Consider the following 286,763-nt stretch of genomic DNA (forward strand, 5'->3'; position numbering starts at 1 on the left):
TCCAGAGCAGACAAACTGTATCTAGGGTTACACAGCTCAGCAAGGGGCAAACCTAGACTTGTTGAGCCTCAGGGTCAGTGGTCTGTGGCTTTTCCCACTTCCCCTTATTGTTCTTTCTCAAAAAGGAAGAAGATCCAGAATGAGGAATGGGGGGGGGGGGGATGAAGAAGGGAAGAAGGAACAAGATACTATCATTAAAGAAAGGTATTTTGGCTGATGAAATGATTCAGTGGGTGCTAGCTTCCACCAAGTCTGAGGACCTAAGTTTGATTCCTGAAACCTACATGGTGTAAGGCAAGAATGAACACCAGCACGTTGTCTTGCGATCTTCACACATTGTGTGTATACACACACACACACACACACACACACACGGGGGGGGGTATTTCAGGGCTGGGGAGGTAGTTCATTTGGTAAAGTACTTACTTGCCTAGCATAACCTTGGGTACAATTCCCAGCATACATGAACGGGACTTGTAAAGCCCTTGTAATTCCAGCGATTGAAAGGGGAGACACCAGGAGTTCAAGGTCATCCTTCTCTACCTAGCAAGTTTGAAGCCAGCCTGGGGGCTGGGGGACCTTGTCTCAGGAAAAAATTGGGGGGGGGGGGAGGAAAAGTCCTCCAAGTCCCATCTCGGGGCCTTCGCCGCTGCGCCTCCGCCCCAGCGAAACTGGACCTTAGTTCCTGGAGAGTCACTCAGGCTCCGCGGGGACACGCAGCATCGGATTTCGCGTGGCAGCCCACCTTCCCTTACTCCGATCCCCTCCCATTTGGGGACCCTGGAGCCAATCACAGAGCTGCACAGCTCCGGGTTGTAGAGTCCCGAGTCCGAGACCCGCCCCTCTTTGTTGCAGTGTCCAATGGACGCTTCCAGAACATCGGCGGCTTGCCCGGGTGACTCGGTTATATGTCACAGAATAACATTCGAGAATGGGCGATGGAATGAGCCAACATTCTCCACAGCTCCAGCAGCCCTCTGCAGCAATGAGGCCGGCTGGCCCGAGGTGGGTCCCAGTGTCCCGCGCGCGCGCGCTCTGACCACCCGCAGCTGTCACTCACGGTGCCCGCGCGGGACCCGAGGGAAGGGGGCGGCGCTGCGCTTGCCCGGGAACCCCGGCTGGAGCCGCCCCTCGCGCGCCAGGGTTTGGGGGGCTTCCGGGAAGACGCCAGGCCTCCTTAGCAAGCAGAAACTGCTGCGGCGCCCTCGCGCCAGCACTGGGTACTCACGTGCCGGCTGGCTTGTGGGTCGGTGGCGATCCACCACATCTGGGGACCCGGGAATGAGTGGAGCCTGGAGGGTACCCTCGTGTCTTCTTGCTACACAGCTGTCTTTCTTCTTCCCATCCCGTCCTCTCTGCACCCCGTGCTCCTTGCATGCCTCCCCATCCCCGGGTGCCGCTGGGTGTGAGTCTTCGTGGCGCCCTTCCAGCCGCCTTGCTAGGTAATCCGCCGCCGGGCGAGAGGCTCGCGTTAGTCCTAAGGGGGTGGGTCTGGGGCAGGGAGGCTGGGGGTGGGCGGGAGCCCCCTTGCCTGTCTGAGTCGCAGTGTGTGCTGTTTCCACTGCTTTCAGGCCCGGCCAGTGAGTGGGAAGCCCGGCAGTTTCCCTAGCGCGTCCTGCAGCCGTGAGAGATGAAGGCCAACCCCGCGGGGCTCTGATCTCCGGCGCGCCCAAGTCCCCCGCCGCGTGCCCCTCACCATGACCGGCTCCGCCGCGGACACTCATCGCTGCCCCCACCCCAAAAGCGCCAAAGGCACCCGGTCCCGGAGCAGCCACGCGCGGCCAGTAAGCCTCGCCACCAGTGGGGGCTCGGAGGAGGAGGACAAAGACGGCGGGGTGCTGTTCCACGTGAACAAGAGTGGCTTTCCGATCGACAGCCACACCTGGGAGCGGATGTGGCTGCATGTCGCCAAGGTCCACCCCAAAGGGGGAGAGATGGTGGGCGCCATCAGAAATGCTGCCTTCCTGGCAAAGGTCAGTGGCGCGGCTGGGAGAAAGTGGGATGGTCCGGATGGGTGGGATGGGACCGACTCAGCCAGGGCATAGCTGGGAGAAGCAACCTCAAGTCCAGCTACTGAGTCCTGTCTCCCTGTTCCGCTGCCAGAAGGGGCAGGCAGCAGGCTTGCTGGTTTGACCATGTAAGGTTAGGCTGAGCCAAAATCCACTAGGTACCCAGCCCCTGTAACATCTTCTTCATCAAAAGCTAGTGTCACCAAGTCAACTCCAAGCCACTCCAAGAAAGCATAGAACCCCAAGTCCACTCCTCCTGTCCTCCGTGGAGTCTTTTGCTCTTCCCCTGTTCCCCTAGCAAATGGTTTATGGAGTGAACTTGTAACCAACCAGCCAGACTCCTCAGCGTGAATCATTTCTAGACTTTTGCCCAATTCTCTTCTCTTCTCTTCTCTTCTCTTCTCTTCTCTTCTCTTCTCTTCTCTTCTCTTCTCTTCTCTTCTCTTCTCTTCTCTTCTCTTCTCTCTCTCCCCTCCCCTCCCCTCCCCTTCCCTCCCTCCCCTCCTCTCCTCTCCTCTCCTCTTATTCCCTCCCCTCCCCTCCTCTCTTCTTTCTCTCCCCCCCCTCTCTCTCTCTGACAGTGATTTTACCTCTGGAACTTGCAGAAACAGTGAACTGTCTCTTTCCAGTTTATCTGGCACCAAGGGGAGAAACGGGAAGCGTTTGGCTGTGGCTTAAAAGGGACTTTCCAGTACACAGGATGAATTAGTCTCCCCGGGTAAAGGAAGAGGCCAAGTGAAGCTCTCTTTTTACTCTGGAGAGCAGCCAGCCAGCCAGCGATTGAACTCGGTGACCAAGGATATGGTTACAGAGGGAAGATGTTCCCTGGTGGGAGTGTCCTGTTATATAAAATAGCAAAATGCAGGCTAGCTGAAAGCCCGGTGTGCCACTATGGAGATGGCTGGCCCGGACCCTAGGGACCCTGTTTGCTGAGGAGGATCCTGAGAAGATGCAGGAATCACTACCTGAGGAGAGCCATGCGGTAGTCAGGTCCTAGCCTGCCACAGCTGAGCATGCAAGCCTGCAGACCAGAAGGCTGTGTGCGCCCTTGGGGAAGTGGAGGAGGCTCCCCGCTCCCACTCCCCGCTCCCCGCTCCACTGTGTTTTATTACTCTGCTAGGCAGGGTATTTATTCTGTCCAGATTGCAGCTTGTCTGGTGAGAAGCTGATGCCTGAGCATCAGCAGGAACGATCTCTGCTCTTGAACACAGACAGCCCGGGCTCTGAGTTCGTCTTTCTCTCCTCGTCATGGTCCTCCAGAGTCCTTAAACATGGAAGAGTTGGCCAGAGGGAGCAGAGGGCGAATGGCACTATTTGGGCTGGGTTTCTGATTCCCTCACCTCCCTCACTGTGCCTTCATCGTCCCCCCAGTTCCACGTGAGGAAGCCCTTCTCTGTGGGAACAAGCATCGGATCTTTGTGTTGCTGAAGATGTCTCATTCAAGTCCTTCTGAGGGGGGATTAGTACAAGACAGTGACCCCCTGCCTCTGTTCTCTGTGGCCTCCTCTTCCTTCCCTTTCTCCTCCTTCCTTCTCCTTTTGCCTCCTCCTCCCTCATCTTCCTCCTCGTTTTCTTCTTCCTCTTCATTCTCTTCTTGCCTGTGCCAGTCTGCTTTTTCTGGAACCTTGGCTTGTTTGCCACCAGGTGGTCCTCGGCATGAATACATACAAGGTGCAGTATGCTAAGTGTTACTGAGGTCATGCTTCCAGTATTATAGCTGAGTGCTTTCTTTTCATAAAAGAATGTTCCAGTCAGGCATGGTGGTGAATTCCTTCCTATAGTCTCAGTACTTAGGGGAGAGATGCAAGAGAATTATAAGTTCTAGGTCATCTTGGGCCCCACAACAGGTTCAAGGCCAGCCTGGAATGTGTATTGGGACCTTGTTTCAAGAAAGAAAAGGAGAATATTCTTGTATTTTATATGAGAGCCTGGTGACAGTTGGTGCTAAGTCAGGATGCCCTTAGCCCAGTGTAGGCTGTGGGCTGCGTTAGATTTGTGGTTGTTGCTATTTGTTTGCTTTTTGGTTTTTTTTTTTTTTTTTTTTTGAGGCAGGGGTCTCACTCTGGACCCTTGGTTGGCCTGGAACTTGTTCTGTAGACCAGGCTGGCCTTTAACTCAGAGATCCTCCTGCCTTTTTTTTTTTTTTTTTTTTTTTTTTTTTTGGACAGGGTTTCTCTGTGTAGCCCTGGCTGTCCTGGCACTCACTTTGTAGTCCAGGCTGGCCTCAAACTCACAGAGATCCGCCTGCCTCTGCCTCCTAAAGTGCTGGGATTAAAGGCATGTGCAAAAACCACCTGGTTATTTTTTTAACTTTTAAAATTTGATTTTCTGTGTATGGGTGTTTCGCCGGCATGTGTGTCTGTGCCCTCACAGGTCAGAAGAAGGGATTTGGTCCCCTAGAACTGGAGTTAGAGTTGTGAGCTGACATATGGGTGCTGGCAGCTGAGCCCAGTGTTCTTCAGCCCCCTCCCCATTCTTTGACAGGGTCTTGGTTGTATCTGGGCTAATAGGCATGTCCCACCACCCCCTGGTGACAAATGGGTCTTTAAACTTGAATAAGAGCGTAAGATTTCACTTTACTACATTGCCTATTTGTGGTTTTTTTTTTTTTTGGTTTTTTTTTTTTTTTTTTTTTTTTTTTTTTTTTTTTTTTTTTTTTCAAGACAGGGTTTCTCTGCAGCTTTTTTAGAGCCTGTCCTGGACCTAGCTCTTGTAGACCAGGCTGGCCTCGAACTCACAGAGATCCGCCTGCCTCTGCCTCCCGAGTGCTGGGATTAAAGGCGTGTGCCACCACCGCCCGGCGCCTATTTGTGTTTTTGAGAGGCTCTTACATAGCCTAAATTAGCCTCAGATTCACTATGTTGAGGCTGGCCCTTGGCTCCTGGAACTCTAGTCTAATAGCTGGTTCTCCATCCTCAGCCCTGGCTCCTGCCTTCAATATCCTCCAAGCCCTAGTTCTTACCCAGGCACAGCCATGGAAGTCTCAAGCTACTCTGTCAGAAGTCATTCCTTGCCAACGCCAGAGCTTGGCAGTCCTTCCCGGGACCAAGTTTTCCTCCTTTAGCCAAGCAATACCGTACTGTAGGGCATTTGCGCCAGAGGTGGCTGGCGGGATGGTGCTGAAGTTGGGCGAGACTGACTACTTTATCCATAGACTGTGAACCGAGGAGGCAAGAGAGGATCTCGCCCTTCAGCTACAGGATGTTCCGTTAGGGACTGTAGTAAGTTCCGCCTGAAGGCCCGGGTATCTCCTCCTGGAGCGGGGGGTGGGAAAGGACAGGGTGGGCAGTTTTTACTTGAGAGCCTCTCTCCACTGTGACTAATCTTCCTTCTCCACCTGTGGTAGCTGAGCCCAAGTGAACACTTGACTAGGTCCAATCCAGGCTTTTGCTGAGGTAATTTAAGAAAAGATGGAGTCATTGGAGTTACACAGAATGGGCAGGGAGTGACAGAGGGTGACAGGTGCCACTGAGCAACTGGCCCTTCTCAGTCTGGCTCTCGTGCGTCCTGATGCCCAGAGCCCAACTGCTGAGACCAGAGCCCAGGGCGGCTTAGTCAGAAAAGCCACTAGGTTTCTTGCAGCCTCTGTGCGTGTGTCTCATTTTCGTGGTGATTCTAAATTTGGAAAGAATTCACATTAGAGGGTGAGATCTGAAGTGTGAGCAGGGACTGGAGACTCCTGCAGGCTCTGCCCCTGCACCCTGTGCTCTCAGGGTGCGCCCTCCGTTCCATGGCCTGGATTCAGAACCGTCTGGATCTTCCCTAGGTGTGACTCCGGGACCTCTGCCCAGACCCCAGGCTGCACCCTTTGATGCAGGAGTTCTGGGCCATTCTGGGATTCTGACTGTTTCATGCTACTTCTTCCGGTTCCCAGGAGGGTCCTGCTGCCTGTGCAGTAAAAGAAATGCTTTGGTTTCTCCTTGTTCTTGTCCAAGGTTGCTTGAGTCAGGGCTTCTTGCTGCCTCCCTGGCTCCAGGCCTGGCTTCCCCTTCCCTTCTTCATGGTCTTGCCAGTTACACACCTGTGCCCACCTGCAGGACTCCCTCTTGCCGTCTGTCAGCATTCTTGTTTGGCGAGAAGGAAAGAGGAGAGGCAGACCGCCAGAGTCTTCTCTGTCACTCTGCTTATTCTTCCCTGCTTACCCCCACAGCCTCTTTCTCCACATCCTTCAAACTTCCCTGGGCTTCCTCACCAGCCCTGGGCCTGCCTTTCAGAGCGTGCCACCAGCAGGGAAAGAAGGAGGATGACATTTCACAGGGCTTTGGTTTGTGTCATTAGTGAACTTAACCCTTCCCAGGGGGCCACTGTTTGCATTTCTCCTTTAGTAAACCACTTTTTGTGACCTTATTTGTTTATCGTGGTGAAATCCATGATACGCGACCTACCTTGAAGTATATGGCCGCTGCTGTTTGGATTCTGAATGCCCCAAAGGCCCACCATGGAAGGCTTAGCCCCCAGCCCGGGATGCTGGAAGTGAGGTGAGGAAGGATTTAGGTCATTAGGGAGTGTGCCCTAGAATCGGGACAATGACCCCCTACTGTAGAATATTAGTTTAAGGTGTGTTGCCTTTGTTTATGCTCTGGAATATTTGTTTAATGATGCAAAGATGTGTGAGATTAAATGAAATTCCCCTGTGGTCAGGAGGTTGGGTCAGCAACTAGCTGACAGGAGGTGGTAGGAAGGAGCCCGGTGGAGAAAGTTTTTAAGGAGGGGCGAGGAGAAGCAGGAGGGCTTCTGGAGAGACACCAGCAGGAGAGGAGGTGAGCTTCCTGCTGTCCAGACTCTCTGAGGAGCAGAAGTCCACCTCAACCTTCCAGTCTTGAGTTCTTCAGAGGGACAGAGATTTAGTTATGCTCCCTTCGTAACTTTGAGTCGGTGCCTGAGGGGACAGAATTCCCTCAGCTGCAGCTCTTCAGCTACTGCTAGGATAGCCATGAAGACAACAACCCCCTGCGCCTTCCCCTCTCGTTTCTGGGATTCCCTGAGGTGACCGGACCTTCTCTACCACATGCTCCCTCTAAGGGTGTGCTACAGGTACAAGTGACCGTGACCTGAAACCTCTGAAACTGTAAGAAAAAGAATCAACCTTTGTTCTCTATAAGCTGCTCATCTCAGGTACTTTGTCCGGATGATAGAAAGTTCTGTGACATAAAGAACACGCACGTGGTCGTGGTTCCATCACCGCCTGCATCTCCAAAGCCTTTCACGGCCATACCCAATAATGCCCGCCCAGTGCTTACTCCCTGGCAACCACTCCCCACTTTGTCTATGAAGCTGACCACTCTAGGAACTTCACGCATGAAGAATCACATGGAATTTACCTTTAGAGCTGTCAGACAGGTGTGGGTCGCTTCCCCACCGTGTGGCTTTGGGGATTAGACTCAGGGTTGGTGGCAAAGGCAGACGTCCTGCTGAGCTGTCACCACGGCCCAGTGTTGGCTGTTTAGAGGTTGGCTTGCTTCAGGGTTCGCCTGCATTTCGGCGTGTCCCCAACACGTGCCTGTCTTTGAAAGCTGATTAGCATCTCCCTGTGTCAGGATGGAGTGTTGTTTATTCGTTCTACCCATCCACAGGCACTGAGCTGGCCCCACTTTTTCTTGGAGTCTAATGTGCTCTATCACTCTATGAAGACTCCATGAGTTAAGGGCACCACCCCCTCATCAGCATGTTGAACTTGGCAATGGAGTTGATGTTCTTATCTCCTATCGAGTAGAAAGATATCCTCAGGAAGCAAAACCTCAGGGCTGTATGCCTAGGAACTAGGATCCATGCTGATTCTGAGCCTCACATGTTCCTGATGGATACTGGCACGGCTCCCCCTGCGTGTACCATGTATAGCCCCATCCCTGCTGCCTTTGTATAAGTTCCCAGGGCGGAAGGGGTAGTGTTGTTATTTTACCTGCATGCAAGCGGAGGCTGTAGGAGTCCTGTCCTGGACCAAGGCCTCCAGCTGGTAGGAGAGAGACATTGTGGACATTCATCGTTTTATACCTCAGGGGCCCTTCTGGTTTATACTCCAGATCCAGCCGGAGCACTGACTGCCTAAGGTACTATTCAAAGTTGCCCCAGGCAGCTAGCTCACCTGACTTGAGGGTGTGAAGAGCAGCTGATGGTTTTCTCCACAGAGCATCTTGGCTCTCCTGACCACAGCCCTGCTCCAGCCCACGTGGGGGACACTTGCATTTGTCCTCCTTGAGAGCAAATGTGGCCGCAGCCCGCTGAGGTGATTGCAGCTGTTTTCCTAAATCCCTTGGGCGCCGTTGGCTGCTATTCTGGGGGCCCAGCTGCCTTTGGAGTCCTGCTTCACACCCTGATCTATGGGCTCTATGGGGTGGAAATAACTCTGTGGTCAGCTCCCAAAATGGACCCTGACCCAAGTCACAGGCTACCCGTGTGGGGACTTGGTCTCTCACGTCCCTCACATCCTGACATGTCTGTGATGGGATCTGTCTCCCTTCCTTCCTGCTCTGAACCTGGCCTAGCACTTACAACATGGAGTTGCTGGGTGGGGGTGTCTGTTCTTTAGCCTCCCTTCTCTTCCCACCTCTTTGAAACCTCTGGTTTGTTGTTATGTAGGCTTGGTAGACATGTGGGCGTCACTGCGAAAAAACAAGGAAGTCTCAACACTTGCTAATGTTGGTCGGACAGAGAATTCACATGTGAGTTTGTGTGAAAAACTGTTTATGTGTGAGTGTGTGTGTGGGGGGGGTGTCAAATCGAGTCATGGGAACAAATGTTAAAATTGGAACCTTTTTCTCTCCAGAGTGACTCTCCCAGACAGGGAGTTTGAGTTGAAGTTGGAGAGAAAACATGGCTTGTAAAACAGTTGGGCCTGTGTGCGTGTCCACAGGGCCAGGCTCATGCTTACAGTTGGCCTGTATGCATGTCCACAGGGCCAGGCTCATGGTCACAGTTGGCCTGTATGTGTGTCCACAGGACCGGGTTCATGCTCACAGTTGGCCTGTATGAGTGTCCACAGGGCCAGGCTCATGCTCACAGTTGGCCTGTATGCGTGTCCACAGGACCAGGCTCATGCTCACAGTTGGCCTGTATGCGTGTCCACAGGACCGGGTTCATGCTCACAGTTGGGCCTGTATGAGTGTCCACAGGGCCAGGCTCATGCTCACAGTTGGCCTGTATGCATGTCCACAGAGCCAGGCTCATGCTCACAGTTGGCCTGTATGAGTGTCCACAGGGCCGGGTTCATGCTCACAGTTGGCCTGTATGAGTGTCCACAGGGCCAGGCTCATGCTCACTGTTGGCCTGTATGCGTGTCCACAGGGCCAGACTCATGCTCACAGTTGGCCTGTATGCGTGTCCACAGGGCCGGGTTTATGCTCACAGTTGGGCCTGTATGCATGTCCACAGGACTGGGCTCATACTCACACACAGCCCCTTGGCTGGGATATACCAAGTGTAGCTGCTTTCCTTCCAGCTGAGGGGACAGTTTCTGTGGATTTAGGATGCCTCAGAGCCAAGGTTGAGTAGAGGCACAGAGAGGAAACGATTGGCAGGGAATGTCTGTGGAAATGGTGCACAAGTGGGGGCTACCCCATGCTCAGGGTGGGCCACCCCATGCTTGGCTTGGGCTACCCCATACTCGGTGTGGGCTACCCCATGCTCAGGGTGGGCTACCCCATGCTTAGCACTGCGTGCCCATCTCCCACTGTGCCCAGCTCTGCTGCCCAGCCAGGCTGGCCCCATTCTATCAGCTGTTTCACGAGCAGCTTCCCCTTCCATTTGCAAAGCTGGCCCTGTTTTCTCCAAGGATGAGACTAATCTTTCCTTTCGCCCTTTCTACATCTTTGAAGAAGCTAATGCCTTAGAGGAGACTCCTCCCTTAATCCTGCATTCGTAAGGACCAAGTTCCTTAGTCACCAATGACAAAGCCCACCACAGACGTGGAGACGACGAGGAGTCATTGGAGATAAACAAGCATAATGTGTTCCTGTCTGGCTGGTGTCCTGGTCTCTCGGGAGTGGTTTGGCTTAGTGCTGACTGTAGGCACTTGCGGGAAGAGAGTTGGCTGGGCTGCCATGAGGGTGCCTCATGAAGCAGGGGCACAGCACTTACCTGGGGAGAGTCAGCAAGCCGAGGGCCTTCCTCAATCTTGTCCTTGGGGAAAAGGCTCAGGGAGGGAAGCAGTGGGCATGGGAGGTGTGTGGTGTGGAGAAATGGTACCCATGGCTGGTACCCACTCTTCTGTAGTTATTTATCTTGGGAGCTGTTTGTCTCATGTCCTGTGTCCACGATGCTTAAGAAGGGAGCACGTATAATGAGGTCACTGTTAGCCAGGCTGCAGAAGGGACCACATGCTAAAAATTTAAAGATGAGTGTCCTGGGCCACTCCCTGGGATATTCCACAGGACATGGTCCCTGGCCTCAAGAAGGCAATGTCCCCACAGAGAAGGCAAACTGTTCACTCGGCATCAGGAGGTCCATAAGAGAGCCATGGCACAGTGGCGTATGTTTGGAGAGGGGCCTAGAGGGCCCTTCAGTGGTGGACAGCTGTTTTAGGAGGGAGATGCTGTGGGGGAGGGGCTGTGGCTGCTGGTGATGACACCAGATGTGTGCTCCCAGGGACAGCTCTTAAGTCCAGCCCCATGCCCTGCTCTAGGAGCTGTGCCCGAAGTGACTCAGTAACAGGAGCCCCCCTCTCTTTCTCTCTGTAGCCTTCAATTCCCCAGGTCCCAAACTACAGGCTGTCCATGACGATCCCAGACTGGCTCCAGGCCATCCAGAATTACATGAAGACACTACAGTATCCTTTCAGCCAGGGGCTGAGCACCCTGGACAAGGGGTGGGCATGGTGATCGCAAGCTTAGTGGCATGTCTGTCACCTGCTGGTTTGCCAGAGCTCTGGTAGGCTGGAAGATGTTGGAAGGGCACCCTTGGGAGAGAGCTTGCAGCACACAGGCTAGCAGAGTACATCATGCAGTGACCAGAATGACCAGGGCTTGTCCCTCACACAGCGGTAAGGTTGATCCACGGGGAGCTTGTGAGTTCCTCTTTTCTTCTTCCCTGTCTTTCCTCTGCCTTCCCTGGCATCCCCTCTTCTTTCCATTCCTTCTGTTTTTTCCACTTCTTGATTGTCTTTGTTCCCTTTTCCTACCTATTAGCTTTCCTTCTCCTTCTTCCCCCAGAAATGATAGGATAAAAGGGTAGATCATTGAATCTACTTTTAAACTTAAAAAGCAACTATTAGTCTTAAGTATTTTACATTGATATGGATTTTTGTTTGTGGATACAAATTTAAGGATCGCTTCTGGTATTTTATTAGGCTTAGGAGTCTGATGGGGAGCCAGCTTCCATGTGCTTTTCCAGAGGTTGTGCTTCTGGTTGACTCTGCAGAGAGGCCCCTGGCATGTCAGCTTGCTTTCTGCTTGCTCCTTCCCAACCCTGAGGCTGAGAGAACTTGAGGAAGCAGGAAGCCTCTGCCACAGGCGAGAATGATTGTGCCTCTCCTGAAGGGATCAGACACCCATACCTTCCAGGGCTGCAGTACACCCCAACAGATTACTTGATTAGCATCTCAGTTTCCACTTCATAGGTCATCGCCTTCCTATGCGGTACCTTTCTCATGGAGTCCTGACTCCTCCTCAGGAGACTGTGGCTCTCTCCAGAGAAAGACTGGCAGCCCCAGACCCTACCAAGGTTATTGGGTATTGCTGCTGACCTCCAAACTAAGACCCTACATGGATTGTTGGTGGTGGCTGAGGAGCATGGACTCAGGCCCGAAGAGCTGTCCTTTTTCAGTGGTCACTTACTCCTCACCAAACACTCCAGATGACCTGAAGTTAGAGCAGCTCTTGCTTCTGCTTCTATCTAGGATGAGGCCTTCCCAAGGATGATGAGCCTGGCTGAGCTATATGTATCACAGGGACAAATTTGCATATATTTTGCATATCATTTTCTCCCACTGATAGAAAAGTTGTCACAAATACCTGGCTTTGTCCTCATTATTGCTCTTGAAGGGTCCTCTTTTTGCTTTTCCTCTGACCCATTAATGATGGCCATTAGCCAAGATTACTGACCTCAGAGTAGACAGTGGAAATCACAAGGGAGAATAGGGGACCAGGTCATCAGGCCTTTGGGGCCATGATCAAGGGAGGCAGAATAGAAACGTTTCTATTTCTGACCTGGTGTGTAGTTCCTAGGGTGCCTGACTGTAGCTGGAGGCTTTTCTGCCCCACCTGCCAGTCCCACAGCCACTTATAAAATACTCATTCAGAGGCTTAATATTAATTATAATTGTTTGGCTGATGACTTAGGCTTATTACTGACTAGCTCTTACATTTAAATTAACCATTTCTGTGTAAAATATATATATATATATATATATATATATATATATATATATATAGCCTGTACTGCTATGAACATGGTCCAGGTCAACCCCTCCTAAGGTGCGATAGTTCATATGACCCCTGGTCCTGACTGAATTTTCTATCCTGCCCAGTTCCACAGACATTCAGTCACAAATAAACACACAGAGACTTATATTAATTATAAACTGTTTGACCTACTGCTCAGGCTTATTACTAACTAGCTCTTACAACTTAAATTAACCCATAATTCGTATCTATGTTTAGCCATGTGACTTGGTGCCTTTTCCCAGTAAGGCATTCTTATCTTGCTTTCTTTGCATCTGGCTAACGAATGCATCTCTGCCTTTCCTCTTCCCAGAATTCTCCTAGTCTGGTCACCCTGCCTATACTTCCTGCCTGCCTATTGGCCAATCTGTTTTATTAAACCAACACAAGTGACAAATCTTTACAGTGTACAAGAGCATGATCCCATAGCACAATCCAGCAGTCAGAAGTGGGGCAGGAAATCATGAGCTATGGCCTACGACTGGATTCTGCTTTTGAGTCACAGGCTGTTTATTTGTGCCCTTCATCTGGAGGGCAGTGTGAGGTGTGCCCACCCTCCAAGCTGCTTGTGTCACTGGTACACATAGTGAGTGAGTCCTACACACCCCACTGGATACAGCAGCTCTGGGAGAGCAAAGTCGCTCTTTGTCTGCATCCCCCCAGCACCCAGTTTACAAATAGGTTTTTGTTTGAAGCAAAAAAGCAAAACATAAATCAAGTTAAGCTAAAAAAAAAAATTGTGTCTCAGAAAGCATGACATGAGGGAGTATTTGGTGGTATAGCTCTGGAGAATTGGGCAGTCAGTCAGAATCAGGATGTGGATAGTAGTTGCCATCTGTTTAGGTTCGTGGTGTCAAGTGTTGGTGTGAAATAAGTGACGTGTTAAGTTCTTTATGCTATTGAAAAGTCTGTCATTCATCCACTCCTCCATCTTTTCGTCCATACATTGATACATCGGTCATCCCATACATACCATATATACATCCTTTTGTCCACTTATCCATCCATTCATCCATCTATCCATCCATCCACCCTTCCATCCATCCATCCACCATCTGGTCCTCCATCCACCCATCATCCATCCATCTTTCCACCCATCCTCCCATCCACCTCCCTATTTACCCGTTTACCTCTCTTCTATCATCTGCCTATCCATCTGTCCATCCATTGTCCTCCTCTTCTATCGTCTTACCATCCATTTGTCCTTCTGTGCATCTACTTTTTCTTTCCTTTCTATCCTTCCACTTGTTTATCCACTGAGCTGCCCACTCATCAATGAATTCACTTACTTATTCCATTTAATAACGTTTGCTAAACCTGTGTATGTTGAGCTTCTTCTGGGCTTTATGGGTGATCCAAAGATAATAAAAGAATGGTCCCAACTCTCCAGGGCTTCTAGTCTAGCACATGATTTAGACATGTGGTCAAGTAACTGGGACACAGGGCAGACTGAAATGAGGTACTATCAAAAGTGCATTTAGAAATTAGATTTTTGGCAGTTAAGAGCACTGGCTTCTCTTCCAGAGGGTCCTGAGTCCAATTCCCAACAACCACGTGATGGCTCATAACCATCTGTAGTAGGATCTGATGCTCTCTTCTGGCATAAAGTCATACATGCAGATAGAGCACTCATATATATAAAATAAATAAATAAATCTTTAAAATAAAAAGGGGAAGAAGAAATGAAGTGTCCAGGCTGTTGGTCCCCTTGCCACTGGCTAGAAAAGCGACTACTCCCTTATCCCCTTGAGAAATGCGAGTCTGTGTGGCTCTCTGCTGGGTGACCAGGACTTTGGAGCGTTCGTCACTTTGCCTTTACATGTTCCACACAGATACAATCACACAGGGACCCAGTTCTTTGAAATCAGGAAAATGAGACCTCTGAGCGGGTAAGTGCTGCATTCTCTCCTGTGAGAGAGCCACCAGTGCCCTCTCTCAACCTCTGTCTCCGTCTCCTAGGTCTGTAGAGGGTGGAGGTGCCCCAGGGCCAGACTGTGGGTAGAGCTGAGGACTAGCTGCTCTTGGCAGCTAAACTGGGTGATCAGGACTGACTCTCAGGCCAGGTGTGCTACCCACATCTTTAATCCCAGCACTTGGGAGGCAAGTGGATCTCTGAGTTTGAGACTGGCCTGGACATACCAAGTTCCGGGCCAGCCGGGGCTACATAGTGAGACCCTAACTCAAAAAACACAGACCAGACTGACTTTCAGGATGGCAGAGGCCTAAGAACTCACTCATGAGGCCTGTCTTACTTGTCCGTTAAGGCCAGATTGGGAGGATGTTGTGAGGTTTAACTTGGCCCTCTCTGAGGTAACTGGGAGGAGCCTGTGGACTTGAAGATCTTAGTTCTGTCAAGTGCACATGTGTTTAGGGGTCTCCCCTGGGAATTGAGTTGTTCCTTTTCTGTTTAGATTTCTGCATGGTGCCTAGTGTGGAGACAGGCCAACCGACAGACGGATGAACTGACGGACCGTCAAAGTGACTACATAAATGCCCAAGTCCTGAGATCTTCTGTTGTGCTCTGTCCCACAGGTTAATGGAAACGGCGAAAGAGATGACCCGAGAATCCTTGCCTATCAAATGCCTTGAGGCAGTCATTCTGGGCATGTATCCTTTAAGCTTGTGTGGTCACTCTGTGACCCTGTTCTGGAGCTAGTTGTGTCTTTGGTGTCCTTGTAGAAAAAGGTCAGACCCCCGTGGTACTTCTCTCAATTTGACCTGGCTGGAGTTGAACAAAATCGATGCTTGGCTCCTTGGGCCGGCGTTCATCTAACCTGTTCTCTGTGGAGCAGTTGGGCTAGTGACTGTAGATTCAGCGGTCACCAGGAGAATTCAGGTTCAGATTGTGTGTGCGTGGCTCTCTCCTGCTCTCTCCTGACACTGTCGCAAGAGTTAAACACTGAAATGGAGTTAAAGCAAGGCCTAGAGGGCTAATATCCAAATCCATCCCCACGGGAAGTGTGAGAGCGGACTGCAGAGAGGAGCAGGTGCTGGTGGTGTGTCATGGGAACCCAGTGGGCGCAGGGGCTGGTCTCTTGTGTGTTATCATTTGCACCACAGTCTTGGCTCTTTTCCTGTGGAAGGAATTTCATCCAGAAACTCTGTGATGACCCTGACTAATGGTGGTAGCAACTGAACAAAACCAGATAAGAGCCAGAGAAATGCTGGAGCCTGTGGGGTAGTTGGCTAAGAGGACCATGGCCAGGTGTCGGGTTAATAGTCAGCCCCAGATGAAGGCTGTTGGCTTCTTGAGTGCGGCCCTAAGTGGCTTTCAGTCTTCTGAAGCTGAAGACTGACGTGGTCTCATGCCTGGGTGTTCTATTTAGAGTAGCTTCCAGAAAGACAGGACAGTGGAGGCAGCTGGACTGGGTCGGCAGAGCTCTTTGTGGTCTTGCAGGAGGGAATGGTGAGACTTGGACCATGACCTTGGCAGCAGGATCAGGTTGGGCGAGGTAGTTGCCAGGAGATAGAGTGTACGGGATGGGAAACCAGCCAGACATAGGAGCTGACAGGGAATCAGCTAATACAGGCTTCCCATGAGGCCACAGATGGAGAAGACGCGTGTGAAGAATCGAGTGATGGGAGTGTACTGTATCTGTACAGGCTTGCACTGGGACAGAAGCAGGGAAGGCTGAGGGGAGGGTGTCTAGGCCTTAGCTCTGTGGACCCCTCCATTTCTGTCCTGCATGACGATGCCACGGCCCAGGGGAAGGACTTCAAAGGAAGGCTCTGACTGTAGGGCATGGGTTCAGATGTGGACTGGCTGGATCTGAAACATGGAATCTGGGCTGTTGGGGATGGGATATTTGGAGGGTTGGGTTTTTGAGGGGTGGAGCCATGCTCGAAACACAATTTGGGTGTTGGAATGTTGGGGAGATGGGAGGAGGAAAAAAATGGTTGAGGATGAAGCTCAAAGTTCTTTTATCTAGATGGACACAAGGAACCAGTGAAGGAGGCTGTCCTTGCTTATGTTCTGTTGCTGTGTTCAATGCCATGACCAAAGCAACTTAGGGGAAGAAAGGGTTTATTTCTGTTAATGCTTCCAGATCCGAGTCCATCATTGAGGGAGGTCAGGGCAGAAACCATGGAGGAATGCTACTTCCTGGCTTTTTCCCTGGTTCATTCTCAGCTAGCTTCCTTATGCAGCCCAGACCGACAATTCCTCCAGACATGGCCACAGGCTAGTCTGATGGAGGCAACTCGTGTTGAGGCTCCCTCATTTCAGGTGATTCTAAATTGTGTCAGGTTGACAATAATGTGCTGGGGTATATAGGCCACCTTGTCCTTTGCACATTGTTAACCTGACACAATTTAGAGACTTCAAGAAACTCAGAGGTTGGATGGGAACCGGGAAAGGAGATAGCAGTCAGTGAAGGCATGCTTCAGAATTAGATGGGGACAGATGGATGGTCTAGTTTGTTTGGACTCTTAGACATGTGTGGTGTATGCATGTTTGTGTGCTGGTATTCAGATGCACACACTATGTGTGGATACAGAGCTTAGCAGCTTAGCATTGGACACCTTTGATCACTTTCCACCTGTGTGTGCGTGCATGCGTGTGTAATGTGTGTAAGTGTGGGTATGCACATGCCACAGCTTGAGTGTGGCAGTCAGAGGACAGCCTCGGGTGTCTGTCCTCACCTTCTACTTCATCTGAGACAAAGTCTCTTCTTGGTCCATTGTAGTGTACAGCAAGTTATCTGGCCCTTAGGCTCCCGGGGATCTTCCTACCTGTCACCCCACCTCACAGTGGAACTGATGGGGTTCTAGATGCGATGGGCCATACCTGCTTTGTGTAGGTTCTTGGGATTTGAACTCAGGTCCTTTGCATGTGCAATAGGAGTTTTAACCCACTGAGACACCCCCCAACCCCACCAACCATCTACCTGACTTTCTGAGACAGGGTCTCCCACAAACCTGGAGTGCTCTGGCTGGGCAAGCCCCTGGGACCCTCTGGCCTTGTGTCCCAGTTCTGGGGTTATAGCCTGGCACACGCCACCACACCTGACTCTTATACAGAGTGGAGATCTGAACTCAGGTCCTCACCCTGACATAGCAAGTACCTGTTTGACAAGACAGGGTTTCTCTGTCTACTGTCCTAGAACTTGCTCTGTAGACCAGGCTGGCCTTGAACTCACAGAGATCACCGGCCTCAATCTCCCAACTGCTGGGATTAAAGGCGTGCGCCGTCATCGCCACCGGACTGTACAGCAAGTACTTTAACAATTAAACTATCTCTTCGACTCCTTGTGCCTTTTTGTTTTGTTTTTGCTCTTTGCTGGAGACCAAACTCAGAGCCTTGTACAGACTAGCCCAGCACGTTACCCAAGCTAGACTTCTGTCCCCAGATTCTCACAGGGTCTTGTGCTTTGTCATGTGTATGTCTTTTGTGTGTTTATTGCTGGATGTTAAAGCATGGGCTCCGCCCCCGCCATTGCATGTTTCCACGGGACAGGGAGCTTCTGTGCCTCCCTGCCACTTGCAGGGCACACAGGGGTCTGACCTGAAGTACGGCTGTCCATCTGTGCCTTAGTTAGCATTTGGAAAATGAGACCTTGGGTCTTTGAGAAGCCTCTCCCAGATCTCCCTGCTTGCCGGGTAAAGGGGAGACACACGTTAGAGAGTCAGGCAGGATGTCAGGCTTAGGGGGCAACAGGACTCTCAGGACCCCGCTCTTGACTAGCAGGACTGGGCCATGGTTGTAAGCGGAACACCTTGCTGGTGGAGGCCAGCAGAGGACACAGGCCAGACGCTGACAAGCCCTACTCAGCTGCTCTGACACCTGCTGAGTGTGCTGGGTATGTAGGCCACCTTGTCCTTTGCACACTGTTAACATCTGAGAGTCATTGTTCCTGGAATTACCCAGAAGCACCAGGGCTTGCAGAGAATAGATCTAGGACCCCGCCGGGCCAGTGCTCTTGGTTTTGCTTTGTTCTTACCTTTGTGGCATTTCAGAGCAGAGCAAGGCAGGTGGCGAGTGTGGGAGACTGCCTGTCACGCTTCCCTCGGGGAAACCGGACTCTTGGCACAGACCTCCACCCGCAGTTACAACAGTTCTCTTTGCTCTGTGTCAGCGTTCCGCTGTCCCGCTTTCCCCTCGGGACGGGAAGAGTGATTCAGGTCATGGTCAGTATCTCCCAGAGTTTCCCACTGTCCTGAGAAACAAGGTTTTCTTGACAACCGGCAAGCTGGTAGGTTTGGTGACTTCTGGCCACTTGTCCTTCTTTTCTCTCCAGTGTGTGTGTGGGTGAATGTGCATGCGGAGGCCAGGGGACAGCTTCTTTATATTAGTTATTTATCTATGGAGGCAGGATCCCCTGGTGGCCCTGAACTCATCAAGCTAGCTAAGCTGGCTGGCCAGGAAGCCCCACAAATCTACCTGTTTCTACTTTCCCGCCAGGGATTACAAACCTGGGTTCTGGGTCTTGAACAAGTGCTTTACAAGCTAAGCTCTTTCAGCCTGTGTGTGAAGTCTTTTAACTTCAGCCTGAAGTTCAGGATCCCTTCCTGGACGGCCACTTTGTACCTTGCTAACTAACGTGTGTCCTCACTTTCCTATGTGTGCCAGACACACAGATCTTAAGTTCCGTGTTCTTTTTGAATTTGGCAGATGTTTGGAGAAACGGCTACTGTGCCGAGCCTCGCTGGGCAGATTGTGCTGCTGGCTGGTCAAGGTCCCATGTGCACAGGGAGAGACACACTTGGCACTGGGAGCAAAGCTTGAAGCGACTGCTGTCACAAGGAAGCTATGTTGGCTGATTTGTTTAGTAACATCTTTCGAAGAGGAGCCTAAGTTGTTTTGTTTTGAGGCAGAGCCTTACTATGCATTCCAGGCTGGCCTTGGATGGCCTCTAACCTCCATGCTGTGAGAACTATAGGCCTATGCCATTGTGCTCGGGTATCACCTTGTCTTTTTGGTGGCACTGAGGATTGAACCTGGACCTCATGCTTGCGAGGCAAGTGCTTTCCTATTCAGCCATAGCTCCAGCCCTATCTATGGCTTCCTGATAACGTCGTTCTATGTAAAAGTCGTGTGACCGTCTTCTGCCTTAGTTACTTCTCTATCGCTGTGGTCAGACACCATGACCAAGGCACCTGATGGAAGAAAGACTATTTGGGGTCTGCACTTTTAGAGTGTGAATGGGAACATGGCCACCGGAAGCCATGGCCCTAAAGCAGTAGCTGAGAGCTCACATTTTGAGACAAAAACCTCAAGGCAGGGAGAGAGCTAACTGGGAATGGTGTGAGGTTTTGAATTCTCAAAGCCTATCCCCAGTGTGATCAGCAACCCACCAAGGCCACACCTCTTCTAACAAGACCTTGCCTCCTCTAACAAGGCCACACCTCCTAGTCCTTCCCAAACAGTTTCACCAACTGAGGACCAACCAAATACATGAGCCTGTGGGTCTGTTCTCATCCAAACCACCAAGCCTTCTAAACACTCAGCTTTTTTTTAAAAAAAAAATATTTATTATTTATTATGTATAAAATATTCTGTCTGTGTGTATTCCTGCAGGCCAGAAGAGGGAACCAGACCTCATTACAGGTGGTTGTGAGCCACCATGTGGTTGCTGGGAATTGAAATCAGGACCTTTGGAAGAGCAGGCAATGCTTTTAACCTCTGAGCCATCTCTCCAGCCCAACACTCAGCTTCTTAAGGAAGAATGTATGTGCTAAGGACTGTGGTTTCCACTGTGTTTTCTGGACAGGGTTTTACTAAGTAGCCCTGGATGGGCTCTAGCTCAGAGCTCTGTCTGTCTCTACCTCTCAAACCTGGGATTAAAGGTGTGTGTCACCGTACCTGGCTCCTGTGTATGTCCATTATGGCTTCAGGATGTATCCTTCAAAAACGTCCAGGGCCTCCTGATGGCCAGACAAGGACACTGAGATGACACAGGGTCGGTGATCAGGGGCCAAGTGACATTAGGACTTCGCTCAGGGGCCAAAACAGTCCTAAGAATTGAGACGTGGAAATCTCTGCGGTAGAAGACAGGTTTACCCAGTTGGGCTGAGATATGTCATCATGTTGTCAGGGAACATGTGATTAAGATAGATTCTTTTAAAAATATTTATCTGGAGGGAAGGCGCTGCAGTCCATGCACGTGTGTGGAGGTCGTGCACGTGTGTGGAAGTCGTGCACGTGTGTGGAGGTCGTGCACGTGTGTGGAGGTCGTGCACGTGTGTGGAGGTCAGAGGACAGCTTGTAGGGTCAGTTCTTTCTTTTCATCATATTGCACTCTGGGGATGAAACTCGGGTCATCTGGTTTGGTGGCAGGTGCCTTGTCCTGCTGAGACATGTCAGCTGTCTGCAGAATGAGGACCGAGAGCTGTGCCTACCCTGACCTCACCGTCACGCAGTGCCATGTCAGCATTCAGGTTCACCTTAGGAGCATTCTACCAAGAGGAATGACCAAAAGAGTTTCTAGGAGAGTTGGCTTGAGGGCTGTGAGATCTAACCAGGAATGGTGTAGAATTTCTAGAGGGGCTTGGAAGTGTGGCACCTTTTGCTTAGCCATCAAGGGCCTGGAGTAGGATGTTAATTCAAGCTACTCCTCTGCAATTATTGGTCAAAGCCAACACTGTAGTGGCTGGAGAAGGCAGCGCTGTTGGTAAGGTGCTCGCTGAGTTTGCCCGCCCAGGACCAGTGTTAAAACAAACCCCAGGTGTTGAGGCCTGCACTTGTGATCCCAGTTCTGGAGAGGCGGAGGCAGGAGGATCCCCAGGTCTCACTGGCCAAGCAGTTTACCTTAATGATCGAGTTCCAGGACAGAATATCCTGTCTCGAAAAGTAAGGACAGCAGAGGAACACCAAAGGGGACTTCTGACCTCCGCACTCGTGTGTGTGTGTGTGTGTGTGGCACACACACACCTAACGTCATGGCAAGAGGCTGCCACTAAGTCACTACAGGCCAGTGAGCTGGGAGAACCAAGGTGTGCCATGTGAGTTTGGGACTAAGATGGAACTTGGGACCGAGGGTAATCGTTTTCTACATGGTAGCCCAGGCTGTTGGCCCAGGTATGCTAGGTGTGATAGGAGTAGCTAACTGTTGCAAATGTTACTCCTTCCAACTCCTTTCTGTCCCCCCACTCTCCAGTTACCAGCCAGCCTTGGCCTTACATTGCTGTCTCTGGGATCCTGATTTTCCTTTCTTGCCTGGCCCACCACAGAAGCTCTCAGTTCCTGCCTGCTTCGCACATTCTTATTGTGTTTGTTTGGTTTTTCACACAGGGTTTCTCTTTGTAGCCCTGGCTGTCCTGGAGCTCCCTCTGTAGACCAGGCTGGCCTCAAGCTCGTAGAGATCGGCCTGCCTCTGCCTCCCAAGTCATGGGATTATCGGTGTGCGCCACCACCGCTGCCCAGCCTGATTTTGTTTAAAAACACACTTGGCTGGGGAAACTTGCTCAGGAAGTTGCTGCATAAGCATGAAGAGCTGAGTTCGGGTCTCCTGAATCCACATGAGAACAAACAGTGGTAATGTGTGCCTTGGTCCCCAGCACTAGAGGGATGAGACAGGAGAATCTTGGGATTTGCTGGCCAGCCAGTCAAGAGAAATGGTGAGCTTCAGGTTTAGTGAGAGATCTATCTCCAAAAATAAAGTGGTGACCAACTGAGGAAAGACATCCGTGTGCAGCTCTGGCCTCAGCGTGTATCCTCATGGTTAAGTATGCCTGTATTCACATGTACACACACATGTGTACACACCTACAAATAAGTAAATAGAAGCATCTTAAATAGCTCCATGGGCCTATGGGAAGCCAGGCAAGGAAAAGGGGGCCTGGTTATTTTGTTTTGCATTTAACTACTGAGGACGGCAGCTTTTCTCTCTATTCCATATTCATTGAGTACCTAGAGAATCCCTCACAGAGGATTCTTCTGGAAAGGTTAGTTAGATACTGAGACAGGGGGATGGACTCACTGGCCCCAGGAGTAGTGTCTCATCCTGGGAAGCCATGCTCTCTGAAAATCATGTTTCTCTGTGTAGTCCTGGCTGTGCTGGAACTCACTCTGTAGACCATGCTGGCCTCGAACTCACAGAGAGCCACTGTCTCTGCCTCCCGAGTACTGAGATTAAAGGCATGCGCCACCACCACCTGGTGCTCTCTGAAATCTTCAGGCCCCTGCCTCTTCCTTGACTCCATTTGTCTAAGATATTTAACCAATGGGCAGCCTTCCATCGAGCGGTTCCCCATCAGCTTTAAAACCTATTTCTCAGGAAACTACTTTCACCATGTCGTGCTGGGGATTTATTGCAATGGTTACTACGGCTCACTGGGCATGAGCCGAAGGGCTGAGCTGATGGACAAGCCGCTGACCTTCCGGACTCTGAGCGACCTTGTCTTTGACTTTGAAGACTCCTACAAGAAATACCTGCACACGGTCAAGAAGGTCAAGATTGGGCTGTACGTCCCCCATGAGCCTCACAGCTTCCAGCCCATTGAGTGGAAGCAGCTGGTCCTCAACGTCTCCAAAATGCTGAGGGCCGACATACGGAAGGAGCTGGAGAAGTATGCCAGGGACATGCGGATGAAGGTGAGTGCTGGGACCAGTGTGTGGTGTGTGTGAGTGATTTTCCCGTTTACCCCGAAATACGGGAAAGAGGAAAGGAGCGTTTATTTCCGTTCATGGTTCAAGGATACTCTACATCGTGGGAGACACTAGAGCCGTAGGAACCTGAAGCAACTGCGGCCACAGCTGGGGCTCAGAACACATCCTCCGTTTTACTCAGTTTGGCTTCAGCCCATGGAATGGCGCTCTCTGCAGTAGTGTGTAGTTCCCACCTCAATTCATCCAGCCTAGACACTTCCTCACAGACATGGTGAAAGAGTGGCTTCCCCTGGGAGATTCTAAAATCCCATCAAACTGAGAATCAAGATTTAACAAGCACAGTATCTTTTGCTTTTTCTAAATGGCAGGAAGGTTTCCTTGCTGAGTGGCCACTCTGTAAAAACAAGCCCTCCGCATCCTCCTTTGATCGGACAGTTAGACTGTGTGCCTGTGACACTCCCGCTCCTGCGCCTGTGAATTCTACACCCTCAGCTTCAACCAGCTCTGGGTCAAGGATAATATGAAAAAAGTTGCAGCTGTACTGAATATATATAGTTTATTATTATTATTATTATTATTATTATTATTTCCTAAATAGTATATAGTTGAACAGCTATTATGTCTTAGGCACTACAGGTCATTCTAGTTGAGATCAATCAATGTTCACAGGAGGATGCAAACATAAGGGACTTGGATACTTATGGATTTTGGTGTCCCTTTGCGGTCCTATAACCAATTCCCCAAAAATGTCCCTGATGGGCAAATGTGTTTCATAAATGAGAGCTGAAACCACCTTAGATGTTACAAATTAAGTGGTGTCTTTCCCCTTAATTCCTTCTGTGAACTAACATCCAAAAATAAGAGGCTAGCTCTGTTGCTCAGGTACTGTGCGTGGAACAGAGGGACTTCTCAGGCTGAGATGGTCACCCTGTCTTATGGTCTGTTTCAGAGTCACGCTGGGTCTGTTTGGCCTGCGTCACTGGTTCTTGGGCATTAGGTTGTAAGCTGGTGTCAGAGTGGTCAAGAGGGGCATTCACTGTGCTGAGCTTGGGTCTGTGGCACTCAGTATCTACTCTGTACTCTGTCATCTCACTCCTAGTGACAGCATGCCCGCTTGTCCCTGTCCCTCCAGGGCCTGTGGAGTCACTAGGAGAAAGTGGCTTTTCTGAGTCAGGCATGTTTACCTTCAGTCTTCAGGAGCTAGAATGGTGATACTGGTAAATTAAAGACCATTCTGTGCCCGAACGTGGGAAGGGGGAGTCAGCAGCAGCTGGTTTCTGGGTGCCATGGAGGAGACTTTGCCTTTCAGGGAGAGAGTCTTCTAAGCAAACAGCTCCAGGAGGCTGAGGGGCTGGGCTTGGTTCCCTCCCTCCACAGAGAATGGAATGAAGTGAAGGTTCTTGTCAATCTCCAGTCCCCTTTTCCTTTTCCAGGGTAGACTGTGAGGGACGTCCATCCTGGATAGGCTGGGGTTGGGGCGTTGTGCTCTTGGAAGGTGAGAGGTGGGGGTCCTTAGGATCCAGTGTGGCTAACTCCTCCTAATCCAGTGTGGCTAACTAACTCCTATCTTCTTCAGATCCTGAAACCTGCAAGTGCCCACTCTCCAACTCAAGTGAGAAGCCGGGGAAAATCCCTGTCTCCCCGAAGGAGGCAAGCAAGTCCCCCAAGGAGGCTCGGCAGGCGAGACAAGTCGTGAGTGCTATTTTCCCTTCCCTGGCACACACATTTGCAGGGGTCTCCAGACCTGTGGGGATAAGCTGAGTCCCCTCAGAGAGGACTGTCCCCGTTCAGAGGTCATGCTGGGAAAGGTGCTCTGGTGCATGCCAGCACTAGGGTGGCAATCAGCTGAGAATGAGCTGAAAATACAGCCAGAGGGGAAGGACCCTGGAAACAGAACCAGGGAGTGTAGGTCTGGCATATGCCTAGCTATGTAGGAGCTGTACCACCGGGGCATTTCTTGTGACTGTCCTGACTGTTTGAGTCAGTACAGACCTGCATTCCTCTGTGCCCAGCAGGGTGTGGGTGCTGCGAGCCTGGTGGTACAGAAGCACTTCCAGGCTCCTCTTCCCTGGCTGGTGATGCTGCAGCTCTTTCTGAGGTCAAATGACTCACATAAAACATGCCAGTTGAGCTGCTCAGAGTCCCCGGAGTCCCCGGCGCTGACCTGCTAGCAAGCCCTCGGCCACAGCACACTGAAAATTCGCTGTTTGCTGAAATAACGGCAGTGGGTTGTCACTGCAGCCACTAGCGTGCTGGGGTTGGGTTAGGAGTCTTGGTTGAGTCCCTGCTTAGTCACACTGTAGCCATGTAGCCAAGCAGACCCTGGTCCCGAGGGAGTCACGGTTTGCATTGGTAAGAGGTTAAGAAGGTTTCCTCACCTGTCTCCCAGCATCGCTGAAGGGGTCTGACTAGATCACGTGGTGGGTGTGGCCTGTTAGTGGTAAACTGCTTTCCTCAAAGCATGTTCCGGTCAGCATGTTCATTCCACAGGTTCTGTGGGAAATGTTAGAGTTTGCTATCTTAGTCCTAAGTCCTGTAGCTGGTCACTAGGAAGCCAACACAACCCCCTGGATTAAGGAGGTGGCAGGGGCGAGGGATGGTTGAGTTGGAGTGACAGAGCAGGGTTTCCAGTTCCAAAGAAGGCTCTTGTGCTTCGTCCAGTTGCCCGCCCCAGATTTTGCATGGATGACTAGCAGAGGCTCACTGAAGTGACTGGTGGCCTGGGAAGGGGAAGTTCAGGGCCTCTACAGTGAGGGAGGCTGACATCGGGGTGCTCCAGAGAGAGAGGTTGACATCGGGGTGCTCCAGTATAGGCCCATTCTTACAGAGAGCCAAATGGCTTCTCACCTTTCAGCTGTGGTCTCCTGATGACCCTAGTCTTACCCTTGCCAGCCTCTGACCTTGACACTGTCCTCACTGACATAAGCTCTTTCTCTCTGGCTCAGTCATCCATGTCTGCTACACTGCACTCTCAGAACTGTGAGCAGAGAAATCCTCCTGAGGGATCAGTGATGGGCCCAGCAGCAGAAGGGAAAGCCCTGCTATCTGATCTATTGCTCTCTCCATCCATGAGGAAACAGCCATTAATTCCTTCGGAGCTCCCCATGAGCAGCAGGGGTTGAGCTACCCACAGGGGGTGCTCTTCCCTCCAGAGCCTGAACCAGTACACAGGAAAAGTGCCTCCTACTGGTCAATGGGTCTCTGCAGAGAAGGGCAGCCATTGGCACCTCAGCACTTTTGGGTCAATGGTTCTGGTTGGATTGTTGCACCTAGACCCACAGGAACTCAGTGAGGTCAGGGGTGTGGGACATTAACTGCCAGGGGACAGAGCAGGGTGGCAATCAGGATGAGGTCAAAGGTCTGATGGTGACCGTTTGATGTGGAAGACAGAGGCAATTGTTGAGACTGTGGGTTCTGAAGTGTTCTCAGGCTTCTCGAGTGAATGTTTTAAAAAATACTGATAATAGGGCTTGAGAACAGACTTAAAATTGGAGGCATCTAGCCAGGCAGTGGCACACGCAGGCCTTTAATCCCAGCACTTGGGAGACAGAGGTAGAGGCAGAGGGGATCTCTGATGTCAGCCTGGTCTACAGAATACTTCCAGGATAGCCAGAGCTACAGGAAGAAACCCAGCCTGAAAAAAAAAAAAAAAAAAAAAAAAACAAACTTGGAGACATCTACCCAGAAGTGACATAGAGCAGGAAAGAAAAAAGAGAAAAAAGGGAATGAGTAGCTCTGGGAAGGACAGAGAAAGGAGAGCTGGACAGGAGATGAGGAAGGATGGATACGGGGACAGTCTGGCTCGGGTGTGTGCTGTTGCTCTTCTCACTGGTGACAGGGTGAGGTGACCACCCCTTCCCTGCCCTACTCTGGGGAACGAATCCACTGACCTCCTCCTGTCCACCTGGTGCATCAGAATGGGCCTGGGAGTGAGGATAAAGCAAAGGAACAGGGAGTGGTTCCCCAAGTCAGGAAAGAAGGTTCTCTTTTGCTAGCCTCCTCCCTTCATAGCCCATGGCTTGATTCAGCCCTAGTAGTGGGAGCTTCGGGGAAACCAAGGTCCAGCGGCAAAAAACGTAAACTCAGAAACAGTGTGGACAGTGAGGTCCAGGGAAGAGCAGGTCCTGAGGAGGTGGGGGCGGGGGAGGGGACTGGAAACACTGTGGACTCAGGGTCTTTGGAGTACAGTGTGATTGGGGAGGGTCCACAGAATGAACCCCAAGCTGAGATCTGGGGACCAGATTCCTAGCCCAGTGAACCAGCTTTCCTTCCTGCGAGAGGAGAGGGGAATTAGCAAGGATTCCTTGAATATCGTATTCCCTCTGGGTTTTTTCCTTGCAGAATTGAAGAGAACCACACTATCTTTGGAGACAAGGTGGAAATAACCAGGAGGAAGAGGTGAAGGTTCAAAATCAAGTGATGAACTCAGGAAGCAGGGTTTTGGGGGAGCCAGGGTCAGAGTGAAGGGATGTGGCCGTGAGGGCTCAGAGGTAGGGAGGATTTGCATTTGGTCTGTGCCTCTCGTGGCCTTGTGCTGGGCAGAGGAGCTGTGCTGTCAGGTGACAGTGAGAGAGAAAGCCATGGGCACAGACTGGACAGGGTCTAGGCTGAAGACTTCACTGACAGGCAGGTCCTGGTTCTCAGAGGGATCTTGTTCCAAACCAGAACGGGAGAGCCACCCTCTCCTGGAGCTCTGAACCAGCAGCTTTGGGACAGACATCTCAGTTTTTCCTCTGACGAGTACTCAATTCTGTTGCTGGGGGCCGGGGTGCAGGGAGCACCCCAGAGCCGTTCAGCAGCAACCCACCTCCTGTGCTTGATGAACCCAGGCAAAGGGTTCACATCAACAATCAACCCACCACGATAAAAGGGTTGAAGTCTAGTCACTGGTGCACACCGCAGGCTTGTCCAGCCCTAGGGGGCCACTGGCGTACACCCCAGACTTACCAAGTCCAGGGAGGCCACTGGTGTACACCCCAGACTTGTCTAGTCCTGGGAGCCTACCTTAGCTGGCCTCATGCTCAGGCCTCACTTAATTCAGCCTTGGGGTGTCCACTGATTCACTCCAACTTTCCTTGCCCCAGACCCTAATCTCTACTACTTTGTCATGCAGCCAAGGCAAGCGGCCACGCAGGCGCCTTCACCTGCACCCGAGGAAGACAGCAGTTAGACAGCTACGGCTGTGAGTGTGAAGCCACTGGGTGCCAGGGCCCCGCTTGTCCTTACCCCTCCTGTCACACTACAGTGACAGGCCTGAGAATGGAAAGACCAGGAGGGAATGAGTCCCCAGGTGTTTTCCGTTATCATCCTACCAATGCCATCTCCCCCCCCCCCAAAGTCTGTCTCAGCCCCCAGGAGGCAGTCGCAGGCCAATACATTATAAACGTATCAGAAAAGGTGGGGTGGCTGTACCCAGCTCTCAAGGACCCCAGATTCACACCCATATTATAAACGTATCAGAAAAGGTGGGGTGGCTGTACCCAGCTCCCAAGGCCCCTAGATTCACACCCATAGCCATAACCTTTCGTCCCAGGCTGAGCAGGTTCCCAGGAGCCCTTCATTAACGCTTCCCAGTGCGGTACGATTGGGAGGGATCCACAGCTAGGCCAGGTGGCCTTGGAGCAGGATGGTCATGGAGAGCCCGGTACCTGTGGGTGCCCGAGGACAGTTTCACAGACATAGATCTCATAAGGTCATGGCTCTTCTCGGCATCAGAGATCCTGGCCACTTGGCTCTTGTCTGCATTTGGAGGCTGGGAGGCGCCTCGACGGGGCAGCTCTGGATGGAGGTGAGTGAGGAGGGAGAGTCTTTGCCCAGCTCCTCTCAGACCTGACTTCTGTGGGGCAGGATTGGGGAATGGCTGGTGCTGCCGTGCAGGAGAAGGGTGGGGGAGGACAGAAGCCAAAGACTGGAGAGGAGGGGAACCATAGAGACTCTGAGCCCACCCTCCCAGTGCTCACTTGTGCGTCTGCCATAGCCACAGGCTAGACCAGCACTCCTGGCTTCCAGACATGTCCTCAAGAGGATCTTCTCTCCTGCCCATAGCTTTCTCCATGCAGGCTCGGTCCAGCTAGCTATTTTTAAGTGGACAGGTTTGAGCATGCCCCCGTGACTTCACAGACCCGGGCTCTCACTGAGCTGGTGAACATCAGGAAGGGCTCTTGGCTTTGACTGCAGTGCTATTATTTCAGCTTTACCTAAGGCCAGCGAGCCATTTCTAAATACACTGCGTGCCCACAGTGGAAAGTAACCACAATGGGCGGGCGAGAGGCCTGTCAGCTGGGGTCAGCTGGGGTCAGCTGGGGCTCGGAGATAGTTTTGGTGGCTCATGCCACTCCTCTCACAGCTGGAGCCACTTCCAGCTCTGCCTTCCTTTTCGTCTTTGCACTTGCCTAAATAATCCCTGGAGGAGTGTCTGTGTCACTGGGTTGACACAGAGTCTGCTGAGTGGGAGGATAAGAATGACTTCACCAACCTCAATTAAGACCAAGTTTCTATGCGGAGACAGCAGTCCCCTCCCCCAGCGGGTTCTTCCTCTCTGCTCCCCTCCGAGTGTTTCGGTCTTCTCATTACATTTATTTGTCAGAACATACATACATGTGAAGGGCAGAGAACAACTCTTGGGTTCCTACCTTCCGCCATGTGGGTCCTATGTGTAGAATCTACGTTGTCATGTGCAGTGCCCTTTCCTCCTGAGCCATCTTGCTGGTATCTCCCCTCCAAATGTTAGAAGCACCTTCTACACAGAAAGGTCAAGTTTCCCTCTCGCCTCCACCCCCAGGGGTTCTTAAAGAGAACTGGGGTGGAAATTGGGCTCTGTTTCAAAGCCCCTGTCATCTCAAACGAACCCGTTCCCAACTCTGGGGCTCAGTCCCTTGAGGCTCCATTGTGAGAGGTGTCCACAGTGATCTGTGAGTGGGCCAGCTCTAGAAGAGCAAGGTAGAAGTCATGGGAGCCTGATGTGATTCATCAGTTGTCCCAGGCTCTTGAGTGGTGGGAGCCAAGAAGATCATTTGTGTCCTCAAGTTCAAGAGCAGCCTAGACTATATATCATGGTAATCTCTAGAAAAGAAAAAGGGCTGGAGATATGGCCGAGTGTCTGCCACACAAGCGTGAGTCCTGAGTTCAGATTCCTAACACTTGAGTCAAAATAAAAATAGACCAAGGGGAGAAGTAATCAAGGAGCACACCAGGTTGGCGGCTGCACACCAGGTTGGTGGCTGGCCTCCACATACAGCGCACACTGTACACAAACACCTCCAGGAGAAAAAAGAAAGATCTCGTCTTCACTGAGGTCAGCTTGAGCTGACCCCACGTGACTCATTTTTACCTGGTCATCCTCCTCTTTTTTTCTGCCACGTTTCTTTTCTTCCCTTTCTCTTTTCTCGAGCAATATTGTTCCTTTTGGGTAGGAACCCATGAAGGGTCCTCAGGTAGGTCCTGGAAGCCACTCCTGGAGGCTTGTAGGAAGTGGTTCTGTTTAAAGTTAGTTAATCTCTAGGGCATGACTGGACCCTGAAGGCCAGGAGCTCATAGGCACAGTTGGGTGAAATCTGCACACGTGTTTCCATTTCTCCTATGTTTATCATTGTGGGTGTCTCTGGAACCATGAGAAGAGACATAAAGAAATGTGTGGACCCTTGTGACACAGGTGATTTAGTCGGGTCAGGTAGAAGTCAGGAGGGTCCTTGACTACCGTGAAGTTGTTTCAGAGAGAATGATCATCGGTCAAGATGTTGGAATCTCTTAGTGGCTACTTGAGAGGCAAAGGCAGGAGGATTCCACTTTCAGGGACTGCCTGGTAACTCATGAAAACTTCATCTCAAATACGAAGTGAAAGGGGAGTAGGGGCAGGTTTGGTGGCAATTCACCTGACAGAGGAGAATGATTTAGGATGGTCAAGCCCTTCTCAGAGAGAGAGCCTGACTGATGGAGTCCACTGCTCAGTTTTAGTTGGGTGAGCTGGACTACTTTCTTGTCAAGAGGAAACGACTTGCTAGGAGAAAATCTTTCAAAGGCTTAAGGACTTTCTTATCCTTGAATTTTCACATTTTAGCACTTCTGGTCAAGGTTCCAATGTCACCTTTGTCAGCCTCTTTGATGCTCTTAGGGAAGCGGAAGAAACCTGAAGTAGCATCCTAAATCCCATTTACAGTCTCGGTCCCATCAACCTAAGGTGACAAGGGGCTCATCAGAAAATGGAAGCTGTCAGAATGCTTGCACACAGTGGAAAGCCGCCAGTACCCTACAAGATTTCCCTGACACTCAGTGTTAAGTTTCACTGCCAGGTGCTCCAGGGGTTTCCTGGTAAAGATGCTCTGTCACTGAGGAATTTTCTGCCATGGCGTGTGGTTTCAGGTGAATTCTGAAAGATACACCTTTGAATCCTTTATTTTTACCCTGGCTGTCCTGGAACTTACTCTGTAGACTAGACTGACCTCAAACTCAGAGATCCACCTGTCCACCTCCCAAGTGCTGGGATAAAGGTGTGGGCCACCATGGTGGCAATGCACCTTGATTTTACACATTCAAGCCCAGAGTAGAAGTGTCTCTCAAGGACTGGGAATGTCCATCAAAACCCAAGTCCCCTTGCAACCCGGGCTCACTGCTGCCAAAGAACTTTGACTTAGTCTAGTCGTGTATGTGGCTCTACGCTCCAGGCATGGTGCTGGGCACCTATTACCCCAGAACACAGCAGACCCAGGCAGCGGGAAGGAAAGGTTTAAGGCTACCCTGGGAAATGGAGTGAAAACCTGTCTAAAAAAAGTAGAGCCTGGTTAATTTTGCCATGTCTATTGACAAGTTTTTTTATACATATATGTTTTAATTTTTAAAAGTGTGATTAAATTCAAGCTTAAAAAGCTCATTTGATACCAGATTTTTAAAATTTCTTCACTGAAAGCCTTTAGAACTCCTCAAAACCTCTCAGAATCCACCAAGTACAAGAACTGGGGGCCAAGGCTGGAGGAGTGTGGGTGTGGGGAGCAGGCAAATATCAGGCCCTTGAAAAGTTTCAATCCTACGTCTGTCCTGCCCCATCGTCCTTCTGCCTTTACCCTTAGGCCTGCTCTACCTGAGAAGGCAGCGGCTGACCTTGGCACCCTGAACGAAGTGGGCTATCAGATCCGGATCTAGCCAGGCCAGGCTGGCAAGGCTTCTATGGTGCTCTTTTCTGCACTTTACGCAGCAGCTTCGGGACCTGCGACTGTCCATGAGGAACCTGTGCAACTTTGATCTTGAAGGACTTCCCTGAGAACAGAATCTGAGTGGATGGACACGGTGAGCCTTGGCAAATGCTGTGGGCAGCAGGCATGACTGGGCTAAGTGATGGACAGGCCCCTTGGTCGACTGTCTCCCTCAGGATCTCAAGGACAACATTGGAGTTTTCTATTTTTCCATTTGCCGACTGTTCCGCTTGCTTTGGACATTATGCCTCAGCTGTAGTCAACTTCTGGAGTTCTCTCCACTCTCTGTAACCCAGCCAGTGTTACCGTCTTCTCAGCAATAACAAGCAAAGATGGTGGGTTTTTAAGCAGTTGATATTACCTCAACATTTTGGCACCAGATATGCAATCTTAATGAGTTTTTTATATTCTATTTGTATTGTTTTCCTAGTGTTTCTTATAGGGATCTGGATGGTTTGGAGGGTTTGTTTTTTTTTCTGGTACACACATGAGACAAGATTTAAGGTGTCATATGCAAATACTTTAGCAAAAAGCACTGCAATTCTGGCAATACGGGACAACACATTAGGATCTTGGAGTCACTTAGAACATCTGCTGACAGCAGGCTTCCCTCTTTCAAAACAAGAAAGCCAGTCCATGTCTGTTGCTAACATTTAAGCTTTTCCAAATCCAGCAAAAAGCACAAGAGGACACGCACTCACCAAATCCAGCAATCCCGAGATGTCCTCAGGCAGAAAGGTGCTCAAAGGACAGACACTGGGGGTGCTAACCTTTCACTCACGCTTGGTCAGCCTTGGTTCTGAGGGTCTCGCCACTGTTAATACACTCTTTGCTGTCCTACATTAAGGAAAATGTGATGATGAACTATTCCCATCATCCACTTCATGGCATAAGGAGGTGCTGGGAAAACTGTGACCTCACGAAGCAGGCCTGTCTTAAAGGAAAAGGTCCAGCCCAGCACTGAGCTCAGGTCCTGAAGCAGAGCAAGCCTGCCTGTGGCCACTGCACTGCGACTTCTGAAGGCATCTGGAGGCCAGCTTTAGGTCACATGTGCAGCCACCATGCAAAAAGCCCAGCTCATCCCGAGAGCTCTCGGCATAAGCTCCTCTGGCTGTGACTGACAGACCTGCTAACCGACCATTCGCTGAGTCTTCAGCAGGAAAACCTAGGGCTACAAGGGAGGCAAGAGCCCTGGGCACAAGAACTCGCTCCACCCTCAAGCCAGTATTGTTTTCTTGGAAAAGTTCAGTGTCCTCTAGAGACCAGAACCAGGAAACTAAAACAGTGTAAGCTTCAAATTCTGAACTTAATTGCTTTCTCCAAGAATCCTGTTAGCAGAGTTCAAGACAAGTTACTGGGCCTGGGCGAGCACTGGGAGGTCCTGCTCTGACCTCGGGACCCAAGGAAGCACCACTGCCCTCCACAGGCCTCACACACTGTCCTGTCTCAGACTCAAGGCTGCCTGTATCTGAGTGTCCTGAGGAGCCGGAGAGTGCTTTCACTTTTGCTCAGCTGTTTACCCCCCACCCCCCAAACTGCTCCATGTGGTACCCAGACTGATCAGAATTCAGAGACTAGGCCAAGTGCCTGCAGCTGCCTTGTTCAAGGATAGCTCACAAGAACATCAGACAGCGGGACAACCTTAATCCTTGGCAAGACAAAGAACAGCACCCAGCTGTCCCTGGGTGTGACACCCTGCCATCTAATCTTTTCCACAACCACTCTGATTTTTAGATTCATTTTCCAAAGCAAGATTAGTCACAGAAACATTTAAAGTGCTCTTTGCCATTCAATTTTACTGACTGTAGTTACATCAACTTCTAAAAACAGAAGACACGAAACACCTAAATTTTAATGCAACAGTTTAATTAAAACGAACCCAGCGTGTTTTACCTCTCCTCAGCCTGGCTGTGGTTTCAGAAGGCAGAGAGGAAAAGTGTGAGGTAACTGGAGCAAGTTTATCCTGTGGCAAGATGTGCAGAGCTGAGCGACAAGCCTCAGGCTGACCCGCTGCTGATTGTGAAAGGTGATCCCGGGTGTTTTCCGTACACTGGCATCTTGCGCATATCCCTTTCCTTGAGTCACCTATTTCATGGGGTATCCTCAGCAGACATGGGTAAGGGCCTTCGCAACCTTCAGCTTACTCTACAAGGTTTTAGTATGCTGGACTTTAATGTACAACCTTGTATAGTTTTTTGACACACAACTGAGATTCTTGTTTATTCTTAGACCTTGTTATATTTCAGAAGAGCCGTGGCTGTCTGGGTATTTTTCTAAGTGCACGGAGACTGACGGAATCTAAGGAGCGCCAGGAGAGCATGCTTCAGGCTTGCGTTTCTCTCATCACGTGTGCGATACAGCATGGAACTGTAGTAAAAACCATTCTGGAAACTGAGGTCTTTGGATGTTTTGTTGCTGTCTTGTCCTACTGAGTTAATTTACATTTCTCACGTCCCTCTTTCGGGGGCTCTGTTGAACGTTACTCCGTCTGGGTGTGTTTCAATCACTTGCCTCTTACCTTTGTCCTGACTGACACAAGCTGAGATGGGTACCGGGACAGTTCAGGGTGACGTTTACCACAAAGCCCAACAGAGATGTGCAAATATAATAATTTATTACAGCTTATAGATACAAAGTAGAAAGGACTTGAGCATTCCTACTGTCTTGATGGCAAAAGGTACAGTAAAACCAGACCATCATCACTTTACATTTCCCTTTGCATTTAACCTTGGCCAGCAGGAGGCTGGGGAGACGGCTCAGTTGGAGGAAGACCCGAGTGTGAGCCCAGGACCACATGAGAAGCCAGGTAGGTATCCACATGGAATCCCACACGGGGGAGGCAAAGACAGGGGGGCCTTAGCCTTGCTGGTCAGTCAGCTTACCCTACTTTGGCATGTTCCAGGTCAGTGAAAGACACTGTCTTAAAAATAAAAGATGGACAGCTCCTGAGGAATAACACCCAAGACTCACCTCTGGTCGCTAGACACACACACACACACCCACACCCACACGGTAGTACACACTTGAGACTGAGCTGACTTCTGCAGTCAGACAGATCAGATTGTGCGCATATATGCGTACACAAACATGTATAGTATACATTTTAGACTGAGATATGACTTAAGACAGATCAGATTGTGCACACACACGTGCACACACACATGGATAGTACATACTTTAGACTGAGATCTGACTTCTGCAGTCAGCCAGTTCAGATTGTGCTTGGCAGGTAAACACAAGGTCCACCAGAGGAACTGCCCGCTTTTCTGTCAAGAAGAGTAGAGAAAATAGATCATTTTTATTGGAGCTCTAAAAGCTTGTGAAAAGTGTCTGTGGCCACAGATGAACACTGATAAGCTAACAGCAGCTTATGGGTTAATTGTATCAAAGTACATGAAATGGGCCTAAACTCATCTATATTCATCAGGGTATAAAACGTTTAGAGGTTTTCAGGAGTGTCAGTTTGCCAACAATGATGTTTGCACTAATTCACTCGACCCACATATTAAAAAGGATGATTACCACTGTAATCTGATAATGTTATATCTTCTGACCAGGCCCTTAGCACGACTGACTTCTTGGCACTATGTTAAAACTGTCCATGAAAACCAAGATGAGAGCCTTTGTTACTGCAGTTCTCAGTGGACATGTCTTTACAATCTCTATACCTCTGAGGCAGTCATCTAGTAGACTAAAATAATTGTAATAAATAACTTAAAAATTTAAATTGCAGACTTACTGCCTAATTTAAAACATTCTATTAATAAAAATCGCTGTAGAAAACACTTGTAATTTACTACACTATAAGGACTTAGTAAAAATGCCTATAATCTGATTCTACTATCTTAGAAAGCAGAGGGAATTTCTACTTACATTGAAAGGTTTATCAACACTTGCACAGGGGTAGCTAACAGGCCTTGTCAGACCTGCTGTGAGGCTTCACCCAGAGTAAGCACCGTGGGGCACTGCTGCACCACTGCACCAGAAAGCTCAACACTGCGGCCTACAGTTAGTCTGCGGAAGCGTGGAGTGTGCAGCTCCGGGGCCTAAGCCGTGCCTCCCTACGCTAGAGATGAACAACAATAGGAGTAGAGCTGCCACTTCCTTCCAAAGACTGGTTTTCTAAAATTTATATAAAATGGGTCAACAAAATGTCACTCCTGACCCAAGGGTCTTCTACTGTCACCAAACAGAAAGTGAAGTACAGGGGACACAGTTACAAGCCAGGGTTTGCCACCTTCTTGTCTATCTTTGAGTCAGGGTCTTGCTGTGTAGCCCAGCTGACCCTGAACATGCAGTGCTCCTCCTGCCTGTCTCCTGGATGCTACTAGCACTACACACGTGCATGGCTGCACCTGGCTCATCTGCTCTCCTTGGGGCAACCCCTGTACAGGACAGGAGTGGGCTTAGATAAAGCACTTGAACCTTTTTTTTTTTTTTTTTTTTGATACAGGTTTCTCTGTGTAGTCCTGGCTGTCTTGGAACGGAGTCTGTAGACCAAGCTGGGCTTGAACTAGATTTGCCTGCCTCTGCCTCCCGAGTGCAGGGATTAAAAGCATGGGCCACCACCAATCCAGCTTTTGTTTTTTTAAGACAGGGTTTCATGTGGCCCAGGCCTCAAACTTGCTATGTTGCTAAAGTTGGCTTTTAATGCTAATCCTGCCTCCACTTCCCAAATGCTAAGATGTAAGGTACGTACCACCATGCTGGCTAAGGGCTTTGCCCTCTTATGAGAGTGACCTATATTTCTCAAGTATTTCCCCAACAAAGTACAGGCATATCCCACAGCTCAGGATGGGAGTGAAGTGGGTCAGCATGTTGCACAACTCAAGAGCACCATCAGCCTCTGAAGGAGCTACTGTGGCTGGACACTTGTGACTGAAAGGCCAGTGACTCCTAAGAACTGATAGCACAGCACAGACTTCTCCCAGTGAAACCAGACCTCCATGAGAGGCAACGCCTGAGCTCTGCTAGTCCCGGAGGTCCACCGGATGTACTGAAGAGCACTAAGTTCGTAGCTGGAGGGCCAAGGAGAGGAACTACATTTTAAAAATGCTGTTAACTTCACACAGGACTTAAACGTTATTTCTATCTTTTACAATAAAGTGTTTAGACATCAGATGTCAGAAAAATATTCCATTAAAAAGCTGTTGTAAACTTGTTCCTTCCAATTTGCTCAAGCAAGTTCAGAATCCCACAGCACAAAAATGAATATCATGCAAACAGTATCTTCATAGTCTCTGAGAAGACAGGAAGCTGTGCGCGTGAGCACTGAGTCAGAGCTCCAGCCTGAACTTAGCCAGCAGAGGCAGGTGGTCTGAGGAGCTGTGTTCATTGGGAAGCCCGTTCACAGTCCACAGGTCTTGCTCTGTAAGAAGCGACAGTCTAGCTAGAAGTTTCAAGCCACCAACCAAAGCAACTTCAGCTCCTGGTTGAAGAAGCACATATTTAGTCAAACAGTCATTAAGCAGGCAAGGTTGTTTGTTTTAAACAGTGAGACAGAACCTGAAGTTTAGCAGAAAACTAATATGGAAGATTTTAGAGTATAAGGTTTTGTGAAGTTATAACTAATAATCCTAAATCCGTAGACTCATGCTATTTATACCAGGTAATTTTTCTATTTCAATTTATGAAATTTACACCTTTGAAAGATTAATGCAATAAAATGTTAAGCATGTGTACTGGGTGGTGGTGGTGCACTCCTTTAGTCCCAGAACTCAGGAGGCAGAGGCAGGCAGGAGTTCATGCCAGCCTGGCCTACAGAGTTCTAGGAGAGCCAGGGCTATACAGAGAAACTGTGTCTTGAAAAACAAAGGAATTTGATATTGAGAACCACTTAAGAATGATCCACCAAACCACTCTAACTGCCTAGAGCCAGCTGCCAAGGTGACTGCAGGATAAAGTGACTTGCTTTGAGCCCACTCATTCTCCCCTCAAGTGGAAAATAACCTGCTGCTGATCCTGGTACTCTCCTGCCATCTAGTGAGCTCTGTAGGCATGGCAGCTTCCAGACCTTACTGTGAACTGAGAGCAGCTACACTTGAGTTGGTTCAGTCAGAACTGAGGTCACTGAGAAGGTATGCCCAGGAGGAACTAACCGGGGAGAAGCAGCATCAGAAAAGGGGGTGGGGAGTCTGCCTTGTCTAGGACTCCAGATGTTTCCCCGAGTGTTTTCAGATTTCCAATTATCTTCATGTCTGCTCTGTGTGAAGTCCTTCAGTTGGCGTATTCAGCCTAACTTCCTGCTGAGCTGCACTGGACATGGACTCCTCCTTCCATGTCTGAAAACAGTGGCCAGCTCCCTCCCTCAGGTCACCATGACCAGCACAGCCTGGCCCTGCAGGGAAGGCAGCATGACTTTCTAACCTAATGAACCACTGACTCAGTGCTGCCACAGGAAGGCAGGATTTATCATGAAGAGCAGATGGCTTGGATTTAGAACTCAGACTCTGACTGGCACTGAAGGACCACCTGAGGATGCACTCTGTAAGAATTTGCCATGGGGTGCTTTATTGCCTTGTTCTCTGTAGGCGGTCAGGACGTGTGCGCTGCACCCGTGGTTTTCCCATCTCCCTTCTACAACCAGACCTTCACCTCTGTACTGAGGAGAACTAAGGTTCTCCCTGTCTGCATTCTAGGAGTTGGGGCTCCACTACTCCTCACCTGGACCCCGAGCAGCGTCCTCCTTTTCTGCAGAGTAGAAAATATAGTCAACAGTTATGGCGCTCTGGGAATGGCAGGTGGTCACCTCTGGAAGCCCAGTGTCAGGAAGGTAGTGAGAGTAAACAGATGACAAGCTGAAGTGGTGCTGGAGATGTGAAGACACGCTAAAGAGAGGAGAGAAGGGCTCAGTATCATCAGAATTTTCATAGGAAAAATTCTCACCTAAATTAACTTTCTACTCTATTCCCGGACTAAACCCGGATACTTTTCATCACTGTGTAGTCTTTTTATTTTGTTTTTCAGACAAGGCTACATTATAGCTCAAGCTTGAGTGGAGCTTACCTTAGGCTGGCCTCACTCTCACGACACAGCCAGGCCGGTCATCTCACGACACTTCCGCCTCAGCCGCCTGAGTGCTAGGACAGGTGTGAGGTGGGCGTCACTCAACAAACCAGATCCTATGCCAGGCTCCTTTGCCGACACAGGAATGTAAGCCAATGGCAACTAAAACCCAGCAAATGATGCCAAATGGGGTAAGAGCTAAAGAATCAATGTGTTAATTAGATCTTAGAATTATACATGTTTAGCCGGGCGGTGCGGTGGTGGCGCACGCCTTTAATCCCAGCACTCGGGAGGCAGAGGCAGGCGGATCTCTGAGTTCGAGACCAGCCTGGTCTACAAGAGCTAGATCCAGGAGAGGCTCTAGAAACTACAGGGAAACCCTGTCTCGAAAAACCAAAAAAAAAAAAAAAAAAAGAATTATACATGTTTGAGATCCTCCATTTAAATAATGAGCATACACTCCTAAACAGCATGCACGTTTTGGTTGTGGTTTTGAGGATGCTCTAAGTGGGCAGTAGTATGCAGGGCTATTCAGGACCTTCTGGATCTCTGCTGGCAAAGAACCCATAGGCCTGACATGCTTCTGCTGCTCTCAGGACAGCTGCCAGAGTGGCTCACATTTACTATTGCAAAGACATGTCATGTCACAGACAAAAGGGTTAAAGATAATTTTCTAATGTCATGAATTTTAAGAGCTATTTATGCTATAAAGGCAAATTAAAAAAATTTTTAGAACATTCTTAAGTTCACTCAACAAACATTTACCAAACATCTATTAAATTCTATACATCATTTTAGGTGCTATGGGACATACAAAAATGTAGCTCAGCAGTTAAAAGCACTGGCTGCTCTTCCAAAGGACTCGGATTCAATTCTCAGCACCCACATAGCAGCTCACAACTGTCTGTAACTCTGGTTCCAGGGGACCTAACAGCCTCTCACAGCACAATGCAGGCCAAATACCAATGTACATGAATATTTAAAAAAATGTGGCCCTTGATTTTAGTAAGCTCCTAAATCAATAAACACAGGTTAACTCCTTAAAAATACCCTACCTGGCTGGGCGTTGGTGGTGCACACCTTTAATCCCAGCACTCAGGAGGCAGAAGCACGCAGATCTCTGTGAGTTTGAGGCCAGCATGGTCTACAAAAGCTAGTTCCAGGACAGGCTTCAAGACTACAGGGAGGGGCTGGAGACATGGCTCAGTGGTTAAGAGCATTGCCTGCTCTTCCAAAGGTCCTGAGTTCAATTCCCGGCAACCACATGGTGGCTCACAACCATCTGTAAATGAGGTCTGCTGCCCTCTTCTGGCCTGCAGGCATACAGACAGAATATTGTGTATGCATAATAATAAATAAATATTAAAAAAAAAGACTATAGGGAAACTGTGTCTCAAAAGACAATAACAAAAAAACAAAAACAAACAACAAAAAAACCCCTACCTAGCCAGGCAGTGGTGGCTCATGCCTTTAATCCTAGTAGGCAGGAGGCTCTCTGAGTTTGACACCAATCTGGTTTACAGAGCAAGTGTGAGGGCTACACAAGAGAAACTTTACTTCAAAAAACATAACAAAAAGAGCAAATAAAAACCCAAGCCCCTAACTTCCAACTTTTAATGTCTAAGGACTGACATTCACAGGCACTAATGTGAAAGGTGGAGCATGTCTATTATCCCACATGTGGGAAGCTGGAGCTAGCCTGAGCTACACGATGAGACACAAAAGCATGTTAAGAAGTACTTCAAGCTGCGACCTTCCAGTGTTTCAGGTTAGAGACGAATGCTGTGTGTAAACACACTGACCCCACAGAATGCCAGAGTTGGGGGATGGACACAGCAGCACTGAGCATAACTGTAGTTCTCTGGAGGCTAAGGAGGGCAAAAGCTCAAGGCTAGCCTGGGCTACACAGCAAAACCTTGTAAGAGATTTAATTACTCAAAACCATAAATTGTTATGCCACTGAGTTTTTGATATATTTGAAATGTTTAATTCACTTTTTAAAAATGGCTTCTTTCCTTACTAGGTTATTTCTTATAAGAAAATGTTTTCTCAGGGCTGGTGAGAAGGCTCAGCGATTAAGAACACTGGCTGCTCTTCCAAGGGACCTGGGTTCATATCCCAGAGACCCAAAGGGCAGTTCACAGCTGTCTGTAACTCCTGTTCCTGGGGATCTGATTCTTGCATACAGACATACATGCAGGCAAAACACCTACCTATGTATATAAAATAAAAAATAAATACATAAAAAAGACATGTTTCCCCTCAAACAACACATACAAAGTGAAAGTGAAAAGAATGAGAATAAACTGAAGGAGATATGCTAATGTGGTCTCTACATTTAAATGCTGAAAATACCTGAGTTACAATCTAAGATAAACACCTTAAGAATCTTAGACAAGATATGTCTGTCTTGATATATTAACATAGACCCACTTCTCAATCAGCCCAAATATTCACGGCTCTTTTTAAAATGATACAGGTTTCTTCTCTCTTCTGATGTTTTCCACCAGTCCAAGAGAAAATGACAATGACCTCTATGGCATGCTGTTTGGGTCGTTTTGTCTGTGAACTGAGATCTACTTAGTAAGGTAAGACTAATGACCCACTGAAATCAGGAAGTCACTTTCTTGGAAACTTCAAAGGTCCTGGGCCAGCCCATGCCAGTCCAGGCCCATGTGCTGTGTCCAGACACTGCCTAAGCATGCCAAGCATGAAATACTACTTTCCAAGCTTTGGCTCCCTGAATCCTCACAACCATGTAGCAAAATGGAACTGGGATGCCTGATTCTCAGTTACAAAACAGCAGTCAGATCTGGAATTCATGAGTATCTGTCTTAAACCCAGAAGCCTTTGCAGCACAGAACAGCATCAACTTCATTTTGTACCCAAGTGTTTCCTGAGGTAATTTTTTTGCGTGACTCACTTTTCAGCCGACACTCCGACCTCTGTCTTCTCCAGCGGGGCCTCCGTCAGACCGCTGTCTGAAAGAGCAGGGAGAAGCATGTCAATCAAGTGTGCACACTGGTTTGCTCTAGTCTGTCCTATTACAGCCTTCTCTAGGTCCAGATTCACAGTATGTCTAGTTTAAATGCCTGGTTCCATGTTTGATCCCATGGTCTACAGAATTGGGGGAGGGGGGGAATGAAGACAATTCTAAGGCAACACACAAGTTATTCATGAATAAATAACACTGGAATTTAACTCTTAAAAAGGAAATCTGGGGTGCATTAATCAAAAGACAAGCAAATAGCTATTTATATTTATATGCATGAGCATTCATGCCCAAGATACTGAAACTTTGAAATTTGAGCCCCTGTCTTTGCAGGGAAGATTGTCACCCAGAAGCCGGCCAGAATGTACTGCAAACACTCACCTGTCTTTCCTGCTCTGGGAACCTGCTGTGTCTCATACACACAGCTCTGGGAGATGCCCAGGTCTGGGGGCCAAATTGGAATAGATAAGATTCTCTGTCCCCGAGAAGACTGTTCCTGGCCAGATACCTGCACAGAATTTCAGTGGGCATCTTACATGAATAGACTTTAACTAATTAATGTATTAAAGTTTTATATCTTAATAAAAGTAATCAGAAATGATAAGAATATCCTTCATGTTATATAAATGATACAAACGCCCATCCAAATACAGTTGAGAAGCACCCGTCATTTACAAGTGGAAATGACAGGTTTCTCACTTGCATGTACTCCTCATTTGAGCATGTACCTATCTACAGCTTTCCCATTAACATTCCCTTACCCTTTCTGCTACCTGTAATATAGTTTCTATTGTGTCAAATGCTATGATCAAACCAAATTTAAAACTATCCTTGAAAATTCTGCTGGTGTAAGATTTACTTTGGTTAAAATACTGAAAACCAAATGATCTAAAACAAGCAGAATGAAGCATGGAAATATCATCCAAAGCCAAATAAAAATAATTCAAAGCTGAATAATAAACATATTTCCACATTATGCAAGAAGACATTCATATGTAAAGGAAAGCTCATACAATGACTATTGAATAACTATATTGCTCATGTCCAGCACACAGAACTTCTCTTATCCCCGTGAAAGGGGTTTTCAAGTTATCTTTGCCTGTAACATGTTCTGTCTACCAGCTAATTCCTTCAAACAGAATGCTTCCAGAAGTGGAAAGACAAAACCAAACCAAATGAACAGAGCCATGTGTTCGTAACTGTAGGAAACCATACCATCTTAGCACAGTGATCTACCGGACTGCCCAGTAGTTTTCACACAGCCACACAACGACCCTTCCCCTCATTCTGATGGGCAGAAGCCTATTTCCTACCAGATGAAGCGAGCACTTGCCTTTCCAATTGCAAGTCCTTCGTAATTCAATTTTCCTTCCTTTATGAAACTATAGAGTGGAGAACCAGGAACAGAGTTAAAGTCACCACACATGATGATGGGACAGAAGCTGCCATCTTTCCGATGGGCCACACTAGAAATCTCTGCTAGCAGCATTGCCAACTGAGTCAGCTTAATGTCGCCTCGCCGCGGGTTATACAGCAGATGAGTGTTAGCCACACAGATGGAGGGAGGGGCAGCATGTGGCATCTTGGGCTGCAGGAGCAACACTAATCCAATGTTGTCTCTGTCCAACAGAGGAATGTCACGACGGCAGAATTCCACCGGGTTCACAGATAGGAGTGAGAATTTGGCATGTTTGAAGCAAATGGCACAGCCATCAGGTTTCCTTCCTGTCTTCATCTTATATTCACAGTGATAACCTAGAAGGAATGAATTTAGAAAACAGAGACTGTATGTCAAAGCACATTCCTCTTAATATTTTAAAGCAATGTTTGACAAAGCATATTCTATAAGACAGGATGCTAGTACGTGTTAAAACCAAAGTTTAGGAGCCAGGCGGTAGTGGCACACGCCTTTAATCCCAGCACTCGGGAGGCAGAGGCAGGTGGATCTCTGTGAGTTTGAGGCCAGCCTGGTCTACAGAGCAAGTGCCAGGACAGGCTCCACAGTGACACCCATAAACCCTGTCTCAAAAAATAACAACAAAACAAACAAACAAAACCAAACAAACAAAAAACAAAAAAAAGTTTAGTTATAGAGCCAGGGATGTCAGGGGAGACCATGGGCCCAGCTAGCTTAAGACTGTTTTAATTACACCACTTAAGAAAATAAATTCTGGGGGGCTGGAGAGATGGCTCAGAGGTTAAGAGCACTGCCCGCTCTTCCAAAGGTCCTGAGTTCAATTCCCAGCAACCACATGGTGGCTCACAACCATCTGTAATGAGATCTGGTGCCCTCTTCTGGCCGGCAGTCATACACACAGACAGAATATTGTATACATAATAAATAAATATTAAAAAATAAATTCTGTAATATCTTATTTCTTTTTTTCTTTCTCTTTTGGTGGTAGGAGAGGTGTTGGGGATCAAGCTCAAGGCCCCACACATGCTAGGCAGGCACTCTACCATGGATCTAAATTCCCAGCCCAAGGGTCTGCAGAGACAGGGACTCACTATGGATCTTAGGCTATCCTTGAATTTACCATGTAACTCCAAATGGCCTTGAACTCCTCATCTTAATGCCTCAGCATCCTTAGTGCTGGGATTACAACGAGGCCACCACACCACACACCTTACGTCTAACTCCAAGTAGGGAGCACGCTCCCACACTTGTAATGCAAGCATTTGGAAGGAGGCAGGTGAATTATGAGTCATATAGCAAGGCCTTGTCTCAAAACCAGCATGCCTAGTAGGCTTCTTTATTAGCAGACTCAACCCTCCAACTCAGTCATAACAATTATAGTAAAGCCTTACAGTAATTTTTTTAAAAGATTTATTTATTTATTACATATACAGTGTTCTGCTTGCATGTATACTTGCAGGTCAGAAGAGGGCACCAGATCTCATTACAGATGGTTGTGAGCCACCATGTGGTTGCTGGGAATTGAACTCAGGACCTCTGGAAGAGCAGTCAGTGCTCTTAACCTCTGAGCCATCTCTCCAGCCCAGCCTTACAGTAATTTATTCTGATCTTTTTGTCCCTTTTCCCCATCCCACTCTCTGTGGACCATATTGCCCGAATCCATGTCAACATTGGAGCCTTTCCTTTGCTAGTTCTGCTGGCTAGAATGCTCTAGATACAGCTTGACCCTCACCCACTCCAAATCTTTGTTCAGACTTCACATTGTCCAATCATTCTGCGTTCCTTGCTTGCTGTTCACTTATACACATCCTACTAAGGAGGAGGCCGGCTGCTGAGACCAGCCTTGTGTCCACTTGCTAGAATAGCTGAAGTACAGGCAGGCACTCAGAAAGTGCCTGCTAAATGAATGCCATGTGGGCACATTTTTCATATTTCTCATCTATAAATCAAATTCTAGAGGATTCTTCATGAGACAAGGCTTTATCTTTCATCTGCTAGGCCATGGTAAAGTCTATTGGTGAAGTAGGAGGCCTGGTCCCTGACAGTGCCCTCCTGGGAACACTTCCCTTTTAAGATCAGATCAATGTGAAACTTGCAGCAGAAATGCCTCAATATTTGCTAGACATTTGGGAATAGCTATCGCATTTTCAAAACTAAGTTATCCCAAAGGGCCTGGAGATGGCTCAACAGTTAAGAACACTGTCTGTTTAAAGAGGACCTGTGTTTAGCTCTAGTACCACGTGCCCTTTTCTGGTCTCCACAGGCTTGGGCCTCACACATGGTACACAGACAGACATGCAGGCAAAATATCCACATACATAAAATAATAAATTTAAAAGTTATCTCTAGAGACAGGGAGATGGCTCAGTGGTTAAGAGCTCTTGCTGCTTTTCCAGAGGCCCCAGGTTTGGTGTACCGCACCCATATGGTAGCTACAACCACCTGCAACTCCAGTTCCAGGACATCCGGCACCCCTTTCTAATCTCCATGGATCAAGAATGTAGGCAAAACTTACATATATAAAAATAAATAAATCTTAAAAAGTTAAAAAAAGAAAAAAAAAAGCTGGTCAGTGGAGGCACACACCTTTAATGCGAGCATTCAGGAGGCAGGTGGATCTCAGAGTTGGAGGTCAGCCTGGTCTACAAAGTGAGTTCCTGAACAGCAAGAGCTGTTACATAGAGAAACCCTGTCTCAAAAGACAAATACACATAAATAAACATATGAATGAATAAAAGCTATACCCAAACATAGCATCTTCTGTTTAAAAATTACATTTTAATAATGTAAAACTCTGAAAGAATAAGACTGGAAAGGTAAATAAAGGTTCCATTGTACCCAGTGATTCCAGACTTGGCCTGATTTCTGTTCCATAATGATCTTCTTGAACTTCCTGCAGACAAAGCACCTTGAAGAAAACAGTGGTTTAAATTAAAACACACAGATGCAAATATAAATTCTATTTAAATCTGACAGCGTAGAAATCAAAGTGACATATATACCTTTTCTTATTTTTAGGATAAATTAATGTTCTTCCTTATTTTAATTTTGTTTGTTTTTTCAAGAAAAGGTTTTTTTGTGTAGCCCGAGCTGTCCTGCAACTCACTCTGTAGACCAGTCTGGCCTTGAACTCTTATATCTGCTTGCCTCTGCCACCCAAATGCTTAAATGATAAAAAGTATACGCCACCACTGCCTCGGTTTTTTAATTTAATTTTTTAAAAAAAATTATTGCTGGGCGCAAGCCTTTAATCCCAAAACCCGGGAGGCAGAGGCAGGCCTCTATGACTTGGAGGCCAGGCTAGTCTACAAGCGCTAGTCCAGGACAGGTTCCAAAGCTACATAGAAACCTTGCCTTAAAAACACAGGGGAAAAAAAAGGAAAGAAAAAAATCATTGCTCTCAAATACTCTATGTCACAAGAAATATGTTTCTAAACATCTTCTAATTATCTCAAAACCATAGCCTACACTCATATGGGATAGATAGCATTCTTATCATTCAAAACGGTCTATTTCCTGAAAGAATTGTTTTGTATTGTATATATATGAGGCTATTTTTCCTGACTTTCCATGTTCATCCTGACTAAGCTCTTAGGTGTCACTATCTAACCCAGAGCAGTCTTGAACTCAGAGTGGTCCTTCTGTCTCAGCCATGTGCTAGGTTACAGACATATGTTACCATATCTGGCTGAGATACTTTCTTTAGAAAGATTTTTTTTTTTTTGAGATTTTGTTTTTACTTTAGCTATGAATGCTTTGCCTGAATTTCTGTGCACCATGTTTCTGTGGTGCCCACAGAGGCCAGCAGAGGGTGTCAGATCCCCTAGAACTGGAGACACAGATGGCTGTGAGGTGCCATGTAGGGGCTGGGAGGTGAAGAAGAGCCAGTGTTCTTAACCACTAAGCCGTCTCTCCAGCCCTGTGGGTCCTTTCCTAAGGTTGGTTTCATTCCAGCATCCCTCCTGCCCAAAACAAAACAAAATAGCTGCACTTGGCACTTGATAGGTAGACAGGAAAACCAGTTCAAGGTCATCCTAGGCTACTAGAAAATTTGAAGCCAGTGAAAGCTATCAGAGGTCCTGTCTCAAATGAAAAAAGCAATTGGCATTCTTTAAATGCTATCATCTTATCACGCAGATGAATTTTTGCACAAATTATTGAAATTTCAAGACCAATATTTTTGCTGAAAATGCTTTGTCTGATTCTCAAAGTTGATCACACTTAAAAACTTTCAGCTCTTTTGAAAAGCTAGGTGAAGAAAACTCAATTTCCATAGTCTTATTTTGATAAAGTTAAATTCAATTAAAATTTCTTCTGCAGTTGGTTGAGATCGCATGGGAAATGAGAACTGGACCACAGCCAGTTTCGAAGGCGCATGTGGCTGCATGTGGACATGTCCTTAGTTAATGAGACATCAGCAGCACCAGGTGAGCATCAGCCACAGGAGCTTCGAGGTGCCACCTGGGTGTCAATCCTCCCTAAAGTTTTAAGAGACGCTTTCTTGGACCATTTTAACTTTTATGCCAGAACTTAAACTCAGCTATCCTAAACTACCGTGTTACTGTCAAACTTCTCTCATATAAATTTGTACTTCAGATGTATATACTCATTTCCAAACTTCACTGTGTTTAAGAACTATATGGGGATTCCATTAAAATGTAAATTCTTCAACGTATATTTTATACACATATGTAAATGTCATAATGAAACCTCCTACCCTGTCCAACTTAAGAAAATTAAAGATTTTAGCATGGTACTGTTTTAAGTAATATGGGAAGTGCTCCATAGTTTTCACTTTCAAATGTTACAATAAGTATACATAGATAAAGATTTTTTTTTTTTTTTTTTTTTTTTTTTTTTTTAAAGATTTATTTATTTATTATGTATACAACAACATTCCTTCCATGTATGCTTGCATGCCAGAAGAGGGCACCAGATCTCATTATAGGTGGCTGTGAGCCACCATGTGGTTGCTGGGAATTGAACTCAGGACCTCTGGAAGAGCAGTCAGTACTCTTAACCTCTGAGCCATCTCTCCAGCACCTAGATAAAGATTTTTTAAGACATAAAAATTTGTACAAAGTGCATTATTATTATTTTGAAAAGATCAACATAGAAAATTTGATAGAATTATAAAAATCAAAGATAGGAAAGTAAAATGATCTCATATTTAATAATAATAACAATAACAACAATAACAACAACAACAACAATAATAATAATAATAAAAGCTAGGTGAGAGGCTGGAGAGACAGCTCAGCGGTTAAGAGTACTGGCTGCTCTTCCAGAGGTCCCGAGTTCAATTCCCAGCACCCACAAGGTGGCTTGCAAGCATCTGTAATGAGATCTGGTGTCCTCTTCTGGTATGCAGGCAGACATGCAGATAGAACACTCATACATAAAGAAAAAAGAGCTAGATGATTAATTCTATCAGTGACCACTAACAAGGAAGCCACACCTGGCTAACAAGAGCTCCCCCTTCCCAAACAACACTCACTAAGACACTGCCCAGGAATGCACAATCAACCACACTGCCCTCAGAATAAAAGCTCTGACACGGCTTCACACTTACATCTGCATCAAAATGTTTGATTTCTTTCAGGATATTGGGGAACCGGAAACTCCAGTGTAACACTGGACGCCGGCAGTGTCTGTAGAGGTGCGAGTTATCCTCCAGTAAGTCTTGGGAGAGGATATTGTAAGACATCACTGAAAAGTCAAACTTTCCTTCACTGTCCTCACACGTGGAGTCGGCATTCTTGTCTTCTCCGTCCTTCATTTTTTCTTTATTATGGCTACATAAATACTCCCAATTCCTTTTTATTGTTCCTGTTAAAACATATTGGACAAAATATAAAAGAATCAATCAAAAGGAGACCAGACAGTTTCATGTACACAAAAACTCTCTCACAGCTAATGAGTACGTTTCCCCTTGGAGAGAGCAACACAACAGTCCCCACGTGGGCTGTGCTCAGGTGGGCTGCCCAGGCATCAAACCCATGTGCTGACTGAGGCTAGCATATCTTCCTGGAGGCTGTACTTCCTCATTTGTCTCTGGTTAAGAAGGCTTCCATCAGTCATGCTTAGCATTCTTTATTGCAATGAGAGATTCCTCCAGAGCTAGCTTTCCAGAGATGATCTCCCAGCACATTTCATTCCATATCAAGATCATCAGTTACTTTAGTTCAGAATTTTGGTCTATTCATGAATGGAGGGCTATATAGAATAACTGTGGGAACGGCGTTTAGTGTCTAAAACGTGAAACTGGGGAAGTGTGGACAGAATGAACAATATGAGTTGTTACATACAGGGATCCTTGTCATCTAGGATACAACAAAAGTTAGCATGGCATTACAGAATGTGCTAGACAAACGGCAGAGGCTGCTTAATCAGCCTTGCATACAACCACCAGGAATGTACTGTAGGTCATAATCTGCAAAGACAGTAATCTCTGAAAAATCAATCAAAGTGGAAAAGAAAATACAAGATTCTGCCAGGCGGTGATGGCACATGCCTTTAATCCCAGCACTCGGGAGGCAGAGGTAGGCGGATCTCTGTGAGTTCGAGACCAGCCTGGACTATAAGAGCTAGATCCAGGACAGGCTCCAAAACAACAGAGAAACCCTGTCTCGAAGGAAAAAAAAAAAGAAGATTCTGTAATTACAGATATTTCTCAACTGAGAAATTATCATTTTCTGAGGGTGCATATGCGTAAATGTATACACACACAAACTCATATTCAAGCCCAGGGGCACACAGGGTGCATGTGTGTGGTATGTATGTATTCATATCCAGGCCTGCACTCAGTACCAGCACTTGAAAAGCTGAAACAGGAGGATCAAAAGTTCAGGGTTAGCCTGGCCAATGTGCGATGTTCAAGGACAGCTTGCCCTGCTCGTTGTGAGATAAAACAAAACAAACAAACAAGGGCTGGTAATTACTTGGTGGTTGAGCACTTATCTGACAAGTGGGTTCACTGCCTAGTGCCAAAAAAAAAAGTGAGTAAGTACATTCATCTTTGATCCCATGTCTTATGTCACATTAGTGAGGATGTGTTTAGTGTCATGGAAGCCATGAGAAAAAGAGAAACATTTAGTTAACCTACAAGCTCAACAATGAGGAAAAAACCTAACAGACTGGAGGTGGCTGGCCGAGCATGCAGAGGGTAAACGACAGATTGACCCACAGACCCACAGACTAGATTCCTCTATCCTGCATGCGGGTTTTCATGCCATTAGATTACAAAGCCTAAAATTCTAACTGGAGCTGCCTGAGCATGAGGCTTTCCCCTCTAATTCCAACACTCAGGAGGACAAGGCAAGAGGACTGTCAAGAGTTAAGGCCAACCTGAGCTACAATGTGAGTCCGTCTCCAAAACCAAACCAAAAAGGAAATACATGGGAACAGTTAATTTACATGCAGAGTGAAAAAAATACTGTTTTAAAATAGTCTTCTACAATGACAAGGTGTTCACAGTCAGAATATCCATACACTCTATCAGCTGCCAATATAGTACGTTATGGGGGTTATAGCAGGTTACTCTCCTCGGTATCTAAGTATCCACCTGATGCATGGAGGGATTAGCTTTTGACCAGAGAGAGGATAATCGGCACAATCAGTGAGAACTGGATGGGAAGAGGAAGCTGATGGTATGAAGATGCTAAGGGAAGGGCTTAGAAAAAAGTGGAAAGAAACAAAATCAAAATAGAGAAAAATCTTTTGACAATTGAGAATTCTTCCCAAAGCAGCCTCGTGCCTGGATGAGCAAAAGGAGTTAACGCTTCCCTATCCTGCACTGAATATGGAGAATCCCATCCAAAGGCTTAAGATTAAAGGTAACAGTATTAGCTCCACAGATACACTGACAGTTACAGGACCCCAATCACAAACTGGGGGTGTCCCATGGCACAGACTTAAGTCTTCATAAGATGGAAGGGCTCCATCCCGCGATGTGTCAGCTTTCAACCCCACTACAGCACCATCCTGTCACTACTGTGATGAAATATAAAAAAATGAATGTTTAGAACACTCATTCGCTGTTTCTTATATGTACAGAGTGTACATAAAAATACATCAAGAGCCGGGTGGTGGTGGCGCACGCCTTTAATCCCAGCACTCGGGAGGCAGAGGCAGGCGGATCTATGTGAGTTCGAGGCCAGCCTGGTCTACAAGAGCTAGTTCCAGGCCAGGCTCTAAAAAAGCTGCAGAGAAACCCTGTCTCGAAAAACCAAAAAAAAAAAAAAAAAAAAAAAAAAAAAAAAAAAAAAAAAAAAAAAAAAAAAGAAAAAAAAATACATCAAGATTATTATTAATGACTTTGTAATGGTTCTTCTTAAATAACCAGGGCAAGTGGATACTTGGTTAATTGTCATGGCTTTCGAACTTCTACAGGTTAAGGAGCCCTTTGGAAAACCAAATCTTTGCTGAGGGGGAACATGTCATCCTGACCACATTTTTTTTACTAAACAGGTGCAAGAGTGTTCAAATGCTAGGCTCCATGGAGGACTTCCTCCAAACCACTGACACAGTGAGTCTCTGGCCATCACATAGTTACAACAAATTCACACTGCAAAAGCTTATATACCTTCCATGTCAGGAGGAACAGGGTGATCACAGCAGAGAAGAGAGATGAGTCAGAGAAAGTAAGTACTGGGCATGAGCAGGTAGTGGGGCGCCTAATTAAAAAGTCATAATTGTGTCACACAAATCCTTCAAATACTTTAAAGTGATAGGCAAATTAGTAATGCTGTTCTCTTGATTGTAAAGTATTAGTGAAATATCGGAAGTCACATAAGTGGCTTAATGAAGAGCCTTTTCCTTATTCTCAACACCTAGGAAGAATGGACAAATAAAAAGTCAGATAGCAATCAGAGATTATCAGTTATAAATGTAACTCCCCATCCATTTCTGAGAAACACAACCACCACAATTTTCTGAGTAGTCACTATGAAGCCAAAAATGTCGACATACCTCATTTTGTCCTGAACAGACATTCAAATTAGGTGTCATTTATTACACTAGAAAGCCGAGGAGTTTTAGGTGACCTTTCCAAGCTCATGGCACAGTGGCAGGGCATACATGAGGGCAGGGAGTGCTTCCTAACATTACCACGCTTACGCTGCATGTCAGGATGCCATCTGGGAGCGCACAGATTACCAAAGGTTGCAGTAGGCCTGATGAGCAGCAAACACATAGATGCACAAGTGGGTCCTTCCGAGGACCTGGTTCCAACGTCTACACAGGACTACTTGTTACCTATTACACACACAGATTTCCATTGCCAAGGACTTAGCGTCTACTTACATGTGTGTTTATTTGAACTAGCTCTTTGTAACTGTAGCAATTAATCATTTCTGCCTTGGGACCCAGGTGAATTCCCCAGAGGACTTTCTGGTAAGGAAGAACAAGGAGCCTGAACCCTAAGGGCTCAGGAGCTACCTTTCAGTTCTTCTACCTCTGCTTCAGCTCCCTACACCAGGCTCCCACGCAGCCTCCTGTAAGGTTCAGTAAGAAAGGCGATCTGAGCTCTTACACACCTCACTACACACTGGGATGAGAGTGGGGTGGGAGTACACAAGCTGTCTAGGAGTAAAACAGCACGAGAAAAGTAGACGGAATCAATGTATTTTTTAAGAGTTCCACAAAGTTGACTAAGATACGGCTCAGTTTCTCAAAGGTAATAATTCTGACTCTCTCTTGAGTCTCTTTAGGACTGGGCATTTAGTTCAGTGGCAGATCAAGTACAAGATGCTGGGTTCAATCCCTTGCACTGAAGAAAAAAAAAAAAAAAGAAGGAAAATATTTATGTAACCTACTTATAGACTCTAATTAAGGAAATACAGATTTAACAAGCTGAAATCTTACCCTGTATCATTCTACTTACGATTATTTCTAATAAAAAATCTTTTATATTATATAGTTACTATTAAAATGAAAACACAAAATTAAATATTTTTAGATCAGCGACTTCCACTGCCAATTTAATCTCTAAATCATCCAAGACTTCAAAAACTGCTGGACATGAAAACTGTTCTTAGATTTTGTGTCTTTATCTACTTCTGTTTTCTACTGTTATTCAATCAGTAGAGTCATTTTCTACTTTTATATTCTTATATAGCCTACTTACTTAAGTACCTACATAAACTATATAAATCTACTCATATATACTGATACAGTCTCAGGGTCCTTTTCTACATGAACAGAAAGAGACACAGTTGAAGATAAAGACACCAGCCCTAACACAGTCACTTCTGGCTAAAAATAAGCACATCACTAAGATATGGAAGACGGCTTCAGGGTTAGATATGATGGCTTCAACTTAGCCTATCATTCGGTCTGTCCCTTTACCAAGATAAACATCTCCTTTACCATGGCGCTTTCTTCGTTTGGATGAGGGCTCATCTCTGTCAGAGCTCATGACGTAACTGGAGAGATGGAACAAGGATGTGTTGTGCAGATGGTCAGGTCTCCAATTATAGAACTGAAACTGAGTCCCAGAGTCAACCAGAAGAGGTGGTCTGCAGTTCAGTGAGAAATGCCTGCTGCTCAAGTATGGGTAAGGCGCACGTGAGTAGTGTCCAGGCCACCTCAGACAACTGGAAATGTGTCTGTTCCAGCAATACCTCTGCAGATCCTCCCACGGTGTGCTCCAGTCTCGACCCCAACTCTTCAGGGGATAGGAAAACATGGAGTACCTGGAAGAAATAAAGACACTCCTTGAGGTACCACTTTTTGTTCAGCTATAGTTCATAAAATCCAAATCTATTTTCTACAGGTAAGATGTCATCTCATATTTAAATTTACTTCTAAATCTGTGAAGAATGGCCAATGAGTAATGACACACACCTTTAATCCCAGAACTGCAGAGGCAAAGGCATGTGGATTTCTGAGCTTGAGGTCAGCCTGGTCTACAGAGTGAGTTCCAGGACAGCCAGGGCTACACAGAGAAGCCCTGTCTCAAACAAACAAACAAACAAGCAAACAAACAAACCCCAAAAAACAAACTTAAAAAACCAACCAAACAAACAAAATAAAAACAAAACAAACTTTGGGCTAGAGAGATAGCTGCTTTTCCAGAAGACCTGGGTTCAATTCCCAGCACCCACAAGGCAGCTCACAACTGTCTCTAACTCCAGTTCCGGGATCTGACGCCGTCACGGAGACAAAAGTGCATGTAAGAATGAAGAGGAAAGCACTCCTGTTTAACTATCAGCACCAATACCTCAACGTTCTCCCCAAAACAACCAAGGATGGCATTCTAAATACTCAACAAGAAAACACCAGACACCACAGACACCCCAAAAAGTTCATCCACAATCCAACTGAGAAGTTAGTCCACCAAAAAAACCTATGTTTAGATTTCAAAAACTAAACAGACAAACCCATAACAAACCTAACAGTTCAATATGATACATATATTATAATGTAAAAGCGTGTTTCCGTCTAACGATTTATAGTAAAAACATGTTTTGGAACAGTACTTTTATACCAAAGTTAAATTCTTCCCAAATACTGGTAAAGCTAAAATCTAAAATCTGTGAAAGGGTTCTGACTTGATAAATCTACTTACTTCCCTTACTAACTAATGGGTGGAGAACATGTTTTTCCATTCTGTCCTCGTTCTTAATCACACAGCCCCGGGGGGAAATTAAAGAGCATAAGGACTATTCATTTACCAGGAATCCATCTATACCCAAACTCAATGGCATCAATTTTAGCAAAGTACAATAAGACTGTTTCCTGTGTGTGAAGTTACATGTGCTTGTGTGTGCACAGCCAGAGGTTCATGGCAGGTGTCTTCCTCTATTGTTCTTGATCTTGGATTCTGAGACAAGCTCTCTCCTTGAACTTGGGAGCTGCAACTATTGAGTTGTCTAGACTAGCAGATCGGCAAGCTCTGGGAGCCTCCTGCTCCTGCCTCCCCAACACTGGGGTTATGAACAGGTGACACCACTCCCACTTTTTACATGGTTGCTAGGGGTTCCAACTCAGGTCCTTGTGCTGGACAACGAGCATTTAACCAACTGAGCCATCTTCCCCGTTCACCAAGCTTCTGTTTAACGCACATGCTGCTCTCAAGTTCTCAAAAAGTACTAAACTTGACTTCTCGCTGCATCCTCTGCCTGGGGACTCAGAGGACTCCATTCCCTTGGGTTCCTGTGTCAACACCTACTATCGCTAGTGGGAGTCTGCAGAAGTTGCATTTCCTTATCAATGCTAGCTTTCATTTGAAACTATTTAGCTTTGATTAGTATATATCTGAAACTTATATCTCGAACGGCTCTCTAAACCAAATTGACTGTAAATAGTTAAAAGCACAGCATGGGCACTGACTATCAAAGTCATTCGTAAGGATCTCAGCACCTGGACCTTTTTATTTTTAAAATCCAAAAAGAACTTTTTTGAGCCAGGCATGGCGACACACACCTTCAATCCCAGCACTCAGAAGGCAGAGGGCAGGTGGATATTTGAGTTCAAGACCAGCCTGGTCAACAGAAAGAGTTCCAGGACAGCCAGGGTTACAGAGAAACCCTGTTGTCTCCTGCAAAAAAAAAAAAAAAAAAAAAAAAAGAAGCAAAAACAATTTTTTTCCCCTTCGGAGACAGGGTACCATGCGGGACAAGTTGGTCCTGAACTCTTAATCCTTAATCCTGCTGCAACCTTCCTGGTGCTGGAACTTGTTTCCTGTCTTGGTATGTGGCTACTTCACTTCCTACACCACTATCCTTTTTTGAAGGCCAGAACCTCTCCATTCACCTTAAGCCCCAACTCTACCCAACGGACTACCTAGCACGATGCCTGGCACACAGTTGGCACTCACAACTGCCAAGAGGAACCAGGCATGACGGAGCTGGCGGATCCCAACGGCTTATGTAGTGATGCTGTGCTATTTCCCACGCGTGGCACACCAGACGGTTTGAAAGGTTACACAAACCTTTGGAATCTTAACACCTAAGTCTTTAAAGTTTATTAGAGAAAAACACAACCAGGGCATCAAATCTAAGATTCGGCGGGCACTATTTGGGGTGACATTAATAGGGGCAGTATGTACTGTGGCGCTTTAAAATTCCAAGTTTTTTTTTGGGGGGGGGGCGGAGTTTCAGTCTAATCCTGGCCACCCTCAAATTCACAGCTACCCTCCTGCCTCAGCCTCCTGGGAGTTGAGATTACAGGAGTGAGCCATAGAGCCCGACTCTCAATGAATGAACTTCGAGAAAAACACTCAGGATGGAGTGAGAACTTGAGGGTGCCGAGCAAAGTTGGCCTCCGCCTGACCGAAGTTTGCGAGCAGAGGGCGCTGACCCAGCCACCCCGGGGCGCGCGGCCTCCCTCCAGGCCGGGCCTCGCGCGCGGGTGGCGGCGAGCATGGGGGCCGCGCGAGGCCAACCGGACCCCGGAGGCCGCCGCCCGCCCGGCCAGCCGCCCGCGCGTTACCTCTCCCTCGGCGCCGCCAGGCGCGTCCCCGCCGCGGACCCCCTTCCTCCGCCTTCCTCACTCCCTCCCGCGCCCCGCCCCGGGCCGCCCGCCCCTTCCTCCTCCCTCCCGCCGCGACTGACCGGCCTCGCCCCGCCACACAGCGGCCGTAGCCCCTCCGCACACAGCGCCACGTCTCCATTTCGGCTCTCGGGCGAGCGTCCAACGCCCAGGCCCGCGGCTGCGCCTCAAACCCGGCCACTCGCAGGGTCCCACCGGATCCCCATCACTCCGTCTCGGCTCCGGCCCGGCCGCTAGGCATGCTGGGAGGAGCGTCTCGCCGTAGGATGGGTCGCCATCTTGCCTTCTGGGGCAAGTCCTTTGACCGCGTGACTCCGGGCATGCGCAGAGTGTGCGCGGGAAGCCGTTTCCGCGTAGGGCAAAACTCCGGACCGCCTCTTAAAGAAGCAGAACGCTAGTGCCGGGCGTCTCTATGAAGACCTCTGAGCTAGCGCTGATGGAGATTTGGTGTGTTTTTCACGTTCTCGGGCAGATCCAAAAGGCAGATAGATGTTGAGGAAATACTGTTCTGTGGGTTTCCGTAGAACTGCGGACTTCAGATTTTTATAAATTAATTTTGTGGGACTACATCTAAAGAGTGTTGATTCTGCGATTCGCTGAATAAAACTGGTCCCACCATTTTCGGGCCATATTTGAAAAACTTTTTTTTCTTTTTTCTTTTTTTGGTTTTTCGAGACAGGGTTTCTCTGCAGCTTTCTTAGAGCCTGTCCTGGAACTAGCTCTTGTAGACCAGGCTGGCCTCGAACTCACAGAGATCCGCCTGCCTCTGCCTCCCGAGTGCTGGGATTAAAGGCGTGCGCCACCACCGCCCGGCTCCAAAAAACGTTTTTACTAAAGTTTAAATACTGACCACGATGGACCTTGGTCAGGACCACTCCCTGAAACTTTCCAGCTGAGTGACCCTGAGATACCTGTGTGTGTGTGTGGGGGGGGGGGTGGCTTTTATGGTCAAAACTCATAGGCCACCGTACTTTCTCATGAGACTTTGTTATTTTTTTTAAGAACTACAACTCCCAGAATCCCTGGAAGTTACCTGTCTTTGGGCAGGTGGGGGTTTACAGCTTAATTTAGGATGAAACAAGAGAACACACTTTTACGTACTTTGTGTTGATTATCCGTGTCTGTGAGATCTAGCGTAGGAGTCGGAGATTCTTGGAAAACATAGGAAGACACAGGAAGGAAAGCGAGGCCAAAGGCAGAGGGCGTCGGGAGCCAGGGTCGCTGCTTGCGGAGGTTGTTTTAGTAGAGCTGCGTAGTATTTTCTTGGGGAAGTTTTGGGTTTTTGTTTCTTTTTTTTACCCCTTGTGTTAATTTTGAGAAACACTTTACTCTCACTGTGTAGCTGATTCTCTTTCTCTGAAGTAGTTAAATTTTATAAACATGCCAGGAATGCCGAATTAGTGAATTATGAGGAAAGTTGAGCGTCTGATTTCACACAGGCGTGCGCGCACACGCATACATTCCGAAAAAAAAAAAAAATCTTGCTAGGTGATCAATACTGGCCTCAAACTCACCTCACATCGATCTCAGTGCTGGGATTACAGGCATGTACTGCCACACTTGGCTTCTGATCACGTTTTCATCAGCCAATATGAAATCTTGTTTTATGCATGTTTCTTGTTACTTCACTAACTTTAAACTCAGGTCCAATCGCATCCCAATCCATGCCTAAACGAAGGTTATTTAGTATACATATTTTCTCTATATATTACATCATTTCCTTTGTCCCCTCAGAATCTTACAGCAGTATGCTTGGGGACCGTTTTTAAAAAACAGCAAAACCAGTCAAGTGTGGATTAAGTAGGCTGTAAAAACATTGCTTTCTTAAAACCTGGAAACTCAAGAGGGCAGAGTGTGCCTTGCTCAGCCTCAGCTAGGAACAAAGCGCACTAGGCAACTAAAATTGGTTACTGTAAAAGCACTGTAAGGATCGGCTTGTGCATTATAGATAGGTTTAAGGGACTAGGCAGTTAGCAATGCAGAATCTGCAAATGAGGGCTGATTGCTTCTGTTTAATACTATCCTATTTTCTAAGGTAGTCACAGTTTTGTAGTTTGAAATTCATTTTGTAAAATGAAATCCAGTTTATTACTTTTGACCAGTAGTTTCATATATGCCTTGTTCCATAATGACATTGTGATTAGCTTGTGAGCAATGGTTATGTTCATTATTTTCAAATTTATTCAACCTAATACTCTGCTGACTATAGCAACACATGGCAGACAAAATATCATTGAATAGATTATTAACGGGATCAGAATTATGGGACACCTGCCATTCACCGGAGTCTCTCCTCCAGTACACCCCAGCTCCTCTGGCTCGTGTAAAGAAAAATGTCCCTGGGGCTAGAGAGATGACTCAGTGGTTGAGAGCCCTGGTTGCTCTTCCAAAGGACAGGGTTCAATTCCCAGCACCCATGTGGCAGCTCACAACTGTCTGTTCCGGGATACCTGACACCTTCACACCAATGCACATAAAATAAAAGCTAAATAAATTTTAAAACAAAGAAAAAAAGTACCACTTTGAAATACACAAATGACATTAAGATGTATTCTTTTGTTTGTGCTTTAGAGACAGGGTTTCTCTATGTAGCCCTGGCTGTCTTGGAACTCACTCTATAGACCAGGCTGGCAGGAGGGAGCAGAAAGGTTGTGAGAGGCAGAGGTGGTCACGGCTACAGGGAAGCTGTTTTCCAGCTCCACAGGGCAGTTGTACTGTGTACAGTCTGTACTCAGCAGTGGTTATGACAGCACGCACCAGCGCTGTGCAGAATCAGGGCAGACAAAATTCTACCAGGGACCGGGAGAAGATTCATGAAGTCTCACTCCTAGCTAGGGAGCCACTGGCCACTGATGGCTGTTGGAGGAGGGAATAGCGAGTTTTCTTCAGGGATGCATCCGTCATCCTGCAGTACATGGCCCTACTCATGCATGCAGCACTAAGGGGACTTGGAGGGTTTACAAGAAAAAGGCACATGAAATCAGAAGGGAATGTGGAGGAAATGGAGGGAAGGGAATGGAGGGGGTGGATTTGGTGAATATATTATGTGCACATAGCACATTATCAAACGCTTTTTAAAACAAATTCAGAAACTTGACTTTACTGGACTTGGCACAGGAGTGAACATGAATGAAATCCAGTTCATCTAGTCTTTTGCCTGAAAGGAAATGAAGCATTTCGGAGCCTGGATACTCTCTGAAACCTGAAAACCCAGGCGGCTAACATCAGTGTCTATGGCCCCCGAGTTGTCAGGCTGATCTGGAGCAGAAAGTGGAACAGGACATCAGTAGTGGAGAACCTCTCAGAGTATGACAGCGGTCAGAGAACCACTCCCTCCCGAGGACCGCATCAGTAGTGAAGAACCTCTCAGAGTATGACAGCAGTCCAGAGAACCACTCAGAGGACTCTGTGACTAGAAATAAAGAAGAAGGGGCCAGGGATGCAGCCGAGTCAGCCAACTGCTTGCCCAGCACACACAAGGTTCTGAATTTGATGCCCATTGCCACATGAACTGGGTTTGGTAGTGCATGCCTGTAATCCAAGCATTCATGAGATGGACACAGGAGGATCGGGTGCTCAAGACTACATAGGGAGTTCAAGGCCAGCCTGGGATACACGAGATCCTATTTAAAACAATAAACAAACAAATAATTCAAGAAATAGCTATCAAAATATAGCAAAAAGGAAAGTAGTATTTAAAGTCTAAATTTTGAGCCATAGCAGAGAAATTAGAATCACCTGGAAAGTAGCTTTCAAGTTTCTGAGCAGGAGAGGGATCAGGCCAAGTCAGGTGTGACAGGAAATTCCATGCACATTGGGAAGGACCAATCTATTTTGCCCAAGTGTATGAAGTCTTCCTTAGTTGTGGAGGGCAGGGCCAGAGCTGGTGCACAATTGTGGTTTGCTAACCAGCTCAGATCATCTTCTCAGATAGTGTGGCTCCATCTTAACAGAATTCAGTGGCTTCTAACTGCACTTGTAATTAAGATCTAGTCACTCATTTAATTAGCCCTACTCTCAAGAAAAAATGTCACCGCCGGGCGGTGGTGGCGCACGCCTTTAATCCCAGCACTCGGGAGGCAGAGGCAGGCGGATCTCTGTGAGTTCGAGACCAGCCTGGCCTACAAGAGCTAGTTCCAGGACAGGCTCCAAAGCCGCAGAGAAACCCTGTCTCGAAAAACCAAAAAAAAAAAAAAAAATGTCACAAATATTGTTGAAGCACTTGGCTTCCCCAGGGACAAGCTAGTTCAGCAGTTTCAATCACTGCCCTGGTGCTTTTCCCATCCATGTGTATCAGTGGATATTCTATAGGTGCAAGTATTTAAAACAATATATAATGACTTTATACATTTTAAAGCTATAAAAATGATGTGACATCCTGTATCTTCCTGCACCTTCCTTTGCACTCTCAACACTAGAGCTAGGGATGTAGTTCAGTGGAGGACACTTGGCTAGGACATTCAAGGTCCTGAGCTCAACCCCCAGCACCTCAAAAGACAACATAGAATGAAATAAGGGGCTGGAGAGATGGTTTTGCAGTTAAGCAATGTGATGTGGGTTGCCCCTCTGTACGCTATGAATATGTTTTATTACCACTGGTTATTAAAGAATATGTTTTGACCAATGGCATAGTAGAGTAAAGCCAGGCGGGAAATCCAGAGATATACAGAGAAAGTAGGTGGAGTCAAAGAGACTGCCGAAGGAGAAAGATGCCAACAGCCTGTCAGAACCACTGTTAGGCCATAACCTCGTGGTGATTCACAGATTAATAGAAATGGGCTAATTTATGTGAGAGTTAACTAGAAATATGCATAAGCTTTTGGCCAGTGTTGTAATTAATATAGTTTCTGTGTGATTATCTACTGTCGGACGTCTGGGCAGCCAGGAAACAAACGAGCAGCCTCTGTTGACAAGGATTCCCTTTGTTCTTACAGAGGACCTGAGTTCAGTTCCCAGCATTTATATCAGGCAGCCACAACTGTAATTCCAGCTCCAGGGGATCCAATGCCCATGGTTTCCAAGGGTACTCACAGCATACATGTTGTGGGTAACCACACATAGACACACACACATATAATTAAAGGTAATAAAAAGTTTTTATGGGGATGGTGGTGATGCATGCCTTTAATACTAGCACTTGGGAGGCAGAGGCAGGCAGATGTCTGTGAGTCCGAGGTCAGCCTGGTCTATCTATAGAGCAAGTTCTAGGATAGGCTCCAAAGGATACACAGTCTGGAAAAACCAAAAATAAAATAAAATAAAAAATAATGTAAGTTTTAGTGTCGCCTTTGCTGGCTTATTTTTCAGCATATAGCATCCCAAGCACAATGGCATTAACCTTTGCTTTGTTCTCATGTGTCTGTGCTGTCCCTGGCTTCTGTTTTGCTTTGTTCTCATGTGTTTGTGCTGTCCCTGGCTTCTGTTTTGCTGTTGTCATCAATGCTTTTAGGGACATTGCCCATATTTTTGCAGTTTCTTTCCCAAAGGTGCAGTTACTAAAGATACCGGATAAAAAAAATGCATGTTCCCGATGCATTATCAGCTTGCTCTCCACTTTAATAGCTCACCCACTAGATGGTAGGAGGGTATAGAAATTCCCATTGCTCCACACAGCAATTTCATTTCCAGTTCCTACAGAATGCACTTCCTTCCTCTTTCCTGTCATCCTTTCTTCCCTTTGTTTCTTGAGCAAAGCATTTGCCCCTCAGTTCAGATCTCACTCTGTAGTCTAGGCTGGCCTTGAACTTGCTATCTATATCTTGCCTCCATCTCCCTAATGTTAGGATTAGTTTGTGCCTCCACACCTAGCTTCTAACACAGACACTCTAGTCATAATTCCTATGCGTATATATGTATACACAGTCTAGGCTGGGCATGATGGTGCATGTATTTGATCTCATCCCTTGGAAGGCAGAGGTAGGCAGATCACTGTGAATTCAAAGCCAGTCTGGTCTACATAGCAAGGCCCTGTCTCAAAAAAAAAAAAAAAAGAATACTGTACATAGGAAATTATATTTATTCTGATCAGCACTCTGGGTTTTTATGCAAAGATTAATTTCTTTTGTTTTCAATTCAGAAAAGGAGATATGCTTATAAAATGCGTGGTAAAAGCAGAAGATTCCACCCCCACTTCAGAGAAGGGCTATCTTAACATTCAGTCAACCAAAGATGGACTCGTACACGTGTCTATATATAAGTTTCAAGTCATTTTTGCATGTGCAGACTCATTCAGATCTTCCCAGACTGAAGGGGCAGTCCTGTGGCTTCCTTCCTTTTCCACAGTCCCAACAAGGCTACATGAACTTTAACTCTTGATGAGCTGCTTACAACAGCAGTTCCTTAGGAGCCAACATGACAGGGGACCCAGGATTTCCCTATGAGAAACAATCTGGCCATCTACAGAAAGCATAACAATGAACAAATCTTTCTGTCTTCCAGTTCTGTACAGTGTCTCATTTCAAGACTATTGCCCTCATGAGACTTGTTCCTTGACAAGTCTAAGCCTTGAGGTGATATGAAGACCAACATTGAGAAAAGTATGAAACTGGAGGTATCAATACACCCCAGAGCATCTCACCACCCCTGCAGCCCAGCGTACCGCTGCAGTCCGTAGATAACTCTGGCAGTTTGAGTGAGATTGTTTGTTTGTTTGTTTGTTTTTCCTGAGACTTGGGTTCTCTGTCACAGCCCTAGTTGCCCTGGAACTAACTCGTGTAGGACAGGGTGGCCTTGAACTCACAGAGATCCCCCTGCCTCTGCCTCCTGAGTGCTGGGATTAAAGGCGTGCACCACCACTGCCCAGCCAAGAAGATTAATTTCTTCTTCAACATGGAAATACTGGCTCCTAGTGCTCTCCTGCCTGTGCCCTTCCAATGGCCTACCTGTAGGCAGTGTTCTAGAAGCTCTTCAACCAGTCTTCCCTCTTCTTTGGATTTTGGTTTTGTTTATGGAGCTGTTGTACACCACTCTTCTCTGAGACAAACACCCACCATCTTTGTTCAGCTGTGCCTGCTGGGCTTGTGACTGTTGACTTCCAGAGGGTAGGTGTGGTGAGAGGCAGGAGACCCTGATAAGCATCAGCTACTCCTCCAAAGAGTTGTCAAAGAGTTGTAAGCAATTCTGCCTCAGGGCAAGGATAGAAAATGTTGGAGAGAGTAAGGAGGGGGAGCAGCATCTAGGTGGCTGTCCATTAGAACGCTTTCATCCCTGCTGTGTGACTACTTTGCAGTGCAGTTGCTTTAGGGATCTCAAGCTGTAGTCAGTAACCCAATAGTAAGTACTCTCAATGAAGTCATTGGTTCCCTGAGTGGGGGGGGAGGGGCTTTGGTAGCATCAAAATGAAGTTTATTGTTGGGACCTTAGGAGGGGCAAGACTTTGCCTAGGCCCTTGCCTTCAGAGAATATTCTTGAGAAGGCAGACTTCCTTACTTAAACATGATCGGTTTCATCATTGACCTTATCTGAGGTTTGAGGGTGGACTAAAATTGCTAACCCTCTAATCATGTGGTTGTTTTCCCTGGCTACTTAGGCTTCCCACCCCAAGCCTCCAGACATAAATTATGCTGTCATCACAGAAAGAAGATATTTAGCATGCAAGAGATTCCCTGTTTTAGCACCTGTGTACCAGAGAAAGGTACTAAAACCAACTGTGCTCAGTTTTCTTATCATAAATCATACTGTGTACTAGAAAACAAAAAACAAGGGCCAAATACATACACTTCTTATTCTAAACCACATAGTGAATGGGAAGGCTCTGAAGGGTCAAGTTTTAAATGGGGTGTGTTTGCACACACCTGCAATTCCAGCATCTGGGAGCTGGCAGAAGGAGGGTCAAGAGTTCAAGGTCATTTTCAGCTAGTGAATTTGAGGTCATAGTGGCACACATTTAGAGGCTAGAGGCAGGAGGATTGCAAATCTGGGCCAGCCTGGGATTTATAGAGGACAAACTGGCAAAATAGTGAGACCCTACCTCTAACACAGCTGGAAAGCTCCTGGACCAGACTGTAAAGTTGGGGGTGGGGAAGAGAACTACATCACCATGACAACATGGGCTATTTTTACTGAGAGATGTTAGGCTATCTGGAAATATTTCTCAGGATTTGGAGGTGGAAAATGAAGTGCAAAACACGTGTCATTGAGTAGGGTGAGTTGAGCAATACCTTAAATTCTTTTTTGTAGTTAGCTTTTAGCTTTTCCTTACATTATGCATCTCCAGAAGCTTTTTTATGAGAACAAAAAGACAAAAGTTTTATAGCCTGTAATTACATATGAATGCTGTAAATATATATCCACAATTCTGTAGCTGGAATATGGGAGATTTTCCCTTAAAGAACAGGAGAAATTTGCATTAATCAATAATTCAAAATAATTATTGTATAATAGCACAACACCCATTATTTTTCACAACACCCATTTTTAGGTACAAAAGTGTGAACACCTCACAGTGATTTATACCTTGAAGCCCTGTTATTTTTCATTATCGTTGAAACCAAAACCATGTTGTGTATCATGTATGTCTTGTACCTGCAGAGGTCAGAAGAGGATGTCAGATTCGTTAGAACTGGAGTTAAAGATGGCCATGAGCCACCATGTGGGTGCTGAGAAACAAACCCCCTGGGTCCTCTGAAAGACTAACAGGTGTTCTTGACCACTGAGCTGTCTTTCCATCCTGTCTGTCTGTCTGTCTGTCTGTCTGTCTGTCTGTCTATCTAATCCATCATGTATCTATCATATCTATCTATCTATCTATCTGTCTGTCTGTCTGTCTGTCTGTCTGTCTATCTATCTATCTCTATCTCTCTATCTATCTTTCTATCGGTCTGTCTGTCTGTCTGTCTGTCTATCTATCTATCTCTATCTATCTTTCTATCTATCTATCTATCTATCTATCTATCTATCTATCTATCTATCTCTGTCTGTCTATCTATCTATCTATCTGTCTATCTATCTATCTATCTCTGTCTATCTATCTATCATCTATCTATCTATCTATCTATCTCTGTCTGTCTGTCTGTCTGTCTGTCTGTCTATCTATCTATCTCTGTCTATCATCTATCTATCTATCTATCTATCTATCTATCTATCTATCTATCTATCTATCATGTATCTATTTATCTATCTCTCTAGAAATCCCTGGGATTGAATTGAGGTAATCAGGCTTGCTGGCAAGTGCCATTACACAATGACCCATCTGCCCCTGCCTCCCTAGCACTGCTGGTAGCAAACACCTTTACCTATTGAGCCATCTTGTCATGGGACACATATTTTGTCCCACATAGGATACATGACATTGAAGTTAGTCAGTTTTTGTCCTGAGCATCCTCAGTAATTAGCCTGAATTTTCTAAATGCAACGTTGCCATTCTGTACATCAGCAAGGCTCACTCCAAACCCAGGACCCTGGAGACCATCACATGCAGTTTTGCTTCCCTGAGTCCTCATGACTAATATTTTCTAATGTTTATAATGCTGGACACAGCTGGAGCTTCCACACCAATCTCATTTTACAAATGGGTCAACTGCCTTCTTCCTCGCTCCTTTCCTGCTGACCACCATGGTGCTAAGAGGGCAAGAAGAGACTTTTTAAAAACTTCATACCCAAGACAGGTGTGGTGGCACATGCCTTTAATTTCAACACTAGGGAGGCAGGGCAGGCAGATGTCTTGTGTGGTCATGTATCCTCTTCACAATGTCTTCTTTAGGTTAAAAATGCTAATGCCTAGGTTTGAGTTGGGAAAACTCATGGTGTTTCATGGTGCAGGTGAAAGTTCTGAGAAAGCTGCTAGTTAGGAGACAGGTGCTCAGGATGGAAGAGCCAATGGGCAGTGAGGAGACAGGCACTCAGGATGGAAGAGCCAATGGGCAGTGAGGAGACAGGCACTCAGGATGGAAGAGCCAATGGGCAGTGAGGAGACAGGCGCTCAGGATGGAAGAGCCAATGGACAGGAAGCAGCCATCCAAGGATCTGTTCAAAGTTGAGCTTACAGGGCTGGAGAGATAGCTTAGAGGTTAAGAGCACTGGCTTCTTTTTCAGAAGTCTTGCCTTCAGTTCCTAGCACCCACATGGCAGTGCACAACCATCTATAATGAGATCTGGTACCTTCTTCTGGCGTGTATGATGGCAGTATATATAATAAATTTATTTACTATGCATACACATAATAAATATGTATATGTATTTATGCATATACAATGTAAATAATGAATACATCTTTAAAAAATTCAGCTTATTGTTATTATCTTTTTAGATAAGACCTCAATGTAGCCTTGATTTATCTGAAATTCACTATGTAGACTGGGTCAATCTTGCATTCATAGAGACCCACCTGCCTCTATCTCCTAAATTATGGGGTTAAAGATATGTATAACCATACTGACTAATATCCTGATTATTTTCCTTTTTGGCTTTTTGAGATAGGGTTTCTCTGTGTAACAGCTCTGGCTGTCCTGGAACATGCTTTGTAGACCAGACTGGCCTCAAACACAAAGATCTGCCTGCCTCATATCCCGAGTATTGGAAACAAAAGCATGTACCACCATCCCTGGCCCTACAAATCGAGATTTTTTAAAAAGATTTATTTATTTATTATGTATACAACATTCCTTCCCTGTAAGCTTGCATGCCAGAAGAGGGCACCAGATCTCATTACAGATGGTTGTGAGCCACCATGTGGTTGCTGGGAATTGAACTCAGGACCTCTGGAAGAGCAGTCAGTGCTCTTAACCTCTGAGCCATCTCTCCAGCCCTCGAGATTTTTTTTAATAGTGACAATTAAAAATCCTATTTGTGTTTTAAGAAAAAAAATCTAGCCAGGAGGTGGTGGTGCACGCCTTTAATCCCAGCACTCAGGAGGCAGAGGCAAGCAGATCTCTGTGAGTTCGAGGCCAGCCTGGTCTACAAGAGCTAGTTACAGAACAGGCTCCAAAGCTACAGAGGAACCCTGTCTCAAAAAACAAAACAAAACAAAACAAAACCAAAAATGAAAGAAAGAAAGGAAGGAAGGAAGAAAGAAAGAAAAGGGCTGGAGAGATGGCTCAGAGGTTAAGAGCACTGACTGCTCTTCCAAAGGTCCTGAGTTCAATTCCCAGCAACCATATGGTACAGCAATCTCATCTGTAATGAGATCTGGTGCTCTCTTCTGGCCTGCAAGTATACATGCAAGCAGAACACTGTATATCTAATAAACAAATAAATCTTAAAAAGAAAGAAAGAAAGAAAAAAAGAAAGAAAGAAAGAAAAATCTATTATTGGTTGGGTTAAGATGACTCAGTAGGGGCTGGAGAGTTGGTTAAGACACTGACTGTTCTTCCAGAGGTCCTGGGTTCAATTCCCAGCAACCACATGGCAGCTCACAACTGTCTATAACCAACCCAACACCCATGGAAAAACATCAATGCATATAAAAAATACAAATAAAGAGATGAACATATTCCACTACAAGTATGTGCAGTAAAAACAACATACTTGAAGCTTTCTTTAAAACAAAAAGATGATTTAGTAGGTAAAGGTGCTTGCTGCCAGCCCTGATTACACACACACACACACACACACACACACACACACACACACACAGAGAGAGAGAGAGGGGGGGGGGGGCAGACAGACACATGGACATAAAGACAGACACACACATGTAATAAAGATTATTGACGTAGGTTTTGAAATCTTAGATATAATTGTAGACTTGACTATTCTTCTAGTTTCAGTGTTTTTGCTTTATACACTTTAAAGACTTGTTATTAGGTGCAAATATACTTACAATTAGTATGTTTTCTTAATAGATTGGACTCTTTATAAGCAAACTTGGTCCTTCCTTATTCCTGGTGTTTTTCTTGGGTTATGGGGGCAGAGTATAAATTTAGCAAGCATAAATGCCTGCTTTTGAGTCCTAATACTGCCTAAAATAACAAATCATCCAGAGGGTGGAACATGAAGGACAATAAAACCATCCTTACAAAGACTCCTCAGTGGTGTTTTCAATGTGTACTTTTTTGTTTGGTTGGTTGTTTTTCTGTTTCTGTTTTTTTTTGTTTGTTTTTTGTTTTTTTTTTGTTTTTTTTTTTTGTTTTTCGAGACAGAGTTTTTCTGTGGCTTTGGAGCCTGTCCTGGAACTAGCTCTTGTAGACCAGGCTGGCCTCGAACTCACAGAGATCCGTCTGCCTCTGCCTCCCGAGTGCTGGAATTAAAGGCGTGCGCCACCACCGCCAGGCTTGGTTGGTTGTTTTTCAAGACAGGGTTTCCCTGTGTATTCCTGGCTGTCCCAGAACTTGCTCTGTAGACCAGGGTGGTCTTGAACTCACAGAGATCCATCTGCCTCTGCCTCCCAAGTGCTGGAATTAAAGGTGTGCACCACCATCACCTGATTATTTTCTTTTTCCTAAAAACATATTTATTTCTTTGTATGTAGGTGTTTTGCCTACTTGAATGTCCCAGTGTCCAAGGAGGACAGAAGCTAGTCTCAGATTCTCTGGAACTGGAGTTACATACAGATGGCAGTAAGCCACTGTGTGGATGCTGGTAAGCAAACCTAGGTCCTCTATAAGAATAGTGAGTGAGCGAGCTGGGCGATAGCTCAGCCTGTTAAGCGTGTGGCGCCGGTGCAAGCGAGGTCCCGAGTTCGAAGCCCAGGTCCCTGAGATTCTGTCACAGAGCGGTTCTGTGTCCCATGTGTGTTGCGTGTCTGTGTGTGTGAGCGTTCCCACGCTGTCTTGTGGGGGAAAAAAAAGAGTAGTGAGTGGTCTTAACAGCTGAGTCACCTCCCCAATCCAGGCATATCTTTTTCTGTTCTACTTTGACTAGCAGCATTTGGTAAATCAAACAAACTTGGAGACAGCAATGAAGAAAATTCCTGAGGATGATTCCCAATAGCTGGGGAATGTAAAGACGTAGAAGGTAAAGCTACCTAGGGAAACAGAACAGGGTGTGAAGGAAAGCTCGGGCTTTGATCTGTCATGCTTTCAGGGTCAACTGGATGTAGGTAGAGTCTGAGACTTACCAGAGAGATGTGAACGAAAATGCAGATTTGTGAGTCCACCAGAGCTGACAAAAAACCAGAGGCAAAAATCCCGACAAACAAAACATTAAAGGCTCCTGGAAGGAGACAACATCAAAAAAGACTGAAAGGGAGTCATCTCAGTATAAAAGAAAAAACAGGTAATGTGAACTCATATACTAGGTAAGAGCTATGAAAATGAAAAATTGGCAGAAATGTCTAAAGCTGAAAGTCCTGGGTATGGTGGGGTTATTAGAAAGTTTATTTGGAGCGTGTTCGAGTATCAGCCAGACTGACCAGGAGAAAGGGGAAGATAGATGACACACCATTCATGCAGCTGATGCGAAGAAAGGGGAAAGGTGAGGGGGCCAGCTGCCATCTGTCTTTCCTACATCAGCCAGTTCCCTAGACAGAAGGCCTTAGGCAACCACTCTGGATTTCAAAGCTGTGTTTCTGTATGATTCCAGGCTGTGTGTCTGTCATGATATTTATCACGACGTATCGATGTATTTTGTTTACATACGACATGCTGTGTAGAGAGGGATGATCCTTTGTAATTCCAAAGCTTAATTAGCATAACAGAGTAGGTGGTGAGTTCAGGGATAATGAGTAAGTGACAAGCGGTTTTAAGAAGGTATAGAGATAACTCAGCTGTGGTGTGGCGGAGTGGTGGTGGCTCATGCCTTTAATCCCAGCACTCAGGAGGCAGAGACAGGTGGATCTCTGTGAGTTCGAGGGCAGCCTGGTCTATAGAGGGAACTCCAGGACAGATAAGGCTACACAGAGAAACCCTGTCTTGAAAAGCCAACCAACCAGCCAAACTTTCGAGAGTCTTGCTACGTATAGCAGACTACCCTGGAACCTGTGCTGAGTGGATTTTGTTGTTTTGAGATAGGGTCTCCTCATTTAGCTCAGCTGACTCGAAACTCACTATTTTACTCATGTTCGTCTCAAACAGCAGGAGTCCTCCTGGAGTGCGGGTTACAGAGGTGAACCTTTCTTTGTGGTTGAGGCTCGCTGTGCATGCAGCCTGGTCTGGCAAAACAGGCTGCAGACAAGAGTCTCCATCTAAAGAAACAGAGGACGTATCTGTCAGAGCGCTGAGATGTTGCTGTGGGTACAGGAAGGCAACCTGAGCAGGGGAGGAAAGGAGATGCGTGACTTGGAAGCTTCTGCTTCCATCACCCAGGACTCCACAGACGCTTGAGCACAGGGCGGGAGGCTCCAACCTCTCACCAGCTCGCAAGTTCTAGAAGACATCCAAGCTAGTGCACGAGGAGACTTAGTAGGGAAGCCTCGGGTGTCCACAGCGACTGGGACCGGCGCTCGCAGGGCAACCGAGGTCACAGAGCTCGGAGAGAATCCAACCCCTCTCCTTTCCCGAACGCGGGAGGAGGCTGATCCGGAAGTGTATGTGGGACACCGGAAGCAGATCCTCCCGGCAGGCCCCAGGAGCCACCGCCCCCACGCCGCCGTGCTGTGTGCAGGTTGGGGTCCGCTGTGGCTGGGGCGTCCCGATGGTCCCCAGCTGGCGGCGTCAGGGGCGGAGGGAGGATGACCTCTCCTTGGGGTCACAGTGCCGACCTGGCCCGCTTCTACACTGTCACCGAGCCCCAGCGACACCCCCGGGGCTACACAGTCTATAAGGTTACCGCCCGGGTGAGTGCCTGGATAGGGACACCGGGGCGGGGCGCGGGCTCAGGACTGCGGCTGGGTGCGGCTGGTGGTAGTGAGGACTCGTGGGGGTGGAGACTCAGACAGGAGGTGCTAGGTAGTAGACAGGAACTGCAGGCAGAGACGGGACCCCAGGATGGAGATGCTAGGAACCCCAGACAGGAGACAGGGACTCCAGGCATAAGAGACTTAAGGATGGAGATGATGGTGACCCCAGGCTGGAGAATGGACTGGATGATGGAGATTCCAGGATTGAGATGCTGAGAACTCTCGGCAGGAGTCGGGACTCCAGAATGGAGATGATAGGGACCCCAGACAGAAGATAGTGACCCCAGTATGGAGATGATGGTGACCCCAGGCAGGAGAATGGACTCCAGGTAGACAGGGGTGGTGGTGATGGGGAACGGGTGGAGGGGTAGGAAGGTGGTGGGTAGATATGGGATGGCAGGCACTGCTTTCCGTTCTGGGGTGGAATACTGGCAGATGACTTTACACGGATGACCTAGTCTCTGTCCCACGTGGACTTTCTCTTAGAATGAAATTTGCAGGGGCGGGCTGGCTTGTTCCGGAGGGAAAACACACACTTAAAAACGCTAGTGGGTGTTTTGTCTGGCTTATGTAACCGAAGCGCTGCCTGCTTTTCAGTTCTCATTCAGTGGCGGGTTTGTGGTGAGGCAGGTAGGCTGCTGGTGAAGGATTCACCATTAGTTCACCTGTCTCGGACCTCGCCTTTGTTTCTGAGTTTTTCTGAGCCTTTTCTGAAGGAGATGCATGTGTACTTAAGTGATCTTACCTGTGACTTGAGTGACATGAGGACAGACTGGGCTGGCGAGGTGACTCGGTAGATAGAGGTGCTTGCTGTCAAGCCGGAAGACCTGTCTTCAATTCCTGGGGTCTACACGGTGGAAGGCGAGAACTGACCCCTGCTGACTGTCCTCTGACAGCCAAAGGTGTTCTCCCCAACCCCCAGTAAATAACTATTAAAAAATTTTTTTAGAGGTCGTTTACATCAGTTCACTGTTCCAAATTTAGCACTGATTTTCTTAAGTTTTGTTGCTTAGCTTGAATTTTGAAACCTGCTCATTTCCCTCAGCGGCAAGTGAGAGTACTAATGACACGAAATGAGCACGCGTGTGTGCAGTGCTGGCGTATGCTATGCATTTTGTACCCATCCCCCAGCATAATTTTCAACTTCATGATGAGGAAACAGATTCAAGGAAGTTTAGAAGTTTGCTAAAGTTTCTGTGGCAAAGCAGTAGGAGCTTTGGTCTGTGGAACCAGTTCTGCCTAACTCCAAGATGAGACAGTGTCAGGAATTAGCTCAGTTGCTAGGGTTAGGTCTTGAGGAAGACAGGTGTGGGTGAAGGAGTAGTCAGAGTGCAGTATCCGTTTAGAAAGGACGCAGGAAGAGGTTCCCGAGAAACCCGAGACTAGACTGGGCTAAGCCGAGCTTGGGACTTGCAAGTGGCTGGTGGCATTTGGAAATGGTGCAGAGTCAGACAGATGCAAGATGCTGGCTTGAGCAAGTCTGTCAAGATAGCAAGAAGACCAACTTGATGAAGAATAGGAAGAAGTTTCCCTTTTTGTAGGTCAGATTGTTGTATGCGTGGGTGTGAGCTGTAGTTTTTCTGAGAAATATAACAACATGAGGGGCTTCTTCCTATGTCATTCCTGAGGCCTTTTCAGTCACGGATACCTTTGATTTCCTGTTATGAAGCTTATAGAATCAGAACTATTCAACAGACAAGAGGCGCCTGTCACACTAACAGCAGCGTTGCACCCGTTGGCCTACAGGCCTTGGCCTCTTCCTAGATGACCGTAGGCTTCTCGCGCTGGACGTGGTTTCAGTTCAACAAAAGCACTGGTCATTGTGTTGGCCCCAGACTGTTTACCTTCTTCTTTTTTTTAATGTATTTTTATTTTATGCATATAAATGTTTTGCCTGCATGTAGATATGTTGCTACATGTGTGCTGAGTGCAGACAAAGAGTCCGTAAGAAGTAATCGAATCTCCAGGAACTGGAGGTACAGATCACAGTGAGCCACCATGTTGGTGCTGGGACTTGCACCTGGGTCCTCTGCAGAAGCAGTGAGTGCTCTTACCACTGAGTCATCCAGCTCAGATTGCTTTCCTCTTTATCCTGGGCACCATGTGTTGTGGGGTGTGCAGTTCCAGGCACTTGGCTCTAGAAGGTATGCAAGGGAGTGCTCGGGTTTCCCTTTTCTACTTCCGGTAGAGTGGAGTTTGTTGTGCTTAACTAGATACAGTGGTACAGGAAGGTGTGTAGTGCCACAGACCCCAGCAAAGAGCTATGGTGCTTAGAAGACACAGTGCTGTGACCCTGGTGGGGCAGGGTGGGAGGAGTCAAGAAAGGAGAGGATGATGGAGCCTGTGAAGGCCTGGGAGTATGACTGTGGCACTTAACTGAAAGCCCTGAGTGTGATAATTGTATTATTACTTTCCAAAACAGAAGGTTGTCAAATGCAGATTTAAAGCATCCCAGTATAGGGGCTGGGGAGATGGCTCAGTGGTTAAGAGCACTGACTGCTCTTCCAGAGGTCCGGAGTTCAATTCCCAGCAACCACATGGTGTCTCGCAGCCACCTGTAATGAGATCTGGTGCTCCCTCCTGGCCTTCAGGCAGACATAAAATATCCCATTAATATCGCTTTAGAAATACTCACATGCCCGTGCTGCGGCCAGTTGCCGTGCTCACTGAACTTGAAGACTGTTGACATTGACTCTCTTCTCTCTATAAGTGTCCTCATTTACTGTTTATGTTACAGGCTGTGGTTTCTACAGTGTTAGCAGGTTTTTTTTTGTGGTTTTTAGAGCTGGGGATCAAACCTGGGGTCTCACAGAAGTGAGAACATGTGCCACTGAGTTGTGCCCACAGCCCCAGGTTTTTGTTTTGTCCTTAACATTATTTGTTTTTGTGTGTGCATGTGTCTGTGTGAGTGTGGTCCGCTGACATGCATGTGGAGATCGGAGAGTAGCTTGTGGGACTCGCTTGTTCCGTCAGCACGTGGACTCTGGAGGTTGAGCCTGTGCTGTCAGGCTTATTCTCTGAGCCTTCTCAGTGGTCCCACAGCCTGAGTTTTGTATGTGTTCGGATTTTGTTTTTTAAATTAAGGATCAACATGGAGGTGCATTTAAAAAACAATTATGCCGGGCTGGAGAGATGGCTCAGTGGTTAAGAGCATTGCCTGCTCTTCCAAAGGTCCTGAGTTCAATTCCCGGCAACCACATGGTGGCTCACAACCATCTGTAATGGGGTCTTGTGCCCTCTTCTGGTCTGTAGACATATACAAAGACAGAATATTGTATACATAATAAATAAATAAATATTTAAAAAAAAACAATTATGCCTAACATTTTGAATCAAGTAAAATGTTTATTGCTTTTTTGGAACGTAAGAAGAAAAACATCTTTCCTCAGGAGAGCTAATCAGGTAATAGTGCTCCCCTGAGAGCGCCTCAGGATAAAAGTTAGCCGAGCTTCCGCGTGCTCAGAGCTTGAGGAACAGTTTTTGATTATCAGGAGTGAATTAGAATCATTCCATTTTGGACAACAAAGGAACTCTTTCTTTTATATTCAATCTCTTTAGTACCTTTCTCTTTCTATTTTTAATTTTCTAGAACCTGGCAGGCTTGCAATAACTTTGTAGTTATTTAGAGGCAAACCAACAGATGCCCCTATTATTTCTTTTTAGTTTTTGTTTCAGAGTAACAAGAAGTATTTTACTAGAACATAAGAATTATAGAAGTTTCCAGAGCAGTCATGCATAGTGGTCAGAAGCTATCACAAAATTTAAAATTTATTATTATTTTTTTACTATGTCTTTGTACTAAATCTTGAAATCAGGTCATATAAGTACTCTTTCTTTCAAAATTTGTATTTTGGTTATTTAGATTGCTTGCAGTTTTATATGAAATTGAAAAACAGCTTGCCAAAATTCTTCAAAAATGCCCACTTAGATTTTTTGATGTAGGATTACGTTGAGAACAGAGATCAATTTTAGAAGAATTGATGAGTTAAAAATAACGAGTCTTCTGGAACATCCCCGTGTGTAAACATCCCCGTGTGAGCATCCCCGTGTAAACATCCCCATGTGAGCATCCCCGTGTAAACATCCCCGTGTGAGCATCATAGTTTTGGATGCTGGATAGCCCATGGTCAAGTTGCAGCGGTTCAGGTTTGAGATGGCTGCCTTCTTCTTGGATTCATGACTGAGGATCATTTATATTCTTCCTGTGAGGATACTAGTTCCTAATTACTCCCCAGAGGCCTTCTATCTAGATGTTGTGATCAGAGGAATCAAGTATCAGCATAGGAGTTTTAGGTGGACAGAGACATCCAGTCCATAGTGCTTTGAACCTTTCCTGAAAACTCACCAGAAAGTGGGAAGCCAGGAATTTGTCCCCTTGATGTGTCTGTCTTATCTGGGAGCTCACTGGTCATAGATGTAAGTATCTGATGATGGTATGTGCAGCTGCTGCCTCTGGGGGCCAGACTACTGGGTTGGCAGGTGATAGCTGGCCCACATCTCCTTGCCAGCCTGTGCCACCTGCATGTCTGCAGGGTGCTAGGGATCGAGGAGCTGAGATGCAGGTGCTACGGCAAACTGGAGGTTGAATTTGGTAAAAAGGCAATTATATATATGAGCCGAATGCTTTGAAGTGCTCAATCATCCTGCCAGAGTCATGGTTTTGTGTGTGCGAGGTACAATTTAAAGATGGCAATATATCCATATGAAATTATGGGTTTCCTGCAAGTTAATGCTTGAAAGCCAAGGTTGCATGTGTTATATTGATGAACGTGCCATTTGGTGTACTGGGTCACCGCAGGGAGTCACGCTCAGTCACACAGCATTCCTTTTGTGTAGCCTGCCATCCCCTCACCACTGTTGGAGATTTATGTCTGTGAAAAGTTGAAAAGGGCATGGCCCTCTCTGTCATGTTTTATTATCTTTACTTTGCATTTCATGTTACATTTAACATAGTATTTTGTTCCTTTACCTTCTTAGCTGAGTCCTAAGGGTGCAGGAGCCATGAGAGGACTTGGGTACAGTGGGTTGCTCAGTGCCCAGCCAAGTCAGCTCCCTGGGCCCCTTTCCTGTGGAGTCTGCTGTGCAGTGTCTGCAGACAGCAGTGACCCTAGCAGTGTATGTAGCCCTTGCTCATCTGGGTTGTCAAAGGGTCCTTGAATCAGCCCCTTCTGAGGGACATTCGTGTTTCACGTAGTCTTCCTGGTCTAGGCTTTAGGCTTTATGTGGAGGTTGCCTTTGGAAAGTCCCAGGGTTCGCATTGGCCAAGTCATTGTGTCTACCTGTATCAAGCTGCAGAGCTGAGGCCACATGACTGAGGTCTTACAGGGCCATGGTCTCATGTCCTGGCTGCTGGATGACCTCGACCTCAAAGAAGTGGGGTCTTACCCAATCCAGTTCTGCTGTCTTGGAGAGCTCAGGGCCACAGATTTTCTTGGCTCAGACTGCTGTGGGATCATACACACCCAGGGATCTTACACTGTGTTGCCTCTCCTTTAGTCTTACACACACACACACACAAGCATGTGTGTACACAGCAGAGTTATATCTTTTTTTTAAAATTTTGGAAACCAGAACATTTATTTTATGACAGACCGAAATCCTCAAGATGCACTGGATGCTGCAGCAGCTGCCCTCTTGGGTTTAGGGGTTGTCCCTTCACGGAATCCAAGTCTGAATCTTCGGTAGACAATTGTTAGGAGCCTCCTCCGCCCGGTCCCGGTAGTGTTTCGTCTCTCAGCCTTGGCACTCCAGTTACACTTTCTCTTGCGCTTGGCAGAGTAGCCACATGTGCCACAGGTAGACTCTGAAGGTGGTAGGCCTTAGAGCCACAGCGGCAGCACAACGTGTGCGTCTTGTTGCGACGCTTTCCGAAGGATGGCGTTCCTTTCGTCATCTTGCTTCTGCCGCCGAGGCCAAGGAGTTAGATCTTAAAACTGATGTTGAACATCCTTCTGTGATTGGTTTCTGATGGCTTAGGAAATACAGTAGTGAGAGTTGAATAATTTTTATAGTTTTACTTACTAGTAGCTGCTTAATCAAGAGAAGGGAACTCCTTTATATATGTCTGAGAGGTCATTTTAAATGTTAGGATGATAATTAGTTGAAACAGTGTGTGTTCACAAGTACATGTTTGTAGTGTGTACGCGTGGTGGTGAGGCTTTACCCTTATCTCCGCTCCTCACTCATGCAGGGTATGTTAGCTATTTCTCTCATTGTTGTGGCAAAACAGCTGACGGGAACAGCCTAGGGGAAGAAAGTTTGTCTGGCTCACCGTGGCAGGGAAGCCGTGCTCACTGTGGCAGGGAAGCCATGGCTCCCTGTGGCAGGGAAGCCGTGGCAAGCCTGCTCTGGGGTGCTGTAGGAATGAGGTAGAGTTCCTTTGCAACTCTGTAGACAGGAACTAACTTGCCTAGAACCAGGTGTAAGCATAATCTTGAAGGCCTGACCCTGCCACCCTGACCCTGCTTCCCTGCTTCCACCAGTTTGCTTCAGGTTCCACAGCCTTCCCAAATCACAGCACCGCCTGGGAGCCCAGTGCTCAAACAGAAGTTTATGGGGACACCTCACACCCCAGCCAAGCATCCAGCCACCCTAAAAGTACTCGTGACTTGACTTTTAAGGAATGTTATAGTATTTATTAAGAAGTAGGTAAAACAGGGTTAGCACTCTCACTGGTGGTGTGCTCTGTTGACCATTATGGCCTGAGGTTGGCCACACTGTAGAGTATGGCCGTTGTGTCAGGATAAGTCTGGACGAAGCAGGAAAGAGAAAGGCTGTTTTACAGGGGTCCAGGCTTAAGGCTTGGGTGTGTATAACCCTAGGCAGAGCCTCATTCCTTGACCTAAGCTTTGCCCAAGAATCTCAAATGTTATCTTAGTTTACAGTAGAGATAGCCCACCCTTTTGTGTTGCCCTGAGCTAGGTCTTTATTTATCAGTTGTTTCACCCAGCAAGTTTGGTGTCTTGGCAGTCCTGTAAAGATAGCAACTTCAGGTCCCACAAAATCCCTGGGTGCCTATAGTAAAAACAAGGAACTGTGGTCTCCTTGAGGGGCCACACCTTTACTTTCTCGGACTCTCTGAGAAGCCCACCTGGCGCTCCTGGGTGTGCAGGTCTCTCCTTCTGAGTATTTCTCTTTCTTTTAAAGTCTATAATAAAATATGCCTATTAAACTCCAGCTCTGCCTCAAACTGATTAGTTCCGAAGTTCTTTCTGCATCAAAGCCACACATCCTGCTCATCTTCCTGCCCATCTTCCTGCTCATCTTCCTGCTCCTCTTCCTGCTGACTTCCTGCTCATCTTCCTGCTCACTTCCTGCTCCTCTTCCTGCTGACTTCCTGCTCACTTAACTGCTCACTTAACTGCCCATCGTCCCGCCCATCTTCTTGTTCATCTTCCTGTCCATCTTCCTGATTACTTCCTGCTCATCTTCCTGCTCACTTTCTGCCCATCTTCCTGCTCATCCTCCTGCTCCATCTTCCCACTCCATCTTCCTGCTACATCTTCCTGTTCATGGTCCTGCTCCATCTTCCTGCCCATCTTCCTGCTCCTCTTCCTGCTCCTTTTCCTGCTCCTCTTCCTGCTCCTTTTCCTGCTCTTCTTCTTGGAGGACAGAAGAGGATGTCTCTCCTGGAGCTGGAGTTATAAGTGGTTGTAATCACTTGATGTGAATGCTGGTTACTGAAGTTGGTTGGGTCCTGCTCAGGAGAAGCAAGTGTTCTTAACTGCTGAGTTCTCTCCAGCTCCAGGGTACAGGAGGGTAATGTAGGTACAGAATCCTTACGGGGATGGCAGTGATTGAACTTGGTCGTGGATCTGGGAAGTGACAGCATTTTTATGCAGGTGGCATAGGAGAGACACCATGTGTGCTCCCTCGTCCCCGGGGCTTGGCAGCACAGTAGGCACTAGGGTGTGATGGATGAATAAATGTAATAATAAAACCTGATGGTGACAGAGCTTTGTGGACAGAGGAGAGTTATTGCTGAAAATACCACAGAGAGGATCAGTCAAGGTTCTAACTTCAAACCTGAAGGTGACTACTGTGAACTTATTTATTTTGTTGTCTGAAAAGGTGAGTGTGCAGTAACCCTTTCTAGCCTCACTTGAAGACTGGAAGGAATGATAGATCATCTATAGAATGCTTTGCAAATACACACACAGTCAGGTGTCTTCCCTCCTTGGCAGAGGGCTCGAGCTGAGTCAGCACAGGTATAGCCTCTACCAACAATGAAGAGGGGCTCAAAGCTGGGTCCAGGACTGAGGCTCAGTGTTCACCTGCTGAGTGGGAGGAGGAAGAAGAGAGGGAAGCAAAAACCCAGAAGAGGAAGGAGAATCAGGAAGGGGGCCCTGTGTACTTGCTCTGACCTCTCTGAGCTTTGTTAAGCTGTGGGGAACGAGACAGCTAAGACTCCACAGTTGCCGCTTTTCTCCCCTGTGCACGGCCTCGGGACTCCTGCATGCCAGGCAAGTGCCCCACAAATAGCTTCCCATTTACTTTTCTGATTTCTGTCTACACTTTCTCCCTTCACTGGGAACTGTTTGGAGGGTGAAGCGTAGTGCAGTGTCTTTTGTAATGGCGGGAGTGGAGTGAAGGCCTTCACTTGGTTATGAGTCCTTCAGCGCTGACTTTCCTTGTTTCCTGCAGCAGCTATGAACTGCTTCTGCTGGGAAGACTCACAGACTTGTCACTGGGCCATGTTCTCAGCAGCCCCAGGATGCCACTGTGTGCAGTGATACTGGAGGGCCCAGGACAAATACTGCCCAGCCTGCTGCTTGTCACATGTGTGCTCTGAGACTTGGAAATAAGTTGGGAAATGTTCGCTTCTTCCCTGAAGCCCTCCTCCCACCGCCAGCCACTGCCCGCAGGGCCGTGCTTCTGAAGCCTCACCATTGTAGCCCAGTGTGTAGCAATCACACCGCACTGGCTTTTGATAAGATGCTTTGCATGCTCTGGGTCTCAGGGGGAGGTAGCTAATGTACTTGATTTCTATGAGTGGTACTCCTGAAAAGTCTAGAAGTTCCCAGATGTGGTCGTGTAATATAGACACCAGACTAAGAAACGGCTTCTGTCACAAGCTGTCATTTGCAGGAGTTAGGAAAGATGATTTGAATAAGATGCTTCAGTATATGTACAAATTCAGGGAATATCTTGATTTTTCAGAAAGATATAAATTTTCAAATAAAAGATATATTTGAAAAACTTTCCTGTGAGTAATTCTGTATTGACAATTTTTGGTGGGTTGATTATTCATAACTTTGACATATTGGCTAATTTTAAAAATATAAGAAAAACTACTAGGGGAACCTATGTCATTTAATCCCATGAAATATTAATCACACTTATTTATGTGGAAAGATTATGTGTGGGAAGTACTGAGAGCTGGTGTTTGCCTGTTTAAGCCTCTCAGTCTAAGTCTGTCTTGTTGGATATGGCAATTATTACCTGCATGAAGCTACTTTCAGTTAAATTTAAGCCAGTTTAAATGAAATAGAGTTAAAATTTCTATGGTTGAAGTAGCCTTATTTGAAGTGCTTTTCAGCCACAGGCCTGTCAGCCACATGTGTCAGTCATGTGCATGAAGCCATGTGCATGTCAGCCAATGTGTGTCAGTCACGTGCATGAAGCCATGTGCATGTCAGCCACATGTGTGTCAGTCACGTGCATGAAGCCATGTGCATGTCAGCTACATGTGTCAGTCACGTGCATGAAGCCATGTGCATGTCAGCCACATGTATGTCAGTTATGTGCATGTTGGCCACAGGCCTGTCACGTGTATGTCAACCACGCGTGTGTCAGCCACAGGCCTGTCAGCTATGTGGCGTGTCATCCACAGGCTGTGGCTGTAGTGTTGAGAGTGGGGTGGGTGTATGTCCTTGTATCATCACAGAAAATTCAGCTGGAGCAGCCCCAAGTAAATGAAAATTGGTACTGTTTCACCAAATTTCTGTTTTCTGAGAGTTGGAGAATTGAGTAGTAAAGTACAGGAAACTCTGTCCCTGAATTTCCCAGAAGCAGTTAGTTGTCCAGTTCTCAGGGAGAAAGGGAACCCACATTCTGAGTGCTGGCATTCTTTTTAAAAGTTTTACTTGTATTATTGTGTGGATGGGTGTTTGGTACCCTTGGAGGCCAGAAGAGGGCATTGCATCTGTTATGGTTTTGGTCCCTGTCCCTTTAAGAGACAAGCCACGCCCATTCCCTCCCCATCCGCTGAGGCAGGGTGATCTTCAGCTTCCGGCCTGAGCTTGCTCTCTTTTCCATCTTCCTCTCGGAGAGGCAGCTTCGCCTCTGCCTCTCTCCCCACTTCTCTGCTTCCCCCCCCTCCCCCTCTCCCCCTCCCTTCCCTCTTCATAACTCCCCTGAATAAATATTCAACTTCACCACGTCTCTGTCTACTGCCCGCCTGCCATGTGTCTCCCTGCCTGGGACCAGCCACTGCTCAGGGACCGGCAGCCATCTCTGCCTGGGACTGGCTGCTCCCAGAGCCTGCTGCCTGCCGCCACATGGCCCGCCACCACCACTCGGGCCACCGCTCTGGGACTCTGTAGCATCTTTTTAAGAACAAAAGCATCCCCTGAAATGGATGTTGCAGGCAGTTGCAAGCCACCCGGTGGGTGCTGGGAATCAAACCTGTGTCCTGGAAGAGCAGCTGGGGCTCTCAGCTACTGAGCCATCTGTCTCTGCAGCACTGAGGGAGTTCTTGCTGAGCTATTGGCATCGGTAGTGGCCAGACCAGGCCCGTGGGTTTTCTACCCAATTAAGATGGATAATTTGAACTAAGGTTTAACTTTAAGTCCAAGGTTTTGTTTTGTTTTTCTTTTGGACTTAAGTCACAAGTGATGATTTGTTTTTTTTTTATACTGAATTTCACTATGTAGTCCTAGCTTGCCTGGAAGTTGACATCGTGCGGACTAAGCCCTGAACTCACAGAGATCTTCCTGCCTCTGCCACTGCTTCCTGCCTGGTGTAATAAATTGATCTTCATTTCCAGTTTTTGATATGTTGTAATTGATTATTAAAACCTTTTTCTTTCTCTTATCCATAAGCAACCATTTTAATGTGCTTGTGTTTTTTTCAAAATACACCATTGTAGCCTCAAGTTCATTAATTTGATATTTAAGTAGATAGAAGATCTATAATCTAAATCAATACAAGAATTTTCCCTTCTTATAAGGCTATTTTTTTCCTTTATGAAGTTTTGCTATTGTTTCAGGCTTTTTGACTTATGTAATCAGAGAAGCCTGAGGGATTGGCTCTTCCTTTTTGCTCAGTGTGTAAAGTGATTTCCTGTAGCTGGGAACGAGTGAACCTAGGCCCTCACATTCATAAAGCAGACACTGATGCTACATTCAGCCCTAGCCCTCGTCATGGGTTATTAAAAGATGAGTCACTCTTGCACTAAAATTTTGTTAATTTTGCTTCCTTCTTCATCACTAGGTGTCCATTGTCACCCCTCACATTAGGTGTCCATTGTCACCCCTCACATTAGGTGTCCAGTGTCTCTTCCTTCCTTCCTTCCTTCCTTCCTTCCTTCCTTCCTTCCTTCCTTCCTTCCTTTCTTTCTTTTTCTTTCTCTTTCTTTCTCTCTCTCCCTCCCTCCCTCCCTCCCTCCCTCCCTTCCTTCCTTCGAGACATTATTGTGTTAACCAGATTCATACACAGTTGTAAGAAATGCCACACAGAGGCTGAGGTGAGGGCTCACTGGTGGTGCTTGCCTGTTTGCACGAGTCTGGGTTCAGTCCCTTGTACCACAAAGGGAAAATGTGGAGAGATCAATGTACACGTGCCCAGGTCCGTTATTCTTCATGCTTGGATTTTTCTGGGGTCTGAGCGGCCACAGATGGCCTGCTGGAATCTTAGCGGTCCACGACTGATGCATGGTGTTCTCTGGGAATGCGATGCAATGTTCTCTGCTCCTCTCCTGAGCGTTTCATATTGCAGAGTGAGATTACCATACTGACTGAGTTTTTAGTAAGTGACATGGCATTCGATTTCTTTTCTGCAGATGGGAGTTTATGCAAATACTGTTGAAAGTAATCACAGAGCTGTGAACTCTTGGATAACGAGCTATTTCTGTCTGTTTGGTTTCAGGTTGTTTCACGAAGAAATCCAGAAGACGTCCAGGAGGTAGCATGCTTTTCCTTGTGAACATTCCTCTTATCCTTGTTGAAGAAACTGCCAGAGTTACCTGTATGAGTGTTTGGATTTGTGCGATGGTTTCTCTGGCTACATGACAGTAGCTGTGTTTACACTTCATCCTGCTGAGCAGGCGCTAAGTGGGGGGAGTGAGAATTGGAGGCGCGCAAGCTTTCTCTCTAGTCCTCAGCTGACTCCAGCGCTAGTCAAGGACTTGACCGTTTCAGTCATGATGCCTGTTCATGAAAGCGCAGGTGTTGGTGACTAGTGTCGATTTTGAAGCTTTAGTAATAGGTTAGGGCTCCGCATACTCCCACTTCCGTGTTGGCTTGGCATGCTGACGCCATGACTGCCGTGGGTATCCCTGCCTATTTTTGACCATTTCGCGTAGTTCTTTATACAGGTTTCTTGTGTGTTCTGTCATCTTCTCCCCAGGACGATGCTGGCCTGGCATGTTTTGCTTAGAGTGGTGGGGTTCTCACCAGCGTTTCTCTGCGCTTGGGGCTTGGCTTAGGAACGCTGGTCAAGTGGCTGCCTCCCTCGGTGCATGTTAATCTCCTTGTTTGATTCCCACTCAGTTTTGAACTAGAGGCACTGTGTAGAGGGACCCCTGCCCCAGCCACGTGTTTAAACAGATGCTGTAAACAGCAGTTTTTATTTTACGGCGGTGTTGGATTCTGGTGTCTCTAGATGGAGTGTGGACTTCTGCCTAGCTGCAGGCGCCGCTGCTGCTCAGAAGCACCTGGCTTGATTCGTACATTTGAGTGGATTGTTTCATACTGGTTGGCCCAAGTTCATCAGACTCATGATTTATCTGACTTGGTAGTTTTTGTCTCAAAATCATGGTAAAAGGCACCTTAAAAAGATTTCACAGTGTTTCCCTCATGAGCTTAGAGACATCTTCATTGTCTCCCTAATAGGGAGACAACTAGAATACTATTATTTCAGATGAGAAGGACCTATGCATATCTCACGACTGTTCTTTTTGCATGCCAGTTGCTAGCACGGAACATTCTTTAGAATTCGCCTTCTGGTTAATTACTGCCGCTGCTTGTAGGTTTGGCTTTAGAGAGTTTACAGCTCTGTCAGCCTTGGGAATGGGTTGTCACCTGTGACCATGACATCTGATTGCTGTGCTGTGGTTGTACCTTGATGTCCCCCTTTCCAGGGAGAATCCTGAACCGACTTGTCCATGAGTGCACTCTCTGCCATTTCCTTAGTCCTTTTTGGGGGAACTCATAATACCAGCTGCTGGTGACCCATCCATCAGCAGGCTCTTGTAAGTGTCCTTCAGTTAGATAGCTGCATGCATGCTCTTACGTTAGAAATGATACAACAAACTTAGTCTTCTTTGTAGCTGACTTCTTAAGCCATGGAATAACCAAAAATTCTAACCGTGCCTCTAGGTTCTCATTTATCATGTTTAAATGTTGGTTCTCACTTAGAAGAGTTTGTTGTTCAGGCTTCAGGTCCTTTCTGTCCATGTTCTTAAACCTGCGAACTCATGGATTTAGTTTTTGCTTTAGAATATGCTCAGGCCTCCCCAAAGCTCTTGGCAACTAATAAACACATGCTTAGTTTAAGCAAGCTGCCTATAGTGGAGAAATGTTTCTGTCCTTTTGTAGAGCTCATCCGACCTTCCAGATCTGCTCTTTTCCTAAGAATGCTAAGAGGGTATGCACAGGGAGTGAGTCACTTGGTGTCATGTGGGCAGCTTTCCTTTTCAAATGCCCTCTACACTTCTAAGGAGAAGTTGAGCGGTTGGGGCGATGATTCAGTTCATGAGGCACTTTCTGTGCAAGCAGGAGCACCTGAGTTTGATCTTAAGAGCTCACATCTTTTCCTGGGTACAGTGATGTGTGCTTGTAATCTCAGTGCTGGGAGCAGAGATGGGCAGATCCTGGGGTGGACAGCGACTGAGCACAGATGACACCTAATGTCGACCTCTGGCTTCCACATGTGCGTGTACAGACACGTGAATAAAGAACACAAAAACTCAAAAAAAGAGGGAAAGAAGATGCATAGGCAAATAGTGTGACAGTCATATTTGTTGTAAGCAAAGGTGACCCAGCAAGTTTTAGTACTGAGTGAGAGCGGAAATGAGAAAGTCGTTAGGTGATGTCATAAACACAGGAAACAAGTGTTTTGGCATCACTAAGTTTAAGGATCTGAAAAGGAAATGATTGTCATATGTTGAAATGCTAAAGGGAATGCTTTAATGAAAAATTGAGCTTTTAACAAATTTTTAATCTGTATATGGTCATTGAATGCTTGACTGGTGAAGTTTCTTCAGAGTGACACGTACACACACGGAACCCACGCTTGCTTCCATCATTTTGTGGGACCCGCCAGGCCTTATCAGAGAAAATCAGTTCCATGTGTGTCCGCTCCTGTCCTAGCACACGCCAGTCCCTCTGCTCTGTTGGAAGTGAGTTTGTCCCCACTTCCACTTGAGGGTTTCTGGGAACTTCAGCTTTAATGAAAGGAGTAAGGAGAGAAGGTGGCTGGGGCGTTCCGCTGTCAGTGTTGTGGTTCTGGAGCCTGGCGTAGAACACACCATGTGGTGATGAACGAAGCTCTGGCAGAGCTTGACTCCGACAGATTTATATGGCTTTATATAATCTGGTGTTTTAATTGTGAAAGTTTTCCCCAAGTTACTACCCTTTAGTTGAAAATGATCTTGACTAGATGTTTTATCTGCAAATGTGATTGCTTCATAATCTCTTGTTTTCTGAATTGTTCATGCTCATCTTGTAATGGTTCTTATGGGCCCCTGCTCTGCAGAAGACTGTGTTCAGAGGCTTCTTACCCACTCCTCCCTGAGCTCTTGGCAGCATGATACCAGTATACTTTGAGTTACGTGTGTACTTATGGATCCATATTTAATTATGATTTTGGTCTTCTGAGATGGGACCTTGCAGACTGGCCTGAAACTCACTGGGTAGCCCAAGCTAAACTTCCTGTTTAGCCTTCTGAGTGCTGGGATCTTAGGTGTAAACCATCATGTCCAGCTCAGTTTGACACACTTTGAGATGTAAAAATAACACTTTTTCTCATGACAATTATGTGTCCGTCGATACTGGAAGCTACCGAGAGCACGAGCTGTGACAGTTGTGGCGTCTGTCTGGCCCTGGCCCGAGTCCCTGACTTTGCAGGGTCTGGCTGGAGGAGGCCGATGCTCTTGCCCTTACTTGTGCTAGAGCTGTTGGCTCTGGGTGGCCAGTGTTTCTCCTGCTGCTGGCACTGCGGACGACCTCAGCATAGCCCGGCTTCTCTTTTCCTCATCCTTGCTCCTTCCTGGTCCTTTGGTGTCCGCTGTCCCTTGTTGGATTCTTTGTTTCATCACAGGAGCGGCTGTTGCCTGCTGATGGCTCTGGAGCAAGTGTATTTTACACTTAGACCTCAAACCCGTGTGTCCTGCTGAACAGCTCACAAGCATGTGAGCCAGATGTGCATAGGTGGCCTCTGACAGGCTTCAAGTACCAGCTCTTTCTTGCTCCCCCCCTCAGGAAACAACCACCTCTACTCAGCCACTGACTCCAGGATTCTAGAGCTCTCTATCTTTGGCATTGCCTTCTCGTTAGAAACTTGGTCCACAGTCTCCCCTCGACCTCTCCATGCTTTTTGGCTCTGGTGACCTCTCCTCCAGATGCCATTCACTGTAGCCTTGCTAAGTGTCCAGGCTGGGCAGGGAGCCCTTCTATACCACTTGCGTGCAGCTTCTCAGCATCCGTCAAGCCCTTTGTGAAGTCATCCAGGCTGGCTTATTCTTGCCTTGTCTGTGAATCTGGAAGGTGGGACCTGGCTTCCCATCTCATCCTCTGGGACAATATGGTGCTCAGCACAGGGTAGGGATGCTGGTTTGGGGGGCCGGTTTTGTGGGGTAAATGAGTCAAAGTGAAGCACTGGACAGAAGCCACTTGTCTGATTCACGTTGTGGTCTATAGAGCCATCAAGAAACACCCTCTTCAAGGCTAACTTCAAATAATAGGACAAAATTTGGCAAGACTTGAAAATCTGGTCTAATGGCTTTTCTGGCCTAGAGTTTGGCCATTGTCATCCCTACTCTGCATATACATGAAAGCACATAGACTCTTTAACTCTTTGGGAGGGAAGGAATTTACAACTCAGGTTTTCTTTACTTTGTGGGGCTCAGAGCTGACAGTGACAATTGAGGCCATGCATCCAATATTTCCTTTTTATAAAGTGTGTTTTTCTAATTTAATATAAGTAGGGCCAAATAATTTATGCTAATGACAGCAAATTGCTTCTCCATGCTGTCTAATCTAGAGGATTGTAATATGTGAGTTTTAATTATATTATGGTGAATGTTGACTTTAAGATTTATGAAGAATTACAGAATGTGAGAATGCATCTTTTCTTCCCTCACAGGCCTTTCCCCTTCACAGTTAGTCTTTTTTTTTTTTGGTGGGGTGATGGAAGGGAACAAGTGTTATGTTCTTTTTGTTTAAAATTTTCCTAAGTTGGGGGCTGGAGATGACTTGGAGGTTAAAAGGATTTCCTGCTCTTGCTGAGGACCTGGTTAGTTCCCAGCACCTACATGTCTCACAGGAGGCCTTTGAGGTCTCCTGCATGCATGCAGCACACTTTAACTCATGCAGACCTGGCCTCTGAGGTCTCCTGCATGCATGCAGCACACTTTAACTCATGCAGGCTCGTATTCCTGCACATAAAATAAATGAGTAAATCTGAGAAAAGGATTAAAACATAAACCACCTAAGTCATTTCCTGCCTTGTAAACATGATATTTGAGATAGTGTCTGCCATCTACTTCATTCCCAGGCCAATGGTAACTAGTTTTTGGAGAGAATGTATTTTATGTAGCATGGACCATTTTTGTACCAGGTTGAATACTTTTCTAGAACGAATTAAAAGGTTTTTAGGAAACAGGACCTAGGAACCTGAAGTTAACGATATTGGGAAGAAGCATGGCTTTAGATTTAAGGCAGATGCTAGTTCACCTCAGACCCGTAACCCTGTGGTATGTGTATGTTTGCTATGCATGGTGACTTTGAATATTTAAAGAAAATATTATTTGTAGCCCAAAGACAGAATGCTTATGCTCTGAAATATGCATTTAATTTGTTTTCTTTTCAGATAATTGTATGGAAGAGATACAGTGACTTTAAGAAACTGCACAAAGAATTATGGCAAATTCACAGAAACTTATTCCGACACTCAGAGCTGTTTCCTCCATTTGCTAAAGGGATAGTGTTTGGTAAGTGCTCTTCTACTTTGTGACTGCTGCCCCGTCCACCCATGTCCTCCACCCTCATGTCCTGTGACTGCTGCCCCGTCCACCCGTGTCCCCACCCTCACCCCCCCTTGTTGGACTGGGAGTTTAATCTAGAGCCTCATACTTGCTGGACAAGTTTTCTGCCGCTGATGTACAGCTCAACCCTAAAACTGACTAAACGCCATGATTAGCTAATGGTGGTCTGTGCCGAGCCCTTCACCTGCGGTGATGGTTCATGCAGTTCAGCAAGCCTTTGACGCCCTTCTCGCGTGCCCTAGTATAGTCCATGTGACATGCAGTTCCTCTTCTCAGACATGGGTCAGGCAGAGACACTGGGAAGCTAAGAAAGATGTATCATTCACATGAGTGGCCCTGGATGGTGTCTCAGTTAGGGTTCCCATTGCTGCGACGAGACACCATGACCAAAGAGCAAGCTGGGGAGGAAGGGCTTATGATGTTCACACTTCAGCATTGCTGTTCATCACTGAAGGAGTCAGGGCAGGAACTCAAACAGGGCAGGAACCTGGAGGCGGGAAATGATGCAGAGGCCATGGAGGGGAGCTGCTTACTGGCTTGCTTCTGATGACTTACTTGCTCAGCCCACCTTCTTATGGAACCCAGGACCAACAGCCCAGGGATGGCCCCACCCACCAAGGTCTGGGCCCTCCCTCATTGATCACTAAATGAGAAAAAGCCCTACAGCTGAATCGGGGTCATTTCCTCATCTGAGGCTCCTTCTTCTGATGATTCTAGCATGTGTCAAGTTGACACACAAAACCAGCCAGTACGATGGGCTGGCTCCAAGTGCCTTTCCTGTGTCCCAGCCCCAGAGTAAAGTCTCTGTGGTTGTAGATGTCTTGACTTGCAGTTACTTCACCATGTCAGCCCTGCTTGCAGCCGTAAGTGCATCGTTTTTCACCTCTTCCCCACATAAACACGGCTAAGTGCAGTCAGAAAGATCACGCCACAGCCTGGCTGCCCGGTTGTCTTGAGAGCTCCACCAAATACATTATTAGTTTTTGGTTTTGCTTCATTTGGTTTTCAGGACATAGGCAGAATGCAGCCTGGGCCTTTGCCAGAGTAGAAAACAAATGGCTTCCAGGCGAATTCCTGGTAGAGTTCTTTCTCTTTCCTCTATGTACCTCCTGACCTGGCCTTCCGTGCTTGTGTTTTTTTTTCTGAGCATTCTGGTCTTCTGAGCCCGGCTGTAGCAATCACTAGGTTTTTAGGCTCCTCTGGTTCACAACTCCATATCCCCCAGTTTTCTTGGCCTGTAAGTCACACAGAATATAGCTCCACTCCCAGCTTCAATTTTCTGAGTTACTTTCCTTTTTTCTATGATAAACACATGATGAGACAGCTTATGGGGAAGAATTTGTTTTAGCTCATAGTTGAGGGGACACAGTCAGTCCATCATGGTGTCTGCAGTGGGTCCGTGCTGGCAGGAGCTTACAGTGGTGATATCTCACACAGTCCTGATGAGGAAGTATAGAGGGAGGACTGCAAGGAACCTCAGCCATGACCCTCAAGGCTTGTCCCCAGTGACCCATGTCTGCCTTCGAGGTTCCACTTCTTAAAGTTCCACAGCACCCATGGACGTGCTCCCAGCTGGAGACCAGTGTCATATGTACAGCCTATGTCATATATATAGCTTACATCCGATCAACCATGTGCTATGTCAGCCTGGCTGATACTGTGTCACGGTGGGTCATTGTGACCTGTAGCAGAGGTGTTCCTTGTTTCGGAGGTTTGACGACAGAGGTCTGTGGCTTCTCCCTCGATGCTGTTTCTCTTCCCTCTCTCCTGCTTCTCCTCTTCCTCCCTCCCCTCTTTCCCCTTCCTATTTCTTTCTGTTTCTCCCTACTTTCCTCTTTCTGTCTTCCTCTCTGTTTTTTCTGCTCCCCTCCTTTTTCCTAACCCTCTCTTTTTTCCCCCCTTTATCCCCCATCCCCATTCTCTTCCCTTGCTCTGAAAGATACCAACTTTCTGATAAAGACACTGGGAACCTCTAATGAGGCCCACATGATGAGCAATGGGACCTCCAGCCATCAGGCACCAGGTATGAAATGGACCCAGACTGTGGATGAACATGGAACAAATTCTCCACTGTGAGTTTAACCTTGCAGTGACTGCAGCCCTGGTTGACAGGTGGGACCCTGTGCTAGCGCCACCCAGCTGCACCTGCCTACAGGTCCTGACCCTCAGAGTCCCCTGAGATGGGAACTGCCTGCCACTGTAGTGTGTCACGTAGTAAGAACTACTTAGTGGATTTTGTTGCCTGGAAGTGGGGTTGCTGCCAACCAGAGGCACAGATGTGACCCTGAAGAGGCGACTGATGGGAGTGGCATGGTTGAACCTTTCCAGTGCTCTTCCTGACCTGGGGACATTCTGAATGGCTGTTGTTTATGGCCCCTGCTCTGTGCAGAATTCCACAGATGAATTTCTTCAGGCTGTTGTAGGACTGCCCACTTACCACCTTCACACTTCTTCAAGACGTTTTGCACACTTTACAGCTGGAGATTGGGAGCAGATGCAGAGAACCCTGTGTGGTCTAGCGGCACCAGTGGCACCACCTGAGAATGAGGTGGGCAGCCAAAACTTGCTGCCAGTGTTAATTACAAATACTCAGTAGCCTGAACGCTTGGGCATTGCTCTGTCTGAATAAGTCACAAAGCGTCTTGGGTGCTGTTGTTTAAATGTGAACCCTGTTCCAGGGACTCAACGTTTATTCATTAATTGACGATGCTGTACTGTGGAGCCTTTGGAGATGGGGCCTGGACGGAGGACGTGGGTCTTTGTAGGGTGGGCCTTGAGGTTTAGAGCCCTGTCCTGCTTCCTGCCCTTTCTCTGCTTCCAGATCCTTCCTGGATGACGAGACTCTCACCACCAGAGCGTCTCTGCCATGATGGATTGTGTCTCTTCAAACCATGAGCCAGATAAGCCTGCCCTCGGATTGCTTCCTCTAGGTGTTTTATGGCAGCAGTGAGAGAAGTAACAGATGAGGGCCGCACCTGGAGAAGAAGCACTGCCCTGGGCCAGGCCTCTCTGGAGCACGGGGTTTAGACCTTATGCGTTCGCTGTTCCCTTTTAGCTTTTTGCTGGCCTTGGGGCCCAGCTCCAACAGTCATAGTTGGTTTGTTTCTTGGACACCTTTCTGTTTACAATGTGGGTTGCTCTTTGCTGCCGCCGCTGCTGCTGCTGCGCTCCTCTGAAGATGGTGTGGCACCTTTAATTCGAGGAACATTAAAAAACAAAACAAAACAGGCATTGGGAATGAGTACCCAAACAAGCTCTGTTCTTGAAGAAGCTCAGTGTCCTGCTGTGGAGGAAGTGAGTGGCAGCCTCTCTGCCCTGTTGCTTTGTCCTGCATGGGAAACGCAAGACGGATACACCTCTTGCCCACCCCTGAGTGTAACTGAAGGTGCAAATAAGTTTATGAAGCCAACAGGCTGGATGTGGTGGTGCACATATAACCCCGCACCCAGGATGCCGAGGCAGGAGGGTCACGGGTGTAAAGCCACCCTGAGCTACAAGTCAAGGCTTGTCTCAGAAACAAGGAAAAAACAAAGCAAAAGTGAAGTCAGCAGAGGGAGGACCCCTAACTGTCCTCTAAAGCCACCCCAGAACTTATTCTAGAATGAGAGCCCCCCCTTCTCTGCTCTTAGTAAACGGTGATGTCCCTGAGAGTGGGATCTGGGTCTGCCGGTAGAGGAACTAGATAGCCACAGGAGGGTAAACTGCGTTCAGAGTGGAAGCGTGATTTTGCCTAGCCATCTCTTCAGTGAATTTCTGTCTCAACTCATTTCCCCGTCTGCATGGGGAGTGCACACGAATGGGTCCCAGAAATTCTCTTTGTCTTCTTAAAGATTATTGAGGGTCAGAAATGACTGTTTTTTTTTTTTTTTTTTTTTTTTTTTTAATATTTATTTATTTTATTATGTATACAATTTCTGTCTGCATGTATGCCTGTAGTCCAGAAGAGGGCACCAGACCTCATTACAGATGGTTGTGAGCCACCATGTGGTTGCTGGGAATTGAACTCAGGACCTTTGGAAGAGCAGGCAATGCTCTTAACCACTGAGCCATCTCTCCAGCCCCCAGAAATGACTGTTGTTGATGTTGATTATAGCTATTACTATTTACCATAGTAGCAATAAAAAAGAAAGAAAAGAAAAGGGAACAAAAGGAAAAAGAAGACAGCTGGATTTGAGCCAGACTGAAGTTCTGTGATGTGACGTGCTCTCTGTGCTCAAGGCTCTTGAGGAAATACAGTCACAGATGTGCTGTCAAAAGGGAGGGGTAGACCAGAACTCTGCTAGTGATTAACCATTGCAGGCTAACTGCACCATAGAATTTGAAGTTCAGAGTGCTCAGTTACAGTTCTCGGTTGTCTTTGACTTTGCAATGCCCTTTGCCCATTTAAAAGTACTTTGCTAGGACTGGAGAGATGGCTCAGCAGTCAAGAATACTGGCTGCTCTTTCATAGAATCCTGGTTTGGTTCTCAGCACCCACAAGGCAGCTCACTGCTATCTGTCACTTCAGTTCAGTTCTGATCCCCTTCCTGACTTCCGAGGTCACTGGGCACTCATGAGGTGTGCAGACTTACATGCAAACACTTGTAAGGAAAAACAAATCTTAAGAAAAAGAAATATTTTCTTTCTTCTTCCTTCCTTCCTTCCTTTCTTTTTTTTTTTTTTTTTTTTTAGTTTTTCAAGACAGGGTTTCTCTGCAGCTTTTAGAGCCTGTCCTGGAGCTAGCTCTTGTAGACCAGGCTGGTCTCGAACTCACCTCACAGAGATCCGCCTGCCTCTGCCTCCTGAGTGCTGTGATTAAAGGCGTGTGCCACCACCTCCTGGTGAAAAGAAATATTTTCATGCCTATGTTTTGCAGATCTTAAAGATAGTTCCTGGTTTGGTTAGATGATGCCAGCAAATGTTTATATGGCCAGAGATCTCTAAAAAAGGAGATTGTTAAGTTCTGGGAAGCTGGCAAGCACAAGCTGTCTCTTGGCTAGAATTTTCTCACCAACAGCAATGCCATTGGTGGTCTTCTTGGAGGTGTTGGACTCTGTCTCTTCTCACAGTTTGTTTCACAGAATTTTAATAACAGTTCCCCAAGGGTCAGGATTCAGTAAGTTCAATAATTGTTACTGTTTCCTTGACGGTATTTCCTCAGTGAAACTGCCATGATAGTTTTTATGAGAAATTGGCAGAAAGTAGCAAAATAATTATTAGTAGGTTTGGTGCTGTTGTCTGGTGTCCTGCTGAGGGGGCCACAGTTTTGCTACCATTGTGTGTAGACCATTAGTGCAACTGTCAGCACAGAAAGATGCCACGAATGCTATGGTGTCATCATAGAAATGATTATGTTGACTGGCCCTCAGGATGCCTTGGACCACACTTTGAGAATGAGTATTGTGTGTTGTCTTAGTCAGTGCTCTACTGATGCGAAGAGACACCATTGACCACAGTAACTCTTGTAAAAAATAAAAGCATTTAATTGGACTGACTTCCAGTTTCAGAGATTTAGTCCATTATCATCTTGGTGGGGAGCACTGCAGATCACAGGTAGACATGGTGCTGGAGAAGCAGATCACAGGGAGCAGAAAGAGAGACCCTGGGTTTGGCATGAGCTTTTGAAGCCTCAAAGCTTACCCCACGCCTCCTAATTCTTTCAGATAGTGCCACTCCCTAGTGACCAAGCCTTCAAATCCAAGAGTCTATGGGGGCCATTCTCATTCACACCACACGTCATGGGTGTGCCCAGTCTGAAGCTGTAGGAAACGGGGGCCATTCTCATTCACACCACCACACACGTCATGGGTGTGCCCAGTCTGAAGCTATGGGGGCCATTCTCATTCACACCACCACACACGTCATGGGTGTGACCAGTCTGAAGCTGTAGGAAATGTGCTGGAATTAGAAGGGTGCGTGAGATATGCATGTATGTGCACATACATAGACATGTATGTGCATTCACTTTTCTCTCATCTAAAGTTAATTGATTTTGAGGCAAGGTGTCATTGTGTGGCTCTTGCTGGCTTGAAACTTGCTATGTTGATTAGGCTGGTCTCAGACTGACAGATCTTTCTGCTTCTGCCTCCTGAGTGCTGGGATTAAAGGTGTGTAGCACCATGGCCTGCCTGAGCTGCAGTTTTGGGTTAAAGCAAATATTGAACAACGCTGTGTTTGGTGAGCAGACCCTCCCACCCCGTGTGAAGAGCGCCTGCCTACGTTGACAGCTTCTGAGAGTCAGGAGGGCTGTTAGTATCCTCACCTTGTATTTTCCATACTGTGAATTTTAAAGCACTTTCAGACTTATTTTATGTGTGTGTGTGCGTGTGTCTCTGTCTGGGTCTGTGCACGTGAGTGCTGTGCTGCAGGTCCCTGGAGCTCAGTGTGCAGGACGTTGTGAGGCACGCATGTGGGTGTTGGAATTGAACTCTGTCCCTCTGTGAGGGCTGTATGTGCTGTTAACCTCCGAGCCAGCTCTGCAGCCCCCTAGACTCTGATGTGGAAGACACAGTTTGACTTTTTAAGTCATGCAGGTGTCACTGTGTCAGCGTGGCTTCTCAGCGGATGCTCTCAGTTTAGCACCTGTTGTTAATGGATTATCTTTGTCTATCTCCACACTTCCTTATTAATCTTAATAAATGAGTAATTTGTCTCTTTTAGTAAATGGTGCAGCTCATTTGTAACACTTGCTAACTCTAGTGAGCCCTGCAGGCCACAGCTGTGGCTGTGTGGAGAGGACTGTTGGCTAGCTATCTGTCTTTTTGAGTAGGTAGACTCAGCAGGAAGGATTAGCACTAAATCTGCAGAATGTCAGTGATGCATCTTCTGTGCAGGGGCCGCAGTGAAGAGAACGCTCCACGGCGGTCAGATCGCATCAGCCACACTGCTGCCCAGTACCTATTACCCATGCAGTTGCAGGAGCCCAGGCAGTTCAGGATGGGTTTAAATTTGCTATGTAGCTGAGGATGTCCTTGAATACTTGATCTTGTGCCTCCTCCTACCCAGTGCTAGGATTATAGGCATTTACAACCCCGTCTGGCTTTGCAGTGTGGTCTCAGAGAATTACTGCCCAGTGGAGCTTCTTCCTGGGCTTCTGTAGTGTGTTCAGCGTGACCTGACATTAGCTGTTACCTGTTGCTGGGTTCACTGCCCCGCCCTTCTGCGTCTCCTCCAACACTGCACTCCGTTTCTGTTGAGACTTTTAGACTTCTGGTCTGTGTCTCCTGTGGATGAGCTGCTCTCTGTTCCTGGTTCCAAGGACAACCAATCAGCACTTTCTATTGAACTGAAACTTTTTGTAAATATTTTACTAATATTTTAAAATGCACATTATGTTCAGTGATATCAAGTAATACTCCTTTTATCCTTTTTTCCATTTTTTTAATTTACAAAAATTTCAGCTTTAGAAAGGGAACCTAAAAGAATGGGGCAGTGGGCACTTGTGTACCATTTCCAGGGCTGCTCATTCTTAGCTCTCTTAGCCCTTCCTGTGTCTCTGTGCACAGCTTCCTCTCTACTGTTATTTCAAAATAACTTACAAATAGTGTCTTTTTTGTAATTTTTGTTTTGTTTTTTTTTAGACAGGGTTTCTTTGTAACTGTCCTGGAACTCTATAGACCAGGTTGACCTCAAACTCACAGGGATCCACTTGTCTCTGCCTCCCGAGTCCTGGGATTAAAGGCATGTGCCACCACTGCCCTGCTATATTGTCATATTTTAATGGAACTTCCTGTATTTCCCTGATGGCCACAGTGGAATAGCATACCATGAAAGGACTTTGGTGCGGTGTTGTGAAGTGGGCCACCCCTGTGTGAAGTGGGCCACCCTGTGCACACCTCCTCCTCTGTCCTTCATGTGTCCTTTTTGACTAGTTATCACTCAGTAGCTTTGCCTGAGCTATACCTCTTCCCTGTCACGTGGTTTTAGAATATATTTACTTATTTATTTTTGAGACAAGAGCTTATGCTGTGGGCTAGGCTATCCTGGAGCTCACTGTGTGGCCTAGGCTAGCCTTGAACTCATATTCCTCCTGCCTCAGCCTTCTGAGTCCTGGGACACAGCCTAAAACATGCTTATTGTTCAAGCCACAAAAATGACAAACCTAGACTGGTGTGTAGCTCAGGGTAGTGTGTAGTAGCTCTCTACTGTGTGAGAGGCCCTAGGTTCCAACTCCAGCACCGCAAAACCAAAGAAAAAGGAAAAACGATCCTGGTGACCCTGAGTGCCACCCGCCTCCTTGCAGGTCACAGCCTGAGCTTGGCTGTATGCTTCCTGCTTAACCGGAAGATTTGTTGAGAATGACAGACTCAGAGTTAGGAAGATTCCATAGAATCTGAGACCCTCCCATTCCTTGCGGCATGCTATTCAGGACAAACTTTCCTTTCTTGGGCTTTTCTCAAAGCTCTTGACAGAAGCCCAGACTTAGCCAGCCCAGCCCCAGTGCCAGGCGCAGCCAGCATGCTCTGCCCAGGTGCTGGGAGTCAGGGACCCGGCTGTTAACTCTGCACTCGGTGCCACCTGACTGGGGTAGGTTCCACCTGAGGACCAGCCATGCTTGCTCTCTGTCTGAACTGTGAATGAAGTTCTGCCACCAGGCATTAGCGTCAAGCTCTTGCTGGTTCATACTGGATGAGGGTCAGTTTCAGGTTGCCAGAACTCATGTGGACCACTGGTATTGGCATTTTGTATTTTGTGGTTAATTAATTCTCATTCTCTCTCTCTTTCTCTCTGGCTTAGTCTAGCATAGAACTCGCTTTGTAGCCCAGAGCCCAGACTGACTTCACCCTTTTGTCAGCTTTCCTGTCCAGCCCCTGAGTGCTTACTCCACTGAGTAAGGAGTGGGCTTCTCTGCCTGGTTCAGCATTACATTTTCAAAACTGGTAGGGTCTGGAGAGACGGCTCAGCAGTTAAGAGCTGAGTTAAGGTTGTTGTTCTTCCTGAGGTCCAGAGTTCAATTCCCAGTACTAACATAGCAGCTGACAGCCATCTGTAACTGTAGCCCCATGAGATCTGATGCCTCTTCTGGTGTGTGTGCATACACCTAAAATAAATAAATAAAATTAAAAAATAAATAAACAATTGTAAATGGCTCTTTGAGTTGTTCTGAGTTATAGTAAAGAAAATAAAATGGGTATGTTTGCACACACCTATAATTTCAGCACTCAGGAGGATGAGACAGGAGGATTGCCATGAGTTCTAGGCTGGTCTAGGCTATAAGTAGATCCCATTTCAAAAAAATTGGAAAAACAGAATCCCAAAGGGTACTTGTAAGTCATAGACAGTGGTCCCTTTCCTGGGCTGCCCAGCTTGTTGGTTAGTAGGGAACGTGTTACTGGATGGTTTTTTGGTGGGAGAGTAACTTACTTTGAATGTACAAAGTGTATGTGGTTTGTGGTATCGTCACTGATGAGCATTCCTAGGAAAAACTTGCTTGTGTTTTATGTCTTTGCTGGCAGTCTTTCTGTCCTGCTCACGGGCAGCTAACATCAGCACTGTAGTAGAACCCCAAGGCAGCTGTGAGAGAAGCAACTGCATTGCTTCTTCATGCGGCTGCATTTCCAGGGAAACCAGAGTACTCTAGGGGCTAATCATGTGCAGGGGTTGTAAGCATCTCTGCCCCCAGGGTCATACATGAGTGTTGCTACATAAAAAGCTGAGTGTGGTGGCACACACCTGTAACCCCAGCACTTGGGAGGCAAAGGTAGGGGATCTCTGAAAATATGTGTGATATTTTCATGTATGCACGGGTTTGTGTGCCGGAACATGTGTGTGTTGAGCCAGAGGTGGACCGCAGGTATCTTCTCTCTCTCCCTTCCCCTCTTGCTTTACTGGAGTCACTGATTGGCTAGACGGCTGTCAGTGAGCCTCCAGGGACCTTCCTGTCTCTGCCTCCGCTGCATCAGGACTGCAGAAGGGCACTGCTGTGCCTTGTTCTTTATACAGGGCTGGGGATTTGAGTTTAGGTCTTTATGTTTGTGCAACAAGCGCTTTATTCGCTGAGAAATCTCCCCAGCCCACAGTACAATTAAAAAAAAAAAAATTCCAAGCTCTTTTGGAAACAAAGAAGTGAGCATATACTTTCATGGAGTCTGATGAGATGGCTCAATGTAATCAAATCTTTTTTTTTTTACATATGCTTTTATTTTTTGTGATATTCCAAAAACATTTACTTTATCTCCTTTTATCCAGATTTAGTGGACTAGAAATGCATCCAGGTCAACAGAAGTAAAACAAAGGCAAACTTTGAACAGATTTATCATGCTGTTTCAGCAGTTTCCTCTGGCTCGATGGGAGGGTGAGCTGAGTCATTAGCATTAAAGCCACCCCACCCCCTGTCTTTAAAAATTTTTTTATTTTATATGTATGAGTGTAAGATGTGAGTCTGTGTGCATCACTTGTGTGTCTGGTGTCCTGGAGGGCAGAAGAAGGGACTGCAGTGGCCTGGGATTGTAGTTATGGATGGTGGCAAGTGGTTGGGAATCAAACCTGGGTCCTCTGCAAGAGCAACAAGTGTTCTTAACCAGGGAGCTGGCTCTCTAACCACTCCTCCCATCCTTATATGTATTTGTTTCAAATAAAGATGAGATCTTTAAGGCATTGTTTACTTACTAATAAGTCTTATGTTTACTTCTCAGCATGTGCTTTGTGTACTTGAAGATGGTGTGCAGTGGTTGTGTGGTTAAAACATAAAAAACCCCAGCACTATTTCTGCTTCTATTCCAAAACCATAGATGCTGCAGTAATATTATTCACTCTTAACTGTGTTTATGTGTATGTGTTCATGTGTATGCATGCATGTATGTGTGTGTAGGCTGAAGTCTATGTCAGATATCTATATATCTCTCTATGTCTGTCTGTCTGTCTGTCTGTCTATCTATCTATCTATCTATCTATCTATCTATCTATCTATCTATCTATCTATATTTGTTTGTTTGTTTTTGAGACAGGGTTTCTCTATGTAACAGCCCTAGATGTCCTGGAACTAGCTCTGTAGACCAGTTGGTCTTGAACTCACAGAGATCCTCCTGCTCTGCCTCCCGAGTGCTGGGATTGGGGTGTGCACCACCACCGCCCGACTGATGTCTTCTTCAATCATGCTGGGATTCGGGTGTGCACCACCACCGCCCGGCTGATGTCTTCTTCAATCATGCTGGGATTCGGGTGTGCACCACCACCGCCCGGCTGATGTCTTCTTCAATCACAGTCCACCTTACTTTGGAGATGGGTTTCTCACTGAACCTGGAGCTTGCTGATTCATCTAGACTGGCTGTCCAGCAGGCACGCAGGGGACCTGTGCCCTTACCCAGAGTGGGATTCGAACCTCATGCTGCTGTGCTCGGCTTTGCTGTGGTCAGTGGGGATCAGAACCAAGTCCTCATGCTTGCGTAGTGTCCTGGTTAACCTGACACAAGTTAGAGCCATCTGGGAAGTGGCAATCTTCATTGAGAAAATGCCTGTGGTTGATTATGGTGGGCCCAGCCTATGGAGGGCGCTGCCACCCCTGGGTAGATGGTCCTGAGCTGTATGAGAAAGCAGGCTGAGCAAAGTATGAGGAACAATCCAGAAAGCATCCTCCATGGTCCCTGCATCAGCTCCTGCCTCCAGGTTCCTGCCTTGACTTGTTTTGAGGAAGGACTGTGATGTGGAATTGTAAGCCAAATAAACCTTCCCTCCTCGAGGTACTTGGTCATGGCACTGATCACAGCAACAGAAGTCTAGTTAAGACACATGGCAGATGCTTTACCCACTCAGCCATTTCTCTGCCGAATCGGTATTCTTTAAGAGAGACATTTTGGCTTGTAATTGCAAGTGTAGGTCCATACTTAATTAGAAGGAATCATGGATATTTCACCTGTTTGACTATGGAATTTTTCTCAGTATTGAATACTTTATTTATTATTTCATATTGGGATCTCTGACATTTTATTTCTGGATGATAGGATGGAGGGGAGGGGAGGCCAGTAGGATAGGGAAGTGTGACAGATTTAGTGCCGTGGGTCATCCTCGGTACGATTGCATGTGGCACAGTTCCGTACAAGATAGAAAAAGCCAGTTTTTTTTTTTAACACGTTTGGAAGTCTGGTTGCGGGCTGGGATGGAGGGGCCACGGTGCCCAGAAGTTGCGCTTTGTCCCCTGTGCCTTCCACATCACCGTTTTTCCTGGCAGCAGGAAGGGACCTGGGCGAGAAGCAGGGAGAAGGTGTTTGCAGCTGCCTTTCAGTGGGTTTCAGGCAAGTACCTGTGCATCTTATGTTGCTGTTCTTGGTCAGACACAAGTCCAGGCCGACAGGGAACAATGCAGTCTTGGTTGACACATGTCAGGGGAAGTCAGGGACATTTTGAGAAGGGGAGAGTGAGAGGCTGGACATGGTGGCCCTTAGTCTCAGCATTCTGGAGGCAGAGGCAGGCAGATCTTCCTTAGGGCAGAGCCAGCCTGGTCTTTGTAATGAGCTCTAGGCCAGTCAGAGCCTAGGAAACTTTTTTTTTTGGATAGTGACTGCTGACTTGTTCTGTAGTATACCAGAATTTCAGATGGTAGGAACCCTGCAGCTGACTGCCACTGGCCTTTACTAGGTCCAGGGCTCTGGAGGGTGGGGAAAGGACATTCTTGAAGGTTCTATAGCATTGCTGAATCTCCAGTCTGTGAGTTATGGCTTGGTCTGTCTGTCTTTCTGTCTGTCTTTCAATGTACCCTGTTAGGGTCTTCTATAAGAATGTTCCACCTTAAGACAGATATTACAGAGGGTTTTTCTGTCTTTGCTAATCAGCAACAGCTCACACAGATTTGCTAGCATGCTTTGTGTGCTAGTCACTGAAACTTTGTGAAGGTTTGACACCATGATGATCTGTGTAGTGTGGCCACAGGCTTGCTGTGGCCACGGGAGATTTATCGATCTGTGACTCACTTTTTCCACAGGACACCTTAAAGTGGGGAGTGCAGGAACTTGTATTTGAGCCAGGCCTCGTTCCTCCTCCACCCAGTACAATAACTTTTAAAAATTGCATAGATAGTTTACCACAGGCAGAAGACTTGAGTGAGGGGATTTTAGTGCCCTGGGACCTAGGAACACCTTTTGTCTCAGGATTTTATTAGTGTTTTGCAAAACCACTTAGAACGTTTCAGGCTGCAAGAACACTGCCCTTTTGAGCTGGTTAGTTTTAAAACGTTGCAAGGCACGCGACGTGTCAACAGGTGATCATGTGGGAAAGCCGTGCAGAGCTATCACACTGGAAAATCTCCTATGCGCGTTCACATTGTATGTGTCATTAGAGCTTGTGTTTGAGCCACTGTGCCTTCCTTGTGGAGTGGAGCACACCTGTTTTGGGTGCCTATTTTCTCACGAGCCGTCACCAGCAGCACATACAGAATTGAGCATAAAAGCTTTCTCTTCAAGCCGAGGTTTTTGACCCCATTGCTAATATAGATGTTCTCATAATTCCCTCTCTTCAGCTCCTGTGTAAACAAAAGAGTCAAAAAGGGAAAATTGTATGAGTGATTGCGGCATTAAATGACTAGAGGAAGCCATTTGAATTCTTTAAAATCCTCTTTCAACTTTAGTTTTAGATTGCCATGTTCTTACATCGTGAGTTTCTTGTGTGGGCAGGACCCGGGTTTGGATACAGCCTGCCTATCAGTTGGCAGTGCGGCTCCATTTCATCAAAAACATTGTAAGGCCGTGCGTGCGTGGCTTTGATGACTGCGTGCTGAGCGCTGCAGATGTGCTGCGTGGCCTGTCCTAAGTGTTGGCTCTCATTGACTCGAAGGGCGATTTGACAAGACGGTGATTGAGCAGAGACGCCAGTGTGCCGAAGACTTGCTCCAGTTCTCCGCCAACATTCCTGCCTTGTACAACAGCAGGCAGCTCGAGGACTTCTTCAAGGTTCGTAGTTTCTCTGGGGAGCGTGTGCTGTGACACACTTTGCCCTTGGTGTGTGGAGATTCAGGGGGAAGCTCCCTCGCTCTGGAGTTGATCGATTGTAGCGCTGGCGCACAAGACTGCAAGCCGGACGTTAAAGCAAAAGGAGTTAGTATTTCAGTGACGCAATTGCTTAAGGGTCATCCGCCTCCTTGGCTGTGATTAGAGTTCAGTCCATACAGTCCCATCACAGCGTCCCTGCTGTACCAGTGTGGTGACTGCCATCTGAGTGTGAACAGAGGAGCAATAGCTCCGTGGCCTGAATGTAAACTTAGGTACACGATTAAAGGAGTGATCGCGTAGAGATTCAGTTTTAGTTAATTCTGAAACAGGGTTCTGCACCTTAGCCCAGTAACTCCCGTGATCCTCCAGTGCTGGGTTTGGTGGCAGGAATGCCATGCCTTGTTCAGCAGTCAGGAGCTCTCGCTGTTCCTGCAGAGGACGTGGGCTTGGCTCTTCACACTCACACGAGGTGTGCACAACCGCCTGTAACTCCAGTTCCAGGGGTCTTACACCCGCTGGCTCTGTAGGCGCCGCATACTTGGGCGCACATACATGCATTCAGGCACACACATCTACCCATAAAATAAAATAAGTCTCTTTACTAAAGATAACCTTAATTTCTTAATGGTGTGCATGGGTGGCTTTCCATACAAGTATCTTTTCAGACATCTGAGGTGCTGTGGATATAGCATTTGTGATCTGATAAAGGTCAGTGACTTTCTGAGGAGCCCCACACTGGTTAGGTGACCAGGCCCTAAGAACACTGTGAGCTGACCAGCTGTTGGGTTTTGTGGGCTCTCTCTCTCTCTCTCTCTCTCTCTCTCTCTCTCTCTCTCTCTCTCTCTTTCTCTTTTGTATTGGTACATTTTCTTAAAATCGGGGGCAGATTTTTTTTTAAATATTTATTTATTTATTATGTATACAATATTCTGTCTGTGTGTATGCCTGCAGGACAGAAGAGGGCACCAGACCCGTTACAGATGGTTGTGAGCTACCATGTGGTCACTGGGAATTGAACTCAGGACCTTTGGAAGAGCAGGCAATGCTCTTAACCTCTGAGCCATCTCTCCAGCCCTCGGGGGCAGATTTTAAAGTGTGCTCTGACAGTATAGTTGGGTGTGGAAGTACATATCTTCGATTCCTGAATTCAAGAAGCACAGGCAGGCTTCTGGATTCTAGGCCAACCTGGTCTACATAGTGGGTTTCAGGCCAGTAAGGGCTAGACAGTGAGACTCTGTCTAAAGAAAGTTACATTAAGCATGGTAGTATTATTAAAAAATATGAATTAAAAAAAGAACAGATTATCTTTAGAGCAGCTTAGGTTTGCAGAGAGCCTGTGGAAGTCATTTGCCCCTGTGTCATCGGTTCCCCCCACCCCAGCATGACTGGGCCACATCTTTACAGGGGAGCAAGACCGATGTGCTTTCCTGACGCTCTGCAAAAGTTAAATCCATGGGTTAGCTACCACAGCCTTGTGAGTGCTTCTTTGTTCATTGTCCGTCTTTCTGTGCTCTTATTGACTGCTCTGCCCTTTCAGGGTGGGGTAATTAATGACGGCTCTGCACTAATTGGTCCTGTTGACGAGTACCCAGACTCCCTGCTTGACACCTTTCCTGAGTGTGGTGCGGAAGGTAAGACACTTTACTCTTGTGCTCAGAGGATATGGGTCACATTGTATGGGAACAACAGCTGTCTCACAGCGAGAGGCAGAGGGCCTTCCTTTAGCCGGCGTCCACACAGCGGTTCTGGGCTGGCTTGTGATGTCTCACACTTGTCCGGCAACTTTGCTCTGATGACATAGCGAGGGAGTCAGACCTCAGTAAGACATTCCATGCACAGACAGTGGGCCTTGCTGTGTGAGTGTCTGCCAGAGTCTACCCAGCTCTACCTGACTCTTAACTTTAAATGAGGCCTGTCACCCGGGAAGAATTAAGCCTCAAAGGCGATGGGTGCTTCTCTTCTCTAGCTTTAGCTTTGACTTGAGAGTCACAGAGGTGAGGGGAGTATAGAGTCGGTGGTGCCCACAGTAATTCTTCATTGCCTGTGGGGATCCAGGTGAGACAGAAAGGCTACCCAGAACCCATTTCACATGGACGTTGTCCTGGGTGGGAGTGGTTTGAAGACCTGTCTGGTTTTGGTGATGGACCAGGACGGAAGCAGAGGAGTCTTGTGTTTGGAAATGATTTTTTTTGGGGGGTGGTGTTTAAATATTGAAGGGTGTTGAAGGTGCGTAGATGGTGGCATCCTCTCCCTCCAGAGGAGTCGAAGCCTGGCTGATCAGTTCTGCTGAAAGATACCTGCAGAGCCCTCCATCAGCCCACTTCTCCCAGCTACACCCCACCTTCTAACAGCTCTGTAACTTTCAAAAGTGATACCACCGACAGGGAACTAGTTTGGACACATGAGCCCATGGGGGACATTTCACACTCGAAACCCAACATGTAAGCCCGTGGGGACATTTCACACTTGAAACCCAACACTTGCCAAGATAGGAATCCAGACTAAGGAGGGCCAGTCTTGTTCATCAGGTCCCACGAGAACTACATTTATGTCCTCTGAAGGTGATGTCCTCATGGTATCTCCTACTGGGTCCCAGCTCTGTTGGTTCCACTTGGTCACAGTTCCACCAAGGAGCAAGCATACAAGCCTCTGGAGAAGTTCATGTCCCAGACAGACATGCTAAGTGATTATTATGATAGTTGTTTGTATTTTAAGTGTGTGTTGATGAATTCTAGTTTAATTCAAAAGGAAAGTACTGATGGAAACACAAAAATATGGACTTTCTCTTCGTTTTATGATTACTGCAGTACAGTGGACAAAAGAGTCCTCTTTCAGATTGTGTAAAACGGAACTGGATGGCAGTGGCCCAAGTGTGAAACAAGAACATCAAATGAGTTGGTTTCATACAAAATGTACATTTTTCTTAAATTTTTAAAGATATTCTCTCTTATTTTATGTGTGTAAGTGTTTTAAGTGCATGTGTCTGTGCACCCACGTGTGTGTTTGATGCCTTCAGAGATCAGAGAAGGGTGTCAGGTCCCCTGGAGCTGGAGTCCTGGACAGTTGTGAGCTAGGACCTGAGCCTATAAGAGCATGTGCTCTTACCACTTTCCTGTCTACATGTGACACTTAGCTCCTCTCTCTCTCCCCTGCGCAGAGCAATTAGACCCCATCCCTGATGATAAGAGGAGGGTTCACTGTTCACGAACACCACTTTTCTGTTTGAAACTTGTGTGTTTTATTAGAATTACTGAGACGGTGGTGGGCACGGGAGCACACCCTCTGGGAGGGAGCGCTTCTCTCCGCTGCTGGCCTGCTTGAGGGATGCAGGTGGCCTTGCTGCTAACCTGTTATATTTTGGATAGTGTTTTTTTTTTGTTTTTGTTTTTTAACATTGGAGGACTACTGGGAAGGTGCATAGTTTTTTAAAGTTGGATTTAAAAAGTCTCTTTTATAAGGCTGGCTAAGGCCTCTGTGGTGGGTTGCTTGCTGAGTGTGAGGATCTGAGTTCAGATCTCGAAAGCTCACAGAGTCAGGCGCTGCTGGACGCGTGTGCAGTCCCACCACTCCTACAGAGAGGTGGGAGTGGAGCCGGGAGATTCCCCGGAAGCGTGTGGGACAGCCAGCCTGGGCTGTGTCATCCGTGCTCACACACACACACGTATGATACACACACATGCATGATACACAGAGCATTAAAATGCCCTTTGTTTTTAACTTTTTGTGTTATTTCTATTTAGTGAATTTAATGTCTGCGCTTCAAGGCAGTCACTTTAAATATGAATATCCTTAAGTTGGCCAGTTACCTAATAACAAAAGTCTGTTTTAGGATTGACCTAAAGTCTGTCATGATGAAACAGAAAGCCCAACTAAAAGCAGTTTGCACTGAAGTAGATTTTTTTATTCTACAAATGTCCACAAGGTGGCACCATGGGAATTCGAATCTTAGGGCTGGGCTTCCTCTCCTCCATCCTGTGTCCTAGAGGGGTGGCAACCGTCAGCTTGAAGGAGTTACGCTTTTGTTCTCAAGTGCTTGTTCACTCACCTTTGCTCACTTTCCACGGCTAATTAAATTTGCTTCAGTGGGAAATCTTAAAACAAATAGGAATTTTCCTAAAAATAAGCACAGTCAAATGAAGGCTGGTGGTGCACACCTATGGTCCCAGCACTTCAGAGATGGAGGCAGGAGAATCAGGAATTAGGTCAGACTCACCTACACAGTGAGTTTAAGGTTGTTAGCAGAGTTCCTTTCTCAAAAAACCAAACCAACCAAAACCCAGCGAATAAACAATAAAGGTAAACACACACGTGAGTGAGAGTGTCGTTGTTGCTTAAAGAGTAGAGCGCCCTCCAGGGCTGTTGAGGGTAACCCTGGATATATGGAACTTAGTGGCCGGGTGGGCCAAATAAACGTTGATGATTTGTTATGGTCACCTGGGTTGTGGATTAGAAGGGACAACAGATGTTATACAAATGTCTTCCTTTTCAGTTAGACATCACAAGGGCAGCAGTCAGGCCGTGTATCTGCCAGGTGTTTCTAATTCCCAGAACGCTGGCCTGCCGTGAAGGGATGAGCACGTCCACGGTGGAGCAAGCTCAGGGTGTGTCTGGGGAGATGGCGCCGCAGAGTCCAGTTCTTAGAATCCATGTTGGATGGCTCTAAGGGATTTCATGCTTTATTCTGGCCTTGGAGGGCGCTGCATGGATGTAACATGGATGTACACTTACACACACGCATGTGTAGGACGACTGAGTTGGAACCTGGAATCCACAGAGAGATGGGCGGTGGAACAACAGGCCCTTGAATCAAAAGGGAGCTGGGCAGAGCTTAGCCGTGTTTCCGCTGGGCTGTACTTGGGGTCAGCACTGGCTTTTGAGGCCTGTTCTGTTCCCAAGATATCCACAGCAGAGTCTTTGGGACTCTGTCATTTCTCAAAGATAAAGTGTAGGCTTGCTATTGACCTTGGGTCTGTCAACAACTTGCTGCTCCCTGATTCTTAGCTGTTGCTAGCTGTTGAGTACCAGAATCGTGGCTAGCACAAGGCTCTGGATTTAGGGATTTTCTCATAGGCATGTTTAGAAGGGCCAGTTTCTTTTCTTTCTTTTAAAAAATGTATTCATCAACAATTTCATATATGCATATAATATACCCCTACACCGTCTCATACTTCCCCCACTCTTTCTGGACCCCTTTTTCTCCCTAACTAATCTCCCTCCTGCTTTTCCCTATTTAGTCTGAGTGACCCCCTGAGTTTAGTTAGGGTTGCTGATGAGTGTGGGTGTTGACTGTTAACTGGAGCATGGGTGTCTTTCCATGGCTACTGAAGAAAATGGCTGCTCTCCCTGAGGCCATTAGCTGCCATCAGCTTCCCAGCTAGGGATGGGGCCTCATGAGGCTCTCCTCTAAGAAGGGCTTGCCTCTCAGGGAATCAGATCCGGTACTGTCAGGTTCCTGTGTCCTCTGCCTCCTGGTAATCTTGGTTCTGGGCTGGGTGCTTTTTTCATGCATGTAGCAGGAGTGATCGCTGCTGGGACAAGTAGAGACTCCCTTTGGTTGACTGTGGCAATGTTTGAACCGCAGAGTTGAGTAGAGGTGATGAGCTAATAGTAACAAGGCCACGTGTTTTATAGACAGTCACCCACGAGAGGCCACCTGTTGTCAAAGGAGGCCGCTCTCTTTGTGCAGATGGTCTTCAAATGCAGGGTTCTGATGGCTCATAGTATAAAGCTCCTGTGTGTGGCAGCTCAACCTTTCCCCCAGGCCCGTCTTTTAGAGATGGTGTCCTAGGCAGATTTCGCTACACTGCCTGACTCTGAGCAGTTCAAAGCCCAGAGGTGAGGGCAGGCAGGTGGACTGGGATGCTAAGCACACCCCTCGTGTCTGTAGCTGCTTTTTTAACAAGTCACCTGGGGCCCTCTAATAGCACCGAGACTGGAATCTCTGTGATCCACACCCGGAGGCAGGAGACTTTCATGGAACCTTTGACTTTCCCTTGTATCACTTCCAAAAGAGGAGTAGGGGCCCGTGGAAGGGTGCTCCTCTGGTGATGTCCTAAGGGTCCCTATGAGGGCGGGTTGGCTTTAGGTTGGTTTAACTCTGGCAGATAGTCTGTGTGTTGTGTCAAGTGCCCGTGCTGTCTGCCCCACCTACTGCTCCTCCTCCTCAGCGAGACTCACAGCCTGTAATGTGCTTGTCACTCCCTGTGGCACACTTATTCACTCCCTTTCTGGGCTGTAGTCTCCATTTCATGTGATGCTCAGATGTAGTTTTATATAAAACAGACTGAGTGTAGGGCCATATTGAGTTGCTGAGCAAGACTATATCAGCAGATGTACTCAGGTAAATAAAGTAAGTATTGACTTTTACATGTCATGTCTATACATCTGTATGTGTGCACATGTGTACACTTGTGTTTTACACATCATATCTTTGTATGTGTGCACATATACAGATGTGTATTTACATGTCATGTCTGTACATCTATATGTGTGTACATGTGCATGTGTGTTTACATCTCTATCCTATACAGCTGCACATCATGTGCATATATACATGTGTGTATTTACCCAATCTTTCTCCCTGTACATCTATATGTGTGCACATGTATGCATTATTTGGATTATATTTGCTGAAGAATAAAGTTGTAAAAAGCAGGAGGAAGTGAAACTATGGTCTTAGATTTTTGTGGTCAAAACCCAGAAACTGAGCATACGTAATCACCTGCTTGCCTTCTGGTCCTGTTGGGAAGGGGAAGTCAGGTGCAGCATGAAGCAGCAGTGAGATGGAGGAGGCAGTGACGGACGATGGGGCCCTGCTCAAGTCGAGAGGCACCGGAGAACACAGGAACTCCCGGCCCTTCCCTCCTCCATTGTCTGGATACATAGACTCTTCCTCCAGTTGAATTTCTATAGTTTCACTTCAGTAGTTAGACAGTGACAACATTTAAGGAAATAAGTTTGCATTAATACACATGAAGTATTTTAAAATTACTCATAAAATTAATATAATTTTAAGAATAGTGGGTGAATAACTTTTGGGTGCTGTAAGAAGATTTTAACTATGAAATGCTGTCTACCAGGTGCTGTCTGTGTGGCTACAGTGTCAAGAACTGACCTGATGTTATGGTCCAATGACATCCATTTGAAGCTGTGGGTTTAATGGAATCTGTTCCTTTTTGGGAGCAAGTCCTTTATAGGGACCCTAAGAATTTGAAAGAAAAAACAAGAACAAATGAAAGCAGTACTGTATTGACAAGGGGCCAAAGCCGTGTGTCGTGATCTGAGCGCGGAGCTTAGCCTCTCCTCACCTGTTCTTCCTTTTACTTTGTTTGGTAGGAAGTCAGCCATCGAGACCACAGGTGACGAAATGGCCCTCAGCTCTTTTCCTTTGGCTTGTGAACTAAGAATTTTTTAAAATATTATTAAATGATTGAAAAATCACAAAGAATATTATTTTTTGATGTGACATTCCGCGCTCCTCTGTCCGGGCGGCCTGCATGGAGCCACGACTGCAGCAGAGTGGAGCTGCAGGGCTTGAGCCTCCTAGACAGGCGTTTGACGTCTGACCCACCTGCAGCTCTCGCTCTTAGCACGGCCTCCAGTGGTGACAGCTTCCTTTTAAAACGCCGTTTTATGAATCTGGACATTTCATGGTCAATGGTAGTGCTGATCTGGAGATGTAGTTCAGTGGTCAGATGCCTGTGATACAGGTTTGGTCCCCAGAATCATCAAGAAGCCAAACCAAACCGAGCCCTGCCAAATCAAAGCCGGCAGACTTAGTGCAACTCTCCGGCTGTGCTGAAACTGCTTCAGGCCATGTGTTCAGAGCCTCGTCTCAGAATCAGCAGCTCGATGGGTGGTTGAGCCCTGTGTGTGTTCCTGAGGTCTCTAAGGACCTGTAAAGCCAAAACCTTGTTAATAGTGCAGTCACCTGAGACGTTTTTACTGCGCTGACCATTGCACTGAATGTCACACACAGCGCTCTGCTAAGTCGCCAGGCCTGTGACAGGGAAGGCAGACGTGAGCGGCGCAGCTGAGCTCGGGAGCCATTTTGCCTAAGCCAGTAGTGGATAAGCAGATGTCATTGCTCTTGTGCCTTTGATGCAGTTTTTTCTTGAAATGAGCTGACTTTTCAAGGAGAGCAGCCCATAGTATTGTTGTCAACGAAACAGTTTTCCTCCGCGAGTTAGGACTTCTGTGTCACTTTGTCTGCCACTTTGAATCTGACCGTCTCCCAGGGTGATTTTAAACCCCAGTGATGAAACGAGAGGCTGTGATACCCAGGGAACTGACATTTTTAAAATAATTGATTTGTTAGGCTATAAACAGCAGCATAGATAACAGATTATTCAATGGATTTAACAGACCAATGGATTTAAATGTAGTGAACCCTACAAATGTCACTGTTCAGATTTTATGTATTGCACATTGTAACCATCCTGAAGGCAGCAGCACTGTAGAGTTTAGTGTTATATAGGAAAACGGGTACAACGCAATGGCTCAGCAGTCACAGTGTTTGCTGCCAAGCCTGGTGACTTGAGTCTGGTCCCTGGGTCCGACGTGGTGGAAGGAAAGACCTGACTCCACAGACGTGTCCTCCGTCCTCCACACAGCCCCCTCTAAGTAATAACAAAAGGGAAAACAGTAGACACTTCCGCTTTATCCCTGTCCTCCAGCCACAACCATGTGATGACCGACAGCACCCGAGGGTCAGAAAGCCCTCATTCTCTTCTCAGACCCTGAGACTTTAAAAATAGGAAAGATTGCCACTTCTCCCAGTATGTACTCTTTGTTTTGACAAATGTAGTTTTTTTTCATAAGATACAACAATGTGTAATCATTTTAGTGTTTTATTTTAAGAGATTTATCTTATCTTATGTGTATGGGTGTTTGCCTGCATGTACTAATGTGTACCACGTGTGTGCTTGGTGCCTTCAGAGACCAGAAGAACATAGATGGTGCTGAGACAGTCTGCTAGAACCTGCCAGCCACCAGTAGGCCACCCTGCCCTAGCTGAGCTGGTTATGGGAGGATGGACAGTCTCTGTGATCTGTGCCCCTGTGACTACTGCTAGTCTCATGTTGACTCCTGTGTTCCTCATTCCAGGCTTCTCCAGTGACAGTGACCTCCTGTCCCTTACTGTTGATGTGGACTCTCTTGCAGAGGTAGATGATGGAATGGCTTCCCGTCAGGGCTCTCCCAGTAAAGCTTTTGGTCTGAGTCTGTCTACGGATTCTTCGGCAGCAGGGGTTGTTGCTTCTGACAGTGAACCGAGCAAAGCGGAAGACCGGGAAAGCCGCAGCCTCTTCCCCAGCAGCTTAAAGCCAAGACTCGGCCGGAGAGATTACCTGGAGAAGGCAGGGGAGCTTATCAAGCTGGCCGTGAAGAAGGAGGAGGAAGACGACTATGAAGCTGCTTCTGACTTTTACAGGAAGGGCGTTGACCTGCTCCTGGAAGGTGTGCAAGGTATGGTTTGCCCATAGTCAGGTCCTGGGACAGCTTATGTGCAGAGGAAGTGAGAAACGTCTGTACTGTGCCCAAGCACCCTGTGTCTCCCGCGTTCAGGGCTGGAAACGAGAAACCCCCATCAGTGACATCATTGCAGGCGCTCGACACAGAGCAGTCTATGAAAATGGATGAGCACAAAGAGCAGCACCCACGTGTGCTGTGTGAGCGGCACTCTTCCCACGTGTGCTGTGGGAGCGGCAGTCATCCTCCTGCCTGGGCTCAGTGTTCACAGAGCCTTCCTGGGGACTGTCGGTGAGTTCACTCTCAGTGCACCATGACAGTGGAGCAGGGGAGGCTTTTGGTTTGCCCCCACTCTGCCCTTTGTTAGCTGAGGTGACTGTCACCTACATCTAGTTAGTGCAGTGACAGGAATGTGTGGAGCTGAGCATAGTTCAGAGTCTCTAAGTAGAGCTCACATGTTTTTGTTTAAAGAACCACCTTTTATTTTTGTACTTTTTTTCCATCCCAGACACGGAATGAAGTGCCCCGTAGTTAGTGAGGCGACTTTTGGATAGGGTGCGTCATCGAAGGCTGACGTGACTCTCCAGTGCCTAGAAAGCCGTTCCTGCTGCTGATCTGTGCTCTTTGACCTCTTGCTGCTACTTCTTGTCTTCAGTGCACCGGGTTCTGTTATCTAGAACCTTCTCCTGCCCTCTTCTGGAGTGTATGTGTGTGTTTACACTGCTTCTTTTCAAGCATTTTGACTGAATTTCTTCTTAAAAACCCTTATTTAGATTTTATTTTATGTATATGAGTGCTTGTCTGTCTGCCTGTCTGTGTATGTACCACATGGGAGCTTGATGCCCTGGGAAGAGGACATCAGGTTCCCTGGAATGGAGTTACAGACAGTTGTGAGCTGCGTGTGGGTGCTGAGAACAGAATCAGGATCCTCTGGAAGAGCAGTCAGTGCTCTTAACCACCGAGCCATCTCTCCAGCCCAATTCTCTGCTTTAACCAACCCTCATTTCTACCCTGCTGGTTACCTCATTCCTCATCATTCCTCAGTACCCTAACGTCTGGAGATTGGTTTTTAACTTTTTTTAGTTTTATTTTTTCTCTCCAGTTGTCCCTTATGACTCTGCACAGTGACAAAGATTGCTTTTTAGTTTTGTTTGTAGTTGTGTGTGTGTGTGGGGGGGGGGGGGTCAGGCATGTGCACGTGAGTGTATTTTGGCCACAGAAGCAAGAGATCCTCTGGAGCTGAAGTCCTCTGGAAGAGCAGCATGTCCTGTTCGCGCTGCGCCAATCTCTCCAACCTCATCTGGAGACATTTTACTGGGCCATGGAGTATGTGTGTGTTTGCTAACTTCATTTTGACTGATTCTCCTCTTTCATAGGGGGTCATGAGCTACGCGTTGCTCACCCATTCATTCACTTGACAGTTTCTAAAATGGAGTTGCTCTTCCTGTTCCCCTCAGCCGCTGCTTTCCGGCAGGGCTTTGCCTGAGTCCATTCTTCTGCTGTTGTGAGTCTCAGGAATGCAGAGACAGACGCCTGTGTCCTGATGCCATCTTTTTTTTTTAAAAAAATAAACATTTATTTATTTATTTATTTATTTATTTATTTATTTATTATGTGTACAATATTCTGTCTGTGTGTATGCCTGCAGGCCAGAAGAGGGCACCAGACCCCATTACAGATGGTTGTGAGCCACCATGTGGTTGCTGGGAATTGAACTCAGGACCTTTGGAAGAGCAGGCAGTGCTCTTAAATGCTCTTAACCTCTGAGCCATCTCTCCAGCCCTCCCGATGCCATCTTTACCTGGAGGTTCAGGCTGTACAGTTGGGGGTCACGAAGCTGCCAGACATCTGTGTGTGTGGATACGAAAGGAGTGGACTCTGCTTCTTTTTGGCTAGTGGCTGCCACTGTGCTGATGCTCGGGCTGCATTTGTTTGCCTGTGACATGGGTTTCGGTAGCTGACTGCCTGTGGAACTTCAATTCTTTTTTTTTTCTCATTTTTTTTTTTTATTAAAAATTTCCATCTCCTCCCCTCTTCCTCCCCCTTCCCTCCCCTCCCTCCCACCCATACCCCCACTCCACCCCTCTCCAAGACAAAGAGCCATCAGGGTTCCCTTCACTATGTTAAGTCCAAGGTCCTCCCAGCTCCCCCTAAGTCCAGGAAGGTGAGCAACCAAACTGACAAGGCTCACAGTGAGCCCGTCCATGCTGTAGAGTTCATGCTCATCGCCGTTGTCCTTGGTTTCTCAGTCCTCCTCCACTGTCAGCCACATTCAAAGAGTCCGGTTTGGTCCCCTGTTCCATCAGTCCCATTCCAACTGGACTTGGTGGTCTCCCGTTAGATCTGTCCCACCGTCTCAATGGGTAAACGCACTCCTCACGGTCCTGACTTCCTTGCTCATGATCTCCCTCCTTTTGCTCCTCATCAGGACCTTGGGGAACTTCAATTCTTACAATTTGATTTTAGCCGTCAGTTTTGACATTTCAGATTGAGAAACCAACTCTGAAGTAATTCGTTTTCATTTTTTGATTGGAGGATGATTTTGGACCCAGTTTTCTTTTTAAGGCCTTACATAGTCTCGTTGGGGTTTATGTGTGCAGTATTTTGTTTAAAGGGTCCTTCATTTCTGTTATTTTCCCTAACTGCCATCTTGGATTGGGGTTCACAGAGGGATGAGTTGCACAATATCTATCTGTTCGGATGTTTCTCCTTTTTCCAAATGTAATATACCAGCTTGCTGGAGCATTGTGGGTATTTAATTAGCATAGGTGAGCCACATCGTTGTGACATCTTTCTGTCTAAAAGATATTTGTTCTTAATAGGGACACTTCATAATGCTGCCACTTGATGGCACCAGAAAAATAAAAATCATTGCTTCCCAATGTGTAAACGCAGATCAGCAAGTGACAAAGACGCATTCAGTTGGTCATTCGCTCAGCCAATCAGAGTGGGGTTGTGTATCAGACTCGCTGCAAAGCGCACTGAGTGTCTGTCTAAAGTCCAGTTAGCTGTCTAAGCCGTTTCTGTCTTTCTGTGCACGTGTGTCCAAAACCACAGTGTCCCGTCTGCTCCTGATAAGGTTTCATTGTTAATGCGCTTCCTGAAAGACAGCAATTGACCCACTGCCTGTAGCATCACAGCGTTTACTCACCATGGATGACTTTATTCAGACACTGCAGGAACCTCAGCTACTGAGTTCTAGTTTTTTGTTTTCTTTTCTCACTCAGCTTCTGTCTCTGGAATTCTGATTCTTTATAAGGAATATGTGCTTCAGACCATGCAGTTTTGCACGTGGCAATGTGTAAAGTGTGACGTCAGAGCAGCGAGCACAGTCCCAGGACTCTGCAGAGGTGCAGTGCTCACCGCCCACGGGCCTTGTCCTTGGGGCTCGAGCTTGTACTTGGTTTGACATTCATGCTCAGAAAAGACCCCTCGTTGGGGGAGGTTAATTCTGGCGTGACAGAATGTTACTGGATGTCCCCAGAGTCAGTGAATCTACAAATAAAGAACTACTGCCTACCTTTTTCTAGGCAGTTGTTCTCATGACTGGTTTGGGTCTACATGCTTTGTGGTGGTTGTTTCTGGGCCTCTGGTAATCCAGGGGTCTTCTATAGAGAAGCCTGCAAGCTTTGTCTATGGTTCTCACAGGCTGGGAGCCTGTGAGGTTGTCATAGAGCTGCGGAAATGCTTTTTATTTATTTATTTTTACGAACTAGCATCTTCACAGCAGAGACTAATGCAAGCATTGTGGTGCAGACCTGCCCGTCAGCAGTAAGCACTTCCTGCTATGGGGGCCTTTGCCCTCTGTGACCCTGACTTCCCTGGAGATGGTTCGCAAAAGGAAGGAAGTACCGTTTTCTAGACCCAGGTTGCTATGGATTTAAAAGAGAAAGTCTGAAAGTCAAGGTTGTGGGAATGAACTTGAACCTGTGTGGAGAATGGGTAGTCCATTCCAAACCATCCTTCCGTGTCCCCTGCGTCCTCAGAGTGACCTTGTTGGGAGAGTTAGGACAATACAGCATGGCGAACCGTTGGCAATAGGCGTTAATGGGTTGTCTAAGCGTCGGAATCGGCCTGTCCTAGTTATCCTACGTTAAATGCCTCTCACAGCGTCAGTGTTTTCTTGTGCTGTTTTTAACTTTCAGGAGAGCCAAAGCCACATTCTAGCTAGTCATACTGGGCGTTGTCTAGGGACACTGAAATTGAGAGGATGCAGATAGTTAATACAATGACCCCAAATCTTAGCTCTTACTTAGCAACAATAATTATTTAAAGCAGGAATCCGCCAGATGTCAAGCATTATTCCTGTACTTTCCCATGGTCCCCTGGGAGCCACAGCTGGTCTTGCTGCCTTCAACTGGTGTGTCGTGGTTGCCAGAGTGGCACGTTTGCTCCTCCTGAGGTGACCTCAAGCCCTCGCTTTGAGGTGAGGAGGCCGAGGCTTAGTGGAGTCGTGCTGCCGTTGGTTAGGGCAGTGATGTTGAGCTGGGATTCAGTCTAGGCTTTCCCACATACAAACTTTGTTTCCTGGCTGTGATGCTGCATAGTGCCATGTGACAGTGGTATCCCTCAGCCCCTTGCCTCTCGGTCTATGAGCATCATGATATGGAGGCACAAGTTCGGTGCATACTGAACTTGACTGCACATCCCTTCCTTTTCCACCTCCTGTTCCTCGTTCCTTCAAGCTTCCAGGTGATCATCCCGCAAGCAATGTTTACATGTGTGTGCCATGCATGGGGAGAGTGAATTACATCAAGATTGTGATGGCTCTTTCTGCTGCATGTGTCTGTGGTGCGTGGTGACATGGTGTACATCTCATGATGAGTTACATGTGTGTGGTACGTGGTGACATGGTGTACATCTCGTGATGAGTTTGGTGAGTTTTCTGTCCAGCTACACCTGTTTATCAGGGACTTGGTGGCAATGCCACAGTTGTCCCCTCTTTCCTTCTCCATATTCCCTTTCCTTTGAGATCTTCAGTACACATTATGAAGATTTATCATGAAAAGATCTCCAGAGCTATTGTTGATATGTATTTTGTCTTTGGAAATTCTGTTGATGTCTGTCACCAGTGCGACTGGTTCTAATGTTATAACTTAGCTTAGAGACTCAATTCACTTTCTGCGGTTTTCATTCTGGCCAAAGATGTAATAGCAATGCCCAGCCTTTCCCACAGTGCACACCACCCTAGTTAGACTATGACTGTGCCCCATGCTGTACCATTTGTCTCTCCCTAACGCTGCCTCTTCTTCCTAGAAGAAACCATGAACTCATATGTACTTTTGGGCCACTGTGAGTCACCAGGCAGTCTCTAAATGAAGCCATGTGTCAAGTGGCTGGTTTTAAGACATGCCTGGGCCTTGCTGATGGGGCTACACTGTCAGCCATGCTTAGGTGCTGTATGATGCAGCTGCAGTCATTGATTCTTCCCTTTGATGAGAGTTGCTCACACATTTGGAAACCCTGTGGATTACCATGTTTGCTTTAAAGTGGACAGACAGACAAGACAGGCAGGACAGTGTGGATCTGATGGAGGGAGGCAAGGTACTCTGTTGTCATTGGATCTTAGACATGGAGAATGCCACTTTAACCTGAGTTACTTGTCTTTCCCATTAGTGCTAATTAATATCATATAACGGACATGTTTTCTAGTTCACTTTTCCTGCCGTTCACTTCATAACAAACATTGCTGAGCATAGGGACACCCACGTAAGAAGCTGGTGTGTTTTTGCCCATGCATGCTCTTGTTTGGGAAGGGGTCTCTCGTTCACTGCTGCGGAAGCTAGGGTGATTGGCCACCCCAGCTCTTGCTTCCCCCGTTTCCCTGTGGTGTCCTGGGATTGCACATGCACCCCGTTGCCTCTGACTGTATGTGGGTGCTAGGCTTCTGAACTCTGATTCTTACACTTGCATGGCATACATTTTATCCACTTAACGATCTCTTCAGCCCCTGTTGTTGTGTTTTTGGTATAGGATCTTTGTTGGTCCAGAAATCCTTGTGCTAACCAGGCACCATCATGCCTGGCTTTGGAAAGAATGTTTTGAGATAGTGTGATGTCTTCTTATTCAATGGTGTCTCTCCTTTTTATTTACAAACCTTTTCTGGTATAATTTTGACTCTGGGTCACCTTGTAACCCCTTATAAGCGTAGGTATTTTGCATTTCTATAACAGACAGTTTTGGTTTTGATAGGAATTACTTAGGGTTCTGTAAGTGGTTCTGGGCTGTCCTCTCTTGACAGTATAGGTCAGCTTCACTCTGGACTGGGAGGTCTCCCACTGTCTCAGTTCCTCTGCTTTCTGCAGGGTTTTACTGTTTTTAGTGAGGAGGCTTTTATTTCTGTGTGGAGTTCCTTCCTGGAAACTTCTCGCTTTGGGATTTGCTTTGGGATGCTCTTCTTATGAATGGGATCACGTGTGTGTGTGTGTGTGTGTGCGTGTGCGCGTGCTTGCTCCCTCGGTGGTTTTGCCGTGGACTGTTGGTCATCAGCACACGCACACGTGTGACTACGGATTGTTGGGCATAAGCACACGCGTGTTACTGTGGACTGTAGGGTGTAAGCACACGCACATGTGTGACTGTGGACTGTTGCACATGCACACGTGTGAAAATGGTGCTCTATTTGTGACAAAGCAGCTTTTCCTGTTACTCAGGTGTGTCACGCTCTGGCTCGACCTTGTGAGCTGGCAGTGTTGACTCTTTTACTCTTTTGCTTTTTGCTCTTTTGGGAGGCCCACCATCCAGCTCCCAAATAAAACAAAGGCGTATTTTTTTTATAAATGCCTGGCCTTAGCTTGGCTTGTTTCTTGCCAACTTTTCTTGAATTATCCAGGCTCCCTTTGCCTCAGGGCTTTTACCTTTCTCTTCTTTAATCTCACGTTCACTCTTACTCTGTGTCTTGCTGTGTAGCTGGGAGGCTGCCCTGACACCCTCTTCTCCTCGTTCTCGTCCTCCCCTTCCTACCTTCTCCTTCTGTTTACTCTCTCTACCTACCAGCCTCACCTGTCCTTGCACCTGCCTTGCTCTTGGCCGTTCAGCTCTTTATTAGACATCAGGTGTTTAACACAGGCAAAGAATCACAGCTTCACAGAGATAAACAAAAGCCACACACCTTAAGATAATACCCTCGACAGGGAGTTTTCAGAAGGCAGTTGACCTTGGGCCCCCTGGCCTTGGGGAGTGGCTCACCTTCCCACAGGTGAGGTTCATCTGTGCAGATGCTGCGGAGCCCCTCCTGGGTCTCACTTTTTCCCATCATGCCTTGGAAACCGATAGCTGTCACTTCCACTCAGTTGCTCCACTAACACGCTCCTCGTGCTCATTCCCTCCCATTGGCTGTGCTAAGCCTAAATCCTCCTTGCCACAGAGATTCGTGCTGTGATGTCAGCCACGCTGTGGTTTTGTTTTTCTTTTGTTCATCTTTATATGATTGGGAAAGAGATATTTTCAGGAAATAGTATTATCAAACAAATTTAGGTATTTTCTAATGTGAAAATTTCTGTAGTTTCTTTTAAACTCTAAAATAAAGATTGTACTCTTCCGTATAATTCTGTAAATTGCCTTAATTGAGTTTTTCAGATCTTAGCTGTTTGCAGCTGCCTAGAAGAATTTTAAAACACTGAATTAAGACCGAAATCGCGAAGATCTGAAGCAGGTGGATGCCGCTCGCTCTCCTCTGCCTTCGTGCTACCAGCATGTTCCCTCTGCTCAGGCAGGGGTAGCGTGAGCCAGCGGAGGCAGTGGGAGGAGTGAGCTCGGAGGACTTTGTGTAGGTTTGTAGAATACCTGATCCTGCTCGCCGTGCTCCCACATGAAGCCTCGCCTCTCAGGGGACTCTCTGTGCCTCAGCTACTGCTCTCAGACCTTGTGTTAGACAGGACTTTTCAGTTATGGGTGACACCACCCTTAGCGACCCAAAGCCGTTTCTATAGAAAGGAGTGTTAGTCCAGAGGAGAGCCTGGCTGTGTGGTGACCTCACCCTCGGTGTCTGAAGAAAGACGAGCTGGCCGCTGTCCTTTGCATTGCCTGCTCCATACACACACTGCACTCACCATGTTTCTTGCTCAGGGTGGATCCTGGTGACCATGGGGGAAGAGGGTATCTTTCTTCATAGTTGAAATAAATGCCCAGATTTACTGGCCTGGTATGGTCATGTGCCCTCACTTGTTTTCCTAACTTGGTAAAGGACAGTCATCCTGGTGTGCTGGGTAGACTTGTCCTTGGTTGTTGGACACCTTCTGCTGGATAATAGAGCTATCGAATGTGGGAAGAGTGGGCTAGCAGCAGGGAAAGCAAAACCAACTGACATGGCACCCTCTCTCACCCTCCAGGGGCACACACACCCTCTGCTCACCCTCCAGGGGCACACACACCCTCTGTGTACCCTCCAGGGGGGATACGCACCCCCTGCTCACCCTCCAGGGGCACACGCACCCTCTGTTCACACTCCTGGTAGTTGTTGTTATGTATTATTTCTTCAGCTGCCCATGTTAAAAGGTTGTTTCTTTTATTTTTAATTACCTGTGCGAGAGTTGGTTCTCTCCTACCATGTGGTTTTGGGGTCAAACTCAGGGTGTCAGGATTGGGAACAAGCACCTTTACTCTCTGAGCCTGTATTAGTTGTTTATGTGTTTTCTCTTATGAGTTCTTAAGACTATAATTACCTGGAGAATAGGTAACTCTTTTGAAAAATTTGAAGTGTGATTATATGTTCAGAAAAGTATGTAAGGCCATGGCACTGTATTTCCACACACAGAAAAGTCCCTTAGAACTGATAATTGTATGGTGCAGCACTTGACAGCACCCTCGAGTGTCCCCAGGCCCCTCCCAGCTGCTCCCGGGACACTTGCTGTTCAGCTGTCTTCTTACGAGGGCAGTGTCTGCTCTTTCCTTCTGGGTCCTTGCGGGGATGGGGCTTGTGGAGGTCTGCTTCCCCTGGCTTTGCCCTAGGGGCCAGCATCTTGTTTCTCTGTGATTAGTTAGCTTCTGCAGAATCTTTGATGGTATCCTTCTTTCCCGTCACCTCTTCCCGAGCTCGTCACTCACTGCTTAGTTTCTGTCAACTTGATATAAGTGGGAGTCGTTGGAAGAGAGGGCCTCAGCTGAGGAACTGTCTCCATCAGGTTGGCATTTTCCTGTTTGATGATTTGTATGAGAGGGGCTGCCACCTCTGGGCCAGTGGTCCTGGGTAGCGTAGGGAAGTGGGCTGCGGAGAGCAAGGCAGCAAGCAGTGCTCCTCAGGGTCTCTGCTCTGGTTCCTGCTTCCAGTTCCTGCCCTGGCTTTCCCTGATAATGGGCCCTGACTCTGAAGTGTAAGCTGAATAAACTCTTTCCTCTCTGAGGTGCTTGCTCTTGGTCACGGCGTTCACCACAGCCACAGAACATAGACTAAGATACCCCTGCAGCACGGTTGCTGCTTCCCAGGTTTTTGTTTTGTTTTGTTTTGTTTTGTTTTGTTTTGTTTTTGAGACAGGGTTTCTCTGTGTAGCACTGGCTGTCCTGGAACTTGCTCTGTAGACCAGGCTGATCTTGAACTCACAAAGATCTGCCTGCCTCTGCCTCCCAAGTTCTGGGATTAAAGATGTGCGCCACCACTGCCTGGGAGAATCCCATTGGAGGTTCTGTTTACCCTGACGCCCTTCTCTGTAGACTTCTCTCGCTCCCATGTCCCGCTTCATGTGTAGCCATGTTGGCATTAGTAGGGTTTTTCTGATGGCCTAGTGCCCTTTATTTTTCTTCAAGGAATCACATAAGTTTTTCTCCTGTGTGTGTCCACTCCATAGGACTGTGGCAGGGGTCCCGGAAGCTCTGTTGACCTTGGCTTATTTCCCTATTTGCAGATATTCTGAACATCTGGGTCGTATATGGATCTATGTTTTATGTTTTGAGAGGTTTTGTGGGGAGAGGAGTTGGGTATCTGCCTGTGTTCTCCAAGTCTGAGTGTTCAGCATTATCAGTTGGGATAAATGCTGTATATTTGATGCTACTATTTACCCGTGATTTGTCTGTGCATATTTTTATTTTTTGTATGTATATATGTGATGAATTCCAAGGTAAAATTTCAACATGATGGCCTTTATCCTGTGACTTACATGACCAGAACAAGGGGTCTTTTTAAATGTGATGGATCTGAGAAGAGTCATAGAGGGAAGGTTTACTAGCGGACTCCACTTGACAGCTGTAAAGAGGACGCACTGCTCCTTCTGTTGACCTTGTTGCTTTTGTCAAGCAATTTGCTGTTTCACATGATTGTTAAAATTAAATATATCTTCATGTTCTCTAAGATTGAATCCTTGGCGTTACACATTAGGTAGGCAGGGTGTCTGCCACTGAGCTGCAACCGAATGGGATGTGATAAAACTGTTCGGTGACAATTAAACCGTTATTTTTATTGTCCCTTAGGTGGGGAAGATCACAAGGTCAGTAAAACGTTGGTGTAAAAGTTGTCTTGAGTTCAGAGCAGTGGCAGCTCTCCCCCCCGGAAGAGGAAACGCTCTGTGGGGGACAGCGAAGGACAAGTCCAAGGAGACAGAAGTGGAGAGCAGAGATAAAGAGCCCTAACTTGGGTTTTCTTGAATCCCTGCTTGAGGGAGAGTAGTGGCCTGGCCTGCACGTGGATGAATGTTCTTCTTACCAAGATGTCAGGAAGCGTGACTGGAAGACATGATGAGGAGCTGCAGGCAGGCCAGGCCAGGCTGTGGTGATGTCCTTTTGAATGGCGTGATCTCGTCATGAAGGGACCAGAGTGTAGTGCAGTCCAGCAGTGAAGGCAGTCAGTTCCCCGTCCTGGCAGTCTCTGCAGCAGACGTGGGGGAAATCTCATTCAGGACTGGAGGACTGGCTCAAGAATTCAGTGCTTCCAATTTGAACTGGGCCCTCAGTCTCCAGCATCAGTTTGTTACCTCATGTCCTGCGAACAGTGGCTCTTTCACCCAGCTTCTGCCTCAGGAGCCATCTCTATTAACTCAGTGACAGCGTAGATTTCTAGTTCCTCGGCTGACCTACTGCTCTGCCAGCTCCCGCTTCACTTTAAGGTAGTGGGACTTCATCTACAGGCTTCTTGGACTCCTCACTAATCTCAGGATTACGTGACTTGAGTATCGAGCTACAATAGCATTAGACAATAGTAACGCAAGCTAAGTCACATGCAGTCTTGGAGTTTCAGTAGTCACATTAAGTATAGTGCACACCTGTGTATGTGCGTACACTTGTAGTATATGTGTGGGTGGGGTGTGTGTGCATCCCTCTTCCCAGTTTCTACTGCTGGCCAACGTGGGTAACAGGGGCCATATATATATATTCCTTCCTGAAGCAAAATATCACACATCAGTGTAAGCCCATGGTTTCTGAGAAGTGGGACCTGAAAGAGGCGAGGCTCGTGAGTCCTTTGATTCTGGACTTGTGCTTCCCTAGGCTGCGGCTCAGGAAGAGGCTAGCACAGGGCTCAGAATTCTGAGCTGAAGAGGTGCAGTTAAACCACTGGGAAAACCAATGCTGATCTCTAGTTAGGGCTGGCTGGCTGGAGAGACAGGCCTTGTGGGCCTTTTCTGGACAGGTGGTCACGGCAGTGATGGCAGACTATACGCTGGGTACTCAACACTCTGAGCAATGCATACTTATGGGGAAGTCACCACTGAGGGAGCAGGGAGCCACTCTCGTGGATGGTTGTACAGAGCTGAGAGGAGCGTCTGTTGCAGAGAGGCAGGCAGCCTGACTAATTCAACCATGGGCATGGGGCGGGAAGCTGAGAAGGAGTGAAGGTGCATAGATGTGTAACGGGTTGTAAAGACGCAACCTCAAAGAACCACACGTCTTAAAATAGACTGAAGAATTAAAAATATATCCAAAACCCAACAAGGAAAAGTTCACAGTGGCTAAGTGCCAGTAAAACAGCATCCATTCAAAGAAGCAGGGAAATGGACCTAAATAAGAAAAAAAGTGAAGTCACCCAGGGCAGGGATATAGGTGGGGGGATCATCACACAGGGATTTATTATAGATGTTCACTGTGTGAGGAAAGTTAGGCAGAAGCAGGAATTACAGAAGGTCCAAAGTGAATCAGAGATGAGAGCTACACTATTAGAACAGAAAGTGTTCTCTGTGTGTGTGTGTGTGTGTGTGTGTGTGTGCGTGTGTGCACGCGCTTGTGAAGGACTGCCCATTTGTGAGGCCCAGGACCAGTGTGCAGCTTTTAAGATCCCAGGGATATTGGGGTGGGGGGGGTACCATGGTTGTCTTGCTCCTCCATGTTGGTTTCTGTGTCCTCACAGCTACTGTCTGTCTCGTTAGGTGGGAGCAGGTGGAAGTGGCTCCGTGTTAGACACCGCTGACCTGCTCTCTTACTGCAGCCGCGCGCAGACCTCAGTTCTCGTGTGTCCCCGTCAGTGTCTGGAGATGATGCTTTAGGTCATTCTGTACTGTTTTCTCTGGGGAGAGCTTCTGCCAAGTGACCCCACCCCCGATATTTTGGAAGCCTGTCCTCTGTCCTCTCTTCAATAACAACTTCAGAATTATTTTAACAACTTCTGTTCTTATAGATTGTAACCCATTCTCCTCTTCTTACATACAGCCTGGGCGATCTGTGTGAATGCATGCACATGTTTGCATGTGTGTGGGCCCGTGTGTGTGTGTGTGTGTGTGTGTGTAGACCAGACGCTGATGTCCTTAATCTCCTTCCATTTTATGTGCAGAGGCAGGGTCTCCTCTGGAACGGAGTGCATGGGCAAGCTTGTCTAGCGGGCTCACTTGCCCCAGGATCCTCTGGCTTGGTTCTTCAGTGCTGAGATTATAGGCGATTGACCACATGCACTCGAAGTTTATGTGGGGATTTGTATTCTATCTCTGTGTTTGTCCAGCAAGTGGTTTATCTACTGAGCCTTATACCAGGCCTTCTGAGTGAGCTATTAAAGATTGACTCATTGATTTTAGGACACATCCGGTTGCTGTGGCCAAGGCTGTGCAATGGGCTTCTAGCTCCCTTCCCAGGCTTATCTAGAGTCAGGTGCCATCACTTGCTCAGCTTCAGCCACAGAGACTTGCAGTTCCCGGGAAGCACTGAGGTCTTTGCGTGCTGGGCTTCCATGTGGCTGTGCTTGGGCTATGCCATTGTGCCCCTCAGTTGGTTGACTCCTTACTCAGCTCTAGTAGCTTTCCTGCAGCAAGGCTTTGCTCAATTCTGCTCAGACGAAAACCCCTCTCCTGAACTCTCTTTGAGGTCTGCACCCTTTGGTTGTATTCATGGTGGATTCCTGTGCTGTCAGTCCTGAGGGCGTCTGTTTGTCTTGTCTGCAGGGCCCTTAAGGCAAGTGGTCTGTTTGTCCATCCTTGTCTTCTAAGGTGTGCCTAGTAAGTAAGACATTCTCTGGATGTATGTCTGCATACGAGAATCATTCTGTCCTCTGTGTGAGTAGGCAGGCGTCTGGCGAGAGGAGCTGACACGCGAGGAAGACAGCAGTGAGCCGAATCCTCAAGACTGTGCCAGCAGCCAGCAGGCAGGAGTGAGTTTGAGAGTACCAGAGGAGTTTAAATGCCCCCTGGATGTCACTGGCCCCCCATCATTTGATGAGGTCAGAGTCCAGCTGTTGAAGTGCATTAGTTACATGCGTTATTACATTTATATTCTAGCTTGTTAAGTTGCAGGGGTCTAGCCTTCTCATACTGCCTTGCTCCCTTTTGCACCTTGATCATGTGCCTCCTGCAACCCTGGAACTGGGCTCTGCCTTATTTCTTCAGACTCCCCCAGTGAGTCCCTCTAACAGACCTGGCAGCTGGGCAGCTGTCGTTTGCTTGGCTGTGACGTTTCTGATCTTTGTGTAAACAGCGTGTTGATGGATTCCTGTGGCTCAGCGTGTTTGCTCATGTTCAGGAGAAGCAATGTTGCAGAAATAATCCATTCGTGAGCATAGGAGCAAAGGTTCATATCAGACAGTTAAGTTCGGACCTGTGGCATCGATTCTTTATGTCTCTAACAGGCAGAGCCTTGTTTGTGAGTGTTCCTGATCGCCACAGCACCAAGCCGCTGTGCTGTGCTCCTGATTACCACGGCACCGAGCCGCTGTGCTGTGCTCCTGCCTTGTTTGTCCCCTTTGGGTTTTTATTTCTTTTGAAAATGTATACATATTAATTTATTTTGTGTTTTTGTGTGAACACAGCATGCACACACGTGCGCACATACATATGCATGCATGTGCACACACACTTGTATATTTACATGCCATGGTGTAAACATGGAGATTAGAGGGCAACTCGGGGAGTAAGTTCTCTGCTCCTGAGGGTCCCAGGGATTGAACTCAGATCATCAGGTTTGGCAGTGAGTGCCCTCACCTACTGAACCATCTCACTGGCCCGCCCTTGCTTTTAGACAGGGTCTTCTATAGCTGAGGCTGGCCTGGGATTTGCAGTGTAGTCCAGGCTGGTGGTGAATTCCCTGGGGGTGAGCCCCCACTCCCAGCTGTTTTTATTGTTGTCACTTTGTTTCTCTGGGGAGAAGGAGCTGGGGATGTTTGTAGAGAATTGTTTCTTTTGTAATTTTAGATTTTGTCGCCTATGGAAACAGCTTCACATGCTCTGGGCCATCAGGATCAGTTATGGTGACAGCCGTGAGGAGCGTGGTGTGGTCCCTGTGGACCGACTCAGCATCAGCTGGCACAGGCAGAGCGGGTTTGGGAAGCACTTGGCTCTTCTTTGGTCAGCTCAAGTGCACAGGGTGGGCCCGAGGGCTGCTGTGTCACTCCGAAGAGGACAGCCTCCAAACTGTTGGCCATAGGGTGGCTTTGCTGGCTGTCTCCTGTGGGCTACAGTGGTGGAGTTTCTCCAGGGTCACAGCCAGAGGAGGAAAGTCAAGATGTTTACCAGCGTATGCTTCTTGAATCTTTCACTATTTTCATGTCAGCTTTTATGCTGAGAGTTTCACGTTCTAATGACAAAAATATTTGCTGGAAATTATAGCTTGGAAAAAGAGCAGCGCTTTCGTACTTCAGCAAAAAGCAAGGTAAAGCGCTGATGTGCGCAAAGTAGCCGTGGAGTTTTATATTCAGATTGTATGAGCAGTAAGCAGAGCATCTGAAATCACCACTTGCACATTGCAACAAACACATCATCATCTGCTTAAAAAAGAGTTATAATTACAGTTGCCGAAGCATGGACACCATAAAAACGCATTAGTGTGGCTTGACACATTAATTACCTGTTTTTGCAGATGTTTTTATGTATTGTTGTGTGAACAGTTTACAAAATAATTACAGGAAAGTCATATGGAAAATAAACTAAGTGGGTGGCTTCTCATCTAAATATTTTCATTCATGTGAATCTGTGTGCGGCACAGCTGCTGTGCAGCGCCAGCCAGGGACAGAGAAGTCCCTAGGGCTGAGCAGGCGACCTCTGTCATCAGCCCAGCACATTTTCCTATCTTCAGCAAAACAGTTTACAGACGGTCACTTCAGAGAACTGGGTTAATCCCTGTGACTACTAAAGAAATCCTTGATTCAGACTGGGAGAAATATAAATATTCAGGAATAATGTAAGTCAAATTAAATAAAAAATAAACACAAAACTCCAAGTGGAAAGCTACTGTCGTTTTAGCAGTGACAGGCTCTGTGAGAAAGTCTTAAACGTTAGTCTGTGATTTCTCGCATTAAGAACTGTGATCTGTAACTTGCAGCTTGTGTTTTCGTCATTAAACGTTGCTGTGTCTAAGTTGCCCAGTTCAGTCTCCCCGATCTCGTTGGAAGTGTGAACCTGCCCTTTCTCGACAGTTAGCGTGCTGCAGTGAGCAGTTTCAGAAGTGAGTGTCATTGGACAAATTGTCAGGTCACAGGGCATGCCTCCTGTGCTTTTACAGGCCATTAAGAAAGGTGTCTTGTACCACTGTGGCTGTCAAGGAGGAGAAGGAGTTGGTAGACTTTATCCTACCCACTTGTGGTATGTAATTACTCAGAGTGCCCGTGTTGCTTGTTGATTTGTTTTGACAATTTCAAACAAAATTATGTCAAAATGTCATTTCCCTTTTCAGTGTAATCCTGCTGCTTGGGGACTGTGTTTGTCTAGGTTCCCCTGGGTACATTTCAGCTACTTAAACTGAAGGGACTTTGGTTACACCAGTCCCCAGCTGCATGTCTTACTCATTTGTGTTTTTTGAGGAGAAAGGCATGTAGGCATAGGCAGGACTGACAGAGTCTCCTCTAGCTGTCATAGTGCAGCCCTCCTCCCCAGTTCCAGTTGGAACATAAGGGGAAAGTTGGAGAAAGTCACGATTAGCTGTTATAAATGTGTGCCCTTCTAAGTCCTGCAGTCTCGTGCACCTGCCTGGGACACAAGCCATCCTCTCTTCTAGCACGTGTGTGTCATGTACCTGCCTGACCATCAGTCACTCAGCTTGTTGAGATTGCTAGGTTGACTGTTTCTGGTATTGCAGTAACTTTATGTAGACTTAGCTGACTTAGCTCTTTTGAAGACCTTGAGTGTCCACTGGATGTCCTGACATTAGTCCCGTGGATAAGGGGGAGGCCACTGTGTTGTTTGTCAGATCTTGGAATGCTGGTGCAGTCATTCATATATGCATTCACTTAGCGATGTTCTATTAAAGGGTCTTCTGCCTGTAATGCTCTGGGGCAGCACCGAGGTGACAGTGTTGCTGGCACGTTGCTAGCATAGTGTCCAGGCCTCTCTTCTGAAGGGGCAGGAAGGCCAGGCCAGGGTGCTGCTCAGCCTGAGCTGAGAGAGAGGTGCAGCTTCATGCTGAAGTAGCTCACAGCAGATGAACTTCTGTGCGCTGGTTCTGATGGGTACCAGTACAGTTCGGTTCGTAAGAAGGGATGAGGTAGAACTGGCGAGTCGGCTGAGCTCAGTGAGGCATTTCCGACAAGCCCCATGGCGTGAGTCCAGTACCCATACCTATATGGTGAACCGAGACACTTCTGCAGGCTGACCCCTGACTTCCGCTTGTGTACCATGGCACACAGTAAATAAATAAGTGTAATTAAGAAGGATTGTGTTAATGGAGCCTGTGAAACTTCTGGGATAGAAAATAAAGTACTTACAACCAGTTGCTCATTTTAACTGATTTCAAAGAAAAAATAATGAAATTAATATGATATCAAGAAAACAGTTGCCAGGCTGTGGTGGCCCACTCCTTTAATCCTAGCACTCAGGAGGCAGAGTTAGGTGGATCTGTGTGAGTTTGAGGCCAACCTGGTCTCCAGAGTGAATTCCAAGACAGCCAGGGCTACACAGAGAAACCCTGTCTTAAAAAAACCCAGCAGCAGCAGCAACAACAACAAAGAAGAAGGAGAAGGAGAAGAAGAAAGAAGGGAAGAAAGAAAGAAAGAAAGAAAGAAAGAAAGAAAGAAAGAAAGAAAAGAAAAGAAAAGAAAACAGTTTTTGGGTCTGGAGAGATGACTCAGTTGCTAAGAGCATTTGCTGTCCTCCAGAGGACCCAGGTTCAGTTCCTAGGACTCATATGGTGTCTCACAAAGCTCTGTAACTTTTGGCCCAAGGATCTGATGCCTTCTTCTGGCCTCTGCAGGCATTACATTAACATAATGCGTGTGTGCGCACGCGTGTGCGAGCGCGCACAAGCGCACACGTGTACACACACACACACACACACACACACAGGCAAAACACCCTTGCACATAAAGTGGAAATAAACCTTATGAAGGTTGTTGGGGTTGGTTCTTGTATGGGTTGCCAGTTCTATTAGGTTGATAAAAGAATGAACAGAGGGCTTTCTGAAAGTTAGGGATCTTTCCATATTTACCAGAAGGTCAGTTATTTATATGATTTTCATTCCAATTTTTCTTGTATCTTTAGCCCATATTGTAAAACATTTTAGCGGACAATTTAATTAATTCTCTGTGTGGGGTCAGTGGGCACTCCTGTGGAGGTCAGAGAGCGCCTTGCTGGAGTTGTTTTTTTTTTTTTTTAATATTTATTTATTTGTTTGTTTGTTTATTTATTATGTGTACAACATTCTGTCTGTGTGTATGTCTGCAGGCCAGAAGAGGGCACCAGACTCATTACAGATGGTTGTGAGCCACCATGTGGTTGCCGGGAATTGAACTCAGGACCTTTGGAAGAGCAGGCAATGCTCTTAACCACTGCGCCATCTCTCCAGCCCTGGAGTTGGTTTTCTCTTTCCACCTTGTGGGTCTCGGAGTCAAACTCAGGTCATCAGACTTGGTGGCAGGTTGTCTTACCAGCTGGCTGCCTTCCTTTTGAGTATTCTTTCTCTCTCTCTTGTCAGAGTCACCTGTTAGCTACCTGTCTTACTTGTTCTGCCTCTGTCTCTTGTCTCTTTCTTCTTGTGCTGTAGATATCAAACTCCTAATTCTCCTGCTTCAGCCTTCTCAGTGCTAGGACCAGAGGTGTGTGCCTCGTGCTTGGCCAGTTAATTCTTTTTGTTTCTCCCGGTCCTTTAAAAAGCCCCATTTGACTTGAGAATATAAGAACATTAGAAATTTAGGAGTCTTATCAGAGTTTCTTATCAGAGGTGGGGATATAGCTCAGTGCTGGGGCCTTGTGTAACATGTATGAGACACACTTAGGGTCCTGCTCAGTGCTGGGTCTTGTGTAGCATGTGTGTGACACACTCGGGATCCTGCTCAGTGCTGGGGTCTTGTGTAGCATGTGTGTGACACACTCAGGGTCCTGCTCATTGCTGGGGTCTTGTGTAGCATGTGTGTGACACACTCAAGATCCTGCTCAGTGCTGGAGCCTTGTGTAGCATGTGTGTGACACACTCAGGGTCCTGGGTTCAGTCTTAGCACTGGAACAAATGCTCTTCACCCAGCTGAAGAGCCAGCCTTTAGTCAGGTCTGTGACACATGCCTGTAGTGTTAGCACTCAGAAGGCTTATGCAGGAAGATTCCAGTACTCAGGAGGCTGAGGCGTGAGGCCAGACTGGCTCACACAGCAAGACTCACTCTGTTTTAAAAACAAAACAAAGCAAGAGCTGGGTGTGGTGGTGCACACTCGGGAGGAAGATCTTAGGCCGCCATGGTTTTTTGAGATGTGTTCCAAAACCAAACCAAATCAAAGGCCCCTGGCCTCTTGAACTCTGGAACACCCACCTAGTTTCTGGAGTGCTGGGATTAAGGGTGTCGCTACCACACATGGCCAGTAATGATGTTTTGAAAGAAAGAAATGAAAATCCTTTGGTTATTGGCTTTTAAAATTGCAAAAAAAAAAAGAAAAGAAAAGAAAGAAAGAAATGAAAATCCTTTGGTTATTGGCTTTTAAAATTGCAAAAAAAAAAAAAAAAAGAAAAGAAAAGAAAGAAAGAAAGAAAGAAAGACACAGAGCAGAAAGAAATAGCCGAGTTGGAGTGTCTCCACAGGTGGCCGTTACACAGGACCTGCTGGTTCGGCTTTCAGTGCAGCCGCAGCCTGGGAAACTGACTGCCGTGGAAGCAGACGCGGAACCATGAGCATTGTTAGGACTTACGCTTTATCTGTTCTTGGTGACTTTTTACTTCTAGGGTTACCTAACAACTGGTTTTGAGAACAATATTGACAGGGGTTGGCTCCATACAAACACAAAGCAGATTCCCCAATTGACCGGGCTCTCTTTCCACACTGAGTGCTGATGGCTTCACCTCCTGCAAGACATGCAGATGCGTAAATCATTCCTTCTCTCAAGGTTGCCTTTTGTTTCCAGAACACTTAACACAGGGCGGAAGTGGTAGGCTATACCTGAGAAGAGCAAAGCATCATTAAATATAGCCAATCATCACTTAAAAGCTGCAGCCCCCAAGGCCGTCTCAAACAGGAGTGTTCTTTTATGTGACCCAATTGTAAAACAAAAACAAAAGAAAAAGTAAAGGAAAAGCAACAAACAAAACTCATTGTGTTTACAGAGATTGGCCTGATGTCCTTGCCAAAGTGATGAAGCCCGGGGAAGCTTGAGGCCTCTGTTGTGGGCCCTGTTGGGGCAGAGAAGGAGAACTCAACTCCTGGGTGTGCTTAGGAAAGTCTCGAGTGGGGATCAAGTTCTGTGCACGTGATGATGCTGGCAAGGTACACATTACCGACACCTGTCTTCCAAGAAGCCCGAGCTGGCCAGTTCTGCAGTCAGCGGATTAAGGAGGGGGCGAGGAAGAGCTGCTTATGATCCAGGTTGCAAAACTGGGTTTTGTTTCCTGCCTGACTTAGAACATGCCTTTTGCTCTTTGGTAGATTAATGAGAAAAGACTTCCAAGTAAATTCTAGGGCAACCAAGATGTGTGAAAGATGTTTTCTTTTCTCCCCTGCAAGAACCATTTTTCTCATATTGGTGTGGTCATGACTTTTTTTTTTTCAGAATTGCATCAAAATGTAGATTTTCTCTTTTTCCTTTTTGTTTTTGTTTTTGCCTAATTATGTAGCTTTTGAACTAGATCCTTCTATATTTGTCTGTGTTCTTTTCACTATGAGATTGGGGGATTTGTGTGTGAGCCTGGGTGTTCCCTGACTCCACCCTACCGTGGTCCTGTGCACCTTCTCAGGTTTATTTTCCTCCTTCTTTGTTGCCTACTCACTGTGCATGTCTCCTTATTTTCTTGTCTTTTGTTTTCTTCTTGTTCTACTTAAACAGGACAATCAATTTCACGGTCTCTTCCTTTTCCTCCTTCTGTGCCACATACTATAGAGGGACTACTTGGCTTGGAGTTTCAGAGGTTACAGTCCAAGGTCAACCGGACCCATTGCTTTGTGCCTGAGGCTGGAAGAACAGTGACTTGGGAACATTGGCAGAGCTGCTCACCTCATGTCAGCTAGGGAGCAGAAAGAGCAGAGGGACCAGGGCAAGAAGAGCTCTCAAGAACACCAGCCCAGTGACCTGCTTCCTCCAATGAGACCCACTTTCTGAGAGTTTCTGTCACCCCCCACCCTCACAGTGCAGTCACATGGTGAATCCCTCCGTCGCTCTGCACACTGGTGAGGTCAGAGCCTCAGGAGTGAGCCATCGCTCAGTGGCTGAGCCCAGCAGCTGAGGCCAAGCATCAACATTAGGCATTTGGAGAATACCTCTCCCCCAGATTGGAACAGGATTGGCTTAGGTGCAGAATCTCACATTACCTCTGTAACCGAGAACAAGGTTTCTCATCCTGAGCTTTTGTTTTTCCTCATAAAGGAGAAGAAATACCTTTCTTATAAGTGGAGTGTGGTTCAATGACAGGCCGAGTGGTCATGGCTTCTTACATAACTTACTATTCCCATAATCTAGCATACAGAGAGCATGTCGTATGTAAAACATCAGAGTTGGTATCCAGAGTAATGCAAGTTTTAAGTTTTCTTTTTGTATTTGGCTTTTATGCAATGCTAGAGTGGTTGTGTTTATATGACCCCGGAAGCCTCTGAAGCCAGTGGCTGCTGCTGAGACTGTGAGAGGGTTTGGTGATGACTTATGGCAGCAGAATCTGAGTAGACACAACGACTGTCTTCAGGCTGCTCAGCCCAGTGAGCTGGATGACTTGGGACAAGAGGGACCAGTGACTTTGCCTGAAAGCTCCCTGGCAAGTTGCTGGGAGTTCACACTGAGGCTGGAGGGCCAAGAGGCTGGTGTTCATGGCAGGGGAAGCCGTAACACCCCTGCTTAGGAAGGACGGGGCTGCACAAGCAAGCTCCCCCACCCCAAGCCTGTTCTGGGTGCTCTTCCCCACCTCACCTCCCCGTCCTACATGTCAGTCATCTCTGGGAATACCTTCACAGACATCCAGAAATCTGCTTATCAATTTTCTGGGTATTTAAGAAGTCAACCCAGTTCGTTTCTCAGCTAGGGTTAACGGTCAGTCTTGAGCAGTGGGGTCTTCCCTCTGTGTGTGCCGAAGCCAGGGAAACCTCCCCCACTATGTTCTACTCAGGTAAAATCCGTCTAAAGTCACATTTGTGAGCAGCGTGGTGACTGGGAGCTGCGCTGTAGATCCGCAGCTCTAGCTTTGTGTTCTGGTCCATAGGCGCCGGCGGCCACTCTCTGCAAGAGCCAGGCTTCATCTGTGGCTGCCGTGTGTCAGTCACCGTGGCCCTTGAAGGGTCTGAGTGGAAGAATCGCAGAGTCTGCGTGCGGAGGGTACATTCTCTCCTGTGCTTGCAGTTTCCATGGAAGTGGCCCAGCAGCACAGCAGGGGTCCATTTCAGCATGGCTTTCAGTCCTTGTTCCTCTGTTACTATGGAGACTGCCTAGAAAGTGACAGAAAAGCCAAAAGTTAAAAAACAACAGCAACAGAAAGCCAGTGATTCAATAACAAAATATGATTGGAACTGTATGTGTCCGTAGCCATGTATTCCATAACTCAGCATGACTTTCCAGCCAGTGTGCGAGACACACTTCCAACTTCGCATAGAAGCCTAGTTTGCAGATTAACAAAAGGGGTGGAGCCCCGGGCGAAGCAAAATGCTAAACAGAGGTTTAAGTGAACACTTGCTGAATGTTACCTAGAATGTAAGGAACGAGTGGGTGGTGGGCATCACAGTCCAAAGTAGTGAACCCAGCCACGGCCTGGTGTGCAGGACTAGAGAGCATCATCATTGTGGGTGGCACCATGTCAAAAGTATGTGGGTTATTATGTGCGGTTTTTTTTTTTTTTTGGTGTATATGATGTGTGTTTGTGTGTGCACGTGCGTGTGCGTGTACCTGGCACTGAAGGAACATTGTGGAAAAGGGGTACAACGATTGAGCCAGAGTACCAGGAATTCTACTGTGAGATAGTGTCTTCTATATCTGACAGGGAAGTTAGCTGCACCTATGAAATCTCAATGATATGGTCACCTAAACAAGGTCTGCACAGTGACAGCATGGCTGACATTCTGGCGTGGGTGAGGGGACGCGCCACCACAGTGGCTGCTGAGTGAGGGAGACTCGGCCTTCCCCAGGGACGTCCCCCCTGTTATGGTTATCTAGTCCCAAACAGTCAGCCTGAAACACATGCACATGCAAGCGTTAGGTCTCACTTGTCTGTCTCTGAATGAAACGGTTCTCTTTGTCAGTCACATGCCAACCCCCTCTGGAGAAGCAGCAGCCCATGTCCTGCTCTCCTGTGGAATAAGAGCGGCAACTCGTTGCTAATGAAGCAACCATGTGGCCTACACAACTCTGTGTAGTTTAGTTCAGAATTCCCGGAGTGGTTTTATTCTTGGGTGAGGCTGGATGTTTGTGTGTTCTGCGGTCTGTCAGTCCCATGTCACTGCTCACTGACCAGGCATTATGTTTGTTCCTAGTTTTTAGTTGGAAATTCGATGCTGCCTGAACTGGGGCTCCTCTCACCCTCAGAACTTTCTACACAGTTCCATGTATACCTGGCTCTCCCTAACGTACCAAGTTTCAGTGCACATTCAGATAGCAGCCTGTCAGCTCCGGGCAAATGAAATCCTTGAGGCGGAACGTTGAACCATTTCCAAGTTTGACTCAACAGTTACAGATGTGAAGAAGCAGTGGTTTGGGTAAAAAGAAGTAAATTGCTAGATGGGGCAAAAAAAAAAAAAAAATGCCTGCTTCCCTCTTCCAAGGCCAGACCTGTGTTTTGTCCATTCAGGAGAGTCGAGCCCCACGCGCAGGGAGGCTGTGAAGAGGAGGACGGCAGAGTACCTCATGCGTGCAGAGAGCATCTCCAGCCTCCGCGCCACACCTCAGCTGGACGCTGGACTGCAGGTATGCCAGGCTTCTCTTCTCTTTATGTTCTTCTCCCTCCCTCCCTCCCTTTCCCTCTCTCTCTCCCTCTCTCCCTCTCTTCCTTCCTTCCTTCCTTCCTTCCTTCCTTCCTTCCTTCCTTCCTTCCCCCCCCCTCTCTCTCTCCCTCCCTCCCTCTGTCCTCTCTCTCTCTCTCTCTCTCTCTCTCTCTCTCTCTCTCTATCTATCTTTCAGCTTTATTTTTAACTAGAATATTGAGCACTTTGGTCTTCAGATTTTTTTTCTGTAATTTTCTTAACTTGTCAGAAAGGAAGCCACAAGAGTAGAGTAAGAGGCCTCCCCACGCCCCCAATGCCTGTCTTTGCCTGGGTGGATAAGAATTTAAGGAAGACGGATTCTGGCTCATGGTGTGAGCAGTTTGTTCTCTAGGAGGTCATGGTGGGAGGCATGGAGACAGAAGCAGCTCAGAGCCTGCTCACATGTAGGTGGAGCAGGAAGCAGAGGGGTGAGTGTGGCCTCTGCAGGCTTGCTTGTTTCTTCTTCCTCCTCTTCTTCTTCTTCTTCTTCTTCGGGGCGGAGCGAGGAAGGAGGATGCGTTGAAGAGAAGCTAATGCAGACAGCTGGAAGAAGTCTGTGTATGCGTCTTGGTATGTCTTATTCTTTTCTTCTTCTGAGTCTTACTTCTTCTTCTTTTCTATTCTTCTTCTTTTCTTCTGTACTCTCTCATCCTCCTCTCTCCTCCTCTCTCTTCTTCTTTCTTCTTTCTGTTCTGGACCTGAGCCCATGCTGTGGTGGCACCCACAGTCAGAGCCGACCTTCCTTCCTTAGTTACAGAGATGCCCAGAGGTGCGTCTCCTAGGTGATTCCAAGTAAGATTGGCAGTGCAGGTTAAACCATCACACTTCTGTCGTCCTAACCTCACCATCATGAGACCATGGCTTACTGTCCACCGCCCTGCTCTGGAGCTTCTGAAGCCACAGTTCTGTGCACACCTGTGCAGCTCATCAGTCATGTTGAAACTGTTCTGGGGAGAGTTGTGTCAGGATTTCCTGGAGGCCGCCTGTAGCTGCTGAGGCACAATGATGTAGGGACGTTTTAGTCTGTTTAGGGCCACCTCAGCCCTGTCTGCATGGTGTAAGGCTTTAGAAAACATTGTTGCTTATTGCTTTTATGTCAGGTCTGTCTGCCTTTGACCAGTTTCCAGAAGTAACTTTTTTTGTTTTAAATTTTTACTAAGATTTTCTGTAAATGAGTGTTTATTTCCTTAGTTGATCCAAAAAGCAGGTAGTCTTGGTATGTTCTGTGACTTGAAGCCATGAAAGAGACAACGAAATTCTTTAAAAATTGTGGTTTTTAGTATGTGTGTGTGTGCATGTGCGTGTGTGTGTATGTACGTGTATGTGTGCATGTGTGTGTGTGTGTGCGTGTGAGTGTGAACCCACATAGTGGGACTGCTTTCCCTGTGTTGGTCCTAGGGATTAAATCCAGGTTGTAAACTTAGTAGCATGCCCTTCACTCACTGAGCCATCTCGCTGGTCCTGCACATGGTTGGCTTAGACACTTCCCTGTGTCTGCGTCTGAATCTGGAAATGGGGGTTGCTCACGCTCCTTTGCTGGGCAGTTGCTGCGGCTGTTCCTGATTGTGCATGCAGAGCTTTTGTCCCCCCCAGAGCACATGTCTTCCTTCTTCATTTTGCTTTGGGGACACTGATGAAAGCATCCCTCCTATGGCTCTTGTGATTTAGGAAAGCCTCCAGTAGTCATTTTGAATGTCACCTCTGCTGCCTTCTGTCTTTCCTGTGCATCCCTGATCAGTATCCTACCGACTATCCATGGAGTCTTTTTGTAAGATCTATTACCAAAATTATTACTTTATTAGCCCATACTGACTCTAATGGTTTATAACATTCTATACATGCATATGACACACGTGGAGTCATAACAAATAAGCACAAGGCCTCCTGTGTAGCTCTTGATTTGGAGAATCGACCACTCTGTGGATGAGTCAGGATCTCACTTTTAGCATAACTTGTAGTGGAAATAAACTGAGGTCTAAGGAGGAGAGCTGATTACACCAGGCTGCTCATTCATTCAACGTCTTTTAAGACTTAATGTGTAGCATCCCTCCAGACACCCATGGGAGCGTCACAGAGCACGACACAGCTGCTCTTCGGGCAAACCTTACAGCCTGACTGAAGCCAGCTCTGCAGCTCAGGAGGCAAAGCTCGGAGAGAGTGTCCAGAGCTGACAGCTGTGGGAATTGTCCTGGGGTGAAAGGTGTAACTGTTGGCTCTGATCTGGTGGGGAGTTGCTGTTTGATTCTGCATGAGGGCAGCTGGAGGGGAGCACAGACATGCTATCTTTCTTTATGGTAAACATTTGCTTTTCATTTCCCGCTTGCGTGTTTTCTGTGAAGCCTGTCTGCACACTGCTCAGGAGCAGGCTTGGGATTTTCTTGAGATTAGCTTGCTGAACCCGTTGTTTCTCTCCTTTGACTGTCTTTGGGTCTGAATTTCAGTCGGCACGATGAGGATTGGTGTGAGCGACTCGGCCCTTTTCCTTAGGTGCTGTTCAGAGTAGATGTGACTTCTGGTGAATCCTTGTGCAAACATGTCTTCGTAGCTGTCTCAGTAGATAAAAGGCTTTAACATTGTTGGTCTCCACTTTCCCCTTTGGGCAGTGGCTGCCCTCCCCCCAGCTTTAGTGAACTCTGGAGCCTTTTAGGTGGAAAATGTGGAAATCCTATCACATTGTAATCACATCCTTTGCAAACAGATGCAGGACAGGAACCAGCAGAGCACTTTCCCAGCCTTGTCTTGCCCATTACACCTAGAAGCCAATTAAGTGTGGTAAAGGGAAAGTAATCCTCTAAACGGAGGACCTAAGCATGTAACTGCCATTTCATCCTGCAGTTACTAGGAGCATGAATGCCGCCACAGACAGTCTTCTGAGCACAGCTGTGTCTTTGCTGGTCTGTTGGCTGATGTGCTGGGTGTCAAGGGAAGATGTTAAACTCAGTGAGAGGGTGCAGGTATGGGACTGAGCAACAAGTGGTTAAAGGTCAGGTGTGCCAGCCACTGAAGGGAACGTCATCGAGCTAGCCATTTGCTCCAGAATTGTTTGCAAAGCTAGAAGTCTGTAGGAGGGTTTGTGCTCAGGGACTCCGTGTGCTGGATATTGATGTTCTGGGTTTGGATATATATTTATTGGATATTTATTTATTTTTCTGGTATTTTTTTGAGACAGGGTCTTGCTGCATAACTCTAGCTGGCCTCCGGTCCTCCTTCCTGCAGGGATTTTAAGTACCCAGCCAGAGTCTGGATTCTTGATACCTTTTCTTTGTTATTTATTTTCCCTAACACCAATGTCTACCGCCAGGATATTTTGAGTTGCAGCTAGTTCCATTCTGAGTAGGGTTGGTAAGCCAGCATCAGCAGCCCCTCCAGGGAGCTTCTGGGAGGTCCAGAGTCTTAGGTGCCCTCCTGCATCTGATTTTTCACTTTGGTAGCCCTCAGACGATGTGCAGAAACACTGTAGTCTGATAACCCTGAGACGATGTACAGAAACACTGTAGTCTGATGGCCCTCAGACAATGTGCAGAAACACTGTAGTCTGATGGCCCTCAGACAATGTGTAGAAACACTGTAGTTTGATAACCCTCAGACGGTGTACAGAAACACTGTAGTCTGATAACCCTCAGACGATGTGCAGAAACACTGTAGTCTGATAACCCTGAGACGATGTATAGAAACACTGTAGTCTGATAACCCTGAGATGATGTACAGAAACACTGTAGTCTGATAACCCTCAGACGATGTGCAGAAACACTGTAGTCTGATAACCCTCAGACGATGTGCAGAAACACTGTAGTCTGATAGCCCTCAGACGATGTGTAGAAACACTGTAGTCTGATGGCCCTCAGACGATGTGCAGAAACACTGTAGTCTGATGGCCCTCAGACAATATGCAGAAACACTGTAGTCTGATGGCCCTCAGACAATGTGCAGAAACACTGTAGTCTGATGGCCCTCAGACGATGTGCAGAAACTCCTGGGACTCCTGTGCCTACAGGTAGGTGGAGACTACAAACTGAGAACACTGAGTTAAAGACTGTGGACAGGTCAACCAGCAACCTAACAAAACATAGAATCCTAAGGAGAAGCCAGGCAGTCTTCACTTAGCCTTTTAGAGAACAGAAATAGCAAGCAGAGTTTAGATGTGTGCCAAGTGCAGATAGTGGGCACTGGCTGTGAGCTCCACAGGAGCTCTGTGTCCCAGATGCATGGGCCTTGGCCAGTTGACCAGTGCAATCTTGCCATCTCTGTTGGGTCATCAAACCTTCTTGTCTGTGTTTAGTCCAGGCATAGATGGCCCTAACCATTCCATCTTGACATCATCTACTATAGTACCCCTTACATATAAGAGAAACATTTACTTTTTACGTGACAGGCAGCTTTGTTGCCTAGGAAATTGTTCCCTGCTCCTTTGACACAGTGTGTTGCTATTACCACTGTTGGTAATAGAGTTTATTATTTTATTCATTTTGGGACAGGGTTGTAGATGGAAGTTTCTCTCTTGTCTGGTCCAGCAGCTGTTCAGTCCCAAAGAAATACACAGAGGCTTTTTACTTGTTTGGCCTATTAGCTCAGGCTTTTTACTAACTAGCTCTTACAACTTAAATTAACCCATAATTCCTGTCTATGTTTTACCATGTATCTTGGTACCTTTTCTCAGTGAGGCATTCTCATCTTGTTTCCTCTGTGTCTGGCTGGTGACTGGGTCTCTGCCTTTCCTCCTCCCCAAATTCTCCTAGTCTGGTTGCCCTGCCTATACATCCTGCCCGGCTACTGGCCAATCAGAGTTTCATTAAACCAATATGAGTGACAAATCTTTACAGTGTACTTGTGGGTGTGGGGGTGTGCTGCCCACTTACTCGTGGGTGTGGGGTATGCTGCCCATGTATTTGTGGGTGTGGGGTGTACTGCCCAGGTACTCATGGGTTTGGGGTAGACCTACAATACAAGTTTTTTTTTAAACGATCCTTTACTTCATAATTCTCATGTTCTGTCTTTGATCATAATCTTGCAAAGTGATTTAAAGAATAGAAGTTTTATGCCTATTGCCTTTGCTGTTCCCATCAGCACCCACCTCTGTCTTATGGCTCCTTTTGCACACAGAACACCTGCCTTCCCAGGTGGAAAAGGAGAGTCACATGTTTCTTCTTGCCATTCCAGGGCTGTGGATGCTGACCCTAAGTCTGGACTTTTGTTTCCCTGTCCTCCACTCCGAATGCTTCCCTCACTGGAGCAGACTACTTATGCCTCTTACTGATTTGTACAGTCTTAGTTTAATCACTGGAATGCGATGGAAGGGTTTATTTTGGCTCATGGTTTTAGTTTATGGTCACTTGGCTCTGTTGTTGCTGGCCTATGGCAAAGCCCTGTCCTGACATAGGTGTGGGAGGCAGGTCTTCAGTGACGTACCTCTCTTTCTCCACTTAGGTCCACTCCCTAGATCCCTTTAACACAGCTCCCTTGTTTGTTTGCTTTTTCTAGACAGGGTTTCTCTGTGTAGCAGTTCTGGCTGTTCTGGAACACCCTCTGTAGACCAGGCTGGCCTTGAACTCACAGAGATTCACCTGCCTCTGCCTCTCAAGTGTTGGGATTAAAGGTGTAGGCCACCATCACCTGTACCAACCAGCACCCTTTTAAAGCTACGAATCTTTAGCTGGATTTATTTGTGACATCAGAGCCCTCAGGACCCATCCGCCTCCCCTCACTTCTGAACACTGCTGAACTGGGACTGAGCCATCAGCCTAAGGGCGTTAGGTAGCACCCACAGTCCAAACCACAGCGCTGTTGTGTCTGTCACCGTGCATGGAGTGGTGTAGTAGAGGTTTCCGGAGTCCCTTCTTTGCTGTTGTAAGAGGTGAAGTAAACTGTGTTCTTTGGAAGCTGAGAGACCAGTGAGCAGTGACTGAGACGTGAATAGAAGACAGGCTGCCATGTTGGGCCATGTAATGGATGATGCATCACTTTCCTTTGGGATCTCTTTTGCTACAATTACAAGCAAAATTACTTTTTCTTGGTGATGCAGCATGGTGTGTGTGTGTGTGTGTGTGTGTGTGTGTGTGAGAGAGAGAGAGAGAGAGAGAGAGAGAGAGAGAGAGAGAGAGAGTTTTTGTCTATGTGCTGTATGGTAGGAGGATTGTCAGCAGCAGGGCAGGGAGCTGAGGTCTGTCTAGGATCCCACCGTCTCTCTCTGATGGAAACAATTCACTATTGCACGGTTCCCCTTATGCAGGAGTAGAATAGCTATTATTAGAGCAACTTTCCCTGTGAGCACCTCAATCTATGGGGATGGGAGGGTAGAGATGAGGTGATACACTGTAAACCACAAAGAAGAGACTAATAGTTACATGTGCAATATTAATATCATGATACACATTTGTATGCACAAACATTCTCCTTAGATTTTCAGAAGGCAGTAATGCATTTATTTTCTGACATCTACTTTAGTTCCTAATGAAATGGGATATCAAATAATGTTTGTTGAGACATCTAAGAAATCTAGATCATATCATCTAAAAAGATTATTGTTATCTAGCACAATGGAGATACTTTCTCAAGTTAAAGTATCTCTAAAACATAAAAGTTGAGGCTGAGGAGGGCTCAGTTGATAGAACGTGAGGATGCTGGATCCCAACACCCATGTGAAAAGTTGAGCATGGCATTGCATGCCCATAATCCTAGCACAGGGGAGGTGGGCACAGGACGTGAGATCCATGCATTGTGCTGACCAGTTAGCCTAGGCACTCAGTGAGAGACCCCTGCCTCCAACAGTAAGATGGAGAGTGACCAAAGAAGGATTCCAGTGTTGACCCCTGACCTCCACATGCAAGTGCATACACATGTACACCCACATGTACACACACGCAGCCTTAGCCAAATGTAGTACACACCTGTAATCCCAGCGTGTGAGAGGTAGAGGCATGAGGGTCCAGAGTTCAAAATCAATCATGGCTACAAAGCAAACTCAAGGCCAGCCTGTCTACAAAATCCAATCCAAACCAAACACCCCCTCCCATATTCCAACACCTCCATTCCAGGTGATCTAGATTCAGACTTTGCTTGCTACCCCCAGAGATAAGGAAACATGCTGAAGGCAGTAAAAACACTTCCCTTAGACAGTTTCCCAGTTGGTAGTTTCCCCATTATAACTGATACCCAATTCCCCCAGGCAACCTCTTTGCTAACTTCCTTCTTTTCCTCCCCTCTCTTCTGCTGCTGCAGCACCCTCCCCCCACAAAAGGTGACTAGGGTGCAGTTCTTCTTAGGAGCTCTGTCTGGCCATGCCAGTCTTCCCAGGGACTTCAATGTCCTGAGCGGTTGTCTTGGTAATTCCCTCTTCATGCTTGAGTATTTCGCTGCCCCTTCTCTATTCCTCTGTTCTTATCTAGTTTGTCGATAAGGCCTCTGCCCTGTGTGACAAGCCCTATGTCCCCTGACACCCTTGGGAAGTCACAGTTTTGCTGTGAGAAGTAATTACAGGGTTCTTCTGGATGTAAGTGCCCGCTGAGGTGTCCTGAGTCTTCCTCTTCTAATGGCTTTTCTTACTGCCAGGGGAAAGCTGACTGGAGTTTGGAAGTTAATACTGTTTTAAACTGTGCACTCAAACAGCCTTTTCTCATGTTCATTGATCTTTTTTGTAGCCAATATACTGTTTCCCACATCATAGATATTCAAATATTTGAAGAAAGGTTTTTTTCCCTCATAAACCACCCCAACCTTTGTTTTAATAATTGCTGGTTATATCGATGGAGCATTTATTTTTTTTTTACCATTGTTTGATGAATTTTTTTGATTGAATTTGAATATGCTGGTTCTTCTTAAAACATATGGTATCTATTTAAAGATCTAAGTACTTAGTTCATTTTATAAAGAAGCACTACAGGACTAAAGTTTTTAGGTAAAATAACACCTTATGCCCCTTTTGTTCCAAGTGAATCTGTTAATTTTTTCTTTGTAGTCTTCTAAATTACTTCTGGTCTGTCTGGGGCAAATGCAAGGTTGTCGTTGACTCTGGTCCACTTACTCGATTGTTAGACATTTTCCTGATATCTCTAAAAACAGTAGCAGCTCATTAATTTTTCTTTTTAAAAACCTGTTTTCAGTGCTATGACTTATTTACTTGCGCTTTTGTCTTGCTTTTTCTTTTTGATTTTCTTTATTTTGATTTTTTATTTTACATTACAGACAAACAGTAACTTTCTCCTTTTATCTTCCCTTCTCTGATTTATGATAAATTTAGTTTCCTTTGGCCTGACGTTTGCTTCAGTAGGCAGTCTTCCTTCAAGTACCTCCCTGATTGATGTGTAATCTTTGATATCTCCCATTAGCCTCCAGGATCACTAAGTTCAAGGCCCCCTTGGAACCTAAGGAGCCCTGCCGAGGAGCTGAAGGCCTTCAGAGTCCTTGGGGTGATTGACAAGGTAATTCTTCAGTGTCTCTTCAAGAGTTCAGTCATAAATCGGCTGCATGCTGACATTCTGTCTTTGAAGCTTCGGATCTTAAGGATATGAAACAAAAGGAAAATGACTCAAATGCATCTGCACTTTAAAATGCCCGAGCAGCGGGGGAGCTTTGCTTCAGCATTCACGTAAGGTCATGCAGAGTACATTGTGCCAAGGAGAAGGTGTGCATTTGCTGGCATTCCGTTGAGTAAGGGGTTTTAATTTTCCGAAGTGTGGTGGTAGAATGGTGCACTTTGTGCTGCTTAGATTTGTGAATTTGCAGCTGTTAAACATCACTCAGTACAGTCATCCCAATGGTCAGAAGGAAGCATGGAATTCCTGGTGGCTGTCATTCATGAGCACCACTGTGTGCCCACCCCCATAGTAGGAATTTATATAAAGTGGTTTATGGAATCCCTCTTACAGTCTCATTATCTGCATCTGGATGAGAAAGTGATACACAGACATGGAGTAACTTGCCCGAAAGTTCCATGGCCAACTTGGATGAACTTGGTTGACTCCAGAAACTGCTTTCCCAGTATATTGAGACCCTTCACACACACAGACACACACACAGACACACACACACACACACGCACACACACACACACACACGTATGCACACATGTGCACACAAAGCTTGGTGATATATCAATATTACCAAATGCTTATCAACACTGAGCCTGCCAATTTGCATGCTTTGGAAATACTATATTATTCTGCCATTATAACTTTAAGGAAAATGCCATTAATGTTGACATGTGTCTTGACCTCTTGACCACTCGACATTGTTCCAAAAACACCTTAGTGTTGTTTGTTTGGGTCACCCAATGCCACTTGTCTTCTGAAGCATTCTTGTGCGTCCATGGTGCCTTTGAGCAATCCACAGTGCAGTTCGAGGAGCTTGGGCAAGCGCTCACAGTTTGGAGCATCCCCAAAAGAACATCAAGTCAGAACTTTCATGAAGTAAATATCATTGTCCCAGATAAACCAGTGCCAATGAATCTGAGCTTAAAGAGCTCTGTGCAGTAGGACTTTTTGTGTTGTTACAGAGCCCGTGATACTCTGTGGCTGTTTCTGTGGCCTTTGCATCATGGAGAACATTCTGTGTGGCTGTTTCTGTGGCCTTTGCATCATGGAGAACATTCTGTTCAAGAGCAGAGAGTAATTTAGTAGATTCAGGTGTTGTGGTTTGGTACGGACGTGCCATCTTCCTGTGCTGTCTCAATGCCTCTTAGAGTTGTATCTTATGACTGTGTGGCTGTTCACTGTTGTGCTGTGAGCCTCAAGTCACACTAAGTTCTGGTAATTGCTAGGAGCTCCACAGATGAAAGGAAGCAGACCGTTGGCAGTGGAGGAATCCCTCTGCCGTAGTTGAGGCACTGTCTGTCTCTGTCAGTTAGTGTCTCTCAGATGCCGTTTTCTAAGTGGTGAGAAGGAGCTGTGTGTCTGGGAACCAGTCAGCTTGGCAGGCAGTTGTAGCTCACAACAGTATCTCTGCTGCTAAAATATGAGCAGGTGGATTTTCTGTTGTACTAAGGAATACCTTAAATACAGGCCTTAGAAACTTGGGGTTTGGGAGAAAGATGTTGAATAAATTCAGATCTAGGAAACACCCCCAAGGTATGACAGTGCTGGTCTGGACATCCGCTTCTCTAATTCTGTTTCATTTTAGTGTTTGTGAATTATCTTGTGTTGTTTATTAACTTAGCAAGTTCAGTTTTGTATTGAACTTCATTAGGAAATAAATTTCATTAACCTCCATCTAGAAAGTAAATGAAGTATTTTTATTATTGCCTACACTGTGGACTTCATGAGCTCAGTGTCGCGCTGTTTCACATCTTACCACGTTCTTTGTGCCTAGAATCATGCCCAGCACACCATGGTCCCTAGGTGCAGCTGCTGTTGAATGAGCGAATCGAAAAGAATTTAAAATACATCGCAGAGCGACACCTACTGGTGTAATGTGGGGCTGCTCCCTAGACCTTTCCACAGTGAGTGTCTTGTACCAAGAGGGTCGGTGTTCAGACAGAAGGAAGTGATCATCTAGTGCTCTTCTGTTTCTTAGTTGGGATCGTAAAATCCTTTATGCAACAAAGAATTGAAATACCAGGACTCTTAGAGCATAGATAAACAGGCCCCCATTCTGTTGCAGAAATTGTCAGGCTGAGGAAGGCCTTCAGAGTTCTATTAAAGGAAGGCCAGATGTGGAGAGGGGGCATTTTCACCTGACCAGATCATGTGTAGACTTCAAGTGTTTGAGGACTGGAGCTCTGTCATGCTTATTTAAACCTAGAGGGCAAGAGGAGAACTGGTTATGCTAGAACAGCAAGTGTGGGCTGCAAACCAGGCTATGGGTGGGATGGGAAGGCGTGGCGGGCGGCTCACAGTGGGGGGCAGTGTGGACTGGAACTGCTTGTCATCCTGTCTTCTCCCCCTCTTCCCAGGAGGCAGCTAGAACTGGAGAAGCTCAAGCTGTAGAGAGAAAGAGAGAATTGGACGCATGGTTGAAATACCTGTTTTCTTTGTTATTTTTTTCTTCCCCTCCCTCCCTCTTCTCCTCTTTCTCTTCCTCTTCCTCCTCCTCCTCCTCCTCCTCCTCCTCCTCCTCCTCCTTCGACAGGGTTTCTTTGTGTAGCCCTGGTTGTCCTGGAACTTGCTCTGTAGACCAGGGTAGCTTGGAACTATAGTGCAGTCTGCTCTGCCTCCTGAGTGCTGGGATTAAATGTGTGCACCACCAGTGCCCAGACAGAAATACCTTTCAGGGACTGGTGTCTTAACCAAAGATGGACTAGATTTGAGACCTTATGAGCTTCTTGTCAGTAGAGGTATCCAGGCAATGGTGGGTGTGTCAGTGGAGATATGCTGTGGTCGGAGCCAAGCATTTAGTGGACTTTGTAGTAGAGAGCTTTGAAGATTCCCTTCTGCTCCCAGATGTGCTTATAGATGTTTTCCTTGTGTGGTGGCAGAAGAAAAACGAGAGAACTGGTGGGTGCCCGGGGTGGGCTTCCTTCATCTCTGTGTAGGTGCCAAGGGTGGGCTTCCTTCATCTCTGTGTAGGTGCCGCGCCTTGTGCTGTAAGCGTAGGAGGTGTAAGCATGCTCTGTATGTTCCAGCACACAGTGCACATACAGTTCACTGGAGGTCTGGCTTGGCTGTTTGGCTGAGATCAAGAGCTGAGAGTTTCTGGAGAAGTTCATTGTTGCACAGCTTGCCTGCAGGGTCATAGCATCATCAGCGGTTAAGAACCTTTGTCAAATTCCTGACCTTGCAGTCGTGTGGATGCTGCATAGGTTCCCCTCACAGACTGCTAGGCGAAGAGTAAACAGGACACTTTGAGATATATTGCAACTTCCTGTGAGTTAAAAAAAATTCAAAACCAAAAAAAGCTAGAATCAATGGAATTGAAAACAAGAGATCAATAAGAAAATTAACCAAACTAAAGGCCAGTTCTCCGACCATCAGTGAGCTTACTAAGCCTATAGAGAGGCTAATTAAGGAAGAAATAGCTCGGTGTGAGAAGCCAGGGAGGCACAGCACTCCACCTTGTGCAGCAAAAAGCTCGGATATGATGAATTTAATCACTGTACAATTTTTGCCACTACCTTCCTAAGAGACAAAGCTGTTAACTCGCAGAGAAGGAAGTGCACATCTGTCTGCTAAGGAGATTGATTGAGTCCCTACTTACCAACCACCCAAATAACAAGCAGTAGGCCCACCTGGAGCGGAATTCAGTATAACGTTTACAGAATTCATCGAGCCAGTCCTCTATAAAGCCTTCCAAATATATAAAAGGGCACTAGTGGTGTGCAGATTGGGAGGGAAGGTTCCCGTGTAATCTGAAAGAACTGACAAACTCTTAGGACTAATGGATGGTTGCGTCAAGGCTGGAGGACACAACCCTAATACATTCCACATAATCAGCGAGAATCTGAAATAAAAGATAGTCTCGAGTGGTGAGGACATAACTCAGTGGTGGAGGGCTTGTCCAGTAGGCACAAGGCCCTGGGTCTGATCACCAAACCTCAGCCAGATGTGGTGGTGCATACCTGTGATTTCAACACCTAGGGTTCTGAGTTTGAGGATAGCTTGGGTTACATAATGAGATCCTGTTTGACCCCACCCTCCCTCTAGTTTCCAAACATTCACTATAATTTCCATTAGTGTTCCAAATTAAATTCTGATGTATAGATTTAAGAAAGTATGCATACTATCTATATAAGGAAGACTATTTAATCATGATGAAAAAAATCAAAGAATTGAAAAATTGAGAGTCTCAGGCATGGGTAAGAAGACCCTTGTCAAGAGTAAGTCACTTCTTTTCAGCCTGAACTGTGGATTCAGTGTAGTCTGATTCAAAATCTCAACAGGTAATTTTATGGACATCAGTGATCTGATTCCAGAATTTATATGAAGGGACAAAGGACCCCAAATAGCCAGAGCAATATTGAAAGAAAAAGGTAGAATACAGGATCGACCCTTTCTGAGTTCCAGACTTACGAAGTCTAGCTGTCAAGATGGTTACAAGCTGGACTTTGTGACTGTGAAAGATGCTATGATGGGATGACAGACAAGCCTAATAGACTGAGAAAATACTTTCAAAAGATGGCTGACCAAGACTGTATCCAGAACATGCAAAGACTGTTAAAGTGCAGAACATACAAAGACTGTTATCTAGAACATACAAAGACTGTTACAATCCAGATCATACAAAGACTGTTACAATCCAGAGCATACAAAGACTGTTATTTAGAACATACAAAGACTGTTATCCAGAACATACAAAGACTGTTGTTATCTAGAACGTACAAAGACTGTTACAATCCAGATCATACAAAGACTGTTACAATCCAGAGCATACAAGACTGTTATCCAGAACATACAAAGACTGTTACAATCCAGAGCATACAAAGACTGTTACAATCCAGAGTATACAAGACTTTTATCCAGAACATAACAATGACTGTTATCTAGAACACACAACGATTCTTACAATCCAGAGCATACAAAGACTGTTACAATTCAGAACATACAAAGACTGTTACAGTCCAGAGTGTACAAAGACTGTTGCAATCCAGAGCACACAAAGACGGTTATCTAGAACATACAAAGACGGCTACAATCGAGAACATACAAAGACTGTTACAATCCAGAGCATACAAAGGCTGTTATCTAGGACATACAAAGACTGTTACAATGCAGAATATACAAAGACTGTTATCCAGAGCATGCAAAGAGCTCCTAAAACTCAGTGACGACAAAGGAGCAGGCCTCAGTTTAAGCAATGGCCTGTGGCGAGAGTGCTGTGTCAGGGCATGCTTGTGTGTTGCATCAAGGACTGCTGTGGAGGAGGCTGCTCACAGTGGCCCAGTTGTGTGTCTGGGGCCAGCATGGTTGGAAACTGAATTTTTGCATAGTTTTGTCAAATTGTTTTAAAGTATCTAAAATGGAAACAAAAGAAAACAAAAATCCAAAAACCTACCGTATTGGATGATGTTCGTATTTTCTATCAACCTTTTTTATTCCATTCTCAGTAAAATTTTATATAAGTAGTTGTGCCTAATGAACATAAGTCAGTTTGTTAGTAACACCATTTTTAAATCTACAGAAGTAGAAAATCCCCATAGTGATGAAAAGGATTTAGTTATTATTAACCGAATAGTTAAGTCATGATCTCATTTATCCTCAATACCTACTGTACCTGAGAATTTTAGATTCTCGATGTCTCCAGACTATACCACTTTAAAGGCAAAATTATTGTGATTGTGTTTATTGCTTAACAAATGGAAAATTTCAATGTACATGTCTATCATTCTTAATGTATAAACATTAAATTTTTATGCAATTCGGTCAGGAAATGTTGTTCTCAATTAGCCTGATATTTTTCAGACTATTTTGCATATACTATAAGTCACTTAATTTTGCCTCTTGTGCTGAATATGTCAGGAGGCAAATCATCTCCTGCTATGACTTGTTTCTAAAAAACTATCTTAGAGTTGGGGGTAGCAGGTCAAAACAGGTCACCTGTGTGTCCTTCCTTTCTCCCAAATTGTCCCCGTGTGTCCCTGTCAGTGACCTGGGGGATCCTGCTGTCTGGCAGCTTATGTTAGCCCCGTTAGAGACCTGGGAGCGCTGGCTTCCTCACGTCTCCTCCAGCAGCACCTGCCATTGGGGATTAGAATGTAGATGTCAGCTTGCAGGTAAGGCCGTGGATGCCATGGTCCTTGTGGTCTGGGTTCCTTCTGTTTCTGAGGTGCTGATCCATATTTTTTGAAAAAATAAGCTTATTTATTTTACTTTCATATGTATGAATGTTTTGCCTGTATATATATCTGTGTACTTTGTATGTGCCTGGTGCCTACAAAGGTCAGAAGTAGGCATCAAATTCCCTGGAACTGGAGTTACAGATGCTTCTGAGCTGCTGTGTGTGTGTGCGTTGGGAACTGAAGCCATGCCTTCTGCAGCGCAGCCAGTGCTCTCAATTTCTCCTGTGCAGTGCAGCCAGTGCTCTCAATTTCTCCTGTGCAGTGCAGCCAGTGCTCTCAATCTCTCCAGTCCATGTGTTGCTTTTCTTCTGTCTGGTCCTGTGGCGTTCAGCAAATGTCTGATAATATGCTAATATCTGATGGGGGATCTGGTGCCCACGTATCAGCAGCCATGTCAGGGTGATATCTGATGGGGGATCTGGTGCCCATGTATCAGCAGCTGTATCAGGGTGATGTCTGATGGGGGATCTGGTGCCCACGTATCAGCAGCTGTATCAGGGCGATATCTGATGGGGGATCTGGTGCCCACGTATCAGCAGCTGTATCAGGGTGATATCTGATGGGGGATCCGGTGCCCACGTATCAACTGCTGTATCAGGGTGATATCTGGTGCCCACATATCAGCCTACTGTGTCAGGGTGATATCTGATGGGGGATCCGGTGCCCACATATCAGCCTACTGTATCAGGGCGATATCTGATGGGGGATCTGGTGCCCACGTATCAGCTGCTGCATCAGGGTGATGCTCTTTCCCCTCTGTGTCTCCATGATTTGCCTCAGTGTTGTGTGATTAGGTTCTTGTTAATCACCAGGAGCTTTCCCCCTGCACTCCTTTGTAGATTTACAGCATGGCATAGCATTGTTTTCTATGTTGATAATTCTGAGTGATTTCACTGTAGGCTTGTTACAATATGCTAAAATAGATCACACGCACACCACACATACAGCCTCCACATGCCACGCACCACACACACACACCACACATAGACACCACACACACCACACACACACCACACTCAACACACACCACACACTTCACACATACACACGCACACACATGTGAATGAACTGTTCTGACACTCTGCAAATGTGAAGAAAACAGCTTTTCATAATTTGCTGCTCAATAGTTACTACTTCAGCTGTTCCTTTAAAATTCTGATTGTGGGCTGGAGAGAAGGGTCAGTGGTTAAGAGCTCTTACTGCTCTTGCAGAGTCCTTGGGTTTGTTTCCCAGCACCCACACAGTGGTCGTAACTTACTGTAACTCCAGCTCTAGGGAGCTGATTCCTTCCTCTGACCTCCGTGGCATCCTGAGCACACACGGTGCACAGACATACATCCTTCTACCCCCACTGTAAAATAGAATAAAAATCAGTTCTGTCTGTAAGTGTAGGTGTGTACATGTGAGTGATAGTGCCCTGGCCCTAGAGTTCCAGGCAGTAGTGAGATGCCCAACGTCAGTGCTGGGAACTGAACCTGGGTCCTCTTCGAGAGCAGTGCATGATCTCCAGCCCCAGAATGAGGTCACTGTTAACCGTGTCCAGATCCTTTTGGTCAGAATGAACACTTCACCAATCCTGGGTTGTCTGTGTTCTGAGCTACAGAATCACATACCTGGCTTTAGATTCTTGCCTTACAAACACTTGTATTGTGTACTTTGCCCATTGTATTGTGGACTTTGTGTCCATTATTTTGATGATTGTTGGCTTGAGGATGGCATAGAGTTCTATCAGAGTTTGTTTTCTGGTGTTTGGTTCCCTCTGAGCTGATGCACTGGTGTCTAGCCACATGAGACTTTGTGTAGGAAGGGCAGCATGCTAGGGAGTCCTGGTAGACAATGTTCCTCCAAATGTCTGTTGTGGTGAGTGGTGGTGGGGAGGATTGGTCATGGCATGAAGCAACCTGAGGTTTAGTGACTAGACTGGGGATGTTCCTTGAGATGAGAGCTTTGAGCATGTCTGTAAGAGGCTGGGGAAGTGTTTCTCAGAGTGCCAGCCTGTGTTGAGTTGCTGGTGACTTCGGAGGAGTGGAAGAGTGTTGTAGAGTGGAAGAGTGTTGTAGAGAGGCCTGAGCTAGCCCACAGGCTGCTTTGTGGACCTGCAGCACAGGGTTTATCTCAGAATGCTGTAGAGAGGCGTGAGCTAGCCCACAGGCTGCTGTGTGGACCTGCAGCACAGGGTTTATCTCAGAGTGCTGTAGAGAGGCGTGAGCTAGCCCACAGGCTGCTGTGTGGACCTGCAGCACAGGGTTTATCTCAGAGTGCTGTAGAGAGGCGTGAGCTAGCCCACAGGCTGCTGTGTGGACCTGCAGCACAGGGTTTATCTCAGAATGCTGTGGAGAGGCGTGAGCTAGCCCACAGGCTGCTGTGTGGACCTGCAGCACAGGGTTTATCTCAGAGTGCTGTGGAGAGGCGTGAGCTAGCCCACAGGCTGCTGTGTGGACCTGCAGCACAGGGTTTATCTCAGAGTGCTGTGGAGAGGTGTGAGCTAGCCCACAGGCTGCTGTGTGGACCTGCAGCACAGTGTTTATCTCAGAGTGCTGTCTCTAAGAAACTACCTGTAACTGGATGTTTGAGAGGCACACATTGTAGTTACATTAATATTGCTTAGTGTTCTGTGCTTTGATATGTTATTCCAGTGCTTACACATTGATAATTAAATCTATTTTTAATTACATGCAAGACATGCTTATCCATCTAGCACCCTATTACAAAATTCTTGATATATTGGATTTATAGATTTTTTTTGTTGTTCCAAAGGACTCAATTTCTTGAGATATTTTTAGAAATAAGGCTGTAAGAGAAGTTTTATATAGGACCCCTAAACAGCAGTGAAGTAAGGGAGATAGTCTCATGTTGCCTTCTGTGGTCCAAGTTATGGCACCTCAGATTTAGGGAGAACCTCAAGGCCTTTGTCTTACCAACATGGGAAGCATCTGTTGAATACTGCCAGGTGGCAGGCACCTGTTAGGCAATGGTACAAGTGTGCCATCTGGCACATGGTTCTTCCTTGTCTAGCTGGAGGGACCCAGGTAGGAGCAGGAATACTAGGGCAGCTGGAGGCATCTGTATGGATGCGATGTAGTGTCCTGGGTAGTGTGTGTCCCTTTAACAGTTTGCCAATCCCAGTCCTGTTTGTGTCTCCCAGCAGATCTGGTTATCCCCAGCAACCCTTCCCAGCAACTGCAGTTGCTTCTCTAAGCAGGTTAGGTCGTCTTTTGATTAGCCTCTTTTGTATGTGTGCCTCTTTCAGTGTTTATCTTGATTAAAGTTAGGCAGGCCTGACTTTCAGCCTGTTCCAGTACCTTTGCTCTTTCTTGTGTAATTTCCCCCTCATTTTTCTATGTTCCTGTTGCTATAAATTCCCAGCCCTCTGACAGACTGCAAACAGGCTTGAAGTGTAGACACCCGGGTCTTCCTGCAGCCCCATGGTCCTCAGGCCTCTTCTGGCATCCTCTCTTTTGCTCTGACTGTTGGTGTCCTGGCTTCTGCTTTGTCACCCTTACCTACAAGAGTTCAGGGGTTTCTTGTCCAGCCACCAAGTCTTTGAGTAGGACTAGCTTTCTCTTGCTTTTTTTCTTTCCCCTGTGGTGGTAGATAGAATTTTCTTTTTGTTCCCAGATTTGTAAATTCACAGTGACGTGTTTTGCCATGAGACCTTTTCATCTGTGAATATGTGCATAGCTGCTTTTTGTCAGCATGGGAGCCATGTGGATACTCCGTTAGACTTCCTGTGGGCCAGTCTCTGTAGGGAGTTTTTCTTGGCCCAAGGGGTCTCCTTGGAAATTACACTCCAGAGATTCATGCGGGGGACACCTGGATCTCCCAGGGAAGGGGAAATAGAAGAGACTTCATGAGTGGACTGGTGGTGGGTGGGGATGGGAACGAGCTGATTAAGTTGTGGGAGTGTGGAGGGGGGGAGAGTGTTAAAAGAGATTACTGGAGGGGACACATTTCGGGGTCAGCTAAAAACGTGGTGCAAGAGAATCTTTCAGGAATCTACAAGGATGATCCCAGCTAAGACTCCTAGCAACAGCAGATGTGTAGCCTGCACTGGCCATCTCCTGTGACCAGACTGGTACCTAGCCCAGCTGTCTTCAGAGAGGCTTCATCCAGCAACTGATGGAAACAGATGCAGACCCACAGCCAAACACCCGACAGAGTGTGGGGAATCCTGCAGAAGAGGGGAGAAAGGACTATAGGACCCAGAGGGGTCCAAGGCACAAGAAAACTCACAGAGTCAACCCACCTGGGCTCAGAGGGACTCAGAGAGATTGAACCAACAACCAGGGAGCCTGCATGGGACTGACTCAGGCACTCTGCATATGCTACAGTTGTGTAGCTTGGTCCTCTTGTGGGACTCCTAACAATGAGAACAGGGGCTGCTCTTTTATTGCCTTTTGGGACCCTACTCCTCACACTGGTTTGCCTTGCCCAGCCGTAATAATACACGGGAGGTGCTTAGTCTTACTGCAGCTTGATATGCCATGTTTTGTTGATGCTCCTGGGAGACCTGCCCTTTCCTAAACAGAAACAGAGGAGGAGTGGATTGGGGGGTGGGAAGAGAGAGGGGTTGGGAGGGAGGAACTGCAAGAAGAGGAGGGAAGAGAAACTGACCAGGATGTAAAACAAACAAACAAGTACATTTATTTAAAAAAATGAACACTGCTGGCTCTTGTGTAGGGGGTTGGTATAAGAACAACAGTATTCTAGGGGCCCCCAGGGGAAAGGAGTCCCCAATGTCCTGGCCACTTGTCTGAGCCACAGTGTCTCCACACTGCCGTGTTCAGGGCCTGTCTCTTGTCCTGTTCCAGCTGATCTCAACACCCATCTCAGTAGTCATCGGCAGAGGACGAACCTTAGTTTCCAGCCATGTGGCGGAAGGCAGCAGCTGCCTGGCAGGTTGCACAGTGGCGGGGAGTGTGTAGACTTTCTCACACCTTGTTGTGGGTTCCTGTTATTTCTGGGGCTGTTTGTTGGCATCTCTGCCCGCAGACACTTAGCGTTCCTTTCTGCCTCTAAGTGTTGCCAGCCTTTTCCTGTCCTTTCCTGTTGTCCTTAGTCACTGCTGTCGATTTTTGAAACGAGCGGATCTCAAAGGGTCCTTGTGCTGCAGCCCTTTAATATAGTTCCTTATGTTGTGTTGACCCCAACCTTGAGGTGATTTTTGTTGCTACTTCATAACCATAATTTTGATACTGTTATTAATCGTAATGTAAATATCTGTTACACAGGATATCTGCATACCCCCCGGGGGGTTGTGTGTGACCGACAGGTTGAGAACCACTGTCTTTCAAGTTAGTTGGTGGTGAAATGATGTCAGCCTGTTCCCTCCAGACACTAGCAATCACACCCAGCCTTTCCTTTATCTGTGTTTCAGATTGAAATGCAGATAAACAGAATCATGTCCAATTTTGATGTACCCATTTTTTTAATCCCATCTTAAAATGTGCTGTCATTTGTGTGGCTTTCCTCCCTCTCTCACACGGATTCTGCAATCACGTATGAAGCTGATGCTTTGGAAAAGCAAGCCCCTAAAACTGATGGCTCCTTGTGTAACCTTCACACAGATGACAGGCATCCTGGTTGAGCCTCCTCAGCCCCTCATGGCATAGCCCCTCTCTCCTCTCTCCCTTCTCATGGTTCTTCTCCTGCAGAACCATCACCACCTCAGCATGCTGGGTTCTGGTCCTGCTGTCTTGCAGTCTGAATGCAGAGTGTGCACCGCGTGTCCATCGCTCCCCCCCATCCCCAATGTCTTCTCACCTTTAATTTCTGCTTCAAAACTTCCCTGTCTTTCCTCTCCAGTTTTCTCTACTTCTCTTTTGCTTGTGCTCTTTCAGGCCTTAATTTATGCTGTAGGACCGGCCCACACCCTATTCACTAGTTTTATTTATTTATTTATTTTTCTTTTAAAACAGTAGCCTTGGTTGTCCTAGAACTCACTACATAGACCAGGCTAGCCTTGAGCTCAGACATCCAGCTGTTTCTGCCTCCCCAGTGCTGGGATGATAGGTGTGCGCCACATACCTGGCTAAGAGACTCACTCTTAGCTCAAGCTGGCCCGGAGCTCAAGGCAACTCCTCCGTCAGCCTCTTATGTGCGGGTTATAGGCAGGAGCCACTCTGCTTAGCTCTGCACAGTAGATTTTGATGTTTTCTGTGCCTCCTCCAACAAGCCTTAGACTCTGCTAATGACCAAGCATACTCATTGAGTAATTCTGTAGGCAGCAGGAAGAGATAGTAAATGTGCTCGATGACTTCCAGCGACGTTGAGGCTGCGTACACCTGCAGCCTCCGTCAGCACACCCCCGCCATTGCCACAGCCCCTCAGAGCACACCTGTGGATGCTTGGCAGCTGCTAGGCTGCCGTCAACAAAATCACCAATTTGACAATGAGTTTCATACCTTTGTGTTTTGTAAGGGTTTTACTGTTGGGAGGACAATGAATACATTGCATTCTTTTTTTTTTTTTTTTTTTTTGGTTTTTCAAGACAGGGTTTCTCCGTGGCTTTGGAGCCTGTCCTGGAGCTAGCTCTTGTAGACCAGGCTGGCCTCGGACTCACAGAGATCCGCCTGCCTCTGCCTCCCGAGTGCTGGGATTAAAGGCGTGCGCCACCACCGCCCAGCTCTAAAAAACGTTTTTACATTTAGTTATTTGCTCCAGAGTTGGGGATTTGGTCAAATGACTTATAAACAAAGAAAACACATATAAAGACCGTTTTTTAGAGTAGTTTTAGGTTTGCAGCAAAAGTGAGAGGAACTAGAGAGATTCCTGTCATCACGACTTCTGCTGGTATTGATCTAGAGAGAGGAAACAGAGATTCCCGTCATCATGGCTTCTGCTGGTAACAGTCTGATCAGGAGAAGCAGAGAGATTCCTGTCATCATGGCTCTGCTGGTGCCGATCTGATGGAAGGTGTGTTACTTGGTGTGGCCCCTGGGAGTGACAACCTGACAGCATAAATTAACCGAAAGACTAGCTGTATAGTGTATGTAACCTCCTGGGATTTGATAGAATTCCTGAAGTAATCAGTTGTAAAAGAAGAATGGCTGATTTTTGGCTCATGGTTTCAGAGGTCTCCACCTATGAGCTCTTGGCTTTGCTGCTTGACTTGTGGAGATGGAAGTGGCCTGCGCTGCTCTTCATGCAGACAGGAACCAGAACTAAATGTTCAAAGAGCTGGCAGTCCGAGAAGACATCAGGTTAGCATCCTAAAGAACTGCCTGCCATCCCATTTCAGCCAGAAGATTCAGAGCTTATGCCTCTGATAGGGGCATGTCATAGTCTATGTTGTAAGAATCCTGTAGAAAGGACACATGCATACATGCACGAGCACACACATCTGTTCTGAGTTGATTGCTCTGGGTATCATCCAAAGAACTAGCTCAGAGCAATCAAGACTTGATGGCCTTAGCATCTGTCTCTGCCCCACCCTGACTTACAGTGTAGAGAGGAGCTGAGAAGAAAAGCCCAGCGCCGAATCTAAGACATGAGGTGGGCTGCCTGCCTGCCTGCCTTTGTGTCTCCTTAGCTAAGGGACTAGGGCCCAGTGTCCAAGGATGGAGACTCATGCCCTCATGTCCTTACCTTGGGTCCTGTCCCCTATACTGAAAGTTCCACTACCTCCAACAGCACTTTGAGTTGCTTCTAACACATGGGCCTTTGGGAAGTGTTCAAAGTCCAAACTATCACATACATTTCTATCACAAGTTACTGATTCTCAGCCAGCCACAGCAGCCTAGCTCCAGTCAGCTGTAGGTGGCCAGCTGATGAGACCATGTTCCCAACAGACAAACACTGCGCTGTAACCATCTGAGCTGCCCTGCCCTGTTTGCTCGCCTGTCATGTATGCTGCCTGGTAGCATTAGTCGGGCCTGTTCTGGCTCCGAGGCTGCTTGAGCACAGATCTGTGCTAATGTAGTGGAATTTTAATTTTACTTTAAAAAAGTAAAACTATTTTGTTTTTAAAAATAATGTATATATCTGGGTGTCTGTGTGGGGACGTGTGTGAGTGCAGGGCCTGCAGAGGCTAAAAGAAGGTGTGGGGCCCTCTGGAGCTGGAGTTGCAGGCAGTTGTGAGCTGCCTAATGAAGGTTCTGGGAACCCAGTTCCGGTCTTCCGGAAGGATAGCAAGTGCTTTTAACTACCAAGCCATGTCTCCAGCCCCTAAAAAATTTAATTTTAACATCTCTTCATTCATATTAAGGTTCATTTTTGCTATTACCTACAGTGTATCTTTGTGCAGATGTATAATGTCTTGTGCTTACACCACTGTGGTGTCACATAGATATCATGTTACCCAGCTCCTCTGGCCACCCCTCCACCCTCTCCCTGCTTGGCGGTACTGCTTGTCCTTTTCCTATCTCCATGGTATTGCCTTTTCCAGAGTGTCTCAGCTGGACTCACAGTGTACAATCTGGCAGTTTGCCTTCCTTTACTTTTTTACGTGTATGGAGGTTTCCTCATCTCTTCGCGGCCTGCTCTCATCAGTCTTATGGGAATGTACTGCGGTTTGTTTACTCTCTAGCCTGTGAAGGACATCTTGGTTATTTCTGTGTTCCGGTGGTCATGAAGAAAGCTGCTGTCCCTTTCTTGGGCATTTTCTGTGTGGGTGTATTTTCAGTTCCTTTGACAGAAAGCAGGAATATAATGGCTGAATCATACATTGCTGTGGGACAATGGTCTGGTACCCTGTAAAGATTTGTTATTTGTATTTTAATAAAATGCTGATTGGCCAGTAGCCTGGCAGGAAGTATAGGTAGGGTGATCAGGCAGGAAGTAGAGGCAGGATGACGAGAACAGGAGAATTCTGGGAAGAGGAAAGAGTGAGTCTGCTGTTGTCACCCAGCCGCAGAAGAAGCAAGAAGAGAATGCCTTGCTGATAAAAGGTACCAAGCCATGTGGCTAACACAGATAAGAATTATGGATTAATTTAAGATATAAGAATTAGTTAATAAGAAAGCCTGAGCTACTAGGCCAACCAGTTTATAATTAACGTAGGCCTCTGTCCGTTTCTTTGGGACTGAATGGCTGCAGGACCAGGCGGGACAGAAACCTCTGTCAATAACATGGAAGACTTAGTTTTGTAAGAAACTGCCCAGCTGTCTTCCAGAGGAGCTCCTCATTTCCACCAGCTGTGCAGGAGAGTCACATGCTCTGTGTTTCCTCAGCCTTTGGTGTTGAACCCAGGGCTTCTTCCATGCTCTGCAGATGCCTTACCACCCAGCTCCATCCCAGGAGGATTTTAATGGACATACAATGATGGTACATATATTTATGGGACACAGTGTAGTATTTCAGTACATGTGTGCTGTGTGCGGTGAGCAGAGTACACCCCACCTGAAGTGTTTAGTTCACGACTCAGCAATAGCTGAGTGTACCCCAAATCTTCTTTATCAGTTGTTCTGAATTATACAATTATTTGTTGTCAGCCCCACCCACCGCCATCTCCAGCCTCTGAGAGGTGACCTTTGCTAGGTCATTTTTCTAGCTCCGGATGTGAGAAGACAGTTCTTGTCTGTGTTTGTCTGGCTTCGCGGTGGCAGGCCCCAGCTTCACTCCTGCTTGGCCTACTTTAAAGTCAGGCTTCTGCTTCTTAGTTTTGAGTTTGCAGAGTCTGTCTGAGTTTGGCTCTCGGGAAGTGGTTTGTGCTCACATGGTCTTTGCAAAGCAGAGCTTTCTGCTTTTGTGACGTCCACTTAACATCTTTTCATGACTGTGTGTGCTGGCTGGCTTTGTGTCACCTTGACACAAACTAGAGTCACTGGAGAGGAGGGAGCCTCAGTGAAAAAGTACCTCCTCAACACCAGCTTCTAGGGGCTGGAAGATGGCTCAGGGGTTAAGAGCACTGACTGCTCTTCCAGAGGTCCTGGGTTCAGTTCCCAGCACCCACATGGCAGCTCACAGCTGTCTGTAACTCCAGTTACAGGGGACCTGATACCCATGGCAAAACACCAAAAAGATCAGCTTCTAGGCAAGCCTGCAGTGCATTTTTCTGGCCTCCATACAGGCAAAACACCCATGCACAAAAAATAAAGACAAATTAAAAAAAGATTAGCATTAACACAAACTGAGTCACCAGTTATCATTGTGAGACTCTTTAGAAGATGCTATTGATGCCACCATCACCACCATCACCACCATCACCACCATCGTCACCATCGTCATGATCATTGTTGTCGTTGTCACCATCGTCATCTTTTATTTGGTGACAGAGTCTCACTATGTAGCTCTCGCTGTCCTGGAAGTCACTCTATAGACTAGGCTGGCCTCAAACTCACAGAGACCCTCCTGCCTCTGCCTCCTGAGGGCTAGGATTAAAGGCGTGCTCTACACCTGGCTTCATTTTATTTTTAATTGTTTTGCTTTTGATAATTTTTTTCTAAAAATTATATTGCATATTTTTTCTAACTATAGTTAAAATTGAAAACCAAGAAAATATTATATTGATAAATTTCTGTTAAGGTGAATACATTTTTGAGAGATTCAGTGTTAAACAGTAGAGCAAACACCACAGCGTTGTGTGTTATCTATGACAGCTAAATGTGATTATCCCCCTAAGTAATAATGTCTGTTTGTCTTCCTCTTCCTCCCTCCCTCCGTCCCTCCCTCCCTCCCTTTCTTTTTCTCTCTCTCCCCTCCCCCTCTCTTTCTTTCTTTTGAATCTAGATTGGCCTTGACTTTGCAATCCACCAGCCTTAGTTTCCTAAGTGTTTGCAAGTCTGTTTTCCAAGCACCAAGATTCTTTTCTTCCAATATTGTAACATTATGATTCCTCACGAGTGTCAGCATTTCTTGGAAGATAAGTTACTCTGGAAGCATTTGCTTTATTTTTAGCTATTTATTACAATTAATAATAATAATCCCTAAAAAAGTCATGGTGATGATCAGGTACTTAAACATTCACAAGTAAGAACTGTTTCGCTGGGGTGCTCACATCCAGTATGACATTGTCAGGCATGTGCCACCATGTGCCACTGTGCCTGGAGAGGTGCTTTCAGTTGTCACACATCAGGGTTTGTATTTGCTGCTTTGTTAAACTTGTTCTGGAGCATATCTTCCTTGGGACATGTTTGGACTTGCAGTGCCTGGAGAGAAGCCCTTGTTAGCATCACTATTTGTGTCTGTGTAAACCGCTTGCTTTTACTGTCGTTATTCATAGGCTAAACAAACAACTGAAATTTTATATTTCATCCTACTCAGAGCAGGCTTATTTTGAATAAGGTTGATTTTCAGTATGATCAGCCTTCTGTTGAAAAGAAAGCCATCGCCTCCCCTTGGCAGTGGTGTTTCTCTTGCCCTTGGTTTGGCTGGTGGAATGGCTGTGACCTTGGATGCTGTTCTGTGTGTGACTGCTTCCTCCCAGTGTTCAGTGTTTTCTGGTAACTTGCCCGTTGCCTGCCTCTGGCTTCATCATCTCCCTTATGCTGACTTAGGCAGTATTTCTTCAGTCTCTTATCTCTGGGCTTTGATGCATATGTTCTGAAGGTGGCCACCGTGACTTTGGGGAGCAGCAGATGGTAAACCTTCAGGCCGCCACCAGCTATACTGATGCTAAGTTGGGGAGTTTACGTTTGATGAAGAAACAGAAGTGCATATGAAAGCTTCCACTGCCTAAATACCTTCTAATTAAAAAATTAGCATACGAAAATCTTTGCAGCTGCCTGGGCATTTGAAGAAAATGAAATTAGTTGTTTTCTTAGAAATGCAGTTGTTTACCAGTTTAATTTCTCGTCGCTTTGCTTCCTAACAGCTCCTTCTCTTTTGTCCCAGTTTGACTTTGGCAGGAGTCGAGGCGGTAGCTAGGTGATTAGGTAGACTGAAATAGAGCTCACAGATGTTTGTACACTTTAAATTAAGGGACTTGGAATTTTACTTGCTAAAATATGTAGTTCTTGAATGCTAACTTCACACAGTTCTGATAGATTTGATCCGCTGTTCTCTACTTTGGAAGACATTTCTGGATTGAATACAGTATTGAAGAGTTCAACCTGCCTCAAGACCACTCTGTGTTGTCTGAAGGAGCAGGTGACTTGTGACTCTGTTCACAGGCGGGCTCTGTGGGCTCTGTGCGCTCTGTGCTCGCTTCATAGTGCTGTCAGGTCGGGAGGAAGACCAGCCCAAAGAAAACTTTGGTGCCATCTAAAGATACTTAAAAATATTGTGGGTAAATTCCAGAAGTCTGATGCATTTACGCTGAAACAGCTTCTTGAGAGTAGGAGGCAAGAATGTCTTGGAGTTGAGGATCCAGGTCACATTTACTTTTCAGACTTCCATTCTCATCAGAGAACTTCTGGGAAGCCAAAGGCACATGGCGGCTGATCCAACCGGAGAAGCATCTTTCTGGCATGCTCTCCCGGAGAAGCATCTTTCCGGTGTGCTCTCCCGGTTGTATCCAGTGGCTCAGCTCTCGCTTTCAGTGTTGTGGTCAGTGAACTCGAAACATCATGGCTTGACTCTGTGGTGCTTGTGAGAGAGACTTGGATGGTTGGTGTGAAAGGAGCCTGATACTTGCCCTTTTCTCTGGTAGTTGCAGTTTTGTAAGTGGTGGCTTGTGACTGTAGACATGGGGTTAACAGTCAGTGTGGGAACATGCATTTGTAAGAATGCAAACTGAGGCGCGTTTAGGTCAGACTATGGCGAGTATGCAGCCACCGTCATGTTACTGAGGACAGCCACGTTTCAGTGCTGGAGGTTTGCTGTGCCCAGCCGATTTTGCAGGGGGTGACGTTTTAATGCGGCCAACACAAATTACCTAAAAATTTGCCTAATTGTAGTCCAGTCCAGTGTGACCTGTTTTCAAAAGAGAGTAGCATGTAGTGACGTCTTTCTCATCTGAATTATGACATAAGTGGTTTGTATGTTTTCTGTAGGTTCTTTATTGTTCTTTCTTCCTTTCCGAGGGGGTGGGGAGAAGAGGGAGAGAGAAGGGTGTCCCAGTGGTGTAGCATGCTAAATGCTCACTCGGCTCTCATCCAGCCAACAGCGTAAGTGACGCAGTGGCGCAGTTCAGGGCCAGGCTGTGTTTGTCCAGTGTGGCTCTCCTGAGGCTATCGTAACATGGAGTCCTACACATTGCCACCAATATGGAGGCAACAATTTCCTTCCAGATTATTTGGTTAATTTTTCAGCCTTCCAGAATCTGATGTTAACTTTTAAATTAAATAAAAAGATTCAGGAATAGGCAACAGTCCCACCCTGAGAGCTTGTATTACCCTTTCGCTGCAATTTGTGTGTGTGTGTGTGTGTGTGTGTGTGCGTGCGTGCATGCGTGTGTGTGTGTGTGTGTGTGTGTATGTGTAGATCTCTTTTCTTCAGACTTAGTCTTCTTCATATCATTAAAATAGAATCATCCCTTGATACCGTGGGCTCCACCCTGTCTTTGCAGAGGTGCGGTGTGGTTAGCTGGCATATCTCCCCACTCTGGTTAGAGGTGCGGTATGGTTAGCTGGTATATCTCCTACTCTGGTTAGAGGTGCGGTATGGTTAGCTGGCATATCTCCCTACTACTGGTTAGAGGTGCGGTATGGTTAGCTGGCATATCTCCTACTCTGGTTAGAGGTGCGGTATGGTTAGCTGGCATATCTCCTACTCTGGTTAGAGGTGCGGTGTGGTTAGCTGGCATATCTCCCTACTCTGGCTTGCAGAGCTGCAGACCTGTAACCACTTGGGACTTTCCCTTCTGTTATGAAGGAAGAGTGGACAAGGGTCATGGTCCTGGTGGCACTGAAGCACAGATGAGGTTAGTCAGTAACCTAAGTTGCCTCCCACCCAAGTCATGGTTTGTATTACTATGGGCAAAGATGGAGTAATCCTTTCTGTTAGGCCATATGTTAATATAATGCTGATATGTAAGTGTGAAAAATGAAAGAGAGAAATATGTTAATTGTGTTCTTTCAATAAGATATGCCGTCCAAGGTAATTATTTCATGACAATGTTAGTAATAGTAGTTGTTTTAGCATGAAATAAAAGATGGTTTTAGGAGCCTTTTATTGGAAAGACAATTGTATCAAATTAGTAGAAATTAGATTTTTGTCTTTATGAAGGTGAGCAAACCCATGCGCAGTTTTTAAATTGTGTTTGAGTCTACAAATGAACGAATTCAGTTTGAGGGTTAAAGACGCTGTTATTTTGTCCTTTATGCTGACAGCTTTATTACAGATTGGCCTACTGTTGGCATTAAAAACATGTCTGGCTCCTTATGATCTTTGTGTGCACGGCTATGATATTGATGCCATACCACTGTTCATTAAGGACCCGACTTCAGTGAGGCTGCAGCGTGTAAACGTGGAGAGATGCAGATGTTAAATGCAGCCGTTTCTCTTTGAGTACAGCCGTATGGCTAATAATTTCCAAGTGGCTAAAGCTCTTGTTAGCGGGAGTGCTGGTGTGTTAAGAATGGCGCTATAAATAACTTTAAGAATGGAAGTTGAAGGTGCTTCTTTTAAAGACTATTGTTAACTAAACATTATCGCCAAACAGATGGAGAGCACTCACCAGCCTGATGTTTTTAGGTCTAATTACATTATCACCAGCCCTGTATGGCTCAGTTGAAGAGGTGTACCCAGAGGCCAATTTATAATCATTTAGGCAACACCTGTTTGGGAGAAATTGACAGTCAAAGGGCACATTTAAAAAAAAAATCACATATGTTCTTGTGTTTATTACCTCAATGTGAACGCTGTTGAGTCACAGGCAAACTTGGGAGGAGAAGAAAGGCTGCCTCACCCTGCCGCGTTCCCGCCACGTGTGTCCATCTTCATTTGTCCTTTTGTGGGATCTGCTTGATGACAGTGAGCCTAGCAAAGAGAGGAGCCCCACCCCAACCCTGCAGCATTCTCTCTGCCTGCCAGGGGCTTCCAGTAAGAAAATGACATTCTCTGGTCTTACCTTTTCCCCAGAGAGCGTTCTCCATCTCATGCAAGCACGATTGGCTCTCCGGAGAGTGACGTAGAGTTGTGAGTAGATGCTCGGAGCACTGATGCCTCCCCGGAGCCCACAAGTGTCCGCCAGCCCTCCAGAGGGAGGGCCACTGCGTTCTCACCCTCAGGACTCAAGGGCTGTGAGTTTATTTCCATTCCTTGGAGGTCATTTTTTTTTTCCTGGAGACTGTGTCAGCAGCCCTGCTGGCAGTTAAGGAAGGATAGGTCTCTCCCTGTGTAAGTAATGAAAGACAAACCTTTGTCTGAACTGAGGGTCCACCATCCCCTTTCTTCCAGTGTTTCCTCCTGGCATTCTTGACTTCAGAAAGGTCCAGCTCTGTCAACCCCATTTCCCTTTCATCTGATTGACGTGGAGCCAGCTGGCTTCTGTCTTGAGTAGTTCGTGACAGTGACCGATGGCTTCCTGATGCCTTCTCCAGTATTTTTTTCCTCAGTCTTTCATGGTGGTTCCTCTTTAGTGGATGGATGGCTACCTACCACCTTGTCATTCTGTCTCACATCTGAGCTGCTCTTTCCTTGTAAAGTCCTTTTTTCTTGCTGCCTTCATGCCTACCTATAGTATTCCAAATGTGTACAGATGTACAGACTTGGAAGATGTACAGGTTCTAAATTCAGATGTAAACAGCAGATTGTCTGCACACATGCAGAGTAGTTCAGGGGAGAGAGAGAGAGAGAGAGAGAGAGAGAGAGAGAGAGAGAGAGAGAGAGAGAGAGAGAGAGAGAGAGAGAGAGAGAGAGAGAGAGAAAAAGAGAGAGCGAGCTCATTCGGACCTCACTGTTCCAGTACAGATTTCCCCTTCTTTCTTTGGTAGCTTTTCAGAGCAGGGTCAGTTAACATGTTACAGTTGTTTTCTCAGCTTCAACATCTGTTGATTAGAATGCACACTTGTTTGGGATGTTCAGAGTGTCCCGTGGTTGAGCTCTCTGAGGCCCAGTGTGTGTGTGATATGAAGGAAAATCCCAACGGAGTGATTCTCCTGCCTTGAGGTTGGGTCTTTGTGAGGAATCCCTGCTCCTGACCATTTTTTGAAGTTCCATTTCCACCTTGCTGTCTGCCTTCTATGTTCTTAGACTTGAACCTGCTAGCTGTGTGCTTATGAGGAAACACCATTTCTACCCATGGCTGCCATGGCCAATCATGACAGATTCAGCTGTCTGGAGTCAGTCAGTAAACATAAACATAAACATATTAAAGTTGTGTAAGTCAGAAGCCTGGCCCAGGCCTCACGTGGCTGGTGACACTGCTCTCCTGCAGTCTGTGGAGGACCTGCCCCATGTGCACTCAGCTAACAGGCTGCTGTCCCTGCAGTTGTCGGAATGAACTGGTATCTCAGCGGCTATTGGCTGAAGGAGTGGAAGGAGCTCCCGCAACTCTTGCTGCTCATCAGCTGAGGGCTGCTCTTTCTCCTAAACCTTGCCTGCTCCCCTCAGACTATCTCTGAGCCACTAGATGTGCCCCTTTGGTTCTTGCCTTTGTGGGTGGGCCTACATCTTAGCCAGGCTGTCCCTCTCTACCACGTCACTCTGTCCTTCCCATTCTTCTTGTCAGGATGTAGTCTCCACTTTTAGAAGTTGATGTGATTAGATAGAACCCACCCAGATGACCCGGGTGACCTGAGAAGTCCTTTCTACCACAGCACAGTCCACGCACAGAGTGTGGCATGGGGTGTGAGCGTTTCTGGGGACACAACCCCACCGTGACACACTTATAAACTGAAGAGTTTGAGATGTTATAATTGAAGTTAGTATCACTTGAAATGGGAGGACAAAGGAAGAACCATTAGTATTAGAGAGAGGGAGAGAGACATTTGAGCTGAATGTGGAAAGATGAGTAGTTGTTTGATAAGTGGCTGGGAGATCATTCCAGAGAGAAGCTGAAGTAATAATGATAGCAACCATGACCCCGGATGCACTTTTGTAAGATGGTCTCTGAGATGCTCACGTGGTGGCAGCCGTCACCGTCTTTCACCATAGCCTCACCCAGAGCCATAAGCCGGCGATGTGTGGAGGGGTTGTTGAGGGGATTAACACTGATTACCCATGGCCGACACGGTAAATGCTTGAAATGAGGTAGGTGAAGGAGCAGGAAGTGGTTCAAAGGACTCAGGAGGTGCAGTTGGCTTGTTGACTTGGCTGCTGATTCTGTAGTTGGAGAACTGAGAGACTTGGATCTTGCGTTTGGGAATTCTGCTGGACATCTGGAGGTAGGTGTCTGTGTGGAAAGCATGGTTGCAGGTCCGGCACTCAGGGGACATTGTGGTCGCAGAAGATGTCACAGCATCTGTGATGCCTGTGTCTAGGATGGAGCTTGCCACCCCGACCTCACCCTCTCACCTGCAGCTCCGTCTCCTCACCAATCTTGTTTCCAAGCTGAACAGGCCACCTTTGCTGCGTGCCTCTTCCAGTGGCGGCTGCTGGTTGCTGTCAGCCAGCTCTCCGAGGGGAAAGTCCCATTTGCAGTGTTTGCCGATCTCTATAGTGTAAGTTCTCCCAGTTTGCGGCTGTGGTTGTTGGCTGGCAGAAATGGTGCTTTCCAAGGTGGTAGTGGACTCTCGTGGACCTGCAAAGCCTCGGATATTTGCTAATTGGCCTTTGTGGCCTATCTCTGCCATAGTATTTAGCAGAAATAAACCACAATTGTGGTAGGATTTGAGGGGGCAGTGTGTGAGATGGGCCTGAGGTCTTTATGGAGTTGGGGCTCTTCTTTTAGATTGCTGCCAGAAGGGTACAACTGAACTGCACTTACACGGAAAGTGTTTTGAGAATTGACCACAGCTGTGCAGAGGGGAGCAGGGGGTTTCTCGGGAGGCCTTTGCTGCCAGCTGGGCAGAGCTGGTTCTGGTTCGGTTGGGGGCTTTAGTGGAAGGAGGCAGCGCAGGGCAAAGGTTGAGGATAGAGTCAGCAGGATGCAGGACTTCCTGCTGACTTGGACTGGGGAGTTTAGCTCCCGTCCAGAGCGTAGAAGCAGTACCCAAAGGATGCCTGAGATGGCGCTCAAGTCTCAGTTGTTGTGATCATGTTACAGTGGTTGCTAAGAGATTTTAGAAGTTGAACTTCATCAGTTTTAATAAATTACATCCTATTTACCATGTGAGAAAACCTTTGACTGTCTGCTCCTTAACCTACTACCCCGCCTTGGTTTGGGGTTTTCCTGCTTTCAAGGCTGACCGAGAACTGCCAGCTAGCCTTGTTCTGGCCTTCCATCTGCCTCCAGTTTCCAGACACACTGGCTGTGTGGCCTGTACTTTCAAGGAGTATATTTTAAAGATAAATCCAGAAACCGTGCGGTGACGGTGCACGCCTTTAATCCCAGCACTCGGGAGGCGGATTTCTGTGAGTTCAAGGTCAGCCTGGTCTACAAGAGCTAGTTCCGAGACAGGCACCACCAAAGCAACAGAGAAACCCTATCTCGAAAAACCAAAAAAAAAAAAAAAAAAAAAAAAAAAAAAACAAAAAAAAAAGAGATAAATCCAGGAAACAGTGATGTTTCTGTGCTATAGCATTTTTAGAAAAGGAAATTATAATAAAATTTATTTTGGACATGACTGTTTGGGTCCTATGAGTTAAGATTTTTAAAAAGTCTATTCAGAAATTAGAATTTTGGGGGAACTCACAACCTCAAAGGGTCAATGTCTTATTATGTTTTGTTACAATTGCTGCTGTGTTCTGTGCAGGTTTTACTTGTAACGGACACAAGGACAGAACAGACGTTCATTTTAAAAGTAAGTACAACACGTGCATTTAGTGAATTGAAAAAATGACTTTCAGCCGGGTGGGTGGTGTCGCACGCCTTTAATCCCAGCGCTCGGGAGGCAGAGGCAGGTGAGCTTTGTGAGTTTAAGGCCAGTCTGGTCTACAGAGTGAGTTCCAGGACATCAAGGGCTATACAGTGAGACCCTGTCTTAAAAAAAAGAAGAAAGAAAGAAAGAAAGAAAGAAAGAAAGAAAGAAAGAAAGAGAAAGGTAGAAAGAAAAGAAAAGAAAAAGATTTTTAAAAAACTTAAAAACCATGATTTTGAAAGAAAAAGTGTTTTCTCATGGCATTTGAGTGTTTTATGTTGATGGCGATCTATATTTCTGTCTTTTATAGTTGATAAACATGCTATAGTTTCTATGTGGGAAGTTTTACGTTAAAAAAAAAAATGTGTGATGTGAATGCATCTGAGGACCAAGAGTGTTCAGGTGTGTTCCTTGGGACTCGTGAGGGTCGCACTGGGTCTCCTTGGGTTGTGGGAAGGGGTAACTGCCCTTGGCTTGTTCCTTGGCCAGAATTCAGTATGTAGTTAAATGAGTAACTTTAGTTTCGAAATTGTTTTTTGGAATGGGTTGTGATAGTATGTATTCGAAATATGTCCCGACTGAACATTCCCCTGGCACCCAAAAGGGAGGCTGCTTGTCTTGGGCATCTCCCTTTCTTGCTGGTCAGGCATGACAGATGGTCACATTGACATGTGTGAAGCCCGCCTCTTTTTGTGAACATTCCATGCCACCACACCCAATGGCATTTACCCAGGTTTTAAAACCAGGGTGTAACACCAGAAAAATCTCCCATCCTTGTGGACATTAGTTGCTCGTGTTCAGAATAGAATTTAAAGGTTGTTGCTTCATCCAGGACGCATCTGGTGTATGGAGAATGTGACTCCAACTGGTTGCTGTCTTAAAGATGTCCATAAGGAAAATCAAACTTAGAGGTCGCAGAGAAATAACTGTATGTCATCCTGATGACTTAGTTTGAGAGCATCGCTAATAAAAACACTGACCCACGTAATTGATTTTAATGGCAGCTTTGTGGCATCTTCTGTTGTCTGGATTCACGCCAGATGCCATCAGCGGAGCCTCCGGGGACTGAGGGGCACAGAGCAGCAGATGAGTGGTTTCTCTGAAGCCCGAGTAACTCGGATAGATTAGCGTGGTTGATAAACACTGAGCACAGCAGGCTCCAAAGGCAACCACGGGTACAACTGACCTTTTTGTTCTCCGTCAGGGTCTGAGGAAGAGCAGCGAGTGCAGCAGGCACAGGAAGACCATCATCCCCCGCTGCGTGCCCAACATGGTGTGTCTGCACAAGTACATCATCTCGGAGGAGTCCGTGTTCCTCGTGCTGCAGCATGCCGAAGGTGGGTTGGCCGGTCCCACTGTGGCCAGTGTAGAGCGTCACCTGCCCTGTGCTCTGGTGTGGGTTCATAAGCCCGGAGATGGGGGACCTGTCTCCCCACTCCTGCTCAACCTCCTTGCTGTGAGTTTGAGCGAAGAGGAAGACCCAGGTGACCAGCCAGCTCCACCTGGAGGTGGGACAGTCCTAACGCGTGCCCTCTGCTCTGGAACTCACCCACACGATGGGAACTTTAATGTGAACGCCTGCTGAGAGAGCTGGGCTTTATTTAGAGACCGAGTTCTGTTCCCTTGTCTGCACTAAAAAGCTGCACTTACATTAGAGGACTAAAAAGCATCCCCTGCAGAATTAATTAATTGCTTCCTTTACAGGGAAGGCAAGGGTGTTTGCTTAACATTTGACATTGCCTCGCTTTTCTGATCTGAGCCCCGTGAACACAGCCATTGGCACCTCATGCGAGTACAAAGCAGAGGCGCGGGCTCTGCCTTCAGCCACCTCCTAGGGAACCGGTGGCAGAAGGCTCTATGTTGATTTGGTTTTTCCTGTTAATACTTGGATTTAAATAAATATTCTTTTATTTAGGTGACTATAGTATGTAAATATAAAGTCACATAACATATATTGCCTTTTGGTATTTAAACAACTGTTTTTAAAATAATGAATAAAATTTAAATTATTTTCCATATTTCATGAAGGCATCCTTACTTTTATATTGGGAATACAAAACTATTTTACTAATAAGTATAACATTTGAATTTAATACCCTTTTCTCAGAAAAAAAGAGGTACTGCTTTCTGGAATGATAACTAATGCAAGATTTTTGATGGGGGCAATAAAGTACTAATATTGTTATCATGAAGTCCACACAAGATAACTACAGATGGAGGGGAGACCTCCATATGCAGTATTTAATAGGAAATTCAGAGGGGCTCCACGGTCTCACAGGTATTAAGAGAGTTAATTGCGTGTGTGAATTGGATAACTAATTCACCTTTGTTCAGACATTATAGACAGCTTTTATCTGAGGATACCAGTGCATTACAGACATTATTGAATTAGAGGTCATGTCATCTGATAGCAGAATACAGCCACCTCTGGTGTGGAACAAAATAACTTGCGTGGTAATAATCCATAATAATTTAGAACAAGGTCAGTAGGATGAATGTAATTATGGCCAATATTCTATTACCCGGTGTGGATTATTCATGTTGGAGATTATCTGTGGCGAAGCTCCGACCCTCGCTTACCGCCACTGTGTGTAGCTCAGTCTCCCTTCTCTTGGTTCCCCATGCTACACTTGTTTTTCCTCTGCCATCTTCCCTCTTACCTACAGAACTGAGACTGTAGCTGATGTTGGTTTAATGTGGTGTGCCAGGGTTACAGCATACTGATGTCAGGTCTCCTGCTCTTGGAAGTTGTCTTGACCAAGTCTTTGGTGGTGACCAAATGGAAACATGATTGAAGACTGTCATGGACTTGTAAACTTAGAAGGAACGTTTCTCCTTTTCCAGTGTCTGTGGCTTAACTTTGTAGATGTCTGTCAGTGCAATTGTCACCCTCAGCCCACCTGTCCGAACAGACTGGTTGAGTGTGTGCTGCCCAGGGGAAATCAGGACAAGAGCCTGCCCGCTCAGAACCCAAACTGCTGCTGTGGAGTCAGACAGGGGAAAGCAAAAAGCAACGAAGTTCTAGATACAAGTGGGCCCTCCACTCTGATCCTTAACACAGGGTGACCTAATGGGTCCTAGTGAAGGGACTGCTCGTGGACTCAAGGAGCCCGCTCTGAAACCGGGACATTTGGGAGAGTTCCGAGTCATGAAACCCTTACCATTTGCACGTGGGCGGCATGACGACAGAGTGCTTGGTGAACGAGAAAGGAGACCGTGGCTGGGCTGTGGCTGTGGGCGGAGTCTGGTCCTGCAGGGTAAGGCCTGACTCACACCCCGTGAGGTCACTCACTAGCTGTCATCCCAGAAGTAGGAGAAGGTCACTCCTGATGCAGCCCAGGTGTCAAACAAACAAACTAAAATGGCCGCTCCTTGTTGTGTGGAGGTGGTGTCATAGTTTGCTCTCTGTTGCTTTAACAGAAGAAACGTGGGGCAGAAAGGGTTTGTTTTTCACATGTTGTAAGTACAAAGCCTCATGTCAGGGCAGGAACTCAGGGCAGCACCTGGAGGCAGGAACTGAAGCGGAAGTCACAGACGAGTGCTGCCTCCTGACTTGCTCTCCATGGCTTGCTCAGCGTGCTTTCTTATATAGAGCCCAGGACCACGAGCCCAGGCATGGCACCACCCACAGTGGGCTCTCCCAAATCAATAATTAATCAAATGAATGCCCCCACAGACTTACCTACAGCCCAGTCTGATGTAGGTAATTACTTATTTGACCCCCACCCCATGTTTGGGTTGATGTCAAGTTGACACAAGCTGGTCTGCACAGCCGGGCTGTAGTGAGCTAGGAACAGAGCAAGGGCTGATGTAGAGTCCTGGCGAAAGATTGCGGTGTGGTCTTCGTGGTCTCGTGTACCTGTGCATTTCCCAGGTTTGGATCAAGCAGTAGAGTGAACTGGTTGCTAGCTGTGTGTGTTCTTTTACCCACTGTGGTCATTTTTGTGGTACCTCCATGGATGAAGATGTTGTGCATAGTTCCACACAGTAGGAGAGAACCAACTCCTGCAGGTTGTCCTCCCCCTTCCACATGCATCGTGGCAACCCCCCACCCCAAAGAAATAATTATAAAATGTCACGTTGTCAGTTTAAACAGTTCTGCTGAACTTAAAATATTTATGATGCACAGATTTGGCTGCCCAGAGCTTACAGAACTAGCTAGAATGTGTGGAGTCTCCCATTCTCTGTTTTTACTGCAGCTAGAAGCTTCTTGAGAGCTTTCTGGGGGCATAGATGTAGTTCCAACACAGCACTGAACAGCACAGAAAAGTCGGCCTGCACGGTGTTTCACATGGGGCAGACAGTAAACACACACAGAAGAAGAAACTGGGAGAGCAGAACGCCAAGGGATGGGGGAGTTGTTCCCACTGGCGGTCACCATACTGAGAAAGAAGCATTTGGTGAGAGAGAAGGAACAGTGTGTGTTTGTGGGGAAGAATGCCTTGGCAAGAGAAAACAAGCACATAAGCCTGGAGCCAGGAGTGTGCTTGGTGTCTGAGCAGCAGCCAGACGAGGGTGGCTGAGCAGAGTGGGGGGAAGCTGGAAAGCAGGGCTGGTGGTGTCTCCTGGGCCACTTTCCCTGTTTGTAAGAACCTGACTGAGCAAGAGGAGCCATAATTGGGGATGCTAAGCAGAGGAGTCAGCATAAGGGCCACTTTAGCTACTTTGTGGAAAATGGTACTTGGTGACCAAAAAGAAAAAAAGATACAAGAACAACTTGGAGGGTTTGCAGCAAACTGTACCAAATGATGGCGCTTAGTGCTCACATTAACCCATTCTGTTGCCCTGAGCAGACGCCTTAGGCACCTTAGCAAGAAGGTGTGTTCGGGACCATGGGACTAGAGTCTGGTCCTTGTGACCTCCCAGGGAAAGGCAGCACAGTGCTGGGCTTGTTTACAAGACAAGGTGGGAATGTGAGCCTAGGGTTCCTCGAGAACTACAGTAATTCCTTCCCCAAAGGTGAGCTCCTGCTGGCAGCACTCTCAAAGGTCTCCATCTCTTAGCAGCCCCACACTGGGACCTAAGTTATAGCCTGTCATCTGTGGGAGGCCCGCTTCAGCCATGTCCAGACCACAGCAGTGCTGGTGTGTGCTGGTGTGTGCTGCTGTGTGCTGGTGTGTGCTGCTGTGTGCTGGAGTGTGCTGGTGTGTGCTGCTGTGTGCTGGTGTGTGCTGCTGTGTGCTGGAGTGTGCTGCTGTGTGCTGGTGTGTGCTGGTGTGTGCTGGTGTGTGCTGGTGTGTGCTGGTGTGTGCTGGTGTTAGGATGTTTGTTAGCATCTGAATGTCTGTGCCCATACTCAGTTTCTGTTGTTTGCATTTCAAAGGTAGAACTGACTGACAGGATTTCCAGGGTCATTGGCTCAAAACATTGAAGAGGGGCTTTTTGCAAGTTGTAGGGAAAGTAGATGGAGTCAGAAAAACCAGAGCTTCAGTTTTGGACACAGGAATTGGAGATAGTGTGTGTGCATGTATGTCAACTGTAGAGAGCTGTCCACATTGTGCTGCTGAGACAGGGTTTCTTACTTGGAGTTTGCCAGGGAGGCCTGGCTAGCCTGCAAGTCCCAGGGATCTTCCAAGTGCTGGGGTAGCAAGCATACCACCACCACCCCCAGCTTCTTATGAGGGTCCCCAAGATCTCCCGGCAAGCACTTTTCTGCCTGAGCCGGCTCCCAATTCTAGGGATGCTTATTAATACCAAGACAGAAGTGGCTACGACAGAAACATTGTCAGGAGGGCCGCAGGAGACACAGCTTAGTGGTAGAGCACTTGCCTAGCTTACTTATAGTCCTGTGTCCAAGAGCAAGCTTAGAAGACAGGCTTCAAACATTCACTTCTTTTTAATGCTCTTCTTAACTCTCCTTGAGGGTCAAGGCAGGGAAGCAGTTCCATCAAGGCTGTAAGTGTTAACGTCCCCGAGATGGAAGGCTGTAGAGTGCTCTTCAGAGGCAGCCTGGTGACCAGCGGAATGCTCAGTGTGTGGAAGGGTCTCAGGGAAAAAGGAATGAGCAGGTTAGAAGCCTAGGCTATGAGAGCAGAGCAGACCGTGAAGGAACTTCTCCACCAGACCTCTTTCTATTATCTGAGTTTCAAATTATTAGCATATGGACTCTAGCTCTGTAGATGTGAAAAGAGCCTTCCTGTTTGCGCTGATGCTCAGCCCTGGCCCTAGAAGCAGATGCTTCTTTTCTCCTATGGGCACAGTCTCCTTCTGTGCCCCAGCTCCATAGTGCTGAGATAACAGGCCTGAGCCACTGTGCCCAGTATTTCTGTTTTTGTGTTTTAATGTAAACAGGTCTTAATGTTGCCTCTGGTCTGCTTGTCATCTTAGCAATGTACACCAGACACCTCTCTGTGTGTATTCAGAGCTGTGTTATAAAAGGTCATGTACACTGTGTGGTGGCACGCACTTTCATCCCAGACTCAAGAGGCAGAGTCAGGCGCATACCTGTGTACCTGTGAGCCCAAGGCAGCCTGGTCTACACAGTGAGTTCCAGGCCAGGGCTAGGTAGGGTTCATAGTGAGATGGACTGACTGGCTTGACTCTGTCTCTGTCTCTCTCTCTTTCGAAGAAAGAGTTCTATGGGTGTAGTGCTACCCATAATCCCAGATTGAGGCAGGAGGATTATAAATTCAAAGCCAGTCTGGAATACAGAGCAAGGACTAGTCAATGAGTGTGAGTTCTGTCTCCCTGTCACCAGTTCTGTGACCTTGGGCACACTGCTTAGCCTCTGTGCCTCAGTTTCTTGGTTTGCAAAATAGAGACAAGGTGACTATGCACTTAGTAGGACCTACAGAAGATTAAATTGCTACATATGTACAGCACTTAGGGTGGCAGACGCATGGCGAGCATGCATGTCTCTCAGGGTGGAGGTGTGTGGTGAACATGCGTGTCTCTCAGGGTAGAGGCGTGTGGTGAGCATGTGTGTCTCTCAGGGTAGAGGCATGTGGTGAGCATGCATGTCTCTCAGGGTGGCAGGCATGTGGTAAACATGCTTGTCTCTTAGGGTGGAGGCATGTAGTGAACATGCATGTCTCAGGGTGGAGGCATGGGTGAGCATGCATGTCTCTTAGGGTGGAGGCATGTGGTGAGCATGCATGTCACTTAGGGTGGAGGCATGTGGTGAGCATGCATGACTGCAGAGTGGTTCTACACATTTCCCAAGATGCAACTCTTTCTCTCCTACTTGTATTGTGAACTGTTCAGTTACTTGCATGTATATATCTTTGTGCATTTTAATTTTGTTTTGTTTTTAATAATTATTTGTCGGGCAGATATCTTGAAGTGGGAATTTCTAGGTCAAAGGTGAGTTTTCCCATTGCTATAGGAATATCATCTGTGTTAAATCCAAGTTCTAATTCCACTCAGGCAAGTCCACACATTTACTGTGCAGTCTTGTAGAAAACCAATAAATTAAAATGAGAGACAGGGGGGTTTAATTAAACATTATGAGTTACTATTTTATAGCTTAAGATGGTTCAATAACTGCAATTTCCTATGCTTCAAAGGGGTCTTGAAAATATCGCTTATGTTTGATGTGCTAGAATGATCAATATTTTGGGTATTTTCTACTTATGTTAGAGATTTAATGACCTACAGTTTTTAGGTAATGTTGTCGTCATGATGTTGATGTTTGGGGATCTATTTTTGTTTGTTAGGGTGGGTCTTGATTCTGAAGAAAGCAGACCATGCTCAGTGTTGTAGGAATGATTTGTCCTGGATGTGTGATTCACGGTTAGCGGTGCAGGAGAGCATGTGATCTGCACCAAGCTCTGCTCTACACGGATGCCGAGAGTGAAGCTGGAGGAGCCCAGACAGCCCCTTCCCTGTCTGGAAACCCAGTTTTTGTAATTCATGTTAGAGAACTTGTGTGAGCCCAGAAGGTTCCACAAACACCAACAGTCACATTTAAGATTGTTACCCAATGGTAAAAACAGTGGAAATTAAACAGGATGGCATGATGATTAATAAAATAACTAATTGCTAATGTCTAGTACAGGCAGCTTGCTTAAGGAGGTGCTGTGTTGTTCCTTGCCTGCAGAGGGCATTCTGGTAGGGCAGTGCAGCAGCCAGCATGTGCACTCCCCAGCCTGCTGTCACATACGTGGTGGTGATCTCAGGACCTGTGCCCCAGCTAGAGGTGGGGATTGAGATTCAGGGTCTTCTCCTCTACTTGCCAGTCCCAGGCCAGCCTGGCTCTAGGAGACCTCTCTCTTTCTTGACGACTCTCACTTCCGGGGTCCTGTCTCAGTAAAGAACTGGAGACTATACTGGAGAATATTCAGTAGCAAAGGAGTGTTTAGCTGTTTTATAAACCTGCCATGTGGCCATGCTGTGCAATTTAAACTCATTTTCCCATGAAAACGTCTGTAGGATGCCATGTTAGTCATGAGTGGAAGCTTGAGAATAAAGGAGTGGGCAGTAGTCTGTCTTTGGTGGGAGCAGAGATGGTGCTGGTTTTGTGCCTTCTGCTTTTCTTACTCTTGGGCATCTGCTAAGAATTTTGCAGTAAAGCCATATATGAGTTGTATCCTAGGAAGAGCGTGTGAGTCCTTACAGATAACACAATTTGTATTTATAGACATTTTCAACAAAAGCTTTTGAAAAACCTTATAAAGATGTCATATATTTATAGCTCAGTTTAATAGCTACTTACTAAATGTGTTTTACATGCTAGGTAGATTCTTTCCTGCAGCGGTGACGGTCTTGCTGTCCATGAGAGGAGACAGCAGTAAAATGACAGAGTTCTGCAATGTGAGCGGGAAGGAGTAGTGCATGGCTTCAGGCATGCGTGGCTTGTAGCGCATGGCTTCGGGCATGTGTGGCTTGTAGCGCATGGCTTCGGGCATGCGTGGCTTGTAGCGCATGGCTTCGGGCATGCGTGGCTTGTAGCGCATGGCTTCGGGCATGCGTGGCTTGTAGCGCATGGCTTCGGGCATGCGTGGCTTGTGCCGCTGAAGCCGCACGCGAGGCTGGTAAACATTAAATTCTTGGTGTCTTAGTCACTGCTCTGTTGCTGCCAGCAGACACCATGATCATGACCGCTCTTATAAAAGAAAGCAGTTACAGTTTCAGAGGTTAGTCATTGTCATCATGGTGCTGTAGCTGTAACTGAGAGTTACATCCTGACCCAGCTGGGAGGGGAAGGAGGGGGAGAGGCTGACTGCTGGCCTGCTGGCCTAGTGTGACTTATGATACTTCAAAGCCACCCCCAGTGACACACTTTTTCCAACAAGGCCACACCTCTTGGTCCTTCTAATCCATTTAAATAGTTCCATTCCCTGATGACTAAGCATTCAAATTCATATACCTATGAGGGCCGTTCTTATTCAAACCACCACATTCTAGTTTCTACTCCCCATAGGCTTGTAGCCATATCATGCAAAAATGCATTTGGTCTAACTTCAAAAGTCCCGATAGTCTTTCAGGATCTCAACATTGTTTGAAAGTCCCAAGTCTCTTTTGGAATTCATGCAATCTCTTAACTGTAATCCCTTGTAAAGTCAAAATAAAAAAGCAAATCACATACTTTCAAAATGAAATGGTGGTGAATATATGTCACCATTCCTAAAGGGAGGAAAGGAGGCCCAGTGAGGAAGCCCCGTACTAAGACTGGGCAAACTCCAAACTCCGCATCTCCATGGCTGATGTCAAAGGGCTCTTCAGATCTCCGACTCCTTTCAGCTTTGTTGACTGCAGCGCACTTCTGTCTGAGCTGGTTCCACACCTGGTCTGCAGCTCTCCTTAGCAGGTAGTCCACAGCTCTGGCATCTCCAACATCTTAGGGTCTCCAGTGAAATCCAGGCTTCACCTTCACAGCTCCACACAATGGTTACTGTTGTCAAAAGATTGCGGCAGTCAGTTGAAAGTCAAAGTGGATCCTTAAATGTTAGTGTGTATACAGGGAGCTCGGAAGTCCTGAATGCACTCTACAGAGGACAGGAGATGTGCAGGAGACTGCCTGTGCTGTCCTTAAAGTGGGGGTAACTTACTGCATGAGGCAGAGAGAAAGAGGTGAGGTTTTGGGACTGGCACTGGCAGTCACAGCCTGCACTACTCTCCCTGCGGGGCGCAGGGCAGGGTGGTTTGCGGCTTTCTGAAGTCCTTGAAGGGAACCGTGAGGTAGAAGCTTCCTGGACGGGTTTGATGACTTTATGCCTGTGGTCAATTGCTCATGATTATTTATTTTGATCTAGCTGCCTTATATATGATGCCCAACTGCAGATAAACATCGATCTGAAAGTTTATCCTCTTTGTCTAAGTAGGGAGGCTCATTTTAACTCCTTCTTTTTAAGAATTGATGTATGTATTTGTTGTGTGTGTGGACATGCACATTGTGGTGTGCATGCCGGGAGGGTGGTTGCAGAAGCTGTTTTCTGCCCTTGTGTGGGTCGCTGGGATTGAACTCAGGTTCTCAGGCTTGGCAGCAGCTGAGCCCTCCCGCTTGTCCTGACTCCCCTTCACGTCCCAGTTTTGGGAGCCGTCTCTGTCTTCACTGAAGGCGCATTTGTACACTCGTTGAGACGCTGGCGCCAGGTTTAGTGAACATTTCTTTTGGTATGATTTTTAATTATTAAACGTTTAATACATTATGGTTTCTGTGATTTTTTTTTAAAATGTAGATTCTAGTTAGGCTGCCTCTCTAATTTTGAGTTTTTAATGCTTAAAATAAGAAGAAATCTATAGTAAGCAACTACCTAGTCAGCATTGTTGGGACATATTGGATTATTTCGTGTCCGTTTGATGTCAGTGGTCTCACTTCTGCAATGTCAGTGGGCTCTGGGTCCGGAGGTATGTATGGGAACACACTCCTGGGTGTTCTTTTCTTGGTGGCTCACCTTATGAAGAATTGCCCAGCTAATTTTCCCCAGTTGTATTTGTTCATACAAAACACATGACATGTGCCAGGGGCAGAAGATGGTAAAATAAACATGTCACTTATGAAGACATAATTATATACCAGCTGTCAGATTCCCCCCTCCAGTTCTGGACTGGGCGTCTTCAGAATGGAGCGATGCTGTTGGTTGCTGTATACTATAGTGTACAGTTTTAAGTAGCAAATTGTCTTTAAAAAAAGTCTTTAATTGACAAGCTGTGACCTAAGCAGAAGACTAAACATTTAACTTAAAGATTTTAACTTTGTGGGGATTACAACTAATTCCCTTTACAGGAAGAAATAGGTTGTAATTTTTAAAAAATGATTGGCACCAGGAGATGTGCTTGTATCATACTTGCAGTAGTACTTAGCAGTAGAACTTGCAGTAGATCTTAGCAGCAGTGAACTCTAGAGAAGAGTGTCACGTTTTATTGCACTAACTTCTCTGACAACACGTTGGATCTTTGATATTAATGAACCTATTTTTGGTTAATTATTAATATTTATCTTTTTTTCCACGGCTCAAGTATGGCCCAGTGTAGATCTTAATTCTTAGCTGTTGTACTTGTTCACAGGTGGTAAGCTCTGGTCCTACGTCAGTAAATTTCTGAACAGAAGTTCTCAGGAAAGCTTCGACACTAAGGAGATGAAACCGTGCCTGCCACACCGTGTCCGCCTGCAGCAGCCAAGCGCCAGCCCCCAGGACAGCAGCAGCTTTGAGTCCAGAGGGAGCGACATGGGGGGCATGCCGAAGGTCCTGCCGCTGAAGGCGAGTCTCACCCCGAGTTCTCAAGAGGACAGCAACCAGGAAGACGACGGCCAGGACAGCTCTCCCAAGTGGCCTGACTCGGGCTCCAGCTCCGAGGAGGAGTGCACAGCTGGCTACCTGACCTTGTGCAATGAGTATGGGCAGGAGAAGATCGACCCGGGGTCTTTGAATGAGGAGTCTGCCGTGCAGCCCGAAGGGAAGAGTGCGGATACCCGGGCTGCTTTGAGTTTCCCAGCACCCCTTGCTGTTGATAGTGTGAGCCCTAGCATTCAGCTCAAGCTCTTCCCTGGAGATGAGGATCCAGGAGCAGCTTGTTCCCCTCAGACGTCCCATTCCCTCACTATGTCGAAAAACAGCCCTATGGAGTTCTTTAGGATTGACAGTAAGGACAGCACTAGTGAACTCCTGGGACTGGATTTTGGCGAGAAGTTGCATGGTCTGAAGCCGGAACCTTTGAAAGCACTCCTTCCCCTTGCAGTTGGAGACAGAGAAAGCAAGGGGGAGACTGAAGCTCAGGACTCCATCAGCAGGGGCTCAGACGACTCCGTCCCAGTCATTTCATTCAAAGAAGCCGCTTTTGAGGATGTCTGTGGTGCTGAGGAAGGAAGGCCCGACCTTCTGGTAAACCTACCTGGTGAACTGCAGCCAACCAAAGAGGCTCCAGCAATGGACCCCACTAAGCTTTCACAGGCCGGTGCGGGCAGGCTGGGAAGTAAACTGATGGGAGCCCCGGATGTTCTATGCCTCAGGTTGAGTTCTGAGCAGTGCCACGGCCTGGGGAAAGAAGGCCAAGAGGAACTGAGTGATCCCACTAGGTCCCTGGCCTGTGGTGTGATGCCAGAGCACCATGTTCAGGCAGATCTCGGGGTGCTGTTCACAGCTGCTGTTGATCGCAGTAGCTCAGGAGACCAGTTTCTGTTAACTAGTTCGTATCCCGAGTCTGAAGGGCTGGAACAAGTGGAGGCAGTGGTCACTGCACATGACCCGGGAGAAAGCCCGTTCCACATTTCTAGTCCACACTCAGGTGCACACACAGACAGTGCCACAGTGGAGGAAGTGTTACTGTTCACAGAGCAGGCTAAAGAGGAACCACGCTCTCTGTTTCAGAGAGACTCTGAGACCAAGGAGCAAAGTGTGCTAGCCCTGGGAGGAGAGAAGGAAATCCACCAGATTTTTGAGGACCTTGATAAGAAATTAGCAGTGAGCTCCAGCTTCTTCATCCCAGAGGGCTGCATTCAGAGATGGGCAGCTGAAATGGTGGTAGCCCTTGACGCCTTGCACAGGGAGGGGATTGTGTGCCGTGATCTGAACCCAAACAACATCTTATTGAATGATGGAGGTCAGGAACGTGCGCAAATGCATTTCTTTTTATTCGCTGTTGCTTCCAATTAACTGAGTAGGCGTTTTATCTTGTAATTAGTATCTTCATTTCCTGTCTAGAGCTTCATTATCAGTGCGGCAAATTCACCCCCAGTAATAGCTTCTAGTACTTAATGATGCCATTATTCTTAATGATACTGTTTTTAGCTACAAAAGGAGTAATTACAGTTCGCTTCTGCAGAAAATGGAAGAGAAAAATGTTTTGATTTCTCCTGTCGTTTTGTTTTTAGGACACATTCAGCTAACGTATTTTAGCAGGTGGAGTGAGGTCGAAGATTCCTGTGACAGCGAGGCCATAGCGAGAATGTACTGTGCCCCAGGTTAGAGCAATCTCCTCAAACGCTTCACTCGAAAAGGGGCTCGTGGCTCTTCCTTCTCTGTACAAGTTGTGTTTTGCACTGGCGGTTGACGTATGTGTTGGGTCTGCTCATTCATCCTTCAGCCCTCCAAAGAAGAAACGTAAGGGATCGAGCTGTCTGTGGCCCAGAGGTGTGTGTGTGTGTGTGTGTGTGTGTGTGTGTGTATACATGCACACATGTGTACACTTACTGCCCTCGTTAAAAGCATTTATGTATCTTCGGAAACTCATTGCATTCTTTGAAGTGTCTGAAGCAAGGCCGTATGTCCCCTGAGCCTCTTCACATGGGTGAACTTTATTAAGTTTTCTTAAGATGTCAGTGAAATTCCCAAGGCTAACAGTGGGTAAAATGAGTTCTTTTGATGCAGTATGCCTTCAGGGATGAACTGTCCTGGAAGTTGAGAATACATTTTAAGACATTCTATATTTGAGACCATAACAAACATGTTCCTCTACTTTAAAAGGGCCCGCATACTTGGCTCAAGTCTCTCTTGCCCTTCCTGCTTGCTCTTTATTTTTAACATTACGGATGCATTGCTGTGGCCATTAGGGCCTCTGAGGCAGCCATAGCTGGGCATATAGATTGGATCTGAGTTACTCTCTTGTCAGTGCAAATCCACAGCTTCCTCTCCTGTCCCAAGCTCGCGTCTCTAGAGGAGGAGTTGAGTCATTACCCACCCGCTGGCCGCCAAGCGTCGTAGCCGATGGAGCAGACAGCATGCATTAGGTTTAGCTTGTGTTAGCTCACCCTCGGGTTGCTGTTAACCTTGTTGGCCTCAGCTTTGTGGGAAATGATCATGAGGAATGCAAGAGCCTGATCACTTTTAGGGGAAAACCTTCGTTGTTAAAAGTGGCTGGGCTGAGGAAAAGCAAGTTTTCAACTCATAATGCAAATCCTCAGACTTTGTACTTCTAACAGCTGCTTGGAACTGATACTGTTGTGTAGTTAATGGAGTCAGTCATGAGAAATGTAGTGAAATCCCTTGATCTCGAGTTCATAGGCACTGTGTTCTAATTTGGTACCCGCTAGCACGAGCGGGTTTTAATAAAGATAATATGATTATTAATTATACTGGATCCTGGGCGTGTTAGAACCACCTTACGTCAGGGAGGCCCTGTGAGTGCATGCTGAAGTGGGGTCCAGTGCTGTGTGTGTTAGCTGAATGCTGTGGTCTTCCTGTTCCGGATGCTGTTGCTGCCTGCTCAGCTGGGACTTCCTTTCTGAAAAGTGGCTGTTGGGCTATTTTGCCACCCGAGCACATCAAGGCCAGCTCTACTTTAGCATCTGAGAGCACCTATATGTTGGGATAAAACTATTCCATATACACTCTTCGTTTCAGGTACTGACTGTTGGTGTTTACGGGTTTCCAAGTCCCAACTTCGTTTCTCCGGGAGTGCTACTCCTCAATTTGGCCAGCAGGTGGCAGTGCACCATTAATGGATTCTTTCCTCTCTGCAGGCCTCTTCCAGGCTGTTGTCCTTCACAGTGTTTGGGGGGAAAATTCAGCCAAACTGTAGTCCAAACAGAGGCTTTGTTGTAATTGTTTGCATGAAAGAATTGCACCTTCCAGCTGCTTAGCTGCTCAGTGCATGAGCAGCAGGGGAGTCCCTCCAGCCCTTGGACGGATCAATGTTACAACAAGGAGAAACAGACCGGGAGCGGCCTTACCAAAGAGTGGTTCTGTCCTTCCCGCTAATGCTAACACAACCTCAAGCCCGGAGAGGCAGGGGAGTGAGGTGCAGAGCCCAACTTAGAGCCACACAGCAGTGCTGCCTGTGTGCAGATCGGCTTCCTTCTCACTGGGAGGGAGCAGTGGTAGTGGGCCAATTTGTGCTGACCACAGGGCAGTGAGTAAGTAGTCCCCAGGCACAGGCACATGTCCCTCCTTCTTCCCTCCTCTGACCCGAGCAGCTCCCGTCCAGCAGAAAGTAAAGGTCAGAGGGCAAGGAGGAGCTTTGCCTGCTCTCTGCTTATACAGCTCACCTGCTCCCCCTCCCTCCCGGGAATCCTTAGCACCTGTTTGTCCAAAAACCATCACCCACTTGCCTGTGTTTTATCCCATCAGTGTATCCTTTTATCTTGTGGATTGTGCCTTGGTATTTTGAGAAAATTTTCCAGTAACAGATTCGATTTACATGGACAGAAACTTGAGCAAATGCCAGACTAGCAGGGGGGCCATTATTCTGTTCTATAAATAAGTTTAGACCAGAAAACACTCACAGAAACCTGGGAATCAACATGTTTTGGTCTAATTGAGGGGAAAAGCAAGATAGATAAATTTTGAAATGCAAATGATCACCTTCTGTTATTTAAGAATTGCTTCTGCCAACTTTGTGATCTTAGATTTAAAGTCATAGCCCTCCAGCCATGCGCACCACTGAGGCAGTTCAGGGCTCACAAGTTTCTGCAATAAAACTAAGAACTTAAAAAAAAAATCGTCCACTTATGTTAAAGAAAACAGACCCAACAACACAAAGACAAAAACCGCGGAGCTGTCTCTGTCTCCGTCTCTGAAAAAGCTGGCCCTTAAATGGCTGCAGCTGCGGCTCTATCAAGAGGGTCTTGAGAATACGAATTCATGCATCAGACCCAGCCCTGTGCTCAGAGCTGTCCTTCAGAGGCATCTTGCTCCTTCGGGTATCCAGCAAGGTCTTACTAAACAGACACCATTTACGGTAAATGGTTCCTTTCGTGCCAGGGCAGAAAGAGAAGAAAGCGGAGCAGTGGTGCACCAGGTAGACAGGGCCGCAGCACCCGTCCCCCTCCAGGTACCCCATCCCCCAGGAGCTCCTGGGCACACTGGGAGAGAAGCCAGGGTGCTGTGCACCTCTCTACAGACCGCTTGGTTGTAGCAACTCTGATTTTATTTCTAATGCTACAGAAACCACAACTTCTCCAAGCTTTTGGCCCAAGGATTTGAAACATTTTTTTCACTTGGTAGCACAGAATAATTTTTGTTACAGCATTTTTAGTGTAATAGGAAAATTAAATACGATGTTTCGGGCTGCATCAAATACGATGTTGCAGGCTATATCAAATACGATGTTGCGGGCTGTATCAAATACGATGTTGTGGGCTGCAGGTAGTGTTTTCTTAGCAGTCTCGACTCTCACCATCAAAGGCAGCAGGAAATAGAACGTACACTCTTACCCTGTAAAATACAAAGGCTGGTTGAAAATTGAGTGTGTGAGCAGGGTTAGTCACGTGTTAGTTACTAAGCTAATATTCTCCCTCACATTCCCATTGTCCCCTCAGACAGGTCCCTGTGTGACCCTCACTCTTATTTTCCACCCCATTAGGAGGCTTTAAATACTTATTTATTTATTTATTTATTTATTTATTTATTTATTTATTTATTTGAGACAGGGTTTCTATGTAGCTTTGGAGCCTGTCCTGGAACTCTTGTAGACCAGGCTGACTGCAAACTCACAGAGATCTGCCTGCTTCTGCCGACAGAGTGCTATGATTAAATGCATGTGTCACCACCGCCTGGCTATGAGGCTTTAATTTTAAATAGTTGAAATCTACATTGATATTTCTTGCAGAATCCTTATGGTCTTGGAGAATTTATACTGAGCGTGTGCATGGGTGGAAGAAGCCCCACCATATTTTTCACTGCAGCCCCTCTCCATGCTCCCAGATGTCAAATGACAGCTTCGCTTCCTCAGTCAGGCGATTTCACACTTGAGGACAGCTCACAGCTGACAGCAAAAAGTGGAACACACAGAAGTCACGCTGCAAAGTGACTGCAGACTTCAGTGTAGAGCATGACAGTCACGTGCTTCCTTCCCACGCTCCCCCAGCCCCCTGCAGATCGTCCAGGAATATATTCAGGGGAGGAGTCCCCTTTGACCTTCTCTCTGATATGTTTCCCTGCTATCTCTTTCTTGCCGAGTGTAGTACTCAGCAGTATAGCCAGGTGTTTGATAGGAGAGTCAGCCCAGGGATGGTGTGAAAGTGTGGGGACCACCAGATCCTGTGGTGTAGCTTCAGGTGCCATGAGAATCCCTGGTCCCAGATGTGGAGACCACCAGATGCTGTGGTGTAGCTTCAGGTGCCATGAGAATCCCTGGTCCCAGATGTGGAGACCACCAGATCCTGTGGTGTAGCTTCAGGTGCCACTGAGAATCCCTGGTCCCAGATGTGGAGACCACCAGATGCTGTGGTGTAGCTTCAGGTGCCATGAGCGTCACTGGTCCCAGAGCCGGCATTCACTAGTATATGATCTTGGACAGGTAATCTAAGACCTTCAGCACTCAAGAGTAGTAGTAAATAGATTTGTTGATAGGAATGTGTCAATCACCTGTGTCAATCACATGACACCCTCCCTTCTTATACAAAATTCAGCTGGAATCCAAGCTCGTCCAGTGTGAGACCCACCTACCAGCAGAGCTAAAAGAACTATTTTACTTGGAAGACTTTTAAAGTGTGTACTTTTACTTTTTTTAAAAGTGTATATTTTTATTTACCTATGGGTTTTTATATAAACTATTTACAGTGGAAACGAGAGCTTCATTGAAAACATTTTCATCTAGAAGAAGAAGCCAGACACTTTTGAATGCATGGTTCTCAGCAGCAATCAGAATTATTTAAAGAAGTGAGGTTTATTTAACTGTAAGGGTCCTAGAGTGACTTTAGCAGACAGGAACAAGACAACAGCTAAAGCTGTGCATTCAGAAGTAGTGAGGACATAGGCAGGGAATGTGATTGTGGTCCCGGAGACTTTCTTCCTCTGCTTAAGAAAGTAACGGAAGGCAAGGCTGAGTTGTGTTTGTGGCTAAGGTGTGCTGAGCTGAGATGCAACACTTGGTCAGTAGGTCCTGGTACGTGGATGTTTTGTACTTTTTGGGACAGCTCAGCACGTGTCTTCCATCCTTTGCCTCGAGTTCTCGCTGTGAAGCCAGGCTGTTCTTCCAAGGAGAGGAAAGAGTGGGAATTTCTCGCTTGTTCTCCACCGTATGCCAGAGCGAAAGGGGCTCAGGTCAGAAGTCATTTCTGTCCAGGCGAAGAAGCCCATCTGCTGCCACAGAGAGGACAGAGTGAGCGCAGGCGGGCTTGAGGCTCTGCTGCCCTGGGATCCTCCCAGATCCCAAGAGGACCCCAGCACCTCACATGTACCCAGACTTGGTCTGTCGCCCTCACTGAGTTAAGGTCCCAGTGGGCACTGAAGAGCTTAGCTCCTGCCGTTGGTGGCCAAGTGCTGTACACATGTGTGTGTCATAAGAAACACGTCAGCTGTCAGAATTAGGAAACGTGTACGGTGGCCAATAGATGTGTTCACTGAGCAGTGCTGAAACACACTGCCAGACACAGCCTGGCATTCCATGGGGACGGTGGCATTAGTCTGCTTTCTGCGGCTGCAACTGAGAAAGTCAATACACAGAGAAAAGGTTTATTTTGGCTTTTAGTTTTGGAGGTTCTAGCTTAGGCTTAGTTGGCCCTGTTTCTGTACATCATGACAGAAGTGTGTGGGGGCAGAAACCCCCTCACGGCTGGATCCTGCAATCCTCATCAAGGACACGTCCTCAGTGGCCTACACTCGCACCAGGTTCCGCTCTTAGGAGTTCCTTGGCCTCCTGCAGTGCCAAGTGGGAAACCAGCCCTTCAGCACGCAGACTCTGGGGAGTCTGATATCCAGACTTTGGACCTTTAAGAGGTTGATTTAACCTGTGATCTGATGCATGCGTTGTTTTCAGAGATGAGGTCCTGGGAAGCAGAAGCTGCGGAGTAATGCTTCTGACCTTGGTGCTGCAGTTGGCGTGACTGAAAAAGGGGGCTTTTGTTTGCCTCCGATAATTAGCAGAGAAGATAGAATGCTGAATCTTGGAGTGTGTGTGTACATGCGCGTGTGCGTATGTACGTGCGTGTGCATGTATACATGGGTGTGTGTGCATGTGGAGACTAGAGGTCGACAATCTGGTGTGCTCTCAATTGCTTCCCACATTGTTTTTGAGACAGTCTTTCCTTAGGCTGGATTGCCTGGCTAGGGAGCCCGTGGGTGTCTTCCTGTTTCTGTCCACTGCTGCCCCCAGTGTGTCTGACTTTTAGTGGGTTTGTAGTTTTGAACTGAGGTCTTCATATCTGTGCAGCAAGCTCTGTCCCCACTGAGCAACCCTGCCCCTGCTGGCCTAGAGTGCTGGATCTTAGGCACCAAGTCCTGCAGCTTTTGAGTAGCTGCTTTCATTGAAACCATATTTTTATTTCCTATACAGTCTTGTCCGTCTCAGTCTCCACGCCACATTGAAGGCTTATTCCTTCCAAGCAGTTCTTCATAAATACTCTATTCAGATAATGTCGGAAATGCTAAGGTTTTCAAAAGTTAATGGCGGCAAGGCGGACGGGGCTGCAGAAGCTCGCTTACAGCAGAGGGTGCTGCCCTTGGCCTGACTAGCCCGGCCCAGAGCTGTGCCTGTCACTTTGCTCTTCTCAGCCTTCTCATCCCCCACCTGTAATGGCTTTGGTCCGGGAGCACTGTGACGCCCGATGGCCATTCAGAGTGGATGCTGTGAGATCGTCAGTGGAGAATGGAGCATGCCGTTGGTTTCTCCTGTTAGGAATGTGGGCTGAGGGAGGAAGCAAGACTGTAGCGCTAGGAATTATCATCATAATCAGTCACCCAGAAACCACATGGCACTTACCCATCCCTTATTTCATTTCCCAAGAAAATGACTTGTACCGATACCTATAAACTCCATGAAGAAGTGATTTTTGGCCCCAGAGTGCTGAATCAAGCAAAATCAAAAAGTATTTTGATTCAAGTTGTGTGGATAATTCAGGAAAGCTTAGAACGTGGTTGCCAGGCAAGTGGGAGAAGCCTAGCCTGAGCCAGCTAGTGAGGCCTATGGTCCTATCCTGCTCGCCACCCCACAGGAGCCCCTGGGGTGGGGGCAGAAACCTAACACCAGCTGAATTAGGAGAGGAGGCAGGAAGGGGCTGGAGTCCCACGGTGAGTTCAGAGAGGGCCTGTGTGAGGTGGAGGAGGGCTGTGCTGTGTTCCCTGGGAGGAAGGAGGGAGGCACAGCCACAGTCTTCGTGGGTAACACTCGCTGGTTAGAGCCCCGTGACTCCAGGGACACCTGAATGTTTTCAGACTGTTCTCATGCCCTGAGTGCCGGATGTGCCTTGCGTACAGCAGCGGAGCAGTGCTGGGGAGCTTGGGAAACACAGCTTCTGGAGTAAGACAGAGGAACGGAATGTTCCTGTCAAAGTAGGGGGCGAGGGGGTGGGGGGGTGGATGTGCCTGTCTGCAAACTAAGATCTGCAGTTATGATCACTTAGGTAGGCTAGTCTCACCTGACCGGATGAATTGGCATTGACCCTGGGGTCCCCGTGAATAGCTGCTAAGCTGTGATAATTTAGTTTATAGGTATGAGAGGGACCACCCAGACCTGTAATGAAATGTGACTTTGAAGACTGGGGTAGAGGGTGTAGCTCAGGGTGCTCCTATCCTAGGCACACTCATTTCAGTGCAACTAAGCTTGACTCTTACTGCTCTGCCTTCATTTGTAAATTTTTGTCTTAGTTGTGAGAACTTAAAAAATTTGGCTCTAAACTGGACCTGTTAGCCCCAGTGGCCCCAGCGTGTGGAATGTAGAGATGGGAGGGTCTTGAGTTTATGGTCAGCATGACTTGGGTAAGGCTCTGTCTTAACCCCTGACTCCCCCCAAAAATATTTTCCTGTATCTAGAGTAGTACCCCAAACTTAGTGTATCTGTCTGTGATTTTCAAAAACACTAAACAAAACCCTGGCAGCCATGGTCCCCAGAGAGCCAGTCTGCTAGCCGCAGCTTTCTCAGCATCAGGGGCTGGGTCCTCACACTGGGCGGGGCCAGGAATCCTGGACTTCTCCATCTTCTTTCTGCCTGGTGTTGGCCAGCCTTTTCCTGTCACAGACCCGTGCCACCTGCGGCTGAGAAAACTGCCACCCAGAGGCAGCACTGTGCTCTGCCAGGGAGCTTTAGGAGGTATCCCTCCGCTCCCCAGTTGAAGCCACTATCAACTAGCTCACAGCGCTGCAGTTAGCAATTGCTTGACTCCATTTCCTATGGCTCTAACCTATGTCCCACCTGCCATTAAACTTCATAGTTGGCACGGGGTAAACGTGCAGAGGACTTGAGATAGATCACGGCACTTAAAACAAACATTCTAGGATCTTTGTGATTCTTTGAATGCCATGAATGAACAGTGCTATAAGATGCAAATGGAATATGTATTCAACAAACAGTTATTAAATGCCTCCTGTGTCCCAGGGACTATGCCTGGGAGCCAGAAATAAAGACATAATTGGTATAATATTGACAGCTACTTTTGAAGTTATATCAAAGGAAACTGCTCCAACAGAGGACATATACAATTGACTAACTAGGCTGTTAATAGATCTTCATAGGCAACTGGTCGTATTTATAGAATAGAAATGCACTGAGCTAACTCTAGACGAGCTTCGCTGACCTCTTCCTGCGGCCGAGTCCTTACAAGGCGGCGTCTTTCTCTCTGCTCTTTGGTCGTCAGCTGGAGTGGAAGACTAATGCTTCGCCCCGCATAGAAAATCTTTACACACAGCCAGGGCTGCGAGAGAAATTGACTAGGATTCTGTAATTCTAGTCCCTTTCAATTAGCAGCAGATGCTGCAGGGAGAACTTGTCTGTGTGGGAGCGTGGGACTAATGCTTCCCAGCGCTAGCTGAGGGATGCTGCAGCAGGAGAGGATGCTTGTTCCCTTGGTTCACATGTCACTAGTGACAGATGGCTTGATTAACCACCTTTCTTTGCTATCCACGCACACTGCTTATGCCCAGCTCTCTTGTTAGAACTTAACAAAATCTTGACTATTTTAAATTTTACAAAATACTTAAAAATCTTAGAAGAATTTAGATATGCGAGCTTCCCTCTGCCCCCACTGTTATAAGTGTGTGCATGGTGCTTAATATTAAGTTAATGAAATTTTGCTTTTATTTTTATATTGTTTCTCTCTGATCCTAAAAGATAATGTGTTTTTCTTGGTTGTTTTTCCAAGAGGGAGTTTTAGGACCCCAAAGACTATCCAGTTATTTGGGTCTGTGGAGATGATGGTTCAGTTGGGAACGTTCCTGCTGCACAGACAAGGCTTGGGTTTGGACCGCCAGCACCCACATAAAAAGCTAGGTGCCGTGGAACATTTCTGTCACCCCACCGCTGGGTGTGGGGAGAGACAGGTGGGTTCCCGGAGAGCCCTGGCCACCCAGGCTATCCAAGCTGAGCCATCTCGGGTACGTTGAGGATCTGTCTCAGAAAGTAAGTGGAGAGCCCACAAGGAAGACTGATGTCCAACCGTCCAACCTGTAACCTGCACACTTACATGCATATACACATGACACACAAACAAGGTCAGACACTTCGATAGTATAGCTATCACTGACATGCACACATGCAGGCATCTACATGTGACACACACACAAGGTCAGGCACTTCGATAGTATAACCACCACTGACATACACACATGCAGGCATATATACATGACACACACACAAGGTCACACACTGTAGCTACCATGCATGTAGCCACGCATGCAGGTATATATACAAGGGCAGGCACGCAGTGTAGTCAATTTTGGCATGTACACACATGCACACATGAAAAGTCAGACACTTAGATTGTATAGTCAGCATTGGTATACACACACTCATCACACACACCAAGTCAGACACTTAGACAGTTTTCGTTTTTGACAATTTGCAAAAAAGAGCATCCTGTAGTATCAGACAGCTGTATTCTCCCTTTTCCAGAGAGTACGCTATCGTTCCGTGCAGTGTGTGAGCCTGTGGCTTTAAAATTGATCCATCCGTCTGATAGATGTTTGTGACGTTACCTGTGAGACGTTTGATCTGTGAATGTTGATTTAATGGAAGTATCATTTAAAAAGTTTACTTGCCACGACTTCTGCTTTTTCATCAAGTTTTGTTTTTACCTTGGGAAAGAAAAGAAGTAAAGTCTCTAAGATTTTACATATTTTTAAGAGTGTGGCTAAGAACAATCTAGCATATTCATATATCTGTAGATATGTAGATATGTGATCCTTGGATGTTGTGGTGCTGTGTGAGTGTTTGTCTTTCGAGACAGTCTTATACTGTAGGCCAAGACGACTTGGAACTCATTGTGTAGCCTAGACTTGCTTCAAACCTGCGAATCATCCTGCTTCGAACTACTAAGGGTTGGAATTATAGGTTGAGCTATGATGCCTCAATCTAGGAGGTGTATTTAAATAGTTATCCTAAATTAAAGTAGAGTTTTTCTACATGTAAAATTCTCTTAAGAAAAATTTCAATTTACTGGTTTCCTGCCATCTTAGAGAAGCCTGGTGAGAAGAGCGTGTGCTGGGAGAGGCTGTGAAGCACTTGCTCCCTGGAAGGCAGTTTACCATCTTCTAAGAGTAAGGCGCGTTCTGAGTTGGAGGACCACAGCTGTTTGAAACGCACAGTGGACACATCTGTGTGAAGCGTTATAGGAAGGTGGCTTTCACTCAAAGCCTGAGTGAGTTTAACTTGCATTTTCTTGTTTTCTCAACTTTCAAGCATGGCTCCCAGCAGAGTTTTAGCTCTGTCTTTAGTTTTAGTTTTGACTTGAGCTTTTGCTAAACTCTGAGTTCAGACTGCATAGTGTGGAGTCACAGGCCTGGTCCTGCAGGTGTGTAGGTGGTTCTGACTCTGCGTGTTGGGCCGGCAGCTCTGTCCCCAGTGTTTGCACATTTCCTCAGGCCTGTGAGTGTGCACTGGGCTCAGTCTCTGTGCGGCTGCGCTGGCTGTGTGGCTGGAGAACAGTTCTTTTTAGGGGCGGGTGGGGGCGGGGTCTCCCAGACATTGGGAAGAACAGCCAATGCTCTTAACCACTGAACCATCTCTCCAGCCCTAGGGTCTCTCTTTGTAAACAGACTGGTGCTCCTCGGCTTTAGCCTCTGAGTTCTGGGATCATAGGCCTGCCACCACCATGGGCTCAGAAGTGTGTCCATACTTCCTGCTTCTGTTCCTTTATGTCTTAGGAGCTGCTCACTGTACACACCTCTGGACTCAGGTCAAACAGTCATTTTGGGCTGGGAGAAGGCTAATTTGTTTTTCTGACCTCAGGCAAGTTTTATTTATTAAAATGCAAATGAAATGCCACTATAGCTAAGCAGCTCTCATTCCGTGTTTCAGCCTTGGTGGTCGCATTGCTGAGACCGTGTCTTAGTCAGGGTTTCTTTTGCGGTGAAGAGACTCCATGAGCATGGCAACTCTCATATAGAGAACGTTTAATTGGGGTGGCTTGCTCACAGTTTCAGAGGGCCAGTCCGTTATCATCTTGATGAGGAACATGGCGGAGTGCAGGCAGACATGGTGCTGGAGCTGGGGGTGCTTACTACATCTTGCAGGCAACAGGAAGTTGGCTGACAGTTACATTGAGAGAACTCTGAACAAAAAAGATCTCAAAGTCCATCCCCATGGTGACACACTTCCTCCAACAAGGCCATACCTCTTAATAATGCCACTCCCTTTGGGGGGCATTTTTTTTAAACCACTACAGACCATATTATTTTTCTGAAAACTATCCTGACTTGTTGAGAGTTCTGGATACAGTCAGCACTAGTAAGACAAGGGTGGCATCTCGCTTCTGGTCCTGTAGTCTTTGCTGTTCTATCCACGTTTATACCCCACGTTTATATCACGTTTATGTGATGCTTGAATCTTTAGTAGGAATTAAGATTCTATACTGAAGGTATGAACTAGAATGGATTGTACTAAATGAAACTCCAGAGTTTATTAACTGTTTGAACGTGCTGGATGCTGTCATCATCATTTTTTTTTCCTGAAGAGCTGAAATATAATCTAAGCCACTCTGCTTCACACTGTGAGATGTTCACCTTCATTGCCCAGGCCACCAGTGAGTTCTGAGGGGAGGAAGGAGGGCGGCCATGGCTGCTGGTAGGGCGTATGCGGGCAGACACAGAGACTGGAGCACACTTGTCAATGGTGGCATTATCCACCCCTTGGCATCTAAGCTAATGGAGGGGGAGGAACTATGAGAACAGCTCATAAGCGCTGTAGAAAGCTCATTTCTGGAAGATGGAATTAACGTCACTAGAGGTGGAAGGGGTGGAAGAAACAGGGGTCCTCATCTTAGAGCAGCGCTCGGCCTCAGAGCCATAGCCCCGTCCTTTGTCTCCGTGATGCACGGACAAAACCTCTGATTCTTAGGGGCCACCGTCCTGTCATGTTTTCATGAGAGCCTAAGGATTTTTTTGTGGGAAGTTAGTTTTTGCTGGCCATTTTGCTCAGTGCTGGGAGACCACTGTACTTGTGGCAAACAAGGACATCACCCAGCCTAGAAGTTGCAGAGACAGGATGGGGTAGTGGTGCTGGGCACATGGGAAGTCAGACCCTTGGGGTGTCTAAGGAAGCCATTTTGAAGTCGGTAGGGTGGCCTTCGACATGCTTCAAAGGATTTTCAAATGGACTTAGGTCTAAAAGGCATTCCTGCTTTCCTGTCACCTGCGCATAAAATTGGCTCCAGCTTTCTGTGCATTTCCTTAGTTCTCTGCATTAGAATCTTGCTTAGCCTCATGTTGGGGCCTGGGAGAGCGCTGCAGTAAGGAGGGTCCTGGATCCAGTGCTGCTCTCACCTGAGCCCTGGCTGATATGCCAGTCTTCCATCTCATTCCGGAAGTGCTGGGGTTGTGGACGTCAGCTACAACATCCGGCTTTCCTCTTAGAAACGTGAGTACCAGGTGCGTGCACCTTTTACCTGCTGAGCCATCTGAGCGGGCCCACATTCTGTTCTTGCAGTGAATGTACGAACTGTCTCGTAGCTGTCTGTGAAATCACTGCCCTTGCTTTGTGCTAGAGTTTTAATATTTTTAAGATTTTGCAAGAAAAGCAGTTTTAGAGCGGTGGGTTTGACAACCACGAAAACCTCAGTTTCTTTTCAGCAGTATAATTCCATCTTATATCTTAAAATCTTAATCTGGGAGTAATTGTTTTTCAAGGGTATTAAAAAGGCAGCCAACGTCATTCATTGCAATAATTAGGAGAGATACTTTGTTTAAAGCCGTGAAACAGGAGTTCAGTGAGAACTTAGTTCACTTGTTCTAACATTTGAGCCTCCAGCTGCTAGAAAGTCCTTCTTTGTATCTTACCTGTGTGCAGAACTCTTTGTTGTAGATTCGAGTCACCTAGGAAACCAGGCACAGTGGCTCACAATGCCAACACCACATCAACCAGCCCCCGCTTGATGCGAAGTCATTTCCGAGTGTTGCAAGCTGTACACAGTGGTGTACACCAGCCGCTCCGGTCAGAAGCCCAAACAATTCAGTGGCCTTTATATTCTTGCCCACAGGTTCTCGGGTGGCCAGCAGTCCCTTTAGGCCCCTTACGATCTGAATCTGGAATGTTCTCTGAGGCTGTGTGCTAAGGTGTGGTTGCTAGCTGCTGGGCTGTGGGGAAGTGGCTGGGTTGCATGATCTTGCAAGTGAGTGTCCCGCCGATGGGTGCTGACTTGTTGGTATTGTTTGGAGCCTGGGATCCTGGTAGAGAAAATGGGTTTCTGAAGGCCTGTGATGGCGAGGTGTGTCTTGTCCTCAACTCCTCTGTCTCTGCTCCCTGGTCTTTATGAGGTGAGATCTTTGCTTCACCATGTACCCCTGCCAGGGTTTGTTTCATTTTGGAGCCATAAGCAAGGAAGCTGGCCAGCCTAGGCTGGAGACTACAAACCATGAGTGATGTCAGATAGAGTACTGTCATAGTACTGAAAGCTAGTGTGAGGCCCGGGAGCCTGTAGAGGAGAGAGGTCGTTGTGGCTGAGAGGTAAAGAGATGGGGACAGGAAGGGAAGAGAGTAGGCTGTGGCAGAGGTGACAATCAAGGAAGGATGGAAGAAGAAATGAGGATTGACAGCAGCAAGCTCTGGGGCAAAGTGCAAGAATGTCCCCGCAGCATCTGTGCCTTGTGCATCCTGGATGAGCTAGTGAACCCCCAAAGGTGAGAAAGGATTGGCTTTGAGGCCACTGTGCTTCCTTTCATTCCCATGGGATCACTACCCACTCACTGAAGCTATCTACCTGTCAAACACCAGGTTGACATGACCAGATCTCAAAGCATTCAAGTTGATGCATCTTGCTCTTGGAGTGTTGACTGAGGCTGCTCGTTCATTCCCGGCTGCCCAAATCCAAAATAACTACACAGAAACTGTATAAATTAAAACACCACTTGGCTATTAGCTTATGCATATTTCTGGCTAGCTCTTACATCTTAAATTAACCCATCTCTATTAATCTGTATATCACCACGAGGTTGTGGCCTACCAGTAAGGTCTCCTCTGGCAGCTAAATGGATTCTTCCCAATTCTACTTTCTTTCTCCCAGCATTCAGTTTAGTTTTCCCTGCCTAGCTCTGTTCTGCCCTGTCATAGGCTCAAGCAGCTTCTTTATTGATTAACCAATAAAAGCAACACATATACAGAAGGACCTCCCACATCATTGTAGGTCTAGCTGGCCAAGTCCACAACCCAGAAAAGGATATGCCCGGTCTGTCTCGTGATTTTCCACCTGAAAATTTCCACCCAGGGATGTCCGACTGCAGGGGTGTCCTTGTAAAATGTGTTATATTAGTGGTGCAGGCCCATCTCAGCAAGACTGCAAGTGGAGATGGGACTATCCATGGCTCTAGTCTGGAGCTCCTCAGACAAGTTGTGTGATCCTAAAAGGCATCTTCTGACTCCCACATTCTTTGAGCTGGCTGGGTCAGGTGTCCTTCTGCCTGCTCACAGAGAGATAATATCTCTGTCTTCATAGTCATTCCATGCAAATAAGTTCTCTGTATATCGTTAGCAGATTCAAAGTGATTGAAGTATGGAACACAGTCCAGTACTTAGGGTGCCTAGTTTATATATATATGTGTGTGTGTGTGTGTATAAAATTATAGAATTATATACACACATACACACACTAGTTAGTCTAGTACTGTGGGCTGTTGTATGGCTGCTGTGCCCATTGCTGTCTAGTATAGCAGTGTCTATGCATGGAGAGGGCAGAGTGCTACCAGTGCATTCTAAGTGGGTGTCTGATCTGTCCCGTTGGTATTGAATTCTGAACTGGTAAAACCTTAATAAAACTAAGTAACACATGGCTACCAACTCTATGCTGAAAGAAGCAGAATAGAGAAAAAGTATACATTTCCTATGGGCGCTGGCGGGGAAGCTTGTTTTAGAGTCACATTATTTAACAGTGTGGCAGAGTCCGTGGAGCATTTGGGCCAATACAGAGCCCCATTTATGCTGCTTCCAGACTCGTACTGGTTGATGGGATAGGCTGAGACCCTGCGTGGAGGTCTGGTTACGTAACTATGCCAGAGCAAGACATTTAAATGTAACTGACTGGCCGTGAGATGCTGTGCAAGGATTCTGAGCAGGTAATCATGTAAGCTGCCATGTGGTCTGGAAAGGAAGTGTGCAAAGGGTCACATATGCTTGCACACCTGTGACCATTCCTCTTTGTTTCCTACGGCTTCTGGGAACACACACCCCAGCTAACGTTTCTCAGAGCACTTTTCTGAAGGTGGCAGTGGCTCTGTGTGTGGCGGTGGGGGTGGTGCAGCTTTGACACAGAGCCCTCCCAGGACGTGTGTCTCCCAAGGCCTGCAGAGTAAGACCTGAGTAGCGGAGTGCAGAGCAAAATTTAACGCATAGATCCTCAGATCAAACTCACCCATTCCAGAAGAGACCTGAGACTCATGCCAGGCCTCCAGTGTCTGGTCCAGCCTTCTAATAGGGAATGTCAAGTTTGTATACATTGTGGGAGGGAGCGCCCGGCCCTCCCACACCAAGTCCTGTCCTGCACAGCCGCCTGCTTTTCACCATCGCATTCCGCTCTTGAGATCGAGCCAATGAGATGTTTATGTCATTGATGAATATTGGAAATCTCACCACCCCAAAGGCAGGTCCCTAAAATATTTGTCAATTCTATCACTCCATTCTCTTTAATCAGAATTCTGTTGTTTGAAAACAGTGTATGTGTGTACTTCAGTCCTATGTAAAGATGTCACTCAACATGGTCCTGCAGTGTGCATGCTCTTCTCAATTTACACACACACTGCTAGATGGATTGTGGTCTTTCAGTCACTTGGAAAACAGTTAGCAAGAACTAGTGTGTTTCTTCTCTGCTGTGTAGCCGAGATCAGCTCACTGGAGAACAGAGGTTGTGGTTTGGTGTGAAGCCCTGTAGGCAGAGACCGGCTGGGAAGGTCTATGGCATGGGGCTCGTTATGCTTAGAGTGTTTGCAGCCCCAAAGAAGCAACAAGAGGCTGCTGAAATGGCCCGTATCTGGTACTCTGTGTGAGGGATAGTGTCACTCAGCCCTTGCTTCAGGACTTGAAGCTCGATGTCCTGAGAGTTGTGTAGGGCTCCCCTAAGGGCTCTGCAGAGTGTTGGTTAAAACCAGGGTTCCTATGCTTGCTTCACTTACTTTTCAAGTTCTCACTGACCCTCTAGAAACTTCTGCACATTCTTGTCTTGAGTCGTAGGCTCCCTGTAGTCAAGCTGCTTTTGTTGGGATGGTGTCAGAGGGCAGATCCTGGCAAGGCCTGGACTAATCAGCTGTCATTATGGAAGAACAAGGTCTCAGGCAGGATTTAGTGGCTGTAGCCTTGGAATTGGTGCTCATTGTGGAGCGACCTGAAAGATGATGCTCCAGAGTTCCTCCAGGAGTGAACAGGTAGAACAGTGGCTCTGGCTGTTCTAAGCCCCTAGCATTTTCGCGTATGGCTTTAGGCAGTATTTCTTCTTCACTTCAGAATGAGTGGGCTCGCATCTCACAGGCTCCTTCTTCAGTGAAAGAAGCTGAGAGATGAAGGGAGAGACGGATCATCTGCTCTTATGTGACATTGGGTGATGGGTGCCCCTGGTTTCTAACGGGGTGATTAATGCTGGCCTATGTAATTTTTGAAGTGCCTTCTGGTTACAAAGAGTCTTTATTTCTAAAACAAAAGATGGTTTGACAGGGGAAATCAGCTGTGCTCCCTCGAATCTGAAAGAGGGAACAAGTGCTGATCTGGTTGGTTCAGGAAACCTTAAGCACAGTGTCTTGAAGGTGTCCCTCCGTCAACCGAAGAACAAATGTCTCCGTTTAATGTATGACTGTGTCGGGGGAAAAAAAAATGCAACCCCAGTAGGTGAGCAAAGAGAGAAGGGACTTTCAGGGATTTGAAAGCCCATGAGTGTTTAGTATTTGCTCTCTCAGCATTAACAAGGTCACCTTGCTAATACATGTTAATTTTGAAAGTTTAATTGACCTCTGGAATTTTAATATCAACCTTTTTTGGTGTGTTTAGAGGTTGGAGCAGTCACAGAAGAAACTGAAGCTTGTGATTGGTGGAGCCTGGGCGCTGTCCTCTTCGAACTTCTCACTGGCAAGGTATGCAGTGACCCAGACACCTAGCGCACGCATCCAGATGCCACCCTGACTCCAAGTCAAGCGCTTTAGCCTTTCCTGTAGTCAGGGGCTGAGGAAAACTTCAATGTCAGAGGCAGGCAGAGGAATTTATCGAGATTCTGATTTTTTAAAAAGCCCTGTAACATTGAACAATTGATGGCAATCCTCTGCTATACCATAGCTACTCAGTGAGAGGCTCGGCTCCTCCCCCACTCACCTTGTGAGACAGCATTAGCAGAACCACATCTGTGGGGTTGTCACCGGCATGTGTTAGAGTCCTCTGGATTCTTTCAGGTTCTTATCTGAATCCAGGGGACATTCAGTCTTAAAAAGTTAATGTTGACATAATAGGTAGCTTGTTTCCTCCTACACCGTACGTTCCCCTCTCTGTTCTAAGATGGGGACAGAGCGTGCGCTCGCTCCGATTAGGAACTTTTAAGGTTGACGCTTGAGGTTAATAGACCTTAGCTGAGTCTTGTGTCTGTTGTCTCCTGGGAGGAGCCAGGAGGAGATGCATGGTCCCACTTTTGTTCAGTGTGTGAATTAGCAATGTAAGATCACTGTGGTACACAGGAGCTGGCATTTGTAGGCAAACTGTAAAATGTGACTGTTCACGCGTTAAGGCACGGTGGTGGACAGACTCCACACTGGAGAGATGCCCCAGAACATTAGTTCTTTCAAAGCTGTCAGCTAGCCGGGCGGTGGTGGCGCACGCCTTTAATCCCAGCACTCGGGAGGCAGAGGCAGGCGGATCTCTGTGAGTTCGAGACCAGCCTGGTCTACAAGAGCTAGTTCCAGGACAGGCTCCAAAGCTACAGAGAAACCCTGTCTCGAAAAAACCAAAAAAAAAAAAAAAAAAAAAAAGCTGTCAGCTCCCTCTTTGGAGCCTGTGTGTTGTTTCAGCTTTCTGGTTACGAAGGAGAAGGGATGGTGGCACAAGCCTGTGACGGGAGCATGGTGACTGTCAGCTCCTTGCAGATCTCTCTAGGCTCACAGCCTAATCTGCCTCGGCGACACCGTGTTGACGGCTGTGCCTCCACGTTAGATGGTGTCAGCACCCTGTAGCTGCTACCTGTGTGCCCCGTGATATAGCAAGGTGTGATGTGACTCAGGATAAGAAATGTAACTGATTGGCTGTTTCAGACGCTGGTGGAGTGCCACCCCGCAGGAATAAATACCCACACCACTTTGAACATGCCGGACTGCGTTTCTGAGGAGGCTCGCTCACTCATTCAACAGGTAATTGAATCAACCCCCTGGGTCAGTACCTTGGACTTGCGGATCAGCAGAGCCCACTGCAGTAAAGCCATTAGGGAGTTATTTGGAGGTGGGAGAGACTCATGTACTGTTACATTCAGAGTGAGCATGGCATATTCGTAGGATCAGAGGAAGGGCTGAAACTGTTGGAACTGATTTTTCTGTTAAGTTGGGACTTATATTGAGTCTGTTCCATCTATTCATGGGGTGTGAGAGTAGATTGCTTTGGGCTTGTCTGGGCTGCCATTCCCCATTGTGCTGTGTAGCTATTTGTTGAGTGGTTGCTCCACTCTTTAATGCTCATTTGCACAGGGAGAAGGGTGGGGAGGTGTTGTCAAGTCAGCGCTAAGGCCTTCCGCCCCAGACGGGCTTGGTGCTGGTGAAGAGAGACTGTTGAGAATTTAGGTGCAGTATTTCAGAGATCTGGGCTCCAGTGAGCTGCTCCTGCTAATTCTCCTGTATTTAATAACTGTGTTGAACAACACAAGCCATAGTGACTGGAGCTTTCCAGGCTGTGGGGTTCTGTAGTATCTGTGTAGACTTTATGGCTAGGCAGTCCTAACAAAAAAAAAACCTCGGCATCCCAAATGCTCTGAAGTCTGAAACATCTTGAGGGAGGGCCCATGTATGCTCAGGAGGTTCAGGATCTCAGGGTGTCTGAGAGGCGTGTTCAGGAGACGATTCCTAACTTCTGCCTCTGTCCTGAGGCTGAGAGTCTGATAGGGAAGGCACTGTGTTGTGTTCTGTTGTGCCGTTCTCAGCTCTGAGGTGCTTATACTCCCATGAGAGTCTTACAACAAGTGATTTGAAATGGCAAATTAAGTGAACTAATGTTATTCAATGAATATGGATGTTTTGAAATCAGTGGAAATAAAAATTAAAAGAAAGAAAAGGGGACATATGAAGAGAAAAATCACCTCGTGTTCTCCTAAGGAGTGATTTCGATTCCATTTGGCAGTACCATGGGCGAGGCATGGTGCTGAAGCTGTGGGGAAGACCAAATGACTGTCCACAGGCAGGGCGAGGAGGGGCTCAGACAGGCAGGAACTACTTCAGAGTTCTGAAGTCAAGATGCTGCGGAAGTATTGGAGAAGCTGTCCCGGACCGTGTGTGACTTTTGCTGGACCTTTGGCATAGTTAGTGGACGAGGCTACATATGGGGAAGTAGCCAGGGGACCGAGCAGCGAACAGATGCTAGCAAACGCTAGCATACGAACTTCAGGAATTTCACATTTGAAGCCGTATTTTAGAGTGAGTGGGTGGAAATCAAGTCACAGAGAAAGGCTTGCCTGTTTAGTTGCCCCTGAGGTGGTGTGCTTGTGCTCCAGGAACAGGAATAGTTGATGCTCAACTCATTAAACTACTGATGTATTTCAATCAGCAGGTGTGAGCTGTCTTTGAAATGGGTCTGATACAGTTGAGGTATTCCCATTGTGTTCATAATAATCTCCTTTAAAACACATCTTGGCAAGCTGGAGAGTTGACTCAGGACTTTGAGCACTGGCTGCTCTTTCAGAGAACCTGAGTTAAGTTCCCAGCACCCACATGGCCACCCATAATTGCAGTTCCACGGGCTCCAAAACCCTTTCCTGACCTCTGTGGACAACTGGCATGCATGTGGTATACATACATACATGTGGGCAAAACACTTGTAAAATAAATCAATCTAAAAACCCCACATTTCAGGAACTTCTAATATAAAAGTTTTGTGAACAATTAGCTTTAATAAACAGGTCTAGAGCTAGGTGGTGGTGGCACACACCTTTAATCCCAGCATTTGGGAGACAGAGGCAGGTGGATCTCTGAGTTTGAGGCCAGCTTGGTTTACAGAGGGAGTTCTAGGACAGCCACGATTACATGGAGAAACCCTGTCTTGAACCCTCCCTCTGCTCCCCCCCCCCCACCACTACTAGGATGATTTAGAATGCTAGACAAAATAACTTCAGGTAAAAATATTAGTATTTTGTTTATTTATTTATTTTTGAAATGAGTCTTATCATGTAGCTCTCGCTGGTCCAAAACTCTAAGAGCAGGCTGACTTTGAACTTAAGTAATCAATCCTACTGTCTCTGCCTCCTGAATGCTGGTGTTAGATGTGTACCCACATCCCAGGTACTTGTGTAGAAGTATGTGGTTCATTCTTCTGTGGCTGGTCACACCCAAGTGAAGGAATGGCTTCTCAGACTCTAATCACACATCAGGGACTGTGATGCCATGTTGTGCTATAGGTTCTGGAGTCAATGTGCTTGAATTCAGCCCTGCTTGGCAACCTAATACCTGTGTGATCTTATTAAGCAGGTTACTAGTTTCCTTATAAAAGGAACGAAGGGTCGCTGCCGGCAGAGTTACAGTGGGTTGAGTGCCCAAGTCCACCCGTGTTACCCAGTTAGGCTAATGGCTGACCTGCGACAAGTGCAATGCCCAAGTCTTAATTATTGTAGAAGGGCAGGGTTGAGGCTCATGACTTCTGTAATTTGATGGGGCACATGCTTGCATTATGGGGCTGCTGATGCAGGAATCTGGCAACTGCTGGTTCTGCAGGGGAAAGGCTTAGAAGTTGTCGACTAGAAATGAGCCAAAATTAGTTATACACATGCATGGAACTGTCAGAAAGGGTTCCACAGCCAGGGACTAGCACACACAGTTGTTGCTTATTTATAAACAGCACATCAGTTGCTGTTTATTTTATAGATAGTTAAATAATTAAATAATGAGCAAAAATTAGAAATAAAGAAAAAAGTGGACTCTTTGGCTAAAGTTGGATAGTGGCCTTTGGTAGACAATGAAGCTGGCCAGTACCCTCCCCAGTTTGGTGAAGTCATTTTAGTGCTCCTGAAACTGACTGAGGGGTGCAATGGCCCGGGGCCCAGCTGAGCATGGGGCAAAGACGTCACGCCTCATACTTTCTACAGTACCTACCTGTTTCTCCTACCTAAGGAAAGAGATGGAGGCTTGACTGGCTGAGTGTTTGGACACAGCCTTTACTGAGTCACTGGTGGGCAGCTAAGCTATAGAGACATGGGAGCCCAGCTGAAAGATCAAAACCAACCAACCAGAGACGTCAGCAGCGCTTTACAGTGCGGGGGGGAGAAGGAAAGCTGTGGACTTTCAGAGATGAGTGAAGTGGGTTACTAGACAAGGAAACAGACCACAGCCGTGTAATGTTCATGGGGACACAGACCACAGCCGTGTAATGTAATGTTCATGGGGACACAGACCACAGCCGTGTAATGTTCATGGGGACACAGACCACAGCCGTGTAATGTTCATGGGGACACAGACCACAGCCATGCAATGTTTATGGGGACACAGACCACAGCCATGTAATGTTTATGGAGACACACTGTGTAGAAACATTCTGTTTTCAGGGAAATGTTCATGACTGTAGTGGAGGCATAGGTGGGACTTGTACAGAGGAGAGTACCATCAATGGAAATCGTCTCAAGGTGATCCCAGATCTGGGCTTAACAGAACATCCACCAGTTACTATAAATATTTTCAGAGAATTAAAATAGGCTGTGTTTAAAGAATTAAGGGAATGTGTCATAACAATGAAATAAATTATAAAATGAAAAGTTGAGGAAAACCAGGTTGAAATATTACACTGACAAGTTCACTGAATGAAGTGTGAAATCCCTAGAAGAACATGCTGACACGTCTGAGAAATCCCAGAAGACCACGCTGACACGTCTGAGAAATCCCAGAAGACCATGCTGACACGTTTGAGAAATCCCAGAAGACCACGCTGACACGTCTGAGGAATCCCAGAAGACCACGCTGACACGTTTGAGAAATCCCAGAAGACCACGCTGACACGTTTGAGAAATCCCAGAAGACCATGCTGACACGTTTGAGAAATCCCAGAAGACCATGCTGACACGTTTGAGAAATCCCAGAAGACCATGCTGACACGTTTGAGAAATCCCAGAAGACCACGCTGACACGTTTGAGAAATCCCAGAAGACCATGCTGACACGTTTGAGAAATCCCAGAAGACCACGCTGACACGTCTGAGAAATCCTCGAAGACCATGCTGATACATCTGAGAAATCCCCGGAAGACCACGCTGACATGTCTGAGAAATCCTCGAAGACCATGCTGACACGTCTGAGAAATCTCAGAAGACCATGCTGACACATCTGAGGAATCCTCGAAGACCACACTGACATGTCTGAGAAAGCCCCGGAAGAACACGCTGACATGTCTAAGAAATCCCTGGGAGACCACACTGACACGTCTGAGAAATCCCCGGAAGACCATGCTGACACGTCTGAGAAAGCCCCGGAAGAACACGCTGACACATCTGAGAAATCCCCAGACGACCATGCTGACACGTCTGAGAAATCCCTGGAAGAACACGCTGACATGTTTGAGAAAGCCCTGGAAGAACACGCTGACACGTCTGAGAAATCCCCGGAAGAACACGCTGACACGTCTGAGAAATCCCCGGAAGAACCCACTGACATGTTTGAGAAATCCCCGGAAGAATACGCTAACACGTCTGAAATAGAACCAGGATGATGAGCCGGTAGAAATGACCCACTCTGAAAACATGCTTCAATGTATGAAGAATAATGAACAGGTCCAGCGGGGTCTATGAGGCAATATTTTTTTTTTTCAAATGCACCAGTATACATACAATGAGAGATCCAGAAGAAGAGGAAGTTGGGAAAAGAAGCAGAAATACTTGAAGGGTAGTGGGTGAAAGCAGCCCTAGTTTCAGGAGCGACACAGAAGAAACTTAGCAGACACTGCACAGAAAAATGAGAGCCATATGCAGGCACACTGATGCCAGATTGTTGAAAAGCAAAAACAGGAAAAATGTAAAGCCAGCAAGAAAAAGGCCCATCTGATGCTTGGTTTCTTGTTGAAAACAACGGAGAACAGAGATACTAGACTAACATTTATAGTATTGAAGGGAAGAGCCAGTCAGCCTATAATTTAGAAAAGTTACTTTTCATAAAAGGTAAAATAAAGACACTCTCAGATAAAGAATGACTAAGTAGCTCCCAGCCATGGACACACATGTCCAAGAGCTAGGGACTATTTTGGGATGGAGGGGATGGTGACACATTGGGTGCTGAGGTCTGAGCACGCTGTGAACAGTGCAGTGGTTGAGAGAGAAGTTTATGAAAAATCTAAGTATGTTTTTCCATTTATCTCCCCCACCTGTTTTAAAAAAATACACATGTAGTGATAATTATGAGATGGTGGTTTTGGGCTTATGATATGTATAGATACGATATAAATGTAGCTCTTGGTGTAAGTCCATTTTTGTCCCCAAATTCAAATAACAGATCAGGTGTGTGTGTGTGTGTGTGTGTGTGTGTGTGTGTGTGTGTGTGTGTGTGTAGGCTTTCTGGGCTTGGCATCTCACACGTGTAATCCCAACATGTGGAAGACTGAGACAGGAGGACTACTGTTAGTTCAGGGCTAGCTTGGGCTACATACTGAGTCATTCCAGGCCAATCTGAGTCACAGTATGAGACCCTGCTTCAGAAAAAAGAAAAGCTAGAAAGGACTGGTGTGAACTAGCTCACCCTGTACTGCAGTCATCAGGACAGCCGTGTGCTTTGTACACATGCGTGGGACTCAGTGCTCAGCTGAGCCCCACCCCTACTGCATCCCACATAGAGACTAACTCCCAGTAACTCACAGGACTCTGTGGACAAACTAGAACTGTCAAGCCTGTAGAGGAAACACGAGAAGCCGCTCATGGCCTTGGGCTGTGGCAGAGCTCTTAGATAGAAGACCAAAGCATGAGCCATAAAAAGAACACCGATAAAGTAGACTTCATTAACATTAAAAATGTGAGCACTTCAGAGATGTGTGGAGAAAGTGAAAGCCACAGGCTGGGGAAGGTGTTTGCAAACCGCTGTCTATGCTTGTGTTCAGGATTCTTGTCACCCAAGCAAGACAGACAGCTTGGTGTGGAAATGGGCAGAAGGTGAGCTGTTTCAGCCGAGAGGCTATATGAATGGTTATCAGGGCATACAGCCACGATCAGTGTCATTAGTCACCAGGGAGTACAGTTAAAGCCACCACGAGATGCCACAGGCCCTCTAGAGCTGCTTTCAGTCAAGGCCAGAGGGTACTGAGGCAGAAAACCCAGGGTTCTCGCTCATTGATGATGGGACTATAGACAGGTACGGCCACATTGGGACAGTTTGGCAGTTTCTTAATAAGTTATATACAAGCCTGCTGTGTGTGACTGAGCAGTTCTGACCCGAGGAATAAACTCCGCTGGAAACAGGTGTCCTCCTGAGGACACACGTGACTCCTAACAGCGGTGTCGTTCACTGGGGACTTTGAGGCCCACAAGCCAGCGAGTAGATTAGCAGTGGTGGAGGAATCGTGGAATATCAATCAGGAGAAAGGCCAGTTCAGCACACTCAGGCGCTGTGCTGGGGAAGCAGAGCATGAAGGCTCACTTAGTACTGCACTCCATAGCTGCCTGGGAAGGGCAGGCTCAGAGCAGTGGCTGCTGTGGGCCGAGGTTGTGGGGAACAGATGTCACAGAGCACCCCTTTTCTGGGGGCGTGGAGCTGGACTGGACCATGCCAAGTCTGTTGACCTGTGACTTGCAGTAGATGTCTATATGGTGTATAAATTGTCCCTTAGCAAAGCTGTTGACATGTTGAGGATGCAGGCATGTCTCAGGCACACTCTCCCAGCATGCCCAGGGCCTTCATTGCTTCTTGGTTTTACTCTTAAAAATCTGACTGCCTATGACATTATTTGCTTATTTTATACATAATTCCTAATTCTGAACAAGTCATAACCTATTTCATTCACTGGATCAAATTACTTCATCAAATGTACCATCCAGTCCAGAGGAAGTGGTTTGGGACATAGCTTTGCTTGTTCAGATTTGAGCATATGTCCTGGTGGTGTAGCATTAAGGAACTGGAAGACAGCGGGGCACCCTGACTCCTGAGTCCCGGAGAAAGTAGCTACATCTCTTGATCCTGTTATCCTGTTTGAGGATAAGGGAAAGCCAGTGGATCACTCAGCTGTTGACAAGCCTGTCACTCGGGTGGGATGCTCCACCAGACCACAGCCAGACAGCCGGTCCTGAAGTCCTTCCCTTCACAGCCCCTTTTCCTCCCATTGCTTCTGTGTTCCTGTCTCTCACAGAGTCTTCTGTTTCAGCTCTTGCAGTTCAACCCTCTGGAGCGTCTGGGTGCCGGAGTGGCCGGTGTTGAAGACATCAAATCTCACCCATTCTTCACTCCAGTGGACTGGGCAGAACTGACAAGATGAACGTCACGTGGAGTGCTCTTCACAGGAGAGACCCCTCGTGACAGGACTTCAGGAGTGGCCAGTCTTCCTTCAGTTGGTGTTCCAAAGCCTTGGGACAAGGCCTTAGAGGATGCTGTGGGGCAGCGGGCTGACAGACTCCCTTAGCCCTGCTGTCTGACATGAGACCAGTGAACCTTGCCAGCAGTGGCTCTGCTCTCACCTTCCCCCAGATGTGACATAACGTGACTTCAGGGTTTCAGGTGTGTGGCAGACACCTGTGCAAAACACCTCTGCTGGGAAGCTGTAATTGTAGAAGGAACATTTACGTGACTGGAGGGCCTTGTGGTGATAGCTAATGGTGCTTCTGCTGAACAAGACTGGTTTACACGACTGAGTCGGAATTTGCTGAGTAACACACTAATCTGCTCTGTGGACAGTGTCACCAGGGTGCTCACAACGTGAAGAGGAATGCCTAGTGCTGAAAGGGCCAGGGGAACTGAGGAAAAACACTCTTGCCAGCGTTGAACCTGCTGGTTGATGCTGCTAACTCTGAGGGGCTCCTGGGAACGCGCCTGACCTCCTGTTCGTGTCTCCCCCCCCTCGCTCCATGTCCTGCATCCTCTGCTCATTCTCTTGGACTCTGCTTTTCCCACTTCTGCTAACACAAAAGGGAAGGGGTGTTTATCCCCCAAGATGCCAGTGTAACAAGAAATCATGATGTCCAATAAATGTGCTTAAGACTTGGATGGCTTCTTTATTAATAGCTTAAGATGTAAAGGTTCATTTTGAAGGGTCCTTCTTTTCTGTTCCTGCTCTTGTGGAAGATGGACGGTTGCTCCTGCTGTGGCTGAGGGTGTTTGTTTTCCTGTGGGAAACGTAGTCTGCCATCTATACACATCCTGTTGCACAGCCCAGCGAGGAGATGCTGAGCTGAGCTCCTGACATTCACCTGTCTCATGTTTAGTGATGCCATGTCATCTTGCTAAGATAGCACCGCTGCCACTGTGCTGTTTGCCAAAACTTGGAGATGCCTTAAGTGTTAATGTCTGTCAAATTTCTCCAGAGATTGCAGGGCAAGGCACTGCTTCCAAGTGAGAGGCCACCAGAAATGACTGGAATTTTCTGTTGTTGTCATTGTGTTTTGTTTGTGTTTGTTGTATCAGAACCTTGTGCCTGCATGCTAGGCAAGCACTGTCCTGAGCTCCAGCCCCTGAATTTTTCCTTCCGTTCTAAAACATGTGCTTTTGAGTCTGTGTGGAGGCCACCCTGGCCCCAGGAGCATCTCAGCACCCATCTGATGACTTCCAGGTCTCCTGTCAAGATAAACAGAAGCAGAAATGTTTGTTGAAACACAGGAAATGTGCAAGCATTTTCCCTTTTTCTATTATTTGACTCCCCTTTCCCCTTTTTGGTCCCTTTATAATCCGAAACCCAGCTGAAGGGCTGTCACAATACCAGGTTGGGATATAGCAGGTCACCAAGATCAGACCTCAGTCAAGATGACATCAGTCCCTGGAGCCGGGTTTGGCTCGCCACCCCCTGGCCTCATGACAGGAACTCACGCAGGTGAGACACAGAAGGACTTCCTGTGTGGGTCAGTAGGAAGTCTGTGAGCACTCAGAGCCAGCCAGAGCAGAACTTCCTTCCAGAAGTGCCCTGTGACATAAAATCAGGACTTCACAACGAAGGTGAAGGCCCTCACCCTCCATGTGACTTGGACCCCTGGGCTCAAAGGACAGTAACACAAACAGATGGTTGCCAGGTTGGTTGGTGGACGCACTCCCACAGCTGTGATTTCTCTTTCTGCATGCTTGGTTGGGGCTTGTCCTCAGTGTAAACACACTATTCATGTTGGACACAAATTATTTTAGAAATAAGATGGGCTCAATGTCTGTGCGTGAAGCCCATCCTCCATGCCATGCTGTGTGCATGCCTGAAGTCCAGCGGCGTGAGATGGACTTCGGTTGCAGCTCATGCCTTGTTGGCTCAAGCAGAGGCTTGGGATATGGGTCAAAACCATTAGAGAAATTACCGCTTAGTGTTTCAAATCCATTTTTTTAAACTAGAGTAAAAGTCAGTTTTGCCATTTCAATCATTTTGAATGTGTGCGTGCATGTGCGTGTGTGTGTGTGTTCATATGTGCATGTCCATGTGTGTGAAGGTCAGAAGTCAACACTTGGTGTCTGTCTTGGTTAGGGTTTCTATTCTGCGATGAAGCACCATGACCAAAAGGTAAATTGGGGAGGAAGGAGTTTATTTGGCTTATATTTCCACAGCCCTATTCATCACTGAAGGAAGTCAGGGCAGGAACCTGGAGGCAGGAAATGATGCAGAGGCCATGGAAGGGAGCTGCTTACTGACTTGCTCCTCATGGCTTGCTTAGTTTGCTCTCTTATAGAACCCAGGACCACCAGCCCAGGGGTGGCACCACACAGTGGAATGGGCACTAATTAAGAAAATGTCCTACAGGCTTGGCCACAGCCTGAGCTTATGCAGGCATTTTCTCAGCTGAGGTTCCCTCCTCTCAGATGACTTTATCTTGTGTCAAGTTGACATAGAACTATCCAGCATGGTGCCTTCTTCCGTTTCTCCCCGCTGTATTTTTTTGAGACAGTATCTCTCGCTGAGCTGTCTGAGGTGAGTGAGCCTCAGGGATCCTATCTCCTCCTTCCCAGTGCTGGGAATTCAGGCCCACGTTGCCTGTGTTTTCATGTGGGGTCTGGGGAACCCTCGTGTTTGTGTAGCAGGCACCTTGCCTACTGAGCCGTCTCCCTAGCCCTACTTCAGCCACTTTGGGCATTTGATGCAGAAGTGACATTTAGCATGTGTAAACCCTTGTGCGGCTGTCACCGCTCTCTCTCTCTCCCCAACTGAGCCAGAACCATATCTGTTCCATGACAACTTCCTGTTTGTCTCCCCAGCTCCTGGTCTTCATGGCTTGGGCTCTGGTAGGTATTTCATGTAACTGGAATCATAGGCTGTGTGTTTCTGTGTGTCTGTTTACTTAGTGTGTCATTTCCAAGGCCCGTCCATGCTGTGGATCGTGTCTGTCTCCAGTTAAAGGCCATCTCATACCCCATTGCGTATATATCACATTTGGTGAAGTGACTCGCCCAGTGAGTGAAATTCAGCCCTAAGGGGAGCCGGCTTCTTGACCTGGCTGTGATTGGTGGCCTGTCCTCCCTAGCCTGGCCGACTGTCCATTTGTTAATAGCGCTCCATCATGGGCTTACCACATTTGACTTTAACTGTCCTCACCTCCCACCATGTCTGAGACAGGTCTGTTATTTGCTATGTACACCAGGCTTGCTGGCTTGCAAGCTTCTGGGAGTCTGTCTTCCTCCTCCCACAGGGTCCCTGGGATACAGCTGCACGCCACTGTGCCTGGCTTCTCGTGGGTTCTGAGGGCCTGGATGCAGGTCCTTACTCTTGTGTGATAAGCCCTCTGCCCCTTGAGCCTTCTCCCCAGATTTATTCAAACATGTTTTAAATCACTCCAACTTGGTTGCGTTTTTCCTCAGCCTTTTCCCGTCTGCACGTACTTCAGGGCCAGTGGGAATCAAGAGTGGGTAATCTCTCATGCCATGTGTGCGTTCTGGGTGGGTGGCCAGTAGCACTACAGCAGAGCCCCCACACCGCATGCCTGGCCCCACAAGTTGCCAGTGCTGTGGTGCTGAGAAGCGCCCCTCTTGCCGTTCTGCCGGGACTCACACATATCTTTCAAGGACTTGGTTTCTGTTTTGTAAATGCTGTAAGTGATCGAGCCTGGCATCTCAAGCTATTTCCTCAAGGACTGTGGCATACAGTAGAGAATCTTAGCGTGGTGTCCTGTCTGTGTCTCCTTCTCATTGGCCTTCAGCCTCAATCAGATAGCACTGCTGTGGGTCCTCGCTGCTGAGGGGGAATGGTGGCGGGTTCTTGTGTCCCTCCATGAACTAGTAAGATTATCCCACATTTTAAAAGGCAAGGTTAATAAAAACCCTGAATTGGTGCTTAACTGTTTTCTTGTAGATATTTTTCTGTTATTCCTAGAGGCTTGGGTGGCTGTCATACCCTACTCAGTAGCACGTCCCTTGGTGGCCACACAACCTTAAACTCCGACCAGATGGGCTGCAGAGGTGGCTCATGGCTGAAAGTGCTTGGCTTCTGCTCTTAGAGAGCTCCCGAGTTTGAGTCCTTCTACATCGGTGGCCCACAGCCATCTGTAACCCCAGCTCTAGGGGACCTGAAATTCTCTTTTGGACTCTGTGGGAACTGCACTAATGTGACATACATTTACTTGCACACACACACACACACACACACACACACACACACACACACACGGAGAGAGAGAGAGAGAGAGAGAGAGAGAGAGAGAGAGAGAGAGAGAGAGAGAGAGAGAGAGAGAGAGAGAGAGAGAGAGAGAGAGAGAGAGAGAGAGAATCTGTTGTGTACTACAGAAGGCAAGGTGAATGGAGCTGGGTTAAAGGCCATGCTGGGACCTGGGATGTCACACTCTAGGTTGCAGGGAATCAGTAGCTGGTGTGGGTAACAGCTGATGTGGAGAGATGACTTTAGGGTTAGAACAGAGAGTAGTTGGAGGGAAGGAGACTAGAGGCAGGGTGTAGGTAGGATCCACTGCAGAAATTTGGCTGGAGGCAGAATGCTGACCCAGGGAAGAATGCAGAGGGAGCTGTAATCCTCTCAAGTCTAGAACTTCCTTCTCAAGTAATTGCTTTCTTCTAGAACATAGTTTTTACCTGGGGCTAGTGTCTCTGTAGTGTCTGTCACTCTGGGGGTCTTCAAGAAAACCAAGCAAGTGTATTTGTGGTTGATAACGATGCTCCATCACTCAGAGCCCTGGACCCAAGCCCTGGGGCCCAGCCTGGCCTCAGCATTCTGCTCTTAGTTTGTTGGTTTGCTTTTTGTTCAACAATATCCTGACCTTTGTTATTGGTTTACTTCTCTGTTTGTCTCAGACCTTTGACATAACTCAGTGGTTCTCAAAATGCCCTCTGTTCTGGGTTGATGGTGAATTTTCTTCTTGCAACACTTCTCTGAGTTTGAAATTGCATCTACATACAAAGCTTTAGGGAAACAGTCTGGGGCATAGTTAGAAAGGCAGGTTCCGGTTTCTGTCCCCATCCTGCTGACCTATGGCAGTGCCCTTCCAGGAAAGTCTCTTGCCTTGGCCTAGGATGGGTGTGAGTTCCTTACCCTGGGTACACCTTCTAATTTTGAAGGCATTGTGACATTTCCATGGAGTTGGTCCAGACAGTGCTCATATCAAAGGAAAAGGGTGTTTAATAGGAGACAAGTAGGCAGCTGGATAAAGAGGAAGCCAAGCTGGGCCCTGGTGGCATATGCCTCTACGAGGAGCACATGGTAGGGAGCATGTGGTAGGAGTACGTGGTCTGCATCCCCAGAGAGATCAACCACTTCATGGAGGAGCATGTGGCAGGAGCACGTGGTAGGGAGTGTCTGCATCCCCAAAGAGATGGGCCACTTCACCGAGGAGCACGTGGTAGGGAACACGTGTAGGGGCATGTGGTCTGTATCCCCAGAGAGATGGCCACTTCACTGAGGAGCACGTGGTAGGAGCACGTGGTCTGCATCCCCAGAGAGATCAGCCACTTCACCGCAGTTGCTTTGACACACAGCTCCTGCCTCCATGGGTCACAGCTGTCAGAGGTCTTGAGTTCTGATCTTTGGGATGGTTGGGTTTCCTCTTCCTTCTTGGGGTGCTGTAGCTGAAGTTCAGCTCCAGACAGCACAAAGACTCCAAAGTCTTCCTGGCTTCTGAGCATCGCATGGCTGCTGTCCATCTCTGTAGGCCTCAGCTGGGGACACTTCCTGGGTTGGCTCATTTCACATTTTGCAAGGGGGCATTGAATTTCACAGCACGACAGTGAGGTGTGTGCTTTTTTATTTGTATGTGTGTGTGTGCGCACGCGCACAGAGGTGTGTGCAGGTACACATCATGTGTGTGCACATACATGTAGAGGCCATAGGTTGATGTTGGGTGACCTCAGTCTCCCTCCACCTGTTTATTTCGTTTTTTTTATTATCGTGTGTGTGGGTGTGTGCATGTACATGTGTGGAGGTTAGAGGAGGCATGTGCATGTGTGGAGGTCAGAGGAGGCATGTGCATGTGCATGTGTGGAGGTCAGAGGAGGCGTGTGCATGTGCATGTGTGGATGTCAGAGGAGGCGTGTGCATGTGCATGTGTGGATGTCAGAGGAGACGTGTGCATGTGCATGTGTGGAGGTCAGAGGAGGCCTGTGCATGTTCATGTGTGGAGGTCAGAGGAGGCGTGTGCATGTGCATGTGTGGAGGTCAGAGGAGGCATGTGCATGTGTGGAGGTCAGAGGAGGCGTGTGCATGTGCATGTGTGGAGGTCAGAGGACATCTCTGGAATTGGTTTTTACTCTCTACTTTTACTTTGGATCTGGGCTGGAACTCAGGTTGCAGGAGTTGCTCAGAAAGCGCTTTGCCCACCGAGCTGTCTTATGGACTTATCTACCTTATGCTGTGTGACAGTCTCTCACTTATCAGTTAGGTCAGTAAGCCCCAGGGACCTCCTTACCTGATCCCAGGGCTGGGACGACAGGCCTGTGCCACCACACTGAGCTAGCAAGGGTCTGAAGATACAAACTCAAGTCCTCGTGCTTGAACAACGAGCACTTTAGAAATGAGTTGTTTCTCCAGCCCCAAGGTTGTGGATTTAAGTGTAAAAGTGGGGGGAATATAGAGGATCTAATTTCAAACGTTTAGCAAAAGGAGCAATAAGGTATTATAAAATAATACCTTATTTTATAAGGTATTAAGAATATATTTTCTGAGATTACTTATTATATATATTTGACTTTCGACAAACACCTGTAAAATATTCAGATAATTTTGTTTACAAAAGGAGAGATTTGGGGAAGGCTGTGCAGGAGGAGCAGAAGCCCCAGGTCGGTCTCTATTACATGAAACCTTGCATTGTAAAAACAAAACTATAAACAGAAGCCAGGAGGGCTGTCAGTGTGAGCAGTCACTTCGCATGTCTGTGTGGTGCCGACTCAGCTGTGATATAGTAGCACTGGCCTTTCTAAATGACACTGTTGCTTAGGACACCATAGGGAGGACGTGCTTTGCAGTTTTACCAGCGATGGCCAGAGGTCCCCGAAGTGCCCCACACCTGATGGCCAGAGGAGTACCAGGTAGGTCTGGGTAGAGGCTGTGGTGCCCAGTGTCAGGGAGGTGCTCCTGGGACAGTGTTTGACTCTGCAGCTATGGGCAGAGCTCTTGGGAACACAGGCTTGCTGCTAGGGCTCAGGCACAGAAATGGAATGGGGGGGATGCTGGGTAGAATTTGTTATTTTGGGAAAGAAATGCAACTTTGTTTTTATTTTCTTGTTGACTTCCCACCCTACCCGAGCCCAGCCTCTATCTATGTGACCACCCAGGGTGGAGGCCTTCATGGAATCAGGAACCACGGGCACCTTCGCTGGTTGTGAGGCTCTCGATAGTGTGGGGTCTGGCTTCTGCTCCCATCATTTCACCGGCCTTGCTGGCACTGGGGAGCCTTGGCACCCAGAGAGCAGGATCGACAGCCGTGGATACGGCTACTCCATCCCTCTGCTGCAGATTGGAGCCATGTCCCAAAGCTTAGCCCCACCGCGGGCTATCGTGGCTGAGGGAGAGAAGGCTGCCCGCTGCAGCTGTCTCCTGTAGCACCAGCCATCCCCACTTCCCAGGTGCCAGAGCAGCTCCGTCTCTACCTCCCCCTCCCACAGCAGCTCCTGCGGTCCTTTTCCAAGGAGCCTTTTGTCAGGTGAGGCTCTAAGGTAGGGAAATGACCCAGAGACCATGAGCAGGCCGACCTCCCCCGTCCTTCCCGCTCTTTCTTCCCCGTTTTTGTCTCCTTCTGAGGCTGGGGTCAGAATCCCTAGCCAGGATGAGAACATGCTTGCTGTTCCAGGACCCAGATGCCAATGTGTGGCAGCATCTGGCTTGTTGGCAAGCGTTGCCGGCAGTTGTGCTGGCTGCTTCTGGGCCTGTCATGTGGCTGCGCCTGCGGATGGGGCCTTGTGACAAAGCGCAGTTTCTTTGAGAATATGGTTTCAACCATGGTGCTCACCAGAAAACAATGCACTGCGCGGAGGGGTCCCGGATTACTGGGCAGGGGACTGTGGGCTCTGGCTTTGATGGAGCTCCTGGCCTGTTCAGCACAGCCCGTTTTATGTTTCAGAGCTGGCTTTTCCTGCAAACTTACCTTCTTGCGCTGTGAGTCTCGCAGGTGCCTTGAGGCATGGAGCTCCTTGAAAGAGAAACACAAATCACTAGAAATGCTGAGATCAAATTCTGCTCCTCAGAGGCGCCCATTTGGCACAGGGAGCGCATGGTAACAGCTTGCCTTAGAAAGGTGACATTTCTGCTGAAGGCTGAATAATAAAAAATGCATTTTAAACACGCAGCCCTTCCATGTCTTCCTCTGGTTGACGTTTGAAGTGAAGGCCATTTCTTCTACGTGAAGGGTCTTTTTTGAGGGTAGCCCTCAACTATGGGCACATTAACCCTTGTCACCGTTGATGAGGCTCGGGGGCCTTTTTAATTAATGATCACATCATAGGGTTTTCGGTGCTCCTTTCAAGGTGTGACCCTCCAGGGCTCAGAATGTGTCAAGACACTTGCTGTCCAGGGTGTGAAGGGAGGGACAGCATGGGGGATGCATAGCTCTGCCTTCAAGGATGCAGGCCATGGTGGACAGGTGACACATGTCTCTACGACCTCACCCCCACAGCCTGAGTACTATTCACACATTTTTATAGCCAGGGGAGTGCTCTGTTTAGCAGATGGAGACATGAAAGTCCTGAGAAGAGGGTCTATTCTCATTTATGTGGCAAAAGCACATGGGAGTTGGCTCTGCGAACGAGGTGGGTGGAGTCCCGAGCACAGGTATGTTGGGTTCTTGATCCTAAACTAAGGGCAGAGACTGCAATCTTGCAACTCTACCTCATTCAGTAACACGTCATCTGAAGTACCTCTGAGTTGCAAATGTTGAAGGCTTGGTTCCCAGCTGATGTATCCAGCCACTAGTAGGTGATTGGGTCATTAGAGCTCTGATGTGATGGATGGATTTATAATTTGGTGGTATTACTGAGCATTATGGAGAGTAGGAGACAGGGCTGGTGGGATGGAGTCCATCGATTTGGTCATGAATACCTTTGAAGGGCAGCTCAGATTTCCCCTGTCCCTTGCCTCTCTCTGCTTCCTGGCTGTGGAGCTATGAGCAGCTCCCCGTCATGATGCTCTTCCCTCATCATGAGCTGAGAAACCAGCCAACCACAGTGGAGGTTTCTGTCCTGCCTGGTCTCACAGCTGTTCGGTCTCAAAGAAACATACAGAGGCTCATATTAATTTTAAATGGTTTGGCCTATTAGCTCAGGCTTATTATTAAGTAGCTTTTACAACTTAACCCATAATTCTTGTCTATGTTTAGCCACATGACTTGGTAGCTTACTCAGTGTGACATTCTCATCTTGCTTCCTCTGCATCTGGCTGGTGACTGCAGACTGAGTCTTTCCTCTTCCCAGAATTCTCCTAGTCTGTTCATCCCATCTGTACTTCCTGCCTGGCTACTGGCCCAATCAGCATTTTGTTAAACCAATGTGAGTGACAAATCTTTAAAAGGTACAAGAGCATTATCGCACCAAAGCCTCTAAAACTGTGGGCAAAGGTGAAGTCTCTTCTGAAGTTTATCTCAGGGTCCCTTCAGATGATGTCTGATAGCAATGCTTCATACATGCCTCCCTCCCAACACACTGCTGTAAAAGGGCTCTTCACAAAGCTGCAGCCTAAGACTGGCTGAGGCAGAAGCCAAGAGGAGGCAGAGACTAGCTTGAGCTCAGGGCTCCACCATTGTGTAGAGCAACTGGAGAGCAAAAGAGGAACTCACAGACAATGTTCTCCACATCAGTGACCACACAGAACCCCAGATGCCAGCAGCTGAAAATGAAACCCGGCAGCCAAGAGATTATGGTGTAAGGGAGAGAAAAGAATGTGACATAGCTTCTGCCTGCAGCCCATGGAGCAGGGGTCTTCACAGGAAGCCCCGGGTTGCTTGGGGCCAGCAGCTGCAGGTGGAGGAAGGCGTTCATTCTACCACTTGTAAGTGCACAGAGTTTAGGGAAGGGACGGCAGCAGCTGGCCTTCGAGCTCTGGACGTTCATCTTCAGAGCTGCTGTCTAGTTCAAGGCCCCATGCCAAGGGAAAACTGCCGAGGATAAAACCAAAGTGAGCTAGAGACAAGGAGCAGGCTCGGGGCAGTCTCAGGGAGTGGATGTCAGACATGTTTCCACACTTCACTCAGACAACAGAAGAGGGAGCCAGAAAGCCTGGTTTATCCCCACAGATCAGGAGGAAGGCAAGCTCACAGGAAAGGGATTCAGAAGGAAGAGGATGGTGAGCTGTACTCCTCACTCTCAGCAAGCTGAGGCAGGAAGATCATGAGGCCAGCTGCGTGGTCTAAGGGTCTAGGGATCTCTCTCTCTCTCTCTCTCTCTCTCTCTCTCTCTCTCTCTCTCTCTCTCTCTCTCACACACACACACACACAAAGAGAAAAAAGAAAAAAAATAATTGGAAATAGAATAACGGTCGAATATACAATGAACATATTCTAGAAAGATGTGTCCCAAATTAAAACTGACACTGAGAAAATTACATAAGACATGAAACCATAATTAAAGTTATGGATATGGCTGTGTGTGTGTGTGTGTGTGTGTGTGTGTGTGTGCTTGAGTGTATGGTACCCAGGAACTGAGTTATAGGTAGTTGTGAGTTGACATACGGGTGCTGGGAATTGAATCCTGGCCCTTTGGAGGAGAAGCCAGTGCTCTTAATTACTATACCATCATCCCAATCATAAGACCATAATTAAAATACTTGGAAATAAGAGACCAATTCAGGAAAGAATTATAAATAAAAACTTCAGAAATGAAAATTGCACTAGAATGACCAAAGAGTGAACAAAAGCAAGACATATCTTCATAGAAATAGCAATTGATGGTAATAATAATATTAAAATAATGATGGAAAGAAAGCACCTGATACTGAGCTAAGCAAAGATGGCCTGTACTGTTTTTAGATAAAAAAGAGAATGGGGGGGGGGGGGTGAGGAGTGTGACCCAGTCAAACCCAAGAAAACATTCCTGAAAGTAAACTGTGAAATTCCTCATGGACAGGGTGCGTTACACCCTGGGAATGCTGACCATGGACAGGGCACATTGCACCCTGGGAATGCTGACCGTGGACGGGGCACATTGCACCCTGGGGATGCTGACCATGTGATGGAGCACATTGTACCCTGGGAATGCTGACCAGGAGACATTAAGGAAAGGATGAAGAATGTTTGGAGGAGAAGGGAAAGAGCAGATGTTTTACCAGGATGAGTTTCTCATTAGCATCATTTGGTAGAGAGGGGAAAATATGAGTGGAAATATTTGAAAAACAGAAGGAAAGAAAGATTGTATGTCAAGTGAACCTGATTTCTATCTAAGTAGAAAAGGCACAGTGATTGTGAGGGACTTCAGGGAACCCTTCATCCTCTTTGTTGTGCTGCTGGAACGGGGAGCCACAGGTTGATGACTTAGGAAGACTAGACATTGATTTCCCCTGTTTTAGAGGCTGGAAGTCTGAGATCGGGGGAGGATGGTTGGGTCAGCCAAGGGCCTTCTCCCTTGTTGTGCATGGATGCTGTCTTCTGTCCTGACTTGGGAGCCAGAAAGAGGAAGCATGCTCTCCTGTGATCCCTGTGAGCCCCTAATCCTCTTGGTGAGGGATCATCCATTCCTAGTTACCTCCAAAGGTACCATCACACACTGGGCTAGGGTTCACCATAAGTTCTGAGAGGACCCAAATAGTACACGATAGTTCCCATGGTCTTGTCCTAAGGAACCAAGTGGAAAATGTACTGTAGACCACTGGAGTGCAGAGAAAGATATCAGCTAGGCATGAGCAAATTCAGTAGCTGTCTAGATCTGTGACCACAGGAGGCATGGGAAGTGAAGGTACACCATGAACTGTGGCCACACAGTATCTGTGCTGGCACTTCATGCCCATCGAGAAAGTGTTAAAAGACCTTTGGGATGTGATCAAGCCTTGAGGGATTGTTGTCTTTATAAAAGAGGTATGAGAAAGCAGAGAACAAGCCTTCAGACATGGATCCCAGCCACTGAGCTAAAAGTAGTGTTTGCTGTGTGTAAATTACCCAGTATAGACTATGAGGAACAGATGGTGGTGTGTGAGAGAAAATGGTGATGTTAATGCAGGAAGTTTGGATTACTCATGCTCTCTACTTCAGGGACCAGGAGAAAGGAGAGTCTGAAGTTGGAGAGAATTGGTTAAGACTTAGCCGCACTTAATTTGAATGGGACATGTCTAAATAAATTTGTGATGTGTTTTTAATCTTTGCTATTTATCTGTTTGTGTGTTTTTTAAAGCTAGGGTCTCATATAGCTCAGGCTGGCCTCAAACTTGCTGTATAACTGAGGGTAACCTTGAACTTCTCATCCTCCTGACTCTAGCTCCCCAAAACATTTTACCTGTCTGTCATTTATCTACCTACCTATCTACCCTACTGTCTGCTGTCTGTCTATGTATCATCTATCTATTTGTCTGTTTATCTATCTATCTATCTATCTATCTACCTACCTACCTACCTACCTACCTACCTACCTATCTATCTATCATCTATCTATCTATCTATCTATCTATCTATCTATCTATCTATCATCTATCATCTATCTATCTATCTATCTATCTATCTATCTATCTATCTATCTATCTATCTACCTATCTATCTACCTACCTACCTACCTATCTATCTATCATCTATCTATCATCTATCATCTATCTATCTATCTATCTATCTATCTATCTATCTATCTATCTATCTATCTATCATCTGTCTATCATATGTGTGTGTGTATATGTCATGGCACATGTGTGGAGATCATGTAAGTCCCAGGAATCTATTTCAGATTGTTTGGCTTGATAACAAGTGGGTACACTGAGCCATCTTGCCAGCCTCCCATGTATTGCTTTTCTATTTTTTTTCAGTTTAGATTTATGTTTCATACTTAAACATACAGATGAAAATTCCAAGTCTTCCAATCATCAGAGTTGCCTAGTTTGTCCCTGGGCAAAGCCCTCAAGGTGACAGCGACTCAGCAAAGCAGCTGCAATGTGCAATGTTCTGTCTTCCGGAAGAGCCTGGCTAGTTGACCAGACTGAGTGGGGACATCACAGCAGACAACACAGAAACAAGCTTCTAGGGTCTTCTAGTGCTGTTACCCGCCCACTATATATGCCAATGTAAAGCATGCATCCTCTGGCCTCTCTTCAAGCGGCAAAGAATACAACACAAGGACATGAGTTGAACTCCACTGTGTGTGTGTGTGTGTGTGTGTGTGCAGTCCATAGCATCAACATGGGGAAGCCCAGGGAAAGGAGCCTGGGTTCTTCAGCATGTCGTTGGTGGAGAGAAGCCTGTGGCTTAGACCCATGGGATGGAAAGATATTAGTGTCCAGGAAGGCACTATCACAGGGTAATTGTTACAATGAGGAACATTTATAAGAACTTCTGTGTTACTTACACATATGTGTATGTGTGGGTGTGCATGTATATATGATATGTGTTTGTATACTTACACATGCATGTGAGTATTTGTGAGTATGCATGTGTGCGTTCATGTGTATGGGTGGGTGTCTATATGTGCATGTGTAGTGTGTGTGTCTATGTGTAGCATGCGTGTGTGTATGATATATGCATGTGTGTGCATGTGCATGCATGTGTATGTACATGTGTGCATGTATATATAAAGTAGGTACTGGCTACCTTGTCCCTTTCCCATTTCTAGAGGACTGTCTCTTTTATTGGAGTATTTGTGCAATTTAGAAAAAGGCAGCCAGCCTTTCCTCAAGGCCTTTGCCGCTACTGCCCAGTAAACAGAAACATCTGTAGTGTCTGTGATGTGGAAGGCGCCTCTTCAGTGAGGCTCTTATCCAGTGTGCAACCCACACAATTTTATGAAATGGCCGCGGTCTCCACGTGGGTCCAAGCCCATCTCCATTCAGTGTTATTCAGGACAGGGATGCTCTTTCCAACATGATTTTGTTCTTTGAGGAATTTTACCTCAGTGCATTGTGTGATCTAGTGGGAACTAGGCAGTGCTGTGCTACCTAATATTTCTCTTGTTTGCTGCGGCACACAGCATCCCTGAGGTGGAATTAAGCGCTTCCTGAGATGTTACACAGCATTGCAAATGGAGGGACTGGCTGGCAGCTGAGGCAAAAAGTTCTATGGCATCATATCCTGCTGTGGCTGGCACATTTGGGCTCTGGATTTCATCTTGGCCTCTGGAATTTGAATCGCTATCCCTCAGTTTTTTTGGGGGGGGGGGTGGAGGGCGGATAGATCCATGGTAGTAAAAGTTCAAATCAGAATACAAGTTTCCTGGTTTTGGTGGAATCATAAGTGGTAATGCCCCGGAGGGGTAGTCCTGCTAGCTCCATGCCCTCCCTACTGGGTAAGTGACTGAAACGGAGGGAGGTGGCTGATCCTAACCATCTGTGACATTCTCATCACACTCTGGTCCACCCATCTCCACTCCAGGGAGATTCCTGCCAGCTGGACCAAAACACTTGTGTCAGCCGTGTTAGCGTCAGCCGCGTCAGCGCCGTGCCACACACACCTACAGATGCTCGCTCGCTCACTCGCTCATCTCCGCAGGCTCCACAAAGAGGGAGAACCGGAACTTCCACTAGTAAACCTGAGCGCCGAGGTCAGCCCTGTAATTTGTGGCTTGACAGAGAAAACAGCCAGCTCGCCTCCCGTTTGGAGAATCCCAGGGGAAAAAGTCTAACAAACATGAGGTGCCTTCTGCTGCACACTAGGTACCAGAGGATTCCGTGGAGGCAAAGCTGAAGGGGCTGAGCAGACTAACTGGCGCATTGGAACACGCTATGTATACGTCCATGAGTCAATAGTCAGTTGGTCTGCCAAGGGAGAGCAGGCTGGGCATGCCACTCTTGGTGGAGTATTTGCTAGGGTATGTGGTCCTCTAGGTTTAATTCCCAGTACAAAGAAGGAGATAAGAAGGAAGAGGAGAAGAAAGAGGAGGTGGGGTGGGGGGGGGGAGAAGAGGAGGGAGGGGGAGGGGGGAGGAGGAGTTTTAAAATCTGACCGTATGATGTGGTAGAATACCTACCTAGCATACATGAGGTACCAAGGTCCAAGCCCCAGTACAGTGGGGGTGGGGCAAGGAAAGATGGATGGATGGAGTGGTCCAATCAGAGAAAGCATCAAAATAAATTTCAGGCCAAGCATAGTGGCTCATGCCTGCAATCCCAGGACACATGAGACCCAAGGTAGGTTCATGTTCAAGGTCATCCTTGGCTTCCTAGCAAGTGTGAGAGTGGACTGCATGAGACCGTGCCAAAAATCAAATTCAAATTGTATCTGGGCCATCACAGATTTCAAATGTTCCTGTCTGTGTTTGCTACTTTTCTGTGGTGGTGATAAATACCGCAACCGAGGCTACTTAACAGAGGGGTTTATTTGGCTTAGTGTCCCAGAGGGATAAGACTTGATGGCATGAGCAGGAAGTGAGAACTCACTTAATGTGGCTCTCGGGCACGAAGGGAGAAAGGCATGAGGCAGAGAGAACGGAAATGGTGAGAGGCTCTTGTTCTCTCTGCTGGCAAGACCACACCAGTTCCCATCCTAGGCTACACCAGTTCCCATCTTCCTAATCTGCGACCCTTTAATACATTTCCTTGTGTTCTGCTGACCTCAATCATAACATTATTTTTGTTGCTACTTTATCATGGTAGTTTTGTTACTGTTATCAATTTTAATGTCAATATCTGCGTGTTTTTGACAGTCTTAGGTGACCCCCGTGAAAGCAGTGGCCAACTCTCAAGGGGGTCACGACCTCCAGGTTGAGAACCACAGTCCTAAACCATCCCAAACAATGCCACCAACTGGGGACCAAGGATTCAAATGCCAGAGACTATGGGGGACATTCCTCTCTCAAGTCACCATATTGCCTAAAGTTTTGACTCTCTTCCCTTGATGGTTGTATAAGACAGAGCCGTGTGTGAACCCAGTCACTGAGTTTTACCGCGAGTGCCCAGCACTACGGAATCCTACTGGGTGCAGCTTATCATGTGGAAGTCTCTTCTGTTTGGAGAAACAGAAATTTCTGGTGGAGCCACAAAGTCATGAGAGAGGCTGAGTCTCTTTGCCTGCCCTCACTGGTGAGGACTGTCTGGTGTAGTCTGTCTGGCTGTTGGATTATTGGTTTGTCTAGCTTTATCTCTGGGGGCAGCATGGAGCCAATATTGCTCCTGCTGGGGGTTTCTCGGCCCAGCTCTGAGCTTAGGCCACAATGCTTTGCAAGCTCCTCATGGCCCTCCGAGCCCCTCAGCCGCAAGGCTACCCAACCATCTTCTCACACCCCTGGCACCGGGTCTGGAAACATCTAAAGTTAAAAAGTTCCTTCCACCCTGGAATTGTGAACAAACCTGTGGCTCTTGAATGCAAGCTTGCCGATGGCAGAACAAACATGACAGGTTGGATGTCCAAAGGGTTCAACGCTCCGTCCCGTAAATAGATTGGACCTGAAATGGAGATGATTTATGTATATTTTGAATTTAAAAGAATTTTGTAAAGAAAAAAATCTTCCATGAGTTTCTGGTTTAATTGCCTGGCAGGGAGGGAAATCCCAACACAACAGCGTGGAAGTGGGGCGTGAAAAGCAGCAAGTGAAACGGATTTATGAAGCCCATAAATAAAAATGAAACTCATTCCATTGTCCAAATTGAGTGGAAAGGCACAATCTCTCCTGGTTCCCATAACTGGCAGGATGGGACACACGTAAGGGAGAGTTCTTTCCATTTTAATAAAGCAAGACAATGGGTGTAACATAACTGGGGGATTAAGAAAAAGGACATTTCACTGTGCCAGACACGACCAAGGAGGCATGCCTACTCCATGGAAGAAACACTCTTTTCCAAAAGGAACCAGAACCAACTGTATATTCAGATTGGGCTCTAGTGAGTGTGGGGGAGGTGGCCATGTAAAGTGGGGGTGACATGAGGCAGCCTGGGAAGTGGGGTGTCTGTGTTCTGTGCTGTGCGCCTCTGACGCAGGCGCAGAGATCTTTTGTACTGCCGTCAGTCTAGCCTGTGGCTTCCCAAATCGGGTCATATTCTTGGGTTTTGTTTGATTTTGAGAGGTTCGGGCTGGCCCAGTCTCAGTTTCCTGCTAGGTCTCCTTCTGACAAGGGTAGATGTCAAATTGGTTGGCCCAAGTTAGGGGAAGTCAGTAGACACAAAGGGAGAATGAGCTGGTGGGCTTGTCAGGAGAGCAAGCCTGGTGGTCATTCACACCCTAAACACCTAACTGTGGCTCTGTGTCCCACTCCTGTGCTAGACACTGACAGATGAGTCCCAGGCTACCCCACCTCCTACTGATCCACAACAGATGGCCACATTCTACCTTTTCCATGCCTACAGCAGCAACCCCAGGATACTCCTAGAAACATTTAACACAAAGAAAATGGGATGATTTACTTACAATTGTGGCCTCATTGTCTATTTCTTAAAGACCAGGTCTTGCTGTGTAGCCCAGGCTGACCTTGAACTCACGACCCTCCTGCTCTGTCCAGAGTGTTGGAGTCACTACCCTTGTCAGTGCCACTACCCTTGGCCAGAGCAAGATTGTTTAAACATATTTATTTGATTTTTTTTTACTTAAAGCATTTATTCCCGTGACAGATTTATTGAGTATATGTGAGCGTGTGTTTACACATGTGCCATAGCCCACATGCGGGAGTCAGGACAACTGGCAGGCATTTGTTCTGTGCTTCACCATGTCAGTCCTGGGGTCATACTCAAGTCTCCAGTCTTGGTGGCAGATGCCTTTACTCACCGAGCCATCTCATGGGCCCTAAACAAATTCTTTAAACCCTTCCAAGTCAGGTGGTAGCATATGCCTTTAATCCCAGCACTCAGGAGGTGGAGATAGGCAGATCTCTGTGAGTTTGTGGCCAGCCTGGTCTACAAATGCAAGTTCTAGGACAGCTGGGGTTACATACAGAGAAACCCTGTCTCAGAAAGAAAGAAAGAAAGAAAGAAAGAAAGAAAGAAAGAAAGAAAGAAAGAAGAAAGAAAGAAAAAAGAAAGAAAGAAAGAAAAAAAGAAAGAAAGAAAGAAAAAAGGAAGGAAGGGGAGAGAGAGAGAGAGAGAGAGAGAAAGAGAGAGAGAGAAGAAAGGAAGAAAGAAAGGAAGGGAGGAAGGAAGGAAGGAAGGAAGGGAGAAAGAAAAAGAGAGAAAGAAAAAACCCTTCTGAATATACTGCCCCGACAGTGGCTGTGTAGAACTTTGAAAGCTACCGCTTAGGATCCTAAGTGTAATCTAGCAACTAAACCACATCTTCATGCATTGCTGGCTTGGAACTCCCAATTTTCCCACCTCAGCCTCTTAAGTGCTGGAATTACAGGCATGGACCACCACATCTGAGCTCTCAACCAACTCTTTATTTATGCATATTGCAGGTTTAACACTTAGGCTGAACGAAAGAGTAGACTCTCCTTCCCCTCTATACATATGTGTTCTGGAAGCATCCTATATATTTTTACTTTATACTCTAGGGAGAAACCAGCCCTCTCTGGGAGATGCTGGTTCTCTTCAGCACCCCACCCCAAGCAGTTAACCCTACATCAGTGCAGCCAACCTGATCATTTAAATATTTCTTTGTGTAGATCCCTGCAGTTGGTCTTTTCTTATTTAATGTTTGATCATGATTAAAAACTTTGGCTCTTAAGAGTTTCTTGCTTGGTAAGAACTTGAACAACTAAAATGGCCATAGCTTTACTGTGCAGGAAAGATCCCTTCATGTAAGCCAACAACGTTCAAGAGGAATCTACACTGAAATGGGGCCCAAAGAGACCAAAGGAGGCTATTGATAATATCCAAATACCTGCCAGCTTTGTTTGGCAGATGTAAAAACTTTCCTTCCTTTTGGGTCAAGAGTGAGTTATTTGTTTGTTTAGGGAGGGTAGAGGGCTGACTTATTATATAGCCCTGGCTGGCCTAGAATTCAGTGGGTGCTGGCCTCGAACATACAATGCTCCTCCTACCTCTAACTCCTGAGTGCTGGGGTTGTAGGTATGTACCTGGTTCTTCTGTGTCAAGGTTTTTAGTGACTCACTTTTAAAGCTCTTGATTGACAGATAAAGTTGAGTGCATTCACTGCATGCCACAAGATGTTCCCAAGTGTCAACTGCAGAGCAACCAAAATCTAGGTGATCAACATACATATTAGGTCACGTGGACATCTTAGTGGTGAGGACCCTTTATTCTTTTGGCATTTTAGATTAGAATAGTGATAAGATGTCAGATTGGAACATAGTACATGTTGATCTCTTGACCTCCTTTGTCCGATCTCACTGAAATTTTGTGGGTCTGAGCGATTTCGCCAGGGGGTGTGGCTCCTTCAGTGTTTACTTGGGAACCATGATGCTGATGTGTCAGCCATGTGAACCTGGTTAGAAAAGGTCATCACTAACATGCCAGCTTCCGACTTAGGAGGTGGAGGTCAGTCTGGAGTTTGTTCTGAAGTGCTGCAGGGCTTCCTTCTGACATACCACTTAGAGCATCTTCACAGTTCCCTCCCAGGGCGAGATCATCCTTCAGGCTGCTAGTTGATGGCCATCTTTTCATTCTAGGTTAGTGTCACAGGATCTCGAATCCCCCTAGGGAACAAACCTCTGAACATGCCTGTGTGGGCTTGTCTAGGTTGATTTGCTTGCGATGGGAAGGTACACCAGGCATGTGGGTGTTGGCATTCCATGGGCAGGAACCTCAGCCTGAATAGAGAAAAAGTGAGCTGAGTACAAGCATTCATCTCCTTCTGCTTCCTGACTGTGGATGCCATGTGACCGCTGGTTCATGCTCCAGTGCCATGTGCTTCCCACCATGACGGACTGTCCCCTGAACTGTGAGCCCAAACAAATGCTCTCTGAACTTGTTTTGGTTGCATATTTTGTCACAGCAAAGAGAAAAAGAAGAGATAGCCTTTTCCAAGCACACAATTAGGAAGAAACAAAAGGAGGCCTGCAGCCTCTGGAAAGGCACTGGGGTCTTGTTCTGATTTGCTGATGTAGACTTAAGCAGCTCCTTCCTGACCAATGAGAACTCTGCTGCCAGAGAATAAAAGAAAGAGACTCACCCTTCAACTCAGGCTAAGCTCTTCTCTGAGTACCTCTGACATGGATGGGGGGATCCAGAAGGAGAGCCTTTGAAAAGTTTACTTCAGGTTGAGCATCTCTAATTCCACCACTTTTGTGTGTGTGTTGTTGTTTGATGGACAGGACAGCATCTCCTCATTATTATGGAAAATATAGGGTTGGTGGTAATTACCATCTGAATGCGAACGGGAGCAGAAGTGGGCATAGCCTGCACTGGCCTTTCTTTGACAAGGTATAACTTTCTTCTGAATTTCTGTGTTAATTAATGCTTATTTAAAAACCACTTTAATTGGTAGTAAACACCTCAACTTTTTGTGCTCATTAAAATGCAGCCATTGATGTGTGATGGATTTTTTAAAAAAGCTTAATTAACTTTCCTTCTGTATATATAACCTATAATAACGACAAACATATTGGGAAAAAATTACCCCTGCCTTCCCCCTCTCTCCCTACCCCACTATAAAGACAGCGACGTGGGAGCCTCTCTTTGCAAGGACCAGATGCCGTTCATGGAGTCATTTTGGAGAAGAAAACCAGAGCTTTTCAGTCCTTGATCATTTCTGAGCCACGTGCATGTCTGCTAGGGAAAAACTATTTCGTTTGAAGAAGAAAAAGTTTAAAGTATCCCTCATCTCAGAAGACTCAAGACCTGAGTATTTTCTTAGAAAACAACACATTTTGAAGACATTCTTAGAAATCTCTTTCGGGGGGAATTGTTTATAATCTAGTGGGACCAAGAAAGGCATGATTGGCTTTTCACTAGGAGATGTGATTCCTCAAGATCATATAAACAGAGAAACTGTGGGCAGTAGGAAGGCATGACCATCATGCTATGTTGGAATTGATCTTTCATAGTTCCCTTTGTGCTGTTTGTCTGTAAGGGGGCACACAGTTGCTAAGCAGTGAACCATAGCAGGGTTGGAAGGAAACCAACCAGGATACCATTTCATACTTCATTCACAGCGGTGAGATGACACAGGAAAGGCCCTGAGAGATCTGCATTGAGGATTGAGGAAAGGCTTAGCAAAAAAAAAAAAAAAAAAAAAAAAAAAAAAAAAAAAAAAGTCAGGGAGTCTCTGCTGGTTTGGTTATGGTGGCCCAAGATGGTTCTTGGAAGAGGCAAGGCCATGGTCATTGGCTTATGACAGGAAGTGCAGCTGTTTCCCCGGGGTCGTGTGACCATCAGTGTCTTGAAGCAGAGCAACCTTTAGGAAACTCCCCATGAATCAGGGGTCTAGTAACACTGCTGTGAGGGAAGTGGGGAGGCCACGAGGCTCATGGGACTCAAGAGGTCTTCACAGGATCTTCATGTAGCTCTACTCTTTCCTAAGACTATGTGTGAGGTATGTGTGAGGATGAGATTCTTGAGTGAGGTAGCTGCCATACGTCAGACACGTTGGTGGTGAGGTGTCCTGGTGATGGGGCAGCTTCTGAGTCAGCTGTGCTCATGTGAACAACTCCAGGAAACTCATTGGTTCACCAAGCTGGGTTTGGACAAAATTCTTTCTTTGATCTATCCGTGCCCCATATGGGATGAAGAGATCTTCATGTCTCTCTAGGAAAAGCGATTCAAGACATTCATTGGTTAGGAAATCTGGGGTTTTTTCATAAGCATGAGAGAAACAGGTGCAGAAGCCAAAACACAAAGACCACAACAGAGCATTTCCAGTCTCCTGGGGTCTCCCATCACTTAGTCACCAGAAATAGCAAGTCTCACCAATCGATCATTTTTAGATTTGTTTACTCCTCCAAATGACATAATTCTCCCTGTGATTTAGCTTCGGTCTCAGACTCACTGGCTACCCGTTTCCTGTGACTTTTGCTTTGTAGTGGAACTTCAATCATTCTTGAGTGAGTGGCTCCAGAAGCATTTGTGACCTGAGAAATCACGTTGAGTGATTGTGACACAGATACCAGAACCATCGGAAGCCCCTAGGTACTGCTTGTGATCAGTCAGAATGTTTCAGCCTCAACCCCAAGAGCAGCGTGTGATAGCAGTCAGCTTGCCTGAAGCATTTCCAATCCCTCAGTTTACTGAGGTTTAGTCTCAGGCTTATAGACAAATGCTATCAGAGGAAGGGATTTTTAAGTATCTTTTTTAACATTTCTTTTCTGTTTTGATTTTTAAGTATCTTATCTTAACAAAGCTTCTGAAAGGGAAAGGCAAATGTGAAGTGTAAGATGAGGAGACAGCAAGGTCATGAGCACAACGGTCAGTGAATCCCTAGGATCTGGGCCATAAGCTTGAGGTCCAGGGCAAAAGCTGCCCAGGTCTTTGTGGTGTGAGCTGACATTCTCAGAGAGCCCCCTCAGTTCTTAGCATTTGCTTCTGAAGAGTGCCAGGGAACCCGAGTTAACAGATCTCTGCCAGAGTGAAGAGTGGCATTCAGGCATGTAGTCTTTGTATTCATGAGAGTGTTTATATTTGGTGGGACCTGATAATGTCCTTCCAAGATGTCTACTGCTGCCCGAGGACCAACATCTGTAGACAAAGCAGCTGTGGTGGCATCAGGAGGAGACTGTAGTAGTCCTAGAATGTTTCTGTGAGATTGGTGTGCTGAGAGAACTAGATTCTTGACATGAAAAAATTCCGTTGGTGTTGACATGTGAGATTCTAGGGACAGCTGTTAAGAGACCCTTGTCCTAGCATGGAGATGAATGCACTAATGCTATCCCAACTCTCTTGGACTAAGAGGGGTCATCAGGTGTGAGGCACCTGGGCTACATAGGGAGACCCTGTCTGTTTGTAGATTTTACATCTACTCACAATCAAATTTTAACCCATGTATTTGACAACATTTTGATGATCAGAATAGTAAAGATGGATACTGTGGTTTGAATGTGGAATGTCCCCCACAGGTGCACATGTTTAAACACTGGATCTCCAGTTGGTGATGCTATTTGGGATGATTGTAGAATCTTGAAGAGCCTCACTGTAGGAAGTGGTTTCCTGGGGTGTGGCTTTAGAGCCAAGTCCCACTTCTTGTTTACTCTTTGCTTCCTGAGGATGCATGCAATACGACCAGACAGCCTCTTGCCCCTGCCTCTGTGCCCCTGCACAACGCAATCTTCCCTGCCCAATGCCATGTCTTCCCTGCCCAATGCCATGTCTTCCCTGCCCAGTGTCATGTCTTCCCTGCCCAGTGCCATGTCTTCCTTGCTGTTATTACACACTTCTAGCACTGTTAGCCAAAGTAATTCTTGTCTCTCTTAAGTTGTGTCAGAATTTTAATCACTGAAACAGGAAAAGAAAGTAACATACTAAAGCATCCAGAGAAAGTTTTCTAAGGACGATCCTTGATTCTTAAATAATTCTTAGTTAATATTTGTCTTTTCTTTCTGGAAATTAGGAAGTCCTTAGCTCAGTGATGCCAACCAGGTTTTGACCAAGTACTAAAGTAAAAACAAACAAACAAACAAAAAAACCCACCTACCAATCTTAGGAGTGATCTTCAATCCGTATCTATTAAAAAACAGTGTGAGGATGCACTGCCTAGTGAGGGGGAGGGTGGGGAAGGCTCTGGAGAAAATGTAGGATGAGGAGCAGTGGCAGCAGGAGAAGATGTGGAGGTGGAGGGTGAGCTGGGACCAGCCCATGGTGAGCTGCTGGAAACAGGGGAGAAGAGTTCTACATTGGCTTTAATAACATCCAGGGTTTTTTTTAATTAGACTTTCTCTCCACTGTTTTCCATATTGGGGGTATGACTCAGGCTTCACATGTGCTCAGAAAGTACTGGAAAACAGAGTCATATCCTCGTTGTTCAAGCAGCTTGTTCAAGCAGACCTTGAACGTAGGCTCTTTTTCCTCCTTGGGACTTTAAATGAGATAGCTGGAACATAAAATGTCATGTTACCAAAAGGTTGTAGAAATAATTTAACATCTAGGTTATAAATGATATTATAATAATCTTATTAATTAACAGTACATCCCCTCCATAGAAACATTACACATTGAACACTAATGACCCTTGACCTTCTGAGATTTGATTGGCAAATAGAATGATAGAGACTTAGTTAAAACCTACATTTGGTGGCTGCCTCTGAGCCAGTGCTAGCAGGACTAGAAATCTCTTCAGGCCCCTGTCTGAGCCAGGGTACTGACTTCAGGGCTGTGGGGGAGCAGACTGTGTTAATATATCAGAAGATTCAGGTGTGGCCACTAAGCCAACAGAAAAACAAGAAGTAATTTGAAAAGAAATGTAGAAATTATCAAAGAAAAACTAAAAATCACTATTTAGAGGTACTCCGTGGTAACGTTCTGACGTCGTTTTCTCCTCACCTTTTCTAATACTATGGATTTTGTGGAAGTTGAGATCGTATGTGTGGTAAGTTTTGCATCTCATTGTTCACCAAATCTGTTGGCATTTCTTCAGCTACCAAGTGTTCTTTGACAAAACCCCCTTGCTCAGCATAGAATGTTCTGTGATATGGAAGGTGTTTATTTTGGAGCAGTTCATCTTTTGCTGACCACACAGACCCTTTGCAGCCTTTGCCTTTGGAACAGGTATTCTTTCAGGACAGACAGACTCACTCATTCTATATTAGTCAGGATAAGCTGAGGCGTGCCGTGCAACAAGTGGTACCAAGGTGTCGGTGCCTTTATATAAACAGGTTTCTTCCTACATGGGCAGCTGTTGCCCCGTGGATGTGACCTCAGCCATTCAGTGTGTGTGTGGATGTGGTGGCAGCCTGATTTGAAGACATGATTTTGGGATTGCCAAGTCTTGACTTTGTATCACTGTGACTCATTGCCAGAGGAGAAAGCTTATTTGGCTCACAGTGACAGCTGCACTGCTCTGGTCCCTGGTTTCTCAGCCCCTTTGCTTTGGGCTGTCACGACACAGGACCTTATGACAGAAGAGCACGGCGGAGGAAGACCCTTCACTTCACAGTGGTTTTAGAGAGAGAAGGGAAGGAACCAGGGTCCCAATATCTCTTTCAAGGAAACCTTTCTAATGACTTTAATTTCTTTCTATGAGGCCCCTACTCCTGAAGGTTTGTTCACCAGCCAATGGCACCATACTGAGGACCTAGCCTTTAGCACACGGCTGGGCTCCAGATCCAAGCTGTAGAACCATGGTGAGTGACGAATGCATAGAAAAGTGAGTGTTCTTTCGTATGTGACATGCAGCTAGAGCCTTCTCGTCATGATGAGGTCTCTGCCCCCCTCCACAGCACCAGTGCTCAGGAAATAGATGCTTTGTGTGCTCCAGAAGGAGACCTGGACCTACTGATGACAATGTGCCTGCTTGAATTTTTTTAAAAAAATCTTAAACCATATTCCAAACAAACACAGTTATTAGAGAAAAGCCCCATTATGAACAATGTGCAAACAGTATTTGCAAATAGTGAGTCAAGAGCATCCATTATAAGGCTTTATGTTTCAGACAGAATTTGTTGTCTGCCTTTATTGTCAGGTGTGAAGTGCTTCCCTTAAAGGGAGAGTGTGGGGGTTTTAGCTGACTGTGAAAGGGGGTAGCAAGAAGCTTCCAACATTTTTGTGCCCCTCTACTAGGTCAGCAGTGGATGGCCAGGAATTCCGCCATTGGCAAAAGATTCCAAGGCAGTATATTTAGGCTAACGGGGAGCTCAGGGATTCCTTCACTGAACAAAGCAGTGGGCACTGTACTAAATGCTTGTGCTTCCCCCGTTTTGGAAATGGTGGTAGCAATGTCCTCCAGCGATGTCCCGTGTAGGGTGTGTAGCTGAACGGGTGAGGAGCACGGAGGACCCTGACTTCCATTTTCTATCCCTGAGCCTCTGAGACCATGCGGTGTGACCAGTTAGCCTGGGCTCTGGGTATCACTACAGTCTGTCTCTCCCATGGAAAGGACTCGGGTTTGAAATGCTTTCTTCATGGCAGTGGATCCTTCAGAAGTCACCAAGTACCAGTAGGTGCTTAGGAAGCGGGACGTGATGAGTTCTGGCTCCTTTGGCATGTCCCAAGTAGGGGTGTCAGCAACGCTCTTCTGTTCCTCCACAAAGGATTAAAACAGAATTTAAAGGTTACTTTTGATTGTATGTGTTTGTGTGTGTATGTATGTATATGAGTGTGTATGTGTGCACATGTGTACAGGTTCCCATACAGGTCAAAAGAGGGGTCAGATTTCCTGTGGCTGGAGTTACAGTGGGCACTAGGAAAATAATACATTTTTAGCTACTGAGCAATCTTTCCAGCTCAAAACATTTTCTTTTTTTTTTTTTTTTATTTTTTTTTTTTATTTTTTTTTTCCTCATGGTTTATTTTTTTTATATTTAAAAATTTCCATCTCCTCCCCTCCTCCTCCCCCTTCCCTCCCCTCCTCCTCCCCCTTCCCTCCCCTCCTTCTCCCCCTTCCCTCCCCTCCCCTCCACCCATACCTCCCCTCCCTCCCTCTCAAGTCCAAGGAGCCATCAGGGTTCCCCACTCTATGCTAAGACCAAGGTCCTCCCAACTCCCACCAGGTCCAGGAAGGTGATCGGCCAAGCTGAGAAGGCTCCCACAGAGCCCGTCCATGCAGAAGAATCAGAGCCCAGAGCCATTGTCCTTTGCTTCTCAGTCAGCCCCCGCTGTTGGCCACATTCAGAAGGACGGGTTTGGTCGCATGATCCATCAGTCCCATTCCAACTGGAGTTGGTGATCTCCCATTAGTTCTGTCCCACCGTCTCCATGAGTGAACGCACCCCTCACGGTCCTGACTTTCTTTCTCATGTTCTCTCTCCTTCTGCTCCTCATCAGGACCTTGGGAGCTCAGTTCAGTGCTCCAATGTGGGGCTCTGTCATTTTCTTCATCTATCGTCAGGTGGAGGTTCTTCAAATACGTGGCACAATCAGTAGGAACTCTGTCAACAAATGATGCTGATGCTGAGATTCACCAATAGCCTGGTGCCTTCACAATGAACACGACTGGGGTGAACCTGACAATTCCAGTAGTTAAGACACTGGCAACTTGGTCGTGTGCACAGACTCCTGGGAAATTCAGCAACATTCTCAACCTTCCAATAGCCAAGTGAAATCTCGTTGGCTTCATTGCTTCTTCTTCTTTCCCCTCTCGTTCCTGACTTTCTCCCTCATGTTCTCGCTCCTTCTGCTCCTCATCAGGACCTTGGGAGCTCAGTCCAGTGCGCCAATGTGGGGCTCAGTCACCTTCCCCATCTGTCGCCAGATGGAGGTTCCCTCACGGTCCTGACTTTCTTTCTCATGTTCTCTCTCCTTCTGCTCCTCATCCGGACCTTGGGGGCTCAGTCCGGTGCTCCAATGTGGGGCTCTGTCATTTTCTTCATCTATCGTCAGATGGAGGTTCTATGGTGATATGCAAGAAATTCATCAGTATGGCTATAGGAACTGGCCTTTTCAGGCTCCCTCTCCTCAGCTGCCCAAGGAACTAGCTGGGGGCGTCTCCCTGGAAACCTGGGATCCCCTCTAGGGTCAAGTCTCTTGACAACCCTCAGGTAGCTCCTTAAATTAAGATATATGCTTCCCTGCTCCCATATCTACCCTTCCTATATCCCAAGCACCCCATTCCTCTGAGCTCCCCCCGTTCTCCCCTTCACACTTTTCTCTCCCCATCTTCCCTTGGCCCAGTCTTGCCCAACCCTCAAGTTCCCAATTTTGCCTGGCGATCGTGTCTACTTCCAATATCCAGGAGGATTACTATATCTTTTTTTGGGAGTTCACCTTCTTATTATCTTCTCAAGGATCCCAAATTTATAGGCTCAATGTCCTTTAATTATGGCTAGAAACCGACTATGAGTGAGTACATCCCATGTTCATCTTTATGGGTCTGGGTTACCTCACTCAGAATAGTGTTTTCTATTTCCATCCATTTGCCTGCAAAATTCAAGATGTCATTGTTTTTTACCGCTGAGTAGTATTCTAGCATGTATATATTCCACAGTTTCTTCATCCATTCTTCCACTGAAGGGCATCTAGGTTGTTTCCAGGATCTGGCTATTACAAATAATGCTGCTATGAAGATAGATGAGCATATGCTTTTGTTGTATGATTGGGCATCTCTTGGGTAGATTCCCAAGAGTGGAATTGCTGGGTCCTGGGGTAGGTTGATCCCGAATTTCCTGAGAAACCGCCACACTGCTTTCCAAAGTGGTTGCACAAGTTTGCATTCCCACCAGCAATGGATGAGTGTACCCCTTACCCCACAACCTCTCCAGCAAAGGTTATTATTGGTGTTTTGGATTTTAGCCAATCTGACAGGTGTAAGATGATATCTCAAAGTTGTTTTGATTTGCATTTCCCTGATAGCTAGGGAGGTTGAGCATGACCTTAAGTGTCTTTTGGCCATTCGAACTTCTTCTGTTGAGAATTCTCTGTTCAATTCAGCACCCCATTTTTTAATTGGGTTAATTGGCATTTTGCCGTCTAGTCTCTTGAGTTCCTTATATATTTTAGAGATCAGACCTTTGTCAGTTGCAGGGTTGGTGAAGATCTTTTCCCAGTCAGTAGGCTGCCTTTGTGTCTTAGTGACAATGTCCTTTGCTTTACAGAAGCTGCTCAACTTCAGGAGGTCCCATTTATTCAATGTTGCCCTTAAAGTCTGTGCAGCTGGGGTTATGCGTAGGAAACGGTTCCCTGTGCCCATTTGTTGTAGAGTACTTCCCACTTTCTCCTCTATCAAGCTCAATGTGTTCAAATTAATATTGAGGTCTTTAATCCATTTGGACTTGAGTTTTGTGCATGGTGATAGATATGGATCTACTTTCATTCTTCTACAGGTTGACATCCAGTTATGCCAGCACCATTTGTTGAAGATGCCCTCTTTCTTCCATTGTGTACTTTTGGCTCCTTTATCAAAAATCAGGTGTTCATAGGTTTGTGGTTTAAGATCCGGGTCTTCTATACGATTCCATTGGTCAACTTCTCTGTTTTTATGCCAATACCAAGCTGTTTTCAATACTGTAGCTTTGTAATAGAGTTTGAAGTCAGGGATGGTAATGCCTCCAGAAGAACCTTTATTGTATAAGATTTTTTTGGCTATCCTGGGTTTCTTGTTTTTCCATATAAAGTTGATTATTGTCCTCTCAATCTCTGTGAAGAATTTTAATGGGACCTTGATTGGGATTGCATTGAATCTATAGATTGCTTTTGGAAGAATTGCCATTTTTACTATGTTGATCCTCCCAATCCACGAGCAGGGGAGATCCTTCCATTTTCTGGTATCCTCTTCAATTTCTTTCTTCAAAGACTTAAAGTTCTTGTCAAATAAATCCTTCAGTTCCTTGGTTAGCGATACTCCCAGATATCTTATGCTATTTGTGGCTATTGTGAAAGGTGATACTTCTCTGATTTCCCTCTCTGCTTCCTTATCCTTTGTGTATAAAAGGGCGACTGATTTTTTGGAGTTGATCTTGTAACCTGCCACGTTACTGAAGGAGTTTATCAGCTGTAGGAGTTCTTTGGTGGAGTTTTTGGGGTCGCTTATGTATACTATCATATCATCTGCAAATAATGAAAGTTTAACTTCTTCCTTTCCAAATTGAATCCCCTTGATTCCCTTATGTTGTCTTATTGCTATTGCTAGAACTTCAAGCACTATATTGAAGAGATAAGGAGAGAGTGGACAGCCTTGTCGTGTTCCTGAATTTAGTGGGATAGCCTTGAGTTTCTCTCCATTTAATTTGATGTTAGCTGTCGGCTTGCTGTAAATAGCTTTTATTATATTTAGGAATGACCCTTGTATCCCTAATCTCTCCAAGACCTTTATCATAAAAGGGTGCTGAATTTTGTCAAATGCTTTTTCAGCATCTAATGAGATGACCATATGGTTTTTTTCCTTCAGTTTATTTATATGATGGATTACATTGATAGATTTTCGTATGTTGAACCAGCCCTGCATCTCTGGGATGAAGCCTACTTGATCGTAATGGATAATTTTTCTAATGTGTTCTTGGATTCGGTTTGCCAGTATTTTATTGAGAATTTTTGCATCAATGTTCATGAGTGAGATTGGCCTGTAATTCTCTTTCTTGGTTGAGTCTTTGTGTGGTTTAGGTATCAGGGTAACTGTAGCTTCATAGAAGGAATTTGGCAGTGACTCTTGCGTTTCTATATTATGAAATACCTTAAGGAGTATAGGTATTAGGTCTTCTTGGAAGTTCTGGTAGAATTCCGCATTGAAACCATCTGGTCCTGGGCTCTTTTTGGTAGGGAGGTTTCTGATAACAGTTTCTAATTCTTCGCGACTTACAGGACGATTTAGAGCATTTACCTGGTCCTGGTTTAACTTTGGTATATGGTATTTATCTAAAAAACTGTCCATTTCTTTTACATTTTCCAATTTTGTGGCATACAGGCTTTTGTAGTAAGATCTAATGATTCTCTGAATTTCCTCTGTGTCTGTGGTTATGTCCCCCTTTTCATTTCTGATCTTATTAATTTGCGTGTTCTCCCTCTGCTGTTTGATTAGTTTGGCTAAGGGTTTGTCAATCTTGTTGATTTTCTCCAAGAACCAGCTTCTTGTTTCATTGATTCTTTGGATTGTTTTCTGTGTTTCTATTTTGTTAATTTCTGCCCTCAATTTGATTATTTCCAGTCTTCTACTTCTCCTAGGTGAGTCTGCTTCTTTTTTTTCCAGAGCTTTCAGGTGTGCTGTTAAGTCACCAATGAGCGCTTTCTCCGTTTTCTTTAAGTGGGCACTTAGGGCTATGAACTTTCCTCTTAGCACTGCTTTCATTGTGTCCCATAGGTTTGAGTATGTTGTGTCTTTGTTTTCATTAAATTCAAGAAAGACTTTAATTTCTTTCTTTATTTCTTCCTTGACCCAGGTGTGGGTCAGTAGTTGACTGTTCAGTTTCCATGAGTTTGTGGGCTTTCTGGGGGTAGCATTGTTGTTGAATTCTAATTTTAATCCATGGTGATCCGATAAGACACAGGTGGTTACTAATATTTTTTTGTAACTGTGGAAGTTTGCTTTGTTACCAAGTATATGGTCAATTTTCGAAAAGGTTCCATGAGCCGCGGAGAAGAAGGTATATTCTTTCCTATTTGGGTGGAATGTTCTATAGATGTCTGTTAAGTCCATTTGGTTCATTACCTCCATTAAGTCTTTCAATTCTCTGTTAGGTTTCTGTCTGATTGACCTGTCCATTGGTGAGAGAGGAGTGTTGAAGTCTCCAACTATTAGTGTGTGTGGTTTGATGGCTGCCTTGAGTTCTAGAAGTGTTTCTTTTACATAAGTGGGAGCTTTTATATTAGGGGCATAGATATTCAGGATTGAGACTTCATTCTGATGGATTTTTCCTGTTATGAGTATAAAGTGTCCCTTTCCATCTCTTCTGATTGATTTTAGTTTGAAGTCAACTTTGTTGGAAATTAGTATGGCCACACCCGCTTGTTTCTTAGGGCCATTTGCTTGATAAACCTTTTCCCAACCCTTTACTCTGAGTAGGTGTCTGTCTTTGTGGTTGAGGTGTGTTTCTTGTAAACAGCAAAATGTTGGATTCTGTTTTCGTATCCAGTCTCTTAGCCTGTGCCTTTTTATAGGTGAATTGAGTCCATTGATATTAAGTGATATTAATGACCAGTGGTTGTTAACTTCAGTCATTTTTAGTAGTAGAGTTTGTGTGTTTCCCTTCTTCTAGTTGTGCTGGTGAAGGGTCGCTAGATGCCTGAGTTATTGTGGGCATTGTTGGACTCCTTGGTTTGTGATTTTCCTTCTATTACTTTCTGCAAGGCTGGATTTGTGGCTGCGTATTGTTTAAATCTGTTTTTGTCCTGGAATATCTTGTTTTCTCCATCAATGGTGAATGCAAGCTTTGCTGGGTATAATAGTCTAGGCTTGCATCCATGTTCCCTTAGTGTCTGTAGCACATCTATCCAAGCTCTTCTGGCTTTCATGGTTTCCATTGAGAAATCAGGTGTAATTCTGATAGGTTTCCCTTTATATGTTACTTGACCTTTTTCCTTTGCAGCTCTTAATATCTGTTCTTTATTCTGTATGTTTTGTGTTTTGATTATTATATGGCGTGGGGATGCTTTCTTTTGATCCAGTCTATTTGGTGTTCTGTAGGCTTCTTGTACCTTCATAGGAACATCCTTCTTTAGGTTGGGGAAGTTTTCTTCTATAATTTTGTTGAATATGTTTTCTGGGCCTTTGAGTTGTAATTCTTCTCCTTCTTCTACCCCAATTATTCTTAGGTTTGGTCTTTTCATGGTGTCCCAGATTTCCTGAATGTTTTGTGTTAAGAATTTGTTAGATTTGTTTAATTCTTTAATCTGTGAGTTTATTTCCTCTATAGTATCTTCAGAGTCCGAGATTCTTTCTTCCATCTCTTGTATTCGGTTGGAAATACTTGTCTCTGAAGTTTCTGTTCGTTTACTCAGAGTTTCCATTTCCAGTCGTCCCTCAGATTGTGTTTTCTTCAGTACCTCCATTTCATTTATCAGGTCTTGTACTGTTTCCCTTACCTGTTTGATTGCTTTTTCTTGTTTTTCTTGTTTTTCTTGGGTATCTTTGAGCGATTTATTTATTTCGTCTACCTTTTTGTTTGTCATCTCCATTTCTTTATGGCAGTTTTTTACCTCCTGTTTAAGGTCCTCTACTATTTTCATAAAGTACTGTTTAAGGTCGGTTTCTTCTATATCTTCTGGGGTAGGGTGTTCAATTCTTGTTGTTTCGGGATGTCTGGCTTGTGGTGATGTCATATTGCCTCTCATGTTGTTGGAGGAGCTCCTGCATTGGCGTCTGCCCATCTCTTCCTTCAAAAGGAGCCCGGAGGCGTTTGGTGTCCTAGACCAATCTTTGCTGTGACTGAAACTGGTTGGATCTCCCCAGTGCCAGAGGAGGACCTATTCCTTGCGTCACAATCTGAAGAAGCCCGCACTCCCTTAAAGGAATCCTCAGACCTGCCTGGAGGCCAGAGTCTGACCCCTTTGGGTGGATGGCCTTAGAACAGGAGCAGGACACCTGAGAACACTAAGGAAAACTTGGGAGACACAGGGACCGGAGAACCTACACAAGCCTGCAGAGGGAAGTGGGGGTAGGGGGGTCTGTGCTCTCTTCCAGGGCAGGTTGCCCCAGGGTCCGCATTCACTCACCAGTTCAGATGGAATGTCAGGGCACAGGATCAGGGATTCCAGGCAGCCCAGGGTCGCAGCCCAGACAAAAGGGCCAAGGTGGGGGCAGGGCGGGATGGAATACCACACAGCGAACCCGGCAGCACAATCTGAAGGAGCCCGCACCCCTCCGCAGGAATCCTCAGACCTGCCTGGAGGCCAGAGTCTGACCCCTTTGGGTGGATGGCCTTAGAACAGGAGCAGGACACCTGAGAACACTAAGGAAAACTTGGGAGACACAGGGACCGGGGAACCTACACAAGCCTGCAGAGGGAAGTGGGGGTAGGAGGGTCTGTGCTCTCTTCCAGGGCAGGTGGCCCCAGGGTCCGCATTCACTCACCAGTTCAGATGGAATGTCAGGGCACAGGATCAGGGATCCCAGGCAGCCCAGGGTCGCAGCCCAGACAAAAGGGCCAAGGTGGGGGCAGGGCGGGATGGAATACCACACAGCGAACCCGGCAGCACAATCTGAAGGAGCCCGCACCCCTCCGCAGGAATCCTCAGACCTTCCTGGGGGCCAGAGTCTGACCCCTTTGGGTGGATGGCCTTAGAACAGGAGCAGGACACCTGAGAACACTAAGGAAAACTTGGGAGACACAGGGACCGGAGAACCTACACAAGCCTGCAGAGGGAAGTGGGGGTAGGGGGGTCTGTGCTCTCTTCCAGGGCAGGTTGCCCCAGGGTCCGCATTCACTCACCAGTTCAGATGGAATGTCAGGGCACAGGATCAGGGATTCCAGGCAGCCAGGGTCGCAGCCCAGACAAAAGGGCCAAGGTGGGGGCAGGGCGGGATGGAATACCACACAGCGAACCCGGCAGCACAATCTGAAGGAGCCCGCACCCCTCCGCAGGAATCCTCAGACCTGCCTGGAGGCCAGAGTCTGACCCCTTTGGGTGGATGGCCTTAGAACAGGAGCAGGACACCTGAGAACACTAAGGAAAACTTGGGAGACACAGGGACCGGGGAACCTACACAAGCCTGCAGAGGGAAGTGGGGGTAGGAGGGTCTGTGCTCTCTTCCAGGGCAGGTTGCCCCAGGGTCCGCATTCACTCACCAGTTCAGATGGAATGTCAGGGCACAGGATCCCATTTTCTTCTTTTTTGAACACACCTCATATCAACTTTCTTCTTCAGTTCTTTTTTTTTTTTTAGGAGAAATTTCAGAAAGACCAGAAGAATCTTCAAACTGACCCACTCTCAGCCAAAGTCCAAGGGTGGCTTCTCCATGGAAGACATGTCTCGCACATACCGTGGCCGTTGAGAACCGGTACTTTGCAGGGTACGCACTACCCACTGCCGCCTCTGTCTTCCCCAGTTTTCATGCCTTTCCTGGCTCCCCTGATGTTCTCATTCCTGTGTGTACAGCATAAAGTTATTTTCTTTGCTACATCATAACTGGAATTTAACTACTTTTGTGATTCATAATGTAAATATTTTTGGAGATAGAGGTTTGCCAAAGTGGTAATGACCCACAGGTTGAGAACCTTCACAGTGTCACAGCGTCTGCAGTGGGTAGCAAACCAAGAGTCACACCAGATTTGGGGGATGTTCAGTTTAAAAGCATGAAGAAAAACATGAATTTCCTTCAAAAGAATAAAAACTGTTTCCATCTTATTTTTTCTATACCTGTTTAGTAAATATGCAGTGTCATGTTATATAAAACATTTGATAGCCAGGCGCTGGTGGCACATGCCTTTAATCCCAGCACATGGGAGGCAGAGGCAGGAGGATCTCTGTGACTTTGAGGCCAGTCTGGTCTACAAGAGCAAGTTCCAGGACAGGCTCCAACTACAGAGAAACTCTGTTTTCAACTCCCCTCCACCCCAAAAAGAACCAAAAACAAATAGTCTCAGGCGTTATCATTATATTTAAATACAATTAGATGCCCTGCTGAATGCTCAGGCCCATCACCAGAGACTTGAAGCTGGCTGCTCATTGGCATAGGATCTTTCTGTTCTCTTAGGTATTCCTCACTCCATTCTCCAGTTTCAGATGGAAGGGAAAACCATTCAGCCATAACCGGTCACCTGCACAGCCACCTCCCCTCAATGCTCCCTTGATCCACACCAGCGTCTTAACTTCGTGCGGAGCTGACATCTTTAGCATCTTTTGTTCTTGGCCCATCTCTTAGCTAATTTTAGGATGTATGAAACACTCGACAATACCAAGCCAAGCAAAAAAAAAAAATCTAAATAGATTTTTTACAAAATTCTACAAAATTCTACAGGAGGCCTAGCTGATCAAAAAGTTGTTTATAGTGATATATGAAACAACTCCAGTCATACTCAAAGACTGACCCCCTTCCCCCCAAGATCTGGTAGACTTGAGTTAGCTAGAAATCGAAGAAGAGAACACAGCAACTGGTAAGTTGGCTCAGTGGGTAAAGATGCTTGCCTTCAAGACTGGTAGTCTGAGCTCCATCCCCAGGACCCACATGGTAGCAGGGGAGAACATGGAGCGGACAATGACCTCACGGGTACTGTCTTAGTCACTCGTCATGTGCCTCTGACAAAATGTCTCACAGAAGTGACTTGGGGACGAAAAGGTTCATTTTGGCTCACAATTCAAGGCTGCCGTAGCTCACGGTGGGGTCTTGGTGGAGGAGCTTGAGGCAGATGTTCACATGGCACCCACAGTCAGGACGCAGACTCGTGAATGCCGATTCTCTCCTTGCCTCCTCTCTTTAACTCAGTCCAGGGGGCCCTAGCACATGGTGTGGTGTAGTCCAGGCTTAGGGTGGGTTTTCACATCTCAGCAGCTCACAGGCATGTCCAGGGGATTGCAACTTGATGATTTTAAAACCCACCAAGCTGATACAACGAACTGTCACAGGTCATATCTGAGTGATCAGAACGCTTGAGTTGGTAGCTGGATAGTTAGTTGTCTGCTGTAGAACTTTCCTCATGTCAACAGTGGAGGGAAAGATGGGAGAGCTCACAGGAGCATCACACATCTTCTAGCCCCCTGTCACCTTGCTGATGAAGCAGGATGGGAGGGGCAAAAGCACCACACAAGATCCTGTGGCTGTGATGAAGGATAGGACCAGAGCCTGCCTGTCCCTGTCTTCCACTCAGAGCCATGCTAGGCCCTCTTCTCAAACCACGCCCAGCAGAGCATCCCTCAGGCTTCTCTCAGAACCCTTATGAACCTGATGGAGTCTCACTCACCCATCCTGCATCGGCACAGTGGGCCGACACAGTGGTGGTCTAGCCTGTTTCCACGGAGTCCCCTCCATGTGGCTGTTCCTGATTCCCTTTATAAACAGATCTGAACCGTCTTTCGTCTCTGCTTGAAACTCCCAGTGTCTTCTTTCCCTGGGAATAAGATTCTAATGCGCACTCATATCTGTTCCAGTCATGCTCTGGAATCAGCCAGGTTGCCTTTGGCAGACAGGTGGATAAACGGAATGGGATACATATACAGAATAGCATTTTGTTCAGTTGGGAAGAATAAAATGATCCTGGTCACAGGAAAATGGGTGAAGCTGGAGATTGTCACCATAAGCAAAATAAGCCAGACATAATGCCACCCATTGTCACTCATCTGTGGAATCCAGATGTTTGTTTTTGAGTTGTAAAAATAAAAGGAGCACTATTTGGGAAGAGAAAGGGGAGCATCACAGATGTCGGCCCAAGAGTAATGATGGCCATGACCAAAGTACTTTATGTACAGGTGTGAAAATGTCATAATGAAACCCATTATCTTAACATTAATATATGCTTAGTAAAATGTCTAAAAACACTAAACAAGCAAAAGCATACCAGATCTCACTGCAGTTATGAGGTCCAACCAAGTCACGCTCCTAATTCAGCCTGGGGGCTGCCCACCGCCCCGACGCTGCTGACCTTCAAGCCCCAACCGTGCTCTCTGCTCACGCCCAATGCATTTCATCCCCTGTTCCCCAGATGCCGCATGTACTTCCAACTATCTTCACACGTCCCCAAGCTGTGGGGACTGGAAATGGCACCCTACCCTATCATACTATACTTAATCTTTCTTCCTATGAAAATTGGTCCAGCCTTGACCTTAGAGGGACCTCTGTGTTCAACTGGCTTTCCGTGATCCTGGTGGTTTGTTTGCCTTTTTGCTAGCACCTATATCTTTTTTGTTTGTTTGTTGGCAACCCATGTTCTAACATTAACACTTGTCACAGCAACTGGACCTAATAAGTAAGGCTTGAATAAGCAAAGAAATAAAGATATTAATAAAGAAAAGATTAAATTGCAGGCTCTACACTGAAGCTTCCTGTAAGAGTGTCTTTCAAAAATCTGAGTGGTTGGGTATTGCATGCCTTCAAAGCCTAGCACTCAGGAGGTGTGGAGGCAGGAGGGGGGTCAGATTCCATTCTGGCCGTGCTAGGTAGGGAGTTCTAGACCAGTCTGGTCTCCACAGTAAGGCCCTGTCTTGCAAACACAAATAGCATGTGCAGATGGCCCATCTCAAGGGTCCTGGCCTTCCTGGACAGGGTGTCCTTTGCCAGGTCTGGGCCAGGGCTGTCTTCCTCTCCTACATCCCTCTGCCAGGCTGAAGCCTCATCTAGAGAGTCACTGACCACTCAGGTGCCTCCTCCTCCATCTCTTGCTTGTTCTGCTTTCAGAACCTCAAGCGACACCTCCGCAGAAGCCGTGTGCCTCCTTCTCACATTGTACACATGGGGAGGATGATTTCTCCTCAAGACAGGACCTCTGTAGGTTGGGCTGACCTGGAACTCTGCCCTTGCTCACGCAGGCACTGCTGCTGGGATCCAGGTGGGTGCCACCACCCGCGGCTTAGGCTTTCCTCTGCTAAAGTCTCAGTTTAGAATGTAGGCTGTATTCTTTTCCTCAGAACTGGCTTAGATTATTTCTGGGCTTTGGGCCTCATGTTTTTTCCTCCTCCTCCTTTTCCTCCTCCTCCTCCTTTTCCTCCTCCTCCTATTTTATGTCTAGGAGAAGCAGGGAAAGTTGCCTAAGTGTTGGACTTGCAGTGCAAAAGGAAATGAAATTCCCAGTCAGCATTATCTTTCGTGTGTGTGTGTGTGTGTGTGTGTGTGTGTGTGATATCTGTGTGATGTATAGTATGTGTGTTGTGTGCAGTGTGTGTGTTTGTGTTGTGCAGTACATGTGTGATGTACAAAAGTATGTGTGATGTGTAGGTGTGTCTGCAGTGTGCACTATGTGTGAGATGTTCAGGTGCATGTGTGATGTGCAGTGCGTGTGATGTTCAGTATATGTGTGTTATGTAGTACATATATGATGAACAAAACATGTATGTTGTACCAAATAATGGCGACGTGGACAGGGGAGAGATGCTCTCACGTTAAGGTGTTCTTGCTTTCTCTGTGTGGGGGGAATTCATTTTGAAATTTTGGAAAACAATCAAGGACCAAGGACTTAAAAATCCTCTTGGCTGGAATTAGGGAAAGGATCTTTGGGTTGTGTCAGGTGAGGAGACGGGGTTCGACATAGCCAGGAGCAGTGTAGCCAGCCAAAGAGAGCCAGCGTCTTGAGTGCAGACCCTGCACCAAGACAGGCTGGGGGAGTCCAACTCCCTGGGGAACAGGCCAAGTCCACCTTCTCGGGGGCTTAGGTGTCTGCTAACAGGACTGCGTGAGGTGACCCACTTGTCTTTCACAAGCCTCTGATTCTGGGTTACTTCCTTGAATTTCAGGGTCAGCCAGCCTTAACTCGTTTGGTGGCAGCTGATCTGGGAAAGGCAGCTGGAGGGAGCCCTCCGTTCCAGGTGCTTCCTTCATAGTAGCCCGAACTTGAGGGAGAAGGAAGAGTGAGCACGGGGTGCTTAGACCCCAAAGTACCCCTGCTGCAGTGTGGAAGCCACCTGGCCCTCTGCTCAAACCGCAGCCTGATCGAAAGATGAGCGAGCCTCCCGCCTATCATCTCCAGCAGCACCCCGGCCCTCCAGGGAGGGGGGTAATGACGTCCAATTTTGCACACTTCAGATCCATTAGTAGCAATTACCTTTCCCGAGGTGTTTTGAGTTAGTTTTAACATAGCATTCTTACAGTTGGGGGATAATGACAGTAATAATGTACACAACATTTTCAAGTCACTGGTTTTAGCCGCAATAACACCATTAGTGGGTCTATTTAACAGGCGCACTGCACACTAAAAGTTAAGGTGTTCCGATTCCCCTCCCTTCCCCCCACAGAAACCCTTCACCATCCTTCCTTCCAGGGGAGATTTCTACTCTGAAGTTTCAGAGAGATCATTCCTTACCCCAGTAGGAAGAAGATGTAAGTGGCTTGACTTCAAATTATTAATTGTTTAGCTGTTCTCTTTTAAATGTTATTTTCTTGATGGGCAAGCCAGCTCCAGAACCCAACAGTCGTGAAGATGGAAAATAGATGTATTTACAAAGCTCATTTAGGCCAGAGATACATGGACGATGCTGGTTCCTTCAAGGCAGGTAGTTTTGGACTTCCCGGGGAGAACGCTTTCTGATACACGCGGATCTCCTCTTGCTGTGCATGTGGTAGTTTGAGTGAGAAATGCCCCACATAGTCTCAGGCATCTGATATCGGCCCCACTTGGTGGTGCTGTCTATAAGGTTAAGTAGTGCGGCCTTGCTGGAGGAAATGTGTCCCTGCGGCGGGCTTTGAGGGTGAAAAGCCTGACTTGTGCTCCGGCTGAGGAGTGAGCTCTCAACGTTCTGTTCAGCTTTCCAGCTGCCATGCCTGCTGATTGCTCCATGCTTCCCCAGCCATGATAACTTCTAACACTCCGGAACTGCAAGCCCAAGTAAACCCTTCCTTCTCTGAGTTGGTTTTGGTCACAGTGTCTTATCACAGCAGGAGCAAAGTGCTTTCATTTGTCCCTAGAGCCCACTGCCTTTCTGAAGTGGTCACTTCTGGTCACCTCACAGGCCAGAGAAGCCTCTGCCTCTCTTCAGACACTTCCTTCTCTTCGCTTCCTTCCACCTCCACCTGCTGTTTGTGTTGTTCAGTGTGCAGTGTGTGTGTAGTGTATATGTAGTATGTGCGTGCAGTGTGTCTGTGTGTGTGGTGTGTGCAGTGCGTGTGAGATGTGCAGTGTGCAGTGTGTTGTGTGCAGTGTGTGTGTGGTATGTGTATGCGGTGTGTATGTATGCACTGTGTGTGCAGTGTGTGTATGTGTGTGTGTGTGTGGTGTGTGTGTATGTGTGTTGCATGGTGTCTGTTCTGTAGCTACACACTGATGTATCATGTACCCCCATTTGAATTCACTCCTGTTGGCCTGCCAGAGTGCTGACCGAAAAGTGTTGTCTGAGGTTTCTGTCCTGCCCGTTTCCTGCAGTTGTTAAGTCCCAAAGAAATCTACATTAATCATAAACTGATTGGCCCATTAGCTCAGGCTTCTTATTAATTCTTATAACTTTTATTAACCCATTATTCTTATCTATGTTAGCCACATGGCTTGGTACCTTTTTCAGTGAGGCAGTCACATCTTCCTTCTTCTGTGTCTGGGCAGGACTGCAGAGGAATGGGCTTTCCTCTTCTCAGAATTCTCCTGTTCTCATTGCCCCTCTCTACTTCCTGTCTGGTTGTCCCGCCTATAATTCCTGCCTGGCTACTGGCCAATCAGCGTTTATTTAAAACATAACTGACAGAATACAGAATTGTCCCACACCATTGGACAATGACACTCACTCTTCTGCTCAGCCCTGGACTCTGGAAGTTCAAAGTCAAGGTGTCAGCTCCCTCTGCACTCCCTCTGACACTCTGATGAGTTGCCTGTCTTCTCTGTCCTAGTTTCTGGTGGTAGCGCTGCCTCTTCAAGCCATGTTCTGCCTCTGTGGTCCTGTGGGCTGCTCTGGGTGTCTCTGTTTTCACATGGCCTCTCTTTGTAAGTAACCCTAGACACAGATTAAGGGCAGATCCTAAGACACCAACACTTGATCACATCAGTGAAGACCCTGTGTCCAAATCAGGTCATGTTCACTCGCAGCAGAAGTAAAAACATCAGTATATTTTGGGGCGGTTAATCCAACCCCTACCCAGGAAACTGGAGTTTTCTGAGGCTTGAACCACTTGGGGAACTCTTGACTTTGAAGAGTTCTTAGGGTTTTCTTTTATAACAGCATCCTGTGTTCTGTTCCAGGAATTCCTGTCCTGGAACTTAAGATACAGTCTAATGTGTATTTCTCCTCTCCTCCATAAATATATATGTGGTGTGCATACCTGTATGCATGGGTGTGTTGTGTACAAGGGCGTATATGTGTGTGCAGGTGCAATTGAACATGTGTGTGTGTGTGTGTGTGTGTGTGTGTGTGTGTGTGTGTGTATGGAGGTCCCAAGGCTGACAAGAGGAGGCTTCCTTGATTTTTTCTTCCTTATTCATTGAAGCAGGGTCTCTCAGTTGACCACAGAGATCACTAGTATGACCATTTGGGGATAGCCAGCTTGCTCTGGGGCATTCTTATCCCCACCTAAATGGTGGTCTTACAAGAGGGCTGCCACCCTCACTTGGCATTTATGTGGGTTCTGGGTTTTTAAACTTTGGTCACCACAATTGTTTGGCACTTTAACCCTTGTCTTAGGGTTCCTGTTGCTGTGAAGAGACACCGTGACCATAACAACTCTTATAATGGAAAACATTTCAGTGGGGTGGTTACATTTTCAGATGTTCAGTCCAATGTCTTCAGGTGGGATATGGTGGTGTGCAGGCAGACATGGTGCTGAAGCAGGAGTTGAGAGTCCTTATATCTTGGCTCACAGACAGCAGGAAGAGGTCTGTCTCACTGGGTGTGGCTTGAGCATATAAGACCCCAAAGCCCTCCTCCATGGTGCTACACTTCTTCCAATAAGACTACACCTACTCCAACAAGGACACAACTCTTAATAGTGCTACTCCCTTTGGGGGCTATTTATTTTCAAATCACTATAACCCCTGTGCCATACTTCTCTCTTTTAAAAAAAAATTAAATTAGTCTGTTTGTGGTAGCACACATCTTTGATTCCATTATTTGGAAACAGACAGATTTCTGAACTCAAGTCCAATCTGGTTTATATAGTGAGTTTCAGGCCATTCAGGGCTATATAGTGAGACCCTGTCTCAAAAAATGTAAACATGTTTTAACTGATATGCAGGAATACAAAAATGTGTATATAAATGGGTTGATATGATGTTTTGATATATATGCAGTGTACTCTTTAAATCAAGTTAAATCTATCCATCTCCTCAAGTGGTTGCCATTTCTTTATGAAGAAATCATCTAACATCCTTTTTCCTACCTTATTGAAATTCAGCAAGCTATTATCATTTGATCTTAAATTATCGCTTATACCTCAGATCCCCAAAGGCCCTTTGTTCCAGGTTTGATCTCAATCCAATGGTGTGATTGGAAGTGGTAGGGCCCAGTGGAAGAAAGTCAGGCCCTTGATGACAACACTGGACCCCAGCCCCTTCCTCTCTCTCTTGCTTCCTGACTGCCATGAGGTGAACAGCTTCCTCTCATCACAGTGTCCTGTCTTGCAGCAGCTGCCCAAACAGCAGGGTCCACTGCAACCTTGAGGCTGAAGCTTGGAGGCTGTGAGCCACAGTACAGCCTTCCCCATCCAAGGGAGCATGTCAGGTATGTTATCACAGAGATGCAGAACTGAGGAGCCGATGTGGTGTTTGCCCTTGTGGGCTGCAGCACATGATCTTCCTATTCCTGGCCTGCTGCAACAGGACGCTGCAGCTGCTGCCCATCCTTCCTCCCTCTGCTAACATGTCAAGAGCCCGAGAAATCTTGCTGCCCTTCTTTATACAAAACACATTTTAAATAAACTTTTGTCGACATCTATCAATTATACACAACGAGTTTTATTACGAAACTTCGATGTGTATAATGTATTTCATATTTATTTTCTCTTGTCCCCTCTTACTCCACTGGTTACCCTTTTCCTTCCTAGCTAATCTCCCCTCCACTTCATTTGTAGATATTTTGTGTGTGTGTGTGTGTGTGTGTGTGTGTGTGTGAGACAAAATTAGCATCACAAATGTAAGTAAGGTTGTTTGTAGAAACGTGGGTGATGGGTCATTTGCTGAAGCGTGGACACCCTACCAGTGACTACACCACTGAAGATGTTTCGTCCTCCCCCAGCAACCATTAATTTGCATATAAGGCCTCAGGAGAGGCGGGCCTCATGGACCCTTCTGCTGTCCATGACAGAGTGTTGAAGGGCTCAGTCGTGTGCAGCTACCACAACTGTTGTGACTGAGTTCAAAAGTGCAACAGCCAGTTTACACTGGGATGACAACAGTCTACGGCTTTCTCCTGATTCTTATTCAAGAGTGCAACAACTAGTTCACACCAGGATGACAACAGTCTACAGTGTTCTCCTGATTCTTATTCAAGAGTGCAACAGCCAGTTCACACCAGGATGAGACTCGTCTGTGGTTTTCTCCTGATTCTTATTCAAGAGTGCAATAACTAGTTCACACCAGGATGACAACAGTCTACGGTTTTCTCCTAACTCTTGCATTCTTTTTGCCCTTTTTCTGCGATGGTTTCTTAGCCCTTCTTAAGGGGGTGATACAGCTGCCCCATTGCTCAGAGAGCTGAGCATTCAACAATCACTTATTCTCAGCACTTTGACCAGTTGTGAGCCATTGCCGTGTCACCTGACCCTTGCAATGGGCACGCTTCTCTGAGTAAGACTGGCAGCAACATAACTCTATGGGTATGAACATAAATACTTAGAAGGCAGTTGGATGGGCTCAATGTATTTATTTATCCAAATAATAGTGGCCACTTCCCCATTAGGCCCCATGGCTTTTTAATCCACAGGTTTCTGATCAGGTGTGTGAAACCAGGCCTGAATTCTCGACTGTGATGCTGGCCTCAGATATGACCAGGAAACAGTTGGTTACCTCCCTAACTGTTGTGCCGCCATTGCACCGGGGTCACACCTTGCCTGTCAGGTCAGAGCATAGCTTGCCGGGTCCAAGCTGGGTAAAACTGCAGATGTCTGTTCTCCCTCACAGCCTGCGCTATCGTTTCTCATCGTTGTGAAGGCTGTGGATGCTGCTGCAGCACGGAGCTGACAGTTTGATTTGAGCTGTGGAAGCTGGCAGCAGGAAGCTTACAGTTCGATTTGATTTGATTACAGCTTGATTTCTCTGTCTTGCAACAAAAGCATGATATGTCTTCGGCAACAAGGTCTTACCATCCAGCAAAGCTTATTTTAACCAACTTTTTTTGACTATAGAAGCTTTAAAACATTTTTTATTACATTATATTTTCTTTATTAACAGATAGAGAGATATTTCGGATGGGGGTGTGGGATGGATACAGTCCCAGTGACTGCTGCTCCTGCTATATGAATTGCCCCAAATGAGGTGAGTGGAATAATATGACCTTCGGTTCAGTAATTTTTATTTTGAATAGCTTGAAATGGGCACAAGGAATAGAAAGGGTTTTTGAAAACCTCAGTTCTGAGTGATACTCAAATGTAGTCAAGAGTTGGATGGAACAGACTTCAGGCCCCGTGCTCAGCTTCTCCCACCACTCCTGCGAGGTATAGAAACAAGTATGGATCTTAAAATGTATGCAGCGTAATTGCTGTTTGAGTCCAGCAATTTAGTCAGGAGCCTCGGCAGAGTCAGAGAGCCCTTATGCTATTCTATATTTTCAATCACAATGATTTTAAATGTTGTGATAAAATACTGAGCTGCCTGGGGAAAACTTGATTTTTTTGTTTGTTTTTCAAAGAATGTAATGATGATAATTTTCAACAACACTAAATCTTCATTTTAGCCCTTGTAGCTTCATGTGTCTTTTTGGTAAAAGTTTAATCGCAGATAGATGTTTAAAAAAATTCATCCATTTATTTTACATCTCAGCCGCAGCCCCCCTTCCCCTTTCCCTCTCCCAATCCTCAATCCCCTCAGCTTCCATCTCCATCCAGGAAAGGGCAGGTCTCCTATGATGATCAATAAATCACAGCATATCAAGTCGCAGTAAGACAAGCGCTTCCCATGTATTAAGGCTGGGCAAGTCAGGTGGGCTTTTATCAACTCGTGATGGCGAGTTCGCCCACTGGTATGATTTGGGGCCATAAGTCTATTTTTTTACTAGCTTGAGCAACACTAGCTTGAGTCTTGGTTTGACTGTGAACTGTGCCCTGCAGATTCACTCACGTCTTTGAACACTGAATCTCCAGCTTCTGGTGCCTCCTTTGGGTCAGGAGGCAGGGCTGGCTAAGGTTTGTCATGGGGTGGGGCGGTGAGGCTGGGTCTGAAGTTAAACCCTGGCCCTGCTCCCAGCACCTTCTCTGCTTCCGGACCCACAGAGACCCAGACAAGACACACGGAAAGCTCCCGCCTTCACAGGTGGGGCTCCGGTTACCATGCCATCTCAACACAGTGGACTGTGGATGTTCTCTCTTAAGTTGCTACTGTCTGGCATCTTAACACATCAGCGAGGAAACAGAAAGTCATCAGAATATCACATACTTTATCATAAAGCCAAGTATAGTGTGTCTTTTGAAGTGTGGTGTATCCTGGTGTATTGATCACAAATAGATACATGGGAGGGATAGTTACTGAAAATCATTATTTTTTTGTGAAGATTCAGATGATGCACCCTTTCCTCTCCCCCACATACACACACATACAATTTTCCTCTTGAGGCAGAGTCTCATCTAGTTCTGACAGACCTTGAACTTGCTATGTAGCTGAAGATGACCTTGAATTTCTGATCTTCATGCCTCCACTCCCAAGTGCAGGGATTAGAGAAGGCGTGTGTCCCAGCAGTGCTGGGTGCTTCCCCAAGGCTTTGGACATTCTAGGCAAACACACTTCACCAGCTAAGTTACACACCTCACTCTGCAGGTTCCCTTTGAATGGCAAACATTTCAGGTAAGGTTTAATTTAGATGCATTTGGCTCTCGTGTGATTTCCAGGTCTGTGTCAGCATTCAGAGTGGCGAGGAGCATGATCTTGGAAGAATACGGGCCTGGGCCCACACCCTGACCCTCATCACGTCTTTCTGACCCCGGGAGCTTGTGCTGATATCTTGCTCTAAGACCCTCAGCCTTCTTGCCTGTAACATGGAGGCTGACTACAGCTCTGTGTCTGGGGTGCAGAGCCTTTAGCGCCCTCACCAACTTCCTATGGATGCAGCAGATGAACAGCTTCCAGTACAGTGTGACTCTGTGCTAATCATGGAATGTTTTCATTTATTTCAGGAATACTTATTGAGTGTCCTATGTTCCAGGCACTGATGAAATTGATGGGAATATGAAAGAGAACACGATGCTCCTACTCAGGTGAAACGTGTGTGTGTGTGTGTGTGTGTGTGTGTGTGTGTGTGTGTGTGTGTAGGTCAAAGGTTGACAACGCTGGATCTTTGGATGTCTGCCTCTACTACCCTCTACCTTATTTTTGAGACAGTTTCTCACTGACCCTAGAGCTCACCAGTTGATGAGACTAGCTTTTTTTTTCTGACTCCTAGGGCTGGGTTTCAGGCATATGCATTGCCATGCCCTGCTTTATGTGGACGGAAGGATGGGGTGGGGGTGGGAGTGGGGTGGGGTAGGAATGGGATGATGAAGAACAGAACTCAGGTCCTCATTTTTGCACTTAACACACTGAGACATAGTCTCAGGGTGATACAGCTTTTGTTTTCAGGGAGAGGCAAACTCTAGAGTTTCAGTTGCAAAGGAGAAGAAAGCAGGTGTAGTAGATAGGGTGGAGAGAAAGAGGAGAGAGAGAGAGAGAGAGAGAGAGAGAGAGAGAGAGAGAGAGAGAGAGAGAGAGAGAGAGAGAGAGGGAGAGAGAGAGAGAGAGAGAAAAGAAAGGAGAAAGAGAGGGGGTGGGCTACTGCACTGATAGGGAATGATTAGGGAAGACCTGGATAATAACATAACAGTTGAGTAGAGACAGATGGGAAATGAGGAAAGGACGTTTAAGCCCAAGGAGCACTGAAGGCCAAGGCCCCGAGGAAGGTCTGTGCTCTGTGTGACCTAAGGAGATACACACAACCAGCTTGACTGGGGCGGAGTGAACCCAAAAGAGGGAACTGGGGGTAAAGCCAGAGAGGACCCTGGCTACATTGCCCTCTGTGCACTGGGCATTTGTTTCTGAGGAAGATTACCTGCTTGGGAAGGGTGGGCAGAGGTGTGACCAAATCCACCCTGTGACCCACGGGACAAACCTGGCTCCTGGGCTGAGAGTATGTTAGACTGAAAGATGTGCATACCTGATGGTCTAAGTACAATTAAATAGTGGGTTCTCACTCTGAGCTTTTTGGAGAAAGCTTTCTCCAGTCCATTGCTCATCTTTCTTCTTCTTCTTCTGGCCCTGACTTACTTGCCGTTGGTATACCCATCTTTTGGAGCGGCCCATTTTCCAGGAGTACCATGATGCTGAAGATTGCAGATGGAACGGTGGGCTGTGTCCCACCACCGGGCTAGCTTTACCCAAAATAATTACACGGAAACTGTATTCTCATTTAAACACTGCTTGGCCCATTAGTTTTAGCCTTTTATTGGCTAATTCTCACATCTTACTTTAACCCATATTTAGTAATCTGTGTAGCACCACAAGGTGGGTTAACCAGAAAGGATCTTAATCTGCATCTGACTCAGAGAGGAGAGGCATGGGGACTGCCTGAAGCGTCTGCCTCACTCAACTTTCTGTCTCCCACAATTCTGTTCTGTCTACTCTGCCTACCCAATTTTCTGTCCTATTAAAGGGCCAAGGCAGTTTCTTTATTAACAATGAAAGTAACACATAGCCAGATGACCCTTCTCTATCAGAAGATACTCTCGATGGTCTTGGGTTGCTGTAACAAAATGCTTGCGACACTACCAGGAAGCTGAAGGAAAGGCAGACACATTGTAGGTACCCAGGCCCCGCATGGCTGGGGAACTCCCACCTATAGTGACTGCATGTCATCTTCCTTCCATCTTGAAAGACAGGTCTTTCCTTCCAGGTGGCCCTCGGTCTGTATCTCATACCAGAGGTGTCATTCGAACCCTCCCTCCAGGCACGACCCTGCTGTGAATCCCCAAGATTTAAAATTCTAGCCCGGCCCCCTCGCTGTGCAGGCTTCATTCCCTTTCTATCCAGTTGGTGTGAAGGCAATGTGGGGCAATGGCCAGCCAAAGGCCTTTCCTTGAAGACTGCCCCATGACCTCATTTAACCTGAATTCTTCCCTAAAGCCCCTGTTGAGATTGGATAATGGGGTTCCTGCAGATGACTTTGGGGGGCACAAACATTCAGTTTATATGAAGTAGGACATTGTAGATTAGCAGTTCAGTTCTTTTTCCCAGAATGCAGAGCAAACTCATCATTGTTCTCCCCAGGAGAGCATGAGCATCCTCACCATGTACCATACAGAAGCACAACCTGGCAGGAGAATTGACGGCGTCTGCAGTTGGTGGTGGTGGCTCTGTGTGGCATCTAGTGTGGGTGCAAGTGACCATGTGGCATGCTCCAGGAGATTTAGATCTGAGAGCGGGTACAATATCCTGTGTGTCTCCACAGGTGATCTTTACCGGGGTTCACTTTACCATGAAGGGCTGTAGGAGGGAACAATCCCAACCTGGCATCCCCCAAGGAGGACCACCCTGGGGCTGTTGTACAGGTCATGGGGCCTTTGCCTTAGGAGCTGATTGAAGCTGGAGACACATCCTGCTCCAGTGCCTTGGGGGATCCACGAGCTTGAGAAAGGAGTTCTTTCTGATGCCCATGGGGAACCTTATCGGCTGGAGTCACTTCCCTATGGAAATCCTGCAGTTCAACATGCAGAGTGACTGTGCTCAGAAGTTCCTCTCAGCATGAGGAGTTGCTGCTTCCCCCTCCTAGTCTGTCTGTCCTGCAGGTATTTACCCGGTCCCCTTCCCTTGGGCTCCTGGAAGGTGTGGAAGCAGGCTGGACCTCCCTCTAGCAGGTGGATAGGATTTCATGGTTGTAATTGTCTCAAAGGAGCCCCAGCTGTTCTGAGTGCTCTGCATGGAGCTGGGGCCCCCTCAAAGCTTGTTCATTTGAGGACAGGATCTACACCCTGCTTGGACTGGGTCATAACTTGAGTTTTGGTTTGTCTACTTTGCAGGATTATAGTAAGCTTGTATTCATGCCCTGATGGCTAAAGAAACTCCATTTTATGCTAGGCATCCATTTTGGTACTAACTAGCTATTTGTCTGTGACTCCAGTCTCTGAAAGGTGAGTTCCCAGTACCCCTGACTCAGTGACCCTCCTTCACAAAAGTGTCCAGCCGTGACTATCCACTTGTTATGGTAGGACTAACTGCTTTTTCAGCTTCTGTAACTTGCTTATACAGACACCCAGAAATTGCTTTGAGTTGCCTTAACCACTTAACTTGGCAGAACAGAACCATTTTGGTTTAGATATCGAAGGTCTTCGTGAGGTTTTTCCATTAAAAGCCCTTCCCCACACCCCTCTCACAACATGCCTGAGCTTGGGCTTTAAGGCTGCCATCCTGCTAGCAGCTAATCAATAAATCCTTTAATTGTTGGCTGGATTGAGTCTTTGGTCTTTTCCCAGGGGTCACAAACTCTGTAACAATTCAACAAATAACTGAGTGTGGAACTATGCCCCAGGAGCCTGACTGGGCAGAGGGGACAGGCGAGGATATACACACACAGAGTTGGTGCTAACTAGGGAGAAGCCACAGATGCTTCTCCAGTAAACAGCCAAGAGAGGTTGGGACCAATGTCAGTTTGAAGCAAGTGTGGGAATGATGTGGTCTTGGAGCATCAGTGTGAGCTGGTGAAGGGGACTGTATTGGCTAGTTTTATGTCAACCTGAGACAAGCAACAGTCACTCAAAGGGAGGGAACCTCAACTGAGAAAATGCCTCCATAAGATCTGGCTGTACACAAGAGTATAAGCCATTTTCTTAAGCACAGATTAATGAGGGAGGGCCCAGCCCATTGTGGGTGGGGTCATCCCTGGGCTGGTGGTCCTGGGTTCTTCAAGAAAGCAGGCTGAGTAAGCCATGAAGAGCAAGTCAGTAAGTAGCTCCCCTCCATGGCCTCTGCAGCAGCTCCTGCCTCCAGGTTCCTATCCCGACTTCCTTGGATGATGAACAGTGATATGAAAGAGTAAGTGAAATAAACCCTTTCCTCTCCAAGTCGCTGCTGGTCATGGTGCTTCATAGCAGCAACAGAAACCAAGACAGAATGAACAAGGAAGTCAGCTGAGAAGAGTTAACATTCAGGATAGGAACGAGGCAGCAAACTGAGTTCACAGCGGCTGCCTTGGCTGTTCTTATGCACCACCTCTACCTGAATGCATGCTTGCTGCTTGGTGCGTGACGCCAAGGAGAACACACTACCAGGAAGCTGAAGGAAAGGCAGACACATTGTAGGTACCCAGGCCCCGCATGGCTGGGGAACTCCCACCTATAGTGACTGCATGTCATCTTCCTTCCATCTTGAAAGACAGGTCTTTCCTTCCAGGTGGCCCTCGGTCTGTATCTCATACCAGAGGTGTCATTCGAACCCTCCCTCCAGGCACGAACCTGCTGTGAATCCGCAAAATTTAAAAATCTAGCCCGCCCCCCCTCGCTGTGCAGGCTTCATTCCCTTTCTATCCAGTTGGTGTGAAGGCAATGTGGGGCAATGGCCAGCCGAAGGCCTTTCCTTGAAGACGTCAAACTCAGTGAACACTAGAGTCATTGTTGGGCTGAGATACAGCCCTCCTGATGTACTGTTCTCTGAACATCTAGAACAATTGGCATGGTAGGAAAGGAAGAATTCCATTGAAGGCTGGGAGTTCCGTGTTGTGACAGGGTCCCATCTCCACTTCCCTGGGGATACTGTAAGGGAAGAGGAGCCTGAACTAACTTGGTGTAGAGACTCAGAAGAGCCAAGGCCTCCATCTTGCCTACAGCTCAGCACCTTCCCTTGGCCCCGAGGGACTCTGCTGATGGCTCTATTACCCGGTAAATTGCGAGAGTGACTCAGTCAGGTGTGTTTATCACGAAAGAACTGAAGGTAATTAATATACTGCATTGAATGCAAATTGTACCCGCAGCACTTATCTCATTTTCAATTAGCACAAATGTTACAGCACTGCGGGCTTGTTAGGATTTTACCATGGGCTGGGTAATTAATTTCTGTGAGCCACGTATCAGGCACCTGGTAATGCCGTTTATTAATAAATGTCACCCCAGGTATCGGTTTGTTAGAAGAGGTAAATAAACGGAATGTGCAGTTGTCTGCCCTGCGCAAATCTGTCTTTACACCTCGCTGGGTCTTTTCGAGTGTTTGCTTGTTGACTAGCTCTATTACTGAGATCGCAACTGTAAACAAAACAAAGGAAGTCCCACCGGTCACGTGGTCTTCAAAGGGTTTCCTTTGAAGGGTTTCTCCTCAGGGACATCAGGCCCTCAAGTGGAGATGTCTCAGAAACCGCCTTTCCCAGGAGACCCACGGTGAGTGACCACGCTTCTCCTGGGGAGCCAGGGCCTCAGCTCTTTGCATGAGCTGGTCTTCGGGGAGCAAGAGGTTAGACACGCCCTTTCTTGGTGCCCCTGATGGATCCCTCAGCCCGTGGCCCCTGTCCTGCTCTGACTTTTGCTACCTGTTCCATGCTTCTTGGGACTCTGAGGAAGAGAGCAGGACCTGAGGCTGGCTCCAGAGCAGAAGTGTAAGAGTTTGGGGGAGTTTTCCATTTTTCCAAACTTGTGACCTCTTTGTCCACATTAGTGGGTGACTGTGGATTTGTTATTGTTATTGTTAAAGTATATATATGGTGCCTGCGAGAAGACAGTGCAGTCTGTAAGGTGCTGGCTGTGTATGTGTGAGGAACTGAGTCTAAACTGATGTTAAACGCTGAGCGTGATGTCGCATGCGCTGAGCGTGATGTCACAAGCTTGCAACCCTAGCACCGGAAAGTGGAGACAGGAGGATCCCTGGGACTCACTGGTCAGCCAGCCAAGCCCAATAGACGAGCTCCCAATTCCAGGGAAGAGGGCCTGCCTCAAAAACAAGGTGGATGGATTTCCACATGCGTGTGTGCACATGTACATATGTACCTGGACACATAGGTACATACAAACATGCACACCACTCTATACATGTGCACAGGTGTACATATACACCTGAACACATAGGTGCATACAGACATGTACACCTCCCTACACATACACCCCCACCCATGTACTCACAAATGTGTATATACACATAGCATGCGCACACACATGTACATATGCACACCCCAAGTACACACTCCTGACTGCCCACTGCCTTTGATGCTTCAGGCATTTCTTTGCAGAGGGTGGTGACCTGAAGTCCCTTGTCACTCTTGGGATGATACTGGTTTGCTGTCACTGGTAAATATCCCTCTCCGGTCCTCAATAATCTGTGACCTTGGTGAGAAATCAGCGCTGTTCACCTGGCATGTTGGAGAGCCCCTGGAGGGACGTGTGTGGAGAACGTCTGTGGTTAGCTGAGTTAGCACGCTCTCCTGTGTTCGCCTTTTAGTTCCCCTCACACCTGTCATCACCACCCGTGGGACTGTAACTGTGAGCCCTGCCCAGGAGAAACATCCATATCACGGTACAGGGATTGACTGGACGAGAGTGATCACCCACCTGGCACATGGTATGCACTAGATGTAGGTTTGGTGATTTAGGTAAAATAGGCGAGCCCTGGGTGTAATGAAGTGTACACTTTCCTGGCTATGGGAAATAGAAATAAGTAGATATGTCAGGCAAATTAGATACCAGAACAATAAAGAGGACACAGCAGAAGAGGATTCCAGCTTTACTTTATTATCGTGATTATTTATTTATAATGTATTCGTGTGTGTGTGTGTGTGTGAGTATATACTATTGTGTGTGTGTGCACCCCCAGAGACCAGAAGCAGGTATAGGCATCTGACACCCCAGAGTTGGAGTAAGAGGCAGCTGCCTGACATGGGTGCTAGAAACTGAACTGGGGTCCCCCGAAAGAGCAGAAAGTGCTCTTTACCACTGAGAAAACTTTCGAGCCCTAGGTCATAGTTTTAAACAGATGCTGAAGGAAAGTCACTCCAAGTGCCAAAGACACGAGGACCTAGGAGTGATGGCTGTTCCTGCCTGCCAGCTTGATACACCTGGGAAGAGGGACGCTCAGTTGAAGAGTTGCCTCCATCAGATTGACCTGTGGGCTTCTCCGTGGGCATTTTCTTTATTGCTAATTGATGTAAGAAGGCTTAACCTACTGTGGGTGCATGGTGCCAACCCTAGACAGGTGGCCTGGGCTACAGAAGGAAGACAACTGAATGTGAGCCTGAGAGCAAGCCAGAAAAGAGTGTCCTTCCATGGTCTCTGCTTTAGTTCCTGCCTCCCGGTTCCTGCTTGAGTGCCTGCCCTGGCTTCTCTGGTGACAGAGTGTGGCACAAAAGGGTAAGTCAAATAACCCTTTCCTTCCCCAGGTTTCTTCTTGTCAAAGTTTGCTGCAACAACAGAAGAGCCAGCTAGAATAGTCGGGCAGACAGCTGTTGAGGAAGAGGGCCTTCTGGAGAGAGGCACAGCTGTGTGATGCCCTGAGGCCGGAGATGTATTAGCTTCTTATTGTTCATATAAAAATTTGCTACAAACTTAGTGGCTTAAGACCTATAATCAGAGTCTTAAAATCAAATTGTCAACAGGTTGAAATCTTTCTGGAGCTGGTGAATCCATTTCCATAATCTTTCTGCTTCCACAGGCCGCCTGAATGCCTTGACTCAATTTTGACAAGGAAACTTCTGGTAGTCGCTGGGCCCGTGGCACACACAGGTGGCCTTCTTCCCATAATCGCTTGTGCTGACTTAGGGTCTCTTTCCCATTCCAGGAATCACAGATGCCACCAGCCCACTGTTTCTCTTTCCTCCATCCCTTTTGTTCTGGGCCCACTGAGAACTTGTTGGCATTAATATTGTTTTATAAAGATATTTTTGTTTGTTTGTTTCAAGGGCAGATTTTGGTCCACTGGGAGGGAAGTTTGAGTCTCCCATTAGGCCTCCCCCCACTGTGCATTGCTTCCCCATGTAAGCAGCCTCCTTCCGGGGTAGTACGCTATGCCAGCAGATATATGGACACATCTGAGTCCTCCCAGTCTCTTGTCTACAGTGGGGTTACTTCTTGGCATTGTACATTCTATAGATCTGAGTCAATGCTTGGCTTCTCCTCAGCACTGCCGGATCATACTTCCCTCACTCTGAAATTTCCCCATAAGGTGGTTTTTAGTCAACTTTGTCTGTTGATTCTTACATTCCTTCATTTAGCGTCTTTGACTCTTGGGTTTGAGTGGACTGCCTGTGTTGTGTATGGAAGAGCCTCAGACCTGGGGTTCAGGATATAAGTTCAGTCTGGGCTTCCTGCCCAGGTTGTCTAAAACCCCTAATTCAATACAGCTATAGTGTGCATGTACGTGTGAGGTGATCTTTTCCCTTGGGAACATGCATTTGGTTTGGAAGGAACTGGAGGACAATCACTATGAGAAATTAGACCCAAGAATTGTGCAGTGCAAAGGGAACGGTGTACCGTGACACTTCTTAGAGGAAGTTACAGGTCATGGATTTTTATCTGTTAAGCAGACTGGAAGATTTCTGGCTTTTAATGTTGCTAAGAATGGACACTGAACAATTCTTTTCATTTCTTTTGTTATCATTTCCTTATGGCTGGGGCATTTAAGTAACGAAGCAATAATGAGGACAGGATCTTAGAATGAAGAGAATCCTCGATCTTAGATGGCCAGCCCCTGGAAGTGTGGGGTAAGGCTGGCAACATCAGCAAACTAATTAGACGTCAGCCCAGCAAGACCAGGCCAGCTGTCTTTGGAGAGCAAACAGTTTGGTCAACTCAGCATGTGGTTCTAAGATTAGTTCCAAAGGGTCTCTGTGATACCTGTGCCCTTGGCTGCCATATTGGCTGTACCTGCTCTTGCTGACTATGCCATGTTGTGGGTGGGCCAGGGCCAGTACAATCACTTCAAGGAGGAGGCAAAGAGTGGGGCACCCACACACACATGCACAGAGCATGGCATGGGTTCACTGCATTTGAGTTCTCTTTCGCCCCAGGTTCAGGGATGCATGGCCACCTGGGGGGTCTGATATGAAAGGGAAGGGCTGGGCGGGCCAGAGGCTCTGACGGCACCTGTGCTCTGCGTTCGGGGTCTCATTATTGCTCTCCAAGGACCTTGAGCTCCTCTAGGCCATCCCCATCCCCCCCCCCCCCCCGCACCCAGCGCACATTGCAGGCCTGTGTTCTCATGAATATGGATCCCGTCATCCCTCCCTGTAGGGATAGATGTTGGGGGCAGAGCCGTTGATTACATTTCCAGCCAATCATTGCCCATTAAGAGGAAGAGCGTGGGCATTATGCCTCTTCAGCGAGGAGCCATTTGCATTCTGTTGGGCTGGGCTTGCTTTCTGGGCATGCATGGGCCCTTGGCTCTCAATTACTCCTGCATCCGCTCCTCCTCTGTGGTGCTCTTTTCCTCTCTAAGGGTCCTGATTGGATTCCCCAATGAGCTTTGTGTTCCTTACAGCTGTGAAGCATGTTCCTGGCTGGAGGTTGGGAGGACATCAGGACTAGGACTGGCTGGAACAGAAAACAAACTCCTTTCTCTTCCTTTCCTGCTCTTTCTCCTGTTGCCCTTCCTAGCAAAGGAAGGATCCCATCTTTTAGAGGGCACAGCAGACAGTGGGGTACATGCTCCCCATGCTCCCCCTTCCAGAGTTCTTTGTATCCTACCCCCAGTCCCTAGAGGTATTGGCTTCCTGATTGCTTTGCTTGGGGAATGTGAGAGGTCTGATGTTTTTCCTTTTTAGCTTCCCTTTCTTGAAAGAGGGGCTAAATAGACATAAGGCCAGCTTTGGGCAAACAGCTTGACTGTCTACCCGGATTTTCAGCAGAGAACTGGAGGCCTGACCCAGGCCACAGGCATGCTCATAGCCCAGTTCCCAGACCCCCGTCTGCAATAACGTCTGAAGACAACTGGGGATGACAGAGAGCCTCTGTGTTCACAGGACCATGCTATTTTTCACCCCCTTCTGCTGCCTGGGTTCCCCTGAAAAGCCCTTCTATTGAGGCACCAAATGCCTGCTCTTGTTCAGGTTGGAGCCCCAGGCTGTCCTGTCCCCACCCCTCCACACAGTCACCAAAACCTTGGCTTCTTCACTTTCCCCATTTTCTCTTCCTCTTCAAGGAAATGAAAGTGAACACCCCTGAGATGGAGAGAAAGGGAGGCTGAGCAAGAGAGGCAGTATGCCCCGAATGCTCGGAGCCTGATAACGTAAGGTTACCTGTGTGTTTGTCAACAAGATGAAATAAATAAGAGCAAAAAAAAAAAGAAAAAGAAAAAGAAAAAAAAAGACAGCAGGCAGAGGCAATCAAATATGTATTTAATTAAAGCAAACATAGAAATAAAAGTTACATGTTGAATCAATAAACAGCACTTTTTTCTACATGCATTTTGAACAAGACAGATCAGAATCTTCATGATGAAGACATAACGTGTCACAATAATTAGGAACACAGACAAAAGAACAGCTAATCAGCATGCAAATGTATGCAGTGCTGGTGATTCAGGGGAGGCAGATTCCTACCTCTTTTTTGCTTGATTCATCTTCATTGCTAATCATCTGAAGGCTGCCAAATGTTCAGTGACACTAATGTATTATAGGTCAAGAGAGGCAGGTCTTCACCTATTACCCCCCAAACAATATGCTTCCCTTCCCTGCTTCCTCTTCAGGGTTTTCAGCAATCACGGCCAGATGCAATCAGGCTCCTTGAATAGGAACAACTGAGGCTTGTTTGTGGCTCGGCTTCATTAGAATCAGGAGGCTGAAGAAAGGAATAAATTACTTAATTGCACAAAAAACTTGCAGCCAAAGTGATGGTGAGAGAAACTGATTGTGCGGCCCCGCGTCGGGCACTCTTGGAATGGGGCGTCTTAGAATAGCTGGTAGTCTGGCCTCTCGGATTCAGACAGATTTGGGTGTCCTCCAGAGCAGATGGCTCCAATACCATCCATTCTTCCCTTTGTCAGGTTCCACCGTTTATTTGATCTTGGTCCCTCTCTGATGCTGGTTGTATTGGTTGTAACACAAATATGCATTCAGATCATATCCATTGAGTCTGGCCTCTCCCAACTTTTGTTCTCCCCCCCCACTTTTTTTTCTTTTTGTCTTTAAAAAAAAAAAAAAAAAAAAAAAAAAACTCCTCTAATTTTTCTTTTTGAGAAGATGATCAAGTTGAATTAAAGCCCTTGTTGTCCAACTTTTGAATGTGCGCACAACATACAGGAAAGGAAGACTGCACAGGCTGGCGCTGGCTCAGATGGAAAAGTGTTGCTGACAGAGAGAAAAGTCATGCTTTTTGTCAGCCGCCGGGACATGTTCCTCACCTCTCAGACTCTGAATCTGCTTTTTAAAAAGCACATTATTAACCAGTGTGGTTCATACAGAACTGAGGAAGGAGAAAATGAACAAGGCAGAGCAGGTCGCAGATGCTTTTATCTTGCACTCGGTGGCATGTCTACTCAGCCACCGGGCCTCCGACTCACACATTCCTCTCGGGGGTTTTGGTCATGTGCCCGGCTTACGGGTGGTCCTAAGATCTCGAAGAAAAGACTTCATTTTCTCTAGAAAGCCCCTTCACTCTGTGCCTGTGTGTGCTGTGCTGGGAGGCAAAGGGGGAAAGAGAGAAAGGGACTGGAGTAAAAGAGACCCAGGCAGGAAGAAATTCTGATGGCGCTACCTCTGAAAGCAATGATAACACACTCAGATGAGGGGCCTCTCCTGGTGCCCTGGAGAAGGACTGGCCAAGCTGATTCACCCAGGTCTCCCAAGCTTCTCTCCTCCTTGCCTTCGCTCCTGCTCCTCCCACCTGCCAGTCCCCTTCCAGCTCCTCCCAAGCCTTGGATTCTCCTGTAGGTTAGATTTTGGCATCAGTTTCACGTCCTCAAATGAGACCGTGCTACCCTCCAAGGACCAGAGAGTGGTCACCCTTCCCTTTTGTCTTTCTCTATTTATCTTAAGTATTGTTTATTTTTATTCATAAGATTGTGCATCCTTTGTCCCCGTTACCAAGGCAGAAGCAGTGCCTGCATCAGCACCATTTCCACTTGGCCTTCAGTAAGCACACAAAGAATATTTGTTGTTTAAAACAAGTGACTAAATTTATTTTTATAAGATTCTATCTCACGTGACCCAAGCTGGCCAATGTGGCTGAAGCTCATCCTGAACTCCTGATCCTCTTGCCTCCAACTCCCAAGGACAGAAATTACAGGGGTGTGCCTGCCATGCTAGGTTTATGTAGTACTGGGGTTATGCAGTACTGGGGATGGAACTCAGAAGTTCATGTGTGGTGGGCAGGCTCTCTATCAACTGAGAGACATCCTCAATTGTTAAAAAGTTGTTTTTGAAACTTAAGCTCCCTGGCTGCCAAATCACATTTAACCATCACCTTTGTATTCCTCAGATTGTGTTTTGGTACCAGGAAACTGTAATGTATGTTTCTGGAACTTAACGCTGTGGCCACTGAAAACCACCGCCACCACCAATAACCACTGCCCAGTTTCCATTTTTAAAGCTGATGATGGTGGGGCAGGTGAGATGTGAGTTTTTAGAGAGCAAAGCCTTTGTCCCTCCTTGAATTAATAATTTTTGTTGTGTCAACTTGCTAAGAGTATGTGTCAGCTCTCTGTGTGGTTCTGTGTAGCCCTCTGGTGAGGGTGAGGGGGAACAGCTATGTGGGCTTGGCAGTGTGTGGAAATGGGGAGTAGCATGAACGCATGTGTGTACACATGTGTCCATGTGGGCACACACACCACACATATGCATATATGTATGTTTGCATGTACATGTATATGCAGGTGTGCATGTGTTTGTTTACATGTGTATCTGTGCATGCACACGTATGCATGTGTGTTCCATGTCCTTTCTATGTCTCCTTGTGTTGTTCTATGCCACCTACTATGCAATTTTAAATGCTAGAGATTGCAGGTAGACTCCACTTGGGCCAAGAAGGATGTAAATTTAAAGTTTGGTCTTTGGAAACATGGACCTGGCCTAACTGCTGATTCTAGGAGCTTGGCAAGCCAATAGGGTTACAGAGAAAAATGTCCCTTCCTGCTGTGACCTTTCCCTTTCAGATGCTGGCTGCACAAAGGATGCTTTCAGGAGCTAAGTGCTCCCTTTCCTAGTCTAGGACCCCAAGGCGGCACAGGTATTAATTGCACCTTTGGGGATATGACAGTGCCCTCTCTGTCAGGCAGAGTGTCACTTGGACCAACGAACAAACAAACGAAGCAGCACAGGTTTTTCTTTTTCTGGAGCTGCCACTGAGGTAAATTTTGGCCTTGTGTGTGTGTGCTGGGGCTCACACGGAAAGCTGTGGCTTTGTGTGTGTGTGCTGGGGCTCACACGGAAAGCTGTGGCTTTGTGTGTGTGTGTGCTGGGGCTCACACCCGGAAGCTGTGGCTTTGTGTGTGTGTGCTGGGGCTCACACCTGGAAGTTGTGGCTTTGTGTGTGTGTGCTGGGGCTCACACCCGGAAGTTGTGGCTTTGTGTGTGTGTGCTGGGGCTCACACCCTGAGTATTCCACATGCCAAGCAGGAACAGCGCTGGTGTTGGCGACTTAACGCGGCCCCTTAGGGTTTAGGGTTTATTGTCCTGTCCTGGTCTGACAGTGGTAGTGACTCTTCTCTCCCAGGAAGTTCAGTGATACTTCTTCCATCTTATCTCCAAACTTCGGGAGACCCTTGCTCACGCAGGTGTAATGGGAGTGGAGAGTGGGGTTGGGGGAGGTTCCCAGTGAGCCATTCAGCAATAGGTGTTTTGTTCCATGTGGAACAGGCAGGGAGAAGGCCGGAGCAGGCCCCAGACCCTCTAATCCCTTATTGCCAGGGTCCCCGCTCCATGCCAAAAACTCAACTTTCCGAGAATGGCAGACTTGGGGGGAGGTTCTCATCACCATAGGAAGCCAGCAAGCAGCATGGAAGGCGCAAGATAGAGCCTTCTATAGCCAGTCCAGGGCCCTCTGATTATTCTGTTGATGGTTTTGTTTTTTTCTGGTCCAAATAAGCCCCCAATCTTCTACTAGAACAAAGCCGAGCGTCCCACTGCCCGGCTGGCAGTGTTGGCTGTCTTAGGCTCCTTAGGATGATCTCCGTGGTTACCTTTCTTTCCCCTTTCCTTAGATCTTTTTGTTTGTTTGTTTGTTTTCTTTCTCATAAAATAAGAAAGAAGTGCCTCTGTGCCTTGGCAGACAGCTGTCTGAGGTCTTTCCCCTTGGGGGTCTTACCGTTGGACCCTCACCCCTCCCAGCAGTGCAGGCAACAAAAACTCCTCCTGCGTGGCCTTTCATCAGGAAGGGGCTGCTCCCAAGCCAGCATGGGAAACCCTGGCACCCTCTCAAAGAAACCTGAGGGGAGGAGGGTTCAAGAGGGAGGTGGCTTTGTGCCGAAAAGCTCCCCTCAGACCTCCTCGCCAGTCTGGCGGAGGGCCTCCCTGGGGGCCCCGGGAAGTAGAAGCCTCCCACGCTGGGCATTGTGTCCACCCTGGCTCCTTAGACCTTACTTCAAACAGCCTGAAGACAGAGATTCCCATGGGATATAGCAGAAACCTACCAGACTCTGCTTCATCCACCTAAGCTTTGGATTAGCTTGGCCCCACTTCCCTTCATCTCCAATTTAGCTCGTGACTCTCTACTTGTGAATGCTCTAGCCACTGGCTTGCTTTTGGGTTTCGTCCTAGGTTTGTGCTTCTTTACATAAGCATGCATTTATAGCTGGACTCTGGGAAAGTTAGACAATGAAGCCACTGTCCAGTGGGATTCAGAGAGGAGGGACGATATCATCATTGGACTTTGTCAGAAATGGCCAAGGTTCTGTGGCTTCCACCTGACATTCCAGGGAGAAGTCTCTTGGATAGGCCCATCTCTGGCAGAGTCATGTGCCAAAGGGCTACTAGGTAGGATCCTTCCCTGAGGCCAGACAATGGCCTCATCCATCTTGGGATCAAAGGAAGAGGAATTGTTGGTAAAACCAAGCTGGTGACCACTGGAGCCACACAGGACCACTAAGAGATCTTCATATTTCCCTCGTGCAGGGTGGTGACCACCTTAGATGGCTGAGGAAGAAATCTCCAGAAGTCACAGGAAGCAGGTACTTTCTCATCTCCTGCTCACTACCCACACTTTCCTAGGGGAGAGCAGTGAGAATTCCATGGCACAATTGCCCAGCTCTTGGCTGTGAACACTTCCGTTCCTTGAAGACAGCGTCTCACGATAGTGGTGACTTCTCTGAGAGAAGGCTGCAGAAGCAAGAGGAGGTCAGCTCACTAGCCAGAAAGTCCACCAGACAAGCCAAATAAGACTGTGGCATTCCATCCTGGTGCATGGAAGAGGAGGAGGAAAGAGATGGTGGCACTGGTGTTTTACTGTTTGAAGACGACACACAAAGAGATAAGCACTCAGCCGTTTGTGGCTGTGGTGGAGGTGAGCCAGTACCCTCAGGGCTGCTGGTGTGCTGCTTCTACAGACTGCTGAGCTGCTAAGCATCTCTCTTTTGGAATGTAATGAATCTGGAGAATTCACGTCTAAGAAGACTGATCTTCACAGACTCTGGGATCCCTAACTTTGAAAGTTGATGGAGGATTCCCACTGGCTAATAAAGAAACTGCCTGGCCCATTTGATTGGCCAGCCCTTAGGTGGGCGGAGTAGACAGAACAGGAAAAAGGAAGTGAGGTAGATGGTTCAGACAATTGCCACGCCTCTCCTAAGTGAGGCAGACCGCCGTGCCTCTCCTCAGAGAGAGAAGCCAGACGCGATGAAGCTCCAGCCCAAGATGGACGTACGCTAGAATCTACCTGGTAAGGCACCACTTTGTGGTGCTATACAGATTATTAGATATGGGTTAGTCAAGATGTGAGTAAGAGGCTGGAAGTAATGGGCCAGGCAGTATTTAAAAGAATACAATTTGTGTGTTGTTATTTCGGGGCATAAGCTAGCCGGTGGCCGAGAGCCGGGCAGGACGAAAAGCAGGCCTGCCCGCAACTCCACACTACAGAATGGCGCCAACGTGGATAACTCAATCCACAGAAAACCTGAGAAAGCTTGGGAAAGAATAGAGTAAAGCATGTTTTCTTGATAACAGCAATTTCTCGGGTCTGAGCAAGCGCTCTCATCTAAGAGAGGCTTCCTGACTCAGCTTCAGCTGCAAAACCCTGCAGCTCATTAAGAGGTCCTGCCACAAAACACTTAAATGGTGTTGATGAAAAGTTGAACGTGTGTTTTCGGTTTTCAGCTGTAGCAGGAAAAAAGTTGTGCTGTTTTAAAATGCTGGCGTTCTGGTCTGTACTGCCAGGGAAAACTCTGACTCTTTCAAGCAGGCGGTCCTGAGTAGGGAGCTTTTGAGTGTTGTTTAACACTGTTGCAGCTTGCTTGCTGGCAGGGACCTTGAACCGCCAAAGAGTTGTGGTACCTCTGCCATGAGGCTGGAAAGCTAGGGAATGGGCTGGATCTAGCCGCCAAAGTCACGGCTTTCGTCCTACTGATATTGTTTGGTAAAGTAAAGACTCATGTAGTCAGAAAGAGAGATATACAGTAAAAGAAAAATTCAAAGTCGAAGAAAATGTCTAAGTGGTTTACACTGTGTTAAAAATATATGCAGGCTAAAGGTTAAAGTTCTTAAAAGTAAAAAACAAAGAAAAAGAAAAAGAAAAAAAGAAAAAGAGGAAGTAGTTTGTTGTGGTGGTACACACCTTTAATCCCAACACTTGGGAGGCAGAGGTAGATTGACCTCTGTGACTTCAAGGTGTGGCAGCACACGCCTTTAATCCCAATGCCTGGGAGGCAGAGACAGACAGATCTCTGTGAGTTCAAGGTCTGGTAGCACACACCTTTAATCCCAGCACTTGGGAAGCAGAGACAGTGGATCTCTCTGAGTTCAAGGACAGCCTGGTCTAAAGAGTTATTCCAGGAAAAAGATATACAGAGAACCTGTCTCAAAAAAATAAAAGTAAAAATAAACAAAACAGAGGTTAAAATAAAGCTGCACAAAGATGGAAAATACACAGAGAATCTTGATACTGTATGCTATTATGCTCTCTTTGAATTGTTTGAATGCTGAGGAAGAAGCAACAGCTGCTAAAAGATATTTGTTTATAAATGCTGCTGAACTAATACAACACAGATATTTTGAAAATACCTTGACTTCAGAATTTGGATCTAAGGATATAATACTTTGGAAAAGAGATTCTTCTTTTGTTTTTACAGAAAATGAAACACTATGGATTGCTTCTTTCCCAATATGGTATGATAGACCACGCCCTCCTGAAAGGTTGCTATGAATACCCTCAAAAAATCACTTCGCTCAACTGATGACTAAGATGAACCTGGCACACAGGTTACATTATGAAAGATCTGATTAACAGCGCCCCCATTCAGCAGGAAGCAGTTTGGAGAGAAATAACTGCGCCCATATTCCCAAATATTGTTTATAAATGTTCTTTTACATTTAAAGGGGGATATGATATAGATATGAATAATTTGCATTGATATGGATTTTGCTTTAGTGATACAATTTTGTTATATGTATATGTATTTCTGATACTGATTAAAGTATTGTGATTATGTAGTTCATTTAAAAAATGTAATGTATAGAGGTTGTTAATGGATAGTCATCAATAATAGTACAACTTGCAGTTATGTTAGTTAGATTTTCTAGATATATAGAGATATATTTAAGTTAAATAGGCATTCTTCATATCTTTCAAAGACTACAGAATATCGCATTTTAGATGTTTTAATAACTTAGGGCTTTTCATGACAATGAGACACGTCAGCTCCTGGCAGCACCAATCTACTTCAAGAGGAAGATGGGCATCGAAGAGGATCCTTATGGAGTTTGATAGACACTTGGGCAAGAAACTGCTCTTGCCTGGACTGTTGGCATAAACTGGACACAAAGAGCCCACAGAAAGAGGACTGCTGAACTTGCCTAAATGTGAGATGATTCTTTGGGGTTCCTGATTCATGAAAGAGTCTGTAAGACATTCTGCAGGACACAGCAGATACTGACTGAACTGCCTTTGAAATTTCCTGCATCATGGAAATGTCTCCTGGAAACTATGGGCCTGTAGGCCGAAGATGGATGCCCCAACAGTACAAAAGAACTTTGGGTGACTGTCCAGGCAGCGAGATGTCTCTGTCATTTCTAGAGTTTGGAAGTTGCTTATTTCTTGTTTACTTACGTAATATTATATCCTTCTGGAGTCTTTGATGGAGTTGAAGAATGGATAGATAGTTACAGTTTTCCTTAGTTATGATAAAAGATAAAATAGATATAAATACTGTAACTGTAATTCTTACTTGATAACTGTTTTGTTATATGTAATTTTACTATGTTAAAGTTAAAGCCTTTCTTTTTTTTTTAAACAGAAAAAGGGGAAATGATGGAGGATTCCCACTGGCTAATAAAGAAACTGCCTGGCCCATTTGATTGGCCAGCCCTTAGGTGGGCGGAGTAAACAGAACAGGAAAAAGGAAGTGAGGTAGATGGCTCAGACAATTGCCACGCCTCTCCTAAGTGAGGCAGACCGCCGTGCCTCTCCTCAGAGAGAGAAGCCAGACGCGATGAAGCTCCAGCCCAAGATGGACGTACGCTAGAATCTACCTGGTAAGGCACCACTTTGTGGTGCTATACAGATTATTAGATATGGGTTAGTCAAGATGTGAGTAAGAGGCTGGAAGTAATGGGCCAGGCAGTATTTAAAAGAATACAATTTGTGTGTTGTTATTTCGGGGCATAAGCTAGCCGGTGGCCGAGAGCCGGGCAGGACGAAAAGCAGGCCTGCCCGCAACTCCACACTACAGAAAGTTCTGCCTGTCAGGGAGTGCGCCATGCTTTGTGGAGGTACCCACTCTTCCCTGCTTGGGAGAGACCTCCGGGTGCTGCTTCTCTTAGCTGTGGGTAGATGTAGCACCTTGATTTGAGCTGGAAATCTGGCGGAAAAGAAGTATTCTGTGGTGTGGGCAAAACTATTTTTATTTTTAAAATTTTCTGATTTATGTATCTCTCGTGTGTGTGTGTGTGGCAAGTGACCTTATGTATGGAACCCTCTTGCCTGCCATTTTTAGTTTAGATTGGTCAAATGCTAACTGCAGAACTAGCTGGGCAGAATGTCACTGGCTTATCATGAGGAGATACAAGGGATGGAGAGGCTTCTGGGGGCCCTGGAGCCAGACTGGGGCACAGGTGACCTCACAGTGCTGACTGTCACTCCCTGCATGTCACTATTGCTGCTGTTACTTGATTTTGAGGGAGTCTGTGACTGTGTAAAGCAGAGGTGAAGACATGGTGGCTCTTTTGTTCAGTCACGGGACCCTGTCACCGGTGATTCTCTGAGAGGCTTGGATGGTGGATGAGCTCGTGGCCCCTCTGACCTCTCTGGCTGCAGGGCTGGGCCACCTTGTTTTGACATCTTTTCATTCTCCCCTCTGTGTTTCCTGTTTCCATGGCCCTTCCCTCCTGCCGTACTCTTCCTGTGTCTGTTTGGGTTTCCAGATGTTGCAGCTACTGGTTATTTTAGTAACTATCTGGGTCTCATAAGACATGGGGAGGTGGTGGTGGGGGGAAGACAACGGAAAACTCCTGTTCTGGGGGAAGGAAAATTCCATATATGTTTTTCAGGCTGGATAATGGGCCGGAGGCATGGATTGAATATTGTCACTAAGACCGGCTGGGAAAGCCAAGCGAGACATAACAACTTCAGTCTAAATGTCCCTCACCTCCTTGGGGAGATGGCTCAGCCAGCAAAGTGCGCACCGTGTAGGCACGGGGACCTGAGTTTGGTCCCCAAAACCCACATAAAAATATGGGTCTTGGTGGTGTCCTAGCACTGGGTAGGGGAGCCTGGAGGACCTCAGGGGCATCTGTCCAACCCAGCTTCAGCATTGTTCCAGGTCAAAGTGAGAAGCCCCCTGTCTTAAAATTCAAAGTGCACGGTTTCCTGAGAAATGACACTCAAGGTTGATATCTGGCCTCCACTTCTATGTGGACGCGCGCACACACACACGTATCTGAACACACATGCCACCAGACAAAACCTCAAAACAAGGAAATGTTCCCATTTTTCCAGGTACCCCTTCTCCGGAGCACAGGCTATTTCCAATGGCAGCTGAATTTTCGGCTTCAGCTCTGGGCCCTCCCTGTGGGTGATCCTCAGGTGTGGGAAATCACAGTTCTTTTTAATAATGCTTCATGCCATGGTTTTGAAATGCGCCACCAACTCAGTGATCTAGTCAAGTGGCAGTAGAGATCATATTCCTCTGTACATACAAATAAAAGATGCCACCAGAGACACATGCTGCTCCGATGGACTCTAATAGCTCTCGGCAGAGGTGGCAATGCCCAGGAACTTGGCCCCAGTGACGCCTATAGGAAGAGCCCCGTTAGTTAATTCTGTGCGGGCCAGCTCCTGTAGGCAAGTAAACTGTTCCCTCTGACTGCATTTAGTCAGCTTCTCTGTGGGTGGCTGTGGTTGATGGCAGAGCTAAGCTGTGGGGGGTCCCTTCTCTGTAGACAGTATCTTCTCGCTGCTGGACCATGGGCCATATCGTTATCCAAAGGCTGGCTTCAGATGGCATTGGCAGGCAGGGCTGGAGCCTAACCATGGGTGTAAAGAACTCACAGAGACGCGGCAAACTCCTGTGGCATGGGTAGAGGACACAGGACATGGTCAGAAAGAAGCTGAAGGCCAGAGGAGGTGAACTTAGACCTACAGTGGGCTGGGGATCAGGGTGTGTGCCTCCTACCCAGGCTCTTCCTGGTTCTGCACCCACACTTCTCCCCCTCAGTGGGAGCCTCCCGATACTCTTCCCAGCTGCCTTTCAGATCTGTGTATTTCTTCTGTTCTACCGCTACAGGTCACAAACTGATAGTTACACATTTAGAGAAACAGCTTATTAAAAAAATTCTTTAGCTTTCTCTTTACAGAGACAGGATCATAGGTGCCAAACTTTGACTTCCTGCCTCAGCTTCCCAAGTTAGGCATGTGCTACCATGCCACACTGAGGAACAACCATTCTGTGGTTTTGGGCTTAGTTAAATTTTTATTTTTGTTTTGAGAAGGTCTCGTGTAGCCCAGGGTGGTCTAAACACACTATGTGGCTGAAGATGACCTTCAACTTCTCATCTCTCAGAGTGCTGGCATTGCAGGCTACCACACCTGGTTTATGCCATGCCAGGCATAGAACCTGGGACTTTGTGTGTGCTAGACAAACACTCTACCAACTGATCTACATCCCCAGCCTGGAAATAACTGTTCCTAAATCCTCTATTGGATTATATTAGGAGTGCTCCAGGTAGAAGTTCTCTTCAGAGTCTACCAGACATCAGTGTAGGGGATTGTGAATCATATACATACACTCCTAACACCAAAACTAAATGTATGGGCAACTCAGCTTTCCTTGAGCAGGATCCCCTAAACACCACAGCCACTCATTCCTGCCACACTGGAGTGGCAGTAGAAGTCAGGGTGAAAGGTCAGAGGCCCCAACTACTCAGGGCTTAGGATAAAGGAGCTGGCTTCTGCAGTTTAGAAACACACACACGGACACTGCAGGAGTCCCCGAGGACCTTGGAAGGTTTGTAAGCTGTTGCTTATGCCCATTAATTTATAATAAATTTGTTCCTGGCCATAAACACATACACTCTAATTACACATGTGAAATACATAGGTAATATGTAAGGACATGCTGGAAGTCTAATGGTGTGATAGCAACTTTTAAATGTCCATTTGCCATAACCTAGAATTACTTAGGAAGAGAGTCTTAATGAGTAATTATATAGATTGTGTTAGCCTGTGGGTGTTTCTACGGAAGATTGTCTTGACTGTTAACTGAGCTAAGAAGGTCCAGCTCACTGTGGGTGGCACCATTCCCTAGGCAGGGAGTCCTGAACCATGTAAGAATACAGAAAGTCAGCAGCAAGCAGGCAGCATTGCTACTCTCTGCTCGTGACTGTGGATATTTGAGCTCCTGCCTTGACTTCCCTTCAGTGATGGCTGTGACCTAGAGCTCTAAGCTGAGATAAAACCCCTTTCTTCCCCCAAGCTGCTTTTTGTTGGGGTGTTTTTATCACAGCAGCAGAAATAAACTAGAATGGAAGGGATTGTGTGCATGTGTGCTGGTCCTCTTGTGTCTTGGTGTGACAAGTGTCTAGGAGATATCACATGAAGACTTCTATGACCGCGTGACTTCATGGCGCAGCTCCCTGCAAGGGTCCTGTTAGACGGGAGTTAAACTGCTCTCACTTCTAACATGTATGACCAAGTCTCAGAGACATGCACAGGGGAAGAGCTAACCATGATGACCATTTTCACTCATATGATCTGATGACAGCCTCAGTAAAATGCCCAATTAACGGTCTCATGGCCTCGAGAGGCTAGCTAGGTGGAGGAAAACTTACAGCTCCATAGGGACCTTGAGTGCATGATGATGGTCTGTTTCCGGGAGGAGTTCTGGCTGGGAGCTGGAAAATTCCCCAAGGGGCAGTGATTTAAATCAGAAGAGAATTTATCTATGCCAGGCCAAGGTCCTCTGCCATCCTGTAGCTTCTACATCGAAGTCCAAAATGGCAGCCTGTATTCTAACCAGTGGGTGTGTGTCCTAATTTTTACCTTTATCTGTAGTCCATGGGCCAGAATTTGGTCATGTGGCTACACGCTGCAATGGAGACTGGGAAATGAAGTTTCAGTTCTGGGTGAGCATGTGTTAGCACAGGTGACCACAGGGGCAGCTGGAACAATTGTGTGACATTTCACCATGCGGTTTGCTTCTGTTTTAATCACCTTGTGGACGGGCATCCTGCTCTCTACACACAGAATTGAAGGCATTTTGCAGTGTGAGATTATGTAGAGATTGTCCAAGTGAGCAATTTGCATACTTTTAAAAATATAGATGAAAAGTTTTGAAGATGGAAGTTACAAAATAATCCCACACTGTATCTCAGAATTGCATTTAAAATTTTTTTAGATTTATTTATTTATTATGTATACAACATTCCTTCCATGTATGCCAAAAGGCCAGAAGAGGGCACCAGATCTCATTATAGATGGCTGTGAGCCACCATGTGGTTGCTGGGAATTGAACTCAGGACCTCTGGAGGAGCAGTCAGTGCTCTTAACCTCTGAGCCATCTCTCCAGCCCATCTCAGAATTGCATTTAATAAAGGGTTTTTTATTTAGGGGTAGACTCACAGATTACAGTCCTCCTTATGAATGGGGAACAGGAACCAAATCCAAAAGCAGAGAGAGAGAGAGAGAGAGAGAGAGAGAGAGAGAGAGCACGTGCACATGCACACACACCAACTTTACATTGGCATGCATAGTATAAGAGGCCACACCTAAGTGGGCTGGTATCTTAAAGACTGAAGGAGTTTCTACAGCAAAGTTTTTTAGTTTTATGTGTATAAGGGTTTGGCTTGCAAGCATGTATGTAGTGTGTGTACCATTTGCGTGTGTAGTGCCCTTGGAGGTCATAAGAGTCCATTGGAATCCTTGGATCTAGAGTTAGGGATAGTTGTAAGGTAGCATTTGGGCGCTGGGAATCTAAACCTGGTCCTCTGCAAGAGCAACAAGTACTCTTAACTGATAAACCATCTCCCCAGCTCTACTTCTTTTTATCAACCTATTTCACTTATGAGATTCCAACAATAAATAACAATAAATATTATAACAATAAATAATTTAAATTAACTTCCTAAGTTGAAGGCCCACTTTCTAATTGAAAATTATTTAGTTTTATTTATACCTCTTATTTAATTTATTTAGTGTGTATGTGTGTGTGTGTGTGTGGGGTCATATATGCACCACAGTGCTCATGTGGAGATCAGAAAACAACTTGCACAAGTTAGCTTTCTCCTTCCACAATATGGGTCTCAAGGGTTGAGCTCAGGTTGACAGACATGTCAGTTCAGCAAGCACCTCTACCCACTGAGCCATCTCACCCACCCAACATTTTCTAATTTAATAGGAACTAGAGTTAAAGCATTCAAGATGTCTCATATGCTAACACTTGGTATAAGATATACTTACGGGTGTTTTTTTTTTTTTCCTGATTGGTAAACAGCTTGAAGTTCACTTTCACTACTGAAGTTCAGTGCTTTTAGGACCTCTTCAAAGCTGAGTTTGAAAATGACTGGGCCACCCCTCACCACCTGTGGCAGGTGGGAGGGCTGGCCCTGAGGTCAGGAGAACCAGTTATCTGGCCCAGCAGCTCACTGGCTACAGCACTCGGAAAAGCAGGCCCTGCACCTTCCCCTGCAAAACCCAGTAGAGCTGACCCCACTGGTGAATGTGCATGTGAGCTGACCCCAAAGGTGCAGGCATGGGGGAGCTTGTGCTGCTTCTCATCTCTCATGCAGTGAGGGTGGGGGAGAGGGAAAAGATGCCCTCCCCACTTGCCCTTTGCCATTTGTGGAGGATGAGAACTGCCCCTGCCCCTGCCCCTTCCCAGGTGCAGAATTAGGGAGAGTGGGCCCTGCATCTCACCTGGGCAATACAGTAGGCAATACCTGTTGACGGAGGCATAAGTGAGCTAGCTGAGAATGTGAGTGTCACAGATTGGGCCCTGCCCCACATCTACCATATGGTGGTGTGGGCAAGGGAGAGAAGCCCCCTCTATGCCCCTTGAGATCTGTGGCAGGTGGGAGAGCTGTCCCTGAGGTCACTAGAGCAAGAGGGCTGACCCTACCTCTCACCATCTGCAACAGCAGGCAGAGTGGCCCCCCACACCTTGCCTAGGAAACACAGTAGAGCCGGCTCTGGTGGTGTAGGTGTGGGCAAGCCTACTGTGAGGCCATGAGAGCAGGAGAATCGGCTCTACCCCTTGCTGCTTACTACACAGGATGCACTAGCTGGGATGTGCTGCTGGAGAGCTCATCCTGGTACCGAGGATGAGGGGGAGCTGGCAGGCTGGACAATCCAGCAACCATCCAGACCCAGAACCAGAACTATGAGTTGGCCCATCCATTATCCGTCACATCTATGATCTGCTGGAGCATGTGGAGGGGCCGGGCCTGCAGATCCAACGTTACGGGATCTCCATGACACAGGACAAGAACAGGATATCCAACAGTAGCCTCAGTGAGAACCCAGTACTGATGATGTAACAAAACCCAGAGACCTCGAACAAAACCAATGACTCATTGTAATGAACACTTACAAGTAACAATATATGGACTGAAGGACCGTGTGACTCACTGTGTCACACTATGGCTTCCACAATGATATTTTTCTTATCTTTTCTTTTAAATTTTATCTTATTTTACCCTGGGGGGGGGTGTCAAGGGCAGAGGAAAGATGGAAGGGATGGGAAGATGAGTGGCATTGAGATGTATGATGTGAAATCCACAAAGAATCAATAAAAAGTTAAAATTTAAAAAAAAATAAAAATGATCGACTGACTCCAAAATTCTCATTATGAAGCAAGGCTCTTGAATCTGAGGGTGGGAGGTTGAATGGTCAGCACCCCAGGATAGTGGTAGAATGAGACTAAAATCAAGGTCGGGAGTTAATATATATGGGCTGATAGCACTACTGTGGCAGGTGCCAAGTGATTATTAAATACTTTTGTATTTGTTGCCAAGGAGACGACTGGGCACAGAGATGCTCTCTACAAACAATTATTGATGAGAAAAGCATAGGATTAGTGATAAGGGCGGATCTAGGAGAATCTGGGGATGGAGCAACAACTTAGTGATTGTATTTTCTGGTCTTGCAGAGGACCCAAGTTCAGATCCTGACGTCTCACAACCTCCTGTAGCTTTAGTACCAGGAGATCTGATTTCTTCTCATCCCTGCAGGCACCAGGCACACACACACTTACATACATGCACATAAGAACAGACGCCCTGCTGGCCACGGAGTCCATACGTGGTGTGAGAAGAGCATTTGCCTAACACGGAGTCCATACTGGTGTGAGAAGAGCATTTGCCTAACACGGAGTCCATACGTGGTATGAGAAGAGCATTTGCCTAACACTTGCTTCCCTCTTGGCAAGCTTACAAAGTGTTGTAAAAAAATGCTCAACATTTCCAAAAATTAGAGCAGTTATTCCTACAATCACTCAGTCTTATTCTGGGCTGCATGTCCTGGGGGAACCATCCTGCTGCAGCTTGTGGAATCACGTTTCTGTCTTTATGAGCAAAGCACCCTGTGCATGATGTCTTGACATGTCACAGTGGGTGATGATGCCCCTGCACTGGAAGGAAGGTGCATTCCTCTCTGTATTGCAGACACTCAGACAGGAAGGTGTGTTTCTCTCTGTATTGCAGACACTCAGACAGGCCAGCAGACACTGCACTGTGTGACTTCAGACTATCAAGTCTGAAAATTTCATCTGTATCCCTGTTGTCTCTCCAACTATCTCAGAACTTGGGAAGGAGCAGGGAACACATCTCAATTCACACCGGGGCTCAAGAGTTCCCACTCAGTCAGGCTGAGCGTCATGGCAGTGAATGCGATGGGAGCTGAGGTTGGATCTGAGGCCAGAAGACAGGTTTGAGCCTCACTTTTATCCTCAGTGAGCCCTTTGGTCTCAGGTAAGTCCCCTTTCTCCTCTGACCTTGGTTTCCTCCTCCATAAAAGACAGATGATCTTCCAACAGTGCATGGATAGATGTCAGCTATGGTTACCCTGTCTGTCATCTTCTGGGTGGCAAGGTGGAATAGGCAGTCTGATGAGCTGATGTGGCTTCTGTGGTGGCGGTCTTACTGAGTTATCATGAAATACAATAGCGTTTCTCCCAGCATTCATGGCTGTTCTGGTTAACACGTTTAGTGCTGTTCTGGTGTTGCCAGACCCAGATGATTGGTTCCTTGCATGGGATGTGCATCCATTTCTTCATTCACCCAATTCAACAGGCAGTTACCGAGAGCCTGCTGTGTGTACAGGCATTGCCTACCAAGTGGGGATGGCAAAGATGGTACTAAATAGATCCAGCCTTTCCTTAAGTAGCTCCCAGCCCTGTGGGGAAATGCAAACAGAAGTACAGCATACAGCACAGGATGGTGGTAGTGTCTCTGAGACCAGTGAAGCAGGGCAAGGGGCTAGTGTGGGCTGAGTGTATGTGTGCATATCTAAGTGTGTGATACAAGTGTGTGAGCACACATGGAGCTGCTGAGAAGGCCTCCTTGATAGCAGATCTGAACAAGACTGCATTATTGTCTAGGGGAAGGGCTTAGTTCCTAGACTCTTGGAAACTTTATGTTAATTGTAAATAAGTAACTATGAATGACTCGTGGGCATAATCTGTCTGGATTCCTTTGCTTCTCTGCTGACACCTGTATCAAGTCCAGAGGCCTCACTGTAGGACTCTTATGCTCATCTCTTCTGCGCTTGCTGCCTCTGCACGAAGTGTTATTCTGGCCAGCTTCATTAGTCTGGCCCCCGTTGGCCTCACCATTCCTGCCTACCTCTTTAGCTTTCTTTCTTACCCCATTGACCTCGTGTTTCTGGGAATCAGTGCAATGCTTAGTGTGTGGACCTCAAAGCTGGCGTTCACCTTGTTTCTCATTTGTGTGTTGTCTTTGCTTTCTCCACTGACACAGGCAGTGCTGAGTGGTCTGTGTCATCAACATCTTCTGAATCCCTATGGAAGTCTTCCACAGTACCAAGTCTGAGAAGGATGTCTAGTAAGCCCTGATTGAGGAACTATTGTATATGTATATGTATATATATATATGCTTTATAAATAATACCATTCAAAATTTCCACCTCTTCCCATTTCCCTCCCACTCCCCCCACTCATCCCCCCCCTCCCTCCAGTCCTAAGAGAAGTCTGGGTGCCCTGCCCTGTGGGAAGTCCAAGGCCCTCCCCACTCTATCCAGGCCTAGGAAGGTGCGCATCCAAACAGACTAGGACCCCAAAAACCAGTGCATGCAGTAGAATCAAATCCCAGTGCCATTACCATCGGCTTCTCAATCAGCCCCCATTGTCAGCCACATTCAGAGGGTCCAGTTTGATCACATGCTCCATCAGTCCCAGTCCAGCTGGCCTTCGTGAGCTCCCATTAGATCAGTCACATTGTCTCGGTGGGTGGATGAACCCCTCGCGGCTCTGACTTCCTTGCTCATCTTCTCCCTCCTTCTGATCTTCGAGTGGACCTTGGGAGCTCAGTCTAGTGCTCCAATGCGGGTCTCTGTCTCTATCTCCATCCATCACCAGATGAAGGTTCTATGGTGATATTCAAGATATTCATCAGTCATCAGTATGGCTATGGGACAAGGCCAGTTCAGGCACCCTCTCCTCTACTGCTCAAGGACCTACCTAGCTGGGGACATCCCCGTGGACACCTGGGAACCCCTCAAGAGCCAAGTCTCTTGCCAACCCTAAAATGGCTCCCTTAATTAAGATATCTTCCTCCCTGCTCCCATATCCACCCTTCCTCCATCTCAAACCACCCCACTCCCCAAATTGAGGAACTATTTTTACCTCCAAAAGAATAGACTAGATTGTCTGGGGAGATGGCGCAGTTGGCAAAGTCTTCCATTTTCAAGTACAAAGACCTACATTAAAGCTTCAGAACCCATAATAAAAAGCTGGGTGGGACATATTTGTAATCCCAGCATAGGGAAGGTGGAGATAGGAGGACCGAAGGCTCCCTGCCATCCAGACTACCCTAAATTGCTGAAATCTAGGCCAGTGAGAGACCCCAAATCAAAAGATAAAGTGTAGGGAGCCTGAAGAATAAAATGTATGGTGCCTGAAGCACACACACACACACACACACACACACACACACACACACACGCATGTGCGCTTGCGCCTGTGCACACATGTATTTACACATAGATGCACATGGACCAGCACACATGTGTATCCATGACTGTGTTCTGTGTTTCCACACATGTCTACCTATATACTCGTGTATAAATACATGCAACACGTGTACACATATGTCAGCACACATGCACACGCACCTGGTTACATTCTTACCCATTGGCACACATGCAAGAGACACACTACTTATATGTGATTAGATTGGTGGTAAGCCTCATGGTGAATTATGAACAGCAGCATGGATTCCTTCCATAAAGACACAATGTCTGTTTCCTCAGCCCTAGAATCTGGGTTGTCTCATGAGGCATTCTGAAAGGTCCAGATTCTGTAGCTGTTTACCTAAGTCTGCAAATGCTTCCAAATGATCAACCCCACAGGGCCAGCCTGGTCTGAGATGAGAAGCACACGAAAAAGATCTTGGCCATCCCTCTTGTGATAGAAAACTAGTTGAATCTGGTCCAGCCAGAGTTCCTTAGCTGAGCCTGGCCTGATTATCCAGCCACACAACTAGAAGTTGAACAGCGTGGGGCTAGTTTCCTGTTTGTACAGTAGCCGGGTCCTACTGTGCTTAGCTTTCCAGTTCAGAAAAAAACATCAGGTGTGTTCAGGACACCATAGATATGAGATTTGTTCTGAGCTTGATTTGGGGTGGCGTGCTTGGGCTGTAAGACTGTTCTGGAGAAGAAGCAAAGAAAAGCTCTAAGAATAACCACCCACATCTATACCGCAACTGCCCACATCTATACCACAACTACCCAGTCTATACCACAACCGCCCACGTCTATACCACAACCACCCACATCTATACCACAACTGCCCATGTCTATACCACAACCGCCCACATCTATACTGTAACCACCCACGTCTATACCACAACCTCCCAGTCTATACCACAACCACGCATGTCTATACTGCTTCTACAGCGCACTTCAGAGTTCTTCAGGCTCACTAGCTCTTCAAGTCTTGTTTTCAAATGTATATGAATGTGTGCCCACATGTGCAAGTGAGTGTGCACACAAGTGGAGGAGAGGTCAGCTTCAGCTGTTGCTCCCCAGGCTCCATCCTCTATATTTTGTGAGTCAGCTTCTCTCACTGCCTGGAGTTTATCAAATAGGCTTGACTGGCTGGTCAGTGAGCACCATGAAATTGTCTCCACCTCCCCAACCCTGGGATCACAAGTGTGCTCTCGTTCCTGGCTCTCCACCTCCCCAGTGCTGGGGTCACAAGTGTGCTCTCATATCTGGTATTTTAAATGTGGATTTTTTAGGTTCAAACTTAGCACTTTGCCAGCTGAGTCATCTGCCATACTTAACTTTAATCCTTGAAGAATTTCCTGAGGAGCCAGGCTCTTTTTCCATATTAGAAAATCAAAGCTCAGAGAGCTGGCTTCAGCGGTACCTGGTGGAAGAAGTTGTAGGATTAAGCCCACCATCACACAGAGATCCTGGAACACAGGGTGGCCTTCCCTGGGGAGGGGACTGGCAAGAGGTGAGCCTGAGGCTGTCACTCCAGCTGCCTGCGCTAATGAGCCTGCACCCAGACCAGGCTCTCACCTCCAGGTAGGACAGCTGTGCAAGGAGAGGCTCCTAATGAGGCTGTATTCTCACTGCAGCTCCCTGAGCCTCAGCTCTGCTGCGGGATTGAGCTGCTTCTGAAGGCTTCTAATTCGAGGTCTTAATTTTTGTAAAGCGTGAATTACAAGAAGTCAGAAGAAGGATGCAAAGAGCATTTAATAATGCACATCACAAAAGAAGCGGTGTAACTACATTAATTAGGCAAGTCTTGCGTAAAGATGCAATGTAATTATATATTTGAGACAGTTAATTAGGGAGCTACTTGGAAATTTCAGTGAATATTAAGGTAATTATACATAAATACTATAACCATTAAGACTGCACCCATAATGAAAGCAATAACTAATTACATAAATAACAGCATACTTACGGTTTTTACATTACCAACACCTAACAATGCTTCCTCGCCCCCTCCCTTCACCATGCAAATGACAAATCTTCCATTTTTAACTCAGATATTCTTGCAAATGGTTTGGAACAATGACCTTTCCTCCTTTCTCCCTTTATTTTGACACATCTGGGCCTGCTGTGGGCGCTTCAGTGAATGGATTGACAGAGGAAAGCAGAGCACAAGGCCTGTCTGCCTCCACCTGTGTGGCTTTGGGTGGGAGGGAACCGGGGTCACATGGTGCCCTAGCTGGTGAGAAGTGAGACTGGGCCGTGGGCAGGATGAAGGGAGGTGCCTGGGAGAGCTGGACTGAGCATCTTCAACAGCTGAGCCACCTTAGAGAAATCACATGGTATCAGTGAGCCTCCACGTCCTCATTGTGTGCATAGAGAGTTCATAGCGATGACACCTTCCCTGGGCTAGAAGGAAGTGTTGATATGCAAACACCAGGAGCCATTCTGTGGAGCTGGTAGAAGGCTGTGTTTGAAATGTACAACCACAGACCCTGGTGCTGTTGCCCCTCTGTTTCTCTTCTTCCTTTCGCATACCCAACAAGCTCTCCACACCATCTTCCCATGAAGAATGGCTCTGACAGAAAGGTCTGGACCTTGTTCATACCCAAGTGGCTGACCGATGACTTCAGTAGGGAGATGAACACATGAAACATAAAACCACTGCCCCACTTATAGACTGCCAGGTGAGCAGGCAGTTGAGATGGTTGGCCTTCAGATGTGTTCTGGGCCCTCTTGCTGTCTCACTATGGAGACATTTGCTGACCCACAGAAAAA

General features: G+C 46.8%; 3 protein-coding genes, 1 non-coding gene and 1 pseudogene across 16 annotated transcripts; 3 read left to right on the forward strand and 2 right to left on the reverse strand.

Annotated features, from left to right (window-relative positions):
- The first annotated feature begins 940 nt into the window (after positions 1–940).
- Positions 941–34,504, forward strand: Vash2 (vasohibin 2). Its single transcript, XM_038350169.1, has 8 exons — positions 941–1,005; positions 1,572–1,973; positions 10,682–10,770; positions 14,215–14,271; positions 14,915–14,989; positions 22,532–22,913; positions 24,505–24,620; positions 31,991–34,504. The coding sequence occupies exons 2-8, from the start codon at positions 1,698–1,700 to the stop codon at positions 32,061–32,063; spliced, it is 1,068 nt and encodes a 355-aa protein (XP_038206097.1). The 5' UTR covers positions 941–1,005; positions 1,572–1,697; the 3' UTR covers positions 32,064–34,504.
- A 2,121-nt stretch (positions 34,505–36,625) lies between these two features.
- On the reverse strand, positions 36,626–57,321 carry Angel2 (angel homolog 2). Of its 4 annotated transcripts, none has more exons than XM_038349772.1 (9): positions 57,084–57,321; positions 53,896–54,221; positions 49,100–49,356; positions 46,366–46,435; positions 43,444–43,865; positions 42,492–42,618; positions 42,042–42,099; positions 38,777–38,940; positions 36,626–37,541 (listed from the first exon to the last, which is right to left on the reverse strand). In XM_038349772.1, the coding sequence occupies exons 1-9, from the start codon at positions 57,140–57,142 to the stop codon at positions 37,390–37,392; spliced, it is 1,635 nt and encodes a 544-aa protein (XP_038205700.1). In that variant the 5' UTR covers positions 57,143–57,321; the 3' UTR covers positions 36,626–37,389. The 4 variants fall into 4 exon arrangements, with proteins under 4 accessions (XP_038205700.1, XP_038205701.1, XP_038205703.1 ...); XM_038349773.1 differs by lacking the exon at positions 57,084–57,321 and adding an exon at positions 56,962–57,026; XM_038349775.1 differs by lacking the exons at positions 53,896–54,221; positions 57,084–57,321 and adding an exon at positions 53,064–53,238.
- A 14,145-nt stretch (positions 57,322–71,466) lies between these two features.
- On the forward strand, positions 71,467–209,676 carry Rps6kc1 (ribosomal protein S6 kinase C1). 10 transcript variants are annotated; one of them, XM_038348894.1, is made up of 15 exons: positions 71,467–71,671; positions 83,822–83,857; positions 88,985–89,105; positions 102,903–103,018; positions 104,595–104,688; positions 112,163–112,522; positions 136,028–136,143; positions 144,521–144,613; positions 169,518–169,565; positions 170,827–170,959; positions 181,071–182,603; positions 182,875–182,964; positions 200,331–200,413; positions 201,575–201,670; positions 208,841–209,676. In XM_038348894.1, the coding sequence occupies exons 1-15, from the start codon at positions 71,567–71,569 to the stop codon at positions 208,949–208,951; spliced, it is 3,135 nt and encodes a 1,044-aa protein (XP_038204822.1). In that variant the 5' UTR covers positions 71,467–71,566; the 3' UTR covers positions 208,952–209,676. The 10 variants fall into 10 exon arrangements, with proteins under 10 accessions (XP_038204822.1, XP_038204823.1, XP_038204824.1 ...); XM_038348895.1 differs by having other exon boundaries at positions 112,163–112,513; XM_038348896.1 differs by having other exon boundaries at positions 112,220–112,522.
- LOC119799592 lies at positions 76,767–76,898 on the forward strand. Its single transcript, XR_005282875.1, has one exon. It is a non-coding gene; the product is annotated as a small nucleolar RNA SNORA70 (small nucleolar RNA).
- On the reverse strand, positions 77,335–77,627 carry LOC119827322 (annotated as a pseudogene).
- Positions 209,677–286,763: the final 77,087 nt, after the last annotated feature.

This window comes from Arvicola amphibius, chromosome 12 (genome assembly GCF_903992535.2).
Source record: "Arvicola amphibius chromosome 12, mArvAmp1.2, whole genome shotgun sequence".
Taxonomy (NCBI): domain Eukaryota; kingdom Metazoa; phylum Chordata; class Mammalia; order Rodentia; family Cricetidae; genus Arvicola; species Arvicola amphibius.

Bases quoted from the DNA above. Each gene is read 5' to 3' on its own strand.
- Vash2 (XM_038350169.1), top strand. From the start codon at position 1,698: ATGACCGGCTCCGCCGCGGACACTCATCGCTGCCCCCACCCCAAAAGC. The intron at 10,771-14,214 runs GTATCCTTTCAG...TGTTCCACACAG, and splicing joins AATTACATGAAGACACTACA to ATACAATCACACAGGGACCC. The intron at 22,914-24,504 runs GTGAGTGCTGGG...TATCTTCTTCAG, and splicing joins CCAGGGACATGCGGATGAAG to ATCCTGAAACCTGCAAGTGC.
- Angel2 (XM_038349772.1), bottom strand. From the start codon at position 57,142: ATGGAGACGTGGCGCTGTGTGCGGAGGGGCTACGGCCGCTGTGTGGCG. The intron at 46,436-49,099 runs GTAAGTGTGAAG...GTTTTCTTCAAG, and splicing joins TCAAACATTTTGATGCAGAT to GTGCTTTGTCTGCAGGAAGT. The intron at 43,866-46,365 runs GTACAATGGAAC...CATTCCTTCTAG, and splicing joins GCCAAGTCTGGAATCACTGG to GTTATCACTGTGAATATAAG.
- Rps6kc1 (XM_038348894.1), top strand. From the start codon at position 71,567: ATGACCTCTCCTTGGGGTCACAGTGCCGACCTGGCCCGCTTCTACACT. The intron at 71,672-83,821 runs GTGAGTGCCTGG...GTTTGGTTTCAG, and splicing joins TCTATAAGGTTACCGCCCGG to GTTGTTTCACGAAGAAATCC. The intron at 136,144-144,520 runs GTATGCCAGGCT...ATCTCCCATTAG, and splicing joins AGCTGGACGCTGGACTGCAG to CCTCCAGGATCACTAAGTTC.